This window comes from Patiria miniata, unplaced genomic scaffold (assembly GCF_015706575.1).
Source record: "Patiria miniata isolate m_02_andy unplaced genomic scaffold, ASM1570657v1 HiC_scaffold_8, whole genome shotgun sequence".
NCBI classification, from domain to species: Eukaryota; Metazoa; Echinodermata; class Asteroidea; order Valvatida; family Asterinidae; genus Patiria; species Patiria miniata.
Genome location: NW_024037075.1, coordinates 5,671,139 through 5,959,496, shown reverse-complemented (window position 1 = coordinate 5,959,496; position 288,358 = coordinate 5,671,139). Strand labels below are relative to the sequence as shown.

At 40.5% G+C, this 288,358-nt stretch overlaps 15 protein-coding genes and 1 long non-coding RNA gene across 20 annotated transcripts in view; 6 read left to right on the top strand and 10 right to left on the bottom strand.

Moving 5' to 3' along the window:
- Positions 1–20,669: 20,669 nt before the first annotated feature.
- On the bottom strand, positions 20,670–68,872 carry LOC119719378 (unconventional myosin-Id-like). The gene is made up of 20 exons (XM_038188806.1): positions 68,662–68,872; positions 59,943–60,151; positions 58,144–58,237; positions 55,208–55,373; positions 47,747–47,893; positions 45,795–45,914; positions 43,774–43,980; positions 42,892–43,034; positions 41,532–41,757; positions 40,414–40,544; positions 38,585–38,714; positions 37,670–37,747; positions 36,260–36,426; positions 32,679–32,886; positions 31,039–31,262; positions 28,084–28,228; positions 25,445–25,546; positions 24,598–24,714; positions 22,171–22,319; positions 20,670–20,863 (listed from the first exon to the last, which is right to left on the bottom strand). Exons 1-20 carry the CDS (start codon positions 68,757–68,759, stop codon positions 20,704–20,706), a joined length of 3,021 nt encoding a protein of 1,006 aa, XP_038044734.1. The 5' UTR covers positions 68,760–68,872; the 3' UTR covers positions 20,670–20,703.
- An 8,017-nt stretch (positions 68,873–76,889) lies between these two features.
- Positions 76,890–103,869, top strand: LOC119719251 (organic cation transporter protein-like). Of its 5 annotated transcripts, none has more exons than XM_038188625.1 (11): positions 76,890–77,259; positions 79,206–79,396; positions 81,777–82,118; positions 83,756–83,986; positions 91,919–92,115; positions 93,315–93,659; positions 97,385–97,519; positions 98,431–98,516; positions 100,157–100,277; positions 100,913–100,985; positions 101,886–103,869. In XM_038188625.1, exons 3-11 carry the CDS (start codon positions 81,792–81,794, stop codon positions 102,063–102,065), a joined length of 1,695 nt encoding a protein of 564 aa, XP_038044553.1. In that variant the 5' UTR covers positions 76,890–77,259; positions 79,206–79,396; positions 81,777–81,791; the 3' UTR covers positions 102,066–103,869. The 5 variants fall into 5 exon arrangements, with proteins under 5 accessions (XP_038044553.1, XP_038044552.1, XP_038044555.1 ...); XM_038188624.1 differs by having other exon boundaries at positions 79,201–79,396; XM_038188627.1 differs by lacking the exon at positions 79,206–79,396.
- A 3,566-nt stretch (positions 103,870–107,435) lies between these two features.
- Positions 107,436–119,629, top strand: LOC119719250 (organic cation transporter protein-like). The gene is made up of 9 exons (XM_038188623.1): positions 107,436–107,934; positions 109,126–109,356; positions 113,113–113,309; positions 113,756–114,112; positions 114,673–114,807; positions 115,010–115,095; positions 116,021–116,141; positions 116,842–116,914; positions 119,377–119,629. The coding sequence occupies exons 1-9, from the start codon at positions 107,620–107,622 to the stop codon at positions 119,554–119,556; spliced, it is 1,695 nt and encodes a 564-aa protein (XP_038044551.1). The 5' UTR covers positions 107,436–107,619; the 3' UTR covers positions 119,557–119,629.
- A 2,127-nt stretch (positions 119,630–121,756) lies between these two features.
- LOC119719249 (organic cation transporter protein-like) lies at positions 121,757–130,507 on the top strand. Its single transcript, XM_038188622.1, has 9 exons — positions 121,757–122,218; positions 123,361–123,591; positions 124,105–124,301; positions 124,752–125,114; positions 126,460–126,594; positions 127,417–127,502; positions 127,905–128,025; positions 128,774–128,846; positions 129,102–130,507. Exons 1-9 carry the CDS (start codon positions 121,904–121,906, stop codon positions 129,279–129,281), a joined length of 1,701 nt encoding a protein of 566 aa, XP_038044550.1. The 5' UTR covers positions 121,757–121,903; the 3' UTR covers positions 129,282–130,507.
- Positions 130,508–133,259: 2,752 nt separating this feature from the next.
- Positions 133,260–153,845, top strand: LOC119719408 (organic cation transporter protein-like). The gene is made up of 9 exons (XM_038188852.1): positions 133,260–134,087; positions 139,206–139,436; positions 145,492–145,688; positions 146,214–146,585; positions 146,810–146,944; positions 147,454–147,539; positions 148,572–148,692; positions 150,204–150,276; positions 150,407–153,845. The coding sequence occupies exons 1-9, from the start codon at positions 133,773–133,775 to the stop codon at positions 150,584–150,586; spliced, it is 1,710 nt and encodes a 569-aa protein (XP_038044780.1). The 5' UTR covers positions 133,260–133,772; the 3' UTR covers positions 150,587–153,845.
- LOC119719411 lies at positions 135,957–139,210 on the bottom strand. Its single transcript, XR_005269924.1, has 3 exons — positions 138,732–139,210; positions 137,799–137,935; positions 135,957–137,282 (listed from the first exon to the last, which is right to left on the bottom strand). It is a non-coding gene; the product is annotated as an uncharacterized LOC119719411 (long non-coding RNA).
- A 1,144-nt stretch (positions 153,846–154,989) lies between the features above and the next one.
- Positions 154,990–163,664, bottom strand: LOC119719409 (organic cation transporter protein-like). The gene is made up of 9 exons (XM_038188853.1): positions 163,329–163,664; positions 162,810–163,040; positions 161,566–161,762; positions 160,784–161,194; positions 160,065–160,199; positions 159,475–159,560; positions 159,013–159,133; positions 157,939–158,011; positions 154,990–155,463 (listed from the first exon to the last, which is right to left on the bottom strand). The coding sequence occupies exons 1-9, from the start codon at positions 163,662–163,664 to the stop codon at positions 155,305–155,307; spliced, it is 1,749 nt and encodes a 582-aa protein (XP_038044781.1). The 3' UTR covers positions 154,990–155,304.
- A 5,097-nt stretch (positions 163,665–168,761) lies between these two features.
- On the bottom strand, positions 168,762–178,490 carry LOC119719109 (organic cation transporter protein-like). Its single transcript, XM_038188429.1, has 11 exons — positions 178,401–178,490; positions 178,022–178,061; positions 177,502–177,839; positions 176,429–176,659; positions 174,215–174,411; positions 173,446–173,859; positions 173,011–173,145; positions 172,606–172,691; positions 171,625–171,745; positions 170,838–170,910; positions 168,762–169,316 (listed from the first exon to the last, which is right to left on the bottom strand). Exons 3-11 carry the CDS (start codon positions 177,835–177,837, stop codon positions 169,158–169,160), a joined length of 1,752 nt encoding a protein of 583 aa, XP_038044357.1. The 5' UTR covers positions 177,838–177,839; positions 178,022–178,061; positions 178,401–178,490; the 3' UTR covers positions 168,762–169,157.
- Positions 178,491–181,807: 3,317 nt separating this feature from the next.
- Positions 181,808–191,685, bottom strand: LOC119719164 (organic cation transporter protein-like). Its single transcript, XM_038188506.1, has 10 exons — positions 191,538–191,685; positions 190,094–190,428; positions 189,007–189,237; positions 187,930–188,126; positions 187,343–187,666; positions 186,184–186,318; positions 184,542–184,627; positions 183,610–183,730; positions 182,473–182,545; positions 181,808–181,986 (listed from the first exon to the last, which is right to left on the bottom strand). The coding sequence occupies exons 2-10, from the start codon at positions 190,424–190,426 to the stop codon at positions 181,828–181,830; spliced, it is 1,659 nt and encodes a 552-aa protein (XP_038044434.1). The 5' UTR covers positions 190,427–190,428; positions 191,538–191,685; the 3' UTR covers positions 181,808–181,827.
- A 6,588-nt stretch (positions 191,686–198,273) lies between these two features.
- Positions 198,274–204,095, top strand: LOC119719824 (zinc metalloproteinase-disintegrin-like MTP8). Its single transcript, XM_038189319.1, has 10 exons — positions 198,274–198,399; positions 199,363–199,423; positions 199,567–199,856; positions 200,166–200,310; positions 200,928–201,097; positions 201,565–201,651; positions 202,356–202,459; positions 202,673–202,804; positions 203,316–203,450; positions 203,831–204,095. The coding sequence occupies exons 1-10, from the start codon at positions 198,328–198,330 to the stop codon at positions 203,856–203,858; spliced, it is 1,224 nt and encodes a 407-aa protein (XP_038045247.1). The 5' UTR covers positions 198,274–198,327; the 3' UTR covers positions 203,859–204,095.
- A 4,368-nt stretch (positions 204,096–208,463) lies between these two features.
- Positions 208,464–216,840, bottom strand: LOC119719176 (organic cation transporter protein-like). The gene is made up of 9 exons (XM_038188528.1): positions 216,399–216,840; positions 213,687–213,917; positions 212,920–213,116; positions 211,912–212,304; positions 211,464–211,598; positions 210,800–210,885; positions 210,538–210,658; positions 210,194–210,266; positions 208,464–209,730 (listed from the first exon to the last, which is right to left on the bottom strand). The coding sequence occupies exons 1-9, from the start codon at positions 216,726–216,728 to the stop codon at positions 209,587–209,589; spliced, it is 1,710 nt and encodes a 569-aa protein (XP_038044456.1). The 5' UTR covers positions 216,729–216,840; the 3' UTR covers positions 208,464–209,586.
- An 11,244-nt stretch (positions 216,841–228,084) lies between these two features.
- LOC119719688 lies at positions 228,085–243,290 on the bottom strand. Its single transcript, XM_038189184.1, has 7 exons — positions 243,143–243,290; positions 242,458–242,587; positions 240,388–240,721; positions 231,902–232,098; positions 230,895–231,287; positions 230,564–230,589; positions 228,085–228,173 (listed from the first exon to the last, which is right to left on the bottom strand). Exons 1-7 carry the CDS (start codon positions 243,288–243,290, stop codon positions 228,085–228,087), a joined length of 1,317 nt encoding a protein of 438 aa, XP_038045112.1.
- Positions 243,291–246,103: 2,813 nt separating this feature from the next.
- LOC119719814 (probable E3 ubiquitin ligase complex SCF subunit sconB) lies at positions 246,104–249,827 on the top strand. The gene is made up of 2 exons (XM_038189308.1): positions 246,104–246,184; positions 247,546–249,827. Exon 2 carries the CDS (start codon positions 247,553–247,555, stop codon positions 249,170–249,172), a length of 1,620 nt encoding a protein of 539 aa, XP_038045236.1. The 5' UTR covers positions 246,104–246,184; positions 247,546–247,552; the 3' UTR covers positions 249,173–249,827.
- Positions 249,828–253,734: 3,907 nt separating this feature from the next.
- Positions 253,735–258,013, bottom strand: LOC119719597 (monocarboxylate transporter 12-B-like). Its single transcript, XM_038189079.1, has 4 exons — positions 257,806–258,013; positions 256,308–256,451; positions 254,990–255,844; positions 253,735–254,365 (listed from the first exon to the last, which is right to left on the bottom strand). Exons 1-4 carry the CDS (start codon positions 257,999–258,001, stop codon positions 254,220–254,222), a joined length of 1,341 nt encoding a protein of 446 aa, XP_038045007.1. The 5' UTR covers positions 258,002–258,013; the 3' UTR covers positions 253,735–254,219.
- A 7,451-nt stretch (positions 258,014–265,464) lies between these two features.
- Positions 265,465–284,087, bottom strand: LOC119719123 (organic cation transporter protein-like). Its single transcript, XM_038188441.1, has 9 exons — positions 283,715–284,087; positions 275,919–276,149; positions 270,462–270,658; positions 269,466–269,858; positions 269,027–269,161; positions 268,471–268,556; positions 268,166–268,286; positions 267,599–267,671; positions 265,465–266,434 (listed from the first exon to the last, which is right to left on the bottom strand). Exons 1-9 carry the CDS (start codon positions 284,045–284,047, stop codon positions 266,291–266,293), a joined length of 1,713 nt encoding a protein of 570 aa, XP_038044369.1. The 5' UTR covers positions 284,048–284,087; the 3' UTR covers positions 265,465–266,290.
- Positions 284,088–287,654: 3,567 nt separating this feature from the next.
- Positions 287,655–288,358, bottom strand: part of LOC119719122 (organic cation transporter protein-like) — a 10,974-nt gene continuing 10,270 nt past the window's right edge. The window contains exon 9 of the mRNA XM_038188440.1: positions 287,655–288,358. This exon is cut by the window's right edge and continues 100 nt beyond it. Coding sequence (XP_038044368.1) covers positions 288,315–288,358 — 44 coding nt within the window. The 3' untranslated portion in view covers positions 287,655–288,314.

Sequence of the window (288,358 nt, the reverse complement as noted above, 5' to 3'; positions counted from 1 at the left end):
ATTAAAAGATATTATGAGAGTGAAAAGGTTGATTCTTCCCCTTGTTTTAATTTGTAGGATTCCGTTAAAAGGTCTATTACTCAACTGCAGCACTTGCAACTTGCGACTCATTTTGTTGGACTGGGTCGCATATTTTGTAGAGTGGCCAGCAGCTTGCAGCCTCGCTCCCACCCGTCTCATTTGCAACTCGGTTCCGCTCGAGAGGAAACGGAGATGCCGACCCGCTCCTCTCGCTGCTCGCACCGTCCACTTACCGGACCCTCTTCATGTCCCGTGACTCCTGATCAGAATGCGGATGCTGGGCTGGCCCTCTTCGAAGACTGCATCAAGCAGTGAAGTTCGTTGCTTATAGAGGGATGACCTCATTTGTTAAAAAAAGATGCCACGTTTGTCTCTTCCATTTCACATGGTAGTGGATCTGCGGGGGGTTGGGCCCGGGGAGGGGGGGGGGGGTTCTTACCCTCTTGGGCAACAGAGAAATAGACAATCATGCAGAAAAACACAGCAAATGCCTGGTCCCCCCCCCCCGGCAGCTTATCCCGCCCCTTTTGGTCCAATCCTGAAACCGCCCCTAATACTCGTCTGTCATCTGTCATTGTTCCACTACGGAGAAAAAAAAACCCAATTACATGTCTAGGCTATAATGCTTTTAAAAACCTTGATTCCCTTTTCCCCACCCAGCAGAAGGTATGGAGACCCTCCTTCCTTTCTGGAGGCCCGTGACCCTTGTTTCCCGGCCCCAACCCTAACTTGGAATTTGGAGAGGGTTATTGTTAAAACCCACTGATGCCTCATTTTGAAAAATGAAGGCCCCCCCCCCAAAGGACATCTTCATCTGAAAATTGGACCGCACCCACGCATTACTTCTGCACGGGCTTTCGTGAAAGCTTATATTCATCAAACTGCCATCATACTAAATTTGCACATTATTCACAGGATTTTCCAGTAAGCCTTTCCACGATGTTTAATATATAATAGGATCTTCTCGGAATTCGATAAACGTTTTCATTCTTTTTTTTACTACCTGTTCAAAATTACATCTCCCATTAGTCGATCCGGCATCTAGCATCGTAAATTATATTGCAACCGGCCACAAAACGTATGGACACTTCGTATAACGGAAACGTTATATTATAATGTTCATAGGGAAGATTGGGTGTGAAATACAATTGAATAATTAACAGTTAAATTCGCGCTCCAGTAAATTTCTATATTCACCCAACAGAGGGGCGGATCCAAGTTTGGCTCAAGAGGGAGGTTCAGCAGGCATGCGCTTGTTTTCTGTCATTTTACTTTTTTGCGGCCGGGGAGGGGTACAAGATTTTATCAGTCTTTTTATTTTCCAAGTCAAAGAATTAACAATAAGGCATGTGAATTTACTTATTGGAAATTACGATACTATCCTCTACTTCTTAACTTTGTCACGATCGCCGTGACTTATTTGATAGCTTGACAATGTAAGATGCAATAGTGAGAATATTTTTTCCCCATTAGGAAAACAACATGTTATTTACTGACCATGTCTTTCGATTAGTCAGTCTAATGACGTCACACTGTGTTTACTCCGTTGCATTCAATGACCCAGGAGTAAACTGCGTCGTCAAGATCGTGTAATGCCTGATGCATCATACATAAAATGTATTGTTGTTATGTGCATGAAGGCCAATAGACCCATAGGTTTATTGCGCACTCGATGTGCGTGTCAAGATATGTGACAAACACCTATAGCTAATTTCATAATAGCTACTTAGCCAGTCACATGTGACAGTCACATGTGAAATTCAGTCGGTCAATCAGTGAGTCAGCGGTGAGTGAGTCGGGTACAAGGGTGCAGATCTGTATAGTAGGCCCAGAGTTGCCTACGCGGGCCAAATCTGCAATTTGTATGCCCTCAAATTCTCAGATATTAGAGCATTTTGAGGGACGTGAACTTGAGAATTTGTAAAGAAAAAGAAAAAGAAGGGTTGGCCGTGCAGAGGACTGCGAGCACGTGTTTCTGTGAAATGTGGATGAAATTAGGCCCTAAAGATTAATGGCTCTATTTTGCAATGGAGCGTAGGCGTCCATTTTTAACATGGCGAAGGGCTTTTTTCTCCCAAAAGTTATCAGTTAACCCCCCCCCACCCCCCCCCCCCCCAAACAAAACAAAAACAAACAAAAAAGAACAGAAAATGAAAGATGATGAAATATGCTTTATTTTGATGGGTATCTCAAACGCCTTGGAGAGTTGCGAGTATGTTAAATAATTTTTGGAAGTATACGCGTAATTACCATTGGGGTCTATGGGGTCGATTTGCAGGTCTGCACCCACAAAGGAATTAGCTTGGCCCTCTGCGAGTACCAGCAAAAAGCAGGCTGATGCCATGCATGTCGATCATCCCATAATGTGATCGCAACGATGCTTTTCTAGGTCCTACAAAACGAGCATCACATGAAAAATACACAATTACCTTTGAAGGCTGTTCAGAGCCCGAAGGTGGCTGTCATTTACATTAGTACTTCAAAACGAACGTGACAACCTCAATGAAACTGGAACAGGAACAATGTTGACATCAACCCACGCTTTAGAAAAAAATGTCTGCAAGAAATTTGCAGGGGTTTCATTATTTTCCCTGGGTGAAATCCATATTGCGTTTTTCACTCTAAACATGATAAAGCCACGGTGCTGGGAATGCTCTGGGATGAAGTAACGATGTTCTTTTTGCACCCCGAGTTATCCCGAGGCAGGGTAAACCTTTAATCCTGCCTGATGTACACCCCCAGATAACGGCTCATGATATGAGCTGCATTTTCATTTTTACTTTATGAAACAGAACTTGGAACCTCTTGGGTGGGCTATAAATGTCAAGATATGCTGCAAAAATTCGAGTAGCAACATCCAAGCAAGAAAGGTATAGATGGGAGGGGGAAAGGGTTAAGCGGGAAAATCCCAGAACGACCATCTGACCTAGTGGGACTTGTTAATACAACATGCGAATGTGTGTAAATACTGGAACAGGGGAAATATTGTTTACAATGACAGAGATGAACCGTGAGACACTTGCCGATGATTGCACGGCAATATAGGTTTTTTTCTGTTAAGGGAAATTTATACGAAATGAATGAAGTGAACTTTTTCGTGCAATGGTGCTTCGTCTTAAAATTATGAAAAATACTCACAACTCTCTAAGGTGTTTGTGATACATATCAAATTAAAGCTTATTTCATCATCTTTCATTTTCTGTTAAATTTTTTTTGTTGTGTTAACTAATGACTTTTGGGAGAAACTTCCATCCAAAGATGATCACCCCTAAAAAGTAGTCCTGTAGCCCATCGCCAGTTTGAAAAAGGATGCCTAAACTCCATTACAAAATAGATTGATTTTAGGGCCCAATTTCATCCCAATTTCACAGAAATGCGAGCTTGCAGTCATGGTCACAGCTTCAACCCTTATTTTTTTGTTAACAAAACCTCAAGTTCATGGCCCGCAAAAATGACAAAATGCTCTTCTATCAATATAATATCAAATTGTGATTTGGCGGGCGTAGGCAATTTCGGGCCTGTTTACTGTCCTGCACCCCTAGGAGAATAAACAAAGATTATTTTAACACAATTTGATTATTAGTACATAAATAATAATTGGCCAATATTATTGCACCAAAATAAGGGGGAAAACATGAAGATATCAGTTTAGTGACGCCAGTACTGGTTTATTTATAAGGTGATGAACATGTGACCCAATTGATCTAATTTAAGGTGTTTTTAAAATATCTTCCTGTCGAGGGGGTACACCCTGAATCCTCCGGTTTCAATTTGTGATGGCTGCAAGTTGTTTTGACTCCACATTTTGCTTCGCACGTCGTGTTGTTTTTACGTCTGATTGGTTTGCAAGATGTTTATAAATAGCCCGGTTCCCAATATTAAAATCATCGATTTCGCAAATATTGTCCCGGCGTCCGTCAAAACGATGGAGCGAATTAATAAGTGCCTCGTTATTAGACTGGTTCCGTCATCGTAGGCAGACATGACTAACGTACTGACTGGTGACCTAATTACATGCGTAATATTGATGATGCATCCTATGCATCAACCTCGTTCCTTCAGCGTCGAGCAGAACATGCTATAATATAACTACAGCGCATCCCAAAATACCTGCAATATTTTTTGCGAGGCTCTAGCGTCGCCGCGGAAACACGTACCGCCATTATTTTTATATCACTTTAAAGCTTGGAATCTTAACTTTGTCCCTGGTAAAAGGGTTTTGAAATTATTCGTGTTCAAATAAAGCCATGTCAAAAACAAACTCAACCGATTTCACGGAAGATCAATCATGCGCATTTTTTCTAACGTGGAAATGGTTCATCATGATGTGACGCTCTCGTAATGCCTTTTACTTTTTGTGTTTCCTATTCTTTTCGATCCACGTAGACTACACGTTAAATGAATTCACAACATTGTTCTTCGTTTTAAGTTAACTTTACCTATTCAAAAAGTGCGCTCAAAGTGTGACTCGAGTTTGCATATGATGTACTGCATCATCGATTTTCCTTGAAATCGGTTGAGTTTGTTTTGGACGCCGCGACGAATTCAGAGGTGTGGCAAGGTCATATTTACGGGGGGGGGGGGGGGGGGTTAGAAAATTCGTGAAAAGGGCACTCTGACATTCAAGCTGAAATGTACACAGGGTTTTTCTCTCCGTACACTTGGCCTCCCTAAAATCATTGGGGGCGCTGTTCAAAACGGACGATAAAACACATCTAGTACATATATTGCGCTAGGGCGGCACTAGTTGCCAACAGTGGCGAGAAATTCCAAAAAGGGCACTCGTAAAAGGCCGCTGTTAAAAAAAGGGAACTTGTTTTTGTTTTGTTTTTTAAAAGCACTTCTTGTTAATAAAGGGCCTCTTTACAATTTTTTTTAAGGGGGGGGGGGGGGGAGGAAGGCAAAACGCTGGTGAAAAAGGGAACTTAAATGGAAAAGGGCAGTCTTTACATAATATTTTTTTGGGGGCGGGGTGGGGGGTGAGTGAATACCCCCTTACCTCCCCTCCCTCGCTGGCTACGCCTCTGGGATTGATTGTTTTACCCCAGACACCGCATACACTGATTCAAAGCAGAGCCAGGCACCAGACTATATCTAATCTGCATGCAAATGAGCCAACGATGAGAGAGCAGGTAGTGGTGGGACCGGCTTGGGAAAGAGGTTGGTCCGATCTTTTTTCTTTTCAAAATTACATCCTGACGGTCAAACCCAAGCCACCTACATTATTACACTGAAATGATATGAAGTGGTAGAGGAGACTCATCTGTGAAGGGCAGGCCCGGATTAAGTGTTTCGTAGGCCCTGGGCACCAGTGTTCCGATGAATGGAGAAGGAAGAACAAAGTGGAGAATGCAAATAATAAACACCGCTGCTCAAAACTCCGCGAAGCTAAAATCCGGTTCTGAAACACGTCAAAAGAGTGTACATTTTGTCATGTCGGCACAAGCTGCCGCGCAAAATGGGCTGATTCTTATTAGTGACGACTCAAGGCACGAGGTGGCACCCTAAGCCTTGCTGCCGAGTCAGCAAAAGAACCCCGTACCTATACGCAGACGCCAACCTGGACTTCGCAGACAGTCCCAACTTGTGAGTCAGCTTACCGACCGACCGAGCTAACTGCTGTTGGTAAATGACGACGGGAAATTAATACTCTTAAATGACAGAACCGCGGGCTTCGAAAACCAAAACAATGACACCAAGCGGGTTCGAACCCCTAACCCTGGGTCCGCTGTCAGACAGCTTAACAACTAGGCTGTTTCAGTTGGTGCTTTTCTCTTTGCGTTTAAAACATAATCCTTATTTCCGCGGTGGGAGAGTTACTTTGTGTTTCATAGCTGCACGAAAGATGCATCAGCATCGTGCTATACACATGAATGCTGTTACGTAACTCTTTTCTACAATCATTCTTATGTATTGAGCAGTTGACTATTCAGAGTCACTACGAGCAATTAACCTTACCAAGCTCGTCCTTATTCTGTCTCATCAATTATTGTTTCGCGTCGCGCGTCTTTCGGCCGGCACTGACATGTCGCTATGATTGAGAGAAATTCTAGCAAGTTTCCCCTATCTCATTATATTTATATCAAACTACTGACCCGTTTACAAATTTTTACGAGGGAATTTCGTTTGTCTGATTCTAATTCTGCTCCCTTAGCTATCTTTGGAAAATTAATCTTTTCTTGTATACTTACGCTAAGTTTAGGGAATGATGCCATTATAATACAATGTCACATAAACGTCAGCCGGTGACACGATTAGAATCATGACCACGCGAGTGCAATGACGTCCAGTGGCGTAAATCTGTGCTGGCGAGTAGGGGGGGGGGGGGATGACCAAAATCCTAGGCTAAGTGGTTATGAATTCGGGTATAGCGTTCTGCCGCCTTATACTAAAAACACCATATTGGTACAAAGAAAAGAAACAGGCAAATTTAAACTGACAATTTCAAATGTCCCGCACTGCGAATTTGTCGACCATCTCCCACAATGCACTAGGAAAAATGAACTCTCCGTGGCAAACTCTTGGTGGCACATGAAACGCCCGAATTGCCCGGCAGTGGACATTCGAAGGGGGGGGGGGCTGGACACCACATTATACTGGGACGCTTTGTACTCGCGCTTACATTTTTAAAAGCTTTGTTTCTCCACTTTCCAGTGCTATTGAATACATTTTAGTTGCTGGGTTGTTCGGAAAACCTCAAAATTCTCTCTTTTTTTTCTCATCACAAACAAGTGGGGGATGATTCAATAGCCCAACCCCGCGGTCAAAAAGTGTGGGGGTTTATACACCCACCCCACCCCCAACCCGGGAATTACGCCCCTGATGACGGCGCACGGAGCCAACGAGCCTGCCACTCGCATGGTCTTTTTTTCGTTTCCGGGTCGCCATACGCCTTGACTCAAGTCTACGGTCACGAACAGGCCTTTGAGATGAAATAAAGTAAATCCATGAACCTTTGGCGACTGAACGATCTAAATTGGGGTCGTATTGGGGTCGTATTGTGTACTTAACAAGCGAGTATAATTTTTACTAACACCTGCACATTTAATTCGCCCATCAGCGGCGGCGGAACATTTTTTAAAACTGGGGGTATCACCAAAAAGAGGCATTTGCTCAGAAAAAGGCACCTTCCGTCGGTGTGAAAAAGGTGGAACTTGTGAAACTATTTTAGTTCACATTGCAAGGAATACATGTTACCCAGAGCAAAATTTACTATACCAACATTGATGTACACTTTTAGAAATGTTTGCATTACACTTTAAAAGCGTAAGGAGCACTATCATTTCTTTACGGGCCAGTTTTCCACTTTGAGAGGGGCAAATTGTTTTTATTGCGAGAGGGGTCATCATTCGTGTTTTCGACCAGGGATGGTTTTCCAGCTCGAGAAGGTTGACAACGTTGTTAATGCGCAAGGGGTATTTGTGTTTTGACAGTTTCGCATTACAAGAGAGGAGATCATTTTTAAACGCGATCATAATGCTTTCATGTGCGTTTGAGGGCAGTTTTATTTTCATCTCGAGGGGGGCCCATTTGTGACCTGATGTGGCAAAATGAGGAATGTCCCCCAAAACCATGTTATGAGTAATCAACGCCTGAAGTTGAATACACTAGGAAAATCATGTAATGAGAACCGGAAAATGTCCCTGTCTAAAAAAGCACATAATAACAATCTGTGGATTTAGATTAGGCCAATTGGGAGTGGGGGTACAAGGACGGATCCAGAACACACTTTTGTTGGGGAGGGGGGGGGGGGCTGTACAAATCAAGCAAGGCCAAACTGGTATAGGTCCTAGCTCTAACAGTCTGTTGGTACCAATTCTTGAGGGCGTCATTCGCTTCTCAAAGTGGGGGTGGTACATACATGTGTATCTTGATCAGTACTAATTGTGCGAGTGCGAAGCCTAAACGACTTGGGGTTCGGGGCCCGAATAAGGGTCCCTGACAAAAAATGGATTCTAGGCGCCCTGTGGTGCGATCTGAGGCAATTTTTACGACTGCCAAAGTTTTAGCACAAGATCATCATTTAAACATCTTTTTCGAGTTTGGAGTCATTAAATCAGCTGTTCTGAGCTATAGAAACACATGTAGGCTACATATTTTTATTCAGGGACGAAAATCGTTGGGGAATGAAATTAGTCCCCCCGTTCCCCACCAATCGACGCCCATGGTGGCACCATGCTTCAGAACGACAGATTTTGCACGTACATTGTATACGTAGGGCCAATGCATACATGCTGTACAGCGTCAGTTGGTGAAATCGAAAATTCTGAGAGAGACCCTAAAACTTTTTTAAAAACTTTTCTCTGCGCGCGTGTGTGTGTGGGTAGGCATATGTGTTTAATGGCACACTGCGATATTTTCGTAGGCCCTCCCCCCAAGTTTTCGTAGGCCCCCAAATTTTTCGTAGGCCCTAGGCACAGTGCCTTCTGTGCCTATTGGGTAATCCGGGCCTGGTGAAGGGGACCAATGGACATAATGACACAATTGTCATCATATCACGAATTACACGTTGAAAATCTACACAACCCATACATAAGGATAGTTGGAATGTACCTATAATTTGAGGGTTGCAGGCCAGTAAATCGGTCCAAAATTGCCTACGCTAGCGAAATCAAGATTTGCATGCCCTCAAATTCTTCGGTATTTGAGCATATTGTGGGCCATGAACTTGAGGGTTTGTAAAAAAAAAAGGGGTGTAAGTCGTGCACAGGACTGATGTGAGCTTGTAGATCTGTGCAGTTTGGTTGAAATTGGTGCCCTAAAAGCACTTTATTTTGCAATGGAGTGTAGACATCGTTTTTTTTTCTCAAAATGTTATTTTTAAGTATACACAATTGACAAAGCTGAGTGTTTTGGTCGTTAAAACGTCGCAAGATCTGCAAGCATGTCCCTGATGTATTGACGGAGAAGAACTCCCAAAGTAACGGAAAGAATGAGTCCGCATTTGCGCATAGCGGTGCGCGATTGGATCTCACCGCAAAAGTGCACTGCATATGTATTGCGCTGCTTGCATAATGTGAATACGGTCCGAAAGAGTAATCGTCAAGTCGTTAGATTTGTAACCTGGCCGATTACGTACGTATTAGTCTTATACCAGCCGCGCCGATGGATTTCGATTGAAGTTCACGGACAAAATACGACTATCTAACGACTTGTCATCAAGTCTAAGATAAAAGTTGAAAACATTTTATAGAAAACATAAAGTGAATGACAAACTAAGACATTTTATCAAAACAGACGGCCCACTATAGTTTTCTTTGTCCAATCCGATCCGCGCAAAACGTCAAGTTAATTTCGATCGCACTGTCGTTTCCATCGGGGTCTTATTATGCCTGACAGCCAAGATGTGACACGCATACGGAATCAACGTATTAAAACTAAGTGCCGATTTTCATTTCGTTCTAAGGCCAATATGTAATGTGACATGCACGTTAAACCATCGAGTGGCTTCACACGGATACAAAGGGGGAAAAGAGGAAAAGACAGTTACGAAAAGCATGTTATTCATGATCAGTTCAATTCCGGAAGGGATGAGCCAACCTGAGCCGAAGTGCATGACGCTGCTAAGCACACGACTTTCTGCTTACAGAGCCTCCGTCTATTTCATGGAGACCGTAACTAGCAGAAAGTGCAGTAAAAGCACGCTTACCTCAAAGGAAAAGTTTATTGAATTAGCTGACGTAACAATATCAATCTCCATTAGCACATCATCACGTTATGACATATATTATGACCGTCTTAGCACATCATCTGCGATGTTGTGCTTTAGTAAGCGCACTCTTCTGTTAACTGTTAAGCAGTGCCATGAAATTGGACCTTGTTCAAATCGAAAAAAAAAAACCTGCAAAAATATGAAACGAACTTAAATGAAATACACCGCAAGAAAATCCGTTTTGTTATCGCCATTATTCAGTCATTCACTTAAAGGGGCATTAGGTCCTGAAATCCCCGAAAATGTCATGTTTTTGATTGTTTACTTATCCTTTTTCAAACATCTGGTTGAAAGGAAACCAACCTAATGTCTTACCGTTCCCGAGAAAAGACGAAAAAAAAACACCACCCGGTTGTTTACATCGGACACGACGGAGCACGAGTACGTTTTTCCTGTCGTTCCCTGTTTGTACGATATACACGTTGAGTGTCTCAGGAACAGCGGTGACCAATCACCAATGCACAAAATATATTTTCTTCGACGTCCGCAAAAGGCGGACACATTACGAATGAAATCAAGACTAGCACCCAATCAGCTCGACTTTTGGGGGTCGCAAAAGTGGACCCCGAAATTCGATCTCGCACGCATAATATAGGAATAACACACAAAAAGCCCAGTTTTTAAAGGATAGTTGTGTGGATGTTTTTAAATGTTCTTTCCAATAAACATCATTTCGTTCAAAGCGCGTTTTGTAGCCCAATTGGGCTGTTCCAGGACCCAGTGTCCCTTTAAAGACGAATCCCGGCACGTGATGACTGTACACTCATGAGGCCCCCTTCAATGGAGAAACCATTGTGCATGCTATTGTACAATATATCCCCGTGACTGATTATCTGAATAATAGCTATCGCCGTTGCTTTCGCCATTAAAGGAGGCCTTCATGATAGAAATGATAGCTTGCACGGATTTTATTGGTCTACCGCGAAGTATGGACACTCAAAATGTTCCTGATACGAAGAAACGTTGGAAATGGAAAACAAACGCTGCTTCTTCAGGGAAATCACGTTGGGAAAACACGTTGAGAAAACGGCTGTTCAAAGCCAGACGACCCGTGAAACATGCCCTATACTATCGGGTTGTTTCTCGAAGCTTCGCTTTATTGATTTCGTGTAATGGTAATCAGATACGCGGGCCGCTGCATCAGTGAGTCCCGCGCCTACACTTTTCCAGTCCCGCGGACAGAGAAGACAACGATTTCCGCGGGAAGGATGCATGCCCCCTGAGAGTAAACAAGTCGAAACGCGTGATTCCGGCCTAGCCGCTACACAACATGGCAACATGGGGAACTGGATGATGTTTGTCATAAAATTGGAAATGCTGGAATTGTCGAGAGGTGTAATGGCCGTCGACTGGGAAGGCAACATTTTGTATTCGTTCAGTTCAATAATGAACAGTGAACGTTCACTGCAACCAAGCCAACAATGCATCGGGTAGATTATGTTTTATCGTCGCGTGCGCACGGAATGCAAGCCGTTCTTTTTCAACGGTCAATGCATGCAGCTAGCTCGCTGAATCTGTCATGCACAGATGACAGAACCCATAGGCCACATGGCACGAAAACATTATTGCCGACTCGCTCCGAGCGAGCCAAACTATTGTCGGAACAGGAGGGTAATTCCTGTTTTCTTGAATATGAGAGCATACCAGCCCCAGGCGCAACGATTCCGCAGGCTGCTTGATATCATTATTTGAAATGTACATGAACTTACAATCGAGTAGGCTATTTCATAATATTAAGGCAATTTGTTTTTGAATGTTCGTAAACTGGTTTACAATCAGCGGCGTAGCTGCGGGAGGGCGTGGGGGGGGGATCCCCCCACTGGACGCATTTGGCAACGGGAAAAAGGACAGGCATCTATAACTAAGTGACAATTATTAGCGAGTTGTTCTCAAGTTCCTGTTTTTTTTTACATGTTTGCTGCTATATAACACCCTTTTTTCGCGATTGGCTATTTTAACGCTCCGTGGAAAGTAAATAGCGCCACCTACTGTCTGAAATTTACCATGATTTCGGTTTTGAACAGCGCCCCCATCGGAAGATGTTGTCCAGCAGTACCTCGTTAAGAAAGTCTCTCCTGGCGGTCAAGAATGTACTTCCCTCGCCTTCCACCGTTGTGACCCGGGTTCGAATCCCGCCAGGGCCAATATGTGGATTGGGTTTTCAGTACCTGCCTGATTCCGTAGATTTTCCCCAGAATATTCGTCTTGAGTTTTCCTCCCGCCTCTAATACTGTGATTCTTCTCATTTACCTCTTTCTACAGGTTTTTTTCAGGCTTTCGAGCTTACAGTGCATAGGGCGCTATTTGGGGAATCCTTGGTTTCAGTACCAGAAGTAATAAATCAATTCAATTCAATTAGCGCTGATATCATAAAATGCACCCTGTGGAACTCGTAGGTGGCGGTTGCACATGCGGCGGCCCTTAATTCCACCCTTATCCTGGCTCCACCTGCATTTGTCTGGGTTCGATTGACGTAAAGATCGGACAACCCTCTTCAAGAAAACAACGAACGTCACAAAATACAATTATTTGCGTCGCGTACGTCTTTTTTCGCTTTTGGTTTTTTGTTAACCTTTTACTAATTGCGGAATAATCTTACGAGACTTGAAACCTTGTCTGCAGCAGTAAAAAAAGACTTCGTGACAAGACGCAACTATAAAAATTACCCGACTTCTGTTTTGCTCTTTCTGTGAATGCCACTAATTGCACGTCATGCGTCAGCAAAGCATTGCAAAGGACATTCCGAAAAATGATAATAATGATCATTTATTTGGTAATGAAACCAACGAGTCCTCAAAAGCGCCCTAATGTAGCTAAGAAGCCCGAATTAAGAAACTTGTAGAGAAAAGACAACGAGAAGAAATTAAAGTTTTAGAGGTGGGAGGAAAGCCCCAGAAGAAGATTCTGGGGAAAACACATAAAATCAGGTAGGCCTAAAGGTACTGAAAACCCCATAAACATTGGCCCATACCAGGCGGGATTCGAACCCCGGTCATAGCGGTGGAAGGCGAGGAAAGTACCGCTACGCCAACCTGACTCCCAGAACCGGCTGAGAAGACAGAACAACGTTAGGCCTACTCAAAGAATTAGAAAAACAAATAATGTCGAGTATTACAACCGACTATGATCTACTATAGTACAACGTGCCTCGATCACTGATGAATGAAACATTCGCAATAAATTCAGGATAACAATTCAATAATAATACAGTTTATTTGCATACCTCAAGGTGAGAATATAAGGCTAAACATCCGTTCGTTCCGAGACTTCCCACAATACGACCAATATAGTTTAATAGCCTATTAAGACAGTGGCGACATGAAGGGTTGGACACAACATGGCGATCCACACCCTGGCGCCCATTTTACGAATGTCCACCTGAACACTTCAGACAACATGGCCGGTGTCATATGAAATTTGGACTCCTATGAAATCTGGTCTGTTTAACCTCACATGGACTCTAACCCTCACACGTGACCTGTCAGACTGTCACTGTCTCAATTATCCACACTTAGGCATGCGCAATACAACCAATATGTCCATATTTAAAAAGAGTCCAAATTTCAGACTACACCGGGTTGTCCTGGCTCTATGTTAGACCTTTATCATGCTGCCACCATTTCAGTCATGTTCCCTGTATCCAATAACAGTACTGAATGATAATGTTTTTTGTGTGTGCAAAAGGAACCAGACTATTTTTCCTTCCAGCTTAGCTTTGGTTACGTTGATTTGAATGGGAAAAAAATCAAGATGGCCGCAACATGATAATGGTCTATACACGACTATGACAATGTTGGTGCTGGTGTAGTTGAAAGCCCGTAGTTTTTCTCAGTTGTTTAAAACTAAGTTTCGAAACTTGCAGAAAATTGAGTTTCCTTATCAGGTCAATGCAATACATGTACGTGTACAATTCACTGCAACTTGCCATATTCCAGCTCACACCAAAACTTGGTGTCTGCTTTCCGATCAATGCATTATAGCGGACGGAAACATTATAACTTCCCCCACCAACAGAAATGTTTGATCTATCAACGAAATAGACCTTTACTACTTACGTACGTGACAACTGATACGAGAGAACCGACAAATGTCAGGCATGTGAAAGTGCAATCTTACAATAAAAAAATACTCCTTTCACTTGTTTAATGTAATATTTTTCTTGAGAACGGTCTCTACCTGAAAAATATACCAGTACTCAACAATTTTACTTTTACCTTAATTGCGTAAACAACAAAAATAAGTTCTGAATATGCAATTCATATTACATTTTTTAAAGGATTATCCAGTCAATTTCCTCAGATATTAGACAAACGCCGGGTGGCGAAAGGCAAACTAAAAAAAGAATAAATCTAAAAAATACTTAATTTTCAGACAAGCTATTCTAACATATTTAAGGCAAAAGTAGTACTTATACAACTGATAACATTTTACGCCTACCGTCAAATATAACAAGTTTGGTCAGTTTGGCAATTGTTAAACTACTTGTGCATACCTAAACGGGAATCGATTATCAAGAGAAGTACTTGTCGATTAACCGGAATCGATACTGGCGATCGTCAATCATTGCTTATAAAATTTGCATAACGGAGAGATCTAGGACACAAAATCCAACATTTGAATTATTACTTCCGTTGAAATTTTAACATTTACACTGTGATTAATTATATCATGTCCATTAAATAATGTTCGTGTAATCATCAAATATAAAAAAAAATATGCTAGACACATTATACACCTAAAATATGCATATTATAATATAAAATTTGAAGAAAATGATTCTCCAAATTTTATCCACAAACAATGCTGTTTTGTTTTTGTTTCATTTTTTTTTTGACGAAATGATAACAAAAGATTTTGGCCATTTCTACATTTTGTCTGCTTTTTTATTCTGGAGGTTTGCCGAAAATTTAAGGTTGCTTATTTTTTTTACTCATCCCATGTAACACCTTTCCATATTGCATTTAATATTGTGTATATTATAACCCGCGCAATTCACAAGTACACAGCATTTGGAACTGGCCTGGACTTCATAACTGATGATTATTATGACACCAAGTATGGAAATCAAATTTGACAAACAGGATTGTGAAAAAGTTCCCAATAATCAGCAGAAAAGAGCCGCTTCCGAATTAAAAAATAAACATAAAAGAGCCGCCGGTAAAGTGTGTCTAAACTGTACAATGTGAAAATCAGATATCAACAGCTTGCACAATCGAAACCAAATTCGGAAGGAGTCCATGTAAACAAAATAAACGTTCAGATCGGAAAAAAAAGATGAAAACCACTCAATATCACAAACTGCTAACATTTATAGGTTAGGTAAATTTCTGTGCCTAGAAATTTTTGTTTTGTCCTAAAATAAGGTGCTGAACCTGTGGCACTGTTATTTCAACTCTATGTATTTCATACGTTAGTACTCTAACTAAAGTTTTATTTAAAAACGAAACACCGAAATATTAAAACATACAATAGTGGTAAGTACACGTAGCAGGAGTACTGTATTATGTGCGTAAAAAATCAATGTAAATGTATACTCTATAAGTTTACAATATTAATTTGTTATTAGAAAATAATTATACAAATTGTATAGCATGCAATCAGCACAAATTTGGCTCGATGTATCTAAATACAATGTACATGTAGTACTATCTTCCACTAAATTGTAAGATAAATAACATGCATGATCTTGTAAAAATCAATTTAAATACAAATGAAATTTAGTATATTTTTCAATTTGCTCAGCCCCTTGTTAATTATTATGCATATTACGGCAAAGTAATTTGGTTGGATTTTTTTTTATTATTTTAGAGGGCAAGTTGAAAATCAAAATTAAAATTTATTAAAACAAATTATGTACATTTAATATAAAGGTTATATTAATATTCATAAAACTAGAACTATATTTTTCCTTTATTACATGGCATACACCAGTTCATTTGAAGAGACAATGTTTAATTATTGCATTTATGCACACAAAAATCACTCCTTTGCACACAAAAGTGGTCTACATGTACTAAAATAGAATATCTACAAAAGCATTAAATATCATGCTAAAATACAAAATACGGGTCTGGGCCTATTACAACACGTATATACCTTTTCCCCAAAAAATGTTTGACAAAGCCCTAAAGATGTGTTATGTGCCCTGTTCAAATATTTCAAATATTAATATATACTTCAGAAGATTTCAGTTAACATATGTTTTTTTTTTTTTAAGGAGTATGCTCAAAAATGACTTTGAAAAAATATTTTGAACATATTCAAAACCAAATTCAACTCCTTTTTCTCAAAAATAAGGGTGAAGACCATAATATAGAATCATACATGTACATATTGAAACCTTATTGCTGCAAATCGCTAATATATTATCTGAAGAAAAAAAAATTGAGTAATTGCAAAAGTTATAATTAAAAAAATACCTTCTATTTTAGCTTGTATTGTTAAGCTTAGTCGCTGAGCTGTTGTACTGTTTTGTATCCAAAAATAAATCAGTAAAAATCAAAGGCAGAGTACAAATGATGTTATGAAAGACAAATTGCTTCCTATTTGTGTTAATAATCTGCAACCCTTCAAAGAAAGAAAAATAATAAAACTTCATGTAAAAAAAATGTCAGCTTTGAAATCATGTAAATAACTTTTTGCCCAATTCTAAAGTATTAACTAAAAGTCTTACCAGAAAATCAGGGAAAATAGGCTGCATCTTATAAGGCAAAAAAAAAAAATTCGGTCTCTGGTCAGACCAAAGTTCCGGAATTGACGCGGCTTTGTTTTTTTTTTTGCTTTTTTTTTTTTCTTCAAGCTTGGATTGTACAGACAAGGTGGGGTACTATTTTGCTTTTTTGGTGTCCTCATGTACATTGGTGTCCTCCATAATTTGCCTTGGTGATCTCGATCATTTGCCTTGGTGCAATTTCCCATTCCTTGGTGCTCTTTGGTAAAAAAAAAAGTTGAGGAGGTGCAGCAATCATGGAAGGCGCTGTTGGAGCTACCGCGGAACATTTTGGAAAAAAAAAAGATTGACGCGCATGATTAAAATCGACGCGCGCGCTGACCAGAGACCGACTAATTTTTTGTTTGGTCTAAGATGCGTAGGTGCATTACATCATTACATGTACATCTCGTTAAATTAGATTTTTTTTGGACAAAATTCTGTTCTTATCATCTTAAGGTTTAAACACACACAAACATGTTCACACGTATCAACAATTATTATTATTCGTCATAGTCATATAAATCCTGTGAAGTGGTTCATGTACAATGTACATGTACCCTGCTTGCATGTTCCAGGAAAACGGTATATGTGGCAAGTACATGTACGGTATAGTAGTAGTAGTAGTATGGTAGTCTTAAATTTTGTTGAGGCACATGATTAAGTTTGCAACCCTAATTGGTTAAAAGCTTGAATAAATACGTGTTCATAGGTACGACCTCATCATTCATAAATACCTGAGACAGTTAACCCATTCCTATTGGTCAACAGCCCGTCATGTGGGTGGTTTCAAACTGCCCTTTAACACCAGTCAGTGATGTTTAAACCCGGTCGCAAGACTCTGTGCTACATCATCATGTGTGCAGTATGCGCATGTTGCGCATAGTGCCACACAGGCCATAAGCGTGCAGTTTGCATTGTGAGCGCTGTGCACGTTGTGCGCACAGGCTACAACTGGTTCATGCAACCGGATGACCTGCTTGAGAACCACTGATATGATAAACATAATGGGGATTTTTTTTTAGCACACTGCGTAAACAACGCACCATAGAATTAACCTGAACAAGGAGGAAAGTGGTAATTAACAAAATCGTTTGAAGTTTGTCAACTTGTCAACTTTTTATGGTTTAAATGGAAAAGGTTTTCATGAATGGGGATAATACATGTACCAGTAGTGTGATGGAGCAGATATAAAACTGTTTAGGGGCCTCGTTGTCAATAGACTTATCCAGTGAGCCCCGCCCATTGCGCATGTGGGCAATTCGGGCGATTCACAATGCAGTGCGCCGCCAAGAGTTTGCCATGGAGAGTCAACTTTTCAAGTTTACGGTCAACAAAACATGGCCCATTTGTATGAGTGTCAGTAGACAATTGGAGCTAATTTGTTATAGATTTGGGCATAGCGTTCTGCCGCCTTATCAAAAACACCATATTGATACAATGAAAAGGGCAAATATATACTCGAATCATATGCTTATGAAACTACTGACCGGAAAAACGAACAATTTCAAATGTCCCGCGCTGCGAATTTGTCGACCATCTCCCACAATGCACTGGGAAAAATGAACTATCTGTGGCAAACTCTTGGTGGCACACTGCATTGTGAATCGCCCGAGTTAACATGTGCTCCTCTCCAGTGCTACATGTTCCAACCACATGCGTCATACGCACGCAGCTTGGCCACTGATCAAATTTGAAAATCCCAAGATGACCGCAGAAAAATTCTCATGATTTCCCAAGATATCAGCATTAAATATCAATATAGCAGCACATTTTTTTCCAATTTGAATGTGGCTAGCAGAGTTCTTCAATTGACAATTTGCGCATGCGCAATCCATAATTTTGTGTGTTCTCAATACGCAAAAAAACAAGGCTCAGGGAAACGTTCCCAAGCCCTGGCCAAAAATTCCCAAGATGTTGGGAAATATCCCAAGCACGTGCAAGCATGTCCGAATTTGCATGTTGGACATAAATCACGACTGTGATTGGTCAGAACACCATGGGGCGGGGCTTACAGGATCGGTCTATGCAGTCTTCGGCTCGTGCAATTGTAAGCGGCCAGGGCATAACAGGTTTATAACTGCTTCATAACACTATGATTACTTTAGTAATGGCTTCTGATTCTGGTCGATAGATCAGCCAATAGATTACTTGATCACTATATTAATCTAGTGAAAACACACAAAGCGAAGGAAATACTACAGTACTGATACCATAATACCTGTAGTACCGTAATTCTCTAAAGTACCTGCATTGATTAAGATAGATTCTATTAAAAATACATAAAAGGATGAGCACACGAAACATCTTTAAGCTTTAAAAGCAACCACTGAAAGTAAATACATGAAACTGGACAAGGAGAAAATAACATGTAACCCAATCTTCTTCTTGATAAATCTTTCAATTTTTTTTTGGACACCAAAAATTCATACTGCACTAAATACATAAACAAAGCTATATCTACTACCAAAAAAAAGCACACACATTGAGAGTACTTAAAATCTCTTCTCTTGCACAGCACACAAAGTAAAATTTTTGTGAAACTTTGATGAGCCACAGCTGTATTGTCTTTGGTGTAATCAAGCAAAATATAAATAGATTTTAAAGTTAAAGCATTTATTTCCCTTGTAGGGATAAAAGAACAGCGCAGGAAGTATTGACCTAAATTTGATGATTTTATTTCCAAAATGCGATATCCATTCGAAATGAAGTGGAAAAATGTGCTGCTTATCAAAGTTTAACGGGCAAAAACAATATAACAGCTTTTTCAAAACTTCATTCTTTGCTTTATTGTCTTCTTACAAATTGTATTTAACTATACAGGATGGTAAAAAAAAAAAAAAAAAAAAAAAACCGGAACGGCATATTTCCACTACCTTGAGACTCAAACCATCTGTACCAATTGATGGAGAATCCTTTTAGAAGAATTATGATACCAAAATCTCCCGATTCGGTCCAGTAGTTTTTGCCGCAGCGCCTATTTTGTGAAGTACACTTCTTTAATGTGGGTATTATTACATAATACTCTCTCTATCAATTACAATGTGCATGTAAGTCAAATTCCCAGGCGCGGTTTAGTAATTCATCCGGACAAAAATTACACCCACCTTGCTTCACAAAATAGGCTCTCGAACAAAAACTACTGGACCGAATCGGGTGATCTTGGTTTCATTTTTCTTCTAAAAAAGATTCTCCATGCATTGGTGTATGTGGTTTGAGTCTCAGGGTAGTGGAAGTATATGCCATACCCTTTTTTTATTGGACCACCCTGTATAAAACCCGTCGAAACTGACTTTGGGCAGACGGGAGTGAGCAGGATTCGAAAAGGGAAGAAAGTGGCGTTTATATTCTGCTTTGGAAATAATCTCTTCATTTCTTCTAGTCACCTGTATAAAATATTTCAAAGTGTATGACATGTCAATGTACATGTCAATGTACGTCTGTAGATTAGACGTTATGTAAAATGTAGTATGGAACTTACATGTACATGTAGGTACATGGTACATACTGTGTACAAAATTTTGCTATTTTTGATCCAAACGAACACACAGAAACTGGTCAGACTTGGACCAATTAAAGACGACTGGAACGACATGTAAATACATGTACAGGCTATGTATGATGTAATTAACCAGTTCATGTCGGATGACGTGTGTACATGCAAAGGTTTTGCAGTATGAACAGGATAAACACACAGTGAGCGAGTCCGGAAATATCTGTCAGCGACCCGCTCACAGCGAGCGAGGCCGGAAATATCAGGGTCTGCTACCCGCAGACGACAGCCTGAACCAGTCTGGCATCAAGGTTCGCAAAAAATAAACCCGTGCCTGGGTCCGGTCGATGCCAAAATAACCCCGGCGCGAACTGGTTAACCCATTTAGTGTGAGGGTTGGCTTAAGATCACAACCAGTTTATCTTAATGGCACGACACTACTGTTTCATAACCTAGTCTACAATGTCTGACATCTGCATATAGACTACATGTATGAACTACACGTAAAGTCGTGTTGACAGTCGATCAACTGTGCAGTTTTAACGTGAAAGCTGAGCTATTAGTAAACAAACAAATAGATCCCTCTGCTAACAAAAGACAACCTTTACAGATAAGGCATGACAGAAGTAATGCCACTGGCACTATTGGGCCAAACTGATCTGCCACAATAATTTAAAAAAGAGAACAGACTCATTAGTCGAGCTGCAAGATACGGTATACTGTGATTATTTTAAAAAAATGGCAAACAAAGAAGATCCTGTTGGAGCCTTAGGCCTCCAGTGGCCACAGTAGTACTAGATTCTGACCTTCTTTCTTGAAGACCGGCCGGTCCGTGGACACCTTTTGGACGCTGATTGTCTTCTTGTGTTTACCCAGCTGGCAGTGTAAGGTTGGCGTTACTATCAGGCGCAGTTCCCGTTTCTTGGATCTGTTTGTGAATACAAAACCAAAGGGTATCAGCCTGAACACTTGCAGAATTTGAAGGGTAGTGGGCAATTAAAGGTAGAGTATTGTCGTTTGTGCATGTTAAGGTATGAAGCAACAAAAGTGCTAAAAATCTAAAGACGGGTGCTTATCAACTAACCTGATGGTCGTTTTAGCTCTGTGAATGCTGCATACTCCGAGAAAACAATATTCTAGGATCTCGATTTCAATTGAAAAGTTGGTGAGTCAGGTTTTGAATTGCGCCCGTAATCAGCGTTCGGGACACGTTCTCAGTCAGCTGATTGCAGCTACACGATGTCACGAACTGAACCGACGAATAATAATAGTAACCATGCACGCATGTCCGTTGTGTCAATGCTTGCGCGCACACATTCACAGATTCGCCAAATTACAAACCGACTACTAACAGAAGTTTCCAAAAATGAGTCACTTGACTCATCTTTGGAAATGACCTTCTTTTGTTGTTTTCTTCAAAATGACAGCATGCCAAACGAAATAATAAGGAATTAAGTGTCATTAATATCTTGAAACCAAATAAGCTTTTTACCAATAGTTTGGTCGGTTACTTTTTGGAGAGCTGCAAATGATCTGCACGTACATGTACTCTACATGTACCTTTAAGATATAGTCCATCATTTGTAATTTGTGCATTTTGTTCGTTTGAAGCAACAAAAGTGTTCAAAATCTCATGAAGGATACTGAACAACTAACCTGATGAAGTTTCAGCTCAGCTTCAGCTGTATATTCCGAGAAAAACAGCATTCTAGGATCTCAATTTCAAATCAAAAGTTGCTGAATCATGTTTTGAATTGGCCTGAATTCAGCATCCGAGACGCGTTCTCACTGAGCCGATTGTAGCTATATGCGATATCGCGCACTGATCCGACAAATTTTAGCAACTGCGCGCGCGTGTGTGTCGTGCCAATGCTTGCGCTTGCTTCGCCGAATAACAAAACGAACTACTAATTTAAATTTTCCTACGGTGCGTCTTAAGACACACCGTTGGAAAGGCCTTCTTTCGTTGATTACTTCAACATGACAGCTTGCAAGAAAGAATAATTTCACATGGAGTTTAGTCCCCTTACTATCTTTCAACCAAGTATGTTTTTCAACAATGATGACGCCAGTTACTTTTCGGATGGCTGCAAATGATGGACTATAGCTTTAAAGAACTCTTGGGTCGAACAAACTATAAATGGATACAGGTCATTCTATAAATTCAGGGTCCAAAGTGTGACAAATATTAAATAAATCAAAACAATCTAAAAATAAAACTTGCTGTTTACTTACACAATCCACTGTCTACACAGCACACCTATCAGCTCAGGCACCCTGTTCTCTCCTCTGGTGTTGGTCAGTCCCACCACGATGTCATTGTCTCCAGACAGGTGTAGGATGACCAGCTGGTCTGAGCCTGGCGTGATACTCATGCCCGTCACCTGCCAATAACATTTATTGATTAATAATTGGCCAGGGTAGCCCACGCAAATCTTTTTGACTGTTTCCAGTGGGGTCTTTTTGGTTAGTCTGGTAACTGGTTCCAAATCTGGTAACTGACAAAATCCTAGGACAGGTAGCTGTCAAAGTCAAAAATAGAACATGACGCAGCAAAGCTTATGTCTAGTGCGAATGTATACTTGAGGCACCTCTATATTGGACAGTTAATACGGATAATGGGTAACACACCAGACATTACATTTTTGTTTAATGTAAGCAACAAATTTATGAACTCAAAATTTTCAAAACTGATTTACACCCGGAAATACCCAAGCTGTGAACATACCCGAGTGCCAACGAAATGCAATCAGTAAACTGGGACTTTTTTTCTGGAAAGGGGCAGGATTCTGACTGTTTTTGGTCATGTTTAGGCCAAAAAATGGTATGCGCGCGCGTCGCCGTAGCCATGCACGTCGGCAAAATGAAAAAGTTTTTTTTTCAATGAAAGATGATGTCCCAAAACCGCCAAACTCACTGGTTTGACTGGAATCCTGCTGCTGCACAATTTTAACGTGTTTTTAGATGGGATTATGATCGAGAATAAGCTTTATGTGGCCTCTCTGGTCTCCCATAATATTTGCACTAAGTTTAGTCGGGCACCATTTGCAGTCATCAGCCGACATTTGAAGCAAAAAAAACAGGTAAAAAAAAAAAAAAGCCGTGTTGCCGCACCACTTTTTGGGCAAGCTCCATACCAGAAACCGGAGACTTTTTTTGTTTGGCCTTATGTTTAGCCGTGGCAGCTACCAGACCTAAGCGTTGTCAGAATAGTCAGCATCTTTTGGTCTGGTAACCAGACTAGTCGTCTGGTAAGATGAAGAAGGAGATTACAGTTTTAGTTGTGGGAGGAAAAAACCCAGAATGACGTTCCGGGGAAACCCATGGAATTAGGTAGCGACTGAAAACTCAATTCAAGTGTTGGCCCAGGTAGGATTCGAACCTGGGTAACAGTAATGAAAGGTGCGGACTGTACCATTCTGCCAACATGATTGATCACAGATTTGCATTTTTCAGTGGTGAGCAATTGATCCGGGGATCCGTGTTTTCCAGCTTTCGCCACAAAATCCCCTTGAAAAACATGATTAATTTCTATAAATACACACAGAAGTTCAAACTAATGATATGGATATCATATTTGGATCATGTTTATGTAACTCTATATATGCGTATTATAATCTCTCTGCCGTGTCTCCAGGGCTTTGACTGTGAACTGATACTTTGGAAATTGATATAAACATTGTACATGTACATGTGTACATGAAAAATAAATCGCACCATTCATCCACCATACAAAACAGGGAGAAAATCATATAATTACATGAACAGGACTTTACATCCCCGCATCTCAAAATATTTTCACAAAAACGAAAATTTCAGCAAAAGTAAAAATGTACCTGTGGCTGTACTCATAATAAACACATCAATGTGCCATTCCCATCATTTCTACTCTTACATGTACATGTGCTAACCACTCAGAGTCGAAGAAAATTCCTCAATTTTTGTGAAAAAAAAAATTGTACATGTTAACATGTACCTGTACACCTAAATATGCAATTTGCACTTGATAGAATACATTGCCTTACTCAAGGACACAACACATCATTTGGTTGATTCTGACCTATGACCCTTGAACTATCGGCAGAGTTGTAAGGAGTCACTGATTTTTGTGACTCGAGTCGAGTGGAGTTATTTTAAAGAAGTGACTCAAGTCGAATCGAGTCATATTAAAGAAGAAGTTAGGTCGAGTCATTAGGTCAAGAAGGTCGAGTCGAGTCAAATATTTAGCTTGAGTCAATTCGAGTCACGTATATTTGAACACTTTATAACAAATAAAGACAAGAGAGCAAATAATGTGTATCACTAACAGTTAACAAGAAGTAAAAATTCGGTCTCAAAGGCTATCTGGTTTGGCTTTGGGTTTAAAATTGTTATTGCTTATCGCTGACATCATCAGAACCAAAAAATTGCATTATTAAACATTGCGTTGTATACTATTTTTGATTATTTAACAGTGGGCATGTATCTATTCAATTTTTAAAGGACGGCATAAATTTAGCCGGTTTTCGAATCCAAGAGCTTTTAAGAAATCACCCAAAAGTCAATGATGAAACAACGCAATGGAAATTAAAATCCGGTTCCTGGATAGTATTTTGTGCGTTCCAGCTATAATTTCTTATTTTAACGATTATGTCTTTATACTAATGAAGATCCAAAAATCACCTCTGATATATGCGTGCCTATCCTCATGGGTTTGAAGTTCTTCTTGGGATCCAGCTTGTAGATAAACTTGTCCGTGACTAGCAGTGCTCGCTCGGCACACTTGCTGTGCTTGTTGATCTTTCAGGAAAAATAAAAAAGAACAGCAAATGCTCAGTGTTTAATAAGACAAACTCTCAGAAAATTCTTATACATGTTTGCTTTGTATTTTACACTATCCTCCAGCTGTACTGGGGCAGGTAGGCCATTGAGTAACCCAGAGGAATTTACAGAATTTATTCTTTGAAATGGTATTCAGCTTTCACAGAAGCTTGTAAAGTAACCCCTCCAAAAAAAAAGAAAAAAAAGAAAAAAACATTGACAACTAAATCATCATTTTAAAATTGAACATAGAAATTGACTTGAGCAGGGCTTGAACCTGCAACCTTCAGATTGCCATTCCAACGCTCTACCAACTGAGCTACATGTATCCAGCCCTATGTTAGTTGATGCGTTTTTTCAAGGGACGCTAGTCATAATCAGAAGCCATAAACCTGTATATGCCACGTAGCAGGGATTACACCCGAAGTCATGATGCTAGCAACATTAGCAATGCACCTTCCGGGGAAAGGGGGGGGGGGGTAATTGAATCTCCCCTCCCCCAGTTGCCCGACTCAGGTTTAAAGTTTCTAAAAGATGCCCAAGAAGGGTTGAGAAAGCATCTAGATTTCAACATTTTCAGGGGAGCACATCCCTACCCCCAGTAGAGACATTTGTGCTTCTTTGGTACGCCCCAATGCCTCTAGCTAATGCCCCCTTTCACCAAAACTGGAACTACATATTCCCCTTGGCGATCGACACATTTCAATACCTTTATGACTGAAGAGGAGAACAAGATGTCGTTAAAGTGATCTTTGTTCTTCAGGTGGCCGCACATTGCAACAAACGGGGCAGTCTGGTTGTTTTCCGAGATCTGTAAAAAGAAAAAAAAGAAGGAACACTCTCTCATTAAGACTCCACTCTCATTACGTAGGCATTTAAGAAACAATAATCCCTCATTAAAAAAAAAAGCAGAACAGGCCCACGCACCATTGACCTTCCCTCTGGGATCTACAGATGACAGTTTTCAGTACATTCAGAAACTTGATATTGAAAACTGTGAACTCATTACTTCATAATATTATTAGTAAGATAAAAGAAACCTTACTAAATATTTCCTTTGGATAACAACTAAACTTTGCTTCACTAGTGGACAAGCAGAGTGTTTCATTTAAAAACATACATGTAGTCAGCGCGTCCCAACATACCCACAACATTTTTTTTGCCAGGCTCTAGCGTCGCCGCGGAAACACGTACCGCCATTATTTTTATATCATTTTAAAGCTTGGAATCTGAACTTTATCTCTGGTAAGTATTGGTTTGATTTTCACAAGGGTTTTGAAATTATTCCTGTTCACATAATAGGCATGTCGAAAACAAACTCAACCGATTTCAAGAAAAATCATCACACACATTTTTCCAATGTGGAAATGGTTCATCATGTTAATGACATGACAATCTTGTTGCTTTTTACTTTCTGTGTTTCCTATTTTTTCGATCCACGTAGACTACACCTTAAAGAAAGTCACACTAGTGATTTTCATTTCAAGTTCAATGTGCTTTTGATATAAATCAACTGTTTTTGTTTCGTTATTTCAACAGCTTGTTAACATTAACTCAGCGCTAAATATTATTTGTGATAACATAAAACTGGTCCTTGAAAAGTTTGAAATGCCTTTACTTGAACACGAATAATTTTAAAACTCTTTTAAATATCAAACCAATTCTCGTCAGGATAAAGTTAAGATTCCAAGCTTTACCAATAAAAATAATACCAGTACGTGTTTCTGCGCCGACTCTAGAGTTCCGCTCTTGCGGGTATTTTGCGGGTAATTTGGGACGCGCTGTAGGCCCTTTTACAGGTGCATTGCGTTGCTCTGAATGGGGATTGTGTGCTGTCGAACAATGCACAGAGCAATATACATGCAGCTACACTCCACATTTCCGGTCTGACAGCTGTTAATGAAAGGGTCCATGTAAAACAGGGTTCCCAGCACTTTATGGAAACAATTCCCCGAGAAATTTCAAAACTTTAACGAGTTTGCTGGGATTTTGATTGTTATTGTCTGGAGAAGTGTGTAATATTCGCACTGCATAAACACTAAAAAGCCACCATAGCCAGTCAGTCAATGAACACAACATGGACACATGGCATAAGATGCATATGTCAAAATTGCGAAAACCTTGTCCATCTGGGTCACTGTTAAACTCTCTGAGTTTTCCCTGATTTTTCTTGTGTTGTTTCCATATTCCCTGAGTTTTCTTAACTGGAAAAACAAATGGAAACTCCTTTTTTCTTACAGGTTTTCCTTGATTTTCAGAGTGGCTTGGACCCTGCTAAGCTGTATTGATTAGTTGTTTTGTTATGCGGTTTTATTTTGATACGGTTTCATTTAGAAAAGTACTTAAATTCTAAACATTTGGAAAATCACAGCCAAAAGGTTAGATCACACATGTACCGTACTTCACACGAGCTTCAGTGCAAGGTGAATTCGTTAGCGTAATGGCGAATGTCACAGTGAAACTTCAATTGTTGAAATCACAAAATTTGCTTCGCTTACGCTTTGTGTATGAACTGGTCTTTACTCTGCATGTATGCATATATATTTTATGCACCGAGTGTCAGTTTGTTGTATCACTGTTGACATGATTTGGTGAAAAAATGTGTTTATGACCTGTTTTAGACTGGCATTCCAGAGTCACAGTGAACCAACTAACGGTACTACCGGTATTAGGAGCGACCCAGGCCAACCCTAAAAGGTTTAGTTTCAGACCGGCCAATTTTATGTATTCGTTTTCCAATGACTAAATGTTTAACTCTTTCAGTGCCAAAGTCGTACATGTACGAGGTATATTTGTTAGTTCGAACTGCCAACCTCGTACATGTACGAGGTAATGTTCGTACCTAAAATCGCCAAACCTCGTACATCTAACCTCGTATGAGGTAGAGTAAGCATGTTATCACAAGGGGGTGCTCTCGCTCTTTCTAATAATATCATTTTTATTCAGGTACAACCTGTATTTATTTGTTTCATTCGAGTTCTTGCAAGAGGGCGCAGCACTGACACTCGTATTTTCTGCAAAAAGTGCGGAATTTCCCTGTTTGCAGGACAGTGTTTCAGGGTGTAGCACTACATGTACGTACGTGACTACTACAAATTTAGTGAGTAAAACTTATTTACTTTTTTTTTTACAGAATTTTGAACAATTACAAAAAACGCTCGAAGTTGGGCACTTTAGGGTTAAACTTTTCAAATTTCGCGGGCACTGAAAGGGTTAAATAGCTCCAAATGACTGAAACAGTTGATCGTTTGTCACTCGTAACTGTTTCAAGCATTGAACATTTCATGTACTGAATTCAAATTCTTCAGAGTAATTAGGTTAATCTGAAACGGGTGTAACTGTCCTTACGGAAGCGAGGTAGTTGCCCTGCCATTTCCTCTTGTAGCCCCAGTCTTGGCATCGGCCGTTCAGTGCATCCATGGCAGCTATCTTCAACTTCATCTCTGGCCAGTCGGTCTTGGGCAGTCGGTTCAGCACTAGGCGACACATCCACCTGTCACAAAGAGCTTCATTAATACGGGCTCCGTACACAAGTACCGTTGTGAACGATCTAGTGATTTACTTTGGGCCGGAGACATGTGATGGTATAGAAATATTGACAGCTTCGAGTGGTGTAGTAAAACTAGCCTCCCGAGGTGATCCATGGACATTCTATTTTCCCGAGGCGAAGCCAAGGGAAAATAGAATGCTCCATGGATCACCGAGGGAGGCTAGTTTTACTACACCACGAGATAAACATTCAATATTTGTTTTATAACACTTCACCCACAGATTATGCTTGGATGTAATATATTAAATTATTTAAATCTGAACACAGTTGAAATAAACTTCAATTTCAATACAAAATTAGTGGGAAATGTATTTCTCTCTTCTCAACCACCTCTTCACGAAATGTTTGAACCCAACTCTGTGGCGCGCTCTCTTGGGAACAATACGCACAACGCTCACCGCGCACACCAGCATGCATTTGCCCACAAATACCGCGCCATGGTATAGTACTTTGGTTGCTACGGGTATAGTACTTTTGGCCGTGCACTGAAAGATAGCAAAAATAGAAAGTACCATGTGACTCGCTCTCGGCCAATCAAGACACAGAATCTGTGGGTGAGGTTTTATAAACTCGACTACACATGTACAACAAGTTCTCAAGGCTGTGAATGGTCTGTACATGTATTAATGAAAAGGAACTGCACGTACAGTGAAATCTCGTTAAGTCAAATCTCAAGGGAATGCATAAAAATTTCGGGAGTTCGACATGTTCATGTGTGATTGGTCACGGTTCGCTTGGATCGTTGTCAGTTGCACCGCAGTGCATAGGCTGCTTCAACGATACTACGGACGCTAGCCGCATTGTTGCTTTTCTATACCCATGTTTGGGTTTACATGTATTGACTGGGTCGTGGGAGATTTCTTAACTAACAGAAGGAATCCAGTTTCTTCTGTGGCCTTATTATATGCAAGCTTAAGTCCACACCTGGGAATTTTGAGTTCGACATAACCAAGTTTCCAGTCTGAAATTTTGAGTGAGCGTGGGCATGTTTATACATGATTTGCTATTCTTTTGATGGGAATAAGTTCTAACTTCGATTTAACAGGGTTTTCGAGTTAACTGGTTTTAACTTATTGAGATTTCACTGTACTACTTGTATGCATACTTGAATTCAGTCTGCCAATCATTATTGCATGGACAATTACTTCCGTTACCTGTACGTAATTTGATTCAAAATTGCATTTTGAAACTGTAAGTGTCAAATTTGTATAATGAAACTGTTAGATTCAAATGTGTATAATGAAACTGTTAGTGTCAAATAAATCAAAATACACCTGAGGTTACAGGAACAAGGTAAGAAAATATCTTTCCTTGTATTTTCCTGTTAGGCCAACAAAAAAAATTACTCGGTCTCTGGTCAGCGTGCGCGTCGATTTTAATCATGCGTGTCAACCTTTTTTTCCCTTCAAATTAACACGGAAGCTACAACAGCACCCTCTATTGCCGCACCTCCTCAAATTTTTGTACCAAGGAGCACCAAGGAATGGGGAAATTGCACCAAGGCAAATGATAAAGGGCACCAAGGCAGATTATGGAGGACACAAATGTATAATGAGGACACAAAAAAGCAAAATAGTACCCACCTTGTCTGTACAATTCAAGCTTGAAAAAAAAAAGCCACCAAAAAATCCCAAAAACCCCTGCGTCGCCGCATCAATTCCTGAACTTCGGTCTGACCAGAGACCGACTATTTTTTTTTGTTGGCCTTATATACATGTAAACAAGTACTTAAACATGTTAAAGGTAATATACAACATTTGCAAACATCAAAGAACAATACTGCTAAGTTATTACAATACTTGACTGTGAGTGAATAAGTTTAAAGCATCCTGTGAACTCATGGCACCTGGTGTGCTGTCCTTTTCAAGGAAAGTGAAATTTTTGTATCGATTTCCAATGATGGTCAGCCGACCATCGTTGAGGGAAAAAAGGGACTTTTTTTCAAATACTGCCCCCAATTTACTTAGTCCAGATTTTGTTTACAATCGGTTACACATTCGTGAATGGTGCGAACCAGCTAGTCTGGTTCCCGGACCTAACAATTCCCTGATGCTATAAATTGCTCCGTTTCGTCTGAAGTACATGTAGGGTCTGGGAACCAGACTACAAGAACGACATTTTTTTCTTGGATTTTCCAGCTTCTATAAAACACAAATATTAAACAGGTCAGTGTAACAATGTTTTCTACAAAATACTAACCCCCAAATCCATCCATTTCTGAAAATTACAGCAAAAGCAAATGTTGTATATTTACCTTTCACTTTACATGTACGTAATTTGAGTCAAAATTGCAATTTGAAATTGTAAGTGTCAAATTTATAAATGAAAATTGTAAAATGAAACCGCAAGTGTCAAATAAATTAAGGCAAGTATGCGGTAACAGTTACAGGAACAAGGAAAGAAATAATTTTTCCCTATATTTTCCTGTTATGCACAATATACAAGTTATGTACATGTACACCAATATCATTAGTACAAGTACTTAAACTTACATGTTCGTAATTTGATTGAAAATTGCAATCTGAAACCGTAAGTGTCAACTATATCAATGAGAATTGTATAACAAAACCGCAAGTGTCAAATAAATTATCGTAAGCCTATGGTTACAGTTACAGAACAAGGAGAGAAAATATCTTTCCTTGAATTTCCCTGTTATGCACGATACACAAAATGATGTAAAGCAATGGAACAAGTATCTGGCAGGCACCTCAGGTGAATGACAATTAGTCATTTGGTTGGAATTGAATACATACTGTCTGTGACATTTCTGCAACAGCCGGTTGAATTTCTTCAGCACCTTAGGGGGCTCGGGCCACTCCAGGCTCTTCCCGTAGTCGCTGAGACTCCGGACGTCTCGGAATGTGTCCTGCAGCTTGTACAGGTAGCGGTGAATTTTGAAGCGTCGGTAGGACGCCATGATGCGGTAGATGGCCCGCATCTTGTGGGCGCGCTGTCGTGCCAGCGTACCCCTCCAAATCTGCACAGATGAACGGGTGAAAAATGTGGAATCTCGTTGTCTCATTTCCTACACATCGTTGCAATGCGACTGGCATTGTAAAAAGTTAATACTGGTATGTTTAAAAAGGACTTTTTGAAGTAAACATTTTGAAAACAGAATGAAAACTGCCCAGTGCAGCAAACTTCATCAGGTCAAAAATCTCATCAAGGCCAAACTGCCTAAGAGTCTGTGGTCTCCGAATGCAGCTGGATACAACGGTCGCATTGTTCAATGGGATTAGCTCTCATAGTTTCAGAATTGGCCATTTATGCACAGTTGGTGTTGATGGCTCAATGCAGCAAGGTCCAACAGAGTTTTTTCAATTTTTCTGCATTTTTCTCCACTACGGCATACGCCCAGATCCGTCTCATTTTGCTAGAACGCACCACATATTCAATATCCACAGAATTTCATGCATCTATGGAATTTGACAAGAACATTTGAAACCCACAAATTTAAAAAAAAATTCGTTTGAGGGATTTGAATGCATTCCTGATGAGAAATGCATTCAACAAAGCCATGCCAGCAGTCAAAATCAATCAGAGTGACTGATTTTAACAGCTGAGTTCTCCCTGCCTACATGTACATAAAGCAGAATTGACTGGCTGCGACTGTTTATGTACATTGTAACTTGATACAGCTATGCTTTGACTGTAAGAGATTGATTAAAGGGAAAATACAACATTTGCAAACATAAAAAAAATAAAACTACTCAATTATTTTGAAATACCTTGCTGGACTCAGTCTTAGTGAATGACAGTCTAAAGCATCCTGTAAAATCATGGCACCTGGTGTACTGTCATTTTCAAGAAAAGTGGTATTTTCATATCAATTTCCAACGCTGGTCGGCCGACCAGCGTTGGGAAAAAAACCTGGCTTTTTTCAAATACTGGCCCCAATTGACCATATTCAGTTAGTCCGCATTTGTTTGCAATTGATTACACACCTATGAACGAGTACAAGCCAGCTAGACTGGTTTCCTGAAGCTTACAATTCCCCAACGTCTGTAAATTGCTCCGTTTCATCTTAAATGGAATCAGGGAACCAGACTACATGAAACTAATTGTTTTTCTTGGTTTTATAGCATCTACGAACCTGAAATGTCCAAAACGTCAGTGTAAGAATATTTGCTATATAGTACCAACCCCCCAAATCCATCCATTTCTGAAAATTACAGCAAAAGCAAATGATGTATATTCCCTTTAAAGCCAGCTGTACCTACCAGTTACTTGCTTTTGTCTGTTGATGGAATTTGACTAGTCACAGTGCCTACGATAAGTACGATCCGACTGTTGGTGACTAGCCTGTGCGTAAGTTATGGAAGGGGAAGTGGATTGAGTTACCGACTGTCTGTGATTGATCAAACAGTAGGAGGGTTAAAAAGGCTCAACTCACCTTTTGTAGAAAGACAGCAATAGGGGGTATGAGCTGTGTACGTGCTTCTTCCAACGCATACACAGTACGTGGTGTCCTGATGAACAGTTTGGTTTTACCGTAGGCAACGTCGTGCTCTAGTTGCTTCTCTCGTAGCAAGATCTCCACGCCTTGTCTGTCTGCACCGCCCCGGAAATTTGGCCACGTGAACTGTGAAAGCATCTTGTATCTGAAGAAAAAGAATATTAAGGGAATAAATATGTGACCCGCACCAGGAAAAGGTGATATAAGTCGCGTTATGCCTTAACGTGTAATGGCCCGCTGAACGTTGAGAGGGTGAAATTTCCGTCAAAATCCAAATTCCTTTTTTTGTCTTAAATGACATCTTTGATACCTAAAATTTAAAGGGAATATACAACATTTGCAAACATCGAAAAATAAAACTACCAAGTTTTTGCGAAATTCCTTAATAGGATGTTGGTAAATGACAGTCTAAAGCATCCTGTAAAATTATGGCACCTGGTATACTGTCATTTTCAAGAAAAGTGGTATTTTTGTATCAATTTCCAACGCTGATCGGCCGATCAGCGTTGGAAACAACTGGCTTTTTTTCAAATACTGGCCCCAATTGACCATTGCACTTGTTTGCAATCGATTACAAACCTATGAACGGGTACGAGCCAGCTAGACTGGTTCCCTGACCTTACAATTCCCCAATGTATGTAAACTGCTCTGTTTCTTCTTATATGGAGTCAGGGAACCAGACTACAGGAAAATGATCGTTTTTCTTGGTTTTTATAGCATTTTCGATCCCAAAACCTCCAAAAAGTCAGTGTAACTATATTTGCTTTATATTTCCAACCCCCCAATTCCATCCATTTCTGAAAATTACAGCAAAAGCAAATGATGTATATTCCCTTTAAGGATTCATTCACAGAAATGTTGATTTCGATGAATAAAGGGAAAAAAATTACCTTTATTTTGTGTGCACTTTTCTCTTTATTTTACATCCAAAAACTACAATTTTTTAATCAATATGCAAATTAGCCAAAAGATAGTAATCTTGTTTCAAAAAGTCTCTTTTTCCCCAAAATCATTGAAAATAATCATTGTAGAATCAATATCCGAAGTTTGAAAGTGATAGTAAAACAGGAACATGTTGGTTGCTAAGAGACTAAAAGTGAGTTTTTCTTGCCCCAATCTACAACAGAGCCAGCTATTTCATAGCCTGTTTTCTCAGTTGTGTAATTTGAACTCCATGGACATGATGGAACTAATTAATATGCAAATTTGTCATATCTCCACAATGAGAAGGGCTATAGAGCTGTGTCATATACCAAATGAAAGCTGAGGGCTTTCCAGTCATGTATATAATTTGAAAATTTTTTTTTACGACTTATATCACCTTTTCCTGGAGTGGGTCACATATGTGCTTGGCCGGTTTATAAGAAGTACGTTTAAAACTGGCTAAGTGCCTGGATCCGAATAATGGACATAGCCGGGGAAAAAAAAGGGAATTTTCTGCGTCCCGTTCGAACCTGGTGTAGTTTTTCTGCGTACCGATCGACACTTTAAATTGTTAGCATTATCCTGAAAAAGAAATTTTCAGCCAACTTAATTATTGAGCAAAGCTTTGTGATACCACTCTTTTACTGTCCCCGGATTGTTAATTTTACTTTAATATAGGTTTTCTCGGTTTTCCTAAAATGTTCATTCACTTCTGAAAATCGGTCATTCATTTTCGTCTGATTTTGAATGCACGTCTTTAATCCCATTTCAATTCAACGAAAGTTCGTTTTCATTCGGTTTTGTGAAACAGACGGCCAATTACGTTACCTGTGCATTCATTTACGCAAGCAATACCTTTTCGCGTAGAGTTCTGGCATACAATTTCGTGAATGTGCAATTAAAAGTACGTTTTTCTCATTCAAAATAGCAGATTACATCACATAACATTAAACTAAAAGTGAAATAGAATGACCAACTTTTGAAATCGCCCCCTAAAAGCGGAAAGGAAGTCTTGTAAACGAATCTGAATGAGCATAAACAAAATGTGCTGCTCAATCACTGAATTGATTGAACTGAAATGGAATCGAATGCTCTGGTAGCGAAAATGAAACGCATGTTCAAAGCGATTCTCAAATTCAGACGAAAATGAATGACCGATTTTCAGAAGTGAATGAACATTTTATGAAATTAGCCGGGAAAACCTTTACTTTGTAATTTTTAGTTAACAGGCTTGAAAGCAATCCCTGAATGTCCCGCACGACACATATGCTTTCATGCTATTGTGTCCAACATATCTCAAACGGCTTATTAAAGGTATAGTCCATCATTTGTAATTTGTGCATTTTGTTCGTTTGAAGCAACAAAAGTGCTCAAAATCTAAAGAAAGGTGCTGAACAACTAACCTGATCAAGTTACAGCTCAGTTTCAGCTGTATATTTTGAGAAAAACAACATTCTAGGATTTCGATTTCAAATCAAAAGTTGCTGAATCATGTTTTCAATTTGGCCTGAATTCAGCGTCCGAGACACGTTCTCTCTGAGCCGATTGCAGCTATGCGATGTGGCGCACCGATCCGACGAATTATAGCAACTGCGCGCACGTGTGCATCGTGTCAGGGCTTGCGTGCGCTTCGTCGAATAAAAAACAAAAACAAAACACTACTAACGGAAATTTCCAACGGTGCATCTTAAGACGCACCGTTGGAAAGGCCTTCTTTCTTTGATTTCTTCAAACTGACAGCTTGCCAGAAAGAATAATTTCACAGGGAGTTTAGTCCCCTTACTATCTTTCAACCAAGTATATTTTTCAACAATAATTACGCCAGTTACTTTTTGGATAGCTGCAAATGATGGACTCTGGCTTTAACTCCCTAGCGTGATATACTAGGAACCATACCCATGCTGGCAAATTCCAACACCATGGGAAACTGCACACACATATTTCTGACTTTGTTTCTGGAGGTGTGCCAACCCAATGTAAAAGACTGTCAGTTTAGGGGAACTGTTACCCATCCTGACAGGCTCCAACAAAACATGCCGTTGGGGTTTGATGGGTTGAGCTCTGTTAGGGTTAAAGGGAATGTACAACATTTGCTTTTGCTGCAATTTTCAGAAATAAATGGATTTGGAGGATTAGTATGTTCTAGCAAATATTGTTAAACTGACTTGCTTCACGTTTTGGGTTCGGAGACGCTGGGAAATCCACAAAACCAACCATGTACTTGTTCCCTGGCTCCACTTAAGATGAAACGGAGCTACATGTATTTATAGAATTGTAAGGTCAGAGAATCGGTCTAGCAGGCGTGAACCCCGTGTACCCAAAGGGGGATCAATTGCAAAGAAAATTCTGAATAACTAAATGTGAAAAATTAGGAGCATTTAAAAAAAACAGTTTTCTCCAACACTGGTCGGCCGACCAGCGTTGGAAAAATACAAGTGTTCTTGAAAATGTCAGCACACCAGGAGCCACGATTTTACAGGATACTTTAGACTGTCATTCCCTAACAATTGAGAAAGATATTTCGTGATAATTTGATCATTTTGTTTTTCGATGTTTGCAAATGTTGTATCTTCCCTTTAAATGAATGCCCTCACCTCTGCAGGAACCTGGTGTAGTGTTGGCGGGACGCGAACCCCGCCCGTCTCACCCGCACATTCTCCAGGAGACCCAGATACCGGACCTGGTGAAGGCAACGCTCGCCGTCAAACAAGAGAGGAGATTTGGCCTCGTTGGGTTTGATGCAGCGGACATAGTATGGCTCCTGTTGGCAAACACATGAAGCAGTTGAAATAGACAAAAATATATTCGACCGACGATGAATTAGCACTTAGATTTTGTTGATTCCCAAATTTTGAAATTGATTCAAATTCCGTCAAGAGTTTATGATTCCATTTTTAATCGATTCCAAATCTATCGATCAATAAAGCTGTTGACAAAGATCTCAGTAATATTGATAATGAGCTTTTTAAAGGCACAGGATCATTTGCATAGATCCCAAAAGTAACATACAGGTACGGAATTATTATCAAAAAGCTTACTTGGATTAAGGTTCATACTCATACTAAACACCCCGTCAAATTATCCTGTCTTTCTTGCTGTTATTGAGAAGAAATCAAAAATATAGGTGATTCTCAACGATCAGTCGATTGACTGATTATTTGATATAAAGAGTGCTATAGACGAAATCGTGTTTTGGTGATGGGGACATGGTGTTTCATTGTTTTCTCAAAAATATTAATATCCACTGAGATCAAACTTTAACAGGAATTAGGTTTTGAGCATTCTTCTTTGGATTTTGAGTGGTCTGATTGGAAAGAAACATAATACATGAAATGCAAATGATCCTATATGCCTTTAATCACAATTCATAAATACCTCAGACAGTTTACCCCTTCCTATTGGTCGTGAGCCTGTCGCATGGCCAGTTTTAAACGGTTGATAACGACATGGCTGGCCGGTCTTAAACACTTTTCCAGAGTCACATGAAATTTTTACTATTATGAAATCCGGTGCCTTTTACCGTTTTGTAAGTTGAATGTTCACAATCCTCATGCACCCATAAGCAATTCTGCCATTGAGTCAGTATTTCATAGTCCTAAATTCACAACACACCGGCACAGCTGCGTTCTACACAGCATCGCATACATGTAGTACGCTTGCCAATCTCCATATAAGGAGTTGTTCACGACTTTTCGCGAGACGTGTTTCGAAACACAAGAAGCAAATAAATTCGTTTGATTTTTGTTAAATAAAGTTTAGATTTTTGACCGAAAAGGCATTTATGAATGGGAATAAATATGTGCTTGGCCGGTATTAAACACTATGTTTAAGACAGGTTGGAGTCTGGATGCTGATAATTAGGAAATGTACCCTCGCCAGACTCCAACCGGTCTTAAACAGAGTTTAAGGGTTAAACGCAAGGTCATAAGAGGTGAAGTTATCTTTCTCTTTAAGAATTACCGGTACTACATAATTAGGGAAACAAGATTTGACTATTATCTCACCTTGGAGGCCAGATTCTTGACAAGTTCAATCATGGAATTCTTGAATATGGTTCCTGCTGTGAGTGGCCGCTTTGTTACCTATCAAGGAATGTGAAGGAATATTTCAGTACTACATAAAGTAATCTTATCACATTTACTGACACCTTGGGTGGTACTCAGAATACCACTGAGCATGGTAGTCCTTCAATGCTGGCTTAACTTTTGTTGACATTAGTATTCCTAGTTATTAGTCAGTAACTAAACGTGGGCCGATTTTTCAGTAGATGTTTCATTGAAAAGTAGATAACTTTTGTATTGCTGGAAAAATAGCAATTCTGAAAAGGAATCTAATTTTCAGGATGAAATTTGAAAGCAGCATAGCGAACACAACTTTTAAAGAGAAAATATGTACAACATTTGCAAACATCAAAAAATAAAACTACCAAGTTGTTACGAAATACCTTACTAGGATGTTGGTAAATGGCAGTCTAAAGCATCCTGTAAAATTAGGGCACCTGGTGTGAAGTCATTTTCAAGCAAAATGGTACTTTTGAATACATTTCCAACGGTGGTTGGCCAACCACCGTTGGAAAAACCTAACTGTTTTTCAACTACTGATCCAAATTTACCGTGTTTTTTTTTCAGTCCATATTTTGTTTGCTATTGGTTTCATGTTCATGAACGGGTGCAGGCCAGCTAGACTGGTTCCCTTACCTTACAATTTTCCGGCATTTTTGAACCATTTCATCTTTAGTGGAGTCAGGGAACCAGACTTCTTGAACATTTTTGTTTTTCTTGGTTTTCCAGCATTTTCGAACACAAAACTTCAAACATGTCAGTGTAACAATATTTGATCTATTATACTAACCCCCCAAATAATTCATTTCTGAAAATTACAGCGAAAGCCAAAAAAGCCTTTAATAACAATTGTCAAACCTCGGTCATTTTCATCTGTCCTTCCGGCCACATCTCCGAGATGACTGGGTTGGAGCTGAGGAACAACAGTCTCTTGAAGTCCTGGTACAGGGTATCCTTGTTCTTATAGATGAAACCATTCACATCATACCTGTCAAATATACATGTCAAGAGCAATGATATATGGGTTGTTCAGAGGTACATGTATCTACACCAGACTGGGACCTTAAGTACTCAAAACGATGCAAAAGAAGATCAGGCCAACTTTACTCACTCCTTAGCCAGCAAATTTCTCCAAAACTGTCACTGTGGGAAAGAAAAGGTCCTCAGTATTTTACCAACCAAGTTTGAAGCTTCAATTCAATTTTTAAAGGAGACTTTTCTTCAATATTTGGCAGTGGCTTGCATTGCACATGAGAGGGAAGTCAAGTGATTTAAAAATGAGGCTAAAGACTAGACTTCTATATGTCCATCCATTGTCCAACTGTTTGACAAGACTGACTCCTTCATTCATTGTCATTAGTCAGGTGCCTGACTATGGAGAAATGTGTAGAAATAGTGACCTAGTACCCGACATAGATCTTTCTTTTGGCACAGTCAGCTGACAGTTGATTAATGCAGTACTGAAGAGTTGTTGGACTGGTTGTTTCAGATGTCAGTCTGAAACAACCAGTCCAACAAGTACCTTATTGGTACTTTAGGATTTGGGACTCTCATACATAGTATTGAGAGTCCCAAATTTTCGGACTACCCACGGTATATCTACACCTGTTTCTGCAGATGTATGTATCTTTGGGGGAAGAAATCCGCTCACATTTATATTCCTTAATTAATTATCTTTCCAACTAGTATGATTTCATTGTAAATAGGGTGTGCATTTAAGGGTAGCAATGGAACCGGGGACCCGATTGAAAAAACAAGGGTACCCAATGCCAAAAATGCCAAAAATGCCAAAATTTAAATCTCAGAATTTTCTGTTGAGATTGTTTAGAAAGGTCCGCATGATAATGCTACTGCATTTGTGCATCAATACAGCAAGATACATGTACAATGAGCTTTACAGCTTAACAGTGTTAACTGCAGCTTCCAGGAGCATCATAAATGTGAAATATGTTTTGTTTTCTCCAAGTGGCCTGGTTTTCATTTTGAAAATTCCCCACCAATGACTTCAAAACCTTTCTTTTTTCATTGCCTGAGAAGTAACTTAGTAATTTCTAAAGTTGGTTACGGGTATTAAAGCGATCCTATTATCTAGGTTTCTGACATTAACTGTCAGGTACTGCACAGCTCTAATTTTAAACATGTTTAGTCCAAAAGGAAGTACATGTAAATGCTTCCAAAAGGACTCAGGACCGTACAGTTTTCAAATAACATGAATAACCACAGAAATGTGATGCTACAATATGCAGGGGCGGATATAGCTTTCAGGAAATGGGGGGGGGGGGGGGGAATGAAGGGGGGGGGGGGGGGGGGGGGGGGAATGAAGGCGGGGAGATGGGGGGGGGGCTGGGGGAGGGGGAATGTTGAGTGAAGGCTTAGTCCCCCGGGAAATCTATGATGCTTTCTCCTGCATTCTAAGGCAATTTGAGAATAAATTTAGCCTAAATTTATGGAACTTCAGCATTTCAATTATTATTTTTTGGCCCATTTTATTAGTCTCATAACATTAGTCAGTGGCTGAACACGGGGGGTTGCACCCCCCCACCCCTAGATCCGTTACTGATATGAATCCATATTTGCCAAACAAATTGAAAATACAATAAACAACAAGGTCCTTGGCCCACAAGACTTCGCACGACCTGGATAGGATATGACGTACATTAACAGTGTATTTAATTCAGACTGCTTACAGGACATCCCCAGCATAGTGCCGGATGCGGAAGTCTCTATTGTGATCCAGTGACTTGTCTGCAGGTTCCAGGGCTCGGCTGGTGTAGTGTGGATGGTTGGCGAGCTTCTGATTCATGGCTTCCAAAAACATCTAGAGACAAAGGAAAGTGTAACAAAATGACTACTGAATGCCAACAGCTTGTTAGCACAATTCTAGCAATCGAGAAATTTTTGGCTTTTAGAGTAAACAGGGAACGAATAAATCTGTCCGTGTTTAATTACGCGATAATAACGTTACAAATTTCAAAATATTTGTGGCTGGACACTTATTCAGGCGGATGTTTGATACATTAGCAGAGGCAAAAAACAACCCCTCTCAAAAAGAAAAGCCATATTTTCAGAGGATTTCTAGATGCCAAAAAACAAGCGCAAGTGCACAATAAGCTCTGGCTATCTTGCATGAAAGTCTTGTATAACGTTGACCGGAGATTGTGCGTACAAGCCCGGGTCGCCGTCTCACCGAAAATCACACTGCCCTAGTCCATCCCCAAAAAATTGACTAAAATAAGCCCCCTAACTTTCCCACAAAATATAGCGTGCTATATAGCCGGGCATGCAACTGGGATTTAGAAAAAAAAACGAGGAAATTCCAAACCACACAAGACTTTGTACAGTGTTTTTCAATTTTTTTTCAATGGCTTTTGGAGAAGAGGAAATCAGCGGATCCGAGGAAAAGTTGCATGCGTGTATAGTGTGATACATAGCGCGCTATATACGTGTACTACACGACTGTAACATTACTACACATATTTCGCCTCCATTTACAAATTTTTGATAAACAACTTTACGAATTGTTACAAACAATTTTTGTTAAGTATTAAAGTCATTTTGTTTGTTTTTTTTTTGAAAATTAAATTTGGTAGTTGTATTTGATGGGAAACTAAGGGGATCGTTATTGGTCAAATTTCCGTGGACTGAGCGACCGACCAGCCGACCACGAAGTGACATGTAGATGTGACTCTCCTGCCAGAGCTTGAAAAGGGTATGTTTTTTTAGTTAAAATAAAACATTAGCTATCCATTCAATAGAATTTTGCGCGCTCTGGGACTAGCGTTAGGCTTGCTTTGTCTTGTTTTACCTGGTCAGTGACTTTGCCCACATTGAGGCAGGCTTCATCCAGGACGGACATGATGCCCTTGTGGGGTTCCTCCACCAGGTCACAGATGATGCGGTTGTTGAAGTACTCCACGGTGACCCACTCGATGCCCTCCCGCTGGTACTCCTCCTGCTCTTGCTTGAGCACCAGCATGATGAAGAGCTGCTGTAGCTTCTCGTTGCAGTAGTTGATGCAGAACTGCTCAAAACTGCAGGATAGTAATAATAATAATAATAATAATTTGGGAGGCTAATCATCCTTACTCGCAGCTGGGATGCTGAATTGCGAAGGACGCGGCTACAACGTGGTCGGGCTGCTGGCACGTTAAGGCGCCTCTGGCTGCCGGCCACATTGACCCATATAAGACCACGGAGCACAGCCTGAGATCGAAAGTGTTTGATTTTTCCGGAGGGAGGAAAACCGGAGGGCCCGGAGAAAAACCCTCATGGCACAGGAGAGAACTAACGCACAACTCTACTCACATGCGATCCGCGGCCAGGATTCGAACCGTGGTCACCTTGGTGAGAGGCGAGCGCTTTACGCACAAGCCACCCGTGCCACCCTAGGGATAGGAAGTAACATTCTAGTGCTGTGTATTTTCAAATAATTTAGTATTTTATTAATCATTGGAACTATTGGAATTGGGGATTTGATAGAATATTTGAATATTCAAAGCACTGACATTGACTTGTTAATACAAACTCGTTCGGACCTAGCCAAATTGTTTGTTATATCAGAATTTTGTATTAAGAGGAACATCAGTCCCATTCATTGTGCACATAAATGCACAGTCGGGACCAAGGCCTTATGTTTGTTATAACCAGAATTTTGTATTAACAGAGTTTGTACTAACGAGAGTCGACTGTATATACATGCCATGCATGTAAGCTCTCACATAAGGGCCCAATTTCACAGCTGCTAAGCACACGATTTTCTGATAACAGAGCCTCCGTCTATTTCATGGAGACCGTAAGCAGTAAGCGCAGCAAAAGGCACGGTTACTTCAGAGGAAAAATTTGCTTAACTTAGTGACGTAACAATAGAAATCTCCATGCACTTGCCACCGTTAGTACATCCACGCCGTGAAATAGTGCTTAAGGTTAGCAAATTTTTCTGCTATGCTAGCAGCGCCGTGAAATTTGGCCCACATGTGTAGAGTTGCTGTCCACAAAAACTGGCATTTGATGAACAATAAAACCACTCGACGAACTAACATCACAGACATTTCGTCGTATCCGTGCAACAAAGTCGTATCTCCTAAAATGAACCGTATATGTAGGTCCATGGTATATGTGGCTTCTTTAACAACAAAACCAATGCCACTACAATGACCATGACATACCTGTTGTCATCGAAGATTTCAAAGCCGTAGATGTCCAACACCCCAATGACAGTGTTCTTCCCATGCTCTAGACTGGTCCCCTGTACCTCAATGGCACTGTTTATCATGCCGACAATCCAGGTAAATAGTCTCTCGTATATAGCCTATTAAAGGTAATAAAAAGGAAAATAAATTTACGGTAGAGACACATGGCACTGTTTAATTGCTGTGCCACTGCTTAGCGGTTCTTTCCTCGCCTTCCACCGCTGGCCACATGTAGATTGGGTTTTTCAGTCCCTACCTGATTCCGTGGGTTTTCCCCAGAATGTTCTTCTGGGGGTTTCCTTCCACCTCTAAAACTGTCATTTCTTCTCATTGTCTCCTCTCTACAGGTTTCTTCAGGCTTGTGAGTTACAGTGCCTAAAGCGCTTTTGAGGAATCTTTGGTTTCATTACCAGAAAAATTACAATAATAAATGCCAAACTCAATTTAATTCAAAGCTGGGTTGAACATTTCAGAAATGACGTGCTCATATATTCTTGCTCGTGTCCGCATGATGGGGAGTGAATGCAGTGTGAATACTGGTTGAGACTGAAAGTATTTTTTTAACTGCTTGAAAGTACTTTAATCATAGCAAGCTTCTCTGGATGCATTTAATATACCATTCAGAGCTGTAGCTGAGCTGCTACCTGGCTCAAATTAATTGGGGAACCGCCAACATAGGGCTGGATAGCTCATTTGGTAGAGCACCAGAACGGCAATCCGGAGGTCGCAGGTTCAAACAATTTCTTTGTATGAACATTTATTTAGTTGAATTTGGCACAGCACTTGTGAGGTGTTTAGAGCGGGCTGGACTAATATGCAACAAAAATCTGAAGCAGATAAACGACAGATGTGCCTTACTTTGGCAAACGCATCCCTGCCGTAGTAGGCCTGCTCCGTGGTGTGGCTCTTCTCCATGACCTCCCCCTTCGCTGCCACCACGCGGTAGCACAGTGCCTTCTCCAGCTCCTCGCGGCTGACGCCCAGCAGCGTGGCGATGGTGGACAGCTCGCCGGGATTACTGATGGAACAGGTCTCCTTGTCCTCACTCTCAAAATGGATGTTTCCCTGATATATGGTATAACACACAACACATGTCACCGGTAAACTTAAAGGGAATATACAACATATGTATGCAAACATCGAAAAATAAAACTACCAAGTTTTAACGAAATACCTTACTGGGATGTTGGTCAATGACAGTCTAAAGCATCCTGTAAAATTATGGCACCTGGTGTCGAGTCATTTTCAAGAAAAAGGTATTTTTGTATACATTTCCAACGGTGGTCGGCCGACCACCGTTGGAAAAACCTAACTATTTTTCAACTACTGCTCCAAATTTACAATTTTTTCCAGTCCAAAGTTTGTTTGCTATTGGTTACATGTTCATGAACGGGTGCAGGCCAGCTAGACTGGTTCACTTTTCTTACAATTTTCCGACATCTATAAATTGATCCATTTTATCTTTAGTGGAGTCAGGGAACCAGACTACTTAAACAGTTTTGTTTTTCTTGGTTTTTCAAGCATTTTCGAACACAAAACTTCAAACATGTCAGTTAAACAATATTTGATCTACTATACTAACCCCTCAAATAGTTCATTTCTGAGAATTACAGCAAAAGCCAATGATGTACATTCCCTTTAACCCAATAGCAAGTGTACTACATTGTATTACATTGTGTTTATTCACTGGTGAATCAATGTAACCATAGAGTTCTTAGATTGTTTCGGGCACTACAGTGAGTAAAAGGCAGAGCCATTTGAAGTGGTAAAGTAATGCTTGGCCAGTTTTAAACAAGTAGGTTTAAAACTGGCTAGGGGCCTGGACGCATATAATAGCCCGATCTGAAGGCAAGGGCCATTATCGGTGACCAAGTCTTAGCTGGTTTTAAATGTACATGTACTCGTTTAATACCAGCCAAGCACTTATTTTTTTTCCCATTCATCAATACCTTTCGGTCAAAAAGTCAAAACGTGTCCAAAATTATAAATTTCCGACGATTTTGTTCAACAATTTTACTTTATGTTTTGTGAAACACCCCTCTAGCTGTGTTTATGGTAAGTGCCTCTCACGAGTAGTACTGAAAATAGCCCAGAACGCAGCGGTGCTAGAAAATGTGTTTAAAACCAGCCGGTGTTTTATCAACCGTTTAAAACTAACCACGTGACGGACTCTCGACCAATAGGAATGGGTAAACTGTCTTAGGTATTCATGAAAAATGGGTTAAAATATAGTTGTCTTCAGCTGTAAGATTGTACATCAACTTGTATGACCTAAATTCAGGTATAAAAAGCCAAATTTATCCAAATTAGGGCACAACAAATGTGCTTGACAACAACCTGCCTTTAAACTTCCTGCTATTTAAACAGTCACAAACAGTCAAAATTCACTTCCACTTCCCTGTTATACTTTTAACAAAGGCTAGTCACCAGCAGTCACATCATACATGTATGTCAAGCAAGCACTGTGACTAGTCAAACTGAGTCAACAGATAAAACAGGCAAGTTGTGGCCACAGCTGTTTTTATCACTCACCCAGAGTCAAAGCAAAGATGTATCAAGTTACTTAAACAGTACCAGCCAGTCAATCCAGCTTTATGTATAGGCTGGGAATTTTAAACTGTTGAAAACGGTCACTTGTTTGACTTTGACTGAAAGGAGTACTTGGCACCGAATGTATGTTGGCATAGGAGGGTTGATAGACCTAAATCATAATAACGCAAATCTTTGTTAACATGTGCGCTTTCTTATGGGAGCTTGGTGGCTTCTCATTCTCACCTGGTTCCCATTGGAAAGCGCAATTTTAAACAAAGCGTGACGTCATTATGATTCAGGTCCATTCATGCATTGTGCATGCATCTGAGTAGCGTGTGGACACCCACCAGATGTAAGATGACAGCCAGGAGTTTCCACACCGATGTCTGCTGATCCGCTGAGAATCCAGCATCCCTGAGCGCCTCCAGTGTGGCCTTGTGGTTCTTCTTGTCATTGAATGAGGCAGGCTGGTTAAAAAAACAGAAAACAGGTGCATCGTTATAATTTCATATTTTTCATTACATACAGGGTTTGTAAAAAAAAATGGTAAGAAAAAAATATATGGGTTAGTGAAGGTGATGAACTTCCATGTACATGTACATTTCAAGCATATGATTTGATCATTAAAAGGCATAGGATCATTTGCATTTATCCCAAAAGCAGCCTACCAAATTATTGTCAAAAAGCTCGCTTGGATTAAAGTGGGTACTGGTACTAAACAGCCCATGAAATTATTCCGTCTGGCTTACTGTCATTCAGAAGCAATCGGGAAATGTAGTGATTTCCAACGATCAGTCAATTGACTGATTTTTGGAAATAAGGAGTGCTATGGACGAAATCATGTTTCGTGATGTAAAGATTGTGCATGGCTTTTCACTTTTTTCTCTGACAGTGTAATGTGTCACATGTCTTGTCTTTTGTCTTGACATCTGGGGTCAATTTTATGAAGCTGTTAAAGAGAAAATATTGCTTAAAAGACAAAAGACAGCTGAGAAACAATCACATGCATAAGGGATCTAATCACAATTTTGCTGCAGACCAGTGTTTGTTACAGAAATCCCCAACATCTGATTGGTGGGTTGTTGATGACGTGTCATTGAATTATTCATCCCAATGCACAGCGCGGTCGCACCGCAAAAAAAAAGAAGTTCGAATCCACGGTAAATAGAAGTTCCATTGCACAGTCACACTTTTGGAAGCTCGAACCAATCAGATGACGAGGATTAAAACAAATAATGAATGTTTGCGATGTGATTCGAGGGTGCAGCCTAACCTACACCAACTCGGGACTTGGTCGCCGCCCTCCACTCTTCCCTATCCAGCATTAGGGTCCTCAGCTCCCCTGTGTCACTGAGACCAATGTCCCGCCACAGCGTGTCGATGTACGTGGCTCGTCTCCGCCCCCTCCTAGCAGTTCAATGAGTCGGCTCCCACAGGATGGTGTTGTGGGCTGCTAGCTCCGAATGTTTAATATTTGTGCAATGAAAAGAATACGTTCATTTCGGTGACAAATGGAATGTTCAATTCCACTCGGCTTGGAACATTCCATCTGTCACCTCATGAAATATTCTTACCATTGCACTCATAAACATTCATTGTAATAATTCAGGCTTGGCCAAGTTCTGTGCTTAGCAGCTCATACAAAGACATTGGGCACTGATCTGAACTGGGCCCAATTTCATGGCTCTGCTTACCAACAAAGAAAAAACGCTGCTTACTGTAGTAGAAAATTCTGTGCTTACGGTTAGCATATTTCACAAGTTAGTGAGGGATTTTGGATTGTACGCATGTATACATCCCGTAATTAAAGATTCTGCACTTACAGCCATATGTACAGCCATATGTAAAGGTAAAGATCCCATAGCCATTACTGGCCGTAGGGGCAGTGGGATGTTAGAGGTCCACTGTGTCTTGGGCGCGGCATATGAGTGGCGGGGCCCAGTCCTCTCCTCTCACCGTCTTACCTTCCCTGAACGAATCAGGTACCCATTTTACTGTTGGGTCGTCAGAGAGAGTTTTCCACTTTTTGGTCCGAATGGGATTCAAACTGCCAACCTTCCACTCCGTAGCTCCACGCTCTAACCGCTCGGCTACGGGGCCCCTCTACCTGTATGTACAAGGTTAGCACTGAAGCACAGAATTTTTCTGCTAGCGCTGTTGGCACAGAATGGCGATCGTACATGTAAGCGTGGAATTATGTGGTTACCAGAGCCATGAAATTGGGCCCTGATGAAATCAGAACTTGGAGCAATGAATCACAAATGGCTTATTATTATCTTTTTTGTGTCTGGTGTCCTACCTCCCCATTGCCTTGATTGATGAAATGATAGAGGGAGAAGTCCCGTTTGAGCTGCAAGTCGCCAAGCTGCTGCTCGTTGGCCCCAGTCAGCAGTTGATAGAAAGAGTGGAAGCTACGCTCGCCCTTCTGTTGCCGGACAACCCTTGACTAAGAAAAAATGAACGATGAAAAGGAAAAAGTAAACGCTTCCAGTCATTATTTTTTTTAACTTGTTTTCATGTGTATTATTAGAGAACGGTAATAATATTTTGGACTTGGGTTTTGTGTTCCTTTTTTTGTTTCTGCTTTGGGAGTTTGAAATTGTGAACTGTTGAAGTAATGTTAGTCTTAGTCCAGTGCAATCTTGCTCATTTTACCCAGTAATCAACTCGGATCAGGATCTTTTGCAGCATGTTGTTTTAATAGGCCTACATGTATATATCGTGATATGTATCGTATTGTTTGGCATGTACGTGATACGTATTGTATCGTGGCCCAGGTGTATCATTTCAGCCCTACCATTTATCAAATGAAAAACTATGTTGTCTTCACTGTCTTTAGGAGCGAAGTGCATGTACCGGTAGATATGTACATTCATTGTACATCTGTGCAGCTACTGTTCGCTTTTACTATAATAAAAACCATGCCCATTAATATCTATATGAACCAGGATGTTTACAATACTAGGAACCCATTAACATTGTGAACAGCTGTAAAGGTCAATTGCAAAGTACATGTATATGCCCACAATAAACAATGAAATACAAAAATGTGCGTGTAGCCGCTACATGTGACCACACACAACTTAATTACATGATGTATGTATGTTGTGTTTACAGCACACATGTACAGTACATGTACATGTACAGTATATCCAAAAGTTAAAACATTTACAGTGAAATACAGAAATTTAAAACTGTTTTAAAAACACACTAAACTGTCTCACTGTCTCGCCTAAATATACATGTATACATTTTGTACAAAGCACACTTTTGTTTACAAACAAATCTGTATCTTCATGGTTAATACATACATGTGCATGTACATTGTACATTGTACATGTATGTATACCAACCACATGTAACTGTACAATGCATGTATAGTAATTCGATTTTCACATCTTCAAATAGTGCTGGTATCAGTATACCACATGTGTAAGGTTTTTGACAGGTAGGCCTATACATTGTGAAATGGTTAATAACAGACGTAATGAAAAAGTGGAGTTCCATGTGTTTCGTTTTGAATGGACCACAGGGGGTTTTCTCCTTCATTTTATTTTCAGCACAGTGGCATGTTGTGGGGGACATTTAAGGCCAAGTTCGCGCAAGGACTATAGTTAACCATAGTTCGACTAACGCTTGCCCGAACTCTGTCTAGTCGACGATGGTTAACTACGCTAGTCGACTATTTGGAACCAGCCTACTGGGGCTGGTTGCTTCACTGGTAACCAATAGCCGTGCACATTCATAACGCCAGGATCCAGAAGTTTTGCAATGACATTTCGACCAGCGTTTGACTAGAGACGTTCGCACGTTGCTATTAGTGCGCAGACGTAAGGTACGTCACAAATCAACCACTAGTCGACTAATGGTCCTTGCCCGAAGTTGGCCATAGCCTCAACTCCATGGGCGCATGCGCATTCTTTAACTAACCCCTGGCTGTGAGGAATATGTTAACGCCGCTGGTTGACTATTCAAAGCGTACTGCGCGTGGATTTCGCAGGCTGCACGCTGTGCCCTACATGTACAATATGCGCTCGCAATATCGGTATCTCATGCACGTCACGTCACGTATGAACATTTTTTCAAGATTGCACGATCGATGCCTATAGTACGATGGATTCTGGAAGCCTCGTTTTTCGCCTAAAAACCCTGCATCTTGTGTTGTAAAAGGGACGATAGTCATGATAGAGGTACATTTACATGTAATATAAATACTTGCTCTATAACGCGATGCCGAAATCTCATGTTTGAAAAGGATTGATTCTACAAAAACAAAAAAACAATTTAAAATTTGAAGCATTGCGTTGCGCGCTAAACTCAATCAATGACTGCAGTCCTTATTTAAATGTCCCAAATACAATGTAGTGGGACATTTAAATGACACAATTCCAGGGGTTAAGATCGCGCAAGGCATGATGGGAACCAACATGGCGCAGCAAGATTGTACCCATGGTAATGATTTTGGATGTACAATTATTGTGCATGAACAATAGATGGCGCTCTTTGACACACTGGCCTGCATGTAATATATTAATTCCAAATGTGTTATTCCAAATGTGTATGAAAAAGGGTGGCATCTTCCCATTATTGTCATGCATGCGTCGTTGACAATGCGTTAAAATGTAGTTTTCTCCCTATTCTCTTTGTTGAGGCATGGTTGAGGGGTTCATGTACTTGTGCACAGGTCAATACTGTCGCACTTAACCGCACATACATGTACAAACTATACATGTACAGCTTTCTTAAAACAACAGAAGCACCAGGCATCCGTATCTTTGCCAATTGCATACAGTATGGTACATGTGTATGTACATTGTACCATGACTTACAACACATTGCAGAACACACCCAACAAGCAAATACAGGTACATGTACAGTACACTGTACATAAATGTAGAATATCGCCGCAGTTGAAACTAATTCCCAGGCTTTCCTCATAACTGTTATATTGATTTCAATCAACTTCCGCAGCGCCAAGCGGACCCAATCTGACATTGCATGTTTCCTCCTCATATCCCAAGTCACACTTGCAATGCCCTTGACATACAAACTGGTACACGTACATGTACATTATACAAGTTTTTTGCTGGTTATTGGTTAATAAAACAATTTAACATATTAATTAAATGGAATACCATGAAAGGTACCTTACAATAAACTACATGTAAGTAGTCCTACACATTGGCGGATCCGGGGGAGAGGGGGGAGGGGGAGGGGGAGGGGGCCAACGGGGACCATGGTTTAAAAAAAAAATAAAAAAATAATAATTTTCAGGAAATAAATTAAAACCCTGCGTACATGTACCGGTATCTCCCTCGCAAACCATCAGCTACACACACATGTCCCTTCTAGTTTTAATTTTGCAATTACACAATTTTTTTCGGCTTAATGTGATCCTATGACAGAAAATTTTTTCATTTGGTCTATAGATCCATTGTACATGTATGTAACACAAACAATACTACACTTTCACCGCACTTCCTGACATTAGATCGACAAGGAAATAGAATCTTTTTCCGTTTGCACCATGTGTACTTGTCCTTGTTCCCCATCCCTCCCTGGTTGGAAGGAAGCCGAGTAGGGTATTTGTTTGTTTAGGGGTGTATTTGAAGGCCAGGCAGGAAAAGGGAAATGTGTGGGTTTGGCATCAGCCAGACAGGCAAGCATGGGTTGGCCTGGACAATGGCTGTACAGGACATGATCTCAGGCTTTTCAAAATAACAAAATGGAATTACGTGTATCTAAAGTTGGCAGTCACAATAGCTATTTTTTAAGAGTCATCAGACTGTACAATTGTTTGGCAGAGGGTGAAAGCAAGGTCAGACAGACTTTTTCTGATGGTTTAATATTTGTCAGAGCACTTTTGTGTCTTTTTTCACCCTGCTTTAAATTAAATGTTCAATTGCAAATTAAGAATTGATGGCAGAGGTTTCATGACCTGAAGCAATTTGGTAGAATGTTTATACGTAAACAATTTTTAAGCTCTGGCAGGAGTTTGTACATGTATGTCACTTCGTGGTTGGTCAGTCGGTGGACTGTCCCCTGAAAATTGACCAAAAATGCCCCCCCTAAGTTTCCCGTAAATTAGGCTATAACTACCAACTGACCAAAAATTGACCAAATGCAATGCCGTCGTAAGTAAATGCACTGTTGGCGAAAGTTTTCGGAACACGCCCCTTTGTCTCAATCGATGCGCATACATGTACGCGTCTATTTTGCATATGAAGTGAGACATTCCGGAACCGGACCAGAGCTTACATGTATTGTGTACTCGCGCTTGTTTTTCAGTACTTGTGTTACAATGTACATATAACCTTTTTTTGAATTAATCCCCATTCCACACACAAAAAAAAGGTATGAGGTGAGATGCAGCATAATGAGCTCATTAATTTAACTTTAAAGGCGCATACATCAGTGCGTGAAATTAGACAAAAAAAGTGGTCAGACAAAATGTCCGAGCACAATCAAAAGTGTTCTGCCATTGTCAAGTTTTGATCTGCCATTTAGCGTTCCAAATTTGAAGGTCACATGAGCAAACAAATAGGTTATCAACAGTCGAGGACTAGTTAAAACATACTTACATAGTGCTCTCTTCATGATTGAAAACTTGAAATGCGTCCTTTTTCCCAAGTAAATTACTCTGTGAAAGTGAAACCTTGCGAGACGAACTTTCAAAAGGCTGCGTTTACTATACTTCAAACACGTGGACGGTACATACACGTGTGTACATGCACGTACATGTACGTACGTATCCATAATACACACTATGTAGTTGCAATGACAAGCGCCGGGCATTCACGCGCTCGTTTCTGTAGTAAGCCACGTTGTGAGAATTTAGTAACAATCACGCACTTAAAGCATACCGCGCAACACAACGTACTTTGATCTTGCTAAATTCTCATTACATGTATTGGGGTGTAAACGCGTTGCATCTATTGCGTGAATATAAGACAACACGTACATGTAGTTAAGTTAGCAGCCGCTCAGCGCGCGTACGGTAAGTATTACAGACCGGATCATCGGAACAACAAAATACTTTTGAGTGCAACCGTTTATTTCATACTTCTGAAAAAGACAACTCCACAAAGAATACATAAATCGCTCGGACATTTTGTCCGAGCACATCTGCATTTGGTCGGACAAACCATGAAAGTGGTCGGAAAATGTCCGATGTCCGACTGTAATTTCACGCACTGCATACATGGTGTACCACATTTTGCATTGGGCTACTTAAGTACAAGCATCCATCCTATAAGTGCATGGCACTGACAAGTTGCTTTCTAAATCATGTTTATAATCATCATTTGCATGTATACATGTACAGTTAATCATTTTTGATAACATGCTCACCGGAGCATGAACTACATTGTATTGTGAACATAACGGTACATATACATGTACATGTGTGTACATGTACCGGTCTGTACAATGTACTTCTACTGCACATGAGGTAGATCGTAAAACAAATGCATAAAAACTGTAAACAGTGCATGTGTACCTCCCTTTCTTGCTAAATGTAAACATTATTTGCTTTCACTTTCAACATGCCGAGGGCAACTTTCATTTGTACAGTGTCAACAAATTAATAATCCAATTATTTCCTGCAATAAAGCTTTAGATACTGCTTTACATGTGTATCCCATGCTTCATTTCATATGTATCAAATATCTAGTTATAATATGGATTCTAAACTACAGGTTTATATTACCTGTGTAAGTTTCAATTTACAAGAATGCGTGCTTAAGCAGTGGTTTTATTTAAAGAATATATCATTTGCTTTTGCTGTAATTTTCCTAAATGGATAGATTAGTGGGGTTGGCAATATAAAGCAAATATTGTTACACAGATTTTTTTGACGTTTTGGGTTCGTAGATGCTATAAAAACCAAGAGAAACAATCATTTTCCTGTAGTCTGGTTCCCTGACTCCATTAAAAATGAAACAGAGCAATTTATAGATGTTGGGGAATCGTAAGGTCTGGGAACCACTCTAGCTGGCTTGTACCCTATCATCATGATCATAGGTGTGTAATCGATTGCAAACAAATGAAGAGTAACTAAATATGGTCAATATGGGCCAGTATTTGAAATAAGCCAGCTTTTTCCAATGCTGGTCGGCCGACCATTGTTGGAAATTGATACGAAAATTCCACTTTTCTTGAAAATGACAGTGTACCAGGTGCCATGATTTACAGGATGCTTTAGACTTTCATTCACTAACAGTCCAGCAAGGTACATGTATTTAAAAATAATTTGGTAGTTTTATTTTTTGATATTTGCAAATGTTGTATTTTCCCTTTAATGTGGAGCAACCACCCCCTCTTGTTCAAAAGGAAATGACATTCTTGGCACACATTGTACTTTAGCTCTTGGCAAAATGTTTTTGTTTTTTTACTTTGCTCCAAGTGTCCAGGGGCCAACTTGATGCGGATGCTCAGAACAGAATTGCGCCAAGTCACCGAAAACAAAAAATAAAATAAAAAAAGGTCAAATAAACCCACAACTAGAAACTGAATACCATGTACACACTGCCAAAAATGAGTTTATTAAACAAGAAAAATGTTCTTGAATAAAGAACATAAATCTTGTCACAAGAAAACCTTGTTTTGGAAAGAACAATTTTCTTAAAATTTTGGATATTTAAAACATTAAGAAAATTGATCCTACATGAGTTCTTTTTTCTTAGTCAATTTCCAATTTCAAGAATATTTTCCTTACTTTAAGAATATTTTTCTGTGGTGAGAACATCTTTCAAAGATTGAACATGTTCGTGTAGACCGTGCATTATAATAATTATTTGATGTTGAGAATAGACATTGAATGGAGCGGAGTTTGAACCGGGGACCGCTAGATTATTGTTCGGCACACTGCTAACTGAGCTATATGTAACCAGCACTGCATGTACATGTATGTTGGCGGTCTCCCATTTTATTTGTCCATGTCTATCACTTCTGACTAGCACCCCTTGAACAAAGACATTGACAAAATGGAGAACTGCTCACATAAATGTACCGTTTTGTATAGGGCTGGATAGCTCAGTTAGTAGAGCACTGGAATGGTTATCCTAAGATTGCAGGTTCAATAACCAGAAACTAAATTTGATCAAATGTTTGAATATTCAAACATTGACACTAAGCTAAAAAAATATATGAAAAAGTGTATATCATGCAATAAATTCAGAATATGAGCTAATCAAACTTTGGCATATTTCTCTTCTGCACAGACTGTTTCGTACCATAAGGCACTCATCAGCAGATTGACAAAAAATAGAATACAAGTAGCATCTTACCCTATTTTGAATCAAGCGCACGCACGCGTTACGTCACTGAAGTACATGTAAGTACGCGTTTACGTCACTGAAGTAAGAACACACCTGTCTTTTTCGAGTTACATGTACATGTACATGTAGCTAACTTAAGCTGCTATTTGACCGATACGGGTATTTCAGATGAATTAGGGTTAATATTCCTCACGGAACATATTCCTCACGGAACCTTTCAAATCATGCGTGTAAATGTGGTATATTATACATGTACATGCACGACAAATAATAAAAGCACTCAACATAAACAAAATAAAATAACACCACTGACACCTTTTTTTGCTCATAGTTCGATGTTCAATTTGGTAAAATACTATTCGGATTTGGTGAATGATCGAACATTGGGATATTCAGTATATTTGGCACAGCTCAAGTTTATTTTGACAACTGGGACCACTTGAGCCCAACAATACCCATTGTCTCCAAGCCAGTTCTCCTACCTTTTCCAACAAGTAGTTGTTGATGTGACCCCCGATAGGGTCACCCTTGAAGTCAAAGTTGATGTCCATGTACTTGCCGAAGCGGCTGGAGTTGTCGTTGCGGTTGGTCTTGGCGTTGCCAAAGGCCTCCAAGATTGTGTTGGACTGGATGAGGATATTTTTCACTCTGCCGGAGAAATGATCAAATGCGAACTCCATTAATCAAAACCAAGTGAGGTCTAGTATTGTTTCTTCTGAGATCACAGACGGGCCAGCCAATACAACATCTTAGAACCTGACTCACTGACCGGAACTTGTGAATAAGACTTGCATACATGTTCAAGTCTCATCTTGCCAATTAAATCAGACTTCGCTGGTCTCAGATGGCTAGCCTACACTCGTCTTTGTTAGGCTTGGACTATATTTCAATAATACCGTGTAGTGACAATATATTTTTGATACCGAACAATACCGAATGATGCTGTCAAACTTAACTGACGACCTCGGTATGGAATTTCGCTACCTTGATTCCTCTCTTAAATATGGCCAGATGTGCGCAAAAGCCCTCTAAAAATAAAGGTGAAAGAAAACAACTTGGCCAGGTCGGTACTTCCAGTATGTACTATGGATAGGCCTAATTGTTTAAATTCCTTGTGGTCACCGTAGATCATTAATTAGGTGACAATTGTGCTAACTAGTCATCTAGCAGGGCCTTTGAAGTTCTGCCCATGCTGCCTGTTTGCAGTTTCGATATCGCACAAGTGTATTAATGTATTTTTTGTGATGTCATATTAATAGTCCACTCAGAAAAATACCTGATAATAATGAATATCGCAATACTTTTGTGACGGTATACCGTGGACTTGTAAAATCTAGTAATATCTCGCAGCTTTTGAGGTCAACTTGCGAGCTTTTTTACCATGATTATACCGGTATGTACACATGTATTTGCAATTAATCCAAGTTACATACATGTACATTGTACGTACACCGTATGTGTACATTGTAATAGTTTGAGATAATCACTTGCAAGATGGACAGGCAGCCTGCATTTGCACAAGGGCTCACCACTGCTCACCATCATTTTTCCATTATGGGTAAATGTACATGTATGTACGTGTAGATAATTAAATGTGATTGTGTAAATTGCCAGTGTAATCATGAAAACATGAAGTACACATACATCAAATTTAATGAAAAAGCTAGTACATCTACGTTTAAGTTTGGTTCGTGTCTGGATACTCTCACAAAATTGCAATATTTCAATAGTATATTGACATTGTAAACATGTAATCTGAAAGTAAGTTAAGTTTAATAGAAATAAACTATCAGAAATTCACTCTCTGTGGCATGAAAATGGGCAATTCCACACAAACCATGACATGGCTGCCAAAATTCAAATTCAATCCAGAACCAATGCTTGTTACTTTTAAGTTGTTGCTAAGGGGGACCAGGAAATAAACTTTCTTAGCCAATCATTCATTTTCTGTAAAGAAATTAAATTGTAATGCTGTAATTATGTTGATTATCAAAGAATGATTAACTGATTTGGTTGTATAGCCTAGGCATTTGTTTTGTTTGATAAAATGATTTAGATTGAATTAGACCTGTCCTGATCAAGATTTGATTTGTTCCCAACCTAAAACAACAAATAGTAATGCAAGTTACAATAGTGCGGTTAACCAAAATTCTACTTTGGTTATTATTTCTTTATTTGTTTGTTGGCTACATGTATATTTTGGTTTCAGTTCATGGGTTTAGGGTTGTTCAAGTCCATGCAGTTAAAATCTGATCAAAATTGTGGGGGTAAAGTTTTCGTTTGACCTCAGCAAAATGGTTAGACAAACTGTAATGAGAGTAACTGTAATGTGAGTAACCAATCTTTCTCTGTGTATCAATTATACCTGATTGGGGTCTTCATTTTTTTATTGGCCATTTTAGTATTAAACTAGTATGGAAGATGTCCTGTAAATATATCAATTTGGTCGTTGCACTTTCAGTTTCAGGCATGCAACTGGGAAATCACAAAAAAAAGAGGAAATTCACATTTTTCCCAGACTTTGTACAGTTTTCTATTTTCAATGGCACACATGGGAAGTAAAAAAAGAGGAAATCAGCTGATCCGAGGAAAAGTTGCATGCCTGCAGTTTAGGGAGACAGGGGAATCAAAACAAAGCCAATATTTGGCATACCTTTTTGTGTTATGCGAGTAGTAGGTTTTTTTCCAAGAGTGTCATGATCTTATAATGTTATAAACAATAGTACAAACATATTATTTTGTTACCATCAGGGTGAAGCATTGAATATAGTGTATGCAAAATATCAGATAGCTTTTCCAACTACTGCTCAAACCACAGCACTTGGAATATGAAAGGACGCAAAAAAAGTGTAATGTGAGTAAGGCCAAAAAAAAAAATAAGTCGGTCTCTGGTCAGCGCGCGCGTCGATTTTAAGCATGCGCGTCAATCTTTTTTTTTCCCAAAATGTTCCGCGGTAGCTCCAACAGCGCCCTCTATTGCCGCACCTCCTCATTTTTTTGTTACCAAAGAGCACCAAGGAATGGGAAATTGCACCAAGGCAAATGATCGAGAGCACCAAGGCAAATTATGGAGGACACCAATGTACATGAGGACACCAACAGAGCAAAATAGTACCCCACCTTGTCTGTACAATCCAAGCTTGAAGAAAAAAAAAAAAAAAAAAAAAAAAAAAAAATTCCGGAACTTTGGTCTGACCAGAGACCGAATATTTTTTTTTTTTGGCCTAACCATGGAATTGCCCAAATGAATATTAAAAGTAAGTAAATTGGAAACATATTGTACAGATTCCTATACGTAAACTAGGAAATGGAACTTTGATTTCAAACCAACTTGCACTTTCAGAGATTTATGATCGATAATTCTGAGTATCACAAGCATGTACCAGTAACATGACTAGCTACGGTACCTATGCCCTACCTTTCAACATCCTGCTGTTTGCCGACATTTGTTACTGCTGCAATGTACCGCATGATGATCTTGGATGCTTCTGTCTTCCCTGAACCACTTTCCCCTATGAAATGGGAAAAAAAAATATCATTAGCGATTGTTACTATAACAAGTGTCAGAAACCAGCCAATTGCCAGAAACTAACCATGTAGTACACATGTAGTAGTGACGTCCCTTTTCACCCTAACCCACCTCACTCCTCCAAAATCCTCCTGGCGGTTTTGGAGGATTCTAGAGGATTGAGGATGAATGGTGATTGAATCAAATGAGGATTCTGGAGGATTGAGGATGAATGGTGATTGAAGCACATGAGGATTTTGGAGGATTGAGGATGAATGGTGATTGAAGCACAAGAGGATTTTGGAGGATTGAGGATGAATGCATTTTGAGGCAGGACTGTCTGATGATTTTGAAGGATTTGGCGTTGGTAAACACGAGTGCAAAATTTTGGGATGAGGAGGATTTTGGAGGATTGACGATGAATGCATTTTGAGGCAGGACTGTCTGACAATTTTGAAAAATTTAGGCGGAGTTGCAAAATTTTGGAGAATTTTGGAGGATTGAGGATGGTACTTAGCAAAAAGGGCCTAGGGGGGTAGGGTTAATGGCTAATGACATTTGCAATTAGAAAATGTATGTGTATAAACACCTGTACTACATTTTATTGCACTGTACATGTAGTTATTCTCCGATGAATCTATAAAACCCCAGAGTGCTTGGCAGATTTGGGCTTTAGAGTAAAAGGCAGGGCTGTTTGGGGATAGACATGGACTAATTATAAGAAGCGTAGAGGAAAAAGAAACTTTGAAATGAAAGAAACGTTTGCCAGAGTTGTAGATGAGTCCATTGCAAGTTGATCACAAGTCCAGTCTAGAGTAAATCACAAATTATGTCATACATGTAGGTCCAGTCACAAGTAATGTTAGCTAGGGGACCGGATGAACAATAACAAATATGGAGTGCCTCTGTCACAGTTCATCTCCATACATGTACCGGTACATGTACATGTACATGTAGCTTGTGAGTCAAGACTGGATGACTAGTGAGGACTTGTACAATGTATGTGAGGGACTTGTGAGCAACTTTTGAGGGACATTTGAGGACCTGTAATTGTGAGAGACTTGTGTACCGGTAGGACTTGTGAGGGACTTGTGAGGACTTGTGATCGAGGGACCTGTGAGGGACTTGTGTGGGACTTGCGAGGGCTGGTGAGGAACTTGTGAGGGCTTGTGTGGGTCTTGTGTGGGACTTGTGTGAGACATTTGAGGACCTGCAATTGTGAGAGACTTGTGTACCGGTAGGACTTGTGAGGGACTTGTGAGGACTTGTGATCGAGGGACCTGTGAGGGACTTATGTGGGACATTTGAGGGCCTGTTTGTGAGAGACTTGTGTAGGACTTTTGAGGGAATTTTGAAGGCCTGTGATTGTGAGGACTTGTGATGGACTTGTGAGGGATATTTGAGAACCTGCGATTGTGAGGACTTGTGGGGACTTGCAATGGGCTTGTGACGGACTTGTGACGGACTTGTGACACACTTGTGATGGACTTGTAATGGACTTGTGATTGACTTGGACAGACTTGTGATGGACTTGTGGTGGACTTGTGACGGACTTGTGATGGACTTGTGAGATATTTGTGACAGACTTGTGAGGGACTTGTGATGGACTTGTGACGGAATTGCAAGGACTTGTGAGGACTCGTGATGGACTTGTGAGGAAATTGTTAGGACTCGTGATTGACTCCACTACAGCACTTCACTTTGCTGACCTGAGATGACTATACAAGTGTCTCTTGCCCGTCTCTTCATGCTCTTGTAGGCCGCATCGGCGATGGCAAATATGTGAGGGGGCCGTTCGTAGATCTCTCTGCCTTTGTAGCTCTCCACCACCTCCGGACCGAACATGTCCATAGTCCGGTAGGGGTTGATGGAGACCACCACCTCTCCAATGTATGTGTATATTCTGCCGTTTTCAAATCTGGAAAAAAGGTCGAATGATGAAAGGTTGTGAATTGGACACCAAATATTCACAAAATGCAATTATTTTCTAATTTCTAGGATTGTTTTGATTCATTTATCCCTAAACATAAAACTGCATCAATTGGTTTTTTTTTCTTGGCAATCTGCTAAATGAACAAAATAAAATCAGTAGGGCCTAAAACTTGCTGCATTTTTCTCTACACAACAGTAAAAAAAAAAAGGTCTTTCAGTTTGTTCTGTGCCCAAATCTTTATCTACAGGTTCAAACAGTAGACTTTGCCCAAGGTTCAAAACAATTCTTCAATATAAAACAAACAATTCAGTTGATTCTCCCAGGGACTTCTGGACACAAGTTTGTTGGTTTTTGCAGCTTTTACTGAAGCAGGTGGTTGAACAACAAACTTATGAAGTTTGCATTTAATTCCATCGAGAAGGAACAAGGAAATGAAAAATGCCATTTGAAGTATATTTTAGAAAACAAAATTTCTTAGAAATGGGATGTTAGGCCTGTCAGTTTATCATGCACTTGTAAGTGATCGAATAAATTACATACAAAAATGTAGTGTGTCACTGTGTTTGTGTCTGAAAGGCATGGAACACAGACGCAATATTTTTCCATGCTCCACGAGCGTGAGTGGGATAACAAATGTATCTTCAAGCAAACTTGACGCACAGAAAAGATGGAACATGCATGCTTCAAGTACACAAACTTTTTAGCGGTTATCCTATTACATTGTATGTACACGTACCAGATGCAGCAGAATTGGTGCATGCATCTTGGAATACCGTGATACACGATGAGTGATATGGACCGTGGAGCGATCATTCAGGATTGAAGATTGCAGATTGAAGTTAATGTATTTCCCCCATAGGGCTGGGATGGATATCTGGGTAGCCAATACTGGACCCAAAGAGGTATACATGTACAATGTATGTACCACTTTTTTTCCCATTGTATTACATGAAACCTTCTCTGCGCATTCTGACACTACATGTACTCTTCTGAAAGGGAAAAATTGTATCAATCTGAATACAAAAAATGTACATGAGTGTTTACATGTACATGTAGTACTGAGTTTTGCTTTGAGCATTTGCCGACAAGTTCCAATGGAGGATTTGAAATCTCATGCTTCAATTCGGCTATTTTAGAGGCAGATTGCACTATTCTGCACGTACCGGTAAACAGTGTTCTAGCCAGGCATCAAATAGCGCTAGCACCCGCTACGCTTTCGGAAATAAGCGCTACGCTTAAATCGCGCCGCAACGCTACCGCTACGCTATAAATTTTGGTTGCGAAAAAAAATAATATCTGCTCCCAATTCCGTTTGTTCGTATACAAGCGCAGCGACTTTGAGCACGCCGGGCCGGCTGGGGCCGGCCGCGGCCGGGATAGGAAGAAATTCCCGGTGATTATTTCTCATCGTCATTATCTACAATTATGTTTTTTAACATAACAAAAATGAGATTTCTCCTTCACATTGTGTTGTAGCATGTTGAAATTGCAATCGGCGACAACTTTTTCTGTCTGAGACCTCCATGGTTTTACAATTTCTCTTCCTGCCGCTGGTTATATTTACAAATTTAAAATCGAACTACTGCTACGGCAATGCTACAGGCTTCTTGAAATTGAAACTGGGCTGTCAGTGTCTCATGAGAATGATATGGTTCTTATTCCTCCATGTAAAACCTTGTAGTACATGCATGCCTTAAGTACTCCCTGTTTTAGTTTTAGATTAAATTACACTGACTTCAAACTTGAATTCAATGAATCGTTACATGAATATGAAATGTTCATGCGATTTGTTCTCGCACTTAATAAATCTCATTTTTTTTATAAAACATTGAGGAACTACTAAAAATGGTTCAACATCAGAAAGCATTGATTTTGGAACAATTTATACATTGTAAACATGTTCTAAAATTTGAAAATAGGAGAAACTTTACAGGAGCAAGAGTATCATTGAAACAAATAAAACGAATTTTCTTATAATTTTAAACACTTCTGCTGAAAAAAATTCAGGGGAAAGTGGCAGGGAATCGCCTCAGATTGCACCACAGAGCATCTAGAGTCCAAAATTTTTCGGGGCCCTTAAGCGGGCCCCGGACCCCACGCCGGAAGGGCTTCGCGCTCGCATTAGTCGGCGAACCAAAATTACCCCTACGCTATAATTTCACCCTGGCTAGAACACTGCTGGTAAATGTACCAGTACCTGGCCATTATGGCAATTTGTACCCGGTTCCAAAATAACTTGAACCCCCTCCCCTCTCAAAAGCCAATGCGATTATTATTAACTGTTGAAACTTAAAATTCCCAATTTGGGGTTTTGTTTTTGCAGGCTGCACTGAACAAATTCTCGCCAGAAAAAAAATGTTTAAAAATTGAGTGAATACATGTACATGTGTTAGTATCTAGACTTGTACACAAAATGTACACAACTACATGTACATTTTCCGCATCACATTCACAGGCCTACCGGTATACATGTACAACTGCTAATCTAGTGCAATTGAACGTGAAGTACATTGTACATGTACATCATCAACAGGCGTGTACCACACCCTCTTTGGGTTCAATAGTTCTACTGCAGGTTTGTGCATTTGAGTGCTTGTTCCTTTGTACACGTCCTGGAGACCAATAATTACACTGCTGATATGAGGCTGATAAAAAGATAAGGAACAATAACAGGCTATACATTTATAAAGCACTGGAATTTGAGATGTGCATGTACTCATCAAATCTTTCTTTTTTTCATAGTTGATGCCTAGTGGCTACCCATGTGTGAAGCTGTACAATGTAGGTTCTCTCACTTCTCTGTGTGTATCAAAGTATTCAGTTTATGTAATGGCAGCATGTGAAGATTTTTAACAAGTTTGAGCTACCGCATTAAGAAATTGTGTATTCTAAAAATCTACGGATTTGTATGTACACATCACAAATGTAAAACATTTTATAATTTATAAACAATTTCTTTTGGTAGATGGCACTCTTTTTTGTATCGTTTTTATTCGCATTTCTCAAAGCTGTAGTGTCAAGAGGATAATTTACAGTGTATAGATTCTTGAAATAGTCAACTTCAGTTCTCTTCCGCTTCTGTCTTTGCAAGTGGCAACATTTCAAGTTTTTATTTTATTGGGGCACCTGGGGGGGGGGGGGGGGGCACTGGGAATGTGTGCCCCCCTCCCCCCCATGCCACCGCACCGCAAACCTTGTCCTGATCTCTGTTTTTCATGTGGCACATATACCTTACAGAACAAGCATTCACGAAGTGAAAGCAAAAACCACACTGGAATGTTAAACATGAAGTACAAATTTGTAAAAACAATTAGCCTTCCACATGGGTGACTCACTCCCCAAAACCCCAATTTCCCAAATGTGCAATTAATACCCAAGGTCCCAACAAAATGAATCCAAAGTATGTACATGGGCCTTATTCACGGGTCGGCCATATTGAATTGAATGTTAAGTAAAATTTTAATTTTTGGAAAGTTCTTGCAAAGAGAAATGAAAGCAACTTAAAGGGAATATACAACATTTGCAAACATCGAAAAATAAAACTACCAAGTTTTTACGAAATACCTTACTAGGATGTTGGTAAATGACAGTCTCAAGCATCTTGTAAAATTATGGCACCTGGTGTGAAGTCATTTTCAAGAAAATGGTATTTTTGTAAACATTTCCAACGGTGGTCGGCCGACCAGCGTTGGAAAAACCTAACTATTTTTCAACTACTGCTCCAAATTTACCATTTTTCAGTCCAATTTTGTTTGCTAAATTGGTTACATGTTCATGAACGGGTGCAGGCTAGCTAGACTGGTTCCCTTGCCTTACAATTGTCCATCATCTATAAATTGATCCATTTTATCTTTTGTGGAGTCAGGGAACCAGACTACTTGAAATTTTTTGTTTTTCTTGGTTTTTCCAACCTTTTCGAACACAAAACTTAAAAAATGTCAGTGTAACAATATTTGATCTATTATACTAACCTCTCAAATAGTTCATTTCTGAAAATAACAGCAAAAGCCAATGATGTACATTCCCTTTAATCTAGATAATAAATTCCAGTCTGCTTCAATGAATAATATAAAATTTTTAATTAGGGCCTAAATTAAAGCCATAAAACAAAAACCAATGACAGTAAAATAAGGCTGCATTGTGCTTGCATAAATAGTCGGACACCATCCCATTACACAGTTAACAAATTCAGGAAACTTGACAAAAATGGCCAACTCGTGAATAAGGCCCATGGGTAGCCGCCAATTGCGATATTTGCATTAAAACAGCTTGTTAAATTATAGAAAAAGTAGGCCTAGTGGAATTTTTTTGGCCGACATTTTTAACGTTTCCCAGAAGAGCTTTGAGTTTATTTGTACCGGTAAATATGAACATTGGTAGTGTGCCTACCAATATTAAGAATTCTATTATCTGCGATTTGTTGAAGTGTTTTAACATTTATTTGTGCAACCACTTCCTACAGACTATAACTTCAAGTACATGTACATTATGTACTTGATATTGCCAGTTTTGCCTTTATTTTTCACTGACAGCATGATGTCTGTCGGTCTCTCCCCCCCCCCCCCATTATTTCTGTTGCCAATTACTTGGTTTTTGCTTGTCTAATTTACATGTAGGTTTACTTGTCGCATATTTCTTCTCATTTTGTTGTTATAGGCCTACATGTACCTTTTTAATTTTTATCTTACATACAAACGTGTACATTCTTTTGTTGGCATCCGTTAAGTATTTTGTTCAATGCTGTTTAATGGTTGAGACAAACTTGCCATTTGTTGTACCGGTAGTTTACTTCAGTTTTCTATATAATTCATCAGTTTTTCATCTTCATTCTTTTGTTGGCATCCTCATAAAACCGTTCCCTCATGTTGTTTAATTTTTTTTGGTTGGACTAATGCTGTTTAGTGGTTGGTTTCGCCAGTGCCAAACTTACCATTTACTTTTATGAATGTGCATGGGTTTTTAATTATTGCTCTGCTGTGTGTTCCTTTTTAAGATTGGATTGATATAGGCTTTCAAGTCATAATAGAGTTTCAGTTCACTTTTATTAGGCCTAATCATGGCCATCTTAATTTGGGTATTGTCTTGTTCTTGTTTTTGTCTTATTTTGTAACAACCTTGACTTTATATCATTGCTGACTTTAATATTCATACCTCCTTGCTTTTGTTTACACTAGTTTGTTTCATGACTTATACTTGTACTACTGGTCTCCTGCAAAGCTACATTGTCATATTCTCTGTATTGTTATTGTTTGATGCAAATCTTGGCTGAATAAATAATAATACACTGTACATAATAATAATAATTCCTCGTGGCAGGTCTCAGATTATGTGCAAAGTGCAGCATTCAACAAAGTGTGGCATTTGACAAACAATGAAACCAAACAAATGTACACTTTTCATCATTCTTAATATTCAATTTTTTTGAATGAATAAAAAAAAAGCTATATATATTGGGCTGTTTGGTTGGTGATCAAATATTGGTATCAGCCAAGCCACAGCCCTGTAGTAGCACCATGGTAGCACCACTCCCAATGCATAGTCCACTTCCTCCACAAAACCACCCAATGAACATGCTGAAGTGTCCGCAAAGCAACCATCAACATTCCAACAGACTGATTCACACACACACAGTTTCCATTACCACAGACATGGAGCGTGCCAGACAGCAGATAAATAGGTGTTGTTATGATATATTCTCATGCACCATGGAGTGTGACATTAGAATCTTTTATACATGTACGTGATAATAATGTGCCACGGTTCTGTAAGTGTTGGGGAAAAGGGTGGCAACTTTTTATGCTGGAATTCCAAGGGCCTAAATTCCGAACATAAAAATGCTTGGCTCAGAGTATGGTCAGTGTGGCATTGTCTATTGTGAAGAGAGACTTCATCAGTTCAGGATGTAAACTACTCAAGTCAAGGACTCTGCTGTAATGGTTAAGCATTGTGGTTTCATTTGAAAATTGCAAAACTGTACAATACATGAACTTATAACTGAAAAACACATCACGTCATATTCTGACTTTGAATACAAATAATGCCATGAATATGTAGTGTGAAGCTGGAATTAAATTGGGTGATCAACTGCCGGTACATGAACATTACATGAGGTGAATGAAAATTAACTTAGTTTAACAACTTTGTATTTATTTTGTACACGCCTTGGCTTTCTCCTTGTGTCTGTCCCCAATTATTGTGACCGTACATTGTTATTATAATTTGTAATGTTTGGAAATTAGTATTTGTGATGTTTTGGAAAACAAATTAACAAACAAAAATTTTAAAAAGGAATTTTGCTTGGATGATGCTAATGTACAGTTCCTAATGTGTAAATAATGTAAATTGTTCAGTTGGAAATCAACAAATTGCACAGCATACAGTACATGCCGGTACAATACATATATATTCAACCACATTAGGCCAAAAACAAAAGTCTCCGGTTTCTGGTATGGAGCTTGCCCAAAAAGTGGTGTGGCGACGCAGCTTTTTTTTTTTTTACCTGATTTTTTTGCTTCAAATGTCAGCTGATGAGTGCAAATGGTGCCCGACTAAACTTAGTGCAAATATATGGGAGTCCAGAGAGGCCACATAAAGCTTATTCTCGACCATAACCCCATCTAAAAACACGTTAAAATTGTGCAGCAGCAGGATTCCAGTCAAATCAGTGAGTTTGGCGGTTTTGAGAGATCATCTTTCATTGAAAAAAAAACTTTTTCATTTTGCCGACGCGCATGGCTACGGCGATGCGCGCGTATACCAGAAAACGGAGACTTTTTTTTTTGGCCTTACATGTATACGTACAATGACGACACAGATGTACATGTTGTACACTACGCACACAACTACGCTTGCACTCAGCAATGCCCAATTCTGGATGCTACATCATGTTGTCCCATACGTATGTTGTTTCGTGCCCCCCCCCCCCCCCACAAAAAAAAAAGGTGTTATCACTTTATCGGGGAGAATTACAGACAATTTAGCCTAATAATTATCCAGCATTTCTGGATCACGATGTGAACAACTTATAATTTGGTACTTGAAGATCTGTCTCGATTTGTACGGCTACCGGTACATTAATTAATTCCAAGTAGTGGAGAAAGAAATGGCAGAGCATACCGGTACATGTATTGTACTGGACAAACATTGGCGATTTTTACAGGCCCTACCGGTACTTTGTTTTTGTTCCCATCATGCCTACATTTATATCGGTACCTTCCCCAAAGCTACAAAATACTACTAGAGGTAAACTGTAGCAGTGATTCAGCATACACGTACATAAGGATACATTGTAAGTGGGCACAGCACCCATAGCATTTTTGTAGTATTCGGTATGTACATGATGCATCATTTTTGTACTTTGTACTGTGTAGCATGTGGTACCGGTACTTAACCCAAAATTAATTCTTTGGGGTTAGGGTTAAGTGCTTTTATCATTCCAAAATGATTTCTGCAACCTGAAACAGTCTTCTTTTACTTCTAATGACCCCTATTTTTTGTAATTTTGAACAGTTAGCATTGGTAGATAATGCAATTTTCTTACGCAATTTTTCTGCAGAAGCCTAGTCTTGGCCCAAGACGCTAGTGATCAATAGTGGAGAGTGCATAGTGCGTCCATAGTTTATGACGTTTGTTGGGCGCGCGGCGCGGCTGGCCATACAAACACGAGGTTATGAACTAAATAATGCATATTCATTATCTTACCCAAGCACGCTCGCATAATGCATACATTACAACGCGGCCGCCATTTTGAAATCGCATGGAGGACATTTTCAGGACGATATTTGTGGAAGATGATGACTAACAGTCGTCTTTTGGCCAGATGGATGAAAATATTGAGACCAAAGAACGTTTTTTCGAAAAGGTCTACGACTAAGAACCTTAACTTTGGAAATTTGTGTCCTGGATGAAAAGACAATCTCGATCAAAATCTGTAGCAAAATTGCTACATCAGCGGGGAAAAAAATTCAGTCTTTGTGGAAGCATTGAGCGTCTGGCTGTACTACAGAGCTTGCGATAGTACTGTACGGCCAGACGCAGTCGGGCTAACGACAGGCATGACAGGAGTCAGGAGGTGCAACATGATGTAGGACTACTGTCTGAGTGCTGATTGTGTGCTTAATGTTTGAAGTACCTACTCCTAGAACTATGATGCTCCGCATGAGCGGAGCCTCTGCATAGACACAGAAGTCAGAACCCCGCAAAATTGTTTGCAGCACGAAACACCAGCTAAGTACAAAAACGTCCATCAAAACACAGACATTTCCAACAGAACCGCTGCACAGTTTGCCCCTAAACTCCACACAATACCTCATGACAAATACAGGCAAAAATAAAAGTATTTACTGAGAAAATGCTTACTTAGAAATTTTCAGAACAGTCTCATATAAATGTCATACGGTTTGTGCACAGGGTGCACGGTGACAAGTGATGGCCAGATATGCATGGCATGGGAATCTTTCCTTGGGTTTTTTTTTAGTCATAAGTTTAGCACTCACCTCAGCTTCAAGTTAGTCATGAAGGCCTCTTCCGTAATTTCGTCCAGGAGGACGAAATCCCCCTTGCCATACTCGGCCCCCTCATCGTGCTCTGCCATCGCTTTTTATCTTTTAAATTCCACACTGAAACCCGCCGCAAATAAGACTGTGTGGATAAACACCTTCCGCTCCGCATCAGTGCATGTTGATGAATGCTACTAAATTGAGTCACTTGTGCAGCACAGTGCGCGATGATAAATTTAGTCAGGTCCTGTACACAATCGTTTGTGTATTTATATGAGAAAGCGTCTGGGAGTGAACAACTTATAGTTGGAATTTTCCCGTGTAGTTGATGCCATTTTCTGGTGGGCACAGTAGGAGGGCGCTATTGGAGTTAATAATTACAAGTTTGTGTATTGTATCCAAATTTATCTGCCACTCACTTTCGGATGATTGCCAACCTCTAATTAAGAAGATAAACACTGCGTATCTCAAGAAAAGAAAAGAAAAAAAACCTTCTTACCCCTTGGAATAAATTGGTACTTATACGCAAATTAGACTTGCAATGGTTATTTAGTTTGTTGTAGTCCGGAAGAATAAAAAAAAAATCGCAAATTTGACTTCTAAATTAAATTAATAGGCCTACATCCATGTGAAAGATGTGTACCCGTGCTCTTAAAAAAAAAATGATTTGTTCAATTCTCCTATCGTCTTTCAATTTGTATACCCCCCCCCCCCCCATTTTGGGAGGCAGTTTTCATTTTGCACATGCACAAGTGAACCCACCGAATTATTGTCGGGCCGCAAAGAATTTGAATTTTGTAAAGAACAAAAATGTCGGTGAATTTTTCGCTCGTCTCATTCATAAATTGGTTTCGTTTATCTCATTCAAAAGTGATTAACTTTTATTGCTTGGAAAATAGCATTATGAAAAAAAATGTATCTGTATTTCGGGATGAAACTCGAGATGGCAAGGGGAATACATCTTTAAAGTCAATACAAATCGACACATTCTCAAAATTAAAGTGTAAAACAAAGAGGGAAATATTCAAAAGAGCACATGAAGTGACGTTTCGAATAATAAATGTATATAGGCCTAAGGGGCCATTCAGAATTTTCAATGTTTAAAAATTTCGATCTTTTTTCCAAATTGTGGGTGGGTGAGTCAAGCTAAATAATTGAAAATCGAAATTCACTTTCCATGGAAAAAAGATAAAAAAACAAAGAAAGATAGATCTTTTGACTTGCCTGAACTACGCGCAAACGTTCCGATATAGCGATGCGTGTTTCTTTTCCAACTCCGTCCCCTGTATGTACTGTCAGTGGCGTAGCCAGGAATTTTTCAGTGGGGGGGGGGGGGGGGGGGGGGGGGGGGGGGGGCTGGAACACTTCATGGGGAGGGGGCGTCATGTAGATCAATGATAATTTTTTTAGAAACTCAAAATCTCAGTGGGGGAGGCGACTGGGGGGGGGGTGACAAGGTTTCATTGGGGGGGGGGGCTGTCGCCCCCACGCCCCCCCCCCTCCGTGGCTACGCCACTGCAGGTCATACAGTTAAAGTTTATGTAAACTTGCATGAAAAGTCAAAGAAAAGTAACTCCCATGATCACCAAGTTTGTGTTAACTTGCCGGTAACGCCCTAAAAAATTATCCAGACAAATATGTTTATTTTGTAACATTTTATGTTCGTCTGTCGGTCTTCTATGCTGTTATGTTTACTTTTAGGTACCTTCAATGGTACTATGTTTAATTAACCTGTTCATTTGTTTAATTAAACTAATAACGCACATATAGTTGCCAAATATGGCACTAACAAGTTTGAGGTCGGCAATTTCGTCTTTAAAAATCTGGGTACGTCGGGTTACCGTACACACAATTGTCCTGGAAACAACAGTACCTAAGTACAGAAAGTCGTACGCAAGAGCTCCCCAGCAAGTATCGCAGACGCCATTATGATTCCAAAATTTCTCACTGTGTCCACACAGTGAAATAACTCAACAGCGTCGTTGTATTGTGAACACATAAAAGCATTCAAGTCGCGTTCTTGCACACTTTCTGCAAGTCGACATAGATATCCTTGAACCACTGCCCCTGCTTTACATAACAAGTGCACATGAATGAACGATTCGACTTTTATTCAAAGAAATTTCTATGTACAGTCACCAGACTCTATTCAGTAAAGTCCCCGTCAAAACGAAAGTAAACAATCCACGTGCATAACGCACGGCTACACCATCGTACAGTGTGGCAGGGACACCAACAAGTAACACAACTAAATTTTTTTTCAAAAATTGATAAATATTCTGATTGAATTTCGTTAAAAGATACTTGGTGAGGTATCACATATTTTATCACATAAAAGAGGAAGACCGACAACTTCACGCCGTCACTGAACTAGACACACATGTACATGGTGTTCAAGTACATGTACATGTACATGCAAGTGCATACATGTACATGTTCAGTTTTTTATTAATCGAAATTAGGGGTGGGTGGGTGGGTCAAAATAATTTGGGAAAAAGTCGAAATTTTAAAACATTGAAAATTCTGAATGGCCCCTAACTATAGAAGAGTTTGAGGACAAAACGCAAATCTCCCGCTCCCGGGTTGCCCTACACAATAGTTGTTCAAAAACAGCTGTTATATTGTGTAATAAGTTATCATAAAAGTGCACCTTTCTCATTCTTTTTTATTTAGGTATAGCCTTCTTGCTCAATCACCTGGGCAAGTAAAAGAAACACAACCTCGGCGATGAGATGGGCATTGGGCACCGACCAAGAGAGGCCTCAACGGGCAGAAGTGGCCGCTGGATGGACGATTTAGCCGGGACAATTAAGGTGGCCAGGGGAGGGGGAAAGTTGTCCAGGTGGCAGCTTGACCGGGGTTCTGTCCAGATAGTTCAAGAAGGCTGCACTCCTCCTGAAAATCAAACCCAGTTAATATATATTTATTATTTATCTATTTCTGGTAATGAAACTAATTCCTCAAAAGCGCCCTTTCACTGTAGCTGGAGAGAAGACAATGAGAAGAAATTACAGTTTTAGAGTTGGGAGGAAAAACCCCAGGAAAATATTCTGGGGATCCGAAAAAACCCAAGGTATCAGTTAGGGACTGAAAACCCGATCCACATGTTGGCCCATGCGGGATTCGAACCTGGGTCACACCAGTGGAAGGTGAGGAAAAAAGCGCTACGCGCCAACCAGACTCCCCAAGGGGAATTGGCTGTGGGGCGAGTTGATATTTCTATTTGAGTTGACTAGCAAATAACAGTATTCGCTCGTACCCCCGCCCTGCAAACAGGACGCTGGGATACTCTGATGAATTCACGCTCTGATTGGTTGTATTTTGCGTGACCTGTGACCTGCACGTCATCGCGGTCATGACTCGGCAAGGTTTGAAACGGCCGTAAGGACTGATTCATTACTCTTTTATTGCAGCCTTTTTTTTTAGATTTGTTTTTGTTGAAAAGCGTAATAATGTAGGAAATTCTGTAAAACTTATCTATGTTGTAAATTTACAATTCCCATCACTTGCTCAGGCTCCGTTTCGAATCACGAACGGCCGGAGTGCATTATGCGACGCTCAAAATTTTGTCCACATGGTCCGCAATGAAACAGAAATCACATCCGGTATGGAACGTGTGCATTTCTATGGGAAGTTTTCGGTTAGCATTTGCGCGCATTGTCTAACTGCAGTCTTGAACAACTGCAGCCAGATTCTTTATACATAGGTCATAGGCCACTTCCTTCACAAGATTCTGTGAAGCTCATCAGCGTATCCCAGCGTCCTGTTTGCAGGGCGGGGAGGGGGGGGGGGGACGAGCGCAATAACAGTAGAGGAAATGGGAATGACAATGACAAAAAGAAATTATATGGGGCGGGGCTGGTCCTCGTTTAAGGCTAGGGGCGCTCTTTTCCCTTTTGTTTTCTTTTTATTAACATTTCAAGAATCCTGGTGTGGACTCCATAGAGAGAAAGTTGATTGGTGAAAATGATTCAAAGACAGTCGTCTTAACTTGATCATCTTCTGGTTTAATTCTGACAATAATTGCACTTTCATGGGGGGGGGGGGGGCATATGGCTCCGGTGCACCCCTACCTTTACAAATACGCAGTCTCCCGTATCCACGGTTCATACTCTTTGCGTTCGTAACAACAAGGGTCAAACCACTCTTTTTTGTATAGCTCCATGGTCAAACATAGCCAGTATTGCCAACGCCAAATCTGCGATTTCGCCAATGGACGTCAACCAATAGACCATAATCATGTTGCGGCCATCTTGATTTTTCTCATTCAAATCTACGTAACCAAAGCGAGGCTGGAAGGAAAATTAGTCTAATTCCTTTTTGCACAAAAAAACATTATCATTCAATATTGTTATTGGATACAGGGAACATGACTGAAATGGCGGCAGCATGATAACGGTATATTCTCTTGTTCGAAGCTTCGAAGGTATATAATGGACACCATTTCTAACAATTAAAAAATGAAACTGTTAAAATGTCATGAAATATCCTGCATGACTGTAAATAAATAATAACGATCACGCGTCCTCGTTTGCTCTTAGTATGTTGTCATTTTCGAAAAACGAAGAATTATAGGACCAATAGACCTCAGACAAAATGACGTCATGCTTTGTTTGCATGTGCCCAATAGCCAAGTGGCTCTCGTCCCGTCCTCACCTGGCTCCAGGCCAGGATTAAGTGTTTCGTAGACCCTAGGCACCAGTGCATGTTCCGTAGGCCCAACTCTGCCCCTAGGCACCGGCACCAAATTCAAAGTACAAAGCACTGTACAAATTACGACATGCCAAACTGGTATAGGTACTAGCTCTATAAAAGCATGTTGGCACCAAGGGCGTCAATCGCTTCTCAAAAGTGGGGTGGAGGTGTACATGTTATAACATACACGTGTATCTTAGATCAGTGCTAATGCGAGTGCGAAGCCAACACGGCGAGGGTTCGGGGCCTGCTTAAGGATGCGATCTGTGATGCGATCTGAGGCAATTTCTGATCACTTTAACCGTTAAAGAAAAAGTGCATCATCATTTTCGAGTTTGGAGTCATTGAATCAGCTATTCTGAGCTATAGAATCAAATGCAAGCCACAAGTTTTTTTATTCGAGGACGAACTTGAATAGTTGGGGGGGGGGGGGGGGGCGACATGTCTCCCGTCCCCCACCGATCGACGCCCATGGTTGGCACCGTGCTTCAGAACGACATACTTTAACATGTACATTTGTAGGGCCTATTATGTACGCCTACATGCTGTACAGCGTCAGTTGGTGAAATTAAAAATTCTGAGATAGACTCTAAAACATCATAAAAACTGATTTTCTGCGTTTGGGAGTGTGTGTGGGTAGGCAAATTTATGTGTTATCATAAAAACACATACATAGGCATGGCACAATGCGGTATTTTCGTAAGGGGCTGGTACCGTCTGTCGATGGGGGCGCTGTTCAAAACCGACAACTATGCACACAAAGGGCCAATAATATGGTGCTTTTCAGGGCGATACATGTGCGAAATTTAGAACAAAAGGCACCCAAAACGACAGATGCCACAGAAAAGAGCACCACTTCTTTTTTTAAAAGGGTACTTGTTCAGAAAAAAGGGCACTTCGTAAATAAAGGGCACCGTCTTTAACAATTTTTTTTTTGGGGGGGGGTAATTAAGCCCGTTGAAAAAAAAGGGCATTTGAATGGAAAAAGGCAGTCTTTACAAAATATACCCCCCCCCCCCAGCTGGCTACGCCTATGGTATTGTTCCTTGAATCGGAAAAAAACCCCACATGTTTTGGGGCTGTGTCCATGACCTCTAACATAACGCCCCCTCTACCGCCGATGCGGAAAAAAACCATCGCACACGGGAAACTATGGAACGCCAAAGCCGCCTTCTATAGTTCGATTTCATTCCATAATCAATTTCATCATTCCATTCGGCGATTCCATCATTTCATTCGGCGATTTCATCATTTCATTCGGCGATTCCATCATTTCATTCGGCGATTTCATCATTTCATTCGGCGATTCCATCATTCCATTCGGCGATTTCATCATTCCATTCGGCGATTTCATCATTCCATTCGGCGAGTCCATCATTCCATTCGGCGTTCATCCTTTCATTCGTCTATTTCGCATTTGATTTAGCCATTCTACATTTCATTCAGCAATTTCGCCTCTTTTGCACTTCATGCTATTCTGCATTTCGCATTTCATGCAGCTATTTCGCATTTTATGCAGCTATTCCGCATTTCATTCGGTCCGGCAGCGTCCATCCGTACGGAAGCGTTAAAGGGACATAACACAAAGTAAAAAACAAGAAAAAAAGGCATAATTAGGACTTATTATTAAGTCATTGTTATGACTTATATCTTATAATAATGACTTAGTGTTAAGTCATAATTATGATATATATCTCATAATTACGACTTCGTAATTGTTAAATCATAATTATGACTAATATCTCATAATTATGACTTATTATTAAAGCATATTGACTTAATTATTGACTGATCTTATAATAATGACTTATTATTAAGTCATGGCTTATATCTTATAATTACGACTATTACGACAGTGGTCGGCCGACCACCGTTGGAAAAACCTAACTATTTTTCAACTACTGCTCTAACTTCACCATTTTTTTCAGTCCAAATTTTGTTTGCTATTAGTTACATGTTCATGAACGGATGCAGGCCAGCCAGACTGGTTCCCCTACCTTACAAATTTCCGGTGTGGCAGGTAATTCTGTCCCCCCTGGTAAATGTGTCCCCCCGGACAGATCTACCGGGTCGTTACCCGGTAATTCTGTCCGGGGGGACACTTTTACCTAGGTAAACCTGTCCCCCTCTAGGTAAATCTGTCCCCCTGCACGACGTTAAATGTGTCCCCCCTGGTAAATGTGTCCCCGTGCAACGTCACAAGTCTAGCACCCAGACTGTATATTAGTGAAGTTATTTACTGTTTTTGCTCGGCGCCTTGCTAAATTCGGGAATGGTGCTTACGTCATAAAAGCACAACTCCCGTTTTGATGACGACTTCGGGAGCGAACGATTTGCATGGTGGGCGTGCGCGCAAGTGTACCGCACCTACGGGCCGCGCCAGGGCCGCGGTCTTGGACGGGGACAACAGTGCACCAGCAGCAGGCCTGCGGCGCGGTGACCCGTGTCGCGTATAATTTTGCCAATTCTCCTCATTGAAGTATGACAGTCACACGCATATCGGCGGCTGATGCGCGAGGGCGTGCTAGCGATAGGTTGAGTATTACTACGCGTGCCTTCTTGCAGAAACATAGATCGGTTGATTAACATCTAAACGTTAATTTCATTTTGATAATTATTGATGAAGGGTGGAAAAATCTAAAAATGTATACCCTGTGCGCTGAATTCATTATAACAACATCAATATAACAACTTATGCGTGCAAAACCAGGGGGGACAGAATTAACTGGAGGGGACAGAATTACCTGGAGGGGACAGAATTAACGGGACAGGGGGGACACTTTTACCTAGGTAATTCTGTCCCCCCGGACACTTTTACCGGGGGACAGAATTACCGTCCACACCGGCACCTATAAATTGATCCATTTTATCTTTAGTGGAGTCAGGGAACCAGACTACTCCACCATTTGTGTTTTTCTTGGTTTTCCAGCATTTTCGAACACAAAACTTCAAACATATCAGTGGAACAATATTTGATCGATCATAGTAACCCCTCAAATAGTTCATTTCTGAGAATTACAGCAATAACCAATGAACAGATGTACATTCCCTTTAATAATAAGTCATAATTAAGACTTCTTTTCTTTTTACTTTGTCTTATGTCCCTTTAACGCTTCCGTACGGATGGACGCTGCCGGACCGAATGAAATACGGAATAGCTGCATGATATGCGAAATGGCTGCATGAAATGCGAAATGCAGAATAGCATGAAGTGCAAAAGGGGCAAAATTGCTGAATGAAATGTGGAATGGCTCAATCAAATGCGAAATAGACGAATGAAAGGATGAACGCCGAATGGAATTATGGAATCGCCGAATGGAATGATGGAATCGCCGAATGGAATGATGGAATCGCCGAATGGAATGATGAAATCGCCGAATGGAATGATGGAATCGCCGAATGGAATGATGAAATCGCCGAATGGAATAATGAAATTGATTATGGAATGAAATCGAACTATAGAAGGCGGCTTTGGCGTTCCATAGGAAACAGCCACATTAACTGCAATGCATTTTAATGTGCAATGCGAATTGTTATACAGGTAGTCGAGGCGTGTCTACAGGCTATTATTTGGCAGTCTAGGTCTGCAGGCTATTATTTGGCTGATGCACTGCGTGTTTCGCAAAGGGTGATGATGACAGTGATAAGTATAGTTCGCCTGATATTATGAACAATCGGAGTGCCCGACACCCTTTGCCCCAGTCTAGATAACACCACGGTGGACAGGACAGCAAACTCGACTAGCCATTCAGATGCTGGCGCACGCACTCCGGTCCTGATTCTGCACTTGCCGGTGGTGAATAGTTCATGTCGACACAGCCCGTCCTTGCTCGCATGATAATGCTCCATGTGACGAACACAGAACATTAGCAGCTGGCTTCTACACAACCATCAAACCGAGTGAGGAAATTCTTCATATGCATGTCATTTTTTTTCATTTACAAAATTGTATTCACGTATTATTAGTCAAATATTTATAGCCATGCACTTCATCAATGGGAACCACATAGTCGAACGAGACGGGGACGACCATTCATTGATGAGTTCAAGGCTATATGATCATGTTGCGATGAACTTGAATAATAAACTTCCGTGCGTCTCTCCTCAACTCAGGGTCTCTGTTTTGTAACTAGACTGCATCATCATAATCCTGGAGATTTGCTCCAGCTTAAAACGAAATTACTGCTGATTTTCTTTTTAAATAGTTTAGGAGCGCATAGCGGTGACCGACACTCCGCTGTAGACCAACTATTTGCTTAACAACCACAATGTCTATCTTAATCAAACAGTCCAAATGTCTGTTTAAACAAAGTGAGGTGAACAATGCGTTGAGTATTTGCTTCACTGTAATCCATGGAAATCCATCGTACCGTATAACTGTGCAACAACGCCTCTTTATGACTTGTATTAGTTTTGAGAATTTTGAAAAAAACCCGCAGTTTCATGATTCGTAACTTGCTTTAACGTACACAGGACGCCTGTGTGCACTTTTTGTTTGTTTGAAACAATAAAAGTGCTCAAAACGTTTAGAAGGGTGCATAAGAATTGCTTGATTGAAGATAAATGTCAGCGGATACTATCCACACTTTGAGAACACCGAGAAAACGTATGAGGTCTCGTGACCGCGTCGCTAACGCACGTAAAACAAATTCTTCAATAATTGTTTTCTTCCGATTAACACTGTTTCAGGCGGAATAATTTCACCGGTAATTACGCTATTTAACAGGGGATTTTATAATGTTACGATTGAAATTGAAATTCTGAATCTGGCTCTCCCGCACTACAGGGTGTATACAAAAGGAATACATTTACAAAAATATCCCCAAAATGCAATTTTTAATATTCTTGGAATATGGCTCCATAAAAACCATTCAGGCTTTAAAATGGCACCATGATCATTTGGCACACTTCATGGATGACTGTTCAGGATATACATTTGCAGAAATCGTGTCAAAAACGGTTTGCACACAAAAATGCGTTTTTTCTTTTTTAAACTATATCAAAGGCAATACGAGACAAATGGCCAGGCGTGCCGTAAAAGACATGTTGAGGAGGGCGGAAGTCTGTGGTCATGTTGATATTAACCTATAATTTCGATTTCACAGTCAATGTTGACTAAATAGGCACATGATAGATTTCTCTCTTATTGCCTTTGATCCAGTAAAAAAAACACCGCGTTTTTGTGCGCAAGCCGTTTCGGACAAGGGTTGCAATGTATCCATGAAGTGTGCCCGCAATGATCGTAGAGCCATTTTAAAGCCTGAACGGTCTTGTATCCATTATGGAGCCATAGTCCAAGAAAATAAAAAAAAATGCATTTTTGGGACATTTTTCTGAATGTAAACTTTTTCTTGATACACCCTGTATACGAGTCACCGGCGCAGTACTATGAGAAGTAGAGGTGAGAGGCGGGGACCATGAGAGAACCCCCGCTGGACGTCTGTGCCCCCTTCTCCAGTCTTTCCCTCGGGGTGGATTTCTCGATGCATTGACCTGTATTTATTTTGGGTCAATACCAAAACCTGTTGATAAGGTGCATGCTTTCACAAGATAACGAGAACCTCTATTAAATGCACATTGGATGCCACTTATAAAGTAGCTTTGGATGGTCTTCAGGCAGATATTTCTTTTAAAGTTGTTACACCCCAACTATGGTTTCGGTCCCAACTATAGTTGGTCCCAACTATGGTCGGTAGTCGAGGCCTGTAGGCTATTATTTGGCAGTCTAGGTCTGCAGGCTATTATTTGGCAATGCGTGTTTCGCAAAGGGTGATGATGGCATTGATAAGTAGTTCGCCTGATATTATGAACAATCGGACTGCCCGACACCCTTTGCCCCAGTCTAGATAACACCACGGTGGAAAGGACAGCAAACTCGACTAGCCATTCAGATGCTGGCGCACGCACTCCGGTCCTGATTCTGCACTTGCCGGTGGTGAATAGTTCGTGTTGACACAACCCGTCCTTGCTCGCATGATAATGCTCCATGTGACGAACACAGAAGAGTAGCAGCGAGCTTCTACAACCACCATACCGAGTGAGGAATTGTTTTCTTCTCTTTTACATGTAATCTCTTTTCATTGTCGAAATTGTAATCACGTTTCATTAGTCAAATACTTATAGCCATGCACTTCATCAATGGGAACCACCTCAAACGAGTCGGGACGACCATTCATTGATGAGTTCAAGGCTATATGATCATGTTGCAATGAACTTGAATAATAAACTTCCGTAAGTCTCTCCTCAACTCAGGGTCTCTGTTTTGTAACTAGACTGGCATAATCATAATCCTGGAGATTTGCTCAAGCTTAAAACGAAATTACGGCTGATTTTCTTTTTAAATAGTTTAGGAGCGCATAGTGACCGACACTCCGCTGTAGCCTATTTGCTTTACAAACATCTATCTTAATCAAACAGTCATAAGGCCAAAAAAAAATATATATTCGGTCTCTGGTCAGACAAAAGTTCCGGAATTGACGCGGCCACGCGGCTTTTTTTTTTATTATTCTTCAAGCTTGGATTGTACAGACAAGGTGGGTACTATTTTGCTTTTTTGGTGTCCTCATGTACATTGGTGTCCTCCATAATTTGCCTTGGTGCTTTCGATCATTTGCCTTGTTGCAATTTCCCATTCCTTGGTGCTCTTTGGTAAAAAAAATTGAGGAGGTAAGGAAATAGAGGGCGCTGTTGGAGCTACCGCGGAACATTTTGGAAAAAAAAAAGATCGACGCGCATGATTAAAATTGACGCGCGCGCTGACCAGAGACCGACTTATTTTTTTTTTTGGCCTAATGTCTGTTTAAACAAAGTGAGGTGAACAATGCGTTGAGTATTTGCTTCACTGTAATCCATGGAAATCCATCGTACCGTATAACTGTGCAACAACGCCTCTTTATTACTTGTATTAGTTTTGAGAATTTTGAAAAAAACCCGCAGTTTCATGATTCGTAACTTGCTTTAACGTACACAGGACGCCTGTGTGCACTTTTTGTTTGTTTGAAACAACAAAGTGCTCAAAACGTTTAGAAGGGTGCATAAGAAGCGCTTGATTGAAGATACCATACACACTTTGCGAACACTGAGAAAACGCATGAGGTCTCGTAGCCTTGACCAATGCTGTCAAGCCAAGCTTTTTCCCTGAACTGTCCGTCAACCGTTTTACCCTACTTGTCACGGCAACGTACGCCGCTCGCAGCCCTCTGGCTAGCTTCGCTTGCCTGTACTGTACTTGTCACGGCACACGTACGCCGCGCGCTTTGCCGGTACGTATACAGTACCTACGTACGTACGTACTACGTGCACCCCATGCAGTAACCAATACGCAGTCGCAGTCGAGGCGAAAGACAGCCTTGACGCAACCGTCGCCAATTTCTTATGTGTTTCTTTACGTTTTCGGCCAATATCGGTCGAAAATTTCTGATGCACATATGAGCAGAAACGGTTGCATCAAGGCTGTCTTCCGTGCGACTCCCACGGCATGGTTACTGTATACTGTACATGTACATGTACTGTACATGTACATGTACATGTACGTACGTCCGTGTGCGGATTTGTGTTAGGAGCACATCGCGCGCGCAGTACAGGCGCCGCAAGCGGAGCTAGCTAGCCAGGGGCCGGGGGGCGTAATTTTTATTCATAGGAGGGTTAGGGGCAATGTCATGAATAATTCATGTTTATCCATGAGAACGGACAATGACATCAACAGCATTGTTGTTAGTTACTCAACTAGTTACAATACATTACAGCATTTTAAAGAACGGTTGTCGTCGAGCTACCACACAGTAGCCTAGTGGATAGCGAGATGAGCTATGGATACAAAGATCCCTGGTTCGAATCCACGTCGTCGCTGCTCATTTTCATCAGCTATTTTTCTTCTCCAAATTTATCACTGAGATAATTTTAAATTAAGGGGAAAATAGAACGAGAACCTAAGTCTTGCAATGATTCAAAGGAAAAACTGAATTATTCATGACATTGCCCCTAACCCTCCTAGGAAAAAAAATTACGCGGCCGGGGGCTGCGAGCGGCGTACGTTGCCGTGACAAGTAGGGTAAAACGGCTGCCGGACAGTTCAGGGAAAAAGCTTGGCTTGACAGCATTGGTCAAGGCTAGAGGTCTCGTGACCGCTTCGCTAACGCAAGTAAAACAAACCACCTTCAACAATTATTTTCTTTCGAATAACAACGTTTCAGGCAGAATAATTTCACCAGTAATCATGTTATTTAACAGAGGATTTTCTCGTTGTTTAGGTACGCATTTCAGCCGTTATTGTCATTTAAACTCGGGCCATTCTTACCCACGAATGTCGCGTACCTCAGGCATTATCCTTTACTTCGTCTGGCTCTGCCTGTACCTACACAAGACCATTAGGCCTACATGTAATCGCTTTTTCATTTCTTGTGTGTGTGATTTTGCAGCCGCCTGAGTCGAGTATGGATGTCAACGCAGTTCTCCAATATCAGGGCCGCTTCGGTCCATTGCAGAGGGTGAATTTCTTTCTGTACAGCCTGACAACTTTACTGGCACCTATCCACATGATAGGACCGGCGCTCACGGTGGGCCAGCCCGACGGATATCGGTGTGCCCCGCCTCCGGGGTTCATCGTGAACGAGACGGTGCCGTACCTCGAAGACGGCGACGTTTACGATCGGTGTCATCTGTATCAGGTCCGCAATGGAAGTGTTACACCAGACTTGACAACGTGTTTATATGGATGGGAGTACGAGTCGACACACGGGGAAACAAGTGTTGTAACTGACGTGAGTGGATCTGGGTTGTTTTTTTTGCATAAGAGATGATCAGGGAAATGTACACTGAAAAATTGCCTGAGTTAATTTTACCAAAGAAAGGGTGAAACCTGGAACTGCCCAAACTTGGGTTGTTCTATAACCAATTGTTTCGGTTATAATTTATGTTAAATTCAACCAAAAGTTGTAGTCATACAAGACCAAATTAAATTTGGTTAATTTGGTCTTGAGTGACCACAAGTTTTGGTTGAATTTAGCAGAAATTCTAACCCAAACAATTGGTTATAAAACAACCCAAGTTTGGGTTGTTCCAGTTTTGACCCTTTCTTTGGTAAAATTAACCCATGCAATTTTTCAGTGTAATTTCATCAAAGGGAAAGGATTCCAGACACGGACTCCACTTGTTTTCCAATAAATGCTAGCTCCCAAAAGTTGCATCCTGAATGGTTATTATTTCCTCCACTTTCCCTCCCCTTACCCTTTCCTCTCCTCCATTCCTCTTTATTAATCAGTTACTTACTTCACGGAGATCCATACAATCGATCCTCGGACTGTTTTTTTTAAACACACCAGCTTTAACCGCTACACCGTACGAGCGCTTGTTGGTGTTGATGAGTCTTTGAACGTATTTAACGTTTCCATTAAAATAAGACTAATGAATATTTAATAAACTGAACATTCATGAGAAATTAAATATTCCTGATCAGGTATTGCACTGTCATTGGCTAGTGCTTTAATTATCATGCTCACCGCTAGACTTCCAGACTCTTCAATCATTATCAATGTGACTACTAAGACGTCTTGTGCCTACGATGTGTGCATCCAAAATGTGTTCTAACACATTTTTTCCCCTGAAATGTATTCACATTGCTGGGGCCTCCTGGTTTTGTCTTGAATGAAATCACAAGGTGAGGTGAAAATTGATGTGTTTGATGACAGATAAGTGGAATCCGTGTATGGAATTCAACCCATATCGAGCATGCTAGTGATTGCTTACAGTGTGAGCCGTTTCATTGAATTATTGACGACTCGGATTTGATTACTGACAAGTGATTTATTTTTCTCCTGGCTAATTGGTTGGCTAAAGGCCTGCCCATAATGAACGGCGATCGCGCCTAAGTGGTAAAATAAATTTTTAGTTGTGAGCTTTGTAACTCCTTGGTATTTTTGGTCCTTTCGACATCGGTGGCCTCATCATGTTGCAACAAATTTAGGCAAAGTTTCCAAATGTCGTACCTATCAGCTCAAGTCCTCCGGAGATATTGTGAAAAAAACCCAACCGAATTGCCCCTGTTCTGGATAGGGTTAACTTCGATGTGTACGCATGGTAGCTGTCATTGGGTGCTTTGTTTCTGTTCAAGATAGCTGCTGTCGCGGAAGGTCTATCGTTCAGGTTTAAAGATCACATGAATTTTGTAAGATTTCTTCATTCCCAATGTGACTCAATTTCAATTCCATTCTGGTTTATATAAAATGGTAGAAGTCACAGGGTTATCAAGTTGGTTTGAATAAATAAATCCAAGACGAATATCCTCATATTAAATTAAGAAACGTCAACAAATCGATCACACAAATCAGAGCACTATAAGAATTCGTTAATCGATTGCGGTGATTTTAATTCATCAATGTGTTCTTTTGCTTTTGATCAGCTGGATTTAGTTTGCGAGAGAGGCCTTCTGGGCGGCACGATCCAGTCCATCGCTCACATCGGCACCCTCTTCGGCTCGCTCCTTCTCGGCCAGTTGTCCGATACCTACGGCCGGCGGATTGGCCTGGCGGTCTCGCTGCTCGGGCTCGGAGTCTGCGGTACTGCCGTCAGCTTCGTATGGAACTTCTACCTGATCGCGGTGCTCTTCTTTGCCATCGGGTTTTGGACCGCGGTAGGTGCAATGTGGTGTTTATTATATAGCGCTTGATACCACTATCTTAAAGGGGTGCATATCTATTAAGTTCCCCAGTACCTACTCTTTAAATTCCAAAGAGTGAAAATTCACTCCATTCAGGCAGGATCTCTTATCACACTCATTATAGGATTAGTGGTGATAACAATCTTAATCCCCTGGGGCACACATGCACTCTCCCTTTAGAAAAGCTCCAAAAGTATGCGTGAGGACCCGACCAGTTGGTAGGTTTGGTCGGGTCGGCTCCTAAAGAGCTGGATCCGTCATGCAGTCGGAAACTAGGGACTAGACGTTACAGTGTGAAATTCCTTTAATCGTAAAGAGCGAGTTTTCACTCGAGTTTCGACTGAAGTGGTTCTTTTTTCAGACTTTTTCAATCTAAAGTGAAAGTGATTTTCACTCTAAAACGTCTAGTCCCTAATTTCACTCTTTGGAATTTAGGGAGTATGTTCCCTAACACCGATGTTCCCCGAAATCCTTACCCTATAACCCTAACCCTAACCCTAACCCAAACCCTAACCCTAAGCTAATAAGTATTTCGGGGAACATCGGTATTGGGGAACATAGGTATTGGGGAACATGATCGGGTAGACCCCTCTTAAAGTGTTGCACAGTCATTAACCAGGTAATCATTGGACAGGTTTTCTGCACTGCTCGAGTTCAGCGCAATCTGGTCTCTACATTCACATGTACCCATTTATACTGAAGAGAGGCAATATTGTAGTAAAGTGTATGCCAAAGCACACAAACCCCATGTTCTCGACAGGTTGCGAACCCACAACCCATCACACTTGAGCCGACACCGTAATCTCGGCTCTCCGGGTACAACCCATTTTCTTCTCATGATTGAGTTTTGTTATAGTTAATATACCGAGCGCCAATTTTTAAGAAAAACTACGGTCCTCACAGGTCTAAATTCGTAAAACTGCAAGTCAGTATAATTGCCCAATTCATTAGCACATTCATTAAAATGTCCTTCCTTACTGGACTCATAACAGCGGACACACTCTCTCTCTCTTTGCTTGTTCCATTTTAATGAATTGCACTGAAAAGAAAAACTGGTCAGGCTGTTGACAAGATAAATCTTGAGTGTACGTATCTGTAGTGACAAGAATTCACTTGTCAAACTGACAAGTTGTAATCTTGTCGCTGTCTTGTTTACATCTCGTCATCATGTTATTTCTCGTCACTATTTTTTCTCAAACCTCGGCTAAGCTTCGTCTTCGCGTCTCTGGTCCCCGAACCATTTGAAGGTTCTTGTCACTATGACCAGAACCCACGCACCAAATGTTTTGTTTGCTTCCGGTTTTTAACAGTTGATGGAAGTTTGTATATTAACTAAACACTAAGCTATCTCTTTTTCCGTTTTATTCTTTGATTTGTCGATCTACATGGTTACCACAGCTAATGCGGGTAAATCGGGATAGATAAGGCCTTCCTGTAGTAAAAGCACATTGCTTCGTCAATGTTGCCGGTGGTCTCCAAGCTTGCGGATTTTTGAGAACTTGCACGAGGCGAATTCGGAGAAGGTAACGTTTTGAAAGAAAACGTTTGGCCACAACATTGCTTTCAAGGTTTTGCCACCTGCCTTTATGACTTGTTCAATACATGTACTTATGTTACTTTTCATTTCTGTCATGAAGAGGAAATAGACGTGTTTGAATGTGAACATTTGATTATAAACAGAATAAAGGTATACGAATGGAATTTTGTGGGTATTCACAAGTAAAAAAAAAAAAGGCGCGCTAAAATCCTCTCTGTGGCGTAGGCTTCTTGTCATTGTAACAACGAAGTAACAATCCTTTGAAAAGGGTTTGTCATTTGGTTGGGGCAGTGAGGATTTTGAATGTCAGTATTCTGATCAACATTCTCATCCTGTGCTCGAGGATTGTAACTGCCTCTTGTTTTCAATTTCGTGATTGTCCTTGTATGTGTCGTCACCACTGTCATCCTGGTCAATGTCATCACCCTCATTTGTCTACGCAGCATGACCGTTATACATTCATTGTCATCGCCGTTTGCGTCAAAACTTTAGTAGTCGTGCTCTTCGTCGTCAGTTTCTTGTGATCACTACAATAGCAGAAGCATCAGGCATCATCATAAACGCCATTAGTGTCCTCAGTGTTGTAGTACAGAGTTCACCACAGGTCGCGGGGTGAACAATTTAAAAGGAGTATATGAGTAACTGTTCATTTGAATAGTTAATGACTTGACTTCAGATTGAAGGACTTGTGGTGGACTTGCAGGGACTTGCGGACCCCGGACTCGACTTAACACTTGTTTTTCTACAAAAAACATCTAACAGTATCATCTTGATTAAGAGCTTATTCCTCATCCTTATAAATACCGTGGGTCATCAGTGTCACCCTTCCGCACATCATGGTAATACTTGAACGAAGGTTCCACACCCCCGCCCCCATCACTGTAGTGTTAATTTTAAAGAATTCATTTTAAATGAGAAGGACCCTTTTTGTTGTTTGTTTGTTTGTTTGTTTGTTTTAATACGTGAGTAAACCAAATTGACTACTTTTTTGGTTATAAACCGTTATAAAACTATAAAATAGTTTCAAAACAGTTTTGTTTACATCCGCAGTTGCGCGACAAACGAGTCACTCTTTCTTTACTGTAGATACGGCCTTGCTTGAAAAACATTCAAAACAGTTTTGTGTACGATTATCAGCAGTGCGCGACAAACGAGTCACTCTTTCTTTACTGTAGATACAGCCTCGCTTGAAAAACATTCAAAACAGTTTTGTGTACGATTATCAGCAGTTGCGCGACAAACAGTCACTCTTTCTTTATGTCTTTCTCATCATTTATTCACCAAATAATTAATTTTGAATTACAGCATGACTTGTGGGGTTAAGGAGTCCTTTCATAATTCTTAAATATAACTTTCACTACATTAATACCTTAAAGTTAAATCACATCTTTTGCTTTAGCTTTTTTAATACATAGAATACCTACATAATTTAATCTGATTTATAAGATTATTCACCATTGTTAATCATCAAGTTTCTTCTGTTTACTTTCATCTCGATAGTTTGAAAATACCAGATGACAATTTTATTTGGTTAAAGACCTGTTGACGTTATGCCTTGTCAACTACCAAAACGTTTTAAATCAAGTAATTATTGTCGTGAGCTTTAATCATAATATTTAATTTAACCTTTATCTGTCATTTCCTTTGAACTTATTTTTCCTCGCATACTCATTGCAACTTAATTCATTATAAATTTACACCTTAAGAACTCCTGCCCCCAGGTGATGCTGATTGTAATAGCTTTTGTGAGTGGACAGTGGGGCGGCGGCGGTGAACATTTGAATCTGCAAAGCAGAAAATGGCTGCTGTCTTGTTGCAGGCACAACTATTACTGAAGCTTCACATGTCTCCCTGTACGTCTTGGTTGTACAGGCTTCAGTGCTTTTTCCATTGTACTTATGATTTGCATTTTCATGGTTATGTAACCACGTACTAAATGGGATTCAGCTTTCTGCTTTGTTCCCTGTGATTCTTTTGTAAGTGCCATGTGCAGCCCACAACTCCTGTTGGGTTGTGGCCACTCAATTGAATGACCATTCATCCATAAATTTCATTAAGTGTTACTTAATATATTTTTACTCTAGATACGGCCTCGCTTGAAAAATATTCAAAACAGTTTTGTGTACGATTATCCGCAGTTGCGCGACAAACGAGTCACTCTTTCTTTACTGTAGATACGGCCTCGCTTGAAAAACATTCAAAACAGTTTTGTGTACGATTATCAGCAGTTGCGCGACAAACGAGTCACTCTTTCTATCTTTCTGGTCATTTTTTCACCAAATAATTAATTTTGAATTACAGCATGACTTGTGGGGTTAAGGAGTCCTTTCATAATTCTTAAATATAACTTTCACTACATTAATACCTTACAGTTAAATCACATCTTTTGCTTTAGCTTTTTTAATACATAGAATACCTACATAATTTAATCTGATTTATAAGATTATTCACCATTGTTAATCATCAAGTTTCTTCTGTTTACTTTCATCTCGATAGTTTGAAAATACCAGATGACAATTTTATTTGGTTAAAGACCTGCTGACGTTATGCCTTGTCAACTACCAAAACGTTTTAAATCAAGTAATTATTGTCGTGAGCTTTAATCATAATATTTAATTTAACCTTTATCTGTCATTTCCTTTGAACTTATTTTTCCTCGCATACTCATTGCAACTTAATTCTTATAAATTTACACCTTAAGAACTCCTGCCCCCAGGTGATGCTGATTATAATAGCTTTTGTGAGTGGACGGTGGGGCGGCGGCGGTGAAAATTTGAATCTGCAAAGCAGACAATGGCTGCTGTCTTGTTGCAGGCACAACTATTACTGAAGCTTCACATGTCTCCCTGTACGTCTTGGTTGTACAGGCTTCAGTGCTTTTTCCATTGTACTTATGATTTGCATTTTCATGGTTATGTAACCACGTACTAAATGGGATTCAGCTTTCTGCTTTGTTCCCTGTGATTCTTTTGTAAGTGCCATGTGCAGCCCACAACTCCTGTTGGGTTGTGGCGCACTCAATTAAATGACCATTCATCCATAAATTTCATTAAGTGTTACTTAATATATTTTTACTCTAGATACGGCCTCGCTTGAAAAATATTCAAAACAGTTTTGTGTACGATTATCCGCAGTTGCGCGACAAACGAGTCACTCTTTCTTTACTGTAGATACGGCCTCGCTTGAAAAACATTCAAAACAGTTTTGTGTACGATTATCCGCAGTTGCGCGACAAACAAGTCGAGCTTTTTTTACTACCGCCTCGCTTGAAAAAATAAAAAGCAAAACAGTTTTTTGTATAATCATCCACAATTGCGTATAGCTAGGTAGCTTGAATGCAATGTGCAGTGCTGTATCAGTGCATGTGCGATCATCGCTGGCCGTGCATAGCCTACCCGTACCCGCTACCGTCCGGCCACGTAAACGTTTCACTCCCACAGAGCGTGCAATATTGATAAGTTCGACAAGTTATGGCCAGCGATACCCGCACGCAGATAGATACAACAGCCGCCTCGTATCCACGGCTACAGTTGCGCGACAAACAAGTGACGCTGTTATTCGCTGCGGGGAATAGAGGGGGAAATGTGGGAAAGGAAACAGGAAGCGTAATTTTTATTCCTAGGAGGGTTAGGGGCAATGTCATGAATAATCCATGTTTATCCATGAGAACAGACAATGACATCAACAGCATTGTTGTTAGTTACTCAACTAGTTACAATAAATTAGGCAGTTTTAAAGAACGGTTGTCGTCGAGCTACCACACAGTAGCCTAGTGGATAGCGAGATGAGCTATGGATACAAAGATCCCTGGTTCGAATCCACGTCGTCGCTGCTCATTTTCATCAACTATTTTTCTTCTCCAAATTTATCACTGAAATAATTTTAAATTGAGGGGAAAATAGAACGAGAACCTAAGTCTTGCAATGATTCAAAGGAAAAACTGAATTATTCATGACATTGCCCCTAACCCTCCTAGGAAAAAAAATTACGCAAACAGGAACAGTCGATCACACAATGCATGTGGAGTGTAGGGCAAACGGTTGAATGGGTCGACGTTAGACTGGTCCCCTCCCCCGTCCCCATAAAATAGGCCTTTCTTTTGTTTGTAAACATTGGCGCCATTTTGTATGGGCTGCCGTAAGCGCATAAATTGAAGCCGTGGTTGGCAACACATTTTTCTAAAAAAGTCCTCACAACGCCATCAACACATTGTAAAAAGGCACATGTAGGAATTATTTTGTAGCTTTGTTGAAAATGTTGTATTTTCAAGTATCAAATAATATTTTGGTGATCTGTAATAACTCTCGTTCATTTTTGCAGTGTTGGACCTTCCATAGTTTTGCAGGCCTTGGTTGGCAAAAATGCAGTTTGCTAACCTAGCGCAGAAAGGTCTATATGAGGACCGGTAGCTAGTCCCCATTTAAAATACATTGATTGGATCACCTCTGCGCGTGCGCAGTATGATTGTATATTTTTGAAAATGACGATTACAACTTCGCGCATAGATGACACTTGAACACATGGCTATAAAAAACTGACTCTTGCCATATTTCCAAGTAGGCAAAATCGCCAGTGCCTCAACGGCAACTTTCAAGCATTTCAACTGCATAGAGTTGAACGAGACACTAAATTCAGCGAGAATCGAAGCTCATCACACACAAACTGCACATAACTGGTAGCCGTACAGTTGCCATTTTGCAATTGGCTGATAGTTTGTATTTAGGGAGCGGGGATGAGATCTAGGCTAGTCCTGCATATTATTTGCATATATTAGAAGGAAAACCTAAAGTATTCAGGGTTCATTGCTAGCTACCTGTCCCTACATTCGAAGTCCGAATGACAATGGAGGGACCGGGAACCAGTCTAGGGTTCCACATCAGCCTTTGTTTAGATGGGGAGTCAGGTTGGCGTAGCGGTACTTTCGTCGCCTTCCACCGCTGTGACCCGGGTTCGAATCCCGCCTGGGCCAATATGTGGATTGGGTTTTCAGTCCCTGCCTGATTCCGTGGGTTTTCCCCAGAATATTCTTCTGGGCTTTTCCTCCCGCCTCTAAAACTGTAACTTCTTCTCATTGTCTTCTCTCCACAGGTTTCTTCAGGCTTGCGAGCTACAGTGCCTAGGGCGCTTTTGAGGAATCCTTGGTTTCATTACCAGAAATGATTAATAATAATAATAATAATAATAGATGTGCTGGACAAAATAGGACTGGGAGGGCGCTATTTTAAGTGGGTAAACTCTTTCGGAAGTTACCTAATCCAAATTGAGCCCTCCTATTGTGTCCGCAATATCTTACAGAAAATGCTGCCTAGTTATACTCTGCACATGTACTTTGCACGCCAACAACCAAGTATATGTCCAAAACGCGACATACGCCATTCTGTTCCCTTTTAGAATCCTGCTCTCTACGGCTGTTTTATACTTAAACGCAACTTAAGAATGCAATGAAGCGAAACATGAAGTTCAGAAACAGCTGATATATAGCTTTATTCTTTAAAGTTTCATAACCGTCCAAAAATTTCACCTTTTTCGAAATTAATGGAAGTGTCGCGTTTTGGAAATAAACTCTTATTGTGTTCCCCTCAATCTGATGGTTTTTGTCGTCCTGATTTATAACAGGGAGCCTAATTATTTCTGAGAAAAGTAGATTTCAAAAGCATTGTTTGTATTGGTGCACAGTGCTCTGTAAGCCCCAGTCATACATATACGGTTTGGAGCTACGGATCTCCACGGTTTGAAATTCGTGATAATCCGTGGGAGTACCGTATTCATCCTTAGTACATCCGTGGTTATCCGTCATCTTTCTTGGGTATTCATGGAGGGGCTACAGAGGTTTTAAAAATATGTTCAAAACTGCCGTGGTGAGACGTCATGTACGGTCATGCACATCAATCCGTAGTGCAACCGTGTGACATCCGTAGGACAACCCTAATGATTCGCAGTGTTATTCGGGGCTATTCGTACATATTCTTGAATATTCGTAGCTCATTCGTGGTAGAAATCTCTGCAAATTCGCTACGAATGTCCTACGGATATGCCCAGATGTGCTAGGGTTCTGTTAAAGTTGTATTCTTGACTATTCGTATATAGGAGAACCTTGGTCATCCTTGACCCAATCGCAGACAACCGTTGCGTTAACGTCATTATTCTTAGTTCTTCACCAATCCGTCCATATTCTTGACAAACCGTGGTGTATTCGTACAGAAACTATGACAGTCGTAGTGCATTCTTAGAAAGTCGATTTCTCCATGAATCCCGACGGTTCATCGAAATCGATTGACTCTTGGTAAACCGTATAATATTCATAGCTCCAAACCGTAAATGTGTGACTGTGGCTTAATAGTTTATGATGTATTATATCTCATTCATAGGGTGTTGCACTCATCGGCTACGTCCGGTCCATAGAGATGTGTACCACAAGCCAACGAATGAAAGGCCACGCCGTCAACGGAATCATGTACGGCTTTGGGGTGGTGCTAGTAGGCCCACTTGCCTATTCCTTCCCCAACTGGAGACACTTTCAACTCTCCATGTCGCTGCCATGCTTCGTACTCATACCGTTGATCTCGTAAGTTTTATGTTGTGTTATTTCCTCATAATTATCTGATAGCCGCTAAACGTCGCTGGTAATTGATTACGTGATATCCTGCTTTTTGAATGGCTGATATAACATTTTCTTAACACCAAAGTAAATCCTTGTCATTTGATTGGCAGATCGTAGGTCACGCGGAATACATTCATCGAACCACTGCACGGCCTACGTCATATTCTTTTCGTGTACTCCAAATGTCCGCAAAACTGTCAGAGCTTACGTAAATCCCTGAAGTTGACGTTTTCAAGTCATTTCAAAGCCCACACGAATTGGGTATTTTCCATTGCAAATTCGTACAAAATATCCCAAACACACCGTCCAGGACTCATTTCTTGTCAGAGCTGCAAATGATATACGTGAAATTGACTGTTAGAAAAGTTTGACTGTTGTATTCAGTTCCGATCAGGATGGCAGTCCACTGCAGGATGTATCCCTCCGCCAAGCTTTCCTCATTTTGAGAAGAGGGAGTCTGGTCATTTGGCCGATGGGCTGACCTGACATGTTTAGCTTCTGTGAGGAGATTTCCGCCCTTTGGCGGGTCTTGTTTTTCATCCTGCAGACTGTTCGCACACCTCCTCACTTCAACAAACAAAGGGAAACAGGTCCACTTCCACCTGATCATGCGGCAGGCTTGACTGGGTTATATTGTGCCTATATAGTAATTTTTTTCCTTGTGTCATTTTGATCCAGTGTCACTGTGATCCAGGAAAAGTGTCATTTTGACCCGGAAAAGTGTCATTTTGACCCGGAAAAGTGTCATTTTGTGACCCGGAAAAGTGTCATTTTGACCCGGCAAAGTGTCATTTTGTGACCCGGAAAAGTGTCATTTTGACCCGGAAAAGTGTCATTTTGACCCCAAAAAGTGTTGAGTCAAATAGAACCCAGACTCCGGATCAATCTGACCATGATGTTTTTAGAGTGTACCCGGAATCCGGGTCTTCTTTTGACCTCATACTTCGCGTCAAAAGACTCCTTTTCGTGTCAGAATGACTCGGGAAAAGATCCAGAAAGTGTCATTTGACCCTGAAAAATATCAGGTCAAGTGGAACCCGGATTCCGGGTCAAATCTAATGACCCGGACTTTTTTGCAGTGTAGTATTATTCCTTTCGTATTATCATTCATTTATCAACTAATGAAAGCATTAATATTATCTTTCATATATTTTCCCCTGAAGGTTTTGTCTGGAATCTCCCAGGTGGCTGGTGCAAAAGGGAAGGATCAAGGAGGCCGAAAAAATCATCATGAAAATTGCAAAGTCCAACAAACTGCCTTACGCGAAGGTCTTGAGTTGTTTAACCGACAAAACTAAAGACATTCCACTCGTCGATAACGCGTCCAAGTCCAAGGACGAAAACCACGCGGGCAACGGCTATGCGAAAATTCACAATGGCAAAGCGGAATCGGCAGTATCGATTACCGGGACTTCCGGAGTCAGAAATCGAACACGGAGGTACTCGACGGTGCACCTGTTCACGACGCGGGCGATGGCCGGTGAGACGCTTATACTGTTTCTTTGCTGGTAAGTCATTGATGCTAAATGTATTAGAACAGTCTTTATTTGTTATAAAAAAAGTACCTTTGTAAAGTCCCATTTTGTTTCTTTCTAAAGTCAAGTGTTTGGCCAATAATGCTCTCTAAAATGAAGTCCCGTTCAATACAATAGCATTTTGAAATTCACAATCACCTTCAGTTCGGCTCGGCTGGGGTAGTTATTAGCATCCTGACTCCAACCGGTCTTCAACAGAGTGTTTAATACCGCCCAATTAAACATTTATTCCCTTAGTAAAGCTTTTAATTCGTAAAAATATAATCTCTACTTTTGACAATAGTGTGACTTCACATAAATTGATGATGGTAATTTGAGGAAGTAAGATTTGAACAATTTTGTTTTTACATGTATCTCTTCCCCGGGTGCAAAGAGGCCATTTGCCAGTTAACATTTTCAATTTTGTGTGTGTGTTTTTCTTATACATTCAACTTGTATGCCCTATAAAAAGCCCAGTCTATAAAATACAATTTATTATTGAAATAGCTTTAGAGCAAGCATTGCGATAACTGTGGAGTCGCGAGGTGTTTTTGCCATTGTATTGGAGGCAATGTGTTTTGTGTATGGCGTCGAGACACTTTAATACAGTTCAAGAAATTGCTGTCTTTTGTCTACGGTGGCCCTGGAACGGTACTTCGATTTTGTTGAATGCCTTATAGGAATTTGCTTTTGCAGCGCTTGTTACTGTTGTAACTGATTCCATCAGTTGCTATTTTTTTTAATTATTAAATTACACACAATAAAGGGCCTTTATGCAGAAAATATAGACAACTTTGCGATGGAGCAGATTGTTGCTACATAAAAGGTTTTTATAACATGTCAACAGTTGCTTATAGATCGTTTAGATCGTATATTGATCGCACTGCAGTCTTCCTTAAGTGGGAGGGGTTGTATAGTCATTGTTAATGCATTGACAAAATACAGGTTGAGTAAAAAAAGACGAAAACCCAAATGGCGCACCCTCTTTCTTTTGCAAAGAAGTTCTGCATGTAGCGCGTTCAAGATCTCGGATGTAAAAGCTCAAATAATAAGCTTCATTTTAGTACCAGAATCGTTCATATCGCTCATGTATTTTTTTCAAGTTATGGACTTTCAAACACAAACACAGTTTTATAATTTTGTCCACGGGTCACAATATATGTAAGTGATATTCCAGCAAAGCGAAAACAACTCACATTAAAAAAAAACACATCAGAACACTCTCATAACCATGATAACTGGCACTTATCATAACCTAAATATTTAAACACCTTCTGCTTCCAATGTTAAAATAACATACTTTATAATGTCAAGAGTGAATAGTCTTGCCCTGCCTCCTACAGTAACTTTGCTATTATTCTGCAATCGATGAATTGTGAGAGGAGTTGTCCTGAAAATTTTTTTTTTGAGAATGAATCGCTCAATCTCTCTGTGCACTCTCTAATAAAGAGGAAGTTTCACCCCAAAGTTATTGTATCATATTCACTTGATCACTTCCAAATGTAAAACCTGATTTTGCCGAATGGCTATAGTCCAACAAAGGCGAAGGGTCCCTGTGGACCGTAATCCAATGCTACTTTTGACGACAATATGGCAATGAACCAAAAAATAGCCCCAAGGCTTATGAAAAGATGGAACCTGACAATTACTCCTACTTCCTCTGGAACAAACAGTGACCTATAACAGCAGCAGTTTTGCCGATACAATTTGCGTCCATGGCGCCAGAAAAGATAATGAGCAGGATGAAGTGTAATAAGTTGATGGAAGTCACATCAGCGAGGAGATATAAAGGAAGTTGTGTCTCTGAGTAATGTGATTTCAGCTTGTCCGTAGCCAGCTGATGCGAGACGGAGAGATGAGAGCACCGGAACACCGCAGGGCTGGGAGGGGGAGGGTCGAACTTGGGGCAACTCCGTTAAAGCTGCACCAAGTTACGATTATGACTATACTCGGCTTTCTGCCTGTTCTCATCTATATACTGTTGCAGTACCTATGATCCTGGCCAAATCTCGCTGCCCCCCGGCCCCCGTTCAACGTTGTCTCTCATTGCGCGGTGTGTGCTCCATCAGCTGCAGAGAACAACATTGACCGGGGGAGCGGGGGAGTGGGTGACCGTGGCAGGCTCAGGAAGTGTCCAAACTATTTTGGCCGGGATTGTAGATGTACAGGGTGGTGCAAAAAGAAGGAAACCCACTCTTGACAGCAAGTTTCACCTACTTGTTAAGCATATTTCACAAAGTCAATTTAATGGTATTAAAAATTGATCTTAAAACATAAGTGACGAAAAACTTATTGCATATGCATATTTTGTCTCTGAGATATGGCAGTTTAAACGTTTCATGTGCCAAACCTGTTTGTCCACGGACGGCTTCATTCCATTCGCTTGACTGAGCTCCGGGGCTTGATTTGAAGACACAAAACACTTCACTTACACGTGGACAACAGTGATTTGGTGACTTGTATTCAAATTAGCATAATAACACTATTCTTGCGATTTTTTCACCACGTAAAGATGGAAGAGCTATACTCACTACATTATTAAAAAACAGTTCAAATAATTTAAATATAAGTATAAGTAGGTTAAAAGTTCTGTCAAAAGTGGGTTTCCTTCTTTTTGCACCACCCTTTAGAACAAAATGATATTACCTTTTTTTAATGATTTTAGCTTTTTCCCACGTCCTGCATCTCTTAGAAACTCCTTGCCTGGTGCTTGTTTCCCTCCAACCTTTGATCTAACCTGCTTCAAGAAGAGTTTTAAATCCTACCTTCAGTTTCCCTGAGTACCTACTCTTTTTATATCCCTTGTACAGCCCTGTACCTGTAGTTGCGTTTAGCCTTGTTCAGGGCGAATGTGCAAACAAAAAACCCACAAGCTGAACACTCGAATATAGCAGTGCCGAGAAACTAGTGCCAAGAAACAATTGCCAAGAAATAATTGCCAAGGAGGAATATTTTCATGAGGCGAAAGATTGACTGTTCCATTCAACGAGTCGTAGAAAAAACATTCACTATTTGTTGAACACCTAAATAGATCCTTGTCATTTGATATCATATTTTAAAAATAGTTAAGGTTGCCTTCAAATTTACTTCATTTCCATGGCCATCCACAACATATTACAAATCCAACAGGGAGTAAAAGTTCCATTCCAAATAGTTGTAAACACAACAAGTTCAAAGTTCAAGTCCAAAGTTGTTAAAAAACATTATATAACTGGTCGAACAGTGGCACAGCGTCAGTACGGTCGGTCAGGTACGGTCGGTCAGGTCGGTCAGGTACGGTCAATCTCGTATAGCAGCTTCGCGATCGATATCGAGGCGTGCGTGCAATGGAACGAAACGAATGAAAAATGCATGGTAAATGGAACCAAATTGCATGATGTATGACGTCAATCATTTACAATGGAATTATTTTCAACAAAATGTTACAAACGGATTCAATGTCATGTGACTTAATTCCACCAATCAAATGCACTTTCAGCAAACTGTTCTCTTCTGCACTGCGTTCTCTATCTCTTGAAATGTTATGTAAAAGTGGCGACATAAACTATTGAATGTGGGCAAAATAACATGCAAAAGCTGCTTAACTGTTTGGGTTACTCGTCGGTCACGTTACAGGTCACGTTTCTAAAGTGATGTGAACCCAGTAAGTTACAGATAGAGCCATCCTCAGTGCAGGTCTGAAATTACCGTTGTCTCTTGTCTTTTTTTTTCCTACATAGGTTCACTGGAAATATTGTGTACTTCGGGTCGGTCATAAATACTTCAAATCTAGCCGGGCACAAATATCTCAACTTTTTCCTGATTGCTCTGTTCGAGATGTGCTGCTATCCAATCGACTACTTCGTCATGAAGTGGTAAGAAATAATCAGCCAAAAAGGACACTCCGTTATACACTGTGTGCCGAAAAGTTATGTCACCAACTTTAATGTCTAGTCAATGCTTAACCCAGATTCAGCATGTTCAGGGGCCAATTTCATAGAGCTGCTTAAGCACAAAATTTGCTTAAGCACAACGTCTTGCTTAATAAAATCAGGTTACCGGCCAAAATGCCATGCGATTGTTATGCTGAGTAAACAACAGCTAAATACCAGTCACAAGCAATGTACATCACATGGAGTTTTGGCCGGTAACCTAATTTTACTAAGCAATATTTTTTCGTGCTTAAGCAAATTTTCTGCTTAAGCAGCTCTATGAAATTGGGCCCAGGTGAGAGTGGCCCAAGTAAAATTGACACCCTTTCACTTGTACCCAAATGGAAAGGGGTAAAAAGGAGTGGATTGATAAATAGTCAGGCTTTAATGCAATATATAATTTCATTGAAGACAAAAACATTAAACAGTAATTGAATTATTTGTTTTCTGAATGTTGCACTTTTTGGGCATACTCTGTAGAAAGGTTATCAATCAGCCAATGGGCTATTTCGATAGTAATGTTGATTACATTTCCCCAAATATACCAACGACCGTATACACTCATCGTTTTGAGCAAAAGCGATTAACATGTCTGTTGAATTGGGGAATGTACGGGGTGATATCTTTTTATGTCGAATGGGCCAATATACAATTATTGTTTTGTTTTCCATTAGTCCGCTTTTAAAGTGAAAATTATTTCCACTGAGCAGTGCTGAAAAATCAGTATTAATAATAAACATATTCCTTAAATTTAAAACAGAAAAACAGTTTTAGGGCCCAATATGGCCTGGATATTTACATTTTGAGAGAATTAATAAAAACATGTTTTTTTTTAATTTTTACCTCCATTTCAGGTTCGGGCGTAAACGACCACTCATCGCATATTTTGTTGGATCGGCAGTAACCTGCATGGTTGTGGCGTTTACACCAAAAGAAACAGGTCAGTGTTTAATTGATAGCGTGGTAGTTGATGGGTGGTTGGATAGATGGGCGACGGTGGTGTTGAGAACAGTCATTACCTAATTGATGTACTTGAAGGAGGTTTGAAGTTTGGGTATGAACACTTTGAAGTTTGGGTATGCATACTTTGAGATAACTTTACACCTGTCGAACGACGGCGCTGAAGTTCCAGAGTCTTACCAATCCAAAGTACTCCTGGGATTTAGAAAACATGAACAGTAGGCCTACCACGTTCAAAACAGGCGCCATAATAAAAGGGACAAGACGTTGAGTCAACACTGTAACAGTTTGGCCTACAGCCATTTGGAACGAGTCCAGAGCTTCAGTATTGCAGGCATCTCTCTAAATGAACAGAATGATGGCCAGCCTGAATCCAAAGTTATCTGAAGTTAGGGTAGACTATAGGCTAGCATGAACGTCGCCAGGATTTTTTTCTAGAGGGGGGAAAAGCACATCCCCCCCCCAAAAAAAATCCCAACTTTTTCCCAGCATTTTTCCTGAGTGATCATTTATGGAGGGTGGGCAGGGATATTTGCCCCCCCCCCCCACCCCATTAAATTGGCAACAATATAATTTCGCCCCTCTTATTTCCCCCCCCCCCTGTTTTTCCTTCTCCATTTTTTCCTTTTTCTTTTTCCTACTCCTTTTTTAGTTCGTCCTGGGGGGGGGGGGAAGCGGCCCTCCTTGCCCCCCCCCCCCCTCGCGACGCCCATGTAGGCTAGTGTTACTCCGTATTTCGTTTAGTTCGGCGCAACATTGCCAGGCCAATCTTAAACGGGTGTTGAATCAGTTACGGCACAGGAGAATGCATAAAATCGAGAGAGGAATTTCTCAAATCGTACAAGAATCTTTTAGAGGAAGTCAGACTAGTGTTTGAAAACTTCTCGCAAGTTGTTCATAAGATGGAATTTGCGTCGGGGTGATGTAAATCAATTTCAGGTTTTTTCCCTGCAACAATCGACGTAAAAACACTGTATACACAAGTGTGTTAGCTCAAGAGTAAAACCGCAATTAAACTATTAATAATTATTACGAATATCACCCTCACGCAAATTCTATCGTATGAATGGTTTAATTGTGGTACCCGCTGTTATGTGTACAATAGATTCGAACCAGCCAACCGATCCCGCAAGCTCGGTGGTCGAGTGGTGAGTCTGCACTAGAAAGCAGGAGGTCGTGGGTTCGAGTCCCACCGAGCGAACTTTTTTCCATCTTTCACTCGGGAGGTAACACTCTGAGTAAACAGTGTTTATGCGTCGGTGAAGGGGAAAACCTGATATTGATTCTTGCAAGTTGTGGAATTTACTCTCCGCCATGCTAAGTATTAAATTTGATCCATTATAATTGAAAATTCTCCACTTAAGCACGAATACATTCACCATCGCAATCTTCATGCCTGTTCACATTTGTGTTGTAAGTGACAGTGCCGGTGTCGTTGATGAATGTCACCACGACGACGACGACTATGACAACGATATGTTTTTGATAGGGAGGGCGACCACGGTAGTGACATGTACGCGACATTTGATACACGAACTGGATGCTGCATGGTTTTGAAAAAGAACAAGAAAAAGATGTTTATTTTATTCATTTGGGAAATTTGTCTCATTCACTGTATAGGAAGTGGTGTCAGTTTGGTGGTAGTTATCGTGGGTGCTTCTATGTTGGGGAGGTATTTTGTCGCTGGCGTCTTCAACATCAGCTACCTGATTTCAGCTGAGGTTTTCCCCACCGTGCTCAGGTAAATATCACCTCGTGGTAAGGGACTATCGCTCCACATGTGCCAGTGGCGTAAATCTGTGCCGGCGAATGGGACATTGCCCGCCCGTGGAAATTCGAAAGGGGGGGGGGGGGGATGGGCTGACACCACATTGCACTAGGTGGCGCTCTTCAGGATATAGATGTATATCAACATGTATATACTGGCATCAAATAGGCGCCTTTTAAAAGCTTTTGTTTTTCGTTTCACCACTTGTCAGTGGTATGGAATACGTTTTGGTCGTTGGGACGTTGAAAAAGTACCTCAAAATCAACTCTTTTCTCATCACGAAAAAGTGGGGTTGGGGGGTTGGGATGATTCAATAGCCCATCCCCCTGGTCAAAAATGGGGGGGGGGGATAATACCCCCATCCCCCCGGGATCATTTACGCCCCTGGAATTTAAAAGATCAACAGTATATGATTTTATCAACAGACAGGACAAGAAGGGGCAAAAACCTGTTTACAGTTGACAGCCTCGCAAAACAAAAGACATATACTGGTTTTCAGTCTGGGAGGGTTTTTGTGAGGGTTGGAGGGCAATTCAGGACCCAGTCCCACTGTAAATCACTTCAAGTCCTCGGAGACCAAATTAAAACATTTTTTTTAAATTGCGCAGGAACATAGGAATGGGATCTTGCTTCATGGTTGGACGATTGGGAGGCGTCATTGCACCATTTGTTGTACATCTGGTAAGTTTTTACACATTACAACAGTTTGTTGGAAATGCATGCTTTTCACATAATAGCTAAATATCAGTCAGAAGAATATCAACAACCATCAAAGAACAAATACAGCGTGTCCTAATAAACATTGTGCATGAAGAAGTCGCTGATTTGCTCTAAAGATGGTCATGCTAACCAGAGATATCGTTAATTTTGTAAGGCTATATTATTTTCCTCCTGCACAATCGAAATCCTGTAGCTAAGCTTAGGCCAGTACATTTCAGCTGTCAAAGAAGATTGCATGTTCATTGACCTTTCAAATCTTTGTCAAAGACTAAACGCCTGATATAAGGCATTCCAAGTGGTATTAGATTTGATTATATACTATGTATGTACCCAAAATGTTATCTGACAACACCCCTTTCCCTTATCCAAATGCAACATAAAGGCCATGCAATATTTCAAGCACTGCGTAACACATACCAATAACCCAATAATTGGTATTTACAAGCAAATTGCCTTACCAAATAAAACTGATTTGTGGTTTGCATTGTTGGATTTTGTTGATTTTTTTCAACAATTATAAACAAGACCATAGGCTTGAAAAGGCTACAAAATTTGATTAACTAATCTGACCAACTTTTGAGAAAATCAGCGATTTATTCATGCACAGTGTTTATTGGGACACGCTGTAAAACAATGGTTGGCTAATGAACTAGTTTTTGTCAGTGAATGTTAAATTTCCTTCACGAAATGTTCACATACTTGTCCATAAAATAAGTGACGTATAGCGCAAGCATCATATTAAAGTCAAGTCTCCGAATCAGTTTTACCTTAGATTGATCCGCAATGCGACTATTCGTTTCACAGCAACATGGGTTGAATTGCATGCTAATATGTCTTATAAATATTAAACCTTTTTTTTAGAATACGGTGAGCGGCTGGCTACCGCTGACGATTTTCGGCTCGGTGTCCATCACGGCCGGCCTGTTGGTCACATTCCTACCGGAAACACGTCACACTCACCTACCGGAAAGCTTTCAGGACGGTGTCAAGCTGGCCGACAAAGGTCGCGGTTCTGTGGAACCCCCTCCCTCTCACGTGTGAAACAAATCTTATCCTTGCCTACATTCGTTATTCTCAACACACAGAAACGTTTGCGTACAGTGCAAATCGAGTGCGTCCCATTGGGTATGTCTACACCGCGTTATGGGAAGGTTTTGTATATGCAAATTAGGACCGAGTAATGGAGACTTTCTGCTGTTCCACAACGTTTTTGGTCCTCACAAAAACCTCGCACAGACGAGTGTATGTCCCCACAACTGCGGAAAAAAGAATATGTGTTCTATTGTTCGTACTTTTTGGTAGCCTACACGTTTTCTAATCGAGGACTCTCCTCACTTGGGTGCATGTCCTCAGTTAGATAAGGAGTTTCCTCCTGTGTCCTTTCTTTAAACCATATGTACATGTACCCTCCGCTCTCCGAAGCTGAGAATAATGCGGGATTAATTGGGGCACAGAATAGCTGTACTCTCACGATGGTCCACGGTAATGTCCGATGGTGCTCTGTATACTTTTGTACAGAACAAACGCTCCATGACGATTGCTAATGTGAGGACAACAATGAGTGAACGGCTACTCTTTGCCATATTGGCCAGTACGAATACGGACACATTTAGCAATTAATTTTACAAGTTGTAAATAGGCTTAGCTTGAAAGAAATATGGATGCAATTACGGGATGTGCCTAAAATTTCAACTTTTACTTTTTTATGGTCACATTTTGGGGAAAGACGGGAAACTAATGCTAGGGCGGATTTAGAGTGTGGTTTGGGTGGCTCCGAAGCCCTTCAATCTGGCCAATGCTAACTGCCTTGAGATCGCGCAAGGCATGATGGGAAACAACATGGCGCAGCAATATCTCGTACCCATGGGAACGAGGTTGGCGATGGCAGTGACACAAAGTTGTATTTTTCCTACGAAGATGGCTAATATACGAGAGGGGTCTATATATCTCTATAGTCGTCAGTTTGCATGTTAGCAGTTTGCATGAAATTGGTAAAAGGAGGAGAACTTGGGGTAAGCATTTCGCTGTATGGTTCCGGCTATCTCATGCTTACAAAATGGAACGGCTTTTCAACCTACAGAAACCTATAAATACCTATATTTTGGCGCTTGAAATAACCTTAAATTTTGATTTCCAAAATCTATTTAAGAAACTTTTTGATGAAGATCGAGGGGCACTGTGAGGCCTGCAATTAATTTACATGTGTAATTTTCCTTTTGGATTTAAAAGAGGCTTCATTTATATAGAATGCAAATACGCTAATATTTTCATTGGTAAGATAAAAAGGCACAGGGTTAAATGTTGACTTACAGATGTGTGTGTGTGTTATTAATCAACCAATACTTGCAATAAGTTAACATATTTTAAAAATGCTATACTTGATACTGGATATGAATACCTTGAGATAAAACCTTTCATAAATTAATTGTGTAATAAATTAAAATTAAGAGTGCTTAAATATATTCTTTTTAATTTGGTAAAATGCACTTTCAAATGTTTGGATGCACGGGGAATATTGTTGTCTGTACTAATGTGAGATGTTCATAAAAGTTGGCAAATATTTGTATAACTGTTTCATAATTCTTATATACATACCTTTGATTTTAAATTGTTGACAAAGTCATGTCTTTTCGGGTTATAGTATACATTCAATTCAAACAATGCTGCCTCGAAAACATGTGAACATTAAGTGCGCTTATAAAGCCTGTGACAAAATCTTGAAAATATGAGGCCTTTTTTGTCAGAACTGATGTATTTATTACTTTATTACTTTTTGGACATTTATGAATTTGGAGGGGAAAACTAATTTAATAAAAAGATTGGTTAAACCAAATGGTGGACACAATGTCGGTATTTTATGTTGATGCGTTTGGTAAGTCGTGAATTTATGTTGCTTGTTATTTTCCACCCTTGAATCGTCGCGTGATGCATGTTGCTTTTAATGAAATCTACATTGAGGTGTTGTCTGAGTCCCGCGAGTTTCGTTTTGTGCAGTAACTCCCATAGCAATGCCTGTCAGCGCATTGCTCGACTGACTCTCTATATCTCTATGAAAAGGTACCTTAAAATGGGAAATTTTGCGCCGTTGGAAACCTAATAAACATACCTTCAACATGCAAAAACAACCAAGGCTTCAAACCCAAGAGTTTTGGAGAATATGCAAGATGTAGTAACTGAGTCCCGCGAGTTTCGTTTTGTGCAGTAAGTCCCATAGCAATGCTTGTCAGAGCATAGCTCGACTTGCTGTCTATATCTCGATCAAAAGGTACCTTTAAATGAGAAATTGCAGACAAACTCTACGCCGTTGGAAAGCTGTTGAACAGGCCTACAACATGCAAGAATAACCAAGTCTTCAGATCCACAAGTTTTGGAGAACATACAAGATGTAGTAACTGAGTCCCGCGAGACTCGTTTTGTGAAGTAAGTCCCATAGCAAGGCCTGTCAGCGCATAGCTCGACTTGCTGTCTATATCTCGATCAAAAGGTACCTTAAAATAAGAAATTGCAGACAAACTATACGCCGTTGGAAGCTGTTAAACAGGCCTACAACATGCAAAAACACCCAAGGCTTCAGACCCAAAAGTTTTTGAGAAAATACAACATGTAGTAACTGAGTCCCGCGAGTTTCGTTTTTTTTTGCAGAAACTCCCATAGCAAGGCCTGTCAGTGCATTGCTCGAATGACTCTCTATATCTCGATCAAAATGTTAATTTAAATGGGAAATTTCAGACAAACTCTACGCCGTTGGAAAGCTGTTGAAAAGGCCCACAACATGCAAAAACAACCAAGTCTTCAGACCCAAGAGTTTTGGAGAAAATGCAAGGTGTAGTAACTGTGTATCGCGAGATTCGTTTTGCGCAGTAAGTCCCATAGCAAGGCTTGTCAGCGCATAGCTCGACTTGCTCTCTACATCTCGATCAAAAGGTACCTTAAAATGAGAAATTGCAAACAAACTCTACGCCGTTACAAAACTGTTGAACAGGCCTACAACGTGCAAAGACAAGCAAGTCTTGAGACTCAAGAGTTATGGAGAAAATGCAAGATGTAGTAACTGATTCCCGCGTGTTTCGTTTTGTGCAGTAACTCCCATAGCAAGGCCTGTCAGCGAAGAGCTTGACTGGCTCTCTATATATCGATCAACAGGTACCTTTAAATGAGAAATTGCAGGCAAACACTACGCTGTTGGAAAGCTGTTGAACAGGCCTACAACATGCAAAAATAACCAAGGTTTAAGATCCAGGAGTTTTGGAGAACATACAAGATGTAGTAACTGAGTCTCGCGAGATTCGTTTTGTGCAGTAAGTCCCATAGCAAGGCCTGTCAGCGAATAGCTCGACTCGCTGTCTATATCTCGGTCAAAAGGTACCTTAAAATAAGAAATTGCAAACAAACTCTACGCCGTTGAAATGCTTTTGATCTGGCCTACAACATGCAAAAACAACCAAGTCTTCAGACCCAAGAGTTTTGGAGAAAATGCAAGATGTAGTAACTGAGTCCCGCGAGTTTTGTTTTGTGAAGTAACTCCTATAGCAAGGCGTCAGCGCAGTGCTCGACTGGCTCTCTATATCTCGATCAAAATGCACCCTCAAATTGGAAATTGCAGACAAAGCTGTTGATCTGGCCTGCAACATGCAAAAAAACAAGTCTTCAGAACCAAGTGTTTTGGAGAAAATGCAAGATGAACAATGACATTGAGTGTCAGATGGTGTCCAGTCCTGTCCGAATTGAACAGCGCCCCCAGATGTTGTGTTATCGCCATTCCTGTTTTCTACTTTTCGATTCATTCATGCAGTGGTACGTGCGCGATCGGGCAAAAATGTTTCGCTACTGCATTTCTAGAAACCCCTCGGCAGTCCGGTTCAGTCAGCAATTATGGGTCTGTGTACTCTATTCCTGCAGTGTGACTTTTGAATATGCCGGTTAAATAATGATTGTCAACCATAATTTTGTTGGTTTCGATCCCCATTTTGTAGGGATCAACAGCTTAGAAAATGACGCTGTAAAGTTATTGTGAAGGAACCAGATTCAATCTGCAAACTCACTTACAGGCTAGGAATAAAACCTTTTTCCTGTTTGTCCATTATACCGTGCACAAAAGTCCCGTAATTTAGAATTCACAGGCTTTAAAGAGGGTCATTGTTACTGCACTTTTGATTGAAGTTAGGGTGCAAAAAAAATTCTTAAGTGTGCAGTAGTGTTGTACTGTAGTGTTGTATGAAGCTCTGGTTGCCATCCGAAATGTAAATTGGGGTTCTGACATTATGTACCAGTACCACCGGATGACGACATCTTTATCGACAAATGTCAACCTCATGGGATAAATTGGGATGATGACATGCGGGAGAGTAGCCTGTCGACATCCTGAGGTACCGGAAAGCAGAATGTTATCTTGGGGGCGTTTTAACCCTCTTTTGACCTCGTTTGACCATCTAGGATGGCACGACAAGACCTACGTAGAGTTTTATTTTTAATGTAAAACAATCTCTGTTTTTGAGCCAGTGTGTAAAAACTGAAAAGAAAAGTAGAAACTGGACTCGCGCTGAAACTTTCGTTAAATTGCAGTGAACAAAAATACACCGCGAGGTATACTTTCGCCTCTTTTCATCATTCTCGTCATGAATTAATCCGACAGACTTTGCCCTGTGGGTACAGGATTTTCGGGTCAAGGCACTTTCGTTATTGTTGAGGTATTGAACAAGCCGCTGAATACACTCCAATGGGAAAAGTAGGCAGTATCAAACCGGAGAGGGCGGCAAACATCGGTGTCAGCCCTATAGCCGAGCTTCAACTCTTGTTCCGTAGAATGTAAGAGCTTTTAACCCTCCTATGCAAGCATGCAATCTGATCCATGCTGTTATTTGCGGGGTCAATATTTGTCAAGTCACTCATTGGTGTGTTAAATGTATACCAAGGGTAGTGGAAGGAAACTTTGACTGTTTGTGACCTTTTAAAAAGCATTCAGTTGGACATACAATGTTGTCCTCATATTTGTACCCCCCAAAAAGAAAAAAAATAGGAAAATGGAATGTAATAGTCCGGATTTAAATCTGGGTCACAGCTGCCAAAGAAATCTGAAGCCAAAACATGAGTGTAGATGCATGAGGCTGTGCAGCCTGTATACTCAGAGAACTGAAAAGAAAAGGACAATCGAAAAACATGTCCTGGGAAAAATATGCGAACACATTAGCGTGCTACCATTACTTTCCAAAGTTTTACAAGGATAAGGTTTTATCACGACTTATCTAATTTAGCAAGAACTCCCATTCATAAATAATGTAGCACTCAGACATTGTCCTGCATGAACAATCTATCGCCACGTACATGTTAGACTTTGACTTGTAATTGTTGACAATACACAGATTGCTGTGGCCGATTTAGATTATGAGCAACTCGCTTTAACAGTGACGGAACATCCTGCGAAATCATAACACAATTCAGGGCTCAATGAATAACAAAAGACCTAGGGTACGTTGCGTGCTAACAGTGCAATCCTCGAGTGAAATTTGCCTATTTCAATACAGGGCTGCCTAGCTACGTGCTGCCCCTTTCTTCCGAGTTGAATTCCAAACTAAAGTTGGATAGTTAGCGCGTCATTATGGATGTGGACGCATCCTTTGAGATCCTTGGCGGCTTCGGCCTGCTGCAAACTCTCAACTTCCTGATCTTCATGCTCAGTGGCAGTTTCTCTGCCTGGCACTTGACGGGGGTGGCATTCACCATGTCGGTGCCAGATGAGTACCGGTGCAGCCTGCCTCCCAACGGTACGAGCTTAAGGGGTGGAGAGGGCTACATCCCGGAGCAGTGCCAGCTGATTTACGAAGATGGAGCAGGAGGCGAGAATGAGACGATGTCCTGCGTGTACGGCTGGGACTATTACTCTGCGCATGGCGAAACTAGTGTGGTAGACGATGTAAGTGGATCCATGATGTTTTCTATTTATCTGCGTATCAGTTTAGTCATGTAGTGTACATGTACATGCTTATATACCATCGTTACGCCTTAAAGGCGGGACATGGCGAATTTCCATTTCGTTATAATAGGCGTTTGTTAGTTTATAATAGCATGTATCGTATGCCTTTGCCTGGTCCTTGTCCGCTTCCTCGTCGGCCAACGCAAACACAAAGCAAACCAACTCAATCGGATTCAACATGAAACACACTGATTTATTAGGCTTTTGTAACAGCAGCTTCTCGTCTTTAGTCTTTCGTCTTGATTAAATCCCAATGTCTCTTTGCACCGGCGAATGCCTCCTGGATGGTCTTGCCTTCTGCGGTGCACATTGCATCCACCAGCGGATCCCCTTCACTGCACCGTCGGATTGTTTTCTGTGGTATGGTACTTCCTGTACCTCCGGCCTTTTCTTCTGCGATGCCTTCTCTAATGTGGGGTCCACAGTCTGTTGGCTTACTGTTCTTGTCCCCATCGCGTCGTTCGCGGCGCAACCGGGGGGGGGGGGGGGGGGGGAGAGTGTTGGAAGGGGGGCACTTCCCACCCCACCTCCCCCCCAGATTTACCCAAGTGCCAATCTTGCCGGCATGTGCTCCCTCGAGCAGAACTGTTCCCCCTCGCGATGAAAATATAACTTTCCCTAAAATGTGCGATAATTTGTTTTCAGTAACCATTTCCCAAAATGGTATAGAGAGTTCTGATATGAACGAGGAATGCGAAACCAAGCCCACAAACCCTTACAATGCGCTCTGAAAATGGGGACATAATGCGTAGTTTGCTTGAGTCAGGTTTGAAGAGCGCCCCCTGTACCAGATGTACCAGCCCCCCCCCCCCCAAGGAGGCCAAGTGTCCGTGAAAAAAAACAGTGTCGACCTATCAGCACGGATGTGCTGCACCGACGAAAGATGCCTTTTACTGAGAAAGTGCCCCTTTTTGATGATGCCACCCCCCCCCCCCCCCCCCAGTTTGGAAACCGTTCCGCCGCCGCTGTTTGCACCAGTGCCGAAGAAAGTCGGTGTCGTTGCTTGCTCCGACGGCGTTACTGTATTAGGCCTCTGTTCATTCATACATTTCATTTCACTTTCAGCGTGTTTGATTGACTCGTCTGTGAACTGTTTCCTCTAGTCTAAAAAATTATTACTTTTTGTTGCAGCTGGATCTAGTTTGTGATCGCGCCATCCTCGCTGGTACCCTGTCCTCCATCCACTTTGGCGGGATCCTCGCTGGCTCCTACATCCTCGGCCAATTAGCGGATATTTATGGCAGACGCTTGGCTATCTTTGGTTCGCTTATTGGTGTTTTGGCAACGGGTGTCGGCCTGAGTTTCGTGTGGAACTTCGCAGGGATGCTTGCTCTCCGATTTATCAACGGATTTTTCATTTCAGTAAGTCTGTGCTGTCGGAATTTATTATTAAAGGGAAAATACAACATTTGCAAACATCAAAATATAAAACTACCAAATCATTTTGAAATACCTTGCTGGACTGTTAGTGAATGACAGTGTAAAGCATCCTGTAAAATCATGGCACCTGGTAAACTGTCATTTTCAAGAAAAGTGGTATTTTTGTATCAATTTCCAACGCTGATCGGCCGATCAGCGTTGGAAAAACTGGCTTTTTTTCAAATACTGGCCCCAGTTGACCATCGCACTTGTTTGCAATCGATTACACACCTATGAACGGGTACAAGCCAGCTAGACTGGTTCCCTGACCTTACAATTCCCCAATATATGTAAACTGCTCTGTTTCTTCTTAAATGGAGTCAGGGAACCAGACTACAGGAAAATGATTGTTTTTCTTGGTTTTTATAGCATTTTCGAACCCAAAACCTCAAAAAAGTCAGTGTAACTATATTTGCTATATATTTCCAACCCCCCAATTCCATCCATTTCTGAAAATTACAGCAAAAGCAAATGATGTATATTCCCTTTAAATTGCATTTTTTTATGAAGATCAAACATGATGTTCGGCAATCTGGGCGTTCAACATCGACTTTGGTTTGATGTCTTTTGCTAGGTGTGTTAAAAAATAAACATACTCTGCTAAGTGTGTTAAGCCAAACCATATTTGAATGATCATGACCGAAATTCGCCCTCTCTCACGTTGACAAACGATCAAAGACATCAAAAATGCTGGTTCCACTATTCATTGAAAATTACAAATGAGGTAACGTGATGTCTAAGTAAATCCTTAACACTAGACAATAATGTGTTGCTTCTTGCCTTCCAAAAACCAAACACCTAAAGAAAAAAACTTGTGGAGATTCTCATCTAAGTTGCAAAAGGAAACACAAGAATTTAAATTCATCTGTTAAGAGTAAAACATTATTCAGTGATTCTTTGGGTTTGTTTGTTTGACAGCAAGCCGGCCAAACCGGCAAATACATATAAAACACATACTCCTTAAACTACAACAACCGTCACAACAGAGTTGTCTGTACTTTTGCATAAAACTACAATAGCCCTTATAATCAATAGTGATCAGATGAACACAAATGAATTCAAATATGGCTTTATGGTCTGCAGCTGAGATTTGATCACTTATTTGCTGGGAAAGGTGTCCCCCTCCCCGACCTTACCACCATCAATCAGTTAATACGAATACGCATATTTTCTTGCCTCACCTTTTTATAACACTTGATAAGCATTGTACTTGTAACTATTTTAGAAGAAGTTGTCCCAGAGCAGAAAATTATTGAAGATTAACTTGATCGACTTCCGATATTCAAAATCTACTTATTACGTGAAAAGCAGCTTTGCTTCCTTCACTGTGTGAAGGCGAATTTAAAAATAAGCATTCAAGTCACGGCCTAAGTGGTATTACCCTTTGTAGATAATTAGTGACCTCTTCTTTGCAGAGAATTATACTGATAGTGCGGTATGGCATGCACTCCCGTAGGTTTGTTTGCTCAAAATACATATCAGTATACCCCCTCGTCTTATTGTGTCTGGTGTCTTGCGGAGTGCGCATCGTCTGCATTTCGCGATGTACCTCTTCACTTCAGAATACATTCCTGGCAAGAAGTATCTGTTTTTTGACGTGTTGGAGGACCTTCTCAAATCCCAAATGTCCCATGGAATCATGTATGTGCTTGAGGACTGGGTTTCGCGTCATCTTGGATACAACTAGGAGAAACTGTCTCCCATCTCCATCCTTTTTGTGAACCAGAATGCCGCCCTTCACTTCCAAATTATCCCAAGCTTTGAGCAGGTTCTGGACCACTTTTAACTCGCGTGACCTCTGTCGGCGACTCGGCTCCGTCTGTTGCATCGGCTTCATCCCGACCACTCGGCTGATGGCTGGATCATCTCGCTGGGTTTGAAGCAGACCCACACCAGCAGGTGGTACACATGTGGTACCCACAACCTCATCCGTAGTGGAAGTGATGCTCTCATTGCTAACTGCCGCATCTGATGCTTTGTTTCGGAAAGGGGACTCCGCTGAAGATGGTGGTTCCATGGCTGCTTCGCTCACCGATGAACTACTTTTAGCTGTACATGGGGGCGTGTCTGTTCCTAAACTGGTCCCCATCTGATTAGCCTGGCCATTGATTCTGCTCCGTGGGCAGATTCGAAACACCTCGTTTCTCATCCTCAGTAACCGGTCTTCAGGCCCATCTTATCCTCGTGGCATCCAGGATTTGTAGGATTTTTCGCCCACTTGCTGTGCAATGAGCTGCTGCGAGGTAGGTGGTTCATCATCTCTCGGCTGAGGGGAGGTGGCATCTTTCCCGGACTGACTCTGCATATCTGTGGTCTTGCCTCCCGATTTTTGCTGGGGGAGACTGTGAACCACCTCAATCATGGTAGACAGCGGACTCTCCATGTCCTGCGCCAGCCACCTTCGTTCGCCTCGCTGCCTACTCTCCTCGGCGACAACCCTCAATTCCGCCCTCAGATCCGTGAACGTCATGGAGGGGGGACGCATGAGTGCAAGTCTCTGCATGACTCGTTCGTCTCGCAGTCTAGCCATGAACTGGTTGGTCAGGGTTGAATCCCTGCTGGTCACCAAAAATTCATGACGGCCTTGTCTCTGACCCCTCAGTTGTTCTCGTATTGGCCAAGAAAAGAACAGGAGTAGGGCGAGGAATGTAATGATGACTGAGATACGCACAGGGGTCAGTCCGGGGGGCCCAGGTGAAGAGAGACCCCGGACTGCTGAACAAAAAGTCAGACAAGGACACTTCTAGCTGCTTTAAAAGTATAATAAATCAACTCAGAATATTTAAAAAGCTACAAACGACTCTAGTATTATGAAAACTGGCTGATTATTGTTCTGGGGGGGGGGGGGCAAAATGGTTGACACCCAGAAAGAAGGTGGGGGTCTGAAAAATTTGAATCCAATCAATTTCTGATAGTTTAGACCCTACAAAATCCAGAAATGCAAAAAAAAAAAAAAAAAAATCAATTTTAGCACAAAAATCCTACAGCAGCTGTTCTCCTGACATACCATACCACACTATGAAGTTTCAATGCTTCTTTGAAATTTGTCGCAAATAGAAAAAAAAAAAGAGAATATAAAGACATTAACGTATAGAATCAAACGTTGAGTAGCTCATTGGCCTAAAATAGCAGGAGCGTAAATCCCGAGGGAGATGGGGGTACATGTTGTATATATATCCCCCACCACTTTTTCACGGGGGGGGGGCTATTGAATCAACCCCCCCCCCACACTTTTTCGTGGTGAGATAAAAAGCGTTGATTTTGAGGTAATTTTTCAAGATCCCAACGACCAAAATGTATTAAATAGCACTAAAAAGTGGTGAAGCGAAGAAAAAAGCTGTTAAAAATGGGCCTATTTGATGCCAGTGTATACATATTGATATACATCTATATCCTGAAGAGCGCCCCCTAGTGTAAAGTGTTGTCAGCCCCCCCCCCCTCGCTTTTCGAATTTTCACGGACGGGCAACTTTTGGATTTTGGTCATCCCCATCCCTACACTCGCCGGCACAGATTTACGTAAACAAGACCGTCACACCATTGTTTGCTGCATGCACCAGGGCACATCTCAACGAATACGAGGAGAAAATATATCAACAATAGGCCTAGACTAGCCAACAATTACCGGACTTCAACTTGAACTCAATTTACGCATTCAACATAGTCTATATATTCTGCGTTAACTTGAATGTCTATACAGGGTCCTCTGAATTTGGTGTACATCCGTGCGGTTGAGATGATGACTCCACGTAATCGTCTGAAGGGTCAACTAGTCTGTGAGATGATGTGGGTGGTCAGCATCGCCCTCCTGGCTCCACTGGCATACGCCCTGCCGAACTGGAGGCACCTGCAGTTGGCCATATCCCTGTTCGGGGTTCCCATTATTTTCCTCACGTGGTAGGATATAATACTTATTGTTTGATGATGAAACAAGCAGTTTGTTTGGAGGCTTGTTTGCCCAAAGCTGTCGCTAACATTACCGTATCACATTGTTTAAGTTTCAAGCCTCGTTCCATATTCAAACGCTCCATCTAGCAATTTCAGCGGGAACTGGGCAGGGAAAATAGAACACATGCACTGACATAAATGATGATTAAATTATATTCGTCAAGATGCTCTCCCAGGCTTCCCCAAATATCTGATTGCTGGTACTGTTGGCAACTTTGCAATAGTTATAGTTAGAAGTGAGACCCAAGTGCAAGGTATTTTAAATAAATTTCATAAAGGGAATTTAAAAAAAAAAGTCATTCCTTTAAGTATTATTCTAAGGAATATCAATCAATGTATTCCAAGACAATGATCAGTTTTGTGAACTGATGTATTCATTCATTCATCCCTTGAAGGTTTTCGTATGAATCCATCCGATGGTTGGTCCAGAGGGGCAGGGTGGAGGAAGCTGAGAAGATCCTCCAGAGGATCGCCAAGTCCAAGAACATCTCTCACCCCGGCTACTTCCTCCTGGGTCAGCAAGACCCGGACCTGCAGAATGGCAACAAGCCGTCTAAGGTGGACGCCATCGAACTGGAAATCAAGACTAGCCTAGAAAAGGATAAGGAGCTTGATGAACCTCAACAGGAGAAGAGTAACCTGGACAATTCAAATCAACGACCACCAGCCTCTGTGAAGAAAAGAACCACCATCATTGATTTGTTCAAGACGCGTACTCTGACCATACGGGCGCTGATCGTTTTCTACTGGATGTGAGTACATGTATTTCAAAATTGCAGCAGAACCTTTTGCAGCCGCGGCTATACCTTACACGAGTTGCCCCAAGTGTCCCTTTACCCAAGTACACACTCTAGTTGTACCTAATACATCCCCATATCTCAAACGAACAATATGACCAATACAAATCTTGCTTCAAACAGCTGCTCCACAACAGTCAATAACCCCGAGTCATAGTATAGCAGAGGCAATTCATAACAGCATCTCGAAAGACAGAATTTGTGGAAGGCATAGTGGAGTTATTGTTGGTTAAAAGACGAGCGGATCCCAAGGACTGGTTCGGGTGGTTAACCCCCGTCCCCGACGATTGACCATCGTTCATTATTTGCATAGGTCCTAACGGGAAAATTTTTTTATCACTGAATAATATAATCATTCAGTATTGTAAATCTTGATTTTTCTGTTCATTGTCTGCAACGCCCAATCCACCTCCTCAAAAATCGTGGACTTAAACATCCATATTGAGCCACTACGTTGGAAAACCTGGATCTTGCAGAGAATTTCATACACATCTTCTTGATTTCTCCTTATCCAGGTTTACAGGCAACTTGGTATACCATGGCTTCTTCATCAACGCCGCCAATCTTGTGGGGAACAAGTATCTGAACTTCTTTTTAATATCTGTGACGGAGGCTCCTGCGTACATTGTCAACTATTTCATGATGAAAAGGTATAGGACCAACGTTTGAAGTAGTAAAGCATGATTATTTTACAGTATTTTTCATTAAATTTTGGTTCTTGAATATCTTGGAAATTCAAACTAGATCCTCCACAACTCCACTCCAACCAAACCAAACCAAACCAGACCAGACCCAATCCAACCCAACACTACATAAACAGATCTTAAATGCCTGACATTATTTTTATCAAAGATTTGGTCGTCGTCGGCCGCTCATCTTTGTCTGTATCATAAGCGGGGTGACCTGTGTGATAACTGGAGTGGTACCAAGTGAAACAGGTAGGGCCTATATCATTTGCATTTATCTGGTCTTACCTGCAATAGTAATAAATGAACTCCTGTCCCCGCAGTCGCAGCTTAGGTGTTGAACTATAAAAATACTTTAACAAAAATCCTCGTGAGAGGCAGGAAGTTTTCAAAAGAATCCACACTTCTTTGTTTTGGTTTACTCACCTAAACCACAGATGGCCCCTGGTCCATTCCTCATGTCCTGAGTGAAATCTATATCATTGGCGACGGTTTGTGAGGGGTGTTCTTTTTTCTGAGGCTCCTAATTTTATTGTTAACATATGGGAACATTGAGATAGCCCGTGCATTCCTATAAGCGATTAAGCCCTATGCTAACAAATAGCAGAGTCAATGTTTGGCATGACCAGACATGCGATATGTCAAGCAGGTCACTAATGAATTGATCAGAAACTCAGGTACTTAGGGTTTCACTGCTTTATTATAACCACTTGAAGACCTTATAAGGTACTGGTTCTCATTAGGTTCGTCTTACTTATGAGCACATCTTATCAATGGGGAAGTTCTGGGCCCAGGAATGTTGGTAGAAGTGGCCATTGGAATAAAAAATAGTATAGAGTTCTCCATGTTCTATAATGTGTACGTAATAACCAATTAATTAAGTCATATATTAATATTGTTAATTTGATATAAGATTGACTACATACTCTCCCAAAGGTACCATGAAGTAAGTTGATGCGCAACAAAACTTATCCACAGTGATTGTTAGTTGACTAATTACAGATAGACACAAAGTGAAACCCCCAAGAGACTCATTAAATAATTGGAATAACTGAACATCCGAGGGTTACGTAAATTTACTGCAGTTCTATGGACTGTGCATGCTATCCGATGTTTCGGCATGGGTTTGTTGAGATCATTGTCGATATAGTGCATTCTTTTTTCTTCTTCTAAATAGCTAATGGGACTGACCTGACCGTTGTCATCCTAGTTTTCGCGGTGTTGGGGAAACTCTTCTCGTCGGCGGCTTTCGACATCATTTTTCTGATATCAGCTGAGCTGTTTCCCACTGTTTTGAGGTATTAATATATTCAAATAAATAAATAAACAAACACATAAATATGGGGCCAATCGTCCTTACTCGCAGCAGAGGCTGAATTGCCAAGGACTCAGCTTCAACGTGGTCGAGCCGAAGGGCGTGTTAGACATCTGCCATGCGACCCATGTTCCCACGGAGCACGGTAAAATGGAAAGTGTTGATTTTTGCGGAGGGGGAAAAACCGGAGAACTCGGAGAAAATCAGGAGAGAATTAACGAACAACTCTACTCAGTATGACCCGTGGCAGGAATCGCACTCGGGCCACAGCGGTAAGAGGCGATCGCCTTATTACGCACTGCACCACCCATCCCACACATTTTCCGTGCCGCCCCCCCCCCCCCTCAGATGCCCCAATCACACAAACTAATAATGCCCCTTTTCCTTCCCCAAGCAAAAAAGGGTAGTGTAAGTTGTATATTTTTAGCTAGCCAAAGGCTTACTGTTTACAATTACTTATGTCAATGGATACAGCGAGGCAATATGGGGACCAACTGGGAAAAACTGCAATAGGACGTTTGCGATATGTGCCCACCATGATATTTTGATGCCCATAATATTCTGATGCCCCCTGTGCCCCCCCCCCCACTCAAAAAATCCTATCTACGCCACTAGCTACCTTGAAGGATTTGAAAAGTATAAAGTCTCAGCGGCATTTGCTATTTTTTTCTTCTTTCCAATAGGAGTGCTGCGTTTGGTGCTTCGTCGATGGTGGGGAAGGTTGGAGGTATGGTGGCGCCCTTCATCGTCTACTTGGTGAGTATGAGAAAAAGAGGGCGCTTTTTGGTTTGGTTTATAACTTTATTTTGGATGAAACTACATGTACACAAACATGGTCACGTTGGCGGGTGAAATCTTTGAAAATTAATTTCTCCAGTTTGGAAGACCTTATCTTCATGCAACTTTCAGGATTTATTTCCCCTATAATGATCCAAGTATGAGCTAAAAGTCGTTGTGATAAGTTCATTACTTTTCGTTGAACACGGAAAAATAGGCCTCGCTACGTGCAATTTTGGAACTTGTAACACTGGTGTGCGCAATATCTATCAATCTTTTCAAGCCTCACGAATATTAATGAGGTTCCTATCCATAACGGTGTGCAGTAAACAATGGAATAAAAGCCTCCTTCACGAGTTGTTAATTAACAAATATCACCTTTTTTGCCGGCTTCCATTCGTCACTACCGAGACCCACGCCATGTCACGCAGAGATGATGCCAATGAATATGCTAATATGCCCGTCATCATTGTGTGCTTGGCCGAAATCGGTCAGCCGTAGCGCCCACGGCGCTTTGCTGAACAATGCACATGGGTCGGGTCGGCAAATATTTTTTTTGATCCTCTTCGAAATTTTCCTCGGAGATGGTTCCATTTGTAACACTAGCGTCCACAACAACAGATTAAGCTGATATTCGGAATATACCTAGATGATATAAGTGTTCAACTACTCGTGATGTAACAATTTGGGTAAATTCCTGGAAATTAGGATAAATCAGCATACATTTGGGGAACGATTTCTTCCAGACTTGAAGGTCAGCTTTGACAGTAACCAGTATTGAGGTTTCGGCATCGATGACGAGGATTTTTTTTTTACTGACATGAAGTTTAGAATTTCTTCTTCAGTTAGAATGTAACATTTCAATCATACCGAGCATATTTTCTGATGAACACAACGTTCAAAATGCTATTTTTAGGGGTGCATGAATTGCACTGCTCCGTTATAGCGTCTAATTACGTAATCAGATTAGTTTGGCCTAACAACGGCGACGCTTTGCGGTTAGTAACCATATGGCTGAATGTATCAGCCGTATCATCCCCCTCCCAAAAAAAGAAGCTATTACGGGATGAGTCAAAAAGAAAGGTCCTGCATTAGGAAAATCTATTTAACAATATGTGACTCGCTCCATGTAATAAAAATGTAAGGAATAAAGTGCATGCTATTGACTAGTATTTCAGGTAATTTTTATACTCTGTTCACAAGTTATTTCTCGTTTAATTGAAATATCACACAAAAGTCCACCACTGATCGTTTACCAATACGCATTGAGGAATACCCTGGACCATTGAGGTTTCCTACCACCATGAGTGAACTAAAACTTGCAATGGAAAAATTACCATCATCATTTCAGAAGAAAAAGACTTGATTTGATCCTCATTTAGTTACGTTACGTTTCCCTTGACTGTTGCCGTCGTTGGGGGGGGGGGGGACCTAAGGGCAGAAGAAGCTGAAGTCCTCCTCCATGCTGGTCTAGCACTGGGAGTTCTGACATAGTCATGTTCGTCCATTCCTTTACGTTGTCTAACCAACTCTTCCGTTGGCGCCCTCGTTGGTTGGTGCCTGCTAAACTTAAAATCTTACAGTAAAAATATCGTTTCAATCTTGACCTCAAATTATGAACAGTTCTTTGTATTTGAATGTCTGCTTGTAGTCCCTCTTTAATTACTCATATGAATAGCTTCAAAATGGCATTCCATGGAAAGCTGTAAACAGTGATTCTCTTAGTAAAACAGGCCTAACGTCTGATAGCATTGATCATTTTTTTCATATGAGTGGATGAACAAGCTAAGTTGGTACATATTTCATTAGTGTTTCAAGCCTAATTGCATTTTAAGAGGACAAAACATTAATCAAGTGCCCTTAAGAATAACAGTTTAAATAACTGAAAAGGCTACCCTATTGAAATAAAACTACATGTAGTATTATATGTCAAGGTCACGTTCTTTTTGACTCACCCTGTAAAGGAATACTTTACGAAGAGATCATCAAAATTGTCGTTAATCACCACACTACAGGTGGACGGGTGCATACCTGTGTTCACCAACACGTATATGTTACCTAACCCTTACCCTAACCCTAACCCTAAGGACTGGGGAACATCGGCATTGGAGAACCTATGTATTGGGGAACATCAGGTGGACCCCCAGGTTGACACCCGCGTGCACAACTACATTTCGTATGTCACAAGGAGTAATGTCTTACTTTCTGCGGTGATCCCAGGTGTAATAAACTGCATTGTTTGTGTCAATAAACATTGATTTATTTCAAAGGTTTCCTACAGTACCTGCATTATTTCTGTTAGGTATAAGAAGCACAACATAAAACAACAGGAAAATATGTGAATTAAGGGTGTCGACTGTCGACTGCGACCGGTATTTCCTGTTTGCTAGTGAACAACAAGCAATGAGGAATCGACGTTTTTTTTGTGATTTCTTGGACAGAATGTGATCCACAATTCCATCCCAATGATCGTGTTCGGCGTGCTGTGTATACTGGCCGGGCTACTCGTCCTTCCCGTGCCTGAGACCAGCAACCGAACCTTGCCGGAGACGCTGGATGACGGGGCCAAACTTACCAGCAAAGCCGGCCCAGAGGATGAGAAGTCGCCCACTGACGTCTAGACAATCAGACGTTACCAGGGGCGGATCCAGGATTTTTTTTGCGGGGGAGGGGTTAAGGGCAGGCCCCTCAGATACAGATGACAAAGAATGTCATCTTTTTATTATTACTGAAAATTGTTGTGATTGTTTTTGGTGTCAGAGCGGGGGGGGGGGGGGGGGGGGGGGGGGGGGCTGGGGTTGGAGGGGGGGGGGGGGGTTTGACCCCTTAGTCTTATTAACCGAGGGGGTCAAACGTGGCATATCTCCCACAGCAGTCAACAACTGTTTTGTTATATTTATGCCAATCGGTAAAAAAAACCAAATGAGCTTGTAAATTACTATGCAAGTAATAAATGTACTCATTTCAGTTTAACCTTTGATAATTGCAAGCTTTCACATGAGGCTGATCGGTTGCAGTTCTCAGTCGTGAGGTGACTGAGAGGTAATTTATATGCAACGCAGTGTATATGATGTAATATGCAACGCAGTGTGTATTTGTTAATGTATATGCAACGCAGGGTACAAGAATTAAAGAGTTATTTTTTATGGACTGGACACGTGACCGTTCTAAACCAATGAAATGACAGTATCAAACACACACAGTATTTTGTACACTATTTAATTAATTCATTTATGTCTATGTTTATGTCGTTCTGTCTTGGCATGTAAACAGCTATTGGTCAGGAGCTTATTATAAATCAGTTGGTAGGAAACTTCAATATTTTTGCAGAGCAACATCGCAATTTGGACTGACTTTGAATATAGCACAATTGCATGTTGATCCATGTCAGAAATTAACGGACACGGTTTCTCCATTTCGTGTTCCTCTAAAACAAGTGCGAGTGTGCGACCCGCAGTGTACTAAAGCTATAACTTGAACATTACTATGCAATAAATAAATGTACTCATTTCAGTTTAACCTTTGATAATTGCAAGCTTTCCTGCCAGACATGAGGCTGATCGGTTGCAGTTCTCGGTCGCGAGGTGACTGAGAGGTAATTTATATGCAACGCAATGTATATGAGGTAATTTATATGCAACGCACTTTGCATTTGTTAATGTATATGCAACGCAGGGTACAAGAATTAAAAAAATATTTTTTTTATAGACTGGACACGTGACTGTTCTAAACCAATGAAATGACAGTATCAAACACACACACACAGGTTTTTTTTTATCCTATTTAATTCATTAATGTCTATGTTCATGTCGTTCTTTCTTGGCATGTAGACAGCTATTGGTCGGGAGCTTATTATAAATCAGTTGGTAGGAAACTTCAATATTTTTGCAGAACAACATCACAATTTGGACTAACTTTGAATATTGCACAATTGCATTTACGGACCTGATTTCTCCATTTCGTGTTCCTTTAAAGCAAGTGTGACCCCGCAGTGTACTAAAGCTTTAACTCTCAGTCAATCGCTTGAATAAACAAAAATGTGGCATAATATCAAATCACAAATTTCTCCAATTTAATTAATTCATTTATGTCTTTGTATATGTCGTTCTTTCGTAATTGGTCGGGAGCTTACAGTTGCCTTCATATTTGTAAAAACAAAGGTTGTCCAGTTCACGAAAATGGAAAAGTACTATACCACCTCAGCCAGGGTCATAAAATCATGCACTTGCAGCCCGAAGCCATTTTTTTATTTATGGGGTCGTGGTTTTGGAAACTCCTCTTTCTTTCAGAAAATTGAATGCAATAATCCAGCTTTATAAATCTAGGTCACAGCAGCGGGTGCTCGGCTGCCACACGGGCCTGAACCCACAAAAGCAGACACGAGTGTAGATACATGAGGCTGAGCAGTCAAAGAACTGAAAGGGCACATCGAGTACAACGTCCTGGAAAAGAATGCAAACACAACAGCATATAACCGTGTAACCTTCACTCTTGCCAAAGTTTGGCAATGGTAAAGTTTTTCACGACTTCTCTTATCTAGTAAGTTTCATTCATAAATAGGAAGCACTTGGTCATATTCCGGTATGAACAATCTATCTTTACGTACACGTTGGACTCTTGACTTTGTAATTGTTGACAATAATAGTTTGCGGAGGCAGATTTAAATCAGTGAGCAACTCGCTTTAACCAGGACGAAAAATATTGCGAAATCATAACAGAATCCAGGGTGCACTGAACAGCCCGGGATACATTGTGTGCTAACAATGCAACCCTCATTGTTAGGTTTGCCCTTCATGGACCTATAAACACTGTTTACTCAGTGTGTTACCCTCTCGAGTGAACGTTGGGGAATAAAATGCAATCCTCGTGTGACATTTGCCTAGTTCATTTCGGGGCTGCCTACATGCTAGCTACCCTGTTTTCTTCTGAGTTAAATTCCCAACTAAGTTCGATAGTTAAGGCGTCATCATGGATGTGGACGCATCTTTTGAGATCCTTGGCGGCTTCGGCGGGCTGCAAACTCTGAACTTCCTGATCTTCATGCTCTGTGGCAATATCTCGTCCTGGCACCTGATGGGAGTGGTTTTCACCACGTCCATGCCGGATGAGTACCGGTGCAGCCTGCCTCCCAACGGTACGAGCTTAAGGGATGGAGAGGGCTACATCCCAGAGCAGTGCCAGCTGATTTACGAAGATGAAGCAGGAGGCGAGAATGAGACGATGTCCTGCGTGTACGGCTGGGACTATTACTCTGCGCATGGCGAAACTAGTGTGGTAGACGATGTAAGTGGATCCATGATTGTTTTCTGTTCATTAACACATCAGTTTGAAGATGTAGTGTGCATGCGTGCCAGTGTCATAGTCTGGTTGCCAGACCAAAAGATTCTGACTATTCCTGATGAATCTTAGGTCAGGCAGCCTCCGTGGCTAAAAATAAACATGACGACATTGATGGCCCTTCTTCAAAGCTCGGCTTCGTTTCCGATTTCGCTTTATCACTTTTAGCTTTTAATGTTCGATCTGATCAAATTTTTAAGTAAATCACTTGCTTCGTAATATCATACAGTTATGACAATACTGTTTGATGTTTCTGTAAGATAACATTGACTAATGTTGATCTGGAATCTTCAAAATTAGGCACCCAAATAGCACTGTTAGCAGGCGGAGCCGAATGAAGACCGAGTTTTGGAAAATCTCAGTAACGGTCGTCACATTCAAAATTGTACATGACGCAGCAAAAAGTTCGCCCATACAATCCGAGTATATTTGATGCACAAAAACGTCGTTGAATTTCAAGTTTTCTAAATGAAAGCTATGAATATTAATTATCAACTCATTTAAAAAAAATAAATTAATAAGCAATTAGCAGTTAATTAAACCTATATTATATTCGGAAGTACTCGGGCGCTATCCGATTGTCGAAGAAACGAATTCGGCAAACTTCGGAAATTTTCGGAAAAAGGAGGAATTCCTCCCGTTTTAGTCACGTGACCTAAATTGTAATACAATGTATTACCGGAGGCTACCGGACCTAAGATTCATCAGGAATAGTCAGAATATTTTGGTCTGGGAACCAGACTAGCCAGTGTCACACTTTAATTTGAGGCTGGACATTGCGACGTCATTGCACCTATAATTTGTTCATGTTAGTTAAAGACATTATTATCCACTGTTGTCAACTTAGAGTCATTATTATGTATTTAATATAACTTCTTCATCCAATTCTCTTTTTATTTATTATCTTCGCTCTAGCCTGTTTATCTATCCAAGTGTAAGCATCATTTTCCATTATGCATCGCACAAACTTTGGGAACGGAATAGCCCTCTGTTTCGTGAATAAATTCAATATTACTTTCGGCGTGTTTTAATTGACTTTTCTGTTAAATGTTTCCCTAGTTTATAAAACTAAAGTTTCTTCGATTCAGCTGGATCTAGTCTGTGATCGCGCCATCTTGGTTGGTACCGTGACCTCCATCTACTTTGGCGGGATTCTCGCTGGCGCCTACGTCGCAGGCCAATTATCGGATATTTATGGCAGACGCTTGGTTGTCTTTGGTTCGCTTATTGGTCTCGTGGCAACGGGTGTCGGCCTGAGTTTCATGTGGAACTTTGCAGGGATGCTTGCTCTGCGGTTTATTCACGGATTTTTCCTTCCAGTAAGTCTATATGGTGTCTCATATAAGTAATTTTTATATTAAAGATCAAACGTGACATTCGGCAATTTCAGCAAATTTGGTTTGATGTCTTTTGTTAGGTGTGTAAAACATGCGCTGCTAGTGCTTAGTGTGTTATATCAAACCAAAGTTGAATTGTCATTGCAGAAATCCTCCCGCTCTTACTTTGAAAAACGATTTTCACATTACAACATTTTGGTTCCACTTTTCGCTGGAAACTATAAATGAGTGATGGTTAATTAAATCATATATGAGATAAGAGTTTGTTGCTTCCTTGCCCCACCCTTGTACAATTCGGGAAAGGCAAATAATTATAAGATATTTATAATTTTTAAAATATTAAAAGGGTGCTAATTCCAGAAATTTGGGGCCAAAACAATTAAATAAATAAACAGTGGACTAGCCAAAAATATTACGAAATTCCACTTGAACTCGATCTACGCATTAACATTGTCTGCGTATTCTGTGTATTTCTGCATAATCTTGTTGATGCAGGGTACTATGTTTTTGGTGTACATCCGTTTGATTGAGATGCTCACACCACGTAATCGTTTGACTGGTCAACTCGTGTTTGACATGATGTGGGTGGTTAGCATCGCCCTCCTGGCACCGCTGGCATACGCCCTGCCGAACTGGAGGCACCTGCAGCTGGCCATATCCCTGTGCCAAGTTCCCGTAATATTTCTCATTTGGTAGGATTTAATAATTATTGTTTGATGATCTAACAAAGAATTTTTTAAAAGCTGTTTTGCCCAAACTGTCGCTGCCATTACCATCTTAAAACTTAATTGTCCAATTTTCTAGCCCCGAAACCAAATTCACATCCTCCATCAAGCAACTGCGAATGGCAAAGAGGAAGGGAAAAATAGAAAACAATTAGACAAAATGATTACAATAATTCCTAAAGGCTGGCTCCCAAGCTTCCCAAATATCTGGTGGCTTTTCTTTTATAGCCACTTGACAACATTGAATTAAGAGCAAAATCCAAGTGTAAGGTATTTAATTTACTTTTTAACAAATTAATGAGAGGACAAAGCGAAAATTCGTTAAGAATTTGATGTCCTCTCAAAAGTCTCCCGCAAAAGAACGGTTTGATTGTTAAACTAACGTGTTGGCTTATTTCATCCTACATTTAAATGAAGGTTTTCGTATGAATCCATCCGATGGTTGGTCCAGAGGGGAAGGGTGGAGGAAGCTGAGAAGATCCTCCAGAGGATCGCCAAGTCCAAGAACATCTCTCACCCCGGCTACTTCCTCCTGGCCCAGCAAGACCCGGACCTGCAGAATGGTAACCGGCTGGAAAAAATCAAGGAGAACTCGATCGAACTGGAAACCAAGACCACCCTTGAAAAGGATCAGGAGCTGGTTAATCCTCAACAGGAGAAGAGTAACCTGGACAATTCAAATCAACGACCACCAGCCTCTGTGAAGAAAAGAGCCACCATCATTGATTTGTTCAAGACACGTACTCTGACCATACGGGCGCTGATCGTCTTCTACTGGTGGTGCGTATTACAAAACTTCCGAAGAAGCTTTTGCAGTTGCGCCTATATATGCATGATACGAGACAGAGGTGTATCTCCGCTGGGCCCAGTGTTATTATAGATCTCTCTCACAGGACGCCATTTCCGTAGGAAAATAACAACTGCGTACTCAACGCCACCAGGTGCGTGTGCGCGCAGTTTGCAAAATGTTCTAAACACGCGCGCGTGTTGTTCGAAATGTCGAAAAGTACGGCGCAGCCGATGCGCGTCACGAAGTGAAGTCCTTTGAGAGAGAGACCTATACCATTATTAATATTATACGTCCCCTCAACTGACCAACGTTAATGATTTACACAGGTCCTCACAAAATAACATCACAAATTTTCCTTTAAACAAAATATAATCAATCCATATTTCAAATCTTGATTCGTTGCTTCTGGCATTTGATATTTATTTATGCTTAGACTGCACCGCCTCATCCACCCCCTTCCTTCAAAATACTGAGCTTTCACATCCCAGCCACCTTCTTTGAAAATGCATAAGCATGGGCGTCGCCGGGATTTTTTTCTAGAGGGGGGCAAAGCCCACCTCCCCTCCCCCATGTTTTCCAGCATTTTCCCGATTGATCATTTTTTTTTCGAGGGTGGGCAGGGACATTTGCCCCCCCCCATAAAATTAACAACAATATGATTTTGCGCCTCTTTTTCTCCCCCCTTTCCCCCTCCCCCTGTTTTTTTTTGCTTGTCCGGGGTGAGGCAACGCCCCCTGGCCCCCATCCCCCTCGCGAAGCCCATGTGCATAGTCTTCTTAAAGATATAGTCCATCATTGGTAATTTGTGCATTTTGTTCGTTTGAAGCAACAACAGTGTTTAAAATCTAAAGAAGGGTACTGAACAACTAACCTGATGAAGTTTCAGCTCAGCTTCAGCTGTATATTCCGAGAAAGCATTCTAGGATCTCAATTCAAATCAAAAGTTGCTGCGTCATGTTTTGAATTGGGCCTGAATTCAGCATCCGAGACACAATCTCACTGAGCCAATTGCAGCTAAGCGATGTCGCGCACTGATCCGACGAATTATAGCACCCGCGCGTGCGTGTGCGTCGTGCCAATGCTTGCGCGCGCTTCGCCGAATATCAAAATGAACTGCTAATTTAAATTTCCTACGGTGCGTCTTAAGAAGCACCGTTGGAAAGGCCTTCTTTCGTTGATTACTTCAAAATGACAGCTTGCCAGAAAGAATAATTTCACAGGGAGTTTAGTCCCCTTACTATCTTTCAACCAAGTATGTTTTTCAGCAATAATTACGCCAGTTACTTTTTGGATAGCTGCAAATGATGGACTATAGCTTTAAACCTCCCTGCCCAGGTTTGCCTGCAACGTGGTATACTATGGCTTCTTCATCAACGCCGCCAATCTTGTCGGGAACAAGTATCTGAACTTCTTTCTAATATCTGTGACGGAGGCTCCTGCGTACATTGTCAACTACTTAATGATGAAAAGGTATATAGGGCCAAGGTGTGAAGTAAAGCATGTTCATTTTACAGTTTTTCCCCATTAATTTTGAATTATTGAATATCTTGGAAATCCATAGTAAACCTTCAACCCAAACCAAACCTGCCCAACCCAAATAACCCGACCCAACCCAACCCAATCTAACCCAACCCCACCCAACCCAACCCAACCCAACCCAACCCCACCCAACCCAATCCAATTCACCCAAACAAACCCACCCAACCCAACCCACACAAGTGTGTAATTGCCACACAAGTGTGTAACCAGGGACCCCCTATTGTCCCTCTTTTGTTTGTATTTTAAAGTTTTAGGAAGACCTCCCATATGTTTTGTACACGAATCCAAATTGGGGACCTCTCGGAAATCGGGGACCCTTTTGTCCTCTATTGTTCAACGTCCTATATTGAATACAGAAACAAACCCAACCCAACCCAACCCAAACCAACCTACCCCCATCCAAACCAATCCAACCCAACCCAACCCGATCCAACCCAACACAACCCAACCCAACCCAACCCAACCCAACCCAACCCACACACAAGTGTGTATTTGCCTGCAATCGGGGACGCCCTAGATCCCTCTTTTGTTTGTACTCTAACTTTTTAGGAAGACCTCCAATGTGATTTGTACACGAATCCAAATCGGGGACCTCTCGGGAATTGGGGACTCTATTGTCCTCTATTGTTCAACGTCCCCTCAACCAAACCCAAGCTCAACCAAACCCAACCCAACCCAACCCATACAACCCAACCCAATCCAAACCTATAAAGACAACATTTGAAGTGCATGACAATATTTTTTTAATCAAAGATTTGGTCGCCGTCGGCCACTCATCTTTGTCTGTGTCATAAGCGGGGTGACCTGTGTGATAACTGGATTGGTACCAAGTGAAACAGGTATATATTGTTATAAACCTTCATCTGTTGGGAGCAATTCAGTTTATCAATGGTGAAGTTCTGGGCCCTGGATTGTTGGCAGAAGTGGTCATTGGAATAAAAAAAAAAACCCACAGTACTCCATGTACTGTACTAATATGCGTACACGGAATAATGCATTAATTAATTAAGCCATTACAAAGTAAGGTGATGCCTAGCAATCAGAAAACTTATGCACAGTGTTTGTTAATTGACTAATTACAGATTGACACCAAGTGAAACCCCCAAGAGACTCACTAAATAATTGGAATAGCGGAACAATCCGAGAGTTGCAAATTACATAAATATAGTTGCAAATTACGTAAATGATTATGATTGTTTAGATCATTGTCGATACAGTAAATTCTTTTTATTCTCTAATAGCTAGCGGGACTGACCTAACAGTAGTCATCCTAGTTTTCGCGATGTTGGGTAAACTCTTCTCAACGGCGGCTTTCGACATCATTTTTCTGATGTCAGCTGAGGTGTTTCCCACTGTTTTGAGGTATCATTATTCAAATAAACAAATACATTTGGGGGCCAATCATCCTTACTCGCAAAAGAAACTGAATTGCGAAGGACGCAGCTATAAAGTGGTAGAGCCGATGGCATATATAAAGGCGCCTTAGACAGCCACCATACGACCCATGCTATCACAGAGCACGGTCAGATGGAAAGTGGTTTTTTTTTTGCTTAGAGAGGAACAAAAGCACGGGGGAACCCGGAGAAAATCCCTCGTTACGGCACAGAAGAGAGTCAACGAACTACTCTACTCAGCATGACCCGTGGCGGTAATCGAACCCGGGCAAAAAGCGGTGAGAGGAGAGCGTTTTACGCACTGAACCACCCATGCCACCCATTTCATAGTCAGCTTGTTGCACAAAATAACGAAACTCTGAAACAACGCAGTTTACAATTTACATGTACAGAGGCATAATTGAGTTCCACAAGTTATATTCTTTAAATTAGCTTGCTTAATTGCCAGCGAGGGCACTAGTAACCATGCATGTCTGTGCTTACGGTCAGGGAACAGTGCTTACAGCGAGAACTTCTTTCGTAACCCCGTAAGCATGAAATCAGTAGTTGCAGGATGTACCCATGTGTCAAATCCAAGATTTCGCACTTAACTGTAAAACACCCAAACCGTAAGCACAAAGTTTGCTGCTATTATTTAGTGAAGATTCTTTGCTGACGGTAAGCAGGGCGAAATTGAGCCCTCAGTGGCATTTGCTATTTTTTTTACTTTCCAATAGGAGTGCTGCGTTTGGTGCTTCGGCGATGGTAGGGAAGGTTGGAGGTATGGTGGCACCCTTTATCGTCTACCTGGTGAGCATGAAACAATAGGGGGGGGGCTTCATTGTTGTGTCAAATTAAATTGCTCTTTATGAAGGTAACATCATTAATCCAGGTCACTGTTTTTTGACTCACCCTGTAAAGGGATAGCTCACGAAGAGATTCACGAGGGGTGTCGACTCTTGACTTAGGCCTACTCGTATTCAATGCAATTCTCCTGCCTTTGCTAGTGAACTACATGTAACGAAGAATCGAAAGTGTTTTTTTTGTGTGTGGTTTCTTGCATAGAATGTGATCCACAATTCCATCCCAATGATCGTGTTCGGCGTGCTGTCTCTACTGGCCGGGCTGCTTGTCCTTCCTCTGCCTGAGACCAGCGACCGAACCCTGCCGGAGACGCTGGATGACGGGGTCAAACTCACCAGCAAAGCCGGCCCACGGGATGAGAAGTCGCCCGCTGACGTCTAGACAATTCCGACCTTACCTCTGCTGGACGCAATGTGAGAAGCTTGCGGACACACTGTAAAGTAACTTACTCTTTTAAAAAGAAAAGAGTGGCTCTGAGAGCAAACGAAGGTATTGCATTTTGAACAAAATCAATGAGGCATATAAATTACACCGAGATATGATCATGAAAATCTTGTAATAACATCAACAATCCGACTTTCTGTACGCAACGTGATGTTAAATTTTAATCTCTAATGAGATCTACGGAATATTGTGGCCGATATTTTCATCTAAACACATCTGGTTCTTCCGTCGCAGAACCCGAACTAGAATAAGTCGATTCACTGTTGCATTCCGCAAACGTCCCTGATGTTGTAAACTCTTATTAATGCAAAGTCGCGTTTATCCTGTGACACTTGTCAAGTTGTGTGATCACAACGGTTCGACATTTAACCATAATATTTAAGTGTTGTTATGTGGAGTATGGTGTTATTAAAACCCGAGGAACGCAAAGCACGATTACAAACAAAGCCGATGGTGCTTTGCGGCCGGGTGGGGTTGTTACAAACGCTATATCCCACATCTCAACGATTGTTGTGTTATATCGTACAAATAAGTACAAAAAGATAAGGCTTGTAAATTACTATGCAAATATACATTTAAATAGTTGCAATGTAACCTTGGATACCTGCAAGCTCTCCTGCCAGATATGAGCTTGAGCGGTTGCAGTTCTTGCCTTTTATATAGGCGACTATAGAGAGTGAAAGATAATTTAGAAAATGCAACGCAGTGTACACGTACGTATGAGGTACCTTATATTCAACGCCGTGTATATAAGCTAGTTTATATGCAACTCAATGTATATTAGGTTATTTATATGCAACGCAGGGTACAAGAAATAAAACGTTATTTTTAAAGACACGTTACCATTCTAGATCAAGGAAATGACAATATCAAAGTTACATGTGTATACTATTTTTAGTAATATGTTGAAATGGAATGCATTTTGTAGTAGAAATGAAGACAGGATAAGGCTTGCAAATCAGATTAAGGAGATTACTGCTATGAGAGACAGCCATACAAGGGAATTCTTATGTAGGGCCGAAGGTAATGATTTTTTTCGAGAGTTTTTGTGTACTGTTTAAATGTACATTTTGGTATTCGTGCATTTTTGTTTTTGTGTAATTTGTATATGTGTATACAATTTGTAATCCTTGTTTGTGTGTGCATTTTATGCGAATAAAGAATCTGAGCTGTAGTTAAGTTCTTCCTGTCTTGGCTTGTAAATTCAGGGTGCGATTTAAAAAAAAAAGGCATCTCAAATGGTAGGACCAATTCTTGAATGAAATTCATTTGCCTGTAGCACTTTTAATATCTAGGATAAAAAAAGCCCAATTAATGAGCTTTCTTCAGGTACAAGAATAATTCACAAATCACTCGTACTTTTCAAGTTGCGCCATTTGAACACAAACACCATTTTAAAGTTCATTCCACGGATCATAAAAATAGGTTCGTGTTCTTTCAGCAAAACGAAAACAATTCGTAAGCCCCCTATGAGAATTGTTTTCGTTTTGCTGAAAGAACACTTACTTTTTGTGATCCGTGGGAAGAACTTTGAAACGGTGTTTTTGTGTTCAATATGCACTAACTTAAAAAGTACATGAGTGATCTGAATGATTCTTGTACTAAAAGAAATCTTAAATACTAACTGGGTTTTCATATCCTAGATTTTGGAAGTGCTGCAGGGAAACCTTCATTCAAAAAATAGTCCTGGCATTTGGGATACGTTTTTTTTTTACTCACTCAGTGTGGGAGCAATTATTATAAATCAGCTGATATAAAAGATATTATTTTTTACAGAACAACGTCACAATTTTGATTAACTTTAAACATAGCACAGTTGCTTGTTAATCCATGCCAGGAATTAACGGACACGATTTCTCCATTTCATTTTCCTTATTAAAACAAGTGTGACCCACAGTTTACTAAAGTTATTACGGTCAGTCTATCTACTGAGCAATAAAACCCAAAAATAATTTGGCATAAATATTTCACAAAATACTCAAAATCAGTATTCTTTTTCATTCACTTGAATGCGACCGGCTATCATTTTTATATATACATACAAAAATGTAATGAGAATCACTTAATTAGAATATTTAAGTATAGGTGCGAATATGAGGCTGCTTTAAATTAGAATATTAGAGCTCTAATGCTGTCAGAATAGGAAAAAAATACATATTTAGTGTAAATATAGAGCCGCCATGTTTGACGCGCGAACATTGTAATAATTCTAGCTGTGAGAATGGCTATTTGCATGTTGTACTCTATATAATGTATCATTCCGTAAGGGCTTGATATGTATAACTATATGACTTCCGTCCATAATACTTTAAATAAAAAGAGCATATAGTGCACTATATGCTCTTTTTTTTTAGGACCACTATAGTGGTCCTAAAATTCGAACAGAATTCAGTTAAAAATGAAATAGATCTGAATATTGTTGAAACGTTAGATTTGTATCATCTGAATTTTCACCTTGAAATATATTTTGATTCAAATAGTTTGTATGGTGTTTGTGCCATACGATTTATTAGTTGTTCCCTAGCTGGCGATAAACTGGCCCTTTTCCAATAGCCAGCGAAGAGTACCACACCAGACTATATGTAGTCACCTCTGCCCCCATTCGAGATCTGAAAATGCGGCCAAGCTTTTCTGTCCCGATTATGTGTGAACACCGACGGTGACTGCACAATAACTTTAGGGGTATATCCAGTCGTGTAGAATAATACGGAACAGTGTGTAGCCTGGAAAGAGGCTTGGGAAGTCTGGAGCACAAAAGCACTTGCCCCCGAAATAATCATCTGACCTTAAAACTGATCTCTGGCCATGAAATATTTTTTTCTGTTTCTACACGTCTTGTGAATTGAAATGTTTCAGAAGAGGTTAAATTTGGCGGTTTCGTATCTTTCCCATTAGATTTGAGTTTTATTGTGTTTTTTTTTGCTGGTAAGGGGTTGTTAGTTTATTAAACTATTCAAGGTTTGAATGAAGACTTTGGGTGGAGCTGATCTGGACGTAAACCCCTGCAAAACAGTACGTATATGTTCCTAAACCGAGCCTCTCTGTTCAGGCATACCAATTTGTTTTTGTTGAAGGTGCACATGTCAGAACCCAGTGTGGGTATTATCTTTCAACGGGCTAGGATTCAAAGCCCCTAATTTGCTCCATTATATATTTATCCTTAATTAAAGAGCCAGGGTTTTGGATCTTCCGACAGCTGGGGCGGATTGCACTTTTAAAATACCCCTTCAATTTATTTCTGATCACCGGAAAAAACCCGACTTTTATGATATTGGCGCGTCTGCAACATCGCCTGCACAACATCACTCTACAAACTCGTTTAGGTTCGACACGAAATAAGAGTGCGGCTATGATATTGGGGGGGGGGGGAGTAGGCTACTTGATCAGAATCCTCCACTGGCCTATAGTCTGTCAAGGAAATTTAAAATTAAATGTCTCAACATTTCGGAGTCTCATTTCTAAACGCTCCAGGTCCGGTATATACGTATCTTACTTTATTCAAAATTTTGCTATAACGTGCCTACACAGAACTAGCGACAGGCAGTACCATTCCACCCCACCCTTTAAAGCACCATCAATCATCCAACAATATACGCGGCATCCGTTTACGACAGGCGGTAAGCCGCTCCGTTCTTCGGTACAGATGGTCCACTACCAACCTATTGGACCCTGTATACCGCCGGCGCTCGATCACAACTTGAACCACTAAGATCGAACAATACTACATGTAGGTAGGTTGCTTTTGTTTGGACAAGTATCGTCACAGATTGTAACAATTTTCCCGGGGATATTAAAAGTACTGAAATCAAACTTAAAGAAGAAATAGGCATCTAAACTTTTACCCATTATAAGATCAAATGAAAAACAAACTTCCCTCGTTAATTGACATTAAATTACCCTGGTTGTAACGTTCCATTTTCGTAAGACTATTTGTAATTCACATAGTCACACTGTGAACCTGCTTCCAGAAAAAAAATGAGAAATCTAAGTAAACACACGTTGAAAATAGGCTAAAAATAGGTCATCACAATACAGCTTTACATAATACCGTATTATCCCTTTCCTAACAGTCGCACCACGAAGCGAAGTATTGTGTGCATAATGTTTACGGACGATCCGTCACTGCGTGGTGAACCCGATCAACCCAGTCCACTGGCCTTGTTCAGAAAGGCTCACACGCTGTCTAGAGAGAAGTTGTGTTCACTGACTCGACTGCCTCTTTAAAGTTGCCAATCGCAAGCGGGCACCATTCATTCATTTCGTTGTACAAAGTGCAAACAGATCAGCAGAAGTTTTTCAAAGGCAGCAAGAATTGTACTGTTTGTGTGTCCCGAATATAGGCCTACTTCACAACCGCAGGAGTGACTGTGGGTTTGGTCACATTGCTGTAGTTGTGGTGGTTGGTTGTTTTGGGGCCGATCGGTATCCATGATGGACGTGGACGCATCGCTGACACTTCTAGGTGGCTTCGGCCTGGTGCAGAGCCTCAACTTCCTGGTGTACCTCCTGTGTTCCGGTAGCTCGGGCTGGCTCCTCACCGGAGTCTCGTTCACCATCGGGGAGCCGGACGGCTACCGGTGCAGCCTGCCGCCTATCAACGGCACGGGAGTGGGAGACACCGTGTTCGCGGAGGAGTGTGAGCTGATTCACGAGGACGAGGAGGCAGGGAAGAACGTGACGACAGGGTGCCTGTATGGATGGGACTATGACTCGATACATGGGGAGACCAGTAGCGTCACTGATGTAAGTCAATTTGAACTATTTTAACATCGGTGGTCATATTACAATACCACCGGTTTTAAATATAACACTCCGGTGTTAAATCTAACACTTCTGTTTCGGAAGACGCTTTTTCTCCACGATTTTTGTTCGGGAGGAGTGAGATAAACTCCTAAATTTGGAACAGGCCTATTGAAAGTCCTAAAACGCAAGATACAAGAAAATGCAATGTAAGAAAACACTGGCGCATAAACCACCATTCCCGCAATCTCAAGTACTGCCAAAGTTGAGCGTGCTATATAATATCATCTGATTGTCAATCCTAAAGTTCTATAAATTCCCCTGAATCATGCACGAACACCTTTCAATGGATCGAACTTTGGACAGTCCCGTAAAAACTCCCGTTTTTACTACGGAATTTCATAACGTGTTTCAGTGTCTGGTAGAAAAACTCAGTGTATAGCAATTCAATTTCAGACTTTACTCTCGAATGTTGAAATATCTAGGACTCGATCTTTTGTTTTTCTGTGGGCTCAACAAACTGATTAAACTTGACCTGATTTTTTTTGCATGTCATTCTGTACCCTCTGATTGAAAACGGAAATACAACTTTGGGAAGCGTAGACTGATACAGAAAAACATGCAAAACAAAATCAGGCCAACTATTCTCACTCTTTAGCCAACAAAATTCTCCAAAATTTCCATGAGGCATGCAAAGACAAGGTCCTCAGTATTTCACCAGACAAGTTTGAGATCTCAATTCGATTTTAAGAGAAGACTTTTAAGCAACATTTTGCTCCTGAGGGTGAAGTCAAGTGCTTTCAATTTGAAGCCTAAGACTAGTATACGTGTCCAACTTTTTGAGGATATGGACCCTGGTGGCATGACTATGGAAATGTGTAGAAAAAGAGACTGGGTACCAGATGTTTCTTTTGACACAAGTGATTGAGGCAGTACTAAAGGGGTGTTGGAATGTTTTTATTATCATAAGTTTTAGGAATCTCATACGCAGTATTGAGAGTCCCAACATTTCCGACTAGGAGAAGGGCAGACAGAGATATAATTGAGTCAGTCACAAGTAGCTTTCAGTCAATTACGAGTCAACTCATCAATTGGGTCATGGGCAAAAGTGGTGGACAATAACAATTGCAGGAATGCATAAGATTGACTGTACGAAATTGAGTGACTAAGTACCGGTAATGTTGTAATTGACTTTAAAAGGCTTTCGATCTTACGATCTTACGGTGACTTGATTACAAGTCTCAGAAAAAGAGGAAACGTCTGATTCTCGAGTCATGATCTCCCTAGAAATAGCGGCGTAACTAGGGTTAAACCTGGGGGTGCACCAATTTTTGAGGGGGTGGGGGGGGGGGGGGCACTGATGGAAACATATTGTTGGTGTGCAATTCAAAATTTCAAATGGGTGGGGGCACCGGGGGTGGGGTGCCCCCCACTTGCCTCCCCCCGTAATTACGCGACTATACCTAGAAACCTTATTAGAAACCTTTCTCACTTCCACATTATTATCATAACGACAATGACATGCAATGCAAGCTACTCTCTTAATTCTGACGACTGAAATTTCAATCTATTAGATTGAATTCTCAATCTTTCACAGATTGCCGTGAGGGAACAATCTTTGCGGATTGACTGTCAATCTTTTTTTAGATTGACAATTTTCAATCCACAAACGAGTGGAATTTCAAACTATTAGATTGAAATTTTCAATCTATCTTCAATCGAATTTGGATTGAAAATATGTCAATCTAGACTGATGATTGAACTATTCAGTCTAAAAGAATGAAATTCTCAATCGTTTAAAGATCGAAAATTTCAATCCTATTGCTGGATTGACACACACGCACTCATGAACCCACCCACATGCACAAGTTGCACAATCCTTTTCTGTCTTTACTTTAATACATTGCTGCTTTAATTCAATACATGTACATGGTAATACATTCAATTAAAGTAATACATTTAGTTTAAGGACTCCATTAAGTTCAAGGACTCCATTAAGTGCAAGGAATGCAATTTCAAGGAATGCATTAAGTTCAAGGAATGCAAGTTCAACGAATGCATTAAGTTCAATACAGGTAATACATTAAGTTCAATGAATGCATTAATTCAAGGAATGCAATAAGTTCAGTTATATAAACAATGAAATTGAAGGAAGGCATTAAGTTCAAGGAATGCATTAGATTCGAGGAATACGTTAAATTCGAGGAATGCATTAAATCCAAGGAATTCATTTAGTTAAAATAAATACAAAACATGAAGTTCAAGGAATGCATAACATTCTAGGAATGCATAAAATTCGAGGAATGCATTAAATCCAAGGAATTCATTTAGCTCAATGAATGCATTAAATTCAATGAATTCATTAAATTCAATTAATTCATTAAGTTTAATGAATGCATGAGGTTCCGAGGAATGCATTAAGTTCAAGTGATGCATTAAGTTCAAGGAATGCATTAAATAAAAAAATGCACTAAGTTCAGGGGAATTAAAAAGCACTGAGTTTCCTTAATTATTGCAGTAACAATAACATTGTTAGAATTTTTAAATTTTCCACAAGGAAATAGGATGATTCCTATAGTTTTTTTATGTGTATGCCAGAGACACATGTAGTTGGGGTGACACTCAAAATGAGTCTCACACTTAGTTAAAAAGATAACTTGTGAGGGATTCCCTGAATTGACTCTTGATCCCAACGATAGTCTCAAGGAGAGAATTCCAGAGTCTGGTATAGTACGGTGTGAAAGGTCGCTGATGACGTGCAGTTCTGGGTACCACATGGCGTACACAGCAACGCAGCAATCTTGTGGGTATCGGAGGTTGGTGTTTCTCGCCGCAAGGGTGGGACATTTTGCTGCCTGGTGTATAATGGAGAGGCCAGCAAAGTCACATCGGAGTTGCAAAGGCTCCAGGGGGATGTCAGGGAACATTCTGAGACATTTCCTCTGCAGTGCATCGAGGGACCGGAGAACATACAAGGGGAGCTCTGTTCATATACTCCATAATGCTCCTCACACAGGCTGTGTACACTCAGGCAATTCAAGGTGGAGATAAATTTGATTCTATTGTTTACATCTACAAAACGTATACAAATCTTGGCTGGATGTTTGACTGAACACTTGTTCCAGGCTGTTCTTGGGTGACATCCCTGTAATGGTGCTCCGCCACTGAAGGTTGTCTCTGACCTTCTGTTTGGGACACCTTAAAAAGTATAAAAAAAAAAAAATTAGTTAATCCAACAAGACCTACAAGTACAAGTAAAAACCACTGGTGGTCATGTGCCTGTCTGTTTATGACATTTATCCATCACGTTATGGTGCTATTAAGAATACATAATACTGATGATTTAGATCAGCCATGCAGGACCTTTTTGAGAGATAATTTGTGGGAGTGAACTTCTGAGTGCAAGTAATTCGTCTATCAACCTTGCAATTTTTAATACCCAAAAAATAATTGTGCCAGATGGGCCGCGCCACTGTTGCAGCTTACTAAATCATGTACATTAAAGTTTCATTTTGTCATGGGATGCGCTGCGCATATGTAAATTGCTAATTAATGTGTGTAAATTTAAATATTAACTTTCTTGGTAAAAATAATTGTAAACATGTGTGTAAATTTCATTGTGATGTTCGGAATTTATCCACAGTAAAGACTGTACATGCTGTACATGGACGTCAGATGCATAGATGAATAACATGGAATATTTATTAGGCCTACCTTGAATTTACTGGTCTGAACACACTGAACAGCTCTCTGAACTTGGCTGGACCTCCACATAATTAACATGTTGTCTTCACGATGATAAAAATCATCCAGGTCATGGAGGAATGGTCACCAATCAGCCTGGGCTGAAACTAAAAAGAAACACAAAATGGTTAAAAAACAGATGACTAGGTAGGAAGAAGACCGTAGTCTTTGAAATCACCAAGGTTTCACCATGTACATAAATATAGCCTAGGCCTATGCAACTTTTGCATGCATGTACAGTACATGTATTGTATGCACATGCATGCACATATAGGCCTGCATGTACATGCATGTAGGCCTGGCCTACACTGCCTAAACCACTAAACATTTGCTAGCATAAGTACATGTTCGTTGTGAACACAAAGTTTTGAATCGATCAGGGCCGAGATGAACTTGGACCGAGTTGTCTCGGATATTATGTACGTAACCGGCATAGCGCATGACCGGGGAAACAACCAAGTCGCCCCAAATATGTTATGAAGAACAACGGACAAATATGATGGCTATCGTCATGATCGTTACGGCACTCATGCACTGACACTGTAATTGTAAACGCAATGCGAACATTATAAGAGTTACAACTACCATTAGGCCTACCGGACCAACTGCTTCGCTTCGGTCCGGTAGTTCGATTGCACACGCTAGTTTTCAATGAGCAGGGGTGATGGCTCAAATCCCAACCGCGCGGCTATTTTCATTTGTTTAGGCCTAGCTCCATTGCCTCCAACGTTAAACGCGGTTGACATGTCATTTGTCATGGTTGACGAAACCCGCACAGAAACAGAACTTTGCACGAATATATTTCAGTTATTTCGACAGGTCAGAATAACTTCAACGACTCGGGGGTTTGACTCTATAAGAAGCATAGTATTACTTTGAAATAGATAGAAGAAACGTACTTACATTGTTTGAAAAAGCTGATTCTTGTTCGCGAAACATCGGTACACCGACCAACAAAGATGGCAGACATGACAACGAGGCGGTTTGAGCATTGTCAAAATGCGCATGCGCGATCATAATAATGCAGCTTTTTGATTGGTTCAAGTTTTCAATCATCATAATAGATTGAAACTGCTTTCAATCTTTTCCACGATTGACTCGTAAATTCGGCGCAAGGCGTTATCCGTGATCGTTTTCAATCTAAATTCAATCTATAAGATTGGGAAAAAAATCAATCGCTTCAGAGATTGAAATTTTCAATCTTAAGAATTAAGAGAGTATACAATAATTAGACCTGTAATATAGCTACTCCAATACCATTCTGAATAATCCATAAAATACTGTCTGTCGCGTATTCAGCGGTGTACCCCGATATATTTTGCCTTCAATTTTGCGATTCTTTATTTGGGCGTATCGTATTTTGTTTTTTGTTTTTAGTTGGAGCTAGTTTGTGATCGCGCCATCCTCGCTGGCACCCTGACCTCCATCCATTTTGGCGGGGCCCTCGCTGGCTCCTACGTCCTTGGCCAACTATCGGATCTGTTCGGCAGACGCTTGATCGTGTTCGGCTCGGTGATAGCAGTGGTCGTCACTGGAACAGGTTTGAGTTTCACCTGGAGTTTCGGCCTGATGTGTTTTCTGCGATTCCTCAATGGCTGCTGTATACCGGTAAGTGCGCACCTAGGCATAAATAGGTCTTACTGAGGTACACTCTAAAAAGTCCTGTGTCAGAATTGATCCGGGTTCATTGGGCCTGACACTTTTCTGGGTCAAAATGACACTTTCCCGAGTCAAAATGACATTTTTTCCCGAGTCAAAAGACCCAGAGAATGAGTCAGAGAAGTGGCATTGTGACCCGGAAAAGTGTCATTCTGTTCCAGAAGAGTGTCATTTAGACCCGTAAAAGTATGATTTTGACCCAGAAAAGTATAATTTTGACCCGTGAATGTATCAGGCCAAATAGAACCCGGTTTCCGGTTAAAATCTGACCAGTGACTTTTTAGAGTGTGGTTCTTAAAACGCTCGCGCGTACAGGGATAGGCCACAGGCTTTATAGGGATAATAACAAATAAAGCAACAAGGCTACAATAAAACAGTGGGAAAAAAACGAAATTCATAGAGTCGTCGAAATACTTATCTGTATGGGCACAATTTTCGAATATTTTTTGAGAATTGCCAAATCCTAAAACGGGGCGAAGTAATTATTTCCACACTTAGACATGTATTGTGAAATTATTCTTGACGCTTGGAGTTTAGAATAACGAGACGCTCTTTTGTATCAACATTGATTCTGTAGCTCTTCATTTTTGTTATCGAATGGTTTCCAATACTTTCCATACACTTATAATCAGCAAAGAAGCTGAAGTTTGTCTTGTTAAGACATAAACGTCAGGTCCTCTTAATTTTCTGGAAGCTCAAATTATAACTACAGCTAAAGACTTCTGGTGACTTTTGTGGTCAGGTTTCTTCTTCAAAGGTTCTAAAACCCAAAAGGCTGGAAAGACCCTTACAAAAGTCAGGTACCCGAAGCATCAACTAACGAAATGGTAGATGTTTGCAGGGGTGTGTCAGGCCCGTCAATTTTTTTTTTATGTCCAATTGTTGCGGCAAGGCGGACTTATATAATTAATGCGGCACATTTCTTATGCATTTATTTCTTACAAGCTGATTTACCCGATCATAGATCGGGTAGGGCGTATTTGTGTTGGGGTTGAAAGTGTGGGGAGTTAAATGTAAATGGGGGATTTAGTTGAGAAGACATGTAGCTATAGAAAAGCAATTTACGGTGACGCGATCTGAGGCAATTTCTGACCACGTATGATTATAGTAAAACAACAGATCATCTTTTAAACATCATTTTCGAGTTTGGAGTCATTGAATCAGCTGTTCTGAGCAAAAGAATATTATAGTAGGCTACAATTTTTATTCGGGGAAGAAAAAGTGGGAGTAGGGAACCAAACGATATTCAGTGCCCGCTTTTAAATGTTGGGGTGGGGGTCCCCCGTCCCCCACCGATTGACGCCGCGCCCATGATAATTATGTACCATGGCATGTATAACTGTCTGTAAATTTTCCCGTTGGTCTGTTGCATTTTGTGAGGCAGTCGCGTTTGTTAATGTGGGAAAACTGAGTTGAAAGACTTACCGTATAGTACACAGGCGAAGGCTGATTATACTGTTTTGACAATAAATCATAATGGAATAAAACGTGAAGGTGGCATTTGCAATAGAAATGTTGAGTGTGTTACCATAAAATTACATAGTCTGAATCATGGAGGAAGGTCATTATGAAGGTACAGTATTGGACTCTTCAACAAACGTAAACTTGAACTTCTTACAATTTGCGAGACCTGCGAGGAAAAAGTCGATTTAACTATTTTATTCAAGTTGGCATGGTTCAACCATAATATAAGCAAGGCCAAACAGCCAACAACCGCCAATATTATTATTTATGCACTCTTTGTTATTCCAACCCAACATAGTTCAAAGATCACAATATTTGAAGCAATGCATCGATACCTCGTTGATTTACCCGATCATAGATCGGGTAGGGCGTAGAGTTGGGGATGAAAATGTGGGGAGATGAATGTAATTGGGGGATTTAGTTGAGAAGACATGCAGTTATAGAAAAGCAATTTCTGTGGTGCGATCTGAGGCAATTTCTGACCACTAAAACAATTTTTTTTTTTAGCAAAAGATCATCTTTTAAACATCATTTTCGAGTTTGGTGTCATTGAATCAGCTATTCTGAGTAATAGAATCATTATACATGTAGTAGCTACAATTTTTATTTGGGGAAGAAAAGTGGGGGGTGGGGACCCAAAAAGTCTCCACCGCTTTAAAATGGGGGGGGGGGGGGATGGAGGGGTTCCCCGTCCCCCACCGATTGACGCCCATGATAATTATGTACCATGGCAACAGTCTGTAAATGTTCCCGTTGGTCTGTTAAATTGGCATTTTGTGAGGCAGTGGCATTTGTGAGAAAACGTACTTGAAAGGCTTGCCGTAGTACACAGGCGAAGGCTGATTAAGAAGGTCATAATTAAGTTTCAGTATATTGGACTCTTCAACAAACGTAAACTTGAACGTCTTACAATTTGCGAGACTGTCTGCGAGGAACTTGTCGAGTCAACTGTTATTCAACTTGGGTCAACCATCTATATAAGAGCAAATTTTACTCGGCCTCCGAGAAATGTTTGCTCCTGAAACGATCTGAGACCGCGGTCTTTCGCGACGCCCAAATCGCTCCACGTCCGTGGAAAAATGTGGAGGGTGTCTTCCGCCGGATCGGACACATTTTCGTTGATTTTTTGTGTGACTGCGTTTAAGATCGCGATGTTTGAAGCAATGCATCGATCCTTCGTTGATCCCAGACAGGCCCCCGAAATTATAACGCAACACTGTGGCGGGCAGCGAACTCACAACGCTCAGCCTTGGTGGAAGCATGGAGCTGTATTAACACACGATGGAAGCAACAGAGCACTATACACGTCACTCACATGCTTGTGCTTCAAATCATGCAAATAGCGAGCACCGTAGACCCAACCTCGTTTCCAGGGTGTGGAGCAGGCTGCAGTACGCGTTGCCATCGACAGTTTTGCATAGCCCGGAAATACTACGCAGTGTAGACTTTCGATTGGTCAGACCGCGCAAGGCATACTTAATGTGTAGTCCTTCTGAGTATTCGTTGCACACGGCGCAGGGGCGGCAAGCGAAGCATATGAAAGAATAGGGGCACTTGGTGGCCACGCACCATGGAGAAAAAATATTTTACCAAGGTCACCCCATAACACAATTTGGTGAACGATTTTGCAGAACGGCTGAGTAGAACACGTAAACAAAACCCCTACGTTGACCTCGCTGACCTCGCACAGTCTAGACACGCAGAAAAGCCAGCACAGGGGGCGACCAGGCAGTCAACGTGAAAGCGCACACGACGGCAAATTCCTGCGAAAAAGGCAGTCACGAAAAATCGACGAAAAGGATCGCCGGTCCGTACGGGAAAATCAGGACGACCCGAAGTGTCCGACCCGGCGGAAGACACCCTCCGTATTTTTCCACGGACGTGGAGCGATTTTCGCACAGCGGGAGCCCGCGGTCTCGGATCCTTTCAGGAGCAAACATCGTCTCGGGGGCGAGTAAACTTCTCTCTTATATATATAGATAAGTTTCGGAGTGTCAGAGCAAGGGGTGGCGGGGGGGGGGGGGGGTTGACTTTCCTCTTGATTCGCGCCTGGGCTCTGGGGTACCGCAAGTTGAATATTCCACTAAACAACATTTGGTATTGGACCCTTGAAACGAAAACGGAATAACAATGGTTTGCACGCTATGAGAACCATTTTTTTCTATAAAGAGTGGGGAAAGGTCAAGGTAGAAATGTACTATCGACACTTTGAAAAATATACGACGATATTCTTCAGTTCTCGAATGTGTGCTTCTTGCTTGAAGGCTATTATATATTTTTTTCCGCTCTACATGTGCAATTCAGCAGGTGCGAAAATCCTTTTGTGCTGTGGAGGTCAAGGGGTTTTCGTGATGAATATGGAGCTAGGATTAGTAAAATCTGGCCTGCAACACTTTGCATTGTGAGCTTTGGCGCTTGTTATGATTAAATGGTTCTCTAATGCATCGCTAACGGGTTTCCAATCGAATTCGTTATTTCGGAGGAAGAAAATAAAAGGTTAAGGCTATGGCAATTGAATAGAGAGAAACAGACTTACCAGGCTTGAGCTTCGGGGAGAAAATTACTTTATTCTATTAAAGTTGCATTCCCTGTGGTATTTTTGAGTTTTATCCCCCAAAAATATATTCCTTCTCTAAATTGCCTGTTTTTCTAGCACGACAAAAGGTATTCACTTTTTTTATGAGACATCGCCCCAACAAATCTGCCCATGTTTAGTTATTGAATAATTACTTTACAGTTTCAATTAGGCCATTTGCGAGTGGCCTTTACCTTTGGGATTTAAATTTGAAAAACATCTGGTTCACTGACTTGTTGAGAATGCTTGGCACATTTTAACTTCGAATTCTCCAGATCAAAGACACTGTTGCTAATCACATGATTCAGGGCAAGCTCTTGCATAGTTACGTAAGAGACGCTCAGCACCAATACATTGTTCACAATGGGTGAGAATGGCACAAAGACACCAGCAGAGCTGGGGTTGCTAGCGCAAGGCTTGCCCCGAATCACGTGATATAGTAACAATCTCTTTGGTCTGGAGAATAAGCCATTTGCGAGTAACCTATACCCTTTGGGATTTACATTTGAAAAACGTCTGGTACAATGACTTGCTCAGAATGCTTGGCACATTTTAACCTCGAATTCTCCAGACCAAAGACACTGTTGCTAATCACAAGATTCGGGGCAAGCTCTTGCATAGTTACGTAAGAGACGCTCAGCACCAATACATCGTTCACAATGGGTGAGAATGGCACAAAGACACCAGACCATGCCGGAGCTGGGGGTTGCTAGCATAAGGCTTGCCCCGAATCACGTGATATAGTAACATTCTCTTTGGTCGAGAGAATGCTAGGTTAAAACGTGCAAAGAATTGTATTAAGTCAGCGTTCCAGATTTTATTCAAATTTAACTCGCAAATGGCTTATTCAAACGTGCAAAGCACTGGATGTAGTCAGCGTTCCAGATTGCATTAAAATTTAATTTGCAAATGGCTTATTATTGACTACCAGACAATAATGTGTTCCCGCGGGGTAGGCTGTTTCCCGCCCCACATTCACTATCGATAATGTACGGACCGGGAGCCAGTCTGCTCGCAAAGCCGAACTATTTGTGCCTAATATAGCTGTCCAGAAAAAAGGACAACAAAGAAAAAGAAAGGCGTTTTTTTGGCTTTTACAAAACATGTAGGCTAAGTTGAAAAAGAAACCACAACTTGGCAAGGCTTGAAGCAAGCTCAGTATCGTCGTGAGAACTGGTTTAATCCGGGAACCTGTAATAATATCAGGCAATTACATTTTGTTTTTACGAATTTGTGTTAAAATGAGCTATACGATATCCTGTTCCACTGCCAAAGATCGGTGCCTCCTATTGACCCGGAAAGTGCACTGTTTGCGTGGACGGGTATGAAGGAGGTATGTGCAACCTACGGCATTGGCATCACGAAAGCGTGTGAAGGACTCTTTGCTGCATGCTCCAGGCGCGCTGTTTACCGCTTTTATCGATATACCAGTGCACACCGGGCAGGATGGCGCAAACGGTCTTTCAGTAGGCCTATATCGACTCTCTTTTTTCATATTCAGCCTTAAGAGATACTTATGCATGAAGTACATAATGTAATGAATATGGGTTAGGCCTATTCTATAAATTAGGGGCCACTTTTTTTTCCTGTACCTGTTACGCCTCAACACGTGCCGTTTACGCTTGAACTTGTTTTGAATGATACTTGGGCTGCAGATAAAAAAAAATATCAGAGGTGAAAATGGAATGTCACACTTGGGCCACTAAAGCTATAGAGTGACCCATATTTAAAGTTTCCCTGAGACTTTGATTCCAATGTTTTACCATGGAAAAAAAGTTGAATACATGGACGAGGGTCTGGATATATTTGCGCTCACAGAACAGAAACGCTGCACAAACATGAGAGTAGCATATAAAAACTCATCTCACCCTTAAATAATCCAACAGGTTTTTTTGGACACCGCGCGACGCAAATGACTTTGGTCCCCATTACAAAACCAATCGGTTGTTTTTGTTGTAATTGCAGGGTTTGCTTACAGTGTCGTACGTTCGTCAGATAGAGATGTTCACGCCGAATCGCCGTGTGCGGGCGCAACTCTGCAGTGAGATGGCCTGGGTTATCGGCATCTGTTTGCTGTCTCCGATGGCTTATCTCCTGCCGAACTGGCGAGATTTCCAGCTGACCATATCTCTGCTCTGCATTCCTCTGATCCCCCTAGTTTGGTAACTATCTGTCCAATTCGGAGCCCAAACAGTGCTGGTGTGTTATAATGGCAGCCATTTGTATTGATTATTTTGTGGCAGCGATGAGTCTTACATTGTCAGGAGTATGGTACACAAATAAGACGTCTTCTGCGCATAGTCATAATAGTCTAGACTCAACACTGCTCTTGTTGGTTGAGGGCGCTTAAAGATGAGTCTGACGTACCAAATATTACGTGTATCGCCCCTATTGGTGCAATGTACGAGCGCATGCTCTCTGGAGAAAAAACATTTCAAGATAGCTTCTCCATTAAGGGGCAGAACTTGATATTCAACAAAGTCCATACTATAAAAATCTACCGTTCAGAAATCAAAAGGAGACAACCAGGAGTTAAATTATTACTGGCAAAATATTTACCTATTTTTTATCAGCTTAGAAAAGTTTAGAACAACCCAGTGCCCTTAAACATACTCCAATACCGTTAAATAATGCTTTGCTATTTTCTGGCATGTCAGGCTATAACTACTGTTCTCGTTGATATGAAGGTTCTCATTCGAATCCATCCGATGGTTGGTCCTGAAGGGCAGGGTGGAGGAAGCCGAGGAGATCCTCCAGAGGATCGCCAAGTCCAAGAACATCTCTCACACTGGCTACTTCCTCCTGGACCAGCAAGACCCGGACCTGCAGAATGGCAATCAGCCATCTAAGGTGGACGCCATCGAACTGGAAACCAAGCCCGCCCTAGAAAACGAGGGCTCCAACCCGGAGAAACCGCCACTTGAAGACCAGGACAGTGTGCCCGCTGTGGATGATTCCAAGCGGCAGTCACCCGGATCTAAGACGAATAAGGCCACCATCTTGGATTTGTTCAAGACGCGAGCTTTGATCATGCAGACACTGTTCGTGTTTTTCTGCTGGTAAGCATCGTTGCGACGTTGGTATGTTAATATCAAGAACATTGTATTGTTTTGGGATAATGCTGAGTATTATGAGATCAAGGATGAATCTACTAGAAAAAAATTATGGAGGATATGATCATGATATTGAGGACGATAACCTTGATAGGTATGACGATGACCGAATGAAGATGTAAAGATGTGGCAGAAATGTATCACTTCGAATGCTAAATCTACTTTTGCAGGTTTGCAAGCAGCGTGGTGTACTACGGCTTCTTTATCAACGCCGGTAACCTTGTTGGGAACAAGTATCTCAACTTCTTTCTGATATCGCTGACAGAGGCTCCATGCTACATCATCAATTACTTCGTCATGACAAGGTGTGTAGTCAGTTATTGGCAAAGAGGCTTCTTTATGTTTATAAAAAGGTACCCGATTTTAAAACTGTTTTGAAATCTTTTACTGTGTTGCCCACTTAGCGATCAACACTAGCTTCTATGAAGAAGACGCAAAGGCAAGTTCTTAGAGGTCTAAATTCCAGCTTTGTTGAAGCTGAATCCCACTGTAGCAAGCCCATTTCGAAAACTATGACTTCGGCTTTGGCTCCATGGTCAAGCTTCTTCTTGTTTTCTGTTCGTAGAGACTTTGACTCAATGTGTGGAATTTTCTCCTGCCGGAACTTGGAATCCTAAGTTAGAAACCAATTTTAACAGTACTACTATTTGCTTCTAACATTAAAGGCCATTGGCGAAGCCAAACTTGCCAAAGACAACTTGGGAAATGCCCCAGAAATTTGCCAAAATTCCCCTGAAAAAAAAATGACCTTCGAAACGGAAACCTTTAGAAATCCACAAACTCTTCCTTTTTTTGTGCATTGTATTTCCTGCAGGCTCGGCCGTCGGCGACCACTTATATTCTACTATCTTGTCAGTGGTGTGGCTTGTGTGGTGACAGGTGTAATACCTGCAGAAACGGGTAATTCAACTACAGAATTTACGGACAAGGAAATCCCTTGTTACCCCCTAAGTATCATGTAATGGTCTTGTGACAAAATGCAGGATGGCCACTTTTGGGAAATTATGGCTACTTTTCGCCGACATCCCGACGGTGATTTTTTTCTGTGGCCTTTTAAGTCCACCTATACCATACAAGAGTGCTTTATCATATTTCTCTTACACTGCGGACAATTTACTGGAACATCGAGTCACAAAGAATAGGTGAATGATTGAAGACTATGTTAACCTGCAATCATCCTAACATGTCAGGGCTAGAGACCGAAGAAGGTTGCAGAAAAAAATTAGGCTGTGTATTCTTTGACATTGGCATTGGTTGTATCTTTATAATTAGACACTACTTACTTTAAACCGCAGTTTTGGCAGTGTTGAAAGTTTAACGGCTGCCAGCCCTTGTGGCCAACCGTCAGTGACCGGAATTGTAGCACTGACTGTATTCGGGTTTCAGTCAAGACGTTCCTGTTAGCTTTTTAAAGGGATTTCCGATTACTACCCTTAACTGTGTTCAACGAATAGTGGAAATATTCAATTGGCTACTACATAATTAATGGCCTCGGCCAAGGAGTGTGCTGGTTGATTGGTCGGTGTGTCTTGATTGGTTGATTGGTTGGTGTGTCTGTTAAGAAGATAACTCAAAAAGCTATGGACGGATTGGCATGAAAATCTTTAAAGGGGTACAAAGTACAAATCAATTAGATTTTGGAAGTGATCCGGATCTGGGTCTGGATCCAGGATTTTTTTGTAAGGAATTTTCCACCATTTATGCGAGTATTTCTTTCGGGTGTAAAGACAACATGGCGGGGATATGTTTAGCTTGGTGGAGGTTTGTGGTCTCTGAGTGCTTTCTAGTTTATATGTAATTTGTCGATATTACATTGAAACTTTTTATCCCTTGAAATTGTGTATCCTGCAGAATGCACATTATACTAAGCACTGTCATGTCAAGGAAAAGCGTCCATGTAAAGAACTCTATAACGTTTGTATGTTTCTGCAGCTGACGGTACCGACCTCACCGTGGTCATTCTGGTCATTGCTTTGATTGGCAAGTTGTTTGCATCAGCAGCCTTTGATGTACTGTACCTTGCAACGGCAGAAATTTTCCCCACCATTCTAAGGTAAATTACGGGAATTTTAGATCAACTAATTGTGTCTAGCAGCATTTTAGGCCAAGTGCCTTAATGACATTACTGTTGACGCAATATGAGGGCGTTCTTTGGTATGGGTAAACTCTTTTGTAGGCATTTACCAATTTCACCCAAACATAGTGACTCCTATTGTGGCAGCAATATCTGAAAAAGGCTAAAAACAACCAACATGATTAACAGTTCAAATGCTGGGAAACCAATCACAATTTTTCTATACCCCACCCATATACAGGGTGAGTAAAAACAAAAAAGTCCCTTTGAATATTGACCCGAGTCAGCTATGCCCACGATACAGACCTTTATTTGTGGCTACCCCGAAGCAATACCAACACAATGTTCAGAAAAGGTATTTTACTATCAACTTAATGGTAACGGGCCTTAGGACAATAAAGGAAATAAATGGAATTACAGAACAGGACTTTATTTAATGGAGTTACATTTACTGACCTTGAACTGAATTACAGATAAGATTCACATTTTCACTCTCGACCCTCCACTCGTCAGTCATTCAGATCAATAGTATGCCCGTGTCCTCATGTCGGCAATAGCTCTGCGGACCATCCATGTTCGTCTGAGGTCAACAGTAATTTGTTGGCGAAGTTCCTGCAGAGTGTTTAACACAAAGCGGTACACCCGGTCCTTGAGGTACCCACACAGGAAACAACAATCGAATGGGGATAAGATCTGGCGATCTTGGCGCCTCTTGTTAATGTTCAGATTCTTGTTTGCTTCACTGAATAACGTTAAGTAGGCCTACCCCTTAGACATATTGTGCTGGTAGTGTTTTGGGTAGTCACAAAGGAAGGCATGTATCCTTAGCATGCATGGATGAATATCAGTGAAACTTTTACTGACCGTGGTCAATACTTATTTATTTATTTATTTATTTATTTATTTCGTGTTATTTTACCAGGGTAGCCCCATCAGTTGTCAATGAACTGTTCTCCCTGGCGGCCCTGGAATACCCAGACCAAATGTTGGCTGAAGAGAAAAACTGCTTACCCTTTCCGTTTTTGTGAGAGACAGAAACATATCCAAAGGAGCATTTTGTTTTACTCACCCTGTATAGATACATTCAAGACCAATCCCAGCACCTATCGCTGTACAATTTATGTGCCGCCCTCAGTGGCGAAAGTATTGTGCCAGCCGGCTGTTGTAGAAAGCAACTGCCCCAGTACGGATGATCCTAACAATAGATTGCACGATGCTATTTCGTTAGTGTAGCCTACAGCTGGCTATAGCGTGCTCCGATTAGTCTATACATGATAACCAACGTCTTTATACAAGTTCAGAGTTGCAATTCTACTTTCACCACGTGGCAGCAGGCTATTTGTGCACATTCATGTAGTGGGTAAATCATGACTTTGTAGCGGCTAAACAGACCCCATATTCTTTCGTACCATGCAGCTATATTGAGGTTTTTAATTAAGACTTTTTGGTAAAGACACTCTTTCATTTTTGGACCATTAAACTTGGTACAGGAGCGCTGCAGTGGGAGCTGCGTCCGTGGTGAGCCGAGCCGGAGGTATGGTGGCACCGTTCATAGTTTATCTGGTAAGTTGAAATGTAAAACACCAGATAATACGGGAAAGAAATACAGCGGAGAAGCAGGAATGTTAGGTGGTTGTACAGCAGTATACAGTTGACGTATAAGTAACCATTAAACTTTATTTGTCCTCAACAGAATGTGATCCACAATTCCATCCCAATGATCGTGTTCGGTGTGGTGTCTCTAGTGGCCGGGTTGCTGGTCCTTCCCCTGCCTGAGACCAACAACCGAGCCCTGCCGGAGACGCTAGATGACGGGGCCAAACTTACCTCTAAAGAGCCAACAGAGGATGATGCTTCACCCGCGGAAGTCTAAAAAAGCCAGTTCAGCGGACAACGTGGATTGGTCCATAAGGGCGACGCGATGGTTGCCGCCATAATGCGTTCTGTAAATAATGGTCGGACGCGACCAGTTTTTACTGGTTTTTACGTGTGTAGTATGTTCCCTCTTGGCGACGCGCAAAGTTTTGTTTTTTTGTTTTTTTTGTTGATTTCATGCCGGCAACTTATTCAAGTGATGCAATCGCAATTCATGAATACTTCATGAGCATCTGGAATACCAAAGGCAAACGTCCCTGGCCACTCCACCCAATTCGTGTCACGGCCTTTCCCGATTAGTTTTGAATTCCAAAGTCACGGCGGCCTGGTAAAACGGCTAAGTAATGGCGGAAACATTGTGCCAGATATTGTTAAAATTAACGGAGCAGAGGCCTCAGTAATACATTCGCCATGCTGGGGTGTCTCCGTGACTCATGAGCGTACTCACCGATTCGGTGATGTGACTGGTCTACATTATTATAAAGAAACAAAAGACATTAAAACCTCCAACCATCGGATGGCAGGGGTAGGTGTGATGTCTTTTGTATATTGACATGGGGCCGGACTTTTCCCCAGCTTTGGGCACTGTTCCCTTCCTAATAAAAAAAATATACCACTTGTAACACGATGGCTATTTTGGATATGCAAAGAAAAACGTTTCCAAACAGTTCATATTTTATTATCAAGCTTATCATTCTTTTTTTTTTGTATAATATTTACATCTACAAACGTAGCAAGGACACATGGTAAGTACGGCGTAAGTAATTATGATGTACGCCACCATATACAATTATTGTGAAAGGTTTTTGTACCCCGATTTCGTTTTGCGGGTGCCGCCGACAATGTTTGACTTTTTTTTCTCAAGCAAATGACTATAACCAGCTACAAAGCATTATAAACATACAATGTACAGTATTTTAACTTCTATTAACCGATATTTATAAATTGTAAAGATCAAGCATGCAGCTTGTAATCAATGTATTCGAATTTTGTCTGTCTGCGCCTTAAATTGGACTGAATCAGTCAAGCATTAGTCAAGAATTAAAGTACAATATTGAGTTCTTATAGGCCACCTGCATTGGGAAACAGGATATATGTGACGTGTACTTTTCGTACAGAGTATTGCATTGCAACTTAAATCATAATGTTACCAAAATTAAGACTTACAAAACTTAATTTACGCAGATATGGGACGAAATTACAGTGTGGATGATATCCTACATGACACCAAATGCTGACGTCAAATCAGGCAGTCCACATGTCTCAATTGGGTAGGATAGAAATCAGCACCCTCATTTCGTGGAGTGCCATGGCCTAGTGGTCTAGGGCGTTGAATTCGTGGTCCACGGGTATATCTGCATGTTGTGGGTTCGAGCCCAGCCTGGGGCGGGCATAATGGGTAGAGGCATTATTAATGCCTTGCTTTGGACTAGTTACCTATCTCAACCCTATTCATACCGTGAGGAGATCAGATTATCTCGTCTTGTTTCAGTGTGAGGGGCTGGTCCGGTCTGCATGATTTTGTTCTGGTCTTTAATCGGTTTCAAAGCATTGTTATGTGAAACGTATTTGTTACCACGGCAACCGAATTGAAAAGTTTGGTCTGTTTTACAACAATTGTTGAGATGTACAAGTTTTGTTTTGCAAAGAAACCCCCATGTTTTCTGTTCTCTCACCTGGTAGGCTAAGTATTCACTTCAGACAAAATGGCTGGTCACATGATTTATTGCAATGCATTCTGGGAATCCATGATCTTCAATGTAGACCGTGTATTTAATATTTAAGTATTACTTTTACAGCAAGTTTAATATTAAATTGCTTATACACACGATAAACATGTGTGGGATATTATAGGTTTGATACCGCAGTTAAACATTTTACGAAGAAAATTTATATTTTTGAAATAACCAAGACGTTAAAATTTCAAGAGTGACAAAGCAATGTAAAATTTGAGTAGAAAACTTTGCATTTCTCAGAAAAACAGTAGGTTTCTCTTTTATGTTAAAACCACGATGTAAAAAGTGGAAATGTAAATAAACAGTTAGATTTCCTAAGGTGTAACCTTAAATTCTTTGATACATGCAGATTTAAAACAGGCAGCTTTCTATGTACAGATTCATTATACGCTTAGTTTGTATGATTATTTACTCATTTGATTACTCACCCAATGCTGCAGGCAAAGTTGGAAAGACGTGTATCTAGATTTGCTTTTAAAGGCGATTAAATTTTCTTAGCAATACTGTTTTTCTGCAACTTCTCTTCCTAAATGTATGAAACCTATTTGATATTCGCATTCTATGTAATTTTTTTATTGGAAAAGGGCACTTCTTTAAACCTTTAAAACGGAGAACGGAGGGCGCTGTTGCATGTCATTTCAGGAAGACACTGTTCAGTTTAGGACTTTTCTGTTCAAATGAACCCCAAATTTGCTTATTGGAAATGTTTTGGGGAAAGGTTTGCTAATTGGCTTACTGCCATGCACTAACCCAACAACGAATCATCAAATGAAATACATTTTTACGACCGCAAACTATCCAAAGTTCTAGTAACATTTTTGTGCTGAAATAGCTGTAACACTGAGGTTTTTGTATGCCCGATATGACATCACAGTTTCTCTTATGAAAATGGAAATTCGCATCAGCATAAAAAATCAAAATCTAAATACCCCTGAAAATGACAAAACGAAAATTGAATATAAGGTTGAAATGGGACACAAAGGTGCATTTTCAAAGACGGCATTAAAATAACTTGTATTGAATGGGCCCTTTAGAATCATGTTTTAACGGCAACTAAAGTCATGTTTTAACTAAATATATATAGGCCTGAACAGCATTTCTACATATATTTGTGATAACTTAAAAAATTAGAAGCATGTTACTGTTGTAAAATACACAACTGTTTTGTTAAGCTTTGCATAATAAATTTCATAGGCATATTCTGTACTACAATTTGATAAAATGTTCTTACTATTATAAAGGTATGTACAGTAGGTTTCACTTTCTGATCGTGGCATTGTCCATACAGGGTGAGTCAAACGGAAAGTGACCAGGATTAATTCATTTTAAAAAAGCTGGTTATTCCACTCGTGAAAAAAAAAGCTTCAAATGACCTCGAAAGCTGCGGCCAAAATGTAGACCTGTTGTAGCCCATAATCCCATAAGTCATGTACATGATGTAAATGTCTGCTCTTATAAAGCACAACTACTCACGAGGTCATGACTGTCAATTAAAAAAAGATTCCCATTTGTTGAACGTCACTTGGTGCATGGAGCGTTTTATAGCCTGTGGAACACCCAATTTGTGTGCAGTTCTTTGCCAGCCCCAATGCAAAATTCGCGACCTCGATAGTAGTGTTTTCAGAACAAACATTTGGTTTTGACTCCAGTGATCCAATTTTCCAAGACTGCAATAAATTGGTAGCTGGTCAGTGGAGACCTTTGAACCTGTCGCAATTCAGGATCATGAACCCGAGACACGTGTTGTTGCGATGGCCTAAGGGACAATTGATTGATTGCCACAAAAGGCATGTGATGACGTTTGTTACTAACCAACCAACCAAGGGAGAGGCACAATGATTTCTTGAGCTGCTTTCCTTAGCTAAAGAAGAAGAAGTACTGTAATTATTGTCCATGGTATCAGAAGTTAGGCCTATGCACGTGTCAGTATAAAAATACACCATTTTTACAGCTGTCCATGGAATGCTAAATGTTTTTCAGCTGTCCACCGAGTGACAACCTGAAATTACACACAGACATTTTAAATACAAATGAGATTTTCATCATTTGAATAAAGACAGAAACATTACTTTTATTGTTTTTATGTTAGATTGTGGGGTTTTTTTTGGGTGGGGGGGGGGGGGATATGAGGACCAAATCTCATATTTTTCAGAAATGATGATGTCGATTTTTGTCTGTTTTTCTTTCATTTATGAAGGTAGGAAAACTTCATGGTTGATTGTATTTGAAAGGTATTCATTGATGCGTATCGGTACAATGATCAGTGGAAGATTGCTTAATTTTGTGGAATTTACATGAAAATAGGCCTAAGGGTAACTATTTGCGATTGGAGTATGCAATTTATGTGAGATAGTTACTGGTCAGTAACATTCACTTTATTCTAATGTTATTTTTATGAAATGGAGCGAGCTACATTAAAAAGAAAAATACATTTTTGTCTAACTCGGTCACTTTCTTTTTGACACCCTGTATAGTTTTTGTAAAATTCAAAGGTATACGATGAATGTAGCAGATGAAGATTTGTAAATGCACAAGCAATGTCATTCGAAATAAGTAAGTTTATCAATGTCAATATCTACAATAGAACAAGCGGCAAAAAGCGATGCAGCACTTTCGACCGCACGGACCGACATATCGCAAAACAGGTGGAAGTTTTCAAACCTTGTATGAAAGGTAAAAAAAATGGCAATGATGTTTAACCTTTGTCTGATTTCACTGTTTATCTTCGATATATCTTTTAAAAATCACAACAACATAGTTCTCATCAGAAACGACAACAGAAACTACTTTTTTAATGGAAACAACTTTTGTATAGATTGTAGGAAATACAAATATAAGAAACGTTTTAATTTTTGTTTCGTTAACAGGCGTATTAAGTATTATAGTAGCCTCTTCATCTGCACAGAAGAGGTTCGTGGGAGGAAACAAAATGTTCATCTTTTTTAAGACTGATGATATCACTTTTTTTCAGAAATGAACTCTAGCGGGTGCTCTCGCTCCCTCGGGTTAGCTTATTAACGTCTTCGTACATCTCCGGTAACGGTCGGTTCTTGGTCTCTGGCAACATAAGTATGCAAATGCAGGATACCAGGGACATCAAAGCAAATATGGTCATAGGCAAGAAGCTGAACTTACTTCCCTGCATCAAAAGAAATAGGAAGGTCGGTTACCACTTGCGGTCTTGACATGCTAGGCTGCCAAACGTCATGCCTATGTTGGAGTTATAAAAGTATTGTACCGAGAGTGTTCCTTGTCGGAAGTTGTCGCAAACCGCAAGCGAGAACGGGTTTCCCAACTCAACAGCTCTTAGTTTGTTCATTAAGGCAAACAAAAAGAAACCGCTCGATCTGCCGCGCCATTGCGCATAGTGAAAAAAAAATACATTTTCCCCCCAATTTTCGATTAAAAAAAATGATTTGTCATTAAAGATTAAATACATGCACATGTAGGCCTACATGCACTTGCATACAAATATACTTGTACATGTACATGTGTGTCCCTGCACAATGCATGTCCTGTTGCATTGGTGCCCTGAGAAATTGTGCTTCATTAGCTGATACATGTAGTTGGAATAGGTATGTGTGTTGCAGTCTGGTGCTAAAGAAATGGGTGTGCATCGTCAGCATTGAAGATTTTAGAAAGAGTTCCTTCCTGGCACCACGTTTTAAAGTAAATGTTGAACTACTCAAAAGGTTTAAAAAGGAGTGACATTTTATTTTGGGGGCTATGGAGATAATCTCCAACCACCCAAACTAAATGTCTCCCCTTAAAAACCTGTTTGAATTCAAAACTCATATCTAAAAAGTATTTCGAAGCCATAATACCAACAGATAGTAAAACTGTGTAGTTTCGGACCCCGTTTCATTACGAGAACAAAAAAAGTGTGCTGGATATGCCGGCATTTCGCGAGGATCTGCCGGTATTTCGCTTACATCCATGATGGCGGCCACTTTTATCGTCGTGGGAATGCCGCATTCACACTTGTTCATTGTGCGCTATATGCATGCAGCGCTATAGCGGGCGTTACTTAATGTTCAGAGGTCATTGTCTGTAAATGGGGATGAAGTTGGAAAAGAAATGCGAATCGGAACGCTAATGCGTAGTACGGGCAAGTCGGAAGATCTAGTTTTGTTTTTGCTTTTTTTTCTTTAATGAAAAGTGAAGTTGGATTTTCAATTAATTACCTTGACCCACCCACCCACGATTTTGAGAAAAAAAAATCAAAATTTAAAAACCTTTCAAAATTTTGAATGGCCCCTATAAACACAAGTATATCCGTTGTTATGCAAAAAAATATTACAAAGTATAAATTCAGCCCGCCATGCACTGTCTTGAAGTCCTGCCAAACCCTTCCCACTTTCATTGAACAAAAGAAACCCACTTAAAGGGGCATTACTGCTTGAAATTCCCGAGAGTTTCACGCTTTGGATTGTTTAGATTATTACTAATACTATTTTAAAGGTCTGGTTGAAAGGTAACAAACCTAATGCCTTTACACCGTTCCCTGGAAAAGACGAAAACAAACCCGGTTGTTAACATCGATGGGCATTTCGTGGTATACCCATACGTATTTCAAGTCATGTCTATACTCAATGCAGTGCACACGTTGTGTATGTGGCACATAATACACACATTTAACACAAATACACAAATGATGTTTCTAACACGTCCGCAGATTGCAAACCACTGTGCGGCTGGATACAAACTAGCATTGATCGAAACGCTCGATTTTTCGGTGACAAAATTGTGACCCCCGAAATTCATTCTTGTATGGGTTCTCGCAAGAATAACACAAAAACGCCCAGTTTGTAAAGGATGGTTGTGTGGATGTTTATATTTAACTTTTACATGTTTTTTTCCATTTAGTATGTTTCGTTTATAACGCGTTATGTATCCCAATTTAGCGCATTCCTGGTGACAATGTAACTTAAAGGGAAGATACAACATTTGCAAACATCACAAAATGAAATGATCAAATTATCATGAAATACCTTACTGGATTGTTAGGGAATGACAGTCTAAAGCATCCTGTAAAATAGTGGCTCCTGGTGTGCTATCATTCTCAAGAAAAATTGTATTTTTCCAACGCTGGTCGGCCGACCAGCGTTGGAAAAAAAACTGGCTTTTTTCAAATCCTGCTTCTAATTTTTCATAATTAGTTATTCATTGTTTTCTTTGCAATTGATTGCACACCTGTGAAGGGGTACAAGCCTGCTAGACTGATTCTCTGACTTTAAAATTCCCAAAAGTCTATAAATTGCTCCGTTTCATCTTAAGTGGGGTCGGGGAACCAGACTACAAGAACATGATTGGTTTTCTTGGTTTTTCCAACATCTACAAGCCCAAAACGTGAAACAAGTCATTTTAACAATATTTGCTAAAACATACTAATCCTCCAAAACCACTTATTTCTGAAAATTGCAGCAAAAGCAAATGTTGTACATTCCCTTTAAACACTACTGATACTATTGCAATGCTTATCACGGGAACAAGTATGTTTCTAAAATACATGTAAACTTGAGTAACATTAATTTGTACTTTCCTAGTAGGCAGGATTTACGACAGCTAAGTTGGCTCATAAAACCGTTATTAATTATTTTGTCATTGCACTTACCAAATGAACAATTAATGGTGCGACTACGCCGCCAATCCTGCCGAATGCAGCAGCGCTCCCCTCGGCAATGTTTCTGCGGGTACAAACGTACGTAAAAATTATGTTAGACAAATATTGGCCTAATGTGATGTTGGAGGTAGGTGGTACAGTTCTCCTTTATATATCATTGACCGACTTTTAAAGACCATATTTGATATGTACATCTTTCTTTGTCACTCTCGTGACCATAGTACATCTAGTAGTCTATGATGTGCGTGCACATTATGCAAAACAGCACTGCGTCTTTCCTCCAGACTTTTACCATTCAGCGGGCGCCTTCTATTTTTTTTTTCTCTCGATAACTTGATGTTTAAAAATGGCAGCTATACACCAATCAATAACTTTGACTGAACGTCTGCTCTAAATGACGCCCCAACTTCAAAAGGCGGTTCAGATTGGCTGGCGCGCGGGGTCGCATAACATCTTCACGCATGGATAATATCAGACGTTTGTACTGTGGTTCTCTGCACAGGCGAACAACTGATCCGCATATACTACCATAGTAGCGGTTTGCCACAATGTGAACAACAGCAGTAGTAGGGAAAGGTGGGGGAGGGGGCAGACGACCGCTGGGGGGGGGGGGGTGTTTGTGCTGCCCACGCAGGTAAATTTATTCGTATTTCGAAACGTCGAGAACCCGTGTCACCCGATGCATGACCCCGATCGCTCCACTTCACGAAATGGTGTGAGACTTCGCGGCTTCGGCGGCGGTGTGGGTTGGTGGGTGTGCATGTGCTTACATAGCCGGCACACACAGCGGCGAAGCTGCGGTGGGGGGGGGGGGGGGGGAGAAAACACTGAGGAAAGCACAGCCATATGGGTTTCCATGATTAGCTGGAAGAACATAAAGTCCCATTTCACGCGATTTTGTGCGTATTTTTTTTAACAAAACCCTTTCTTTTTGCGAGTGGCTGTTTATCTTAATGTCCGTGGTAAGCAAATAGCGGAAATTATTGTCTAACATCAACCATTATAAAGGTTTTGAACAGCGCCCCAATGGGAAGATGGTGTCTTCATCCCATATTGCTATCTTACCTTAACACGGTCGGGAATATCTCCGCCGCGATTAGCATTGTCAGATCGTACGAGGCGCTAGAGTAAAACTTCCCAATCATTGCAATCACAACGATCAACACTGTCAAATCTGTGCCACCAGCTGCAAAGGAAATGACGTGTAGGAGGGAGTGCAGGTAATCGTGAGCACCTTTCCTTTTGGGCTTTGTACAATAAACTGAGTCTGTGGGAGTTTTCAAAACAAAATACAAGCCAAGTTGCAACAATAAACAATCATGTTTATATAATCTTGTCAGCATTCCTACGGGTCGTTATAGCTACATGAGTATATCCCGCACTTCTGGGTGTAATTCCAACAGTAAAGTAATTAAATAAATGCACTGAAACATTCTTGTACTGAAATAATTGTTACAGAAATGCAATCTGAAACGAATGTAGCTGACCATGGAATGATATAAAGAGTGTACATGTTCAAATTGGTACCTGTTTCTTCGGGCAGAAAGGCAATCATGATACACGCTGTGGCACTAGCCGCGAAAAAGGCCGCAATTGGCCACTTGCGGCCAAATCTGTTAAAAACGATAATCATAACAGTTAACACCAGTCAAAGCCATTGGCGAAAACAATTGTCATGGAGAGGGGTCGGCCCAATTTCCCCCCGAAAATTCAATTTGTCTGACGGCCGTGCTGATGATTTAATGAAACCATGTTTGCACACGGCGCGTTCAGTTCATTTGGTAAGATGCGCCGCCGCCTCCTTCCTCTCCTCCCCCTTTTATTTTGTCCAGGGAGAGGAGGGGTGCAACCCCCTCCACCGGTCACTTTGCTTCGGTATTTTGAATAATGAAAATTGATAATTCTCCCCTTGCATGAAAAGTTACTGTAGTGATGATGATAGCGGTGTGCATGTTCTGCCATAACTAACAAAATCGATATACCGGTCTGGGTAGCTAGTTATGTTGAAGTTCTGCATAGACTACACAACGTATTGGTCGCGGCGAAGGGGGTGGGGTGGGGCCTAGATTGGCCATAGTCAGTTGCCCATGTGTATAAGTTGTGTTTGAGCAAAATACCTTCTTGTTATGAAGCAGTCGTGGGTATAAACGAGAAACTCCACAAGTGACAGCAGGAAGAAGTTCAGGTACTTATTTCCCGATAAACTGGTTGTGTAGACAATTAGTCCGAAGTACATTATGTCACAAGCAAACCTTCAAGTCGAAAAGGAAGGGGTTAAAATAAACTTGCACATTTACAATTTCAGTTACAGAGTGAGCGTTAAAAAATTGTTATGGATCATCGTCGTATTTTCATTTCTTATTTTGTGTGACTACATGTACGAGACAAAAGTATAGTTTAATTTATAGCTCGCCAAAGACTTTATTCTTACAAAGGATACGTAACTTACGTATTCGTAACAGTAAAGTCCGTGACGAGCATATGGCCCTTCAGGCCGGAGTTTATCTCCAGTTTCAGTGGACTGAAACGACTGAGAATATTCCTATTCTCCCTGGATGGGATTCCAGTCCATCGCAGGTTACTCACCATGCTAATGCCGGTACCCATTAATGCTTCTCAGTGGAGAGAGGTACTAAGTGGGGGTGAAGCGCCACTGGATTCGAAACCCTTGACACGCTTGTCGTGAGTCACGAACCCTAACTATACTAGGCTACACTTCAAACCACAAAGAGTTATGTTTGATTTTGCAGTTCTGAGCAGAACCGGTGAAAACTATGGAAGTTTTTGTTGTACTAATCCAAAGCGCCCAAACCTTTACTGTACATATGGTACTCACCACAGGTACCAGATGATGCATGTGTGCTTAATGAGGACCCTTGTCTTGAAAAGATCAAGAAGTGTATACTTTCTGCCTGGACTTTCCTTGACATTGTTGTTCCCGATGTTTTCAGCATCTTCAATAATGTTACCGTTAACTTCTTCGGATACGCATACCGGCTTTCTTTCATTTGCCGCCTCATCTCGTTTTGTCGGTGAAGATATAGCTTGATTATCCTCGGGTTCCTCGGGTACCGGTCTTTCCTTAAGTGGGACGTTCTCAGTGAGAGGGACATCTTCGTGTTGGGATATGAGGAAGCCTCCTTCGTGCTTGATGTTTTTCGACTTTGCTATTTTCTTCAGAATGGCTTCTGCCTTGTGTGCCCGTCCCACTTGTACCAACCACCGAAGTGATTCGTATGAAAAAAACCTGTTACATCAGAGAACATAAACCATTCATATAGTGGTGGTCGAACAATTTACAACATTTGATACATTTATTCCAATATAATCTTTAAGCCATCGTTTCAAAACGTAGTTTCTCGGACCATCAACCATTGCACTCACATGTTAGCCATATTTGTCAGATCAATGGATGAGTTTGAAACAGGTCAACTTGTTCCTTTAACTCAAAGGTCATTGTTCGAACTCGTACCTTCGTCAAGTCGTACCTTCGCCAAGTCGTACGTTCAGTTATGGTAACTTGTACCGTCACGCAAGTCAAATCGTTGATCTTTCATCATATCAAAATACATGTATGTAGAATACTACAGGTGTATAAATCATCAGTGCAAATCTTACCAATGTAGAGGCAGAAATGGAAGACAGCCGAGAGAGATAGCAAGCTGGAAGTGTCTCCAGTTCGGAAGGAGGTATGCGATCGGAGCCACCATCACCACGCCGAGTGCCCAAAAGTTCTGACTCATCATATTGCCGATAGTCCGAGACTTGGGCGTAAACATCTCCACCAAACGGACGTAACTGACAAGAGTAGAACCCTAAATATTATCATAAGAAATAATTCGGGTAGTGTGAATGTATAACTCATAAAATTCCAGTCGTAATTTTAGGTATATTATGAGCAAGTAGGGGTGATGGTGCTATTGTTGAAAATTCCTTATTTCCGATGAATTACTTATGAATAGGCAAAACAGTGTCAGAGTGCCGAAACCTTTCAATGGTCTTCATGACTGTTACTTTTACACGATCGATTCGCATACGGCAACAGCTTGGGCAAGGCAGAATATCAACGATACGACAGTCGATACAAGCACCTATAGCTGGATATGTATTTATTCTTTAATGATGTGTTTTTGGTTGTTTGTGGTTTTATCATTATTATTAAAACTACAAATGTAGCATTAGGGAGACACGTTATCGTAATTTCTTCGACAATAGGGAGACACCGGTCATTCCACAGCCCCCCTTTAGAGGCAAAATTTTATCGTCGCAATCGGGTTATATTTGTTGCTCGTGGTCTAATTAGTAAACATACCGAAATTCGCGGGAATAAAAGGACAAGGGAATATCGGGTTAGGGCACATTTAAGTTTGAAAAATTTGCGCACAAGTCTACGGGAATGTCTCCCTGTGGTCCCATTTTCGGTAATTATTATTATTATAATTATTATTCCTACAAATGTACCATTAGGGAGACACGTTATCGTAATTTCTTTGCACAATTTATTGTCGCAATAAGGTTATATTTGTTGCTCGTACGTGGTCTAATTAGTAAACATACCGAAATTCGTGGAAAAAAAGGACAAGGGAATATTGTGTTAGGGCACATTTAAGTTTGTGCACAAGTCTATGGGGATGTCTCCCTGTTTGTTTATGTGAACAGAGGTTCGGATTAACAGATCTTTGATGACAGTTTCCATACTTTTGTTTATCCATGACAGCCCTGGTTCATATTTATCATTTCTTATCTTTTACAGTTAACTTCAAATAATGTGTTGGTACTTTTTGTGTGTCTCAGAGGATGCTTCAAAGAGGCAAAGTACATCGTTTTTTGTTTGTTCATTTTGTTTTGTTTGCCTTGCTTACCGGTAAAACCATTCCTAGTAGAAACCTGAGTGCCATCATGAGCTCCAAGTTCCAGGTGAAACTGATCGCCGTGCCGATTATACTCGTCAGGGCTAGGCAGCAGATTGCAACAGGTCGCCTGCCAACAATGTCCGACACCTGACCCGTTATGTAGCAACCGATGAGGGAACCAGCGTAGTTAAGCGATATAAGGGTACCAGCCAAAATTCCCCGCTCACACACAAGATTAAACTGTGCAGAAGAAAACGACAACTTGCAACAGTTTCCAGCAAATAAAGAAAACACTCCACTTTGTTTGTGGCGCTATTCATTGAATCGGTAGTCTGTTGAAAGGTGTAGACGCATTCACTAAGGTTACATACAGTAGTTTTGTAAGTGATGTCACCCCATCATTTGACAATGGAGCAAAAATCTGGACAACGTAGGCCGATATTCAAAATGAAAAATTTAAGTTCGGAAATGATAGAGAGGGATTTCTTATTCCGTGCCTGGCTAAGAGGAGAACCATGTTGTACTTACGTCACTATTAGTGTTTGTTTCTCCAGACATTGAACCTGGATACTCCCATCCATTCTCACATGTCGTAATATTCTCTGTCAGTGTCCCATTGAGAACACTGTACATGTGGCACCCATCGGGAACCAAGCGGCCATCTTGGTATATTAAAGGCGTTGTCTCATTAGCTGTGAAGCCAGGCGAGGGCTTGCAATAGTATTCTAGCGCCTGATCAACTGAAAGGGCGATACCGGTTACTTGTAAGGTTCCCAACGACAGTTGAAGTCCGCTAATGGTAATATTGATGACTTGCACCCAGCTGTACAGGCCAACAATCTTCAGGCTTGCATCCACGTCCATAACTGTGACAAAAATACACGGTGCCATAGCGGATATCACAATGTAACATTCGGTTTGGATTAAAAAAAAAAAGTGATTGTGTTTTGTGAAAGTATGGGTACAAGCATATGGATACAAGCTTTACTGAGTGACTTTGTGTCAAACCTCCATTCCAGAAGGGCAATAACACCTTATCTCACAGTAAGGCCATAAAAAAAAGTATCCGGTTTCTGGTATGCGCGCGTCGCCGTAGCCATGCGCGTCGGCAAAATGAAATAGTTTTTTTTTTGTCAATGAAAGATGATGTCTCAAAACCGCCAAACTCACTGGTTTGACTGGAATCCTGCTGCTGCACAATTTTAACGTGTTATTAGATGGGGTTATGATCGAGAATAAGCTTTATGTGACCTCTCTGGACTCCCATATATTTGCACTAAGTTTAGTCGGGCACCATTTGCAGTCATCAGCCGACATTTAAAGCAAAAAAAGTCAGGTAAAAAAAAAAAAAAGCCGCGTCGCCGCACCACTTTTTGGACAAGCTCCATACCAGAAACCGGAGACTTTTTTTTTTGGCCTAATACAGTTTTGCTAGCGCTGCATTTGACAGTTTTAAGCTGTCAACCCCGTCGCTGAAAATACAACCATTGGTTTATACAGCTTAGGACTTCGGACAGATCTCTGTATCTTTTGAGTCCGTTACAGTCTAGTGGTTGCGAAGGGCGATTTCTAAAGGCTGCGTAACACTTTATTTTGAATGAAACTACATGTACACAGACATGGTCACGTTGGCGGGTGAAATCTTTGAAAATTAATTGCTCCAGTTTGGAAGACCGTATCTTCATGCAACTTTCAGGATTTATTTCCCTTATAATGCTCAAAGTATGTGCCAAAAATTGGTGTGATATGTTCATTACTTTCGTTGAAATTGGAAAAATAGTCCTGGCTGCGTGCATCATTGAAAGTTGTAACACTGACGTTTGCAATAGCTGTCAATCTTTTCAAGCCTCACGAGTATTAATAAGGTTCCTATCCATAATGATGTGCAGTAATTTCTTTTTAGAAATACCTCCTTCACGAGTTATTAATTGATAGATATCAATCTCTTTGTCGGCTTCCATTGGTCGATACCGAGACCCACGCCAAAACACGCTGATTGACGCTAATTATTATGCTAATCTACAGTACCATAATTGTATGGCTTGGCCGAAATCGGTCAACTGTGGCTTGGTTCAGCAGAAATCATCGTCGAAATTTTTCATGGAGATTGTGAAATAAAAATTTTGAGAAATTCCTAGCAATTGATATTAATACAGAGAACTGGGGAAGTTTTCGAACAATTTTTTCCAGACTTGAAATTCAGCTATACCAGTAACCAGTATTGACGTTTCGGCATCGATGACGGCGATTTTTTTCACTGACATGAAGTTTAGAATTTCTTCTTCCGTTATGATTTAACTTTTCAATCATACTGTGCATATTTTACTGAGGAACATAACGTTCAAAAGGCCATGTTTTTTTTGTGGTGCATGAATTTCACTGCTCTGCTATAGCGTCTAATACGTAATCGGATAAGATTTGCTTAACAACGGCAGACGCGTTACCTTAGCAACCTCATGACTGGTTATTTCAGTTGGTATCATTTGTTTCGCAGCAATGCACTCTCGTAAACGTTGGTCCGGTTAACTTATTCTTTATGATGAGGCTTGCGGTCCGACTGATAAGGTTTGTGCACAAAACCCCAGGCGCTTGAATTTTGAGTAGAATGATTGGAAGACCAGACCGGCATTGTGCTAGTGGCATCGAGCAAGGGTATGGTTGTAGACCAGTAAATAAATTGCCATAGACACCATTGATAAATGCCCCCACTTTAGAAATTCGGGAAAAATGCTCACAACTCTCAAAGGTGTTCGAGACACACATCAAATTAAAGCTTATTACATCATCTTCAATTTCTTTTGAATTTTTTTTTTTGGTGGGGGGTGGGGGTAATCTCGTATCTTTGAGGAGAAATTTCCATCCGAAGTGAGCACCCCTTAAAATAATCCTGAAGCCCATCGCCATTTTGAGAAACGGTGCCTACACTTTTAAGGCCCCAATTTCACCCAAATTTCACTGAAACACAAGCTTACAGTCCTGTGTACGGCTTCAACCCATACCTTTTTTTGTACAAAACCTCAAGTTCATAGCCCACAATTTTCTTAAATATTGAAGAATTTGAGGACATGCAAATCTTGATTTGGCAGGCGTATGGAATTTCGGACAGATTTACTGGCCTGCAACGATAATGGCCACGCATGCGTGCAGCTAAATTTACAAATGGCATCCCTACATTTTCTCGGGCAAATAGGACCCATTTTCCACCGTAAATTTATAAATTCTGCCATCAGATAATATCCCAAAATCTAGAGAGTTGATCCTTGGCTATATTTGCTCAATTCCACCAATTTTAAACCAGACTTTTGATTCAAATGAGCTCGCGTAGTATATATTTTGTGAACCCTCATCAATCGCGAATTTATTGCGCCCGGTGTGCGCCATTCGGATATATCGTCTTTCTAGCTCTGGCAAATAATGTGTTAGTAATGCTACTGAATTACGCACACTGTTTAACAGACCACCAAACACGAACAAATATATATCGAATTAAGTGAGGCGGGTACAATGTACAAACAAAATCACTTACGTCTTCATGAAAAAAGAAAAAACTATATAAAGTTATCGATACTATGCAGACAATTTACAGTTTTACTTCGTAGCTTTTATTACCTTTCAGGCTCGTTTTTTCAATGTGGAACAGTACCGCTAGCATCAGCACGTTTAAGAAGTGAAGTTGAACAGATACACTGTTGCATTTTGCATTAAAATGCACAGTAGTTAACGTACTCGAACTTTACACCTGGGACCGAAGTCAAAGCAGGGTCAATTGTTTGTCACATATGTAATATGTCTGATTATTTTCTATGACACTAGCTTATGAAAATGTGACATTGCAACTGTACGTGTTCAAGAACACTTCTAAATGGACTCAAACTGTACTGCAATTGTCAAACAAACAGCGTGCTGATCTCGGCACCAGATTGACCCGTCTTCAATTGTGCAAGACATAATAAGATAAGATTCAGCAAACAGCATGAAGATATAACAACAATGAAAGCCTCTGTTCCAATGGATATTGACCTATTTTTTTAGAACCATAGCTGGGTTTTTTTTTGGGTAGAGGTATCCAGGGGCGTAGCGAAACCGATTTGTTTTTGGGGTGTGTTCCCTCAAATTTACTGACTTACTCTCCGTGCTGGGACTGCTTATAGCCAGCATTGTTCCAATTGCTAATCTCTCCAAATGAAACTGATCACTGGTTTCATATTAACACGTCAATACACCGCTGAAGGATGACGCTTTGGTCTTTGTCTGTTAATTAGGTTTTTTTTTACATTTCATTAATTAAAGACATAATAAGATCGTTTGCATTTATCCCAAAAATACCCTGCCGAATTAGTATCAGAAAGCTTACCTTTCTTGGAATAAAGATCGAACTGGTACTAGACACCGTGCGAAATTAGTTTGTTCGGCATGCTGTTATTCAGAAAAAAAATTAACGTGATTTCAAACGATCTGTCTATTGATTTAGCCTATTTAAAAAAATAAATAATGCGGCGCTCTACAATCCTATAACCTTGATTCAAGTCGCCTGAAAAAAATTGGGTACTCTGTACTATTGTGTAAATAAAATATTCGCAACCGGGGCGGGACCACGGATATACACCCCTCCCTCCCCCCCCCCCTTTACTGGGAAAATGCCCCTTTTTGTGATGCCCCCCCCCCCCCCCCAGTTTGAAAACCGTTTCATCGCCGCTGCCGACAAACACGCTTTGTGCCATTTCATTGATAGGCCAAAATGAGACCACTGATTAAATAAGCTCCAAGTACTCAGGTGTTTTTCTCAAGAAAGCGTCAGCTTGTACCGCATCAAGAGCATCGACGACATTCCTTATGACGTTACACCATTGTTCGGCTAAACAGATATGGTGGAAATAAAGGAAGGGAACGAACTGGGTACAATGCATACCTTGGCCAGGTGCATGCTCTGAACATTTTCTTCTCTGTTCATGGCTTTTAGCAGGATCGTTTGACACTGTTGGAATGCCTAAGCAAACGAGGTATAAGCAAAATATTTACCAATGCATTTTCACATCAAAAGGGGTATGGGTTACCTTGGCCCTTTCACAAGTCAAAAATCTCCGTATTGTGCACGGGTCGAACAGGGAGGTTTCAAGCAACACTTTTCACACTATAAACAATACAACATGGCTCACGCATGGGTACGGCTCTTTACCCAGGTAAAACCTACCCTAGTCAGTACCAGGATCATTGAGAGGCTCTATCCAGGTAGAAATCGGTAGCTAACCTGGTTATAAAACAATTGGTATAGTGTGAACAATCTCCGTGTTGCGCTTGACTCCTCCCCATCACTGTAGAGAGCAAACAACAAACAACTGTATATATATGCGAGGACAAAGGTTGCATTACGCGGGGATAAAGGTTAAATTTGTATATCAAAAACGGTTTTTGTTTCTCCATTGCAGCAACGGTAGCTTTGCAGCGATGGAAGCCGAAAATCGAAATACCCTGCACCGTCTGCGTGGGGTTTTTTTTGGCAACATACATCGCATTTTAACCAATCACATCACGCACCCCTAACATGAATATTTATCACGCTGTGTGGATGCAAAACACTTCGGTTCTCGTAGTGTTTTCCCTTCAATAAAACTTATCCTAACCAACAAAAATATTTGATGAAAATGGACATGGGTTCGAACCACGGATCTTGCGATCCATATCACTATCCACCAGGCCACCGTGGCAGCTCGACGAAAGCTATGCTTTGAAATGCTTTAGTGTACAAAATGACTGAGTAATAGCAATGATGTGACGTCATAGTTGTTTTCTTATGAATTACAACGAACTAGCTGAATACAGGCGCGGTTCCACAGGGGTGGGGGGGGGGCTAAAATTGCATTAGCAAATGTTAGAAGGTGACGTCACATGCGAAACGCGGTTTCCCACTAATTTGTACACTATAAGGTAATACCTGAACAAACTTTGAACACGTGTTCTGAGTCCTTGTTCACAAAGTGCATGAACATTATTTATTGTATATGTTACATTCAATTATATTAATGTTACATTTAACCATTTTTATACTGCAAGACATATTCATTGATTGAAGCCGTTAAAACAAAATCAAAGTTAGTAATAAAAAAAACAATTGTCCAGAAAGTTTAATGTTCATTAAATCAAAGCTTACATTTGTGAATTGTATGCCTATGGTAATGCCCAGTATCCTTTTTCTTTAAGACCCACCGTACGTGTACTAGGCGTTTTGAACCCCGAAAGAGAGAAGGGCGTCCCTGACATCGTTGCGTCGTGATTAAGTTGTGACGACTACCTGACCTACGATCTATGATAAGAGAGGCTAGCGGGATCGTCATGTCAGGGAACCAGACTAAGGGTCCCTCAGAGGGAGCCCTTTGTACTCCCTGTGAGTTTACTGCCGTCTTCATACGTCTCTGGCAACGGTCGGTTTGTGGTCTCAGGCAGCAAAAGTACGCTCAGGCAGGCTACCAGCGACAACGAAGCAAACATGGTCATTGGTAAGAAGCTCGCCACGTCCTTCTGTACACAAAAAGAAAAACAGGGTAAGTGGTTGCACAGAAAATTATATACAGGGTGATTTTTAAAAAAAATGCAACCCTAAAACATTTGCCTTAAAAAAGGTGATTGGTGTATGTTTATGTTTATGTTATCAGATGAAAGCTGATAGCTTTATCTTCCCAATACCGAAAAATCATGAAATTAGCACTTTGGGTTGATGAGAAAATGCCGATTATATAAAATTAGTAATATTTCATCCTATACACAAAAATTACCACACTGTGCCTTTGTGTGCATGTCCAAATCCTTACAAACAACATGGCACATAATATGACCAGAGTACTAATGAATTTGAAGGCATTACCTTTTATTTTCCACCTGAACAGGTATCTCATTCTTTTTAGTCCCACTTTAAACCCTTCAGTATCATCAATGTCAAAATACTAAAGACATTGCACGCATGAAGGATAATTGCACAGTAGGCAAACAGTAAAATGTTTTGTTTAAAGTACTTGTGTACAGGATGAAAAACGCTGCATTTTCTGCAAAGTTGCATTTTCTCAGCAACGCAAAGTTCTATTTTCATGATTTTTTTTTCTGTATTTGAAAGAAAAGCCCTCCGCTTAAATCTAATACACAAAGCATAAAATTCCACTGATCCTTTTTTTTAAAGGCAAATGTTTTAGGGTTGGATTATTCGGGGTCGCACTGTTGATTCAGAATGACTAGTCACTGGAAGCTTCCATTCGTGCATCATTCTGGTGTACACAATGGGAACAATTTAGTCCATTCAATGGCGTTTATGGTTTAATCCTATACGGTATCACTGCCTTACGTAGACTTACATGATACAAGGCCTCGTGTAGGCAAGGAGAGTGCTACGGCTCAACCGCCCCTGCGGCTGCGCCAAACAACGGGGCCCCTCCCCGAGTAGCAGGACCGAGCGGGACCATACCGTAAGGTCGCTCAGCCGAAGCTGGCGGACCCACCTTCGCAGGTATGCAACATCCCCCCCCCGGGGGGGGCTGGCATGCTTAGCCCATGCTTTAGTCCCCTAAACCTATTTCCTCATAAAACTGTTAAATACAAAGATGGAGCCCTTGATGGCATTCTGTGCTAGGATACTAAGTTGGTTCCTACTCAGCTTAAGGCCGCAATACGTGGTCTTGCTGGTGAGTAACGCACCTCTCGCACCGAATGGAATACCCTCAACTGAGGTGGACGTTACGCCACAGCGGTTCTTGATAGCTGCTGAGATAGGGCCAGTGTTATACTTAGTACACTTACTGGTCTCGGAATCCCTCAAGGTGTGTTTAAGTGACATTGAGTCAGTGAGTCAGTCAATGAGGTCAAAAAGAGGACACTAGTCTGGCCCCTTTGGTACTGGCAAGAATAGGGCTAGTTACCGTCGTTACTTATCCTGTTTAGAATCCTAACATTATCTATGGACACATTTAAATGTTGATACCTTGAATGTAAGTTAAAATATACTGATTTAGTAACCTATTCTTTTTTTATTCAAATTTCTTAGGTCAAACCTACCAAATAGATAATAAACGGTGCGACAATGGAGCCAACCCTGCCGACTGTAACCGCACTGCCTTGCCCAACATTTCTGGAAAGGCATGAACAAATAAATAGATTTTAGTACATTTTCAAACAATCAACACTCAATTCAAAGGTAGTTTATGATTATATAGCTCCCCTATAGGCGTAGCCACGTGAGCCTGGACAATGTTGGTTCAACCTGTTAAATCATAAATCAACTCATCGTAAATACATTTTATCGAGCACCATGAACGTCTAACATTAAGGGAATACATGTGTGTTTGGGAGGTATTAAAAACTCTGTTTAAGACCGGTTGGAGTCTGGAAGGGTAATTATCAGCACTTCAGACTTCATCCAGTCTTAAACAGAGTGTTTAATACCGACCAAACACACATTTATTCCTTTCATAAATACCTTTTCGGTAAAAAAAAAAATGTTTCGGCCTAAAAATCAAAACAGGTTAAAACTTAGACGTTGCCAACCATTTTGTTCAACAATTTACTTCATATTGTATGGGCTGGTGTAGTGTGAATTTCGGGCCATGAAATACTGATTCACTGGTAGTATTGCACATTCGTGAGGAAAGTGAACTTTCAACCAATGAAACGTTAAAAGGCACCGGATTTCATGGGAGTCCAAATTTCATGTGACACTGCAAAAGTATTTAAGACCAGCCAGCAATGTCTTTATCATCCGTTTAAGACCGGCCACGTGACAGGCTCTCGACCAAGAGGAATGGGTAAACTGAATTAGGTATTTTAACTATATTTATGAATATACCTTAACACGGTGGGAAATACCTCCGCCCCTACAAGCATTGTCAGCTCGTACGCGGCATTGACGTAAAACTTCCCGATCATTGCTACGACAACGATCAACACCGTCAGATCCGTGCCATCAGCTGAAAAAGGTATAAGAAAGAGGGCCTGCATGATGAATGTGTCATTTACACTTTCTGCAAACAAAAATGGTCTAGAGTGGATTGATTGACAGATATTTTGGTGCTAATTTGTCTGTTTAGATTTAACGACAAATACTTTCATCCACACAAGCTCAATAGCCCTTGTAAAAAAAACGAATAGAAAATTGAGTTGCTGTGTCAACTGGTGCATAATATTATTTCGCTTACAAATAAGATCCATCATCAAACGGATCATTTATACGTCATAGGTGATCCAATGACTAATTGTAGCGCTCCGTACGTAATCCAAACAGCCAGGGTAATATCAACTTTCCGTCACGTTTAAGTTAACAAACGTGTTCCGGCAATGTGTCATTTTTTTTTTTTAAAGGTACAACTTCACAATCTCCTGTCAATAAGCCATTTACGAGCTAAAATAATTTGAATAAAATCTGGAACGCTGACTTAATCTAATGCTTTGCACGTTTTAACTTTGCATTCTCCCGACCAAAGAGACTGGTACTATATCACGTGACTCGGGGCAAACCTTGTGCAAGCAACCCAAGCTCCAGCATGGTCTGGTGTCTTTGTGCCATTCTCACCCATTTTGAACAATGTATTGGTGCTGAGCGTCTCTTACGTAACTATACAAGAGCTTGCCCCAAATCATGTGATTTGCAACAGTGTCTTAGCTCTGGGAAATTCAAAGTTAAAATGTACCATGCATTCTGAGCAAGTCAGTGTACCACATATTTTTTCCAAATGTTTATTCAAAGGGTATAGTTTAATCGTAAATGGCTAATTGTAACAGCTTAATCGAGTTGTTATAACAAAGAAATTCGAACTGAGAATCAGCTTACCTGTTTTCTCGGGCAGAAAGCCTATCAAGATGCACAGCACGGCGCTTGCCAGAAAGAAGAACGCAATAGGCCTTCTGCGACCAAACCTGTCAAAAAGACAGGAGTATGAATACGATTAGTTGAATCAAATGACCATCTGAAATACCAACAAAACCTTAGCGCCGATTGACCACAATAGTTTTTAATAAGCCTCTGTACTGATGACGTCACACATCGTTTACTTGTGCGCTTTTCTATGGGGCTACAAAACCGTCTTCCCCAGCAGGCTCCTATAAGAAAGCACACATGTAAAGAGTCATCTTATTATTTGGTAACGTTGCTATCGTTTGTAATGGTGGCAACGATTTTGATAGTAGGGATTGAAAGTAATGATGATTGTATTTTGCAATTGGCATGGATATATACCTCCTTACGACGAAGTAATCATGGCAATATACAGGTGCCTCCACGAGGGCCAACAGGAAAAAGTTCAGGTACTTGTTCCCCGTCAAACTCGTTGCATAGACAAGAAGTCCGAAGTACATAATGCATACAGAAAACCTAGAAATAAGAAAAATGTAGAAGGGTATGCACCAATTGCTTTGAAAGAATTAATTGTACTAAGACTAATCGTGTTGTTCATTTTGAATTTTAATTTTTATTTTATATTTAAAGAGAACTGTAGTGTATTCAAAACTGCCGGTCGATCATTTTCTAAGAATTGGTGCCAACTCGTACCCGAGTAAACTCGTACCAGGCTCCACTTTTACTGGGGTCAACTCGAGTTGACTCGAAGACGAGTTTACTCGGTAACAAGTTAACTCGGGTATGAGTTGACCCGTCATCTTTTCAAAAACTCACCACATGTAGTAGACGATGGTTGTGTGCTTGATGAGGGCCCTTGTTTTGAAAAGATCGAGAATATTGTACCTTCTGTCTGGCTTTTCTAGGACCGTCCTTTTCCCACCCTTGTCTTCAACATCGCTTGTAACTTTCTCTCTCCAAAGTCCGGTTGTCGGTCCATTCTGCGTCTTTCCTTCTTGTCCTGACACAAACGGAGCTGACTCGTTACCATTTACTTGTTCGGATACGTTGTCCGGAGTTTCCTCGTCTGGGCTACGCAATGCGAGTGGTACATCATCTTTGCTTACATGTAAGAGGAAACGCCCTTCGTGCTTTACGTTCTTCGATTTGGCGATTTTCTGTAAGATATCTTCCGCTTCGTCCAGACGGCCCTTTTGCACCAGCCAGCGAAGCGCCTCGTAAGAAAAGAACCTAAGTATAGAGTAACAGTTCAAAGGTATAACTGTAGATGTTTACGGCCCTGTTTGGTCCTATCAGTAATATTATTACTGCAACTATCTTCATGTTTTGAAGAGGTCTCCCATTACCAGGACAAAAGGCAAAAGGAATGGAAGAAGAAAAACAAATATCGCAATATTATATATTGTGGGACTTATAATTCACAACATACACCTGTCGTTTTGCTCTTACAGAGAGCGGCAGACTTGCATTCTAGGAATCGTGACATCATTTGGAGGTGCTGAGTGCAGATCATTTATCAGAAAGCAGTTTTACGGTTTTTTTCAAAGCCCTGTCTTTAAATTACATAACTCATCGGGTATATTACCAATGCAGGGGCAGGAGTGGGAGACAACCGAGGGATACAGCAAGTTGAAAGTGTCTCCAGTTTGGAAGGAGGACTGCAATGGGTGCAACCATCACCAACCCGAATGTGGCGAAGTAATGATTCGTCATGCTGCCTACAAGACGCGTCTTTGGCGTGAACATCTCGACGCAGCGATTGTAGCCAATTATTGTGTTTCCCTGAGGATTGCCATTGAAATAAACAGTATTCCTTATGATGAAGTTATTTTTAGCTAATACTATAAGAGGTTAAATTAAACACTAACATCCTTTTTTTGTTTTATATATTCATAATTTTTTTTTGTTTAAATGTGGTTGAAATACTTTTTGTATTCAGAAACAGCAAATGTAGTTATACCTCTGTCTTGAATACTGTATTATCATTTGCCTAGAACGATTACGTGTTAGGTTTATAAAAAACCGTGGCACACTCCCTGTGGGATACCACGTTAACCTTTTGGCTCCCAGGAGAATAAAGTACTGAATGATGAGTCTCCGGTACCAGGAGCATTTGGAAAATTTTCATTGTGTAGCGCCCTCGTTACTTGCATGGAGGACAGAGCCCAGTGCTTGCCCAGCAAATGTAAACAAGTAAACCGCCTGCATGTTTATTACCCTTGATGTGTTTACCAAGAATATGTAACCGGACACGCGCAAATACAACCTATGTATTTATGAACTAGTTCAAGCCCCCCCCCCCCTCCCCGTTCAATAATGTTGGAAATCGGGCGTGCAGGCAAACTGGCCAATTCCCCTAGCAACATTGCATGTGGGGGCGGGAGGAATAATGTTTATATTCACACAGTTGAGTAGTCTGTTTGATAATGCTTCAACCATGGAGTTAGATACACGTACATTGCATGATGAGAGACATTTCGCCGAGAGGGGGCGTTATTTACATTTTTGCAAAATGCAGAATAGCTTGGTGCCAAAAGGAAGTAGTGGCGTTCGACTTTTGGTGCCAAAATGGAGCTCGTGGGAGTGAGAGGGTTAAGTGATATCCCACAGGGAATGTGCTAGACTGTACGTACGGTACGTACGGTACGTAGGCCTACTATGTGAAACGCTTGGGTAGTTGGTACCCTCGCTCATTTCACCCGTGTGTTCACGCATGAGTGGGAGCAGCGAACTAGCAGACGATCAGCTGTTTCGAGCACGCGACATGCTTCGCTCGTAACATCCGCCGTGCAAACAGGAAGCTGGGACAGGCTGCTGAATTTGAGCTCTGATTTGATAGCTTTTGCGCGACATGTGATCTGCTAGTCATTACGGCCACGACCCTGCAAGGTTTTAACGGCCGTTAAGACCGAGTCATCACTCTTTTTTTCCCATTCAGGAAGATTTTTTTTTTCGTTGAAAAGCGTAATAATGTAGGAAAATGTGTGAAACTTATCTTTTTTGTACATTTTCAATTCCCGTCACTTTCTCAGGGTCCGTTTCGAATTAACGATTGGTCAAATTGCATATTTCAAGACATAATTTGTCCATATGGTCTGCAACGAAAAGAAATCACATCCGGTATGGACTTTGCATTTCTATGGGCATTAAGTTTTCGGATAGCATTTGCGCGCATTGGCAAACTGCGGTCTTAAGCAGCTGCAGCCAGATGTGTCTATACATAGGTCATAATAAGTTACCCAGAATACCGCCCCACTTCCTTCAAAAGATTCTGTGAAGCTCATCAGCGTGTCCCAGCGGCCTGTTTGCAGAGCGGGGGGGGGGGGGGGGCGTTACGAGTGAAGCGACATGCATGCATGTGAATTGACGTTCATTTGTCAAGAATGTGTTAAATATGCTGTTTGTTTTCGTGGTTTTTATATCAAAATTTTAAGAATCCAAGGCAGAGGTATAACGAAACAAATGTCGACTTCGCCTCGGGTGCTATGCGCCCCTCTGGTGTTCAAAACGTCATATCCTACATCACTGCAGTCAACACATTTTAGACCTAAATGAGTTCATGACTTTTGCGTGTGCTATTCATGCGTGGGTACTTAGAGGACGCTATTTAACCGTGAAACAAAAGATCACTTGATTTTGTTTTTCAAAATTAGTAGCTGCAATGAACAAACTGTGGCTCTCATTTTAAGAAAAGCTGTTTTCATTTCTTGTGGTTGCCTATACCCGAATTTTACAGCATGTAGTAAAATATCTATGGTTCCGTATCTTCTTTTTCTAAATATTTTTCTCCAGCTTTTACCGGTAAAACTATTCCAAGTAGAAACCTGAGTGCCATCATGAGCTCCAAGTTCCAGGTGAAACTGATCGCCGCGCCGATTATACTCGTCAGGGCTAGGCAGCTGACCGCAACAGGTCGTCTACCAAAAATGTCCGCCGCCTGACCCGTCACATAAGCACCAACGAGGGTACCAGCGAAGTGAAGAGACATCAGGGTACTGGCTAAAATGCTCCGATCGCACACGAGATCAAGCTGATGAGATAATAAAGTTCCAAGCCTTTCAACAATACATTCATCCTATATGTTTCATAATCGGTTAGCCTTTGTAATGGATTGCTAAGTCTTCGTCAAAATGTCCCGTTTTATGTTCAACCACATCGTCAATTAAAGGGAAGATACAACATTTGCAAACATCAAAAAACGAAATGATCAAAATATCACGAAATACCTTACTGAATTGCTAGGGATTGACAGTCTAAAGCATCTTGTGAAATGGTGGTTCCTGGTGTGATGACATTTTTTAGAAAAAGTGTATTTTTTTCCAACGCTGGTCGGCCGACCAGCGTTGGAGAAAACTGGATTTTTTTCAAAAACTGCTCCTAATTTAGTTATTCCGCATTTTCTTTGCAATTGATAACACACTTGGGAAGGGGTACAAGCCTGCTAGACTGATTATTTGACCTTACAATTCCCTAAAGTCTTTACATTTCTCGTTTCATCTTAAGTAGGGACAGGGAACCAGACTTCAAGAACACGATTTGTTGTCTTGGTTTTTCCAGCATATACAAGCCCAAAACGTGAAACAAGTCAGTTTAACAATATTTGCTATAACATACTTATCCTCCAAATCGATTTATTTCTGAAAAATGCGGCAAAAGCAAATGTTGTAAATTCCCTTTAATTTTAATTCTTTTAATACAAGTCAGGTAACAGTAAGGGACAATCTGACCTATTTGATAATTACAGTTACCATTGTGATTATCAATTATGTCCGCACAAACCAGATTGTGGCCAATCGTTGACACTGTACGATTCGTTTTAAAGGCAGAAGGGTTGTATGAAGCTGGTGAGCATTATAAACCAAATTAACTTACGTCAGTCAAAACGTTAGTCTCTCCGTGGTCTGCGCCCGGGTACACCCATCCATTCTGACAGTTTGTTATATTCTCTGTCAGTGACCCATTACGGACATCGAACATGTGACAACTGTCGGGGACCTGGCGGCCATTTTTGTCCACAAAAGGCGTCGTCTGATTGGCCGTAAAGCCGGGTGAAGGCTTGCAGTAGTGCTCCACTGATTGGTCGATTGTGATAGCCACTGAGGTGAGTTGTATGATACCAAGCGACACTGAGAGGCTAAAGATAACAAAATTGTGGACCTGCACCCGACTGTATAGACCAACAACCTCCAGGATTGAATCCACGTCCATATCTACAAATAAGAAACAATATCCTTTCAGAGATATGATAGATACAATACGAGGTCACCAACTGCAATGGGTAAACAATGGAAGGGATCGTAGGACTGAACAACTCCAAACTTAATTGCTTCAATTAAAAACCACATTAGTTATGATCTCGTATGACAAAAACGTTATTTTTCCAGAAACTTGCCCGACAAACTGACGCTGCTTCTGTGGGGATGTACATGCACCTACAAAAAACCACAAGATTGGTCAAAAAGTACAGAATGGTTAATATCACAGCAAAAACTTCATATGCAATCTTTACTAAGTATACATACTTCATGTATCATGTACGCAGCCGAACATTACAGCCAAACTTCAACGAAAATGACCTCGAATTATACTTCGTATGTATATCCACAGTGTATTCTGCGTATGGGCTCACTTTTGTCAGACTAGTGTTCAGTCTAGCAAAGTACAGGTCAGGTCAATTCGCAGGAAGTCCATGAACTGTGAACCAACAGCTGAAGTGATGAAACCTTATGGTACGTAAAGAGAGAATAATAATAAAGACTAAGGACACTCACCTTACTTGAAGCTTACTTCTCCAAACCGATTTTGTCAAACACAAAAAGTATGTAGGTTTATGTAACAAGAGATAACTTAACGAAACTCACCTGCATTCATGGACAGAATATACTTTGGACTCTTTGCATGGACTTTAAACTTTTATTGTCTGACTAAAGTACACAGCGTGTTTTTTTTTCATTGACCAGTAGATTTGTCTCCAGTGTTTGCATCGCATTCGGTTGTCTGTTGTTTTGCGGAGGGTTGTGTTCCACTTACTTCTTTGATGTTGGTAGTAAATGTATGTCCCTGCACCAACATTTGTAGTTGATTTGTTTAATGGGCTGGTAAGTTTTAAACGGCGCAAAATACGACACATTTTTCACTGTTCAACTTTTTTTTTATCAAAGGCTATTTTTTTTGGTATCATGCTTACACGATGCTTAGAACGGCAAGCTATTTTTGGACATGTAGAACGGTGTTTATTGTCAATTTCATATATTCTTGCCTGGGTACACTTTCCGGACGCTTGATGAGGATGATGTTGTTGTTTGGTATCTACCTCCGTAATTTGGTTTTTGTTTTTGTTGTTTTATTTTTGGTTATTGCTTTAAAATCACATACGCTATCACTTCATCAGTGCAGTGGGAATATTGTTTGTCTTTAAGCCAAGTCTTAAGTACTAACAGTTTAAATCCCATTACTTTCTATATTGTCATAGATTACTCAGAGTTTGTTGACAGCGACTGCGCGCTAGTTTCCAGGCTGGACAGGGACAGAGCTGGCTTATGTGTTTCATTAAGTAACCTCCTTCCCACTACCGGCGACATTTTGCAATGTTTGTCTGCAGAGACATTGTTGGGATACAAGTGCTACATTGTATTGCCACACAAACCATGAGCAGACATCTTCATGTGATTCTCAAGCAGTATGCTAAGAAACCAGCTCATCTACAGAATGTCCTGCCATTTAAAAAAAAGTTTATTCACCCTTTTGGACATCAAGGCCCCAGTGTTTCAGCTTACAGTTTCAGTGTCAGTTTCAGTTTATTTCCACAGTATCAAAATATCAATGGACAATGACAATCGTAATTAGAGAATAGCAGAAAAAAACATTTAGAATACAGATGAGGATGAAGCAAACAATAAGTATGGAAGACATTGATACTGCGGAGGGGTCATAAAGAAGCAATGCTTGTGAGGAATGAGCTCCTGAGCATGCATGTGCATTGAGCCGAGCTGATGTGATTGTTATCTCAATTCAACTCGACTCAAATCACATGACTCGACTCTAGACCACTTACGTACTGATATAGTCAACTATACTCAACTGGACTCCCCGTGTCGTTCATTGTGTATATGGCTCTGTGAAGTACATGTAGTGGCGAAAACCAGTCTTTTGAGGGCACCTTCTTGAGTGTATGCCTCATACATTTGAGGCCCTTTTGAGCAAAACTCTTCCTGGGCCGTCAATGCCGTTTGGGCAATATGAGAATATCTTTACTAAACATTTCATAAATATAACAATGGAATTGTGAAAGCCACAGCAATATAAAATTGGTATAATATAGGTGTTTTTTGGGTGTGGCACCCCGAAAAATAGATTTTCAAATTGAATTGATATATTATTAATATTTCATTAGTTATGAGTTTTCCAAAAAATGGCCGACGATTAGTAATTAATTAGTAAACTCGGGAATGTCGCGAACCGGCCGCGATTATCGCGTAGCCAAGCAAGACGAATAAAAAGCGCATGCTTCAAAAATTAGCATATGCATTTTTTTAGCTGAAACGTCACTAGAAATGAAATTTATAAAATTTCGCTCCAAACTTTCTGAACTGAAGCGCACTATTAAAACCCATTTTAAAACTGTAAAAAGGTATGCAAATGCAAACAAGCAATTTATTTGTTACACGGCATTATATTCCTTAAACAAATTGAAAAACACGTTTATACCAACTTTAGCGAACTGTACTTATAAGGTTCTTCAAATACAAAAATAAGATTCCATTGGATGATGTCACTGCTAAGGTGTATGTAGTTTTTAACATAATCATTAACAAGCACGAGTATCCAATAAGATCGGCATACCTTTTCGTATACTGTAGAAACCCTTTCACTTTTGTTTTGTATTAAAGCGGCATTAATTACTTGTAAAAAAGTTTAGTTTCATCACTGTTCATGATCTGAATGTAAAAAAATAATAATGCAATAACCATGCATAAGGACGGACAGGGACAGGGTTAATTTTCAAAAATCTCTAGAAACACCATCTTACCGTAAATTCTTGAAGACCCAATATTTCTTCACAGAAGAGATTAATATTCGCATGGTATATTCCGCAAACCTAATCCTTGTGTTTAGCATCAAATTATACATGCTATTAAGGGAATAAATGTGTGCTTGGCCGGTTTTAAACACTATGCTTAAACCGGTTTGGAGTCTGGACGCTGATGATGACCCGAGCCGAAGGCGAGGGTCATGATCAGCGTCCAGACTCCAAACCAGTCTTAAACAAAGTGTTTAATACCATTCAAGTACATGTCTTTTCCAATTCATAAATAACTTTTAGGTCAAACAGTCAAAACAAGTCAAACATTATAAATTCCCAAAGATTTTGTTTCACAAATTTACTTCATGTTTTTTTAAACACCCCCTAGCTATGTTATGGTATGTGCCTTTCGCGAGTAGTCGTTAACAACTCCTTGTTCTGAAGATTGGTGCGCGAATTGCGCGTACTGCGCGATGTGGAGCAGAACGCAGCTGTTCCGGCTTAGTGTGAATTAAGAACTATATAATAGTACTCATTAGTAGTACATGTATTGCGCATGCCTAACCGAGGATGGTGAACGATCAATCATTAAAAGGGTAAAAAAAGACCTGATTTCATAGGAGTCCAAATTTCACGTGACACTGGTAAAGTGTTTAAGACCAGCCAGCCATTGTTTTATCAACCATTTAAGACCAGCCACGTGACGGGCTCACGACCAATAGGAATGGGTAAACTGTTGTAGGTATTTAGGAATGACATTTAAAGGTAAAATAAACCAATTGTCAATTTGTAAAAACATTTCTAGTCGAAGCAACAAAAGCGATCAAAATCTAGCTCTGTGAATGCTGTAAAAGTTTGAGAAAACACAATATTCTCGATCTCGATTTCAATTCAAAGGTTAACGAGTCATAATTTGAAATGCACAGGGAGCTTAGTGTCATTATTATCTTCAAACCAAGTGAGCTTTGCAACAATACCTTGGATCTACTCTACCTTTAACAAAACAAATTCACATTCTTATATGAAGCAAACTCAATTACTTTAAGAAATGTTATCTTGGTTTGGTTTACTGTAGATAATTTGCACCTGGCACATTCATTAACTTGCATCTTTGTTTTTAAGCCTACTTAATGTTGCCATATTTTTTTAGCCTTATTGATGTCCAGTATTGTTCACTAGATGGCGCTCTCTCGATCTTGGGCTAACTTGTCAGTGTCTCCGTACTGCTCTGGCAGGGGTTTGTTCCTGGTTTCGGGAAGAAAGAACACACATAGAGAGGCTACCAGCGAGAGCGTGCCAAATATGGTCATGGGCAGGAAGCTCACCACACCTTTCTATAAGGAAACAATGTAAAGAACTGGTTACCAAGGAAAGTCATTTAAACTAGAGTAAACTTGTCAGTTTGACCAGGTACTCAAAAAAAAACACGTGGTTAAAAATACAACTGCATCGGGAGAGATTGAATGTGGATTGTTAAGTGGCGCACCAAAGTGGTGGGGGGGCCCTCGGGGACTTGAGCCCACCCCCAAAGAGGTTGTCAATTTTTGTTTTTTGGGGTTTCTTTAGTCACACGATTTGACCTTGGTGATATGTAAGCAGTTTTTTTTCATGCAGTTTAATGGCGGTGTAAGTGGCGCCACCAACGTCAAAATAGTCCGGCCCCCGCAAAAAAAAAAAATCTAATTTTTTTCTGCGACAAAACATTTTGGGCAAAATTTTCAATTTTTTTTGTTCACTTCTAACAAATGTGAAAAAAAATTTTGAGCCCCCCCCCCCCCAAGCCAAATCCTGGGTGCACCACTGAGAGTTTTGTTACTCACCAACAGCACGATGAACGGAGCTATGATTGTAGCCGTTTTGCCCACCGTTGCCGAGCTCCCAGTTACAATATTTCTAAGAGTATACATGTAAATGATACAAACACAACACAATTAAAGCAAACTAACAAACAAACAAAAATTCCAAAAAAAAAACCAAAACAAGATTCATAAATAAAACTAAGAAAAAACCCCAACCCCCCCCCCCCCCAAAAAAAAAAACCGGGTGCTTTACCAAGACATTTTACTTGAATAGAAGCATTGGAAGTTGTTAATTGTATCTCCACTTTGGAGACTTAACCAAGAGAACGTGATCACAAAAGAACTTAGCAGTGCAACCATAAGCACAGGTTATTGCAAATAAGGGAAAAAATGTGTGCTTGGCCGGTTTTAAACACTCTGTTTGTGACCGGTTGGAGTCTGGATGCTGATAATCACCCGAACCGCAGGTCAGATAATCAAAACATTTCAGTCCAAACTTCAAAACAAGTAAACAATTATGAGTTGCCAACGATTTGGTTCAACAATTGTACCTCTTGTTTTTTTGGGACACCCCACTAGCTATATTATGATATGTCCAGTCTCTCGAGTGTAGTAAACAACTCCTTATAAGCAGATTGGCGCGCGCGTTGCGCGTACTGTGTGATGTAACGCACAACGCAGCTGTGCCGGTGTATTGTAAATTTACGACTATGAAATTCTGACTCACTCGCATGCCTACGTGAGGATTGGGAACGTTCAACCAATAAAACGGTAAAGGCTTTCTCTATCAACCGTTTAAGTCCGGCCAAGTGACAGGGCTGTCGACCAATAGGCATGGGTAAACTGTCTAAGGTATTTATGAATAATTTGTTAAAAGCCATATTTGCCAAGCTTGAGTAAAAACAATGAACAAGGTAAAATTCACATTCATGTCTTATCTTTCATCACCCGAATGCCATCGTTTGGCTTCGTTCTTATATAATTATAATACAAGTTTTACTTATGTCTGACAATCAACTGGCAATCGGTTTAATGAAACTCGGAATGTGACTTACGTTTGTAGTGACATTACATTTACTCGGGGTTTTTTTGGCGTATTGCCGTCGAAATAGAAATGTGGCTATAAATAATAGAAATATTATATTTATGCCATTTTACCTCAATACTGTTGGGAACACCTCTGCTCCTATCAGCATAGTCACCTCATAGGTAGCACCGGCAAAGTACTTGCCCAGCATGGTCATGGCAACAATTAACGCAGCGAGATCTGTACCTTGCGCTAAATAATAAAAAAAAATATGTATAAACCCACTGTAAGGAGTTCATGATGCACAGGCTGAGACAGAATGATTTGGACCCAAATTAAAGAAAATGTTACCAGTATGTAGCAATTATCAAAACAAGAGCAAATGCAATGTGTTATGAGCTGGTATTTTAATTGTTTGGTGAAAGTTTCATGTATATCCAATGTAACATTTTGAAGAAACTCTAAAACACTATGACCACGGTTCCATAGTTCAACTAATTTATTGAAATCGTGTACTGATGTGAAGCAGTGTAATAACAAATAAAACCTAGTCATGGTGACTGACTCACTTGAAGTTATTGACACATTTAAAAAAGGCAAAACCAATTCCGTGTGCAGACTGCAAAATGAGCCTCTTCAATGAAAATGGTATAACTCCTCACCTCAGTCAAATTTGAAAAATTCAAAATTTCTATGGAATAACCATATAAAACACTATTTTTTTCCCTCAAAATTCTCTATTTGCCACCAAAAATGGCGAACTTAGGTCCAGATCATTCTGACTCGCCCTGTATTTGGGCTGTTTAGGAAAGAATAGTAATTTCAATCTGCTGCAGAATAAAAGACTAGTTTAAATTATAGTAAATCCTTATAAAATATACATTTCCATTTCAAATGTGATTTTATTTAAGTAGCCGACGATGCCTTGAAGGAGTGACTTTATCGTAATTTAACGAAGAGCACTGCAGACGAAGTTGAATTGTTCATCTCCTTTGCAAGCTCAATTCAACACAACATATGTACACCCTCAGTAGAAGAACTTGGTTTTCTAGTTAAGTTATACCTGTCTTAGTGGGTAGGAACCCTGCGATAAAGCAAAACACAGCACACGCGAAGAAGAAAATGATCAGCGGCCTTCTACGGCCAAACCTGTGAAAAAACATAGGTAATGTATTAAATGACTAGGAAAATACCAGCTCAAAATCTAAATTTAAAAACATTAGGATTGTATTTTTTATGCACGAAATGGCGCAACCGCAAATCATTAACGTCGAACGAGGATAAATTAGCAAAACGATTAAAATATGCTTTCACATAGCTCGCTTCAGCTTTGTGAAATTTTGACTGTTTTTCTGGTCAAATCTGGCTATTTCTTTTTTCAGACATATCCTTTGCACCTCTCACTCGAAATGCACACAAATTGGTAGGAGTCATAATTTGTTTATGGGTAGTGTCTTGAATTAGTTCATATAGATACCTTAGGCTATGTTTAGTAATTGTTTTCGTGGCTGCACTCTTCTTGAAACCAAGAATGTTTTCGTAAACTGTTTAGACGGTTGGTCAAATATTGACCACAAAATGTGAATATTTCGTGACGCTCAACATTTTAATGTTCTTTTGTCCAAAAATAATTGAAACAACGTAAACAATCTCAACATTTCGATATTATCTGTTTTACATCAATTTAGCCAGTAAAACAAATCCACAGGCAAACTGTCTTAACATTCCTCAGAAATACAAACTGTGCTCAATCAAGTGCAGAACCAACAGGTACAAAAATCAGTTCAATCCCATCATTGACACACTTCTCGTACAGTTAATTGTTTACATAGTAAGCCCTGCAGGTTTTTGAAGTGGAGCTGGCCTTCTTGCCTTTTGCATTTTTTTATGCTAAATTTTGCATATTTTACATACAGTGAGATAAATTTTGTATATACTTTTTTATAGTTCTACATATTTTTATTTATTTTTTGTCCTCTGTAATCGTTGCCTTTTTTCCTTTTTTGTTTAAGGAACTGCTACGTAACTTTTATTTTGTGTGTGAATGTCTACGTATCTTAAACGTAATTCAGCTTTAGGACTGTGATGTTTGAAGTTTTAATAAATCAATAATAATAATAATTATTATTAACACTAATAATTAACATGATTACCCTGGATTGGACATTTGGGAGACATCCCCTTAGACTTGTGCGCACAATTTTTCAAACTAAAATGTGCCCTAACCCAATATTCCCTTGTCCTTTTCCACGAATTTCGGTATGGCAACAAATATAACCTAATTGCGACAGCAAAATTGTGCCTCTAAAAGGGGGCTGTGACATTGGGGAGACACCTAATTACCGATGTCTAATAATAATAATAATAATAATTACTCTTTTTGCTACATTAGGGCGACTTTTTCATAGATTTGTGCACAAACCTAAATTGTCACCTAACCCAAGTTTACCTTATCTTTTTTCTACGAAATTTAGTATTTTTACTAATTGGACCACGAGGAATCGATCTAGATGGCTTGCGACGGCAACATTTCTTGTCCTATAAAGGGTCGTTTTCACAAAAGGGCGACAGTTATATGTCTACTTAATAAGGTCTGTCGCCCTATTGTGGACGGAGTTAGCAAAATCTGTCGCCCTATTATAGCTGTTAGTAAAATAACAATAATAATAATAATACTATTTTATAGCCGATTCTGTTGTCAGTACCTTTTAAGGATGAAGAAATTCACAATAGACATCGGTGCCTCAACGAGGGCCAACAGGAAAAAGTTGAGGTACTTATTTCCAGCCAGACTAGTAGAGTAGACCATGAATCCGAAGTACAACATGTTCATAACAAACCTGTAAGGAAATAAACACCGCAAATAAAGAAAGAAAGCCCACACTCATTGGAGGGGTCATAATTTGAAGTCTGATCGTCTTATGACCTTTGGGAAATGTTGTTAGTTACATTTCGATGCCCCGTTTGCTACCAAAGACTATAAATCATCCAACATTGACAACGGTTTATGGAAAATGATGTAGTTTTAAAAGTTGCACATTTAAAGAGTATGTGAGTGAATATTACTGCGTGCCGAAACGAACAGCTGGGAATACCGATTACAAGGTGTTTGCATGTATGAGAGCACGCCAATAGGCCTTATTCATGAGTCGGCCATGTTGAATTGAAAGTGAGGTAAAATCTTCAATTATCAGCGCGCCTTCCCCTGATACGGTCCTAAATGTACTTGTATTCCAATTCACAAATATTTTTTGAGTCAAAAAGTCGACACGAGTCAAAAATTATGTATTTTAAACGATTTTGTTGAACGGTTTTACTTCATTGTGTTTTTAAACACCCCTCTAGCTATGGTTTGGAATATCCTCTCGCGAGTAGTAGTAAACAAATTCTTTGTATGGTGATTGACGCGCGCGTGGTGCGTGATGTTGCGCGGAACGCTGATTGGAAAAAGGATGTTTTGATGCGCGCACGATCGCGACGTCGTCGCGTCGTAGAAGTTGAAATATATCTACTCTTGCGACTGTTGATTTTGTTAATCGTCTTAATATCGTCGCAGTTATAGGTCACAAAAAATCGGCGACTGAAATGTTCCCGACGGTTGTAGCTCAGGCACAGCTTGATCCTGAAAAGTCAGTCGCCGACTGATCTGTGTCGTCGCAAGGTCGACCTGAGGCCGGCTTTACAGTACAAAATCCAGAATCTACATTTCAGATGTTAGCGCCACTTTTTAACTAGGTTGCCAGCTTTGCTTATTATAACATCAATATTATGCCGCAGACCAATTCAATTTGTTCCATTTTAAATTGTCAAGAATTGACGATTTGATATCTGGTAAGGGAAACAAACTGAGCTGTAGAGACTCACCAGCAGAGAAATATAATCAGGGAGTACTTGACGAGAGTCCGCGTCTTGAAGAGGTCAAGAACAGAGTAGTGTCGCCTTCTTTGAGTGCAAACTATCTTGTTTATTCCACTGTCTGCAGCGGGAGACGTGTCTCCTTTGCCGTCTGCTTCTTCAGCTGTCAACAAGTCCGTTTCGTTAAGCCCGATACCTTCGTTCGGCTTCGACAAAAGGAAGCCTCCATCGCAGTTGATGTGCTTGGATTTGGCAATCTTTTGTAGAATGGACTCCGCCCTGTCCACTTGACCTTTCTGAACTAGCCAGCGAATAGATTCGTAAGAGAAAAACCTACGTAGGGAACAAAATGAGACAGCTGTATTTTGTGCTGGGAAGAACAAAATAAGACTAGATTTGCTTAGTCGAGGTGGACCCTAGTCGCGTCAGTGACCCAGTCAGGCAGGCAGGCATAGCAGCCAGCCAACCAGGTGGGCTGGCAGGCTGGCAGGCAGGCGGGCAGGTAGGAAGGAAGGCGGGCGGGCAGAGGACAATAAGACTTACATAAAAAGTAAGAATAATGACATCGATTGGACGTGTGGTTTTATAAGCCTTACCAATGTAATGGCAGCAGTGGGATGCACGCCAGAGACACTACAAGCTGTAGGTCCCTCCAGTTGGGCAGAAGGATCGCCAAAGGAGCCACCAGCATCAGACCGAGGACCCAGCCAAAGGTGACGAGCAGGTTCGCAAGCAAACGATTCTTTGTCGAGTACATCTCCACTATTCGGACAAAAACTACGAGGGTGTTTCCCTACAAATAAAATATTGTTCAAGAGATTGTTTTGTATATGTTATCAGAAATGTAATTTATTTGTGATATGTTCATTTCCTTGATTTGTTTGTGGACTGTGTCTGGAATCAGGCAGCGAAGACTGCCATGCAGTGTCAGAAAAGGAGCACACACTGAGGATTCTCCATGCAATGTTGTTCGCAGGCTTTGTATGTTCCTTTCATTTTGTACTCTTGTGAACATGTAGGTATTGGTACTATAGGTCTCTTATTCTACAGCTCAGGCAGGCAAAGTTTTTTTTCCAGCGACCACGTTGAGTGACGTGGCCTCGTGGTCTGGAGCATTGAATTCGTGGTCTGTGGGTTTATTTGGTAGGTTCTGGGTTCAAGGTCAGTCTGGGGTTGTGGTGCGTGGCCCTTGGGATAGGCACCTTGTCATTCATTGCTTCTCCCCACCCCAGAAGTATTAAATAGGTACCTGTGAGGATAGAGATGATAATTGGGATTGAGTTTAGCTACTTTGCGTCGAAATGGCAGCATCGAGATGTATACTCGCCAGGGAGCTGAGACTGCCGTTGAAATGTTTCAGTGGCCCAACAAATAATAATGTAGCGCCTTGAGCACCAATACTGGTGGGTACGTGCGCTTTATAGATACAAATTCTAATAAAATAAATACAAATTGTCATGTGAATTCTAAGACCTTATGCCGCTTGTGTGAAAGATATCACGTTATGTATCAAGCGATTTGAGGAAGTTCTATGGCGTTTTGATTTTAAGGCAAGATGGAAACGATCTCAGATTTTTGTTGACACCCTTTCTGGTCTGGCATGTCTCGGATATCATTCTATAAAAAGAGTCTCAGAAATGAAATCAGAAAACTAGACACTTTTTTTCATTTACCGGGAGTACCAGTCCAAGGAGAAACCGGGCAGCCATCATGAGCTCAAGATTCCAGATGAAGCTAATGGACATGCCGAGGAGACTACTAAGGAGCAACGATGTCATGCAAACCGTGCGCCTACCAAACATGTCGGACGCTTGGCCGGTCACGAAGCAGCCGACAAGGAAACCGGCGAAGTGCATCGACATCAGAGTACCAGCTAAGAGGCTTCGGCTGCACACGAGATTAAGCTGAGGATAAAGAACAAATCAATTCATCTGAGAGTGCGACAACACTTCTTTTTTTTTACATAGACCAGTCAATAACGTGAAGGTCGAGTATATCAGAATGCCCTGATACTCAAGTCAGGATCATAATAATCCTGTACCGTTGACACAGTAGCGTCTCCAAGTTTCTTGATATGCCACTGCATTGAGAAGGTTGGTATTTGCGATTTTCTCCTTGTAAGCCGATAGTTTATTTAACCATACAAGAACCGAGTAGTTCTTGGTGATCATGTAACAGACCATAATCAGCGGCGTAGCTACCGGGAGCGGGGGTGCTGTGGGGAGGGGGCGGGGCGCACGTCCTCTCTAAAAAAAAATCCGCCCCTCCCCCATTCGCCCGCGGCCGCCACTGGAAATTTTGCAATCGCAAAAAAAGGCACAGTCTTATGAATTAGCTTGATTAGCGGGTTGAACATGAAGTGCCTTTTTCCACGTAAGTTTTTTGGGTTGTTGTTTCACCAAAACCCTGTTTTTCGTAAGTGACTGTTTATTTGAACGTCCTGTGGCGAGCGAATAGCGCTCACTACTGTCTGACCCATACCATGATTTCGGTTTTGAAAAGCACCCAATGGGAAGATGGTGTCTAGCCCCACCCTCCCTCCCCCCTCCCAGCCCACACATGTTGCGTGTCCGGTGAAAAAAAAACCCTGTGTACGTTTCAGCTCGGGTGGAATCGGGAGCCCCTCCATTGAAACCTCCAGCCTCCCCCAATCTCCCCCCCCCCATCGCCCCCCTCCCTCCCCCCAACCCAGGATGAGAACCCTGGCTACGTCACTGACCATAATGCACACCCTCTTCTAATCTTTAAACAAGGACTTACGTCAGTCACAATGCTCGTTGCTCCGTATTCAGACGGGTACTCCCAGCCATATTGGCAAGTCGTCAGGTTATTCGTAAGAGTCCCGTTCAGCACATCGTACATCTCACAGCCGGCAAATGCCTCTCGGCCATCTTTGTTGATGAGAGGTGATGTCTGATTGGCTGTGAAGCCCGGCGGTGGTTTACAGTAGTGCTCCACCGATTGGTCGATCGTGAACGCTATGGAGTTGCTTTGGATGGATGCAAATGTTATGCAGACTGCAAAGAGGAGAAAGTTTGCGGTTTGCAACCTTCCCAACTCCCCGACGGTTTTCAGGCTAGTGTCAACGTCCATACCTGCAGATTTATATATACTTTGGGGTAGCAGAAAAGTCAGTGTGTGCACAGTTGCCATGCAACACTTCGCGGAATATTTTTGGTTTAAATCTAATGATTGCGGGATCTACTGTCAAGGGGTTTGCAAAGTATTTTACAGATGCAGATACAGAACTTTTTTGTCAATGACAAGCAAAATCGGAGCAATTTTCAAATTGTCCAAATGATTTGAAAAAATGAGCTTCAATTATCGAGGCTGTCCTACTTTAAGAAAGGTTAACTCCCCGACTTCGGCTTGTTTGATGTGATAATTGTTATAATTATTTGACAATCGGTAACTTTCAAAGGTACCGGTACCTCGAGAGTACAGAAGACGAAACGAATGGGGCATGATCTAATTATGCAAAAATATGCAAATTAGACGCACACGCAGCAGCTTATCGAAACCGGCCTTCGGAAGCAAAGCTGTAATACTCGAGTTGCATGAATACAATATATGGCCGAATTAACTGTCCGCTAACCAACCCAACCCACCTACCCACCCACCCACTCACACACCCACGCTTACATAGGCATAGAAGTGGGGTACTTCCTTTGTTCTCGTGTACTAACATTTTGCTACGTCGCACACTTATGTCAAAATGCTCTTATTTTAACCATAGTTAATTTCCTGGGCTGAAATTCGGACTTAATTAATATCCCTTTTCTAAAACTCTTCCATTTGCGACTGATCAACCCACCTTGGAAATTCCTAGTTTTTGAGTAATATCCATATATCTATTTTGTGAAAAATTTGTGGGGTACCAAAACGGTACCCCGCAAGTCGGTGGGCATTCCTTGTGGGGTACCTCCCATTGTTCCGGTACCCCATAAGGCAGTGTTTGTACACGCACCCACGTCCATCCACCCACCCACCAACATAAGCAGCTCAAGCCCTCGGCATGTTTCACATTCACACCCGCCGTGGGAAAAATAATGCACGATTTTGTCAGGTTCTGGGCTCAACAATGCGTTCAAGTATTGCTAAGCTGCTATAGTTGCTGAATTCACGCTAAATAGATGTTCTACAGATGGGGTCGAAGTACAACACGTTCAAATAAAAACAGGTGATATACACAATGTCAGCCTACCTTTTGCTTTTCGTAGTATTGCAGTCACTAGCGCACACTTCTATGGACGACTGAGTTTAAATATGCTTCACTGATAACCTTTTGGACTTGTCGATTCTTGTTGCAATGAGTGGTACAAAATGGTGGTTGACTCTGCCCTTTGTCCATTTGTCTTTATTCTAGGGGAGTATTTATATTGAACATTGCACCTATAGATTTATTTGCTCTTGTTACCATAAACAGTAAAGGCTGCAGTAGTCCACTGCCTGGACTGTTCTCGTGCGATCAATCGAGCGCGCCCCCATGCGCCCGATCCCGAGCCACTGCACGTGCACACAGCAGACTCTCATACCCGTTGTTTTCTCCAGGCGAGTGTTTGTTGGAGAGGGAACCCTGCTTGGACTGCGACCAAAAAACAACGTCCAGAATATGGACTAAGGCTGCAGTGCAATGACAAATACACTTTCCCCGTTCGTTTTATTTCCAGTAAACAAAAGTCATAGAATTACAAATGATTGGAATTATGAGAACATTTAAAATCTAAAATTTATCCCCTAAACTACCGATTTTAGAAATAATCTGTATTAACATTAATATTTACAAGGAATGAAACCATAACCTGATTAAAAGACGTGCTTTTCACCCGAAGTCTTTTTTTTTTTTTTTGTTGAGGGGTGGGGGTATGTATATCCAATAAGTTTCTCTTTTTTTCCATTTGAATTGTAAAGCGAGAATTCATGATTTAAATGCGATTACTAGAGGATGCTCGGAAATATAAGATTGGATTTTAATATTTTTTGGGAAATGTCAATGTGTGACCTGTCACCTATAGCAACAGAAACATTTATACAAATCCTCATACACTAACCTTTTTACACACTTTCTACATTTGCACACATTACCGTTTCTTGACGGCAATGACAAGTAAATACCATAACAAACTAGTGCAGTTCCTATACAAATAAACAAAAACGACAGAAAAAGATAACAAATGAGTTACTTTCTTCTTACAGGAACAACAAAAATACACAGCACAACCTCATATAATTTAACATGAAAATACCTCTAATCCAAGATGATCAAGATGTAAAACGTCTTACACTGTCTAGATCATTCATCCCGCTTTTCAAAATAATCAATATTTTTTTCCAGCGTTAAGTACATTTTCGGATGATCTATTGTAGTACTCAATAATTAACGTTCTTCATGCTGCACGCAGGATTAGAGTTTAGTTACCTTAGGCCAAAAAAAAAAAGTCTCCGGTTTCTGGTAAGCGCGCGCGTCGCCATAGCCATGCGCGTCGGCAAAATGAAAAAAAAAAATCAATGAAAGATGATGTCTCAAAACCGCCAAACTCACTGTTTTGACTGGAATCCTGCTGCTGCACAATTTTAACGTGTTTTTAGATGGGGTTATGATCGAGAATAAGCTTTATGTGGCCTCTTTGGTCTCCCATAATATTTGCACTAAGTTTAGTCGGGCACCATTTGCAGTCATCAGCCGATATTTGAAGCAAAAAAAACAGGTAAAAAAAAAAAAAAGCCGCGTCGCCGCACACTTTTTGGGCAAGCTCCATACCAGAAACCTGAGACTTTTTTTGGCCTTATAGCAAGTAACGTTTTACATTTTAATTCCCATATATTTTCGCATATTTTTTTTCTTTAACTTCAACCCACGTTGCTAAACTACATGATCAACAGGCATGTCAAAATACTTGCATGCATGAAACTAGAAAGCACCCAGAGAGCGCTAAACAATTCCCCGCCATATTGTCAGTACACCCTAAAGAAATACTCGCATAAATGGTGAAGAATGCTTTAAAAAAAATCCTAGATCCAGACCCAGATCCGGATCACTTCCAAAATCTAATCGATTTTTACTGGTACTATTAGGACCACACCTACAAAAATGTTAATGCAAATCCGTTCATAACTTGTTGAGTTATCTTGTTAACAGACAAACCGACCAACCAACAAACTAACCACATCCGATGAAATCATTACCTCCTTGGCGGAGGTTATAGAGCAGTGTCATCCTAAAAATGTTTAAGAAGAAATCCCCAAAATCACTGAATCATAATTGAAATAAGTTTAAAAAAAATTCCATTGGTTTTTGAAATTGTTTCGTCAATCTATTGATTTCAGTCTTTAGACAAATGGACCGATCCAGTAAGTACCGCCCCATGTTGTTCTGACCAATCACAGCCGTGATTTATGTCCAACGTGCGTGCACAAAAGTCCGACATGCGTGCACGCGCGTATGATGCGCGCGGCAGGAAAATGCATGGCATTGGAGAGGGGCGCGTGTTAATTTGCCCAGTGCGCAGTGGGCGGGGTCTATTGGATCGGTCCATTGTTGGCGTCTTCATAATGTCTCCGGGAGAGAGCAATTTGTACACAACCATGTTACGTTAGAATGAGCTACATTATGTTGAGTATCCTGGTTTTATTTTTTACTACACTTGCACTTTAAGGAGAATTCAGGGAAGGCAACGTGCTCTAACATGAAACAGCGTCCCCTGAAATGAAATGTATCTTCGTACGTATACAGTTCGATCGCGTTTCTTCCAGATCTTTGTTGGCTGCAATAGTAACGCAGGGGTTGCAAACTTCAGTGTGTCTGCACGTTAAGCGGCCTAGATCTTGCACTATGTACAATGATAGCTGTTGCAAATCCATTTTTTTTTTCAGAGCAGGATGGAATTAAGCCGACTTCAAGCTATCAACTTCAAGCTTTCTGGCGATGTGTGTGCATTGATGACAGCCCGGTTGTCCGAAGGTTCGATAGTCCAAAGGCTCTTTAGTCCAAAGGGTCATAGTCCAAAGGTTTGTTAGGCCGAAGGTTCAGTGGTCCGAAGGTTCGATAGTCCGAAAGGCCCGTTAGTCCAAAAATAGAACAAGCTTATTAATCCGAAGCTGAACCTTATTTTCGTTTCGGACTATTGAACGTACGGACTAATTATTCTCAATTCGGACTGCCGAACCTTCGGAGAATTTTTGTTTGCAGTATAACTTTCTCGATCGAGGTACAATGTACAGTCGAACAAGAGAACTTAAAACGCAGCAATTTATTTATTAAAACTAATTTCATATTCATTGAACTCAAAGTTTACCAAACCACACTGTGGCTCATCTTGTTTCAAATTAGTAGTTTAACTAAACCACGGTGTTCCGGCTTTAGGACCTATGGCCTATACAATGTAAAGCCTTTCGTACTACGAATCTAAATAGCTATTGAAAATTCAAAAATTTAAATTTTAGCTTTTTAAACGGAATACAAGCTCTGGTAGTGGCTTTAAGAGAGAAAAGCATGACGCGTAATGAAATTCTGGAAGCTGTGACTACAGGCCGATGTTACGACACGGTAGAGGGCGTGCTTGGTGGAGGCGAAATTTGCAAAATTACTGGTTGGCATATTTTTTCCCTGCGTACTTGCTCACCCATTACTAACCACACCACGCATGCGTCGGGAAGTGCGTAGGAAATGGTTGGAGTTACATCTTGTTCTCGGAGAAACACCTGTGATCGATTTCCCTCTTTTTGTCCAAGATATAATGTTCCTAATAACGTTGCATATGGTTATGCATAGTCGATGAACTATTCTAGCCTGCAGTCCAGGGTTCACTCAGGCAAGTTCATAATGTTCACAAACAGTGATCATAGTCTGCAGAACCTTTCTAGTTGGTGCCAGTAATTATCATCTTCATAGGCTAAACATACAACCTATAATTATTCACTTCGTGACAACCAACACCACTATGTTGTAATTCATCAATCAAACCATCTAAATACAAGGAAATAAAATAAGGAGATAAGACACCACCTTTTTAACAACAATGGTTCGTCTAAATGTGTAAGAGACAGCGTCGCATTTTTTTTTTTACTTTAGGACTTCATGAGACTATGAGAGGACATTATGCAATAGCAATCTTAACACTAAAGGTGACATGGTTTTTTTTCTAGCATTTTTTAAAGCTTGAAATATTCAATTTTTGCGATCAAATGCCTTATACGCATCTAATAAGACAGTATAAACATTACTCCTACTACATTTTAATGATACATAACTACACTCATGAAGGAAGTACACTGAGCATGCCGTTTAAATCCAAACTGAAGATCAGCACTACGTAAAGCACTATCACCTTTAAAATAATAACCCAAATGAAAGGCTAAAGCACTATCCGCTTTAAAATAATAACCCACATGAAAGGCTTTGCCAAGTTGTTGCTCTATAGTTGACCCGATAAAGGCTTTCTAGTTTTCATACTAGTTAAAAAGTCTGTTTTTAATTACTTGGGAAATTCAACCGGCATTCAAACTAAGCAGTTTATTTGGCAACAATTAAAGTATTTTCATTGAGCACCCGAGAGTATTAAACCCTTTATACAAATGATTTTTTTCCCCTGAATTTCGTTTAATTGCGTATTTGATAAGTTCCAAAAAGAGAAATGCTGGGTCATAATATCCAAGGACAAATCCACTCTCACTAGTGACAATGAAAAAAAAATAATTAGGTTTTTTTTTTTGCTGGCAGCAATTTCAAAGTCGTACACCTTGGTAATTTACTGTTCGACTTGACAAGGTTTCCATAAATATCCAAGGACAAATCCACTCTCATTTAATAGTGACGATGAAAAAAAAATAATTAGGTTTTTTTGGCTGGCAGCAATAAAGTCGTGCATCCTGGTGTTTAACTGTAACTTAATAAGATTTCAATTAATTTCCATTTGGAATATATGGGATGGAACCGACTTACCACGGATCAGAGACGGGCAAAGTCACAGCATCAATTCAAATCCATTCTTGATGTTTTCAATTGATGTCACAATTTGTTTTCAGTTTATTTCAGTTTATTTTTTTTACAGTTTCAAATATTTTAATTTCTGTTTTAATTGTTTTATTTTCCTAGCTTTATTTTGTTGTTGTAGGCTTTGTGTCTCGATAATGTGTTGTTCTTACCCTTTAATGTAATAATGTTACTGGCATTTTGTGAACATGTCCTGTCGGTTTTTTTTTAGTCTTTACTTATATTTATCTTTCCCATTATTTAAGCTTAATATGTCCGACATCAACTACTTTCAATTTAAGCATTTGTTGTATTTGGACTTTTGGGGGGGTTTTAGTCTTTAATTGATTTTCATTTCTCTGTTTTATTTTGTGTGGTAAATTCTGTGTCTCGATAATGTGTTGTTCATCCTTTTTGATGTAACTATTTTACTGGCATTTAATTTCTATTTTTCCTTTCCTCTCGTTTAGAGTTTTTACTTACATTCATCTTTTCCATCATTTTAAGCTTAATAGATCAACTGCTTTAATTTGAGGATTTTATTTTTTCGTTTAAATTTGTGTGCCTTTAATTTCTTTCCAACAAAAATTGTAGCTATGTAGAAAGGGTTATGGCTAAGAGTCGAGAAAGTTCAAGTATCCATGATCCATGGGATATACTGTTAAATCTAAGTGTTTAACTTTTGAACACATTATAATTGCTTTTTTTGAAAAAAAGTGTTTAAACGTTGTAATGCGTTTGGGGCTCAATTTGAGTCGGATTCATTTTGCAGGTATCATTGTACAAAAAAAACACAGCCTCAAACAGCCTGTTGATGTTTTAAAACTGCTTGAAACCACAATTTGACTTTTAGGAAAACAAATCACAAACATTCCGATAACATTGCAAACGCCTCGTGTTAACCTCTTGCTTGTATAAACGCTTGCTGAATGGATCCGTTTAGGAACACTAAACATCGTGTTAACATACTTATAAACGTGTCTGTTTTCATTGTTTAAAAGTTCAATGTTATGACATTCAACTTTTAAACACTTTAAACACGTAATAGTTTGTAAGTTAAACGCGAGTTAAACACGAGGCGTTTACAGTTACAAGCAGCTGCAAAACCTCAATAGTGTGTTGAGGCTTTGTTTTGGTACATGGATACCTGCAAAACGAATCCGACTCAAATTTGAGCCCCAAACGCGTTACAACGTTTGACAGCCTTTGCACAAAAAAACCCTTTAAGTTAAATACTACATGTATATAGGTTTTACAGTGTACATGTTTAAACACGGAGGTATGTGAAATATCCGTCTAAATTTATCAGAAGCCCGACTTTAAAAGAAATGAAAGGTCTATAGAATTGACGAGACCACACAAGGCGAGTGCAACTTTTCTATTAAAACATCCCTTCTTTCGTAATTAGTGAGAAATTGGCCGATCGCTTGATTGCAAATCCGTCTTATCACGTCTTGCATGCCAAGTTAACTTACTGGTATTTTCTTTAATAAGGTCATTAAATTTGCCATCAAGGGCTTCGGTTAATTGATACGACCTGAAAAAGCCGGAAATAAGCTACAAAAGTCCAACAGGGTACTTCAATTGTAATTACGAATCTAAGGTCAACCTGATAGCCGGAAATTAGCGAGAAAAGTCAAAGAAGGTACTTCAAATGTAATTACGAATCTAAGGTCAACATCGAGTAATAACCGGTGAAATTGAAAACTTTTCCTCGTAAGTATAGCACAATCACCAACCCGTTATATTGTTAAAAACAAATTATTCATATACTTTTATGGTTTGATAAAGAAAACTTATTTTTACTGGTACAACGTTAGTCCTTATCACAACTGTCATTATTTTTTATATACATGTCAAGTGTTTAATTTGGGAAAAAATGAAATACATCACCGTCTTTATCGTTCACCGAATCAATTCAAACGAATATCCGCTGTATAAGCACTGCTGAAAAGCCTTTAAAAGTCGGATGCATTGTAGGCAGAGCTCGTCATTCTGATCTCGACTCCGAAGACGTATCACGATGATGTCGGCAATCACTCTCTGCCTGTGTCTGTGCCTCGCCTCTACGGCATTGGCTGTACCTGAGCCGATGGTAGGTTTCGTATAGTAGATACTAGGCATATTGCAGACATGTTTATATGGAAGAGGAATAAACCTCTTTTGCGTCCATTCGTTAAATGAACAAAGCGCACATTAAAGATAGCTGATGCACAAGACCCTTAAAGAGTACTCGCTCAAACGGATTTGTTAAAATCCAAATCAACATGCATTTAGATACAAGATCAGATTGGTGGAAGCGTTAGTTCTCTTAGTTAATTGAAATTAAATATAGAAGAAAAACAATACCCAAACCCAATCACTGCTAAGCAGCATAGGTTTTCTCGACTTGATCGGCCGCGAAGCGGCGTTCTATCTTTCGCGGGCGACAGGCAACCCAAGCCGTCTCTCCCGCGATGTGGGTAAAGCAAAGCCCAGTAACTTTCTTTTACGGCTATATCATCACTAAATGTATTCCGGCTGGACTGTCTGAGTGAACAAGCATTACATTCACTGTGTGGACTTCCGAACAAAAGATGTCCACATAAACCAGGTAGCAGAGACGTTGTGTGGACTTGCCCACGCCAACACAGTGTTTTCCCCTCTTTGAAAAACAGGTTTAGAGTCATTTTGGGGTTAGGTTTGTATATGTGGCAAAATTAAGAGAAACACTAAAGGGAATCATAGAAAAAAATGGGTTGAAAGAGTTTTCACAGTGTGAGTAAAATGAGCTTTTTTCACAGGTTTGTCTTTACTACACGAAAACAAAGGAATTAAAATGTTCATACTACGTATGTAACGTAAACATGTGTGTGTGTATGTTGTGGTGCTCATGCAAAGTAGGCAAATAATGGGTACAATAATATTCATCCGCCAAGCGGCGTTGCGTATCTGTGTAGGTTTGATCATCTTTTTCGTTGATCGGTTTATTCAAACACTTGCTCCCCTCTGTCTCGAAACGGACGAGGCACATCGTTTAAATAATGATGTGCCGTATTCGTTTCTCCTTGTATTACAGCCAAACAGGTTCTCCAACGAGGAACTTCAGCGTTACTTTAGTGTGGACAGCCATGAGAAAGGTACGTCTTTGTTTTTTTCTTAATACACACAGTGAATTACCAATATGCCACAATCACAACTATTGAAATGCACCTACCAAAAAAAAACCCAAGACTGCGACTTAACGCGATATTTAAATTGAGTTCTTTTATCGTCATTTTAGCACCCGAATACGAGATTGTTTACCCAGAATACATCATCGCTGAGAGCAAGCGCAGTGTTGGCCGCAGCGCCATTGCGTCATCGTACCTCGATATTCATGTCGACGCATTCGGTGAGTCCATTCACATGGAACTCGATCACGATGACAGCAACTTCAAACCTGGGCTCGAGGCTGAGTATGTAACTGATGAGGGTGTCATCAAGGTGCCTGTCCGTACTGACTGCATTTACACCGGTAAAGTCGCTGGGGAACCTAACTCGATGGCATCTGTCACCACATGTGCAGGTTTGGTGAGTATATTTTCACACTGATGCATTTTCTATGGTCCAACAATCACACGAAACTGTTTTCTTTAAATTGCCAGATTATTCGCTTTCCAGCACTCATGTACCAAGTTTTGATATTGAAAGTCCTGACAGTATCACAAGCATTTTTTACGACTTAGTCTCTTGAATGTGTCAATGGAAGTACGCATGTCGTAGAGCACATTTTACCGCAAAAATGCCCAGAACAAAACCCAAAAAAAAATATTGAAGAAAAAGCCAATGCCGGCGCGGTGTACATGCTTAAATATTTCTGCCTGTATCGCTTTTCAAAAGATGGCAGTGATGAATCATGCCTCTGGACCTACATACATTGAGCCGTTGGATGATGAGCATGCCTTCAAGAGAGATATCGGGCGTGGTCTTCCCCATGTTGCCTACAAGAACAGGCCCGATAACGGTGCCTCTTGCCCTGTCACAGGTGAATGGAACGAATGCTTTTGTATTATTAGTGATGGTTAGCAGGGGGTCAACCCGATGTTCCCCAATACCTATGTTCCCCAAAATCCTTAGGGTTAGGGTTAGGGTTAGGGTTAGGGTTGGGGAACATAGGTTAGGGGAACATAGGTTTGCAGCCATTAGTAGAATAGGTCTAAAATGAACCAAATTAAATCAGTGAAAGAACAACTGGTACGAGCGAAAAACAAAACATGTATACATTCAATTGTTAAACCGTATATATTGATGTATTTTCAGTTTTGCCTGAGAAATTATCTGTATAAATAATGTAAGGTAGATGGCGATTGACAAGCACGGGTGAATTTGCACTTAAGAGTGTTTTTTAATAAATACCCTTTTTTAAATTGACTGCGCCTGCACATTTACACTTATAGTGCCCGGTGACGCCAATAGTTTAGGCTGTCCACGTCTTCTTCTATATTCGAGCGATTTTCGACTTGCAAAAAAAATTAGTGACAAATGTAGCAAACAGGGTTGATTTATGTACGCTTAGACTGTGGAACTTCGAGTGACAATGACAAAAAAAAATTGCCTGACTAATTGGGTTTGTGGTTCTTTTCTTCTTCTGATTTTTGACAGTTGATTCGGAGTACGTGCTTCAAAAAGAAGATGAAATTAATGAAAACAAAGAGCAAGACTTCAACCCAGAAGCCACCAAGTATCTTGAACTTGCCTTCATCGGTGACGAGGTGTTGTACGACCTACGCGGAGGCAACACGCACAATTGCCTGACAACACTGTTCAATGCGGTAACGAATAGTTGTGTGTTCTGTAAAGGCATTATCTATCAAACTTATAAAAGTGTTTCTTCAAGATATTAGTTTCATTGCGAAAAATGCCTCCGGTATTTCATTGAAGTATTCTCTGAAAATCTTTTCTTTGGTATTTAATTTTTCTTTGTTACTATACCTTTCTTTGATATATTTTTTTGTAAGGCCCGTGTCTTGCAAAAGGCTCGTAAGATCATTTACATTATCCAAAAGTTTACTTGGATTTAGGATTGCACTGAACCAATACCCCGTGAAATTATTCCGTCATTCTGAAGAAAAAAAATCAGGAGAAGTAGGTGGTTTCCAAGGATTTAGTCAACAGCTGATCTTTGGAGATAAAGAGTTGTATAGACGAGTTTGTGTTTGCTGATTAACAGGTTTTATTTTGATTCTCGTAAAAGTGTAACAGCCACTGAGCTGAAATCTCAATATACCTTGCCGAATAGGTGAAGAATGTCATGCAACTAAGCTCATTGGTTGGATCCAGCCTGGTCCCTCAACTGAATACCTTGAAAATCTTCACATCAACTCAGGTACGAACATTAGTCCTAAGCTAAATTGCCTTACACCATGGGCGTACATCAGCAAATTGTGCCGTCATGCACACGTGACAACACAAGAAAGTACACGGTGTAAATATAATTTGAATAATGATGTAGAACCTCACGTCCCGGTTAAATACATGTATCCGGGATTTTAAAGATGTTTACCTCATCATACCGATCACTTGTCGTCGGAAGTCCACGACAATGTTTTACCATTTTACTTCTGATATACCTTTAAAACAACAAAGAAAATGACACAGAATACTTGCTTCAATAACTGTCAACAACTGTAGTACAAAATATCTTTATTAACAACCCTGGTTAGGCTAACAATATGATTTATAAAATCCAATTTTAAAAGACGGGCATTCAAAAGGACTTTGTTTTGTTTGGTTTTGTTTGAAGACAATTGTGTCAACGATTTTTGAAATCGCATTTTTGGACGAAAGTGGTTATCGTTATTCTTTCAAGGAATTGAGCAATTTCGGTAATTTTTTTCCACCTAAAAGTAGCTGATGAAATTGGCTTTCCAGTCATTATTAGTGTTGGTGCTCCATTTTTTTTCTTAATATGAAATACAATTTTGGGGCTTTCGGTTGCGTTTTTTTGTTCGGACTTACCCTGCACTGCACGTCATGATGAGTATTCATAATTTGAAGTCATGATGCACAGTTGCCTATATCTCTTTACAGACCGGAGTCGGCACATGCCAGGACGCTAGTCAATCTATTGTCAAGGTGAAAAATTGGCATAGCTCTAACAGAGGAGACTGGGACAATGCTGCCATCTTGACTGGGTGAGCTTTGGTTAAATAATTTCACTAAATTATTGGCTATTCACAGTAAACACAGTGTTTGACATGTCATGCCGTGCCACATTCAGAAGTTTTGTAACCACAGTCAACCAAAAAAGTTAGCGCTGGTTACGTACACAAGTTATTGTACAAATAATATGATAGCTTAGAGCACAGCTAGTTTGCATAAAATCCAAATACCTTTTCCTTCTCCAGATGGGAAATGAATTCAGGCAGTACCCTTGGCATTGCGTATGTTGGCAGTTGTAGAAGCGCATATGCCGTGGGGGTGTCAACTTTCCGTAATCTGGATACTACCAACGTGGTCGCCCATGAGATCGGACACAAGTGAGTCTTTTTATTCAAATTCAGACGTCAGTTGCAATGATTTTACTATCGATTTTTTTATTTATGTTTTTTATTTAAACTTGCTTATACACGGTAACCTATTCAACCAAGAATTTTATTAAAGGGGCCGTGTTGCATGAAAAATAAAAAATATACACCAAAAATAATCAGTAATTTAAAACATTCATAAAACAAAATGTAAAATTAAGTCTGTGCACAAAAGTAAGAACAAAACTTAAACCAACAAAAAACAACAATAATTATCTTGTTTTTTGCAAGTACTGGCGTACAGTAAAAACCACACGTGGCGTTAAGACCCACACCAACTTCTACCCACGAAATGTTTAAGGCCTTATATCGATTTTCGAAGAGATGTCTTCATGACTGGTCCCTGCAGCTACGCAGCAGTAAAACTGCAGGGAATATGGAGAAACAATCAACATAATTTCGAAGATTTCGGGGTTGATTTCGGTTGAGAAACTATTCTTGAGGCTTGACTTCCTTTCCACAGCTTGAATATGCAACACGACAGCACTGGTAATAGCTGCGGTTCCAGTGGTTACGTAATGGCCGCCTACGTCAACGATCACCGGGCTGATCCTAATTGGTCCACTTGCAGTAGGAGTTACTACAACAGCCGTGTTGCGTAAGTATGCAGTCTTGTAGTTCTCGTTTGCAAATCTGTGTTGCGTGATGATGCCACATAGACCAGGAGATAGGTGGAGTTTAATTAACAATTGGAGCAAAACATGTTTCATGGTACCAAACCATTGTCTCCTGACCCCCATTCGACCCAGGGCAAAATACGACCGGCCATTTTAGAACTACCCCCGACGGACAATGACCTGGTACTATCAAACCTTATGTGCTCGAATGTTTATTAAACTCCACCTAAGTCCCGGCCCAACATATCAATGCTGGGCATAATGTAATACCGATTCGAAATATTTTGGGCCGTTTCATAACTGAAATGGTAATTCTGCTCAGGATAATTTACAGACGTTTATTCTGTCAATTTGTTTACAGGAGTGTCAGCTGCTACAACGACGCCTAGATTTCGAAATGGGACTCGAAACGCCTTTCAGCTACATCAGTCGACTTGGTAACCAGGAATTGGTAACCATGGGTTACCTAACCTGTGGAGGCAACTTGTAGGTCATTGTTTAAGTTTTGAATTTGTTCTACCCTTTATGCATATTGATTGAATGGGCAATAACTGTATATTTGTACATAACTTTTGTTGGTTTTTTTTTCAAACTTGGTGAGGGAAATTAAAATAATGAGCAGAACATTTTTGTGTCGCGTGTGTTGTTTTTTTCTAGTATCCGGTTATAAAAAGAGAAAACAAAACAACAAAATAATGGCGAGTTTATACAAACTAACATGGCAGAATAGGGTCCGGCCTATAATCCGAAGGTTCGATAGTCCGACAGTTCTTTGGTCCGACTGTTCGATCGTCCGAATGCACAAAATTCCCATAAGAGGGGGTTTGTTAGTCCGAAAATCAAATAAGGTTCGTTAATCCGAACACGATGCAATAGTCCAAAGGTTCATTAGTCGGAGGATTCATTAGTCCGAAGGTTAATTAGTCCGTAGGTTCGGTAGTCTGAAACAAAAATAAGGTTCCCTGGTCAGAAGGTTCATTATTCCGAATTGAAAATTCGGTCCGATATTCCGAATCGACAATAGGTCCAATTGTCAATTCGGACTATTGAACCTAATTGTCCATTCAGACTATCGAACCTTATTGTCCATTCGGACTATCGAACCTTATCGTCAATTCGGACTACCGGACCGTATTGTTGAATCGGACTATTGAACCCTATCGTCTATTCGGACTGCCGAACCTTCGGACTTTTTAACTTTCTTCTGTTTTCGGAGTAATGGGCCCTTCGGACTATCGAACCTTTGGACTATCGAACCTTCGGACTATCGAACCTCCGGACTATTGAACTTTCGGACTAACTAACCTTCGGACTAATGACCCTTCGAACTAAAGAACCTTCAGACTTTCGAACCTTCGGACTATCGGGCTGTAACCGGCAGAACAGTGCATAATTGCCGTTTCCTAAAAAAAAAACCGATCCGATTCTGAGCCAGCATGGGATCAGTTGAATTGCGAAAGCACACTCCGCGTCCAGTCAACCCACCAGGGAATCCGCCATTTGCAGCCAGGTTTAGGGTTTTTTTAATCACCCTTAATGAAAAATTGACAGTCTAAATGATGTTTTAATGGCAGTCTTAATATAGGGTTAACTTTGCTTCTTGTTGGAGAAAAATGTTGATATTAGACTGTTTACGTTCGGTATACCGAAATTCCAAAGAGTGAAAATTCACTCCATTCGATAGTCGGAAACTAGGAACTAGATGTTTTATAGTGAAATTTCTTCAATCGTAAGATGGAGTTTTCACTCGAGCTTCGACTGAAGTGGTTCATTTTTCAGACTATTTCAATCGAAAATGAGAGTGATTTTCACTCTAAAACGTAGTCCCTAATTTCACTCTTTGGAATTTAGAGAGTAGTGCCTCTCGTTCAACGAAGTGGAGGCAGGCCTTGGATTTTGTGGAATTTCAGGCAACTTCCGACATACTTCCGAAATTTCAGGCAACTTCCGAGATTTAATTTTACCTGGGTAAATCTTACTTTATCATTGAATGTTCAGTGTGTACGGGGAGTTTTTTTTTAAAGAATATTTGCATGCGCATTAACCTTATTATTTTTTATTATTATCGTTATTATTGTTGGCAACCAAAACATCTAAAATGGTTCGATTAAAAACATCAAAAACAAATTAATTAAGATATTTATATAACATTTGATATTGAAACATTAAAACATGTAAATAACAATAAAAATTAAACATTAAAAGCTCCTGTAAAACATTAATACTCAACCTCCAACAAATAACTAGGAACATACTTTCAAAAAACCAGAACAAGACGACTACAGAACTTCGACGGACATGACTAATATTGAAATTTAAAACAAAACATTTTAGTTATAATAAACATTTCAATCATAAAAACACACATGCATTCACAGGTAACTTGACCCGACAGGAAAAAAAAACATTTTAACATCAAACGGTCATTAAACTTATGTCGCGCCCAGACCCTGTGGAATTGGAACAGCGGTGCCGTAGGTTATGAGTTCGAATCCCACTGGCCATGGGTGTGGTCATTTTGTGGTTTGAAGGGTTTTTTTATTCAAGAGAAAATAAAGTCCAAGAACCAGACTTGCAACTAAACGTGCTTCCATATACGCTCATACCGAATCTGTGGTGTGGAAAACAATATCCGTGTGGTATGGTACTAACTTGCCCTAGTCTTGCATCATCTGCCCTAGTCTTGGCCAAGACGCCAGTGATCGATAGTGGACAGAGCATAGTGCCCCCAAGAATTGCACAACAATATAGACCATAGTACCAGAGGGGGTTTACGCGCACTAGCGTCCTGGCGGTTTCAGCGGTTTATCTTTTTCTTTATTCTCTCCCTTAAGCTTTCTATATGGAACCAATCAGAGATCGAGAAAAGGTTTAATGGCTCGCCCGGCGGTTATAAACTTACGCGCTATGTGCGGTACGTGATCAAGCATCATCGCTCTTCTGGGGAAGCAATCGGCGATCGAGAGAAAGTTCAATGACCCCCCAAAAAACAAATGCAAGGGCGCTACACAACAACGCAACTATCGCTCTAGCTTGATCACCGACTTCTTGGGCCTAGACTACCTCTGGGTAGAGTAGTGTCCCAGTAAATCACTCTGTGGTTTTTTTTCCACAAAAACAAACGTCAAACCTAGAGTTTTACTTGAAATGTTAGAAAACAGCTTTTAAAGAATCAACTTCACCAAACATTGTCATTAATACGGCTAGGACAAAATGCAGTCACTGGCTTCAGCTTCTAGCTGGCAAAAATTACATCTAGTGCACCTGCGCGTTACGCAGACAGGTTCATGGCTTTGTGTTCCCGCAAAAAATGATGGTCAGCCAACTTATGTCGGTGACTGCATCACTGCTTTCCCTGGACTGAAAAGCTAATTTTAGAAACTACTTTTAGATGGAAAAAAAATATTGAAATAGCTCACTCCGTTCAAAGAATATCTCCATTTAAACACAATGACCCCAAAACCTGTTTCGTCCAAAAAGCAATTTATTGTGTGTTCTGACTGTTTGGAACAACAAAGAAAATGACACAGAATACTTGGTTCAACAACTGTCAACAACAGTAGTACACAACATCTGTATTAACAACCCTGCTTAGGCAAAATGTATGATTTATAAAATCCACTTTTTTGAGACGATGGGCCTTCAAAAGGACTTTGATGAATATTTTAACTTTTAAACTGGGGCTTTATTGTTGGCAAAATGTTTTCTGCTCTTCTTTATAAGATTCACATTGTCATTGTCTTTTTTGGTACTGTGGACATAAACTGAACTGAACTAGTGATGTTGGACGACGATTCTCAAAATCGCATTTAAATGGTGAAATTCTTTGAAGGGGTGGAGAAATGTATTCTTCTTCTATCTACAAGTAGCTTATGAAATTGGCTTTACAGACATTATTTATTTTTGACGCTACACATTTTTTGAACATGAAATATATTTTTGGGGGTTTGGGTTTTGAATGGAGTCAACCCACAATGTAGCTCATTAATTAAAGCGCTTGTACGGAGAGTTAGCTCAGTGACTTGCTGTCAGGTATCAAACCAACATACAATCGCATCCAGCACAAAGAACATACCACAGCCAACTTTTCATAGAATCTCGTGATCTTGAAGCTAATGGAACAGCTTCAGAATTTGACGTCATTGTTTAGTCATGAACTATGGAAGTTAGTATTAGGCCAAAAAAAAAAAATAAGTCGGTCTCTGGTCAGCGCGCGCGTCGATTTTAATCATGCGCGTCGATCTTTTTTTTCTTAAAATGTTCCGCGGTAGCTCCAACAGCGCCCTCTTTTTCCGCACCTCCTCAATTTGTTTTACCAAAGAGCACCAAGGAATGGGAAATTGCACAAAAGGAAAATGATCGAAAGCACCAAGGCAAATTATGGAGGGCACCAATGTACATGAGGACACCAAAAAAGCAAAATAGTACCCCACCTTGTCTGTACAATCCAAGCTCGAAGCAAAAAAAAAAAAGCAAAAAAAAAAAAAAAGCCGCGTCGCCGTGTCAATTCCGGAACTTTGGTCTGACCAGAGACCGAATATTTTTTTGGGGGCCTTAGCGTGAAAAGGAAAAAGGCCCCAAGACACCCCTAGCGATGGCAATACGACGGCATAATAATAATGTCCATTTTCTGGACCATTAATACAATTTTCAACGCATTGTAAACAATTAACAAATACAAGTACCTGGAAGCGTACCCTGGAAATCTTTGGGTGCACCTGCAGACGAACACTCTATCGACCGGTGCCATTATTTGTTTGCAAATCTGTCGTCTGGCAGATTGTATGGAATTCGAAAAAATCACTCGCCATAAAACGCCGGTCGAATACGGGCGATTCACAATAGTGCGCCTCCAAGAGTTTGCAACGCGTTGGCCAATCACAATGCGCGAAATCAGTCGACCTTTTCCAAACGCGCATTGGGTCGACTGATTTCGCGCATTGTGTTTGGCCAAAGCGTTGCAAACTCTTGGAGGCGCACTATTGTGAATCGCCCATATTCTAAACGCATCACGTACTAACAGAGCGCCACAAAGCTGCTTTGAAGTCTAGTATGACATGATACACAGCGCATTTACAATACTTTCTGCAAAAAAAACCATGCTTGTTCGATACATTTGAAAGATGTTCTCAAGCCGATGTCTGTTTGTTCGTTGTACAACATCATGTGCACATATTTCTGGAGTCTGTAACAAAGAGTTGTCTTGAGAAAGAGGTACGTATAAATATGCTCTATGTACCCTAAGAGCTTATGTACAAAAAGTTAAAATGCTGGTTTTATTTCGGGAACGACTAAGCGCCTCCTTTTCTCAACTTCATTACACATATAAGAAGAGCAGAGTAATTATGTGTTATTAATAAAAATGCAGTTTTTTTTACAAAATAACAACAAAACGCATTCCCATCGAAAGACGGATTTTTAAAATAAAAACTACATGTTGAATTTAAACGTACTTATACCAAGTTTTCTAACTGACACGCTTCCAGTAAACGGCAAACTAATTCCTGATAATTCTCGTGATAAACACCTTAATTACAATTAAACACTCAGAAACACAACAGTATAGGAAATATCAAAGATAAGACATGAACATGGAATGCTACACACTAGCTATAATTGACATTCGTGAAAGTTGCCATTCCTGGAAATCCAATTTTAAGCGTAAACCAAACGTCCACCCATAAAGTGTGGTTTCTTTCTAACATGGAAATTGAGCACCGTTCAACTTGAGGGCACACCGATGTTGAAGATTATTGACAAAGTTGTTGGCATCCCTGAAGAAAAGTAAGTTCTAAATGTTGGAAGACCTTTTGATTGTCTTGATTAATAACAGACTCACATGTGTTATTGTCGTGAGTAATCATTCTTTGTTTTCATTCATTTAAAGATGTTGCAGTTCATTTCGCACAGGCGATGATCTGTACATACTTTACCACTGACTGTGACCCAAGACCATTATCACATCAAAATCAGTTGCTAAATTTGTCACAATATCACCCCATACGTAGAAAAGAAAAGCTCCTAGAGCCCCCATATTTTGTTTAAACTGACGGGGATATTCTGGCAATTAAACAAGCGATAATTTGAATTATTTTGTTTCTGAATATTTACGTGACCTCAGTCCTTAGACAATTTGTTGGCGTCTTCATATGTCTCCGGGAGAGGTTTGTTCTTGGTCTCCGGCAGCATGAACACAAGGCTGCAGGCTACCAGCGACAGACAACCAAATATCAGCATGGGAAGAAAGCTCCGGACTTCTTGCTGTGAAACAGAAAAGGTAGGAATGATATTTGATACCATTTGCAAAGTACTCTTTTAATTAAGTAACCCGAGATTCTTTAACGTGAATTACACATTCAAATCGGAATTCTCCAGACTAAAATTCCGTTTTGTCATCACATCATTCCAGTGAACCATACAAGTTCACTGAATTTTAATTTTAATATTCTAAAAAAAAAATTAAAAAAAGTTAAATATGCGTCTTTTTATTACTTAACATAATTGTGCGATTGCTTTCTAGAAAAAAATCAGGCACGTTCGTCTAAAAATGGTAATCGATGTTTTTTTTTACTAACGAGTTACTTGCAGAGATCGGCAATCGCAAATAGGAAATACGAAAGGTAGCTATTGTGCATTGTGTTATTGTTATTGGCACATTTCCATTGTACTTGTACTTAACTGAACTCGTGAAAGGTTTCTCTTTGTGTGGTATAGAACTACTCACTAAATAGACAATGAATGGTGCGACGATGCCACTGATCCTCCCAAATGTAGACGCGCTGCCTGTCGCAATGTTTCTGTAAAAAGAGCCATCATCAATTTTATAGCATATTATCGTTACCCGAAATGTATTAAGTACAATGTCGTGATTTTAAGATTGATTTTCGTTGATATCTTCTCTCACAGGATACTCGGCTGTTTGTTGTGATCGAATTTACTCTCAGTGGCCCTTGCGGCTACTTTGCTCATATTCCGAAAATGATATGATAATTATTTCTTTTGAAGGAGGGGGGGGGGTCGCCTTTCACCGTGTTTTGGCAATGTGCAATCAATCTAACGTGGCTTTACCGTAGCATTGTGGGGAAGATCTCTGCACCCATCAGTAATGTCACCTCAAAGGTCGCGTTGGCATAGAATTTACCGATCATAGCCAGGATGACGATAATAACTGTTAAATCTGTTCCACTGGCTGAAACAAAACAGAAACTGTTATCAGCACGAAGCTGACTAAACGAGGGAGTTCAAGGGAAACAACAGGATCGTGACTGGGAGACAGTGTATAGTATAGAGCCATTTTGTTTATCGGGAGAACAATTATTTTTCAAAATACCTGTTTTCGAGGGCAGAAAGGCAATCAGCAGACAAGCCACTGCGCCGGTAAAGAAGAACACGATAAGAGGCCTCCTCCTACCAAATCTGAAAGGTTGAAGTCAAATTTACCTCAGGATAAAAATGATGATGCAGCACAAAATAGTGATTGATATTTGTTGGCTTAACAGCACACTTTGGAATGGAGACGCCCTTGATATTACACCCCCCAAAAAAACCAGGCACGCCCCAATGAGGGAGGAAAGAATAGGGAGGATACAATAAAACCATGACTTTTGACCTTGTTCATATTCATTACCCTTTTGTGTGGAACAAATGCAAAATGACAAACAGTGACCATAGCGAGATATGGTTGTGAAGAGGGTAAACAAAGGAAAGGAGAACACCAGAGATACTTAGCTGTTCAATTCAAGTTCAGATACTTTCAAATGCGTAAAACGCAAGGAATCGTCTACTCTAAAATGCACCATCTACAGTGAAACGCCGCTATAACGAGCACGATGGGGTCCACAGAAAGTTTTCGCTATAGTGGTTGTTCGTTATAGTGATTGTGCAATATAATAGAATTCACTATTTCGGGACCCCTTGGGGAAGTTCGTTATAACCAAATGTTCGTAAAAGTGGTGTTCGTTATAGCGGCGTTTCACTGTATGTAGAGGGTGTACCTTCTAACGATGAAAAAGTCAATAGCGTAGGCCGGTGCCTCAGCTAGAGCCAGTAGGAAGAAGTTCAGGTATTTGTTGCCTGCCAGACTGGTCGCATACACGATGAAGCCATAATTAGTTGCATTCATGACATACCTACAAAAGGGAACAAAGTTATTTTTCTCCCACTTTAACCTGGATCGGATTTATTTTCAGTTACTATGTCTATACAGTTGTTTTGAAATTAATGTTTTCCATTCAAATGAATAGTAAAATGCAGTTGAAAAATGAATGTAGTGAACGTGATGAGCCGCATAAATTCGGATGCTCTACTTTATTTTCCAATCGTCTGAAGAAAAAAAACTGGTACAGAAAGTTGCATATTTCTTTTGCAACATGATTTGCCCTTCAATTTCAAATAAATTTGACATTACAGAGTTTTATTAGTGCTTTAAACAGACGTTCATACCACAGACAGAAGACGATGCAGGTGCGTTTGATGAGAACTTTAGTCTTGAAGAGGTCAAGCACGGTGTATTTCTTTTTCTTATTCGATTTGGTCTGCTCCTTTTCACCTGGCTTGGTAAAAGTTTCCATCTTCTCTTCCATCATCAGTTCTTGATTAGTTTCTCCCACGTCCGCAGTAAGGCTCTCGTGCTGGGGGCCGCTAGCTCGATCGTGGTTTGATTTCTCGGACAACTCCATCTTCCCCACCAGGCGCACACCTTCCAGTTCCCGCTTCACAAGGAAGCTTCCGTCGTGCTTGATGTTCTTGGATTTGGCAATTTTCCGGAGAACGGCCTCTGCCTTGTCCAACCAGCCTTTCTGAACCAACCATCGTAGTGACTCGTATGTGAAGAACCTGTAGTAAGGGTGTCACAAAAACCTATTCCGTGAGTTGAATTAGACTAACCTTCAGAAATTCAGATTGAAATTCTTCATGAGATCCCTGTGCTTTACACGAAAACAAATGTTGCTTGCATTGTATGACTCGCAGTTGAACATACGATTATTATGAGAGTAGTCATTGATACCCGATATGGGTACCAAAAGGGCAATGACAAAAGGGATTCGAATTTTAGACAGTGCTTTGCACCTTAATTTTTTTTTGGTCACAGCCGGGTCGATTCCTGTAGCTTTTGGGCATATTTTACATGCGGCGTAGCACTCTCAAGTTGCAAAAGAAAAGACACACATAGTACTAATTCTTTTCTGGTCCTGATGAAAGTTTTTACCAGTGAATGCAATCTTTGTACTTACATCATATTGATGTTTATAAATGACGAAACTATACAAACTTGTAACACAGGCATCGAAATATTTATCATCATTCTGTTGATAAAAATAATGCCGAATTCGCATATTTCTTAAGATGATAAAACGAAGTGCCTTCAACAAACATGATTGAATTTCAAGCCATTATTTGACCAGAGTAATTTTAGTAAAGAAAACAAGAAGGAAGAAGGCAAACTGTTACCACATAATGACATGGACTGGTAGGCATATCAATGAGGTGAAAAGTTGGAAGTAACGCCAGTTGGGGAACAAGTACGCCAAAGGTGCGACGAGAATGACACCAAAACTCCAGAAATACTGGACGCACACGTGGCCCAGTAATCTTTTTTTAGCTGTGAACATCTCCACCGCTCGGATGTAACCAACCAAAGAATTTCCCTGCGAGATTTGAAAAAAAAAAATCTTTTGAAGATTTAAGAACACTGCTCACAACCTCCTTTAAGTTACCCTTTGCAAACATTCCTGAGATCTACAAAAGTACACTGCAAAAACTGCAGTGTTAAATTTACACCATTGGTATCTATATAGGACCATCTGGTATTAAATGTTACTGGTGTTGTCCTATATAGATACCGAATGGTGTTAAATTAACACTACAGTTTTTGCAGTGTACACACGTATACTGTGGGCTAAAATCGTCGTCGTCACTGTTGCGTCATTGACATTGCCCCAACCCACAATATAAGTTAAGAAGTGCTCTTAGTTTGACAACTGTCTCAATGTCTCTCGGCCAAATAGTATGAGAACGACCAAGTGTGTCGTCGTAAGCATATTGGCCTCTGACATAGAGGTCAACATAATTTAAACGTACTGGAGAAGTCGGCCAATCAGATTACAGCGAATGCGGCATTGTAACTGGGAGAGCAACCAATACAATCATAGAAGGTTCGAGTGCGTTGCCCATATGATTCAATTGTGAGGGCAGATCGACACTTTAAAGATCCGTACCGGTATTGCCACACCTAAGATGAATCTCAGGGCCATCAGGAGCTGCAAGTTCCACGTGAAGCTGATGGCTGTGCCCAGCACACTCATCAGAAGCAAAGTAGTCATGCTGACCACGCGTCGACCGAACATGTCCGCGGCTTGGCCAGTGATAAAACCACCGACAAGGATACCAGCAAAGTGACATGACATCAGTAGATTAGCCAGATAGCCACGGTCGCAGACAAGGTCAAGCTATAGGAGAGAGAATGAAAACCAAAAGTAAGGGTACAGTGTTGAGGATGGGGTCCGCTCATTAGTCCGACGCCTCGTAGGTCCGACGCTTCATAAGTCCGACAAAATCGAATCCCCTAAACAAATAAAGGCCCATAAGTCCGACGCCTCATAGGTCCGACACCTCATAAGTCCGACGCCTCATAGGTCCGACGCCTCATAGCTCCGACACCTCGTAAGTCCGACAAATTAAACGCCTCGTTTTTTCCGTTGTCGGACTTAGGAGGCGTCGGACTAATGAGGCGTCGGACCTATGAGGCGGAATAAATAAAAGAAAGCCTCATAAGTCCGACGCCTCATAAGCCCGAAATTTCGGACTTATGAGGCGTCGGACCTATGAGGCGTCGGACTTAAGATACGGCCTCTTGCGGATTACCGTTAACGTTGTCCTACAACGGAACACAACAGTTCCTTTAAAATAAGGGCATCCCTATAATTTATTTGCGTCTCATTTCTTGGAGAGCCCATAATATGATTGCACAATCAAAGGCTTGCCCCTGCAGAGGAACCATGAATATGTCTTTGTCGACACCAGTACCTTCAGGGGCAAACATTACTAGATCAATGGTCGGTTTAAGATATATGCATGATTGTATCGTCATCATTACCTATATAGGGACGACCATTTTGGACTAATGGTCGCACCGAGAGGAAGTATGCCATTTATGTCGTCATCAGGGTCCAGGTCAGTAAATAAGCCCAAAATTGCCCACGCTGTGCATGCTCGGTTTTCGATCATTTTGTGGACCATAAAGTTGATGGTTTGTAAAATAGAAAGGCAGAAGCCGTGCACAGGACTACGAGCGTGTATTTCTGCGAGATTTGGATGAAAGGGCTCTTTTTTGCATTTGAGCGCTTTTTTTTTTTAGGGGTGATCATCTTCGGATGAATATTTCTCACAAAATTAATTGGATAATTCCCCAAAAATGAAGAGAAAACGAAAGATGATGAAATAAATTTTCAGAATTGTGCAAAACTACCACCGAGGTCTATGGCAGTCCATTTACTGGTCTCCATATTAAATATGGCGCCTTCCTTGAATATGCAGCGAGGGCGTTTTTTTCACAAAGATTTTTTTGATGAGAGGAAAATTTCTACTAGGAATTAGTTAGGACATGTCCCCTCCCTCTCTCCCTTAAAGCCCCTGTCACACTTTTGCGTATCCCAATTCCTTATGAGTTCCTTATCAACAATTTTCAATACGCTGCCGTACGATCAAAAACGTCGAAATTTTTTGATTACTTTGACATATGTGCGACGCACATCTAGCGAACGAGTAACAAATTCAGCGCATCCACTGCGTATGAGATGCGTATGAGTTGCGTATGCAGTGCGCAAGTTCGCCATTTGTGCGTTTCTCATAAGTTACGAATAAGTACAATGCGCTGCCCGCTCGCAGGACGAGCGGTACTAATTCGTGCAATACGTCGCTATGTATACGTCCAATATAGGAGGTCAGCGTATTGCCGCGTATGAACGGCTTATCCCTCACGAACACATAGCGTACTCGTACCGCACTCGACCGATGCGGGACCGATGCGCTGCGTATTTATAACTTATGACCTGCGTAACAGCGTACGCAGCGTAGTTTTGTGCATGCCCAAAACTATCCAGCGTACTGGGCCGTACCATGCGTATGCCTGCGTACATAAAACTTACATAAAACGATAGAGATGCATATGAGGTGCGTATTGTGCGTACGACTGCGTATGAAAAAAAGTCAATGCGCAACTCATAAGGAATTAGGATACGCAGAAGTGTGACAGGGCCCTTAGCTACGCAACGGCGACGAGTAATAACACGTAATAACACGGAACTTGTGACCGCAATTTTAGTGTGGGATATAAATACATGTAGGCCCTACAGTTCATTGCAGGCGCACAAGCAAGGCGTACCAGCTGCAAAATGTTCATGCCTGTTACTGACTAAAAGTGTAGTGGTTTTTCAATTTTTGGATGAAATATGATTACTGCACCATTCTCGTGCCTTAAATGTGGTCTGGGGTGAAATTGTTAAATGTCGTTTCTTTTGACGGCCAGGCCAGTAAATAGGCCCAAAATTGCCTAAGCCGGCCAAATCACAATCTGCATGCCCTCAACTTCTTCGATATTATATTATCATTTTGTGGGTTATATAATTAATGGTTTGGAAAAAGCGGTGCACAGGACTGTGAGCTTGTATTTCTGCGAAATTTGGATGACAAAGAGCCTTAATTAGGGCTATATTTTGCAATAGAGCGTATAATTTTCAAGTCATGTTCAGTTACTGACTGTATGTGATAATAATAACAGGATATACGGTGATATTTGTACTCATAATCAAATGTGAACGAGTTTCTTAAGCGATCCAAGTATTTAATACTGGCTATAGGTGCTCAGGGAGCTAGAATGATAATTCATAAAAATGCTATTGCCAGCCCCCTCCTCCAAAGAAATTACTTACATCCGTCGTTGCACTTTTTTCTCCATATTCTGGAGTATATTCCCAGCCGTACTGACAAATCGTTGTGTCCTCAAATGTTCCGTTGTCGACCTCGTACATGTAACAGCCGTCCGGTACTTCGAGACCATCTTTTTCGACGTACACTACAGTTTCATTGGCCGAAAATCCCGGCGCCGGCTTACAGTAATGCGCTATAGATTGGTCGACGGTAAAAGCGATGCCTGTAAGCTGTATGGCCGCTAAAGACAGGCCCATTCCAAAGATCACAAAGTTAGTGATTTGCACGCGGCCCACTAAGCCAACAACTCTCAGGCTGGCGTCCACATCCATTGTAGTGGAAAGTCAGAAAGTTTACGAAATTGATACTCTGGCTTGAAGCCTGGAGACAAACTGATACTGCAAAACACGGTCCTCTTTTCTGCACAATTTGAGTGTTCAGAAAAATGGCAACGACCTCAATTCTACGCTGTGTACATGAAGTCTACATGAAGTGTATATGTACGTACGCACGCACATGCGTACGTACTTATACACACCCCTTTGTGAAATAACAGCAGGTTACCGGGCGAAATCAAGGGTCAAAGTGCTTTAAAGGACTAGTTGCAGGATGACACCATGAGTTGGCTGATAAGGTTGATAAAGGACGGTAATGGAATAAAGTTTCCTACCTATCAGCAACCTGCAAGACCCGTTGGACGCAGTGTGACCAGTTGAAGGTCCGTGAAGGAGTTCTTTATAGGAGGTGGGACTCAAATGACGGAAAGTCTGCCCGCTGGATAATGGGGGTGCCATCAACGTTCCGTAAGGGAATTTTGTTTGGGTTGCACGCTCGGCAACTTAGTGGTTCTATTTTTATTTTAGTGGTTCTATAAATCTATTTTTGCCAAAAAGCATGTGGGTGTGGGTGTATGGGTTGTTGGGTGAGCACACGAGCCGGAGAGCATTGATTTCTATTTTGTTTGCTTGATTTCTATGATTTTTTGTTTATTATTTGAATATTCACTTCCTTTTTTGTGGGGATGGGTGGGGTTATCTTGAAAACCAAATACCTCCAAGGTTGCGGAGGAAATATTTCATTGTTATTGAAGGTTTTATTTAGCAGGTTCATTGTCTCTAATGGTTACCCCCCCCCCCCCCCCCCCCATCCACCCCTACCCACCAACCCCACCATAGCGCACGTAGTTTCAAGAGCAACGGCCACCCCTTTCAACCTTTCCAGTTATGGTTACGTTTCATCAGCGTTCTTTCGTTTTGGACGGTTAGTCATGACGGTTCGTCATGACAGCTCGTAATTACGGTCGTCCTGGCAAATCACATGACTAGCTGAAACGAAGGGGCGTGATCAATGGATCTTGGCAATCAACTTTCTAGATTTTTTCTAGAGGGGGGCAAAGCACATCCCCCCCCCCCCGGAAAAAAGGACCTGTACTTTTGCCAGCACATTCTATATAATTATTTTTTTAGAGGGTGTGCAGGGGGGCATTTACCCACCACTTTTTATGGCCCATTGTGCAGAGCCGGCATTCATTCCGCAAGTCCCATCATAAAGAATAAGTTAACCGGACCATTTTTTTAACGAGAGTGTGTCTCTTATATGGCACAGACGTAATAAAATTATGTTCTGAATTATCGAAAGAATGGTTCGTGGCTAGACTGTACGAATCATTAATTTTCTGCATAAGCAACATAATATGTAGTCTGAGTATCAACCGTTATCCAAAATATGCAATTTTCATGGCGAACCACAACTGATCCAAATAAACAAAGTTGTTTTGGGTAGTTAAGGACCTATTTCACACATCTATCAAGGTATTTTTTTTTCTCAAAAAAAAAAGGACTTCGATGCAATCTGACGATATTATTTCACGGACAAATCTACTGAAAATTAGGTCATGAAATTTCCAGGGTTTTTTTCGAGAACGACGAAAGTCTCCCAAATGTTGAGGTAATCAAACGAAAAGGTGAACCTTCATCTACAAAAAAAATCTCGTGAACGTGATGTCGTTAATACTTTCAAAAAATCAATGTACACCTAATGTTTCCAACAACTTCCATTTTCACAACGCAAAAAGATCGTCGCCATTGTAAAGCAAAGAGCGAGGAACCCAAACACGGTGTGACCTTGTGACCCATACGCCCACTGATTGGTCGAGCTCGCGCTCGAGTGTGGCCTGCTTAATATTCATAAGTCATTCATTGCGCGAATAGCGCGTGCTATTCACAATGCTTTCAGGCCGACATACATCGGCGTACGTTAACACTCGTACATTGTGATTGCAAATCATGAAATCTCGCCAAACTCTTCATTTTTCAACTGGCGTTTTGGACCAAACATTTAAGTCTCCTGCACCTGTGTAGGGGTATTGCATGGACATTTTAGATACCAACTTTTACGACAGTGTGTAAGTAATGAAATTATTTAAGCTATTTTTTTAACGAATCTAAAACTTTTTATCCGTTCAAGAACTTTCCAATGCAAAATAAAATGCAGTAGTAGGAAACGCACAAGACAACTATTGACACTGTTGCAACCAAATGTTGCATTTCTCGATAACCAAACCTAAAAGGAGACTCATTCATTTTAATTGGTATAGCTGTAAAAATAAAGACAACTTGGGACATGAGTTTGGTATATGGTGTGGGGAGTCACAAGTGTTCATAACTCATTTAATGATCTGTTTTCCTTTTTCCACGCTGAAACACGCAGGTGAGAATGACGGTTTATGACCCCTGGAAAAAAAACCAGAAGCTCCCCGATAACTAGCATGTCCCGCAGGAGGTTTTACACTGCACATTCTTGTGGCGTCCCCCACTAAAGATTTCCGGTCTCAGCAGACGCTGAGCAGGCAAAAAGGTCGCATGTCATGAATAATTCATACATTTCGCTTCACCCACCTTTGGAGAAAACAAATCGCAGCAGGCTGGTCATTTTATAGTCGGTTAGTTGGTTTGTTCGCAGGTTGGTATGCTGGTCGGTCGGTTGGTTGGTTGGTCGGTTGTATTGTAAAACAACAATTTCTCGAATATATATAAGTATGGGACAAATGATTAACCAAACGGATTTTTCCTACCTGTGTTTGTCGACAATGAAGACACAACTGGTTAGCTCTGAAGCCAGACCTCAATTAATACTGACGTCGCTCGGTATTATCTTTTAACCCCGGGTGGATCATTTCCAATTGATAAATTCATTAAAATATAAAATGATTTACCCTGAGTTTGATTGGCCACGGATCTCGGAATATATACCAGCAATTTTGCAATTATTGTACACAAACAATCTTCCATGGCATTGTTCCAAAATCGGTTGCACGATTTTAAAAATGGGGACAAAAGGCCATCGGGCTTTAGAGGAAATTGCAAAACAATATATCATGAAATCACGTGAACAGATTATGTTCTCTCGTTGGCTAGTTAATCCTGGCGACGCCCATGGAACGAGGTAGAACAAGGCAATAACAGAGTCTTGCTCGAGGACACAAGTACCGTGATCTCAAGTGCAAGTACTAAAGCTGCATGGATGTGGCGCAGCCATACGCGCACCCACAGAAGCACGTCCTCAAATACTAGAAACAGCACTCACCACACAAGTGGTATCAATATAACACACGGCAGTGTGGCCACAAGTTCAAAGTGGCGCCAGTCCGGCATTCAGATAGGCAACTGGAGTACTGGACCAACAGGCATGACGCCTAGCTACCACGGCATGGCGCTGGACGTATGGCCGATCAGACTCTAATATAGGCGTGTTCATCTCATTGATTCGCACAAAACGGACAATCATTATCCCCTGAAATGTAGGCATTTAAAAGTAGTAACAAAAATAATGGGCCAGTAAGCATGACGCCTAGACACCACGGAATGGCGCTAAACGTATGGCCGATCAGACGCTGATATAGACGTGTACATCTCAATGATTCGCACATAACAGACAATCATTATTCCCTTTAATGTAGGCATTTAAAGTAATAACAAAAAAAATGGACCAGCAAGCATGACGCTTAGACAACACGGAATGGCGCTAAAACTTATGGCCGATCAGACGCTGATATAGACGTGTACAATGTACATCTCAATGATTCGCACATAACAGACAATCATTATTCCCTGAAATGTAGGCATTTAAAGTAATAACAAAAATAATGGACCAACAAGCATGACGCATAGACACCACGGCATGGCGCTGAACTTATGGCCGATCAGACGCTGATATAGACGTGTAGGCCTACATCTCATTGATTCGCACAAAACGGACAATCAGTATTCTCTGAAATGTAGGCATTTAAAGTAAGAACAAAAATAATAACTAACAATGAAATTGTTAACAAATGTGTGCGCTGCCTTATGAAGAAATTTTTTTTAAAAAGCCGATCCAGGATTGTCCTCTGGAGATTGGCTGGCGTATGAATCCGTGACTTCCGGGTGATCTAAAGCATTGCAGCCCTTGTCTCACAAGACCAAAGGTCTGAAACCATGATTTAAGATTTGCAATAATTTAAGTGATTATATTACCTCCAGACAAGGAAGTTATGTTTTCATCGGCATTGGTTTTTTTGTTGGTTTGTCCGTAAATATGGTCACTCAAACCGTTATGGACGGATTTTCACGAACAATTGCTTAGGCCCAAAAAAAAAGACTCCGGTTTCTGGTATGCGCGCGCGTCGCCGTAGCCAATGAAAGATGATGTCTCAAAACCACCAAAACTCACTGGTTTGACTGGAATCCTGCTGCTGCACAATTTTAACGTGTTTTTAGACGGGGTTGCGATCGAATATAAGCTTCATGTGGCCTCTCTGGACTCCCATATATTTGCACTAAGTTTAGTCGGGCACCATAAATTTGCAGTCATCAGCTAATATTTGAAGGGGGAAAAATGGTTTAAAAAAGAGCAAAAGCCGCGTCGCCGCACCACTTTTTGGGCAAGCTCAATACCAGAAACCGGAGACCTTTTTTGGCCTTAGTGGTGGTCCTTGATACCAGTATACAAATCGATTAGATTGTGGAAGTGATACGGATCTGGGTCTAGTCTGGATCCAGGATTTTTAAGGATTCTGCACCACAGATGACAATATTTGACCAGATTTCGAGCACTGAACAGATTGCCACTCTGTGTACTTTTGTGGGCAAGGCAGCGTGCAGTCTATGAGTGCACAGGTACACCATTGAAACCAACAAGTCAATGGACTCGACCATTTGATACTATGAGGGAAGTCGAGTAAGTGCAATAAAACATGGAAGTTCAATGGATGTATTCATAGTAGTTCAAAGTATTTCTATTGGGTGTCCTGACAATGATGGCGGGGAATTGTTCAGCCTTGGCGGAGGTTTGCACTCTCTGAGTGCTCTCTGGCTGAGGGATCTTTTTCTCATCATATAAATACTTAACATTGGTCACGGGGTTTGATTTGGTCTAGCAGGCCCAACTACCCCTTAGCTCCGCCCCAGTAATGACAGGAAAAAGATCGACTCATCCACGGTATAAAACAAATCTGGATACTTGAAAAAAAGGAATGTGATAATGCAGGATAACCATTTACTTTGGGTGAGTACAATTCCCATCTTGAGTTTGTTGAGACAGTGGTTGTGTCGGCTGAGATTTTCATTGTAATAAAAATGACATACTAGATTTGGCAATAACTGCATTCATTTTTTCCCCAAGTTAATATCATATTTAATTATATCTAGGTCTGTCGCTGTGTTTATTATTTGAGGACAGCATTGATACGGCCACCTGTTCAACGATCGTCTGGTTGAATAAATCTTTTGGAAATTGAATTTTAATCCATTTTTCCTGCCCGTATATATATGTGGAAGCAGGCCAGATGGCGTAATCTCATAAAATATCTAGCCTCTGAAGAAGAACTTGCTAAGTTCGCAACGTCAGGCCACATTAATTTTTAAATTTATATATTTCAGGTCCACCCAGTCAGTAAGCAGTTTGCAGCAGTCTTACTTTTTTTCATGTTTCAACTTCTCTGTTGCAGTATCCCTTCGTGGTGATCCTCCTTGCTGATATGTAAGTTTCATTTTGTTTTGTTTTGTTCCTTCTTTTGATCGTTTTATACCATGTACTAATCAAACTGTTCTCTCCACTCTACAGGTACCCACAATTTTGTTTTGCTCTGTCCCTTCAAAAGGCATGAGCAACTCCATTTGACTTGTACTTTTTGTCTTCGTGTTCCTCCACTGATTTATTGTATTAACCATTTATTCTCTCCCTTTCTACAGATATGAGTGACACCATTTGCACTTTCCAACAGCTCAGAAAGGCAAAGGAAAAGGCCTTACGCTTCTCCTACCATCAGGATAACTACAGTTTTTACTCCCTCTCTCGATTTATCCCCAAAGGTTTGCAACTGTCTCACCCTCCCTGCTTAGGAAACCTCCCACCACACCTTCAAAGGAGATGGAATCAAGTTATGCATGGTGCCTCTATTAAACTCATCAATATTCTCTCTCAGCAGTGTCAATTTACACGTGAGGACCTCCATCAGAACATTTCCCACCTTGACTCCCAACTCAAATCCAGTTGTTCTGATTCCACGTACAGGAATTTCCATGATGAGATTGAAAGGGGTTTGTCTAACCTTGACTCTGTCCTACTCAACAGGAGAAACAAGAAGATTGGTGGCTTGCTTGCCAAGCAACAACAACGCAGACACAGACGTTTCAGCCGTCCTAGGTCCCCATCTACCACGCCACCGCCAGAACCCCCTGTCAACACTGTAGTTAATCTTTCTTCCTCATCAATATCTGACGCAGAGCACAAACTTCTCTCCAAGGGTCTCAATTTTTGTCCCGGCTCCCCGTTCTGTGAACCAGGTTCAGCTCAGCCAAGATCTCACGGAATACTACCGTAGAATCCGTCTGCGTGAGTTTTTCCTGGACAGTGAACCGTGTGAGCCAGAGCCTTTTCGAGTCAAGAGTTCATGGGTACCCCCCAAGAATCGTGTGCCAGCCATAGAGACATACGTTCAAGTTATAAATTCCCAAGTCACTAACCCGGACAACTTCCCCCACAGGACTCATGATAATTTCCCCAGAGAGGAGCGCCTGGCTCTCAACTCCTTACGCTCTCGCACCGACATCATCATCAAGCCAGCAGATAAAGGTTCAGCTGTGGTCATCATGGATCGTCAGCAGTACATTGATGAGGCCCACCGTCAGTTGGATAATCGCACTAACTATACCCGCCTTGACTCTGACCCCACAGGCACTTGACGATATGCGATCACGTGACCAGTTGTCCAAGAAAGCTCACAAATTTCTTTCTCCCTGTGATTGTAGGACTGCCAGATTTTACCTTCTACCCAAGATTCACAAGGCTGGCAACCCCGGTAGACCCATCATCTCCGGTAATGGCTCACCCACGGAACGCATCTCCCTGTTCATTGACAGTTTTCTCAAACCCCTTGTCCCACAGATTTCGTCATACATTCACGACACCCCAGACTTCCTACGCAAGCTTGAAGGAATCAAGGACCAGATTCCCAGCACGGCCATCATTGGGACTTTCGACGTCTCATCTCTGTACACCAACATCCCACATGAGGAGGGTGTTCGTGCTTGCTCCTTGGCTCTGGCCAAGGCAGGACACACGACTCCTCCCATCAGTGATGTTGGCACCCTTCATGAGACTTATACTAACGAAGAACAATTTTTCCTTCCTTGGTGAACACTATCTACAGGTACACGGCACTGCAATAGGCACTCGCATGGCCCCATCCATGGCTTGCCTCTTCATGGGTGACCTCGAAGAACGCATTCTTGCCTCGGCCCCATGTCGCCCTTGGATCTGGTGGAGATATCGTCGCTTTGCTCACGAAGTGACAAAAACCTCGAAAATCGATAATTATTCGATTTTGAGTTTTACTAGCCATTTTATTATAGTTGTCTCAAGGAACAATTTGACCATGTTTCAAGGCAAAACGTTGTTTACTTTCTTAATTATTGTAAACAAACAATTGACAAAAAGCCTGAAATCGGTGATTTTCATTTTTACGAAGTGTAAAATGTTCTCACGCAGTGACAAAAGGTCACCTCTTGAGCAGGGCCAGAAATTGTACATTGGTCTACACGCGGCAGGATGGGAGCATACGCGCGCGCGAACGATGTTGAAAAGAACAGACGCGCGCGCGCTCAACTGTTGTGACGCGCAAAAGTAACAAGTTTGTTTCGTCGAAAAAAGTACAAATAAGTAAAGCCTCCGCGATTCATGATCCCACGAAGTGACAAAAACTGTGTACAAAGTAATTGGCAAAATATGGGAGCCAAAGTATTCATGTTCTCACGAAGTGCAAAAAAGTTTTATTAATGAAATACTGTTTAATTACGAACTATTTTTAACAAACAACTATGAATTAACAAAGAGCAAATCATATCCTATCGGACAATGCAAACATTTCCGAATTCTGTTACTGCAAAGTGGTCGAAAATGTCATTTGAAAAAATGAATAACTTCAAATGCGATTATCTCAGTATGAACTTTGTCAAATTTTGAGGTTTTGTCACTTCGTGAGCAAAGCGACGATATATTGATGATGTTTTTTTCATCTGGACCAGCGATGAGGACAGTCTCTTGACCTTCACTAACCACATCAATTCCTTCCACAGAACCATCAAATTCACATCGGTGTTCTCGGCTCACCAAACCCACTTTCTGGATGTCACCGTCCGCAAGCAAGGCAACTCACTAACCACTGACCTGTATTCCAAACCCACAGACACCCACCAGTACCTCCACTCCTCCAGCTGTCACCCCAGGCACTGCAAAACTGTCATAGCGTTTAGCCAGGCACTCAGACTCAGAAGAATTTGTTCTAATGATTCCGATTTCTCCCGCCATACACAGATACTGAGGAACAACTTGGTGGCCAGGGGTCACAGCTCTCGCCAAGTTCATCGTGCCATTGCCAGAGCTAAAGCTATCCCCAGAAATCTAGCTCTCACGGGAAAGGCCCCTGATGCCATGGCCAAACCCATGATTCCCTTGGTTACCACGTTTCACCCCAATCTCCCTCCCCTTCGCAAAATCACTAATGACAATCATCATATCCTCCATACTTCAGATCGCCTTGCCCGCGCCATCCCCAACGGCCCCACATTGGCTTACAGGCGTCCTAAAAATCTACGGGACTTGATTGTTCGAGCTGAAGTCCCATCCTTAGATGCATCCCCTCCCACCCAGCATGGTACTTTCAAGTGCAGTTCCAGATGTGTTGTCTGCCAGATTCATATCCAGGAGTCTGACTCCTTTTCTGGCCACTCTTCTGTCACTACCCACAGAACCATTGGTAACATCACTTGTAACACCCCTAATGTCATATATCTCATTTCTTGCAGGGTCTGTGGAGTGCAGTATGTAGGTGAGACTAAGAATACGCTCAAGAAGCGTTTCTATGCCCACCGGTCAACGGTCAACACCAAGAAACTAGACACCCCTGTTGGTCATCACTTCAACCTGCCTAACCACTCCATTTCTGATATGATTTTGCAGGGCATTGAATCTCTTGGCCATCGCAAGGACTCAGTTCGCCTCAGCAGAGAGAAAGTGTGGATGAATCGTCTTCGAACTATTCAACCACATGGTCTCAACATCCAACTTGGAAATGATTAATCTTTTTCTTCCTCCATTTTCTTCTGTTACAGATAATCCACCTGGTCTTCATTGTTTGTGTTTACCCATCTTCCCCCATCTTTCATCCCTTTCCACCTCAATACTGTCCCCCCCCCCGCATAATCCACCTTCACTCCCACACTCTTTTGTCCGTTCCCACTCCCTGTGACCTTTGATCCTTCCCCTTTCTGGTCCCTCCCCTGTTCATACCAGACCCCTTGTGGTTTGCCATCTCCCTTTGTTTCTTTGTTCTCTCATCCACCCTCCCCTGCATCTTTCCACACCTTTCCCACCTAATCCTCCTTTTGTGTTTCTTCTTTCATCCCTGCATGTTTGTGTGCACCCCCATATTAATAACCTCTGTTATTTCTGTTTTAGCCTCTGAAGAAGAACTTGCTAAGTTCGCAACGTCAGGCCACATTAGGTCAGGTCCACCCAGTTTCAGGTCCACCCAGTCAGTAAGCAGTTTGCAGCAGTCTTACTTTTTTTCAGAATATCTTATAACGTTAGAAGTAAAAGATTATGAATGATAAAACTTCATGGATGACCAGTATATTATGGTGCATGGTTCAAGGGGGGGGGGGGGGACCTATGGGGTGCTTTAGCCCCCCCCCCCCCCCCCCTGTGTATCTCCCAGAAAAAAAACATTTAAAAAAAAATGGCAGTAGCCAATTTCAGAAGTTGACGTCACATGCAAATTGTCTCAACCCCCCCCCCTCCAAAAAGTAGTCGTATGATGAGGATCAGGTCTTCATTGCGTGATGATGACCTGGTTTGGGGGTGAGCGCTGTAAATGGAACGAGACAAGTCTCGTGTATTATTTGAGGACAGCATATAATATGGCCCCCTGTTCAACGATCCTCCGGTTGAAAACTCTTTTGGAAATTGAATTTTAATACTAACCCGCATATATATGTTGAAGCAGGCCAGATGGCGCAATCTCATAGAATATCTGATTACGCCACAAGTGAAAGATTTGATTTGGTATGAACAGTATATATGGCGCAGGCGCGGTTCTATGGGGGTTGGGGATATGGGCTGCTTCCCCCAAAAAGAAAGTCAACCCCGCCCCCCCCCGCCCCCCAATAAATATATTAAAAACGGCACATTTTACATTACATTAAAGAAGAACAGAGTAATTATTTTTATTTCCACCCAATAAACATGCATTTTGTAACCAATACAAGACTGGGTTTTTTTAAAGAAAATTACGTGCTGTAAAAAAAAGTCCTTGACGTTTTCTACAAGACACGTTTCCAGTAAATGATAAAACAACCCCTCTTTATGAAAGAACTCACTGCATACAGTTTTATGTTTATAATTGTGCATGTATGAACCAAAGCCTCCCTATACAACAGAACATTTCAAACAATGATTACAATTCTCGTGATGAACACCATTATTATTAGTAACCTCTCAAAAACACTAGTATAAGAAAAATGAAAGATAATACATCAACATGGACTGCTATAAGCCATAACTGAAATACAGTTAAGTTGTCATTCCCGTAAAGCCCCTTTTTAAGCGTGAACCAAAACCCCATAATATAGTGTGGTTTCTTTCTAATGTGAAATTTGAGCACAATTCAACTTGAGGGCGCACTGAAGATTATTTGAGTTTTTCTACATGACAAAGCTGTCGGCATCCCTGAACAAATGTCATTCCTAAATGTCTGATGAAGACATTTTGACATTTTTCAAACAGGTTCAAATGATTTTTATTATCGTGAGGAATAAGTCCTAGTTTGAAATCGTTTAAATAATGATGATGTTGTTTAACGCAATTATCAAATGTTTTACTTTTTATTTGTCGTTTGTGAGTACACTTTATGGCACTTTCCTATGTTCAAATGTTTCAGTTCATTTCGCACTGGTGATATCCTGTACATAATGTACCAACGTTGAACGTCGTGACTCAATTACATTATAACATCAAACAATTTGCTAAATTTGTTACAGTATCGCCTCAAACGTAAGAGCTCCATCTTTTTAAAAATGACGGGGATTTCCGGCAATTAAACAAGCGATAATTTGAATTGCATGTATTTCATTGCGGTATTTTAATATGACCTCAGTCCTTTGATAACTTGCTGGCGTCTTCATATGTCTCCGGGAGCGGTTTGTTCTTGGTCTCTGGCAGCATGAACACAAGGCTGCAGGCTACCAGCGACAGACAACCAAATATCAGCATGGGAAGAAAGCTTCTGACTTCTTGCTGCGTAACAGAAAAGGTAGGAATGATGGTTACCATTTGCAAAGTAGTTTCCAGTAACCCAATTCTGTAAAGATTCTGTTACGCAAAGTACACATTCAAACTGATTTCTCTTGACTAAAATTCAGTTTTTCCATCACATCGTTGAAGGGAACCGTACAACAACAGCTTTTGTTTTCGTTAAAAAAAAATTCCCCCAGTCATTTCGGCCAATAGCATTTGTACATGTTTTTGGTCCCCAGCACTTTGGCCACTAAAATCAATCCGATTGCAATTTATACTTGGCAAACACTTGGTCTAAGTTAGACCAGCACCTACCGCTGTGTGCCGAACAATGACGTCACCATGACGTCATCACGAGTCACATGACGTCACAATATAGGAGTATAGTTTGAAGTCCCTTTTCTCCAGAACTACAAGTTCGATTTGGTTGAAACCTGGTATGTGCCTAGATTTGGATGTGTTATAGATGAAAATTGAAGTGACGTCACGATGACGTCATCACATGGCATGTGAAGTTATATTAAAAGTGGATGTTTTGAAGGCCTAGATCTACAGAACTATAAGTCCAATTGAGTTGAAAGTTGGTATGTACCTAGACCGGAATGTGTTATAGATGAACATTTAAATGCCGTCACGATGACGTCATCATGGGTCATGTGACGTCACGTTAAAGATTAATGGATGTAATTTTTGAAAATCAATATAAAATCAACCGTGAGAGACCTGAACTTGACGTTTGCGGGAATTGATAGAATAATCCAGGGTCTTTATTTTTTATATTACGTGCAAATTGATGAGAGGGATGAATGTGAACCCCTGTTTGATTATGTGGATCGGTGATTTTTTGACAAGCAGAACGCAAAGGGTGCGTTTCATGAATTCCCTGTCTAATGTTGTTCATAGTAATACAGGGGCTCCACAGGGGTGCGTTTTGTCCCCAGTGCTTTTTACTCTTTACACTAGTGACCTCAGAAGTGAAGACCCTATGTGTCCTATGATAAAATATGCAGATGACACCTCACTGACAGGGTTGATTAGTCATGACAATGAGACTGGATACAGGAACGAAATTGTTAAGTTCTGTAATTGGTGCAAAGATAACTTCCTAATATTGAACACGCAGAAGACGCAAGAAATTGTTTTTGATTTTAGGAAAAATCAGAATGTTATCAAACCTGTTGTTATTAGTGGTGATGAAATCCAAATTGTGACAGAGTATAAGTACCTTGGGACGTACATTGATAGTAAATTGAATTGGAATGTGAATACTCTTAAGTTATGTGCCAAGGCTAGTCAACGGCTCTTTTTCCTGCGGAAATTGAAATTATTTCATGTTAATCGTGATATTATGTTGCTTTTTTATCAGAGTGTCATACAGTCCGTCATGTCTTTTTGTTGTATCGCCTGGTTTAATGGTTTGACTGTTGTGAATTCGAACAAGTTGAAAAGGATCACTAAAATTGCCAGCAGGGTCATTGGTGTTGATGTTCTGGACATTCAATCAATGTACCACAATTTTCTTGAATCCAAACTGAGAACCATTATGCAAGACAATACTCACCCACTCCATTCGTTCATAGTACAAAACAGGTCAGGTCGAATCCGTCAATTGAATTCTCGTACAACACGACACAACCTTTCATTTTTACCCAGTGCAGTTTCACATTTTAACAAGAATTATACTAGATAATGCTGTTTTTATAATCGTGCTGTAGTGTGTTTTTAGTGCAATCAGATTAGCCCTTATTCTGTCTTATCTCATAATATTCTTATCCACCCCTCCTCACACATCTACTCATTTGTGTCAGGTTAAATTAGTAAATTGAAATCTCGTTAACACGACACATTTTTTCCCCTTATTTTTACCCAGGGCAATCTCGTGTTTTTAATCAGACTTATAGTAGATATTATGCTTTTTAAATCGTGATGTAAATGTGTGTGTTTATACCCCTCGTACATGTAAGTTTAAACCCTTTCCCTGTTTCCTTTCTCCCCGCTCATATCCCCCTGGCTTTCTAATCCCCCCCCCCCCCCCGGCTTGCCATTGTGTCCTTCCCATGTTTCGTCTTTATACATAATAGCTCTATCAATCCAGATATTTTATTTATTTATTTAATTAGGCTCAATTTGTTGTTCTATTTCTGTTAACGTGTACTCTTGTCAGTGTTCTTATATTGTTACGCCTATTTGTACATTTATGTAATATGTTTTTGTTTTGGTTTTTAATGTGAAGTTTTGAAGTGTTTTATACATCATATTTGTGTGCAGAACGAGGAGACAAGTTTCATGTTTTTACATGATGAGAATAAATAAATAAAATAAAAAATAAAAAAGCCATTATAAGTTGCATTCATGACATACCTAAAATGGGGCAAATTTGTTTTATATTGCCCACTGCTGCGGCTTTAACGTGTATATAGTTAATTTAATTGAATTTGTTAAAACAATATTGTTTTTTAAATTACTATACAATAACATACTGCAGTTAAATATGTAGCGAGCTGGAGCTACAGAAGTTCAGTAGCACTTACTTCGTTCTTAAAAAATACCTGGTATGAGGAAGTTGCATATGTTTATGTCTACATTCATCTGAAATTTCCTGTTATTTTTTAATTAACAAAATACCAAATAATTGGTTCTTTAAGATTGTAAACAGACGTTTGTACCAAAGACAGAAGACGATGCAGATATGTTTGATGAGAACTTTTGTCTTGAAGAGGTCAAGCACAGTGTATTTCTTTTTCTTATTCGATTTGGTCTGCTCCTTTTCACCTGGCTTGGTAAAAGTTTCCATCTTCTCTTCATTCATCAGTTCTTGATTAGTTTCTCCCACGTCCGCAGTGACACTCTCGTGCTGGAGGTCACTCGCTCGATCGTGGTTTGATTTCTCGGACAACTCCATCTTCCACACCAGGCGCACACCTTCCAGTTCCCGCTTTATGAGGAAGCTTCCGTCGTGCTTGATGTTCTTCGATTTGGCAATTTTCCGGAGAACGGCCTCTGCCTTGTCCAACCAGCCTTTCTGAACCAACCATCGTAGTGACTCGTATGTGAAGAACCTGCAGTAAGGGTGTCACGAAAACCTATTCCGTGAGTTGATTTAGTCTAACCTTCAGAAATTCAGATTGAAATTCTTCATGAGATCCCTGTGCTTTACACGAAAACAAATATTGTATGACTCGCAGTTGAACATGCGATTATTATGAGAGTAGTCATTGATACCCGATATGGGTACCAAGGGCAATGACAAAAGGGATTCGAATTTTAGACAGTGCTTTGCACCTTGAATATTTTAGTCACAGCCGGGTCGATTCCTGTAGCTTTGGGGCATATTTTACATGCGGTGTAGCACTCTCAAGTTGCAAAAGAAAAGACACACATAGTAGTAATTCTTTTCTGGTCCTGATGAAAGTTTTTCCCAGTTAATGCAATCTTTGTACTTACATCATATTGATGTTTATAAATGACGAAAATATACAAACTTGTAACACAGGATCTACGTAAGGTATCGAAATATTTACCATCATTTTGTTGATAAAAATAATGCCGAATTCGCATATTTCTTAAGATGATCAAACGGCGTGCCTTCAACAAACATGCTTGAATTTCAAGCCATTATTTGACCAGAGTAATTTAAGTAAAGAAAAAAAGATTGAAGAAGGCAAACTGTTACCACATAAGGACATGGACTGGTAGGCATATCAATGAGGTGAAAAGTTGGAAGTAACGCCAGTTGGGGAACAAGTACGCCAAAGGTGCGACGAGAATGACACCAAAACTCCAGAAATACTGGACGCACACGTGGCCCAGTAATCTCTTTTTAGCTGTGAACATCTCCACCGCTCGGATGTAACCAACCAAATAATTTCCCTGCGAGATTTGAAAAAAAAAATCTTTTGAAGATTTAAGAACACTGCTCACAACCTCCTTTAAGTTACCCTTTGCAAACATTCCTGAGATCTACAAAAGTACACACGTATACTGTGGGCTAAAATCGTCGTCGTCACTGTTGCGTCATTGACATTGCCCCAACCCACAATATAAGTTAAGAAGTGCTCTTAGTTTGACAACAGTCTCAATGTCTCTCGGCCAAATAGTATGAGAACGACCAAGTGTGTCGTAAGCATTTTAATTTGGCGTTTAATTTGTCGGACTTACGAGGTGTCGGAGCTATGAGGCGTCGGACCTATGAGGCGTCGGACTTATGAGGTGTCGGACCTATGAGGCGTCGGACTTATGGGCCTTTATTTGTTTAGGGGATTCGATTTTGTCGGACTTATGAAGCGTCGGACCTACGAGGCGTCGGACTAATGAGCGGACCCCATCCTCAACACTGTACCCTTACTTTTGGTTTTCATTCTCTCTCCTATAGCTTGACCTTGTCTGCGACCGTGGCTATCTGGCTAATCTACTGATATCATGTCACTTTGCTGGTATCCTTGTCGGTGGTTTTATCACTGGCCAAGCCGCGGACATGTTCGGTCGACGCGTGGTCAAACTAAGAGCACTTCTTAACTTATATTGTGGGTTGGGGCAATGTCAATGACGCAACAGTGACGACGACGATTTTAGCCCACAGTATACGTGTGTACTTTTGTAGATCTCAGGAATGTTTGCAAAGGGTAACTTAAAGGAGGTTGTGAGCAGTGTTCTTAAATCTTCAAAAGATTTTTTTTTTCAAATCTCGCAGGGAAATTATTTGGTTGGTTACATCCGAGCGGTGGAGATGTTCACAGCTAAAAAGAGATTACTGGGCCACGTGTGCGTCCAGTATTTCTGGAGTTTTGGTGTCATTCTCGTCGCACCTTTGGCGTACTTGTTCCCCAACTGGCGTTACTTCCAACTTTTCACCTCATTGATATGCCTACCAGTCCATGTCCTTATGTGGTAACAGTTTGCCTTCTTCCATCTTTTTTTCTTTACTTAAATTACTCTGGTCAAATAATGGCTTGAAATTCAAGCATGTTTGTTGAAGGCACGCCGTTTGATCATCTTAAGAAATATGCGAATTCGGCATTATTTTTATCAACAAAATGATGGTAAATATTTCGATACCTTACGTAGATCCTGTGTTACAAGTTTGTATATTTTCGTCATTTATAAACATCAATATGATGTAAGTACAAAGATTGCATTAACTGGGAAAAACTTTCATCAGGACCAGAAAAGAATTACTACTATGTGTGTCTTTTCTTTTGCAACTTGAGAGTGCTACGCCGCATGTAAAATATGCCCCAAAGCTACAGGAATCGACCCGGCTGTGACAAAAATATTCAAGGTGCAAAGCACTGTCTAAAATTCGAATCCCTTTTGTCATTGCCCTTGGTACCCATATCGGGTATCAATGACTACTCTCATAATAATCGCATGTTCAACTGCGAGTCATACAATATTTGTTTTCGTGTAAAGCACAGGGATCTCATGAAGAATTTCAATCTGAATTTCTGAAGGTTAGACTAAATCAACTCACGGAATAGGTTTTCGTGACACCCTTACTGCAGGTTCTTCACATACGAGTCACTACGATGGTTGGTTCAGAAAGGCTGGTTGGACAAGGCAGAGGCCGTTCTCCGGAAAATTGCCAAATCGAAGAACATCAAGCACGACGGAAGCTTCCTCATAAAGCGGGAACTGGAAGGTGTGCGCCTGGTGTGGAAGATGGAGTTGTCCGAGAAATCAAACCACGATCGAGCGAGTGACCTCCAGCACGAGAGTGTCACTGCGGACGTGGGAGAAACTAATCAAGAACTGATGAATGAAGAGAAGATGGAAACTTTTACCAAGCCAGGTGAAAAGGAGCAGACCAAATCGAATAAGAAAAAGAAATACACTGTGCTTGACCTCTTCAAGACAAAAGTTCTCATCAAACATATCTGCATCGTCTTCTGTCTTTGGTACAAACGTCTGTTTACAATCTTAAAGAACCAATTATTTGGTATTTTGTTAATTAAAAAATAACAGGAAATTTCAGATGAATGTAGACATAAACATATGCAACTTCCTCATACCAGGTATTTTTTAAGAACGAAGTAAGTGCTACTGAACTTCTGTAGCTCCAGCTCGCTACATATTTAACTGCAGTATGTTATTGTATAGTAATTTAAAAAACAATATTGTTTTAACAAATTCAATTAAATTAACTATATACACGTTAAAGCCGCAGCAGTGGGCAATATAAAACAAATTTGCCCCATTTTAGGTATGTCATGAATGCAACTTATAATGGCTTTTTTATTTTTTATTTTATTTATTTATTCTCATCATGTAAAAACATGAAACTTGTCTCCTCGTTCTGCACACAAATATGATGTATAAAACACTTCAAAACTTCACATTAAAAACCAAAACAAAAACATATTACATAAATGTACAAATAGGCGTAACAATATAAGAACACTGACAAGAGTACACGTTAACAGAAATAGAACAACAAATTGAGCCTAATTAAATAAATAAATAAAATATCTGGATTGATAGAGCTATTATGTATAAAGACGAAACATGGGAAGGACACAATGGCAAGCCGGGGGGGGGATTAGAAAGCCAGGGGGATATGAGCGGGGAGAAAGGAAACAGGGAAAGGGTTTAAACTTACATGTACGAGGGGTATAAACACACACATTTACATCACGATTTAAAAAGCATAATATCTACTATAAGTCTGATTAAAAACACGAGATTGCCCTCGGTAAAAATAAGGGGAAAAAATGTGTCGTGTTAACGAGATTTCAATTTACTAATTTAACCTGACACAAATGAGTAGATGTGTGAGGAGGGGTGGATAAGAATATTATGAGATAAGACAGAATAAGGGCTAATCTGATTGCACTAAAAACACACTACAGCACGATTATAAAAACAGCATTATCTAGTATAATTCTTGTTAAAATGTGAAACTGCACTGGGTAAAAATGAAAGGTTGTGTCGTGTTGTACGAGAATTCAATTGACGGATTCGACCTGACCTGTTTTGTACTATGAACGAATGGAGTGGGTGAGTATTGTCTTGCATAATGGTTCTCAGTTTGGATTCAAGAAAATTGTGGTACATTGATTGAATGTCCAGAACATCAACACCAATGACCCTGCTGGCAATTTTAGTGATCCTTTTCAACTTGTTCGAATTCACAACAGTCAAACCATTAAACCAGGCGATACAACAAAAAGACATGACGGACTGTATGACACTCTGATAAAAAAGCAACATAATATCACGATTAACATGAAATAATTTCAATTTCCGCAGGAAAAAGAGCCGTTGACTAGCCTTGGCACATAACTTAAGAGTATTCACATTCCAATTCAATTTACTATCAATGTACGTCCCAAGGTACTTATACTCTGTCACAATTTGGATTTCATCACCACTAATAACAACAGGTTTGATAACATTCTGATTTTTCCTAAAATCAAAAACAATTTCTTGCGTCTTCTGCGTGTTCAATATTAGGAAGTTATCTTTGCACCAATTACAGATCTTAACAATTTCGTTCCTGTATCCAGTCTCATTGTCATGACTAATCAACCCTGTCAGTGAGGTGTCATCTGCATATTTTATCATAGGACACATAGGGTCTTCACTTCTGAGGTCACTAGTGTAAAGAGTAAAAAGCACTGGGGACAAAACGCACCCCTGTGGAGCCCCTGTATTACTATGAACAACATTAGACAGGGAATTCATGAAACGCACCCTTTGCGTTCTGCTTGTCAAAAAATCACCGATCCACATAATCAAACAGGGGTTCACATTCATCCCTCTCATCAATTTGCACGTAATATAAAAAATAAAGACCCTGGATTATTCTATCAATTCCCGCAAACGTCAAGTTCAGGTCTCTCACGGTTGATTTTATATTGATTTTCAAAAATTACATCCATTAATCTTTAACGTGACGTCACATGACCCATGATGACGTCATCGTGACGGCATTTAAATGTTCATCTATAACACATTCCGGTCTAGGTACATACCAACTTTCAACTCAATTGGACTTATAGTTCTGTAGATCTAGGCCTTCAAAATATCCACTTTTAATATAACTTCACATGCCATGTGATGACGTCATCGTGACGTCACTTCAATTTTCATCTATAACACATCCAAATCTAGGCACATACCAGGTTTCAACCAAATCGAACTTGTAGTTCTGGAGAAAAGGGACTTCAAACTATACTCCTATATTGTGACGTCATGTGACTCGTGATGACGTCATGGTGACGTCATTGTTCGGCACACAGCGGTAGGTGCTGGTCTAACTTAGACCAAGTGTTTGCCAAGTATAAATTGCAATCGGATTGATTTTAGTGGCCAAAGTGCTGGGGACCAAAAACATGTACAAATGCTATTGGCCGAAATGACTGGGGGAATTTTTTTTTAACGAAAACAAAAGCTGTTGTTGTACGGTTCCCTTCAACGATGTGATGGAAAAACTGAATTTTAGTCAAGAGAAATCAGTTTGAATGTGTACTTTGCGTAACAGAATCTTTACAGAATTGGGTTACTGGAAACTACTTTGCAAATGGTAACCATCATTCCTACCTTTTCTGTTACGCAGCAAGAAGTCAGAAGCTTTCTTCCCATGCTGATATTTGGTTGTCTGTCGCTGGTAGCCTGCAGCCTTGTGTTCATGCTGCCAGAGACCAAGAACAAACCGCTCCCGGAGACATATGAAGACGCCAGCAAGTTATCAAAGGACTGAGGTCATATTAAAATACCGCAATGAAATACATGCAATTCAAATTATCGCTTGTTTAATTGCCGGAAATCCCCGTCATTTTTAAAAAGATGGAGCTCTTACGTTTGAGGCGATACTGTAACAAATTTAGCAAATTGTTTGATGTTATAATGTAATTGAGTCACGACGTTCAACGTTGGTACATTATGTACAGGATATCACCAGTGCGAAATGAACTGAAACATTTGAACATAGGAAAGTGCCATAAAGTGTACTCACAAACGACAAATAAAAAGTAAAACATTTGATAATTGCGTTAAACAACATCATCATTATTTAAACGATTTCAAACTAGGACTTATTCCTCACGATAATAAAAATCATTTGAACCTGTTTGAAAAATGTCAAAATGTCTTCATCAGACATTTAGGAATGACATTTGTTCAGGGATGCCGACAGCTTTGTCATGTAGAAAAACTCAAATAATCTTCAGTGCGCCCTCAAGTTGAATTGTGCTCAAATTTCACATTAGAAAGAAACCACACTATATTATGGGGTTTTGGTTCACGCTTAAAAAGGGGCTTTACGGGAATGACAACTTAACTGTATTTCAGTTATGGCTTATAGCAGTCCATGTTGATGTATTATCTTTCATTTTTCTTATACTAGTGTTTTTGAGAGGTTACTAATAATAATGGTGTTCATCACGAGAATTGTAATCATTGTTTGAAATGTTCTGTTGTATAGGGAGGCTTTGGTTCATACATGCACAATTATAAACATAAAACTGTATGCAGTGAGTTCTTTCATAAAGAGGGGTTGTTTTATCATTTACTGGAAACGTGTCTTGTAGAAAACGTCAAGGACTTTTTTTTACAGCACGTAATTTTCTTTAAAAAAACCCAGTCTTGTATTGGTTACAAAATGCATGTTTATTGGGTGGAAATAAAAATAATTACTCTGTTCTTCTTTAATGTAATGTAAAATGTGCCGTTTTTAATATATTTATTGGGGGGCGGGGGGGGGGGGGGTTGACTTTCTTTTTGGGGGAAGCAGCCCATATCCCCAACCCCCATAGAACCGCGCCTGCGCCATATATACTGTTCATACCAAATCAAATCTTTCACTTGTGGCGTAATCAGATATTCTATGAGATTGCGCCATCTGGCCTGCTTCAACATATATATGCGGGTTAGTATTAAAATTCAATTTCCAAAAGAGTTTTCAACCGGAGGATCGTTGATCAGGGGGCCATATTATATGCTGTCCTCAAATAATACACGAGACTTGTCTCGTTCCATTTACAGCGCTCACCCCCAAACCAGGTCATCATCACGCAATGAAGACCTGATCCTCATCATACGACTACTTTTTGGAGGGGGGGGGGGTTGAGACAATTTGCATGTGACGTCAACTTCTGAAATTGGCTACTGCCATTTTTTTTTAAATGTTTTTTTTTCTGGGAGATACACAGGGGGGGGGGGGGGCTAAAGCACCCCATAGGTCCCCCCCCCCCCCTTGAACCATGTACCATAATATACTGGTCATCCATGAAGTTTTATCATTCATAATCTTTTACTTCTAACGTTATAAGATATTCTGAAAAAAAGTAAGACTGCTGCAAACTGCTTACTGACTGGGTGGACCTGAAATATATAAATTTAAAAATTAATGTGGCCTGACGTTGCGAACTTAGCAAGTTCTTCTTCAGAGGCTAAAACAGAAATAACAGAGGTTATTAATATGGGGGTGCACACAAACATGCAGGGATGAAAGAAGAAACACAAAAGGAGGATTAGGTGGGAAAGGTGTGGAAAGATGCAGGGGAGGGTGGATGAGAGAACAAAGAAACAAAGGGAGATGGCAAACCACAAGGGGTCTGGTATGAACAGGGGAGGGACCAGAAAGGGGAAGGATCAAAGGTCACAGGGAGTGGGAACGGACAAAAGAGTGTGGGAGTGAAGGTGGATTATGCGGGGGGGGGGACAGTATTGAGGTGGAAAGGGATGAAAGATGGGGGAAGATGGGTAAACACAAACAATGAAGACCAGGTGGATTATCTGTAACAGAAGAAAATGGAGGAAGAAAAAGATTAATCATTTCCAAGTTGGATGTTGAGACCATGTGGTTGAATAGTTCGAAGACGATTCATCCACACTTTCTCTCTGCTGAGGCGAACTGAGTCCTTGCGATGGCCAAGAGATTCAATGCCCTGCAAAATCATATCAGAAATGGAGTGGTTAGGCAGGTTGAAGTGATGACCAACAGGGGTGTCTAGTTTCTTGGTGTTGACCGTTGACCGGTGGGCATAGAAACGCTTCTTGAGCGTATTCTTAGTCTCACCTACATACTGCACTCCACAGACCCTGCAAGAAATGAGATATATGACATTAGGGGTGTTACAAGTGATGTTACCAATGGTTCTGTGGGTAGTGACAGAAGAGTGGCCAGAAAAGGAGTCAGACTCCTGGATATGAATCTGGCAGACAACACATCTGGAACTGCACTTGAAAGTACCATGCTGGGTGGGAGGGGATGCATCTAAGGATGGGACTTCAGCTCGAACAATCAAGTCCCGTAGATTTTTAGGACGCCTGTAAGCCAATGTGGGGCCGTTGGGGATGGCGCGGGCAAGGCGATCTGAAGTATGGAGGATATGATGATTGTCATTAGTGATTTTGCGAAGGGGAGGGAGATTGGGGTGAAACGTGGTAACCAAGGGAATCATGGGTTTGGCCATGGCATCAGGGGCCTTTCCCGTGAGAGCTAGATTTCTGGGGATAGCTTTAGCTCTGGCAATGGCACGATGAACTTGGCGAGAGCTGTGACCCCTGGCCACCAAGTTGTTCCTCAGTATCTGTGTATGGCGGGAGAAATCGGAATCATTAGAACAAATTCTTCTGAGTCTGAGTGCCTGGCTAAACGCTATGCCAGTTTTGCAGTGCCTGGGGTGACAGCTGGAGGAGTGGAGGTACTGGTGGGTGTGGTTTTTCACTTTTTGGATGAAATATGATTACTGCACCATTCTCTTGCCTTAAATGTGGTATGGGGTGAAATTGTTAAATGTCGTTTCTTTTGACGGCCAGGCCAGTAAATAGGTCACAAATTGCCTAAGTCGGCCAAATCACTATCTGCATGCCCTCAACTTCTTCGATATTATGTCATTTTGTGGGTTATATAATTGATGGTTTGAAAAAGCGGTGCACAGGTCTGTGAGCTTGTATTTCTGCGAAATTTGGATGACATAGAGCCTTAATTAGGGATATATTTTGCAATAGAGCGTATGATTTTCAAGTCATGTTCAGTTACTGACTGTATGTGATAATAATAACAGGATATACGGTGATATTTGTACTCATAATCAAATGTGAACGAGTTTCTTAAGCGATCCAAGTATTTAATACTGGCTATAGGTGCTCAGGGTGCTAGAATGATAATTCATGAAAATGCTATTGCCACCCCTCTCCTCCAAAGAAATTACTTACATCCGTCGTTGCACTCTTTTCTCCATATTCTGGAGCATATTCCCAGCCGTACTGACAAATCGTTGTGTCCTCAGTAAATGTTCCGTTGTCGACCTCGTACATGTAACAGCCGTCCGGTACTTCGAGACCATCTTTTTCGACGTACACTACAGTTTCATTGGCCGAAAATCCCGGCGCCGGCTTACAGTAATGCGCTATAGATTGGTCGACGGTAAAAGCGATGCCTGTAAGCTGTATGGCCGCTAAAGACAGGCCCATCCCAAAGATCACAAAGTTAGTGATTTGCACGCGGCCCACTAAGCCAACAACTCTCAGGCTGGCGTCCACATCCATTCTAGCGGAAAGTCAGAAAGTTTATGAAATTGATACTCTGGCTTGAAGCCTGGAGACAAACTGATACTGCAAAACACGGTCATCTTTTCTGCACAATTTGAGTGTTCAGAAAAATGGCAACGACCTCAATTCTACGCTGTGTACATGAAGTCTACATGAAGAGTATATGTACGTACGCACTCACATGCGTACGTACGTATACACACCCCTTTGTGAAATAACAGCAGGTTACCGGGCGAAACCAAGGGTCAAAGTGCTGTAAAGGAATCAGTTGCAGGATGACACCATGAGTTGGCTGATAAGGTTGATGAAGGACGGTAATGGAAGAAAGTTTCCTACTTATCAGCAACCTGCAAGATACATTGGTCGCAGTGTGACCAGTTGAAGGTCCGTGAAGGAGTTCTTTATAGGAGGTGGGACTCAAATGACGGAAAGTCTGCCCGCTGGATAATGGTGGTGCCATCAAGGGAATTTTGTTTGGGTTGCACGCTCGGCAACTTAGTGGTTCCTTGGGGGTCAGTAAAACTCTGGCCAAAGTGAAATCCAAGTGCTTCTGGCCAGGTACGTCTGCGGACGCATGGTCATTCCTGCGGGGATGTGATGTCTGTGCGAGCAGGAGCTCGGCTGCTAAGAAAAGGGTCGCACCTTTATAAGGCAGTACCGAGTCGGATTTCACTCGAGCGAGTAGCAATAGGCTGGCTCGGGCCATTGCCCATCATGGTCAATGGTAATTGTTAGGTGTTGTGTATTTCTGGTTATTTTTATATTCTGTTTGAGTTCGGGAGTCCTGCATCTCGTCATCCTATGGTGAATGGGCTTCTGCCGATGTGCTAAGCTTGGCATCGGTATGGTTATCTCGGCGGAGCTAGGCTGAGGGTTATCAGCTGGTCTTAGGAGGGACGAACCGTCCCAGAGCAAGAAAGCAGCAGGGACCCAACCTAGGCAGTCGACCCCACCTGAGAAAAGACTGCGGCCATGTAGGAATGTACCTAGACCCAGACGTGGCTGGATGGCAACAAAGTCGCCACCGAGGAGCTCAACAGAGTGTACTTCGAGTCGGTCTAGTCTTGATGGACGAGGATGAACCCTGCGGGCGACTTATTCAGAACTTTAATGTTTCAAAACAAGTTTAATGAAGCTAAATGTAGTTAACCCTTTATAAACCTCTAAATTATCTTAACATTTTGCATGTGATCAAAAAATCTTTCAGCACGTAAATATTTTATCTATGTAGAATAAATGCGAATTTCCTGTAAAATCTCTATTGAATATTTAAAGAGCAAGATTTCGTGATTTAGACTTTATAACATTTATTCCCGTCAACAATCCTGTAAACTTTCGAGTATCCAAAATCTTACAGTTAAATTCGGCGTGTACATCAAGTCTTAAAATTATCCTTCATTTTCTGCCTTAAAACCAATTTCCCCTAAAATTTCTTGTGAATATTTTATGAGCTAAATTTTAGGTAAAGTAGAGTTTGTGAATATTTAATGAAATTTGAAATCAGCCCCGCCTTAAGTTTTAAATTGAAATATAAAGAACAAGTTAAGATTTAGGCACACTTTCCTTTTATTCTTATTATGGCTTATGGTGTATGGGGACATACCCCACCATGCTCTGTTTTTGTTGTGACAGAGAGTGCGTGGACTGAAAGCCAGTTTATTCCCCACTTTTTTCTTTTTTTTTGCGTAATGCTATTTAGGTTTGGGGTTCAAAGGGGTATGATGCGTCTCTCACCTGATCAGATCCGGGTGGATCATAGCCCTGGCGAAGGGCAGCAGTTTTGACGTAGGCCCTCCCCGGATCCTACAGTCTCTCACACTCAGGGACAGACGCAGAAAGGTGCTCTCGTCTCCACTCACACAATCTTAGTGGTACCCACAGGGGCTACTGATCTACTACGAAAGCAACTACAAGCGCCAGGGTTAGAGCCCCTGCTCCACACAACAGCTCCGATGCCCATACTATTACTAGACCTTCAAAAGTAGGCCTGAATTGCAACTTGGAACGTCCCGAGTCTCAACGGCTCTGGATAACAACAAGCAATCTTCCATCAAATGAAGTCCTAAAATATTTACATCTTAGGTATCACCGGAACCAGACTTACCAACTGCAACAGTCAACCTGGGGAAGAGGCTACCTTGATGTATTGTTTGTGGCCCGACTAGGAAAAACAGTGTCGCCTTATTTGTACGTCCACCTTTCAACAAAGCTATCACAGAATGGCAGGCATGCTCAGATCGACTTCTCTATGTAAGGCTACAATGCCGACATGGACAACTCGCTATCATCGTAGCCTACGCACCTACGAATCAAGTTGATTACTCCACCAAGGTCCAGTTCTATGACCAGCTTGCAGTTGTAACAGGAGGTGTGCCCCCTCACGAAAAACTACTCATTCTTGATTACATAAACGCCTCACCAAGCTGCTCAAGGAGTGGCTTTGGACATAAACTCGGGCGCTCTAGATCCGGCTCCTTAAACGACAACTCGATGGGGCTGCTCTCTCTCTCTCTCTGTGCTTCACAGAATATCTGCATAAGAGGCAGTTGGTTCCGTCGCCGGGACATTTACAGGATGGCCTGGATCTCAAACGATGGTCTCATACGGAAAGAGTAAGACCATCCTCGTAGAACTGTAACATAGTCGAGTCATACAGGGTCTATAGGGGAGCCGAAGCACCAGTAAACACAGACCATCGTTTACTCATCGCAGGGATGGCTGTCACTCCCAGCTTCCACTCCAGGAAGGCCCTCGCACCCTTGTATGATGTACGAGTAACCCAAGACAAAGAGCTTGCATTGAGGCTCTTAGTTTCACTTCAGCCACCCATGAGTTCGCCAACACAATTATTGGAAAGAAGCGACGCACCAAACATCGTCCATGGTTATCAGACGAAACACTTAAAGTCCTAATTATAAATCAGCAGCAAGGATGAACAACAACCACGCAGAACACAGACGTTTGAAAGGAGTCTTTAGGGGCAAAGCGAAACAGGACAGGGAAGATTACCTGGAGAGTCTCTCTCATAGGATTGACAACAACTTCACCCATAACAGCCTCAAGTCCGCCCAAAAAAATAATCATAAGAACTCCGTCCTCAATTAATAACACTAAACAGCGTGAGTACAACTGTCAACAACACCGACGGTTCACCCCGTTTAACCGAGCTTTGGTTTGAGAGGATTGCCTTCACCCAAATAGGTTTCAGACAACCTTTCTGTTGGCCCTGGGAGTTCCGCCACAATATCAATAAAACTCAACACTGATAGACTCAGTAACCCACCACAGGTGCAACACATTCTTTCACAGAATAGCACTGTACATCACTTTCTAACGTGCAATATGGGGACACAGTTAATAAGCAGTGGGGAAATCTTCACAATGCAGTGTATCAGGCCTCAGCAGCTACAATAGGCTTTGTTAAGAAAAAACACCAGGTTGGTTTGATGACAACTACCAAGAAATTCTGGCTGTACTTCACCAAAAACGGAAGTTGCATGGGGTTGTGCTGACCCGATCATCAAGATCAAATACTCAACGATACCATACATTCAAAGTCACTCTAAGGCGACTCAGCCAAGTATAGAAAGATTGCGGAGTAGGGCATAACATGGCAAAAGAGATTCAAAACCTAGCTGACAACAAAAACACACAGGGCTTCTTTGCCGCTACAAGAGCTTTCTATGGTCCACCTGGTTCCATAGTTTTACAATTAAAAAGCAGTAATGGATTGGAGTTGTGTAGGCCGTAATATAATTGATTTACGTGGTTGTATGTGAGTTGATTTGTTGCCCCTTTTTTCACCATCGCTAATACTGTGATGATTAAACATTTAAGATGCAAAGGTCTTGTCGTTTTGTAAGCTCTCAAAAAGGCTGGGCTTATTGATAAGCTCTTTTTAATGAGATATTGAAAGGAAATCCATTGTATGCCTGCTTTGCATCCAGGCATGTAGAGAAAAGGCAGAATTTTTGTTTTGGCCACCGTACTGCACGAGAAAACGCATTACAAAATAGTTCTGAATGCTTGATCCCAAATTGTAGTTAAGTCAGATTACAACAATGAAAGGCTCTTAGGCTTAAGACTTGGGTAGATCTGTTTTGCTGATCAGAATATGAAAAAGCCACTCTGAAATAATACTTCCTGTGCAGAGATGTGAGAAGGCGGACTCTCCTCGTTCTTTTGCGTATCCAGATGATTAATTCTCTTCACGGGAATGACCCTCTCTTGAGAAGGTTCGGACCGATTGGTTAGTGGTCACTGACGTTGTCACGAAAAAGTAGTTGTATTTAGAGGGATTAAATCACATTATAATGTGTCGTAAAAGTTGGTACCTAATTGATCCGGTCTTAACTTTTTCTTTCAAATGGGGCTCGCGGTCGCTGCCGAAGTTAATTGAACGTGACGGAGAGTAATTAGTAACCGTCTGATATTTTCTACACAAACCCACGGTGTAAGGGGTTTTGCATAGAAATTTTTCAGATGCCAACTTTTACGACAAGTGTTAGTAATGCAATTATTTAGGCCATTTTTCTTTTTTAATCTTAATTTTAACTTTTATCCGTTCAAGTACTTTCCAATGCAAAATAAAATACAGAAGTAGGAAACGCACAAGACAACTATTGACACTGTTACAACCTGGCTCATGACTAATATCTGGTACTGAAGGAAGGTTTGCTAATTTGTTCGGCGGTATGGTAAAAACTCAACATTTTAACACGTTGTGGCCATCCGTGTGCATGCGAAGTCAGTCCGCGGTTAATGACGAAGAAAAAGTATCAAGTAGACCTTTTTGCCATTTCACCATTGACCAAATCTAACCCCTCCCCCTAATTGACAGCGTATATGCACCCTCGCACTGTTTTCGAGAGTACGATGAGATTTCCTTTTTTCCTCACACTTTAAATCTGCATATCGTGCGCGAACCTTGATACCGACGTGTCTTTTGTTTGCTAAACAGATCAGCTTTTCAGTATACCAAGTCTTTGCTGGTGCAGCTTGACGGAATGAAAGGTCAATGTTCACTGTAAAACGCCCCATTGTACAGTTCGTTTACTCCCAAATCCGTATGCGCGCGGCATGTGAGTCATAGGCCTTTCTTTTGTTTGTAAACAATGGCGCCATTTTGTATGGGCTGCCGTAAGCGCATAAATTTAAGCCGTGGTTGGCAACATATTTTTTAAAAAAAGTCCTCATAACGCCATCAACACATAGTAAAAAGGCATATGTAGGAATTATTTTGTAGTTTTGTTGCAAATGTTCTATTTTCAAGTATCAAATAATATTTTGGTGATCTGTAATAAGTCTTCTTCATTTTTGCAGTGTTGGACCTTCCATAGTTTTGCAGGCCGCGGTTGGCAAAAATGCAGTTTGCCAACCAAGCGCAGAAAGGTCTATAGGCCTGGCCCGTTGTTGAGCTGACTGTTTTGTAGCTTTTACCTGCATTTGGAAGATCTGAGTGGTGAGTTGATTGCTAGTTATGAAGCAAGCGGGTACTGTCACAAATGTTGCCCGGCACGACAATTGTTGGAGAAAATGGTTTCATCTGCAATAATCTTACACGTAACGATCGAGCGTATCATACTGAGCGAGCCTACCTGTCAGGCGGCTTGTTCAATTGACATGCATGTTGCCTGATTGAATGCTCACTAAGTGTAGTGTAGCCACACACACGTCATGTCAGTCGCTCTATATGCATGACCAAGCTCAAGTATACGCTTAATTCTGGTTGCGTTGTACTATTATGCGCCTACTGATTCTAGTTTGACTCCAGTCGGCCGTCTGGACCTTATTTTTCGTTCTGTGCAGTGAACTTGCATGTGTGAATACTTGAAGGGCCTACTTCGACAGCACTGACATGTGCCATCCTGGATATCTTCATTCCCTGTATCTGCAAGTCTGGCTTGAATGTGTCTGCAAATTTCAAGAAAAATTGAATGCGCCAAAATAACTTTGTGTCCGACAACAGTCAACGGTTATATAAATAGTCAAACGTGTTTTGAAAATCCCTAAAAGGCCTCCTCTACCACGGAGTCCCCCATTGCCGTCCTTGCAGTCTGCAACAATGATGCCATCCTTCGTCTTCAGAGCAAGGACTACAATGGGGGACTCCGTGGTAGAGGAGGCATTTTAGGGATTTTCAAAACACGTTTGACTATTTATATAACCGTTGACTGTTGTCGTACATGCATGTTGTGTTGCAGATCTGAGAGATTCGTTCTGCGTCTTTTCCTATTACACGATACTGTATGATGATGGTACAACGGTGTTTTGTACCGTACACTAGTACGCGTGCGTATCATATGTTAATCGCATTCAACAGTGAAACTACATAGTGTAACATAACACCCTACCAGATTCCACGCATTGGCTGAAGATGTCAGTGTTCACCCCTATAGACCTTTCTGCGCTCTGTTGGCAAACTGCATTTTTGCCAACTACGGCCTGCAAAACTATGGAAGGTCCAACACTGCAAAAATGAAGAAGAGTTATTACAGATAACCAAAATATTATTTGATACTTGAAAATACCAAATTTTCAACAAAGCTACAAAATAATTCCTACATATGCCTTTTTACTTCGTGTTGATGGCGTTATGAGGAACTTTTTTTTTGAAAAATTTGTTGCCAACCACGGCTTCAATTTATGCGCTTACGGCAGCCCATACAAAATGTCGCCAATGTTTACAAACAAAAGAAAGACCTATATGGCTAACTAGATAGTGTATGACCTTTATACGTTTCAGTGTGAATTGTCCCTCATTCATTATGCACTGCAATTATTATTTTTTTATCTGAACGTGCCTTTTTTCTTTCTATGTAGCTTGACAATGGCTTCCTTGGTTTCCAAAGATTACTTTGCGAGCCTGCCAATCGAGGTGAAGGAGATAATTTTGAATGACCTGACAGTCACGGATCTCTGTCACGTGGCATTATGTAATCGATCCTGGAGAGAGGCAGCCAATCAAGATGCACTGTGGCGCCCTCTCTGTCAAGATAATGGATGGGAGCGCTATGGTGAAGAAGACCGTCTTCTCAAAGAGGTTCCCTTTAAATCTACTTCACAAGAGCAGGTGACGGGTGAAGGAGGTTCACCTACATTCCCAGTCGATGCAGTTGTAACCGGCTCTGGCTGGCCTCAACTCGAGACTACTTGTAAATGGAAGGAAGTATACATGAAAGCAAAGCACCTTGAAACAAACTGGTGCAAAAACCGCTTCTATGCTGTATCATTTCAATTTTGCCTAACTGGCAAAGTGCCTACAAAAAGCACCGCTGATAGTGGAAGTGATGACGCTGATGAACAATCCGCCTCGAGTGTAGCTGAAGAAGTAGATCACTCTGAAAACGACCCCAGTGGTTTGGATGAAGATGATGATGTTTACGGTGATAAAGATGGCCCATATGTCTGTAATATGGCTGGAGAAGGAATCTATCTAGCTGCCGGTACATCCCAGGGTACTCTGCAAATCTGGGATATCTTTCAAAGGGAACGTAAACATCTAATCGAAGTGGACATCAGTGAAAAGAGGGATGCTCTGAAGATGAAGGATGGCATCATTGCTGCAGGATGCAAGGACGGTAAGGTTCGTACCTATTCCGCCAAGAGTGGAGAGCAGCTACAGGTCATGTCGGGGCATCCTCTGGCGGTGTCTCATATCTTCTTTGATGGTGTGACAATCGTTAGTGTAATTAAACCACGTTCGCCGAACAGTGACATTGTAGTGTGGAACGCTTCAGATGGAGCCTGTCGTTGTATCCTCAAGGCTGGAAGGACTCTGACACTTCTTGACCTGGCCTACAAGGACAAGGTCATAGCTGGAGTCTACTTTGACCGGAAGATTCGAGTTTGGGATGCAGAGAGTGGCTCTATGTTACATGAGATGGATTCTGGAATGAGGACAGTGGTTTCGATCTATCTTGGAGATGGTATCGTCATCGTCGTGTCACAAGATTTCATCGTCAAGATTTGGAGCCTAGAATCAGGGAAGTGTGTCAGGACATTTGATGTACCGATTGATCCAGCGTTTGTGAACAAGCACGCTAAAGCAACTTACTGCACATTCAATGGCGAGCTGCTCGCTGTTGTTTCCACCTTTTGGACCACTACAGTTCTGGATTTGGATGGAAAGCGGATCGGGACATTCCTGTCAGATTTTCGTGACTCAATGGAACCTCTGTTTTTCCATGGTAAGAAGCTAGTTATATGGTGTGAAACACAAGTCGTGCCGTGTACCGAACTTTGGATTGCCGACCCAAAGATGCATGGGAATGGTAATGCTAATAGCAGTTTCGAGATAGACGAAAGTACAGATTACCTCGCAGAAGCCAGCGGGAACTTCACCGTGACTTGGATGAGTGATACCAAACTGGCATTCGAGCGGCATGGTGAATATGAAGCGAATGATGGACCACTCATACCCGAAATTATCGTGCGTCATTATTGGTAAAAGTATGAAAATGTTCAGTTACATGATGATGGTGATGTAGGAGTCTATTGTAGCCATCATGGTGATGTTGTGGACTTGGTCCAATGGAGTAATGGAGTCTTCAGAAAGACGCTAGCATCATTTTTTTTTTATCTATTTTTGCCAAAATGCACGTGGGTGTGGGTGCAAGGGTTGTTGGGTGAGCACACGAGCCGGAGAGCATTGATTTATATTTTGTTTGCTTGATTTCTATGATTTTTGTTTATTATTTGAATATTCACGTCCTTTTTGTGGGGTGGGTGGGGTTATCTTGAAAACCAAATACCTCCAAGGTTGCGGAGGAAATAGTTCATTGTTATTGAAGGTTTTATTTAGCAGGTTCATTGTCTTTAATGGTTACCCCCCCCCCCCCATCCACCCCCACCCACCAACCCCACCATAGCGCACGTAGTTTCAAGAGCAACCGCCCACCTCTTTCAACCTTTCCAGTTATGGTTACGTTTCATCAGCGTTCTTTCGTTTTGGACGGTTAGTCATGACGGTTCGTCATGACAGCTCGTCATGACGGTCGTCCTGGCAAATCACATGACTCGCTGAAACGGAGGGGCGTGATCAATGGATCTTGGCAATCAACTTTCTAGATTTTTTCTAGAAGGGGGCAAAGCACATCCCCCCCCCCGAAAAAAGGACCTGTACTTTTGCCAGCACATTCTATTTAATTATTTTTTTCGAAGGTGGGCAGGGGGCATTTACCCACCACTTTTTAGATGATAAAAAGTAGTAATTAAGTAGTAAAGTCTGTCAGGAGCAAATATGGCCCATTGTGCAGCGCCGGCATTCATTCCGCAAATCCCATCATAAAGAATAAGTTAATCGGACCATTTTTTCCAAGAGTGTGTCTCTAATATGGCACAGACGTAATAAAATTATGTTCTGAATTTTCGAAAGAATGGTTCGTGCTAGACTGTACGAATCATTAATGTTCTGCATAAGCAACATAATATGTAGTCTGAGTATCAACCGTTATCCAAAATTTGCAATTTTCATGGCAAACCACAACTGATCCAAACAAACAAAGTTGTTTTGGGTAGTTAAAGACCTATTTCACACATCTATCAAGGTATTTTTTTTCTCAAAAAAAAAGGACTTCGATGCAATCTGACGATATTATTTCACGGACAAATCTACTGAAAATTAGGTCATGAAATTTCCAGGTTTTTTTCGAGAACGACGAAAGTCTCCCAAATGTTGAGGTAATCAAACGAAAAGGTGAACCTTCATCTACAAAAAAATCTCGTGAACGTGATGTCGTTAATATTTAAAAAAAAAATCGATGTACACCTAATGTTTCCAACAACTTCCATTTTCACAACGCAAAAAGATCGTCGCCATTGTAAAGCAAAGAGCGAGGAACCCAACCTCGTCCCCAGTGCTTACTTTATTTCCAACCGCGTTTCCAATAGTAAACCCTGGATAGGAAACTTTCTTCCTATCCTGTATCCTGATTGGATACCGCAATTGGCTAGTAATGGATTTTTATCGTGTACTTTGTGCTATTATTCACAACGTGCAGTACGTGATTTCGCGATCATTCGTCCACGCCTTCTCGAAAATACTAATTTCCTTTCCAATTTGCTCATATTAATATGAAATATGATACTGCATGTTGTCTCGATTTGATCGTAACAGTTTGATTTCAAAAATCGTGTTTTCGTAACTCGCGCCGTGCTCGCGCTGCTACGAATTGACTCTGTTTTTATCCCAGACACCGCATACAAAAACAAACGCTAATGTGTAACGCATATCCAGGCACCAGACTGTTCCTCATTTGCATACGTGTGCAAAAATTGTGCACATGCAAATGATCCAATACCAGAGAGCAGGTAGTGGTGGGCGCGTACTGCTCGACACCCTGGGGACGAGGTTGCGAGGAACCCAAACACGGTGTGACCTTGTGACCCATTCGCCCACTGATTGGTCGAGCTCACGCTCGAGTGTGGCCTGCTTAATATTCATAAGTCATTCATTGCGCGAATAGCGCGTGCTATTCACAATGCTTTCAGGCCGACATACATCGGCGTACGTTAACACTCGTAGATTGTGATTGCAAATCATGAAATATCGCCAAAATCTTCATTTTTCAACTGGCGATTTGGACCAAACATTTAAGTCTCCTGCACCTGTGTAGGGGAGTTTGCATGAACATTTTAGATACCAACTTTTACGACAGTGTGTAAGTAATGAAATTATTTAAGCTATTTTTTAACGAATCTTTATTTAAACTTTTTATCCGTTCAAGAACTTTTCAATGCAAAATAAAATACAGTAGTAGGAAACGCACAAGACAACTATTGACACTGTTGCAACCAAATGTTGCATTTCCCGATAACCAAACCTAAAAGGAGACTCATTCATTTTAATTGGTATAGCTGTAAAAATAAAGACAACTCGGGACATGAGTTTGGTATATGGTGTGGGGAGTCACAAGTGTTCATAACTCATTTAATGATCTGTTTTCCTTTCTCCACGCTGAAACAAGCAGGTCAGAATTACGGTTTATGACCCCTGAAAAAAAAAAGAAACTAGCATGTCCCACAGGGGGTTTTACATTGCACATTCTTGTGGCGTCCCCCACTAGGATTTCTGGTCTCAGCAGACGTTGAGCAGGCAAGAAGTTCGCATGTCATCAATAATTCATACATTTCGCTTCTCCCACCTTCGGGAAAAAATCGCAGCAGGCTGGTCAGTCAGTCCGTTAGTTGGTTTGTTCGTAGGTTGGTATGCTGGTCGGTCGGTTGGTTGGTTGGTCGGTTGAATTGTAAAACAACAATTTCTCGAATATATATAAGTATGGGACAAATGATTAACCAAACGGATTTTTCCTCCCTGTGTTTGTCGACAATGAAGACACAACTGGTTAGCTCTGAAGACAAACCTCAATTAATACTGACGTCGCTCGGTATTATTTTTTAACCTCGGGTGGATTATTACCATTTGATAAATTCATCAAAATGGGGACAAAAGGCCATCGGGCTTCAGAGGAAATTGCAAAACAATATATCATGAAATCATGCGAACAGAGTTTGTTCTCTCATTGGCTAGTTAATCCTGGCGATGCCCATGGAACCAGGTAGGACAAGGCAATAACAGTAAAGAGTCTTGCACGAGGACACAAGAACCGTGATCTCAAGTATAAGTACCAAAGCTACATGAATGTGGCGCAGCCATACGCGCACCCACAGAAGCACGCATTTGCACGCGGCAAATAAGCCATACTAGAAACAGCACTCACCACACAAGTGGTATCAGGATAACACACGGCAGTGTGGCCACAGTTCAAAGTGGCGCCAGTCCGGCATCAGAAAGGCAACTGGAGTACTGGACAAACAGGCATGACGCCTAGCTACCACGGCATGGCACTGGACGCATGGCCGATCAGACGCTAATATAGTCGTGTTCATCTCAACGGACAATCATTATCCCCTGAAATGTAGGCATTTAAAGTAATAACAAAAATAATGGACCAGCAAGCATGACGCCTAGACACCACAGAATGGCGCTGAACTTATGGCCGATCAGACGCTGATATAGACGTGTACATCTCAATGTTCGCACATAACAGACAATCATTATTCCCTGAAATGTAGGCATTTAAAGTAATAACACAAATAATGGACGAACAAGCATGACGCATAGACACCACGGCATGGCGCTGAACTTATGGCCGATCAGACGCTAATATAGACATGTACATCTCAATGATTCGCACATAACGGACAATCAGTATTCTCTGAAATGAAGGCATTTAAAGTAATAACAAAAATTATAATTAACGATAAAATTGTTTACAAATGTGTGCGCTGCCTTATGAAGAAAATAAAAAAAGCCGATCCAGGATTGTCCTCTGGAGGTTGGCTGGTGTATGAAGTCCGTGACTTCCGGGTGATAGGCGTTGCAGCCCATGTCTCACAAGACCAAAGGTCTGAAACAATGATTTAAGATTTGCAATAATTTAAGTGATGATTTTATTACCTCCAGACAAGGAAGTTATGTTTTCATCGGCATTGGTTTGTTTGTTGGTTTGTCCGTAAATATGATCACTCAAACCGTTATGGACGGATTTTCACGAACAATTGCTTAGGCCAAAAAAAGTCTCCGGTTTCTGGTATGCGTGCACGTCGCTGTAGCCAATGAAAGATGATGTCTCAAAACCACCAAAACTCACTGGTTTGACTGGAATCCTGCTGCTGCACAATTTTAACGTGTTTTTAGACGGGGTTGCGATCGAGTATTAGCTTTATGTGGCCTCTTTGGACTCCCATGCGTATATCTGCGTACATAAAACCTAAACAAAACGATAGAGATACATATGAGGTGCGTATTGTGCGTACGACTGTGTATGAAAAAAATGTCAATGCGCAACTCATAAGGAATTATGATACGCAGCAGTGTGACAGGGCCCTAACCGTCCAACTTTGCCGTAATTTCAAATAACAAGCTGAATTTGAATTCACAGATTACAACGGTCTACATCAAAATGATGTTTCAAAATAAAACAAACTTTTGATAACATATCACTTTTCCCATCAAACCACATATATTTACAAAACACGTTACTCTGCTGTGCTAATTTTACAACAAAGTGTAAATTAACCAGATTCTGTCATAAAAGAAAAGAAAAATTTGCATGAAAACTGTAATTCAACGAAACATCAAAACTGCTTTATAAAATCAAATACAGCGTGGATATATCTTTTTTATAGTGTACTGTATTACTTGTGCTTTTTAATTTTCTTAAACTGAGCATTGGTTAATTCTGTTAGGAAAAAGTAACAATATATATAAATGAGCACTAATACTGTTTATATCGTTCTTCCAATAAAGTAGTTTGAAAATTAATCTTAGAATTTCAAATTTAACGCAATAACATGCACTTTATACACGGACATGTTATTGTTTTTAAAACTAAGACTATCGTCCACAATCATCAGATTGCAATGAAAGAGTAGATGATCCATTCTATAACAAGTTGGGTTTTTTTCATGTCACGCGTCAGCATTCTTGTAGTTTAATTAGGGTTACTTATAGCCGGCTGCTTGGACTTGCATCTCGCCTGGAAACATTCCATCAACAGCGCCATCAACGATAGAGCTGTAATGCATCCCAGGATGAAAAAGGCCCAATCAAAACTGCCAGTCTGGTCGTACATCCAACCTGCCAACAAAAATAACAAAGTAGTTCCAACCAGTCAACATTTTGTTTGCTTCGTCAGTGTCAACATAATAATTCCAGTATTTTTAATCAGATACGTGTTGACAGTTTTATGCCGCTTTTCAGCTTGTTATTTCTTAATGTTAATTTTACTCATTTGAAATTGCTTCAAACATGTATAGTGCAATAACCTACCGGTTTTCATACTGTATATTTTCAATAATTTATTTTATGAAAATATCAATAAATATTAATAATAATAATAAATTGTGTTTATTTTTCTCCTAGAGAAAAGCTCTTCCAATTCACTGTAAATTTAACTTCCATCGGGAAATGATTGCTTTTTCAGGTTATGAGGGAAGGCAATTATGTTGGACATAGAAACGTTTTGACGGTCACAATAAACGTAGCTGCCCTTAACGTATGTTTGAGAGAACCCTTTAACAGGTGACCGTCAAAATGTGAATGAAACCACTGTATCGGTGGTTATGTAGGGGTGTAGTAAATGTTTACATGGCATGTATTGGTCGACGAACCTAAGACATCAGAATTGCATTGAGATTATTGACATGCAATACACTGATCTCGCCAAAGCCATAAGATGAAACTAGATATGATATGACTTACCTGGAAAGAATCCAAGGCTGAAGCATAAAATGGCCGTCACCAGCTCCATCCAAGCGAAAGCACATGCCAAGAGATCAGGTCCAAGCAGCTCCCTGGTGTACAGATCATTCAGTGAAGCACCTGCTCCACTACTGCCACAATAGAAAACTGCAGTGACCATCATCAACCAATAAGAGTTTATCCAGGGAGTTATCAGCATAGCTGAGGAACTCAGTGTGATCATCAGTGCGATCACCGGTCTCAATTTTAACCAACCTTTATCGACGATACAACCGAACAAAATCCTGAAAACGACGTTGCCGACCCCTCCAGCTGTGGTGAATGTCACAGCGTCGTAAGGAGAGAAGCCTTTGGCTTCGGCTTGGGAGACGTAATAGATCATCCATTGATCACTCACAAAGCGGCTGCATATGAAGGGGACTGCTGTGATCCAAAATGAGAACTTGAAACAAACCGAAAATCCAAAATGTTTTATCTGCGCACCGAGGGCGTCTTTGAAGGCACCAAGCCGTGATGACTGTTTCAAGTTGCCTGTCTCCTCGGCACTTGTTGAGCTGACTTTTGGTTCCTCATTGGGCTCGGTGCTCACCGGCTGATAGCTGTCATTTGTTTCATCAGTCGATGCTGAACGCAAGAGAGCGCCACACACCCCAAGATGCATGGTCAACCCTCCAAGAATAAGCAAAGCCCCTCTCCAGCCGTACGTATCCAGCAACAGTTGGGTAAAAGGCCCAACGGTTATCAAGCCTACTGCGCCTCCTGATGTCCCTATTCCTACCGCCATGCCATAATTTGTCGTAAAACAGCGCCCGAGTAGCGCCCTTGTCAGAATATGGACGACACTTAGAGCAGGTCCTGTGGACAACATGTAAGATATCGATGAGTAATCTACTCCACGTTGGTTGACAAAGTATTAAAGGGAGGGTCAGTGTGTTTTGGGTGTGATACCCTAAAAATAAATTGTAAAGTTCAATTATTTTGTTAGCACAACGAAGTTATGAATGTCCTAATGAGATGGGAAAAGAGTTTTAAATTCAGCTTTTTAATCACTAAATAGATTTAACTCAAGTCGAACTAATAAAGTCCATATCCACAACATATACTGCCAGCACGGCCCAGCGCTGAAACACGCGGAATTATATGAAGTCATCATTGCCTCTTAAATGCTAAAAAACAATTCATTCGTAAAGGGCAATCGAAACCAAAAAAAAACATTAATTTTTTTAATCATGGGGATACTAAATTTAAACTGAAAACAATCCTTGTAATGTAAATAAGGATTGGATACACTATCTCTTGAAATGAATACAATATTTACCAGCTGTCAGTGCTAGTATTGATGTCAACATGACAATACTAGTGGAGAAAGAAGCGATGATCATAGAAACACCAAAGATGAAACCGCCGACCGTCACCACCGTGCGAGTACCAAATATGACCTCAAGTGGCCTAGCAAAAAGACCTAATCAAGTACACGAAGATGGTTAGTAAAGAGTACATCTATACATGAATGTCTTAAAGATGGAGTAGATCATCAAAAAAGGACTGCATGACCAAATTATTGTTAACAAGCTTGCTAATGGCACTAATTAAATCCTTGTGAAATAATTCCTTCTGTCATTTTGAAGATAACAATAAAAGAAGGTCATTTCCAAAGATGAGTCTAGTGACGCATTTTTGGAAATGTCCGTACGGAGCTGGTTTGTAATTGGTCGAATCCGTGAATAGGTGCGCGCAAGCGTTGAAACGACAAACACGCGCATGATGCGGTTGCTATTATTCGTCGGTTTAGTGCGTGACATCGCGTAGGTGAACGAGAACGTGTTCCGGATGCTGATCCGGCAAGTTTGAATTGAAATCCAGAACCTAGCATATTTATATTTCCGGATATACAACATTCACAGAGCTAAAACTTCATCAGGTTAGTTGTTAAGCACCTAGCTGCCTTTAGATTTTGAGTGTTTCTGGATTCAAAACAACCGCCATGCCACACCAACAGTTATTTCCAGCACATTTTTCATTAAATAACAAGTCATGTGATTGTCCCCTTTTTTGGTGGCACGGTTGATGTGCCCACAATGTGCCTTATAATCATGGTCAAGAAACTTCAGGCACACATAGGGCTGTTTTTTTATGGAAGTGTAGATAGGACATGGTTAAAAATAAAACTAATTCGTATGTACGAATTACTAAACCGTACGTACGAATTACTAAACCGTACGTACGAATTACTAAACCGTACGTACGAATTACTAAACCGTACGTACGAATTACTAAATCGTACGTACGAAATAATTAGTAATTCGTACGTACGATTTATTAATTCGTACGTACGGATTATTAATTCGTACGTACGGTTTATTAATTCGTACGTACGGTTTAGTAATTCCAGTGGCGTAGCCAGGAATTTTCGTGTTAGTACGAATTAGTAATTCGTACGTACGGATTAGTAATTCGTACGTACGAATGAGTATTTCGTACGTACGGTTTAGTAATTTGTACGTACGAATTAGTTTTATTTTTAACCATGTCCTATCTACACTTCCATAACACTTCCATACCCACGCCCCCCCCCCTCCCGTGGCTACGCCACTGAGTACTTTGTACGTGCGATTTATTAATTCGTACGTACGGTTTAGTAATTGGTACGTACGGTTTAGTAATTCGTACGTACGAATTAGTATTTGGTACGTACGAATTAGTATTTTGTACGTACGGTTTAGTAATTCGTACGTACGAAATAGTTTTATTTTTAACCATGTCCTATCTACACTTCCATATGAAAGTGACTCAGATGCGATAATTACAAACCTTACCAGTAACACATATGAATGCAGTGATAATCGATAGCATCCAGCCGACTAGCCAAGTTTGGGCCGCAAATTGCTCTTGTAGTGTTGGTAACATCACTCCAAGTCCCTTGATGAGCCACAGCCACAACACATAGCTGACAAACAGACAGAGAACTGCGCACCAACCCTGGTGGGAACGACCAGCTTGAACCCTGCCCATGATGAAGCCCTGTTTGGTGTAGCCTTTGCAGGTACACGTACTAGCCTTAGTGCCTCCCCGGCCCTGATCGCTGTGGTCGCGTTTATTATACCAACAAAATCGGGCTTTGTTCAGCAAAGGTCATTTACGTGCATATAGGCCTATACCATGAGCTCAAGGCCATAGTTTAAGGGAATGTATATTATTTGCAGTTGTTGTAATTATCAGAAATGGGTATATTCAGGGGTTACCGTGTTATACGACATATCATTAAACTGACCTATTGAAATGTTTGCGTTCTCAGATGTCCACAAAAAAGGAGAAAAAAACTGGTCGGTTTCAACCGTCGCGCAGTCCTTGTCGCCTGTGTGGCAGGGCCAAATTGAACTTGTAGTTTTTACTGTATTGCTTTTAGTGTTTAGGATAGGAGTAGACCCCCTGAATAAATCACCCCTTTTTATTAGATGTCCCCTACCCTTTCATAGAAGTGTGTACCCCTGATTAACTTTTCCCTCTTCCCCAGTAACATGACCCCTTAGAACAATAGCCCCTTTGATAAGACCATGTGCTCTGCCACCCTGTAAGTAAGATTCAGATATTTTGTCCGAATCAAGAGCGTGACCAGAAATTTCTGGTCCATAAGTGTATTGATTTAGGGTTTATCTTATATACACTAAAACAGATTGGTTGAAATAACCAATAGGCCTATATAGGATTGGTATACCAACCACAGTTGGCCACACATGCATCTACCAATCCTACCAATATTTCAACCAATCTGTTAGGGTGTTGGAAAAGAACAATTAGTCAAATTTCCAGTTTTCGATTTACTTCGATCGAAAACTGGATCTATTTCTTTTCTAATTGCATCATTAATAATTCAGTAAATCACTTTGGAATGAGACGTCGAACGAAAAAAATCCGCCCACGACGTGTTGTACTTAAATTATTCTTGACAAAATTCAAAATATTAGCTGCCACTGCCAGGCAATAAATTCCACAATAAAGAGGGAATTGCCAGGCAATAGTAAGATATTTCACTACGGGTCAAAAGGTCGAAGTCGACGACCTGCATGACGTACTGCTGCAGGACAAACAAAACTCGTGCTCTACTATCTGTACTTTGCTAGTGAATGCACCACACATATGGTACGAAGCAGACTTAATTAGTACTCACAAATACAGTTCAAAATGATGAATTATTGTTAAGTTAATTGCAGCAATCGTGCTGATCGGGAGAATCATCTGTCGTACTTCAGGATCCCACAAGGGCGGATCCAGGGGGGGGGGGGCCAAAGGGGGCCATGGCCCCCCCCCCCCAAAAAAAATAAAAAAAAATTGGTTTCGTTTTTTTTTGGGGGGGGGGGGCCATGGCCCCCTTTGGCCCCCCCCCCAAAAAAAACGAAACCAATTTTTTTTTATTTTTTTTATGTGACATCGCAATAAAGTCAGGCAATGAGTACACCACCATCTTTTCCTCAAAAAACATTGGTTAAAGTGGTCAGAAATTGCCTCAGATCGCACCACAGAGCATCTAGAATCCAAAATTTTTTTGACCCACTTTTTGGGGGGACCAAAATTTTTTTGGCCCCCCAAAAATGGTGTTCTGGATCCGCCCTTGGGATCCCAATAGTGACACAAAAAGACAATGCAACTTGAATGTACAACGGGCCAAGAATTAAAGGCGAGACGACAACTCCAGTGGCTTGCTAACGTAAATGGAGCGGACATCGTGATGAAAAAGATCCAGTGCTACGAACATTTCATTCAATGTTTGTCACGTGAACTTTTATGATAAAATTACGACGTCTTTTATTTTCCTGTAGGCTGTACACCTGTAATTTGTTTCAGTCCTTATATCAGCCGTGCGAAGCACGCTGATATAGGCCTACTGCGATCGTCGCATTTCTTTCTTTACATAAGTCAGCCGTGCGAAGCATACTGATATACACACATCTTTGCCGTTTTTTCTTTATATAAGTCAGCCGTGCGAAGCACACTGATATACTGTGACCGTCGCCTTTCTTTCTTTAAACTCAGCCGTGCGAAGCACGCTGATATACTGTGATCATCGCCCTTCTTTCTTTATATATAAAGTCAGCCGTGCGAAGTACGCTGATACTGTGATCGTCGCGTTTCTTTCTTCGTTCAGAAGTGTTTCGATCGATCGAGCTCTAGATCAAGAATGGTTTACACCTAGACCGTGTAAGGTCACAGATTTCTTATTATCTTTCTTTTTATTATCTCCTGATCACACAAGAGCTTTAACACTCTGTCGGGTTTTACCTTTTTTGTGTATTTTAACGTTATTTTCTGTACCAACTCCCCATGGTTTTCTGCCGTGGCTGGCCGCAATGGCTAACCAAGCGGACCATCCATTCAGGGTCGGCCGAGCGTAAGCACGGCAGACCCTGCCAAGTCTAATCTGCCACGGTCCACTCACAAACCATTCCAAAAAAATATGTCACCCGGAGTGTTCCTTCGTTTTGAACGAACGTAGAACGGCAGCAGCGTAGAAACTGCTCATCTCCCAATGAGAAGCTCTACATATGCGCTCTATCCAACTGTGACCGGTGTCTTTGTTGAACATCATAAATATTCATGTTTCAAAAGAGCTCGTCCGAGAGAGGCGTGAGCACAGCAACAATCATGTATAAATGGAGCTCGTGGCCACAGCGATGTGCATCATAATATAGGTTGGGATTTAGGAATGTAGGTAGGGTTGCATGGCTGCTGACAACCCCTATTACATGCATGGCCATCGGAAAGAATATACGAATTAGTTTTCCCGAATAAGTAATGAAAAAATGTTTACAAAAATAGGAGAAATGATTAAGTTAAGGATAATTGATTAAACTACTTTTCATACAAAGGTTAATGTGTTTTCATTTTGATGTAATATTATGATCTTGTTCGAGGTCTACACATGGTTCCAGATCACTTTCAACTTGGATCGCGTTTTTTTCTTATGTTGATAACTGCTCCACTGTTTGAAAGTGTAGTTGACAGAGGAACGCGTTTGGCGGTTCGTTACATGCTTTTCTGTGTTCAGCCTTACTTGATTTACCTGCACCTCAACCCAAGACTTCACACTCTTCTGTTTCCTGATTTGGTCGGTGACATTCATCTCAACCCAAGAAACCTGTTTGATGATCTCGTGAGAGACTTCCCAAAGTTGTTCCGCCTGACAGGAGAAACCTTCTATATGACCAACCCAAATCTCATTTGAATGTGAACATTACACCCGAATATTTTCAGGCAGAGCTTTCTTTGACAAACCCAAATCTCATTGGAATGTGAACGCAACACGCCTGAATATCTTCAGATAAGGCTTTCTATGACCAACCCAAATCTCATCTGTATGTGAACAACAAACCGAATATCATCGGACGGTGCTTTTTATGACCCACCCGAGTCTCATTTAAATTGTGAACGCCAAACAGAATATCCTCAAACAGCGCCTTCTATTACCAAATCAAATATCATTGGAATATAAGCACAAAAATACACCTCATTGATGATAACCAGGTCAGCTGTTTAAATTCAAATAAGATCTTTTGGCATCATGTCAGGCAGCGGCCAGACACCAGAGCCTCTGCTATGCATGACCAGTTTGCCTTCTTCCAATCCTCAATTATGTTGTATGTGTATCCACACATACAGCATAATTATCAAAATTCATCTGCTCGTAAGTTCAAACAGCAATAGCTGTCACTGAAATAATGAAAAAGACCTAAAATCACAGAGGCCAATGAATCTTTTTATTAATGTTATATATTGAATATGCAATTATTGGGGTTATTTTTTTCACTCCTTGTTTCCGACATTTCAATTTTTGTTTGGTTTCCCAACGATTTGTATTCTCTTTCAATAACTGTTGCCATTGTCTTGCTATTGTGTTAAATGGCATATTTTTCTTCATTCATCTTCATATCACAATTTCATCAAAACAGCGAGAAAAATATTAATAAACAAAGTAGGAAACAAATTGTAGGTCACCATTCAATGGAAGGCGGACCAAGCTTTTGCTCCTATCCTACAACGAGAAACTTTAGGTGCCAATTCATAATTTTTTCTCTAATTATAACAACCACTAGAGGTTTGCGTTTGTTGTTACAAACGCAGAGTGGTCGGGTAGACAACTATTTCATTAGACCTTGTACAGTTAAGTTATGAATATATTCATGTCAGAAAAAGGACTTTAACATCTCCAGTACCAATAATGTTGTACAAAAAGAATCTTTTAGGGTATGATAAATTTCAGTTAACATTTAGGTACATGTACAAGTTATTTTCGGTTTGATGACGTCATCGTGTCAAGAAAGGGAAGGGAGGACACTTGTTTATCATTAAGTAAAAAGAACGCATGGAAATATGGAAATTAAGTGTATGTAATAATAACACCAAACTTCCGGTATGATGACGTCAAAGTATTTGGAAGCAATTGAAACTTATGAAACCTTGCAAATTCATTTGTTGTTTCCTTACGGGATATATTGGGGAAATTTCATAAAATTTGGATTGAGGGTTTTAACATTTTGAAATATTAAACTGTTTTGATGTGCCGCTAGAGGGCTCCCTTCCGTGGGATGACGTCAAACTTATGTTTTTAAAATTGGCATTCCTCACTTAACACTTCCATAATGACTTTCTTATGGGTGTTTTCACGGACTCCTAATCTGGCTTAATATGTTAAAAAAAATCCGTGAAAATTTAGTTGACTGTAATTTCAAGGGAAAATGGATCTTTAACGAATATTTAAGGGATGAAGATGTTTATAGTGTCATAGATACTTCCGGTCTGATGACGTTAGAATATGAAACCTTGCCAAGTTATCTGTGGTTAATTAAAGAATATTAAGGGGCGATTTGGTAAAATTTGAACCAATGGTTTTAAAATTAAAGAAAGCAAACACTATTTTATGTGCCGCTAGGGGGCCTCTCGGATGATGGCGTCATCACACTGTTTTTGTGTCTGGCATACCTCACTAAAAACACTTTATTAATATATATGTCTGTAGTAAAATGCTTTCGTTTTGAGTTATATTCAGTTTGTATTGCACTTCCGGTAACACCGGAAGTAAAGGTCAAGCGGTTTTGTGTCCGGGAACACGAAATGTTTGTCACGGCATAGTCTACAACCTCACGAAAAAAACGAACACGATACTCTATTTTAGTTCAAAAGATATAACGCAAACTATATTTTCAAAATTTGCCCTAAAATTGCTTGTAATTTTTTATCTGATGACGTCATGATGACGTAACAAAATTTATAACATCTTTGTAACACGGTACAAGTTCACACAAGGTTTTGTGATCATACCGCAAAACCCTTCAGAAGAAATTGTGCTTTGTTTTGATTTCAGGCTAACGTCTTCATTTTGAATTCACCTAACTTTGACCTTCCGGTAGACTCGGAAGTAAAAGTCAAGCGACTTTACTTCCACGACAAAAATGTTAAGCAATTAATGGTCTATCTGATTACAGAATACAACCATCATTGGTTATTGAGTTCAAGAGTTATAGGTAAAAGTAATTGGTCACTAATTTCAGATAAAATCACTTGTATTTTGACACCTGATGGCGTTATCATGAAGTTCATATCATAAACCGTTTAGGAAAAAACCAGCGGAGACGTATTGTCCAGAAAGAAAGAAACGAAGATAAATCGTAACAACTCCAAAGAGTGGTCGGGCACAACCCGACCACTCAAAGAAAGAAAGAACGAAGATTTATGAGAACAAATCCAGACAGTGGTCGGGTTGTGCCCGACTCAAAAATAAAGTAAAACTAGACTTATGTTTGTGGACAAACACAGGGCTGTTTCGGTAACTTTTTTTGTGACATATATATGACATAGTTTTAAGTATATAAGTTCCATCCAGGAGGGACGTGTAGTACATATTAAATGGTGGCAAATAAATATGTGATTACATTCTCGTAGGGCTTTGTTGTATTTATTGTATTTTTATTTCACGTAAGGCTGGTAGGACAACATGTGCGGTAGAGTGATCAGGATCAATACAGTTCGTAGATATTGGCATTCAAAATATGCACAATTAGGCCTAATATGATGTCACATGTCACGTGATGACGTCATCGTGACGTCACTTTAACTTGTATCCATAATAATAATAATAATAATAATAATAATAATAATACAGAATATTTATAACGCGCTCTACAGATCACAGCGCCTAACAAAAGGGGGAAAAACACAGAGGGGTCGGGTCAATAGAACAACAACAAAAACAATATTCAAGGGGGGTGGGACACAGGCATTAAGAGAGATCTGGGAAAAGGAAGGTCTTTAAAGAACGTTTGAAAGTTGACACCGACTCCGCCTCTCTCAGATCAACAGGAAGCCCGTTCCAAAAACGTGGCGCTGCAACCTTGAAAGAGATATCCCCGGCTCTCTTGTTGGATCTTGGGAGAGAAAGCCGGGTGCGATCAGAAGATGAGCGGAGTTGGTGTCTGTGGGAAGCTGAAGCATTGAGTAATTGTATAAGATCGGTCAAGTATCGGGCAAATGAGCCATACTAGAAACAGCACTCACCACACAAGTGGTATCAGGATAACACACGGCAGTGTGGCCACAAGTTCAAAGTGGCGCCAGTCCGGCATTCAGATAGGCAACTGGAGTACTGGACCAACAGGCATGACGCCTAGCCACCACGGCATGGCGCTGGACGTATGGCCGATCAGACGCTAATATAGGCGTGTACATCTCATTGATTCGCACAAAACGGACAATCATTATCCCCTGAAATGTAGGCATTTAAAGTAATAACAAAAATAATGGACCAGCAAGCATGACGCCTAGACACCACGGCATGGCGCTAAACTTATGGCCGATCAGACGCTGATATAGACGTGTACATCTCAATGATTCGCACATAACAGACAATCATTATTCCCTGAAATGTAGGCATTTAAAGTAACAACACAAATAATGGACGAACAAGCATGACGCATAGACACCACGGCATGGCGCTGCACTTATGGCCGATCAGACGCTGATATAGACATGTACATCTCAATGATTCGCACACAACGGACAGATTGCCACTCTGTGTACTTTTATGGCCCCCTGTTCAACGATCCTCCGGTTGAAAACTCTTTTGGAAGTTGAATGTTAATACTAACCCGCATATATATGTTGAAGCAGGCCAGATGGCGCAATCTATTAGAATATCTGATTACGCTACAAGTGAAAGATTTGATTTGGTATGAACAGTATATATGGCGCAGGCGCAGTTCTATGGGGGTTGGGGGATATGGGCTGCTTCCCCCAAAAGAAAGTCAACCCCGCCCCCCCCCCCCTCCGCCCCCAATAAATATATTAAAAAGGCACATTTTACATTACATTAAAGAAGAACAGAGTAATTATTTTTATTTCCACCCAATAAACATGCATTTTGTAACCAATAAAAGACTGGGGGTTTTTTAATGAAAATTACGTGCCGTAAAAAAAAGTCCGTGACGTTTTCTACAAGACGCGTTTCCAGTAAATGATAAAACAATCATCTTTATTAAATAACTCGCTGCATACAGTTTTATGTTTATAATTGTGCATGTATGAACCAAAGCCTCCCTATACAACAGAAGATTTCAAACAATGATTACAATTCTAGTGATAAACACCATTATTATTAGTAAACACTCAAAAACACTAGTATAAGAAAAATGAAAGATAATACATCAACTTGGACTGCTGTAAGCCATAAATACAGTTAAGTTGTCATTCCCGTAAAGCCCCTTTTTAAGCGTGAATCAAAACTCCATAATATAGTGTGGTATCTTTCTAATGTGAAATTTGAGCACAATTCAACTTGAGGGCGCACTGAAGATTATTTGAATTTTTCTAAATGACAAAGCTGTCGGCATCCCTGAACAAATGCCATTCCTAAATGTCTGATGAAGACATTTTGATATTTTTTAACAGGTTCAAATGATTTTTATTATCGTGAGGAATAAGTCCTTGTTTGAAATCGTTTAAATAATGATGCTGTTGTTTTCACGCAATTATCAAAGTTTTACTTTTTATTTGTCGTTTGTGAGTACACTTTATGGCACTTTTTAAAGTTAAAATGTTGCAGTTCTTTTCGCACTGGTGATATCCTGTACATAATGTACCAACGTTGAACGTCGTGACTCAATTACATTATAACATCAAATAATTTGCTAAATTTGTTACAGTATCGCCTCAATCGTAAGATCTCCATCTTTTTAAAAATGACGGGGATTTCTGGCAATAAAACAAGCGATAATTTGAATTGCATGTATTTCATTGCGGTATTTTCATATGACCTCAGTCCTTTGATAACTTGCTGGCGTCTTCATATGTCTCCGGGAGCGGTTTGTTCTTGGTCTCTGGCAGCATGAACACAAGGCTGCAGGCTACCAGCGACATACAACCAATCACGAGCATGGGAAGAAAGCTTCTGACTTCTTGCTGCGTAACAGAAAAGGTAGGAATGATGGTTACCATTTGCAAAGTAGTTTCCAGTAACCCGATTCTGTAAAGATTCTGTTATGCAAAGTACACATTCAAATTGATTTCCTCTAGACTAAAATTCAGTTTTGCCATCACATCGTTGAAGGGAACTGTACAACAGCCACATTTGGCGCCCTGTATTTTGGCAACCGGCCGAAACAGCCTTTGTTTTCGTTAAGATTTTTCCCCCATTCATTTCGGCCAATAGCATTTGTACACGTTTTTTGGTCCCCGGCACTTTGGCCACTAAAATCAATCCGGTTGCCTTCATACTTGGCAAACACTTGGTCTAAGTTAGACCAGCACCTACCGCTGTGTGCCGAACAATGACGTCACCATGACGTCATCACGAGTCACATGACGTCACAATATAGGAGTATATTTTGAAGGCCTTTATCTCCAGAACTACAGGTCCGATTTGGTTGAAACCTGGTATGTACCTAGATCGGGATGTGTTATAGATGAAAATTGAAATGCCGTCACGATGACGTCATCATGGGTCATGTGACGTCACGTTAAAGATTAATGGACGTAATTTTTGAAAATCAATATAAAATCAACCGTGATAGACCTGAACTTGACGTTTGCGGGAATTGATAGAATAATCCAGGGTCGTCATTTTTTATATTACGTGCAAAATCACGTGACCCTTTCTTCCCGTTGAAACCGGAAGTGCCTTGTAATTTAAAATATGAACTTGCTTTCAACGATGTATGCTCTGGCTAGGTTGTTCTTTACAAAAAAAGTAACGGTGACGTCATAATGTTAGAGCGCCCTCTAGCGGCTATGATTATAGATGAAAATTGATATGACGTCATCATGACGTCATCGGGTGACACGTGACGTCATAATTCAAATCCCTGATTTGAATCATGAGATTGTAATCACATTTTTATATGCCACATTTATTATAAACAGAACTACACATCCTTCCTGGTTGGAACTTACACTTGAAACTTTACGTCACATATATGTCAAAAAAAGTTACCGAAACAGCCCTGTGGTTGTCCACAAACATAAGTCTAGTTTACCATTGTGTTTTTTATTGATACATTTCCGTTGTACTTGCACTGAACTGAAATCGTGAAAAGTGCTCCGTTTGAGTGGTATAGAGATACTCACTAGATACACAATGAATGGTGCGATGATGCCACTGATCCCTCCAACCGTAGACGCGCTGCCTGTTGCAATGTTTCTGTAAAAAGAGCCATCATATAGCATTAAATTGTATTTTATATTTATTAAGTACAATGTAGTGATGTTCAGATTAGTTTCGTTAATAATTTCTCTTGACTGTATATTGTATTCAAGTTTACTCCCAGGGATCCTTGCAAACCAAAAGTACTTGGGAAAAAAAGAATCGAAGCAGTTGAGCCTGAAATACGTGGAAGTGTTGCTTCAAACAAAAATAATGTATTGCCATTTTGTCCGTATAAAATACATGTATCATCATATTAGTAACACTGTTATTATAGACATCTTGCAAGGTGCACCCCAACTCAGGTGTTGTCATTTCAAATCAGGTGCAATCCTTCCAGTCAAGCGTATCACAGAGGAACAAAAACCTGCCCTCAGATTGTGGGTTTGAGATTTTTGAAGTTTTCGCCCTTCACAATGTCATTTTATTGGCAATGTATACACTCAGTGCTGTCATGTTATATCTTTTCTTTTTTTGTAAAGTGGTTTTACCGTAGCATTGTGGGGAAGATCTCTGCACCCATCAGCATTGTCACCTCATAGGTCGCGTTGGCATAGAATTTACCGATCATAGCCACTATCACGATAATTACTGTAAAATCTGTTCCATTGGCTGAAACAAAAAAAACCAAAAGAACCCAAAAAGCATGTAATGTTTCCTTTTATTATGTGTTTTTAAAAAAGGTTCGGATTAAAGGCGGAGAGATCGAGTCCAGAGAACAATGACTGTTTTGTGAGGACAGCGAATATAGAGAGCCATTTTGTTGGTGAGGAAAACCATTATTTTTCAAAAGTACCTGTTTTAGAGGGTAGAAAAGCAATCAGCAGACAGGCCACTGCGCCGGTAAAGAAGAACACGATAAGAGGTCTTTTCCTACCGAATCTGAAAGTTTGAAGTAAAATGTACCTCAAGGTATTAACGTTTGTACATTACGAAATACTGATGATCGATATTCGTTGGCTTATTAACTTTGGAATTAAGACCGCTTGATATTACACCTCCGAATTCCCGCCGGCATCCCTCCCCCCCCCCCATTTTTTTTTAACACAACAGGCACGCCCCACGGGGAGGGAGAATACGATCAAACCATGACATTTGGCCTTAAACAGTCATCCCCTTTTGTGTGGAACAAGTACGAAATGCCTAACTAGTGTTAGGCTGCTGTGGGGGGGGGGGGGGGGGGGGGGCGGCCCAGGGGTGCACCAATTTTTCAAGGGGGGTCACTAAGGGCAACGCATATATATTTGTGATTGAAAATGTGGGGCATGGACCTTCGTTGGGGAAGGGTGCAAAGTATGTAAAACGTCGTTTTTTTTCTACCCAAAAAAACGTCACCCTTGTTGAGTTTGTACCTTCTAACGATGAAAAAGTCAGTAGAGTAGGCTGGTGTCTCTGCGAGAGCCAATAGGAAGAAGTTCAGGTATTTGTTGCCTGCCAGACTGGTCGCATACACGATGAAGCCATTATAAGTTGTATTCATGACATACCTAAAATGGGGCAAAAACAATTAATATTTCCCACTGCTGCGGCTTTAACGTGTATATAGTTAATTTAATTTAATTTGTTAAAACAATATTGTTTTTTAAATTACTATACAATAACATACTGCAGTTAAATATGTTGCGAGCTGGAGCTACAGAAGTTCAGTAGCACTTACTTCGTTCTTAAAAATACCTGGTATGAGGAAGTTGAATGCGTTTATGTCTACATTCATTTGAAATTTCCTATTATTTTTTAATGAACAAAATACCAATTAAATGGTACTTTAAGATTGTAAATAGACGTTCGTACCACAGACAGAAAACGATGCAGGTGTGTTTGATGAGAACTTTTGTCTTGAAGAGGTCGAGCACGGTGTATTTCTTTTTCTTCTTCGATTGCGTCTGCCCGTTTTCATCTGGCTGGGTAAAGGATTCCATCTTCTCTTTGTTCATCGGTTCTTGATTGTTTTCTTCCACGTCCGCAGTGACACTCTCGTGCTGGAGGTCACTCGCTCGATCGTGGTTTGATTTCTCGGACAACTCCATCTTCCCCACCAGGCGCACAGCTTCCAGTTCCCGCTGTATGAGGAAGCTTCCGTTGTGCTTGATGTTCTTCGATTTGGCGATTTTCCGGAGAATTGCATCTGCCTTTTCAAACCAGCCTTTCTGAACCAACCAGCGTAATGACTCGTACGTGAAGAACCTGTAGTAATGGTGTAAAGAGAACTTGTTACGTGAGCTGTATTGAGTCCGATCTTCAGATTTAATTTCTTTAAGAGATTCTTGTTCTTAACCCGAAGATAAATTTTACTTTTATTTACATGACGTGCATTTGAATATGAAATTATCAGGAGAGCTGTCATTGGTACCCAATTTTGCAATGAAAAACGGGCTTCAATTTTCTGACAACAGCCCTTTCACCGCTAAAATAATTGTTCCATGCATTTATTAAATACACCGGCATAGCACGAAATGAAGGATGGGTGTTGCAATGAGATACAAAAGATAGTTACAGTCACGATTTGTTGAAACTGGACAACAGTTGGTGAAATTTGTTCAAAGTGAATGCGCTCTTGGTTCTTCCATCATTCAGATGTTTATTTAAGGCAGAATTAGAACACAGGGTCCACGTAAGCTTTCCAGATGAATAAAAAAGGATGACAAAACGGCATGTCAAATTCAACATCAAAAAAAAATAAGCCCGAAGGTTGACCATAATGTAGACCCTAATATGGACGTAATAATTTTCATGTCGACAGAGGTAAGGAAAGGAGAAAAAAAAAGGAGAAAGGAGGCAAACTGTTACCACATAATGACATGGACTGGTAGGCATATCAATGAGGTGAAAAGTTGGAAGTAACGCCAGTTGGGGAACAAGTACGCCAAAGGTGCGACGAGAATGACACCAAAGCTCCAGAAATGCTGGATGAAGACGTGACCCAGTAATCTCTTCTTGGGTGTGAACATCTCTACCGCTCGGATGTAACCAACCAAAGAATTTCCCTGTGCCATTTGAGATTTGGAGAAAAGGAATGAAGAATTTAGGACACTGGCTAGCCGTTTTCCTTTTTACAGGTAACTGTATTCGCAAATGAGCCTGAGGTCTACACATGCGCACATGGTAGACTACAATCGTCTTAACTCGCGCGTAAATAGAATTTCATTATTTCTATGAACCCTGGGCCCCGCCAAAAATATAAATTTTGACCCCCACCCACGATATAGACAAATCTGGCGGCAGCCATTTTCTGCGATGGCGCAAGACTACCGCTCAGGGAATACACACGCACTCCACACTCCTTCGATCGAAAGGAATACCAAAATGAGCGTCACCGGATTCCACTATGAGTTACAAACCTGCGCGTTGGTGTATTACAGATCTGCCGCTCAGAAGTGCTTTTAAACGGTTAAACCACAGCCTAAATGTCTCTCATTCGAATGAGAGCCTGAGAATGACTCTCGATGAAAATATTGCAAGCCACTTAGGTTCTCTGGCTCTTTTTCCTTCAAGTTAAAATCATGCCAATAATAAATTTGGAAAAGAAAAGTAGCCGATGACAAATGTGCATCGGTAGATTAGAATCAGGAATCTTTCGATCTGTAGCTCATCTGATAGTACGGCAGATGGGGAGTGGGATTATGCCTTTGATGATACAAGCATGACATTTTGGCACACAGTCAGGGTATGCCATGAGAAAGATAATTGTCCTTTTAAAAAAAACTTAACAGAATAAGAAGCAATGGCAGCCAATCTTTAAAATTGCTTGTTATTCTACCTATATTTTTTCAAAGGACAAATCTGCGATGGCCCTATAGCCAAATATCTTTCGTAAGACATACTCTGACTCTGTGCAAAATGCCATGCCTGTATCATCAAAGGCACCAATTCCCCAAATATTTCCCTTATCTGCCAAACTATGACAGCTTGACGACAGCCAATCTTTACAATGACTTATTGTAACTAGTTGACTACTGTTGACTTCATTGATCCTTTCTTATAAATAAACACAATTTCCCATCGAAACTACTGAATTATTAATGATATACAGTACCAAAGTGTGCCGCGTGTTCTGGTTCACGCGCATATAAACTTAAGTGTATGAATACATCAGCACGTGAACCAGCGCGTGACTCAGAGCAAAGACAGCTGGCATCACAGTCTCACACCTCATTACTCTATTGCTTCCTTGGACTACGGAAAATAAAATTCGCGGGCTTTAGAACTCTGACGTAGAGGTCAATATGAACCAAAAGTACTGGAGAAGCATGCCAATCACGACTAGAGGTTTGCGTCTGTTGAGTTACAAACGAAGATTGGTCGGGTTGGCATCTATTTCATATATCATAAACTTTGCCTCAATGATCAACTGAAAATCATTTAAAACATTTTCAACCTGCCACTACAGGGCCCTATAATAGTTTGTGATGTCACCGGCATTTATTTTCTAAAGTACAACCTAGTCAATACTAACATCGTCGAAAGTAAGTTCACATTTTTTTTCCAAATTCAAATTACAAGGCACTTCCGGTGTGGACCGGAAGGAAGGGTCACTTGATTTTGAACGTAATATAAAAAAAAATGAAGACCTTGGAATATTGTACAATTAACCTTAAAAAGCAAAATCAGATCTCTCGCAGTTGATTTTATAATGATTTTCAAAGATTATTCACGTGGTTTCAACATAATATTCACGCCTATGTTACTGTATTGTACACTCATCAAGTACAATCGTAACAAAAATTGAATACCTCATATCTCTAAAAGTAAAGGTCGCACACCAGTGACGCAATTCCAAGTATTGCTAGCCATCCCCTATTTACCCCAATCCGCATGCTTTTAGAAAAAAAATCGCCCAATTTTTAAAATTCTCCCAATTGGGCGTTTTTGCAGGCCCAACGTTTGAGTCTCATTTTTTACGTCATTTAAACTCAAAAATGTGCTTCCGTTAATAAGTTGTCAAACAAATGTGTACAAAACACGAGTAAACACTTAATGATACATTGCGCACCCGTTAAAGGTATGTACCGCCCTCTCAGTTTTGGCGAGCATAAACTATTAGTCGGGGGAAATCCCCGAACGAGCAATATGCTCGGAAATTTAAAGGCTAGGGGCCTGTTGAGCCTTATACTTCAATGGTGCCGCTGGGCATGTCCAAATTCGCTTACTGCAAAGGGACACAGTGAAGTTTGAGACCTACTTTCACATTGACATTTAAAGCAAAAATCAAGATTATATCTGTCAGGGTTGATTTTCAGGAATTTTTATAGGCTGGCGTAGTGGTACTTTCCTCGCCTTCCACCACTGTGACCCGTGTTCGAATCCCATCCGGGTCAATATGTGGATTGGGTTTTCAGTCCCGTACCTGATTCCGTGGGATTTCCTTAGAATATTCCTCTGGGCTTTTCCTCCCACATCTAAAACTCTAATTTCTTCTCATTGATTTCTCTCTACAGGTTTCTTCAGGCTTTCGGGCTACAGTTCCTAGGGCACTTTTGAGGGATCCTTGGTTTCATAACCAGAAAGAAATAAAATAAATAAAAAAATAAATAAATAAATTAACTTCCGGTCTGATGACGTCATCATTTTTTTTGCGCACAGGTTTTGTCTGCATAAAGTCGATCATATAAATTAATTTTGAAGCGATTACCGCAAACTTCGCCTCACACATCGACTGAAAATTCATTTTTGGGCATTCGTCAACGTGCCGCTAGATGGCACTCTGGCATGTTATCACGTCACCATTTATTTTGTTTTTGTGAAGTACAGCCTAGCCAATGACTAACATCGTTGAAAGCAAGTTCACATCTTCTTGAGTGGTCGGGTACAACCCAACCACTGTCTGGAATTGTTCTCATAAATCTTTCTTTCTTTCTTTCTTTTTTTTCTTCCGGACAATATTTCTCCTCGAGTTTTCTCCTTAACGGTATAATTATGGTATGAACTTGAACTCGGGTGTCAAATTACAAGCAATTTTCGTTGAAAAAAATGACCATCGTCTTTCACTTGTAACTCTCGAATAAAATAATCAATCATGTTCATACGTTGTAATCAGACAGACCATTCATTGGTAAACATTTTCTGTTGTGTACGTGAACTCGCTTGACCATTACTTTCGGGTCAACCGGAAGGTCCAAGTTAGGTGAATTTAAAATACAGACAGAAGCCTCAAAATCAAAACGAACAAAATTTCTTCCAAACGATTTATGGGATTATAATAAAACCTGGTATGAACTTGAACCTCAATCAGAAGATGTTTTTAAAAATCTGACGTTATCATGACGTCATCAAGTATCAAATTACAAGCAATTTAAGGGCCAAATTTGTGAAAATAGTTTCGACTATATGTTTTGAACTAAATAAAGTATCATGTTCGTTTTTGCGTGAGGTTGCAATTGTAAATGATGCCTCGGGCAACAAATCTGATTTCCGCGTACACAACCGCTCAACCGTCACTTGGAAGTGCAATAAAATTGAATGTAAATCGACAGCGGAAGCTCTTTACTAGTAGCAAATAAAATATGTAAGTGTTTAGAACGGACTAAAGGACACAAAAACAGCATTATGACGTCATCATTTGAAAGGACACCCTCTAGCGGTACATCAAATAGGGTTTCCTTTTTTAATTTAAAAACCATCCGTCCAAATTAAACCAAATCGCCCCTTGTTATATTTTATCAACTACATATAACTTTGCAAGGTTTCAAAATTATGACGTCATCAGACCAGAGTTGTTATGACTCGACTCGAGTCCGACTCGAGCGAAGGCTAACGAGTCCCAAAAATAAAAGCAACATTTTGCGAAAAGTATTTGCAATGACTTAATGTGCAAATTTAATGTTCATTTACAAACATATTACGTGTCACAGACCCCACCTGATGGTTCTGGAACGCACAAAATACTATCTAGGAACTGGATTTTAAACAAATTTTCCAATTCGTTGTTTCAGCATTAGCTTTGGGCGATTTCTTATAAAGATCTTGGAATCAAACGCAGGCTAAATTTATGCCCTCCTTTTATAAATTTTGGTAAATAGTGTTCAAATATTAGTGACTTGAATTGACTGAGCTAAATATTTGACTCGATTCGACTCGACATTCTTGACCTAATGACTCGACCCGATTCGAGTCACTTCTTTAAAATGACTCGACTCGACTCGAGTCACTTCTTTAAAATGACTCGACTCGACTCGAGTCACTTCTTTGAAATGACTCGACTCGACTCGAACTCGTTACAACTCTGCATCAGACCGAAAGTAAAAAAAAAAACCGCCTTGACCTCTAGTTCCGATTTTTTCTTATAAGGCACTTCCGGTTTGGACCTGGAAGGAAATGTCACGTGATTTGGCTCACAGGAACTAACATAAAGATCCTGAATTATTCTGTCAATCCCCGCAAAAGCCAAGTTCAGGTCTCTCACGGTTGAATTTACAATGATTTTCAAAGATTAAATTTAGAAATCTTTAATCGCTTGTAATTTGACTACCGATATACACCACTTGGGATGAGGGTCGATATGTTGAAAGTTACAAGCTCATAGCATAGACCGTTTAGGAGAAAACCCGCGGAGAAGTATTGTCCGGGAAAAAAAGTACGATTGTAAATAGTGGTCGGGTTGTGCCCGACCACTCAATAACAACGAAAGTTGCATCGTCAGAGCACTAGCAACCAATAAAATTCAAGAAGCTTTTAGGGCGTTAACTATCCTAACATACATGATGAGGTCTAACCAATTTCATAGCGCACAATTGTTCTGCTAACAGAACCTCCGTCTATTTTGTGGAGATCGTAAGCAAACAAAGGGCACGCCTACCTCAGAGGAAAAGGTTGCTTAAATTAGTGACATTACAATAGGAATGTCCATGCGTGTGCAACCGTAAGCATCATGGACGTAATTCTGGCGGGGGAGACGAGCCTTGCAATCATCCCCCCCCCCCCTCCTCTCCCGTCCCTGATGTTTTTGCTGAGAAATCAAAAATGAGTATTTCGAGGTAATCTTGTTACTTTCCAATGGTCCAAAATGTTTCAATAGTTCTGAAGAAACGCAGAACTAACAATACAAAAAGTTTGAATGTAGCCCGTTTTATGTAACTTTTTAAGTACAAGCGCGTAAGTTTGCAATACACGGATTCACGCCACTGCTCAGCACAGCGACACCACGATGTATTGTAAGCACAAGTCTCTGCTATTGTTAGCACAGCTTTTTTGCTTACCGTTCAGTAGCTTTATGAAATTGGACCCAGATCTTCACTTACGGATCCTTACCGGTATTACCACACCCAAGATGAATCTCAGGGCCATCAGGAGCTTCAAGTTCCACGTGAAGCTGATGGCTGTGCCCAGCACACTCATCAGAAGCAAGGTAGCCATGCTGACCACGCGTCGACCGAACATGTCCGCAGCTTGGCCAGTGATAAAACCACCGACAAGGAAACCAGCAAAGTGACATGACATCAGTAGATTAGCCAGATAGCCACGGTCGCAGACAAGGTCAAACTAGGAGGAGAATGAAAACAAGGGTACACTCTGTTAAAGATGACATTGCCCTACATTGGTGAACAATAGTAGTATTATCATTTTTTTAAGAGAACGCATTGAATCACAGCAAAAACTCTGTTACCGACCTTTTGTGGTTGCACAACTTAACTGTGCGATGAATGCTAACATTAATTTTCATTTTTAATAATGTAATTAAATGTAAATATAAAATGTTGTCTTGCATTGTTGACTTGTAAAAATATACAGCAGCTTATGTTGACGTACAGAAGAGTTTCCAATCGCTGTATATTCACATAGCCCTGGTAATACCAACTGACATAGGATTTTGATTTTCCGTCAATTAACATAAAATTTGTTTCAGTAGTTCACAAATTGCATGATTATCGCTTCGTTTAAAACTACATGCGAACAACCAACTCGGTAAGGTCTATTTGCTTCTAGGAACGTCGCTTAAAGGCATAGTCAGCTGTCTCCCCGATGACCGTGTCATACTTTCCAGCTATTCTCGTGCACGGGTAAGAATGGCTGCAACCTATTGATCTATATAGTCCAGGCAAAATACTTCATTTTTTGAGTGAACCTCAAACAAATTGCAACAGAATTTTTTTCACCACAGTGCATTTCTATAAGGTCCCTTAAATGACATACTAAAAGTCCAAAAAACTCCAAGTGGTGGAAATATGCCTAATTTGCATAAATCCAAAATGGCCGACAATTCTAGGACTTTCACATTGATTTGGGCATATTTCTTATAATCGATAGCTTTTTCAGATACTTAAAACGACAATTGTAGTCCGTTTACATTGATTTCATAATTATTCTAGTCCTACGTAACTTTCAAGATCCCCATGTTTCCCAAATTTGCCATATGCCGTATAATAATTTGCATAAATGCAATATATTAATTTGCATAAATTAAAGTTAAAATTATGACTGTCATGTGTGGACATGTCAAAATTGAATTTTCCTGATAATCCAAGTTCAGTTATTTAATACATAAATATCACACCACAGTGCATTTCTATAAGGCCCCTAAAAAAGGTCCAAAAATCCAAGTGGTGGAAATATGCCTAATTTGCATAAATTCAAAAGTTTAATTTATAAACCATGATTTTCATATTGATTTTGCCATAACTCTCGTCCTACATTGCTTTTTGGGGTACTTTAAACAACAATTTTTCCTTTTACATTGATTTCATCATTATGCTAGTCCTGGGTACCTTTCTAGGTCCCTATGTTTTCCAAATTTGCCAAATGCCGTATAATAATCTTCCCATACAAACGGACAAACCGCCAGCACCACCATCACTACTTGAGGTCATCAGATGTGGGTGTAAGAAGCGTTCTTTCTTTTTGGACGGTTAGTCATGACGGTTCGTGACAGCTCGTCATGACGGTCGTCCTGGCAAATCACATTCCTCGCTAAAACGAAGGGGCGTGATCAATGGATCTTGGCCAATCAACTGGCTCCTCTGTACGGTAAACTTTGTTGTTCGGGAATAAAGACTGTAGATTATTATTCACATAATTATGGAACACACACACACACCTACCTGCCAGGGACTGCCACGTCGAATGCCATGGGCGTCGCCAGGATTTTTTTCTAGAGGGGGTAATGTACCTTTCGCCCCCCCCCCCAAAAAAAAACCCCAACAACAACATACAAATACCTGTAATTTTGCCAGCATATTCTCAATTTATCCTTTTTCGAGGGTGGACATGCATGGGGGCATTTACCCACCACTTTTTTAATGATAAAATGTAGTAATTAAATAGTAAAGTCTGTCAGGGGCAAGTGTGGCCCATTGGACCATGGGCAGCGCCGGCATTTATCTCCGGTTTCAGAGAATATTTCTATTCCCCCTGGATGGGATGCTAGTCCATCGCAGGTTACTCCACAGCTAATGCCGGCACCCATTTATACTCCTGGTTGGAGAAAGGCAAGTTTGGATGAAGCCTGCCCTAGGCCACAACATATGACCAGCATCTGAATTCGAACTCCTGAACCTCTGATCATGAGTCACAAACCCTAACCACACTGCGGCACAAAAAAGGAATTTGATCACTGCTTGCTCAATTGGAAGTTGGTTGCTGCCTCGGCAAATAATATGGAAAGACATAATCTAACTTTTGAAGCGCATTTCTGGTGCTGCACATGGCTACCCGAAAATAAAAACGTCAAACTTCAATTTGGATATTGACGGATCCTCTAAAGTCCTTGGAGTTAATGTAACACATGCCTGTCATCTAGAAATACACAAAATTATGGCTGTTTTGTCTTTGCACAGACGTAATAAAAAACATTTCTGAATTATCGAAAGAACGGTTCGTGGCTAGACTGTACGAAACATAATTTTCTGCATAAGCAATAAACTATGCTTATTTTCAAAAAAAAGAAAAAAAAGAAAGTATTTTGTGGCTTTTTTTTGCAGGCCATAATAGAAGTTTGCTCTGTTATTTTTTGGTCCCATTTTAATAGTTTATAAAATTAGGCAGCTGCTGAACGGCAGAGGGAATTGCAACCGCCCCCTCTAAATCTGATACTGTAGAAGGAGGCTTGTTGGAAATGAGAGGCTGCAATTATAGTCCATTTGTCTTTTGTTCATCCTCGTTTCTACTCATGAATATTAATTTGTGAAGACAATTTTTTTTTAAAGCCAGCCATCCAGTTAAAGTATGAGAAGCAGAAAAAAACTGCCTAATATGGGAGACGTGATCCACTTTTTTTGGTTCAAATTATGACTACTCAAAAACATAAGCCGTGTCGGTAGACTTCAATTTGGAATTTGACAGAGCCTCTGAGTCCCTGGAGTTTATGTACCATATGCTTATCATCTAAAAATACATGTTTTTTATTATGGCTTTCTTGTTTTTGCAGGCCGCAATAAAATGGTTGCTCTGAGCAAACGAAAGAATGGTTCGTGGCTACATTGTACGTTCTGTTGAAACTAAACTGGTGAGGTACCATTGCAATCAGTTATGGCGAAAAAAAGAGAAGTGTATGAAATAAAATAATTCTTGTTATTTCGCCCTGGGGTTGTGGTGCGTGTGCCCTTGGGCAAAGCACTTAATTTGCCACTCGTTTGGCCCACCTAGGATTTTTGTAGCGGGGGCAAAGCCAATTAATTATCCCCCAAAATCCGTGTATTCTCTCTAGCATATTCTCTATTGATCATTTTGTTTTTGGGTGGGCGGGGGACATTTGCCCACCCCACCCCCAGTGACACCCCTGCAGACGCCCATTTTGTTAAATGTGTATTAAATTAATAGCAAATATGACTTAAACTAGGCAGGAGGCACATGTCGTGCAATGTTTAGAATTCTGAAAGAAAAGAATTGAGAAAAAACCCTCTTCCATGCAGGCACAGATGAAGTCGCACAGAAAAATGGTCTCTCTTGTTCAACTGCTTGCACTGAAAACCGTGGCACTAGTTGTGCCAACTCGCCACCACCAGACATTGATCCTAAGGCTGCTGAAGATTATAGTCTGCCACATAAGGCCAAAAAAAAGTCTCCGGTTTCTGGTATGCGCGCGCGTCGCCGTAGCCATGCGCGTCGGCAAAATGAAAATTTTTTTTTTCAATAAAAGATGATGTCTCAAAACCGCCAAACTCACTGGTTTGACTGGAATTCTGCTGCTGCACAATTTTAACGTGTTTTTAGATGGGGTTATGATCGAGAATAAGCTTTATGTGGCCTCTCTGGACTCCCATATATTTGCACTAAGTTTAGTCGGGCACCATTTGCAGTCATCAGCCGACATTTGAAGCCAAAAAAAAAAAAAAAAAAACAGGTGAAAAAAAAAAAGCCGCGTCGCCGCACCACTTTTGGGGCAAGCTCCATACCAGAAACCGGAGATTTTTTTTTGGCCTAAGTGTTCATTCTAAGATACAATGATGTACGTGTAGATGATAACAATCAGACTAACATTGCATGCTAGCCAATATGGATGATAGGCCGCCAATATGAATCTTTGTAATATTTCTGTATTCATAACTGAACTTGGATTATCAGGAAAAGTACAATTGTTTTCTCCCTTCACAGTAATCATATATGTTTAGAAGTTAAGCTACGCTTTCATTTCATTTACTATTCCGTATTTTGTATTTTGAGTTGCATATTCGAAACTGATATTGTTAAGTGATTTAGCGAGAATCACTTAAATAATTGCGACTTTAACTATGATTGTGTTTTTATTTAATTGACTTGCCACTTGTTCCTTTTTAGTTGTTAAGAATTAGTATTTAACTTTGTCATTCTGTTCTTCAATGAAGATTACTCAATATGTATCTTGCGCCTCTTAAATCAGACTCAATGAAAGTGCAAAACCTGATGAATAGTTACCCCCGCAACCCATTTTCAATGGCCTAAGTCCCAACATGGGTCCCAATTGTGCTGTAACTTCAACTTTACTTTACTTTGTTTGAATTTATGCAAATTAATATAAGGCATTTATGCAAATTATTAAACGGCATTTGGCAAAGTTTGGAAACATAGGGTCGAAAGGTACCCATGAATAGAATAATGATGAAATCAACGTAAAAGGACAAATTGTTGTTTAAAGTACCCCGAAAAGTAATGTAGGACGAGACTTATGGCCAAATCAGTATGAAAATCATATAATTAGTGGCCATTTTGAATTTATGCAAATTAGGCATATTTCCACCACTTGGATTTTTTTAAACTTTTTTTCGGGACCATATAAAGATGCTCTGTGGTGTGATACATAACTGAACTAGAAGTTATTAGGGAAATTCAATTGTGGAATGTCCACACATGACAGCCATAATTTTAATTTTAATTTATTTGCAAATTAATACGGCATTTATGCAAATTATTATACGGCATTTGGCAAAGTTGGGAAAGATAGGGATCTAGAAGGGTACCCAGAACTAGAATAATGATGAAATCAATGTAAAAGGACAAATTGTTGTTTAAAGTACCCCAGAAAGCAATGTAGGACGAGAGTTATGGTCAAATCAATATGAAAATCATATAATTAGAGGCTATTTTGAATTTATGCAAATTAAGCATATTTCCACCACTTGGATTTTTTTGTACTTTTTTTTCGGGACCATATAGAGATGCTCTGTGGTGTGATATTTATGTATACATACATGTAACCGAACAAGAAGTTATTAGGGAAAATTCAATTGTGGTCTCAACACATGACAGCCATAATTTTAACTTTAATTTATGCAAATTAGTATACGGCATTTATGCAAATTATTATACAGCATTTGGCAAATTTGGGAAACATAGGGATCTTGAAATTTACCTAGGACTAGAATAATGATGAAATCAATGTAAAAGGACTAAAATTGTTGTTTAAAGTTCCTCAAGAAGCTAATAGTATGAGAAATATGACCAAATCATTGTGAAAGTCCTAAAATATGCGGCAATTTTGGATTTATGCAAATTAGGCATATTTCCACCACTTGGATTTTTTTGGACTTTTAGTATGTCATTTAAGGGACCTTATAGAAATGCACTGTGGTGAAAAAAATTCTGTTGCAATTTGTTTGAGGTCAAACCTTATATTGCCTGGACTAATAGTCATTTGGTTCACTGCACGCGCATTTTTTTGTAGACGGAATCGATGCCCAGCAACACCGTAACACGAACGCATCTCTCTGTCGTCGTCACGTCGGCATCCAAGCTATAGCTCTAAGTTTAATCCAGTCTCCTTCTTATTTTGTGTATCAATCACAATTGACCAATTGTGTGTATCTCACATTTTAACAGACCCCAAAGAAAGGTTTTTTGCATGACCTCTGATATCAATTTTCCTTTTCATAAAGGCAGACGCAGGCGCAACAGAATATAATTAAGAGGCACATCGGACAAGCATCACTCTCCAACAATGACAATTGGGCATGGTAAAAAAGGTTTAAAACGTGGTTATCCAAGTCCATCTGGATACAACAGGGTGTAATAAGTACATAGGCCTATGTACATTTTCCATTACAAAACAGACCCTCATATTTCTATTCCAATCTCATATTGCGTCTGCCAATAATACAAGGAGAAACGAGGTCAGAGGTAGCCTCAAAATTGTTTGTTTGTGAGATCTGAATTCATAACATGACGGTAAACAAATAGGTGCAATACCGTTCTTTGGCACTATTAAGGCTTGGGTCACGAAAAAGTGGCGTATTGACGAATAGATACAATCAATAGCGGCAACTAAGATATACAATTACAATTGTGTGTATCTTATTAGTATCCAAAGGTAGACTATGGTTTTACAAAAGTCATGACCTCTCGTAAGGTCACCAAAAGTTGAATATGAAATGGCCTATATATGAAATTCTCTTTATAGCATGCACACTATTCATTTAGACATGAATCGTGTGAAAAAAAGATGGGGCTTAAAGAATACATCTTACAAATAGCTATAAACAGGTTTACAAGGTCATTGACCTTTCAATGTCACCAAAGGTCAGATATGAATTGTTCCTACATCCGATCATTATTTTCACTGTATGAAGACCTATGACATCGACTTGTGTCATTGGAAAGTAAAGTTTTGAGGACAAAAGTTATGAAGAGAGTGTGTAAAGTTCATTGACCTCTCAAAGGTCACCAGAGGTTAAATATTAAATACCTCTCTATCCGACCAGTTTCTTCATGGCAAAAAGAACCAACATGAGAAGTTTCAAGTTTCACAAATTGCACAATCCTTTGAAATATTGGGCAGAGAACTCAAAATATTTGTTTCTGTTTCTTTGTAGGTTTTTGGTTTTGTCAGTTATTGCTAACTTGTCATTGTAAGCTTCCCCTCATATCTCACTGGATGTCACCGTTATCAAGGAGAATCAACAAATCAAGGAGAAGTCTCCCCGCGTCCAATGCTTGTCGTCTTCAGTGAGCCTCCCATGGGTCTCCTTAACTGGTGGACGAATCCTTCCCCTCCCCCCCCCCCCCCCCCCTGATTAATACAGCAGGACCGACCACTACGTGTATATTTGGGGAAATCTAGATATCGCCCGCAAAGCCGCCAAGATGGCTGTCAGTATATTCATGTAGTGACTAATTAAAAGTATGATCAGTAGGCCTAATGTACAGCAAAATAATATGGATTTATTGATCAGTGAAGCCATTTCTACAATTTCCCTCCCATTTTGAGCGCAAACCGTTTTGAACAAGGTGATCAACCTTGTTCAATTTAAAGGTGTCAATTTAAAGCCTCAAATGTTTTCTACCAGTGTATGTAACCATATTCCAAAATGTTGGGACATTTCTAAGTGTACTTCCTATTGATACACCCTACGTATGTCAAAGAAAACAGTATTCAGACGCCCTTATGTACAGAGTTCAAGTACGGGAACTTACGAACATTTTCTCAGTCCCATATTAAGGTTTCTCGACATATTGCCAATGACTGATTATAGTATTAAGGACAGGATACGTTGATTTTGTCATCATAATCAATTAGTGAAGATTTTTTTCTAAGCGACCTAAGCATTATAATACCGCCCAGATTCTTACGCAGTGTTGATAATTCCTTTTTGGCACCCCCCCCCCTCGTCTTCTACCACCAGAAAAAAAGGTTTACTTACATCCGTCGTTGCACTCTTTTCTCCATATTCTGGAGCATATTCCCAGCCGTACTTGCAAATCGTTGTGTCCTCAGGAAATGTTCCGTTGTCGACATCGTACATGTAACAGCCGTCCGGTACTTCGCGACCATCTTTTTCGACGTAAACCATAGTTTCATTTGCCAAAGATCCCGGCGCTGGCTTACAGTGATGCGCTACAGACTGGTCGACGGTAAAAGCGATGCCTGTAAGCTGTATGGCCGATAAAGAAAGGCCCATCCCAAAGATCACAAAGTTGGCGATTTGCACGCGACCCACTAAGCCAACAACTCTCAGGCTGGCGTCCACATCCATTCTGAAACTTCGGAAAAAAATTACAAAATTGATACTGTGGCTTAAGGAGCCTGGATAGACAGACTCATATTGCAAAATACTGATGGTCCTCCTTTCTGCACAATGATCATGTTCAGAAATGGCAATGACACTGACCTCAATTCTACGCTGTGTATTGTAGTCCTGAAAAAATCACTCACATATACACACCTGTTTGTGAAGTACCAGGTTACAACAAAACCAAAGTGAGATTTGGCGTTGACAGGGCTGTTGACCTCTTACCCTGAAGGTCAAATCTCTAGGCACGGAAGGTCATTTAAAATTACATATGAAATTAACGTAAATCGGAGACTTAGGCAGGCTATAAGCCCTCGAATCAACACGTAGGCCTACTGCGTTTATACAAAACACACTTTGAAAATATCTCGTCTGGTATGTTGATCGACCTTTGGAAGAAAGCAACAAAAGCTTGGTATAAAGTCTACAATTATCTTTCAGGTGACCCGATTGTGTTTATTTGTTTTTTGACATTCGTAGAAAGCAACCACAGCCGAGCCCTACATTCAGTGTCATCAGCCAATTTGAAAAAGTTAATATAATCCCAACGGCATGACATTTAATTAACAAAGTAAAAAAGGACGCACCTGGTAATGAACATTTTAAGGCATCTAGGAATATCTTTAAGTCTCATTTTGTACTCTCAAACTGTCCGTCAAGGCTCGATGTTCTTTCTAATGACTTGTTACAAAATCAGTTTCTACAAACGCGTAAACGCTTGACCTTTTTTAATACAAAGCACGTTTTTATTTGTTTACGGCATGAAATTCAAAAGTTAATTAACAACGTATATATGTCAAGTGAGTGGGCGGGTGTTCCACCTCTCCTTTTTTTCTCTGATATTCACCATAACACAAACGCAACCGAACCGTGGTTTCAGAGCTAGCCAGAGACGTGCGCGATCATGAAGCTGCAGTCTGTTCTAGTGCGTTGAATGCGTCGGTGTGAGATTCATTTTACACATGCAGAAGTTTGCGAAAAGGGAGTTAGTTCCACCTCAGTGCCTATGATGACTATTTATACATGTACACGTTCCTTGAAAACTTTTGGGACAAAAACTGTGCTGGTAGCACCACAATTTGCAGATATTTCGTGTGGAAGAAATTACTTCATTGAGATCTACATGTATATTGTGTAATATAAGGCAACCGAAAATCTTTATCACATTTAATACCGATGAAAAGCTAAACAGTTTGGACGAACGTATTTGTTTTTCAATTTACCATGTTGAATTATTTAATTATCATTATAATTATGTAGCCTACAGTGGAATCCAATGGTCTCCCATGGGGCCCAGTAAGCGAAGACATTGTGAATAAATTACAGTTTTAGATGTTGGAGGAAAACCCCAGAAGAAGAAAACCCCAGAAGAACGTTCCTGGGAAAACCAACGGAATCAAGTACTACTTGGGGCTGAAAACCCAATCCATATTTTGGCCCAGGTAGGAATCGAACCCTGGTCACAGCGGTGAAAGGCTATAGGATGGTACCACTACACCAACCTGACTCCCGGGACGTGTACATTTTTTATTAACAAGTTTTCACGTTCTTAACTCAGTATACCTCCTGGATTCCGGCCCGGGTCTTTTATGCTCGTCTGCTAAAACGTACGTTGCTCTTCATGGGAAAATCGTTTAACTACAATGTCGGTAAAACCTATACCTCAATGAGCATCACCATCTTGTATTTGAACGGTGCCCAGTACTGCTTGCCATCCATAAGTGAACGGCCGTCGGCATTACAGAGGCGTAGCCAGCGGGGGGAGGGGCAATATTTTGTAAAGACTGCCCTTTTTCACTGAAGTGCCCTTTCTTCACAAGTGTTTATCCCCCAAATATTTGTGAAGAGAGCCCTTTTTTAAGTGCCTTTCTTGTTAATAAATAAATTGAAATAGTTGAGGTCCCGTTTTCTTTTTAATTTAATCAATCACTGAATTACAGACATAATTTCCAGTGTAAAGTTGGAATAGAGAAAGTCATTAAGTTCGTGCAGCGTAAGCCCCCAAAAACCATAAAGCATGGAGATGTTTCAAATAAATATGTATACCTCACGTATAACTTTACAAAAAAAATATCATTTTTTATGATATTTAAATAAATAATTTGAATAACAAGACATACTGTAGGCAACACACCTCAAACACAAACGTTTGCAATGAAATGATTAAGAATCCTTTCCCTGTGCATATACTTATTTCCCTGTTCATGCAATTCTTATTTAAAATACGTTTTGTCTTTTGTCATAATATCTGATTTCCTATAAACACTTAAAATACATGTATAGGTTTTCCTGGTCAATTTCACTAAGTTTTCATTCATTTTAATGCCTGGCTCATTCAGTTTAGAATGAAATTGAAAGATCACGCAGATCGGCAGTCGACAATAAACAAAAGTCTTTCAATTTTACTATCCGAGCTTTTCGTCTTTTCGTTTCACTCAAATTAAAAGTATAGTATTGTTCATTAATTTCAACTGCACCAACTAACAGTAAGGGGTTGATCAGACATTAATGGGCAAACATATTTCACAGTTTGTGAAGCATCTTTTAAGAATACCTGCATGACCGCATTCCTATACAATTCTGAATTATCTCAGGGTTTATCATACCTTGCGTCTTCAATCCGAAGATGCACACCTCTCTTTCTTAACTAAGTGTTCGGGCAGACAGAGGCAGGAATGAACCTACAGGAGTGGACATGGGATCGTCTGATGGAAGTGGCCCTTGAAAACATTGGAGAAATTACTCAAAAGAGGTGTTTCCGATAGTACAACCATTACCAAATATTGTATCCCCATGTCTTGCGTGTCAAGAGACCGATGGGTGAATCAGCGGTGAATAAAATTATCTTACAAAAACATAACGAAAAAGAACAGTAAGAAAGTTAAAAGATTAATTAACATGTCATCATAAAGTAGCATATAAAAAGATTTGTTCAAACTTGTAATCAAGTAGAAAAGATCAAGATGAACAACAAAATCCTTAGCCCTCCTCGTTTCATTATTTTGTTACATCATCTATATCCCTCATATAAGTTATTTGTTACATTACCCATTTTACAGTCACAAAGATTGTGAAAAAAATAACCACGTAGGAAAATAAAAAAAGACATCAATTCATAAATGTTATTAATTTGAATGACCAAACGATGAAAATGATTGCCTATAGACAAAATTAAAAAAAAAAAGCATGGTCATACGTCATATGCGCACTGACGTTCGCTAATTTGAATGTGTCAATCGTCAAAAGTTGTCAAAAACGTTTGAGAATTTAAGAATGCTACAAATACAAATTGAATGCACCTAAACGAATAGAATGCCCCAAAACAAAAACGAACGTGAAAAGCAAAATCTTGGGTGCCTAGAAATTTAAATTGAATGCCCAAATAATGAAACAGAAACCCCAGTTTGATCAGATGCGTAAACATCACGCGAAATTGAAAGGCTGATATAAAATGAAAATGATCAAAACAATTCGGAAACTGGCCAGAAAAAAACTTTTATTTAAACCAACGAACCAAAACTACTTATCCGAATGGTAAAGTAGTGTAATATTGTGAATATGGATAAATGAATATTAATGGCGTTTGTTATTCAGTCAAGCTTAAAAGAAAAAAAAAATTCAGTATAAAAAGGTATGAATACCTTTGTAAGTCTCATTATTACCGAGTATGGTACCTTAGGTTGACATTCCCATAGGGTAGTGCACAAAAATGTTCAAGCTGTCATGACTGCTAGCCCCTATTTTTTTTTATTCTACCCCCACTAATTTTAGTATATTTGTGTTTTAAACCACGAGCAATCGATCTCATCCTATTTCCAACATTAAAATATTGCCCCTTAATAGCATTTGTGACATTAGCTCGGAGACATTGAAATGTCTCATTATCATCTACCTTGCCTCGTTAAGGTATAACGTATGACGAAAAAAAATGTCTCCGGAGGGCGGAGGGGTATATTTACAGGAATCTTAGATTACTTACTTTTCCTTAAAAAAGATGTGCTTATAACGCAATTATCAATTTCAGCTATATTCGTACAAGCACTTACGACTATAAGTTTGCGCATACTATTTGTTTTCTGTACAACTTGATAATCATTCAGGCAAATACCATCTTCAACTTTACAACTAAAAGACAAAGCACGGCTCCCAATTTAGCAAAAACTCTGCCTCATTATGTTATTACGTGTTAGCATTTGTAATTCTCGAACCTTAATTTCATGGTGCATTGACCTCAGTCCTTTAATAACTTGCTGGCATCTTCATATGTCTCCGGGA

Coding starts and splice junctions, on each gene's coding strand:
- LOC119719251 (XM_038188627.1), top strand. CDS start 81,792: ATGGATGTCAACGCAGTTCTCCAATATCAGGGCCGCTTCGGTCCATTG. Junction 100,278..100,912: donor GTTTTCCCCACCGTGCTCAG/GTAAATATCACC, acceptor TAAATTGCGCAG/GAACATAGGAATGGGATCTT. Junction 100,986..101,885: donor CACCATTTGTTGTACATCTG/GTAAGTTTTTAC, acceptor CCTTTTTTTTAG/AATACGGTGAGCGGCTGGCT.
- LOC119719176 (XM_038188528.1), bottom strand. CDS start 216,728: ATGGATGTGGACGCCAGCCTGAGAGTTGTTGGCTTAGTGGGCCGCGTG. Junction 210,886..211,463: donor GACTTTTTCATCGTTAGAAG/GTACACCCTCTA, acceptor TCAACCTTTCAG/ATTTGGTAGGAGGAGGCCTC. Junction 210,267..210,537: donor ATCTTCCCCACAATGCTACG/GTAAAGCCACGT, acceptor CTCTTTTTACAG/AAACATTGCGACAGGCAGCG.
- LOC119719123 (XM_038188441.1), bottom strand. CDS start 284,047: ATGGATGTGGACGCCAGCCTGAGAGTTGTTGGCTTAGTGGGTCGCGTG. Junction 276,150..283,714: donor AAAAGAGTGCAACGACGGAT/GTAAGTAAACCT, acceptor TTCTCCTCCTAG/TTTGACCTTGTCTGCGACCG. Junction 268,287..268,470: donor TTTTCTACCCTCTAAAACAG/GTACTTTTGAAA, acceptor TTTTTGTTTCAG/CCAATGGAACAGATTTTACA.
- LOC119719824 (XM_038189319.1), top strand. CDS start 198,328: ATGATGTCGGCAATCACTCTCTGCCTGTGTCTGTGCCTCGCCTCTACG. Junction 199,424..199,566: donor TGTGGACAGCCATGAGAAAG/GTACGTCTTTGT, acceptor TCGTCATTTTAG/CACCCGAATACGAGATTGTT. Junction 203,451..203,830: donor TACTACAACAGCCGTGTTGC/GTAAGTATGCAG, acceptor ATTTGTTTACAG/GAGTGTCAGCTGCTACAACG.
- LOC119719408 (XM_038188852.1), top strand. CDS start 133,773: ATGATGGACGTGGACGCATCGCTGACACTTCTAGGTGGCTTCGGCCTG. Junction 146,586..146,809: donor CTGTTCGTGTTTTTCTGCTG/GTAAGCATCGTT, acceptor CTACTTTTGCAG/GTTTGCAAGCAGCGTGGTGT. Junction 147,540..148,571: donor TGTAATACCTGCAGAAACGG/GTAATTCAACTA, acceptor ATGTTTCTGCAG/CTGACGGTACCGACCTCACC.
- LOC119719250 (XM_038188623.1), top strand. CDS start 107,620: ATGGATGTGGACGCATCCTTTGAGATCCTTGGCGGCTTCGGCCTGCTG. Junction 115,096..116,020: donor AGTGGTACCAAGTGAAACAG/GTAGGGCCTATA, acceptor TCTTCTAAATAG/CTAATGGGACTGACCTGACC. Junction 116,915..119,376: donor CGCCCTTCATCGTCTACTTG/GTGAGTATGAGA, acceptor TTTCTTGGACAG/AATGTGATCCACAATTCCAT.
- LOC119719409 (XM_038188853.1), bottom strand. CDS start 163,664: ATGGACGTGGATGCAAGCCTGAAGATTGTTGGCCTGTACAGCTGGGTG. Junction 160,200..160,783: donor TGCATCATCTGGTACCTGTG/GTGAGTACCATA, acceptor TTCGACTTGAAG/GTTTGCTTGTGACATAATGT. Junction 159,134..159,474: donor CTTTCTGCCCGAAGAAACAG/GTACCAATTTGA, acceptor TTTCCTTTGCAG/CTGGTGGCACAGATTTGACA.
- LOC119719164 (XM_038188506.1), bottom strand. CDS start 190,426: ATGGACGTTGACACTAGCCTGAAAACCGTCGGGGAGTTGGGAAGGTTG. Junction 188,127..189,006: donor TCCTTGGACTGGTACTCCCG/GTAAATGAAAAA, acceptor TTTTATTTGTAG/GGAAACACCCTCGTAGTTTT. Junction 181,987..182,472: donor CTCCGTTCATCGTGCTGTTG/GTGAGTAACAAA, acceptor GTTTCCTTATAG/AAAGGTGTGGTGAGCTTCCT.
- LOC119719597 (XM_038189079.1), bottom strand. CDS start 258,001: ATGGGCAGGGTTCAAGCTGGTCGTTCCCACCAGGGTTGGTGCGCAGTT. Junction 256,452..257,805: donor TGCATTCATATGTGTTACTG/GTAAGGTTTGTA, acceptor GTACTTGATTAG/GTCTTTTTGCTAGGCCACTT. Junction 254,366..254,989: donor CAGCCTTGGATTCTTTCCAG/GTAAGTCATATC, acceptor TTTTGTTGGCAG/GTTGGATGTACGACCAGACT.
- LOC119719249 (XM_038188622.1), top strand. CDS start 121,904: ATGGATGTGGACGCATCTTTTGAGATCCTTGGCGGCTTCGGCGGGCTG. Junction 124,302..124,751: donor CCCGTAATATTTCTCATTTG/GTAGGATTTAAT, acceptor ATTTAAATGAAG/GTTTTCGTATGAATCCATCC. Junction 128,847..129,101: donor CACCCTTTATCGTCTACCTG/GTGAGCATGAAA, acceptor TTTCTTGCATAG/AATGTGATCCACAATTCCAT.
- LOC119719688 (XM_038189184.1), bottom strand. CDS start 243,290: ATGTCCCGGCGACGGAACCAACTGCCTCTTATGCAGATATTCTGTGAA. Junction 242,588..243,142: donor GCCACTCCTTGAGCAGCTTG/GTGAGGCGTTTA, acceptor GGTACCACTAAG/ATTGTGTGAGTGGAGACGAG. Junction 230,590..230,894: donor TGCATCGTCTTCTGTCTTTG/GTACAAACGTCT, acceptor GCCCCATTTTAG/GTATGTCATGAATGCAACTT.
- LOC119719378 (XM_038188806.1), bottom strand. CDS start 68,759: ATGGCAGAGCACGATGAGGGGGCCGAGTATGGCAAGGGGGATTTCGTC. Junction 24,715..25,444: donor TCTCCTCTTCAGTCATAAAG/GTATTGAAATGT, acceptor TTTTCCTGAAAG/ATCAACAAGCACAGCAAGTG. Junction 20,864..22,170: donor CTGTGTAGACAGTGGATTGT/GTAAGTAAACAG, acceptor ATTCACAAACAG/ATCCAAGAAACGGGAACTGC.
- LOC119719814 (XM_038189308.1), top strand. CDS start 247,553: ATGGCTTCCTTGGTTTCCAAAGATTACTTTGCGAGCCTGCCAATCGAG.
- LOC119719109 (XM_038188429.1), bottom strand. CDS start 177,837: ATGGACGTGGATTCAATCCTGGAGGTTGTTGGTCTATACAGTCGGGTG. Junction 173,860..174,214: donor CCACTCCTGCCCCTGCATTG/GTAATATACCCG, acceptor CTCTATACTTAG/GTTCTTTTCTTACGAGGCGC. Junction 170,911..171,624: donor GTATTTCCCACCGTGTTAAG/GTATATTCATAA, acceptor ATGCCTTTCCAG/AAATGTTGGGCAAGGCAGTG.